Below are 288,358 nucleotides of genomic sequence, written 5' to 3'. Positions count from 1 at the left end.
AAAAGTTAAATGTTCATTTTTTCCTTCCATGTTGCTTCTGCTGCTGTGAAGCACCTGAAGGGTTAATAAACTTCTTGAATGTGGTTTTGAGTACCTTGAGGGGTGCAGTTTTTAGAATGGTGTAACTTTTGGGTATTTTCAGCCATATAGACCCCTCAAACTGACTTCAAATGTGAGGTGGTCCCTAAAAAAATGGTTTTGTAAATTTCGTTGTAAAAATGAGAAATCGCTGGTCAAATTTTAACCCTTATAACTTCCTAGCAAAAAAAAATTTTGTTTCCAAAATTGTGCTGATGTAAAGTATACATGTGGGAAATGTTATTTATTAACTATTTTGTGTCACATAACTCTCTGGTTTAACAGAATAAAAATTCAAAATGTGAAAATTGCAAAATTTTCAAAATTTTCGCCAAATTTCCGTTTTTATCACAAATAAACGCAGAATTTATTGACCTAAATTTACCACTAACATGAAGCCCAATATGTCACGAAAAAACAGTCTCAGAACCGCTAGGATCCGTTGAAGCGTTCCTGAGTTATTACCTCATAAAGGGACACTGGTCAGAATTGCAAAAAACTGCAAGGTCTTTAAGGTCAAAATAGGCTGGGTCATGAAGGGGTTAAATAGGTTCCAGGGGTACACGGGAAGCAGTGGTCTGGTCAGTGTAGGAGTAGTAGAAAGAATGGGCCGCAGACAGGCTTCGAAGGCCTAACATAAAAAAATATTGGGCTGTAGGCACTTTATAATTGGTTCCAGGGGTACACGGGCAGCAGTGGTCTGGTCAGTGTAGGAGTAGTAGAAAGAACGGGCCGCAGACAGGCTTCGGAGGCCTAACATAAAAAAATATTGGGCTGTAGGCACTTTTAAATAGGTTCCAGGGGTACACGGGCAGCAGTGGTCTGGTCAGTGTAGGAGTAGTAGAAAGAACGGGCCGCAGACAGGCTTCGAAGGCCTAACATAATAACATATGGCTGTAGGCACTTTTAAATAGGTTCCAGGGGTACACGGGCAGCAGTGGTCTGGTCAGTGTAGGAGTAGTAGAAAGAATGGGCCGTAGACAGGCTTCGAAGGCCTAACATAAAAAAAATTGGGCTGTAGGCACTTTTAAATAGGTTCCAGGGGTACACGGGCAGCAGTGGTCTGGTCAGCGGAGGCCGATTGTAATGAGTGTCTGCCAGTTAGTAGTCCAAAACAATAAATAAATGTGAATGTCTCGCATTAAAACAAAACAAAAACACTAAAGGGTGCAATAATTAGGTACAGGGGTGGGATCCTCTGCGTAGTTTCAGACCTACTAATTTGGCGCAAAGTATTTACTTTGGTAAATAGAGGACACTGCCCCTGACTATGTTAAGTACCATCATACATATCAACACAATGGTATTGTCAGTGGCAGGAATGGAAGGATGTCAGCGCATAGGCTAAACATTGGTGGAAGTGTGAGAGATAACTGTGGAAGTGTGTTGTGAATTCTGTGGCAGAGTTCCCTCCTGTGGTCACAAGTGGTACTTCGGCTGATTCTCTCTGTGAGCTTCTGTTGGTGGAGGGAAGTGGTACTGCGGCTTCTGAGTTTCCTCCCTCAGGTGATCTGGTGAGGTCGTTAGGTGCTTCTCTACTTAACTCCACCTAATGCTTTGATCCTGGCTTCCTGTCAATGTTCCAGTGTTGGACTTGCTTTTCCCTGGATCATTCCTGTGGCCTGCTGCTCTGCATAGCTAAGTTCTTCTTTGCTATTTGTTTGCTATTTTTTCTGTCCAGCTTTTCTAATTTTTTGCTGGAAGCTCTGGGACGCAAAGGGTGTACCTCCGTGCCGTTAGTTCGGTACGGAGGGTCTTTTTGCCCCCTTTGCGTGGTTTTCTTTAGGGTTTTGTGTAGACCGCAAAGTTACCTTTTCTATCCTCGATCTGTTAAGAAAGTCGGGCCTCACTTTGCTGAATCTATTTCATCTCTACGTATGTATTTTCATCTTAACTCAGTCATTATATGTGGGGGGCTGCCTTTTCCTTTGGGGTATTTCTCTGAGGCAAGGTAGGCTTATTTTCTATCTTCAGGCTAGTTAGTTTCTCAGGCTGTGCCGAGTTGCATAGGCAGAGTTAGGCACAATCCACGGCTGCCTCTAGTGTTGTTTGGAGAGGATTAGGGATTGCGGTCTGCAGAGTTCCCACGTCTCAGAGCTCGTTCTATTATTTTGGGTTATTGTCAGATCACTGTATGTGCTCTGACCGCTATGTCCATTGTAGTACTGAATTGCCTTTCATAACAGTACAGGAAGCCAAAAGTACTAATGATTCTCAATAGATGGAAAAAAGAAGTTCTGAGACCATTTTTTTTTCTTTGCACTGTGTTTTGCCTTTTTTTTCCCCTAGACATTTGGGTGGTTCAGTACACAGGTGTAGCGATGGACATTAGAAGTCTGTCTTCATTTGTGGATCAGCTCTCGGCAAGAGTACAAAAGATTCAAGACACTATTGATCAGAAAGCTATGTTGGAACCAAGAATTCCTATTCCTGATTTGTTTTTTGGAGATAGAACTAAGTTTCTGAGTTTCAAAAATAATTGTAAATTATTTCTGGCCTTGAAACCTCGCTCCTCTGGTGATCCATTTCAACAGGTTTTGATTGTTATTTCTTTTTTGCGCGGCGACCCTCAGGACTGGGCATTTTCTCTTGCGCCAGGAGATCCTGCATTGAGTAATATCGATGCGTTTTTCCTGGCGCTCGGATTGCTGTACGATTAACCTAATTCAGTGGATCAGGCAGAGAAAAATTTGCTGGCTCTTTGTCAGGGTCAGGATGAGATAGAGGTATATTGTCAGAAATTTAGAAAGTGGTCCGTGCTCACTCAATGGAATGAATCTGCGCTGGCAGCTATGTTCAGAAAGGGTCTCTCTGAAGCCCTTAAGGATGTCATGGTGGGATTTCCTATGCCTGCTGGTTTGAATGAGTCTATGTTTTTGGCCATTCAGATCGGTCGACGCTTGCGTGAGCGTAAATCTGTGCACCATTGGTACGGTACAGTCAAAATTTCTTCTGTCCGTTACCTTGATCTGCTCTTTGTCATCGTATTCTGTCATGGCATTTGTGGATTCAGGCGCTGCCCTGAATTTGATGGACTTGGAGTATGCTAAGCGTTGTGGGTTTCTCTTAGAGCCCTTGCAGTGTCCTATTCCATTGAGAGGAATTGATGCCACGCCTTTGGCCAAGAATAAGCCTCAATACTGGACCCAGCTGACCATGTGCATGGCTCCTGCACATCAGGAGGTTATTCGCTTTCTGGTGTTGCATAATCTGCATGATGTGGTCGTGTTGGGGTTGCCATGGCTACAAGCCCATAATCCAGTATTAGATTGGAAATCCATGTTGGTGTCCAGCTGTCAATTTCGTCATCCACCCCTTCTGAGGTTCCAGAGTTCTTGTCTGATTACCGGGATGTATTTGATGAGCCCAAGTCCGATGCCCTACCTCCGCATAGGGATTGTGATTGTGCTATCAATTTGATTCCTGGTAGTAAATTCCCAAAAGGTCGACTGTTTAATTTATCCGTGCCTGAGCACGCCGCTATGCGCAGTTATGTGAAGGAATCCCTGGAGAAGGGGCATTTTCGCCCGTCATCGTCACCATTAGGAGCAGGGTTCTTTTTTGTAGCCAAGAAGGATGGTTCGCTGAGACCTTGAATAGATTACCGCCTTCTAAATAAGATCACGGTTAAATTTCAGTACCCCTTGCCATTGTTATCTGATTTGTTTGCTCGGATTAAGGGGGCTAGTTGGTTCACCAAGATAGATCTTTGTGGTGCGTATAATCTGGTGCGAATCAGGCAAGGAGATGAATGGAAAACTGCATTTAATACGCCCGAGGGTCATTTTGAGTATCTAGTGATGCCATTCGGACTTGCCAATGCTCCATCAGTGTTTCAGTCCTTTATGCATGACATCTTCCGAGAGTACCTGGATAAATTCCTGATTGTGTACTTGGATGACATTTTGATCTTCTCGGATGATTGGGAGTCTCATGTGAAGCAGGTCAGAACAGTTTTTCAGGTCCTGCGTGCTAATTCTTTGTTTGTGAAGGGATCAAAGTGTCTCTTTGGTGTGCAGAAGGTTTCATTTTTGGGGTTCATCTTTTCCCCTTCTACAATCGAGATGGATCCTGTTAAGGTCCAAGCCATCCATGATTGGACTCAGCCGACATCTCTGAAAAGTCTGCAAAAGTTCCTGGGCTTTGCTAATTTTTATCGTCGCTTCATCTGCAATTTTTCTAGTATTGCCAAACCATTGACCGATTTGACCAAGAAGGGTGCTGATTTGGTTAATTGGTCTTCTGCTGCTGTGGAAGCTTTTCAAGACTTGAAGCGTCATTTTTCTTCTGCCCCTGTGTTGTGTCAACCAGATGTTTCTCTTCCGTTCCAGGTCGAGGTTGATGCTTCTGAGATTGGAGCAGGGGCTGTTTTGTCGCAGAGAGGTTCTGATTGCTCAGTGATGAAACCATGCGCTTTTTTTTCCAGGAAGTTTTCGCCTGCTGAGCGAAATTATGATGTGGGCAACCGAGAGTTGCTGGCCATGAAGTGGGCATTCGAGGAGTGGCGTCATTGGCTTGAAGGAGCTAAGCATCGCATGGTGGTATTGACTGATCATAAGAACTTGACTTATCTTGAGTCTGCTAAGCGGTTGAATCCTAGACAGGCTCGTTGGTCGCTGTTTTTTGCCCGTTTTGACTTTGTGATTTCGTACCTTCCGGGCTCTAAAAATGTGAAGGCGGATGCTCTGTCTAGGAGTTTTGTGCCCGACTCTGGTCTGAGCCAGCGGGTATCCTCAAGGAAGGAGTAATTGTGTCTGCCATCTCCCCTGATTTGCGGCGGGTGCTGCAAAAATTTCAAGCTAATAAACCTGATCGTTGTCCAGCGGAGAGACTGTTTGTCCCTAATAGGTGGACCAATAAAGTTATCTCTGAGGTTCATTGTTCGGTGTTGGCTGGTCATCCTGGAATCTTTGGTACCAGAGAGTTGGTGGCTAGATCCTTTTGGTGGCCGTCTCTGTCGCGGGATGTGCGTGTTTTTGTGCAGTCCTGTGGGATTTGTGCTCGGGCTAAGCCCTGCTGTTCTCGTGCCAGTGGGTTGCTTTTGCCCTTGCCGGTCCCGAAGAGGCCTTGGACACATATCTCTATGGATTTTATTTCTGATCTTCCCGTTTCTCAAAAGATGTCAGTCATTTGGGTGGTCTGTGATCGCTTTTCTAAGATGGTCCATCTGGTACCCTTGTCTAAATTGCCTTCCTCCTCTGATTTGGTGCCATTGTTCTTCCAGCATGTGGTTCGTTTACATGGCATTCCAGAGAATATCGTTTCTGACAGAGGTTCCCAGTTTGTTTCGAGGTTTTGGCGAGCCTTTTGTGGTAGGATGGGCATTGACTTGTCTTTTTCCTCGGCTTTCCATCCTCAGACTAATGGCCAGACCGAACGAACCAATCAGACCTTGGAAACATATCTGAGATGCTTCGTTTCTGCCGATCAGGATGACTGGGTGTCCTTTTTGCCTTTGGCTGAGTTCGCCCTTAATAATCGGGCCAGCTCGGCTACCTTGGTTTCGCCATTTTTCTGCAATTCTGGGTTCCATCCTCGTTTCTCTTCAGGACAGGTTGAGTCTTCGGACTGTCGTGGTGTGGATACTGTGGTGGACAGGTTGCAGCAGATTTGGACTCATGTAGTGGACAATTTGACCTTGTCCCAGGAGAAGGCTCAACGTTTCGTTAATCGCAGACGCCGTGTGGGTCCCCGACTTCGTGTTGGGGATCTGGTTTGGTTATCTTCTTGTCATATTCCTATGAAGGTTTCCTCTCCTAAGTTTAAACCTCGTTTCATTGGTCCGTATAGGATTTCTGAGGTTCTTAATCCTGTGTCTTTTCGTCTGACCCTTCCAGATTCTTTTTCCATACATAACGTATTCCATAGGTCATTGTTGCGGAGATACGTGGCACCTATGGTTCCATCTGTTGATCCTCCTGGCCCGGTTTTGGTGGAGGGGGAATTGGAGTATATTGTGGAGAAGATTTTGGATTCTCGTGTTTCTAGACGGAAACTCCTGTATCTGGTTAAATGGAAGGGTTATGCTCAGGAAGATAATTCCTGGGTTTTTGCCTCTGATGTCCATGCTCCCGATCTTGTTCGTGCCTTTCATGTGGCTCATCCTGGTCGGCCTGGGGGCTCTGGTGAGGGTTCGGTGACCCCTCCTCAAGGGGGGGCTACTGTTGTGAATTCTGTGGCAGAGCTCCCTCCTGTGGTCACAAGTGGTACTTCGGCTGATTCTCTCTGTGAGCTTCTGTTGGTGGAGGGAAGTGGTACTGCGGCTTCTGAGTTTCCTCCCTCAGGTGATCTGGTGAGGTCGTTAGGTGCTTCTCTACTTAACTCCACCTAATGCTTTGATCCTGGCTTCCTGTCAATGTTCCAGTGTTGGACTTGTTTTTCCCTGGATCATTCCTGTGGCCTGCTGCTCTGCATAGCTAAGTTCTTCTTTGCTATTTTCTTGCTATTTTTTCTGTCCAGCTTGTCTAATTTTTTGCTGGAAGCTCTGGGACGCAAAGGGTGTACCTCCGTGCCGTTAGTTCGGTACGGAGGGTCTTTTTGCCCCCTTTGCGTGGTTTTCTTTAGGGTTTTGTGTAGACCGCAAAGTTACCTTTTCTATCCTCGATCTGTTAAGAAAGTCGGGCCTCACTTTGCTGAATCTATTTCATCTCTACGTTTGTCTTTTCATCTTAACTCACAGTCATTATATGTGGGGGGCTGCCTTTTCCTTTGCGGTATTTCTCTGAGGCAAGGTAGGCTTATTTTCTATCTTCAGGCTAGTTTTTTTTCTCAGGCAGTGCCGAGTTGCATAGGCAGAGTTAGGCGCAATCCACGGCTGCCTCTAGTGTTGTTTGGAGAGGATTAGGGATTGCGGTCTGCAGAGTTCCCACGTCTCAGAGCTCGTTCTATGATTTTGGGTTATTGTCAGATCACTGTATGTGCTCTGACCGCTATGTCCATTGTAGTACTGAATTGCCTTTCATAACAGAAGTGGTAGAGCAATGTTTGACCTGGGGGTGGGTGAACTCTCTTGTGGCCGGCGGTACAGGCCCAGGGCCCCTCATGTTACAACAGTGTGTCTGACGTTGGGTGCGCACCACCACCGCCAGAGACACTTTATTGTACTATGAGGGACCCAGTGGCAGTGCTGTCGACCAAAAGCGGGCACACCCACCTCTTCAGACAAACAGCACTCTCACGGGTGCTTGCGCCAAGTCGCGATACCACGGCCCCGTGTGGGGAGTTTGGCCATTTAGGGAGGTGTAAACATGTCGTATGATGGACAATCAGCTGCAGCAAATTAAGACATTAGAAAAGTAATTCACAGTAGTCCACAGGCAAGAGCTTTTCATAGGAAAGCTAGGTGTCGGCAGGGCAAGGTGGGGCAAAAGAATTCGAAATTCAGTTGTGGTTCATTTTAATGAATGTTAGATCATCAACATTTTGGGTAGCCAGACGAGTCCTTTTTTCGGTTAATATTGAACCTGCAGCACTGAATACTCTTTCTGATAGGACACTAGCTGCCGGGCAAGCAAGCTCCTGCAATGCATATTCTGCCAATTCTGGCCAGGTGTCTAATTTGGATGCCCAGTAATCAAATGGGAATGACGGTTGAGGGAGAACATCGATAAGGGATAAAAAATAGTTTGTAACCATACTGGACAAATGTTGTCTCCTGTCACTTTCAATTGATGCAGCAGTAGCTGTCCTGTCTGCGGTCATAGCAAAATCACTCCACAACCTGGTCAGAAAACCCCTCTGTCCAACGCCACTTCTGATGTGTGCACCCCTAACACTCCTGGTCTGCTGCCCCCTGGAGCTCGTGTGAGAACGATCACGGGCGCTGTGTGCTGGGAATGCCTGAAGCAAACGGTCAACAAGAGTTGATTGTTTGGTTGCTAATATTAGTTCCAAGTTCTCATGTGGCATAATATTTTGCAATTTGCCTTTATAGCGAGGATCAAGGAGGCAGGCCAACCAGTAATCGTCATCGTTCATCATTTTAGTAATGCGTGTGTCCCTTTTGAGGATACGTAAGGCATAATCCGCCATGTGGGTCAAAGTTCCAGTTGTCAAATCTGCGGTTGTGATTGGTTGAGGGGCAGTTTCAGGCAAATCTACGTCACTTGTGTCCCTCAAAAAAACAGAACCCGGCCTTGCCATGCCACCAATTTCCAGTGCCCCCGGGAAAGCTTCCTCATTAAAAATATACTCATCCCCATCATCCTCCTCGTCCTCCACCTCCTCTTCGCCCACTACCTCGTCCTGTACACTGCCCTGACCAGACAATGGCTGACTGTCATCAAGGCTTTCCTCTTCCTCTGGTGCAGACGCCTGATCCTTTATGTGCGTCAAACTTTGCATCAGCAGACACATTAGGGGGATGCTCATGCTTATTATGGCATTGTCTGCACTAACCATCCGTGTGCATTCCTCAAAACACTGAAGGACTTGACACATGTCTTGTATCTTCGACCACTGCACACCTGACAACTCCATGTCTGCCATCCTACTGCCTGCCTGTGTATGCGTATCCTCCCACAAAAACATTACAGCCCGCCTCTGTTCGCACAGTCTCTGAAGCATGTGCAGTGTTGAGTTCCACCTTGTTGCAACGTCTATGATTAGGCGATGCTGGGGAAGGTTCAAAGATTGCTGATAGGTCTGCATACGGCTGGAGTGTACAGGCGAACGGCGGATATGTGAGCAAAGTCCACGCACTTTGAGGAGCAGGTCGGAGAACCCAGGATAAGTTTTCAATAAGCACTGCACCACCAGGTTTAAGGTGTGAGCCAGGCAAGGAATGTGTTTCAGTTGGGAAAGGGAGATGGCAGCCATGAAATTCCTTCCGTTATCACTCACTACCTTGCCTGCCTCAAGATCTACTGTGCCCAGCCACGACTGCGTTTCTTGCTGCAAGAACTCGGACAGAACTTCCGCGGTGTGTCTGTTGTCGCCCAAACACTTCATAGCCAATACAGCCTGCTGACGCTTGCCAGTAGCTGGCCCATAATGGGACAACTGGTGTGCAAGACTGGCACACAAGCAGAAAGGGCAATATTAATCTCCCACTGATTTTTTTTTTTCAGGGAGACTTTAGAAACAAAATAAAATAAAATGATTTTTTCAGGAAGAATTTAGAAACCAAATAAAATAAAATGATTTTTTTCAGGGAGAATTTAGAAACCAAATAAAAAAAAAAATAGCCTTTCTATGGCCCAGTGCCCACTATTTGAGAGAGAGAGATGGCACACCCAGGAGTCAAGACTGGCACACAAGCAGAAAGGGCAATATTAATCTCCCACTGTTTTTTTTTTTTCAGGGAGACTTTAGAAACAAAATAAAATAAAATGATTTTTTCAGGAAGAATTTAGAAACCAAATAAAATGATTTTTTCAGGGAGAATTTAGAAACCAAATAAAAAAAAATAGCCTTTCTATGGCCCAGTGCCCACTATTTGAGAGAGAGAAAGAGATGGCACACCCAGGAGTCAAGACTGGCACACAAGCAGAAAGGGCAATATTAATCTCCCACTGTTTTTTTTTCTTCAGGGAGACTAGAAACAAAATAAAACAAAATGATTTTTTCAGGAAGAATTTAGAAACCAAATAAAAAAAAATAGCCTTTCTATGGCCCACTGAGTGAGAGATGGCACACACAGGAGTCAGGAGTGGCACACAAGCCCAGAGGCCAATATTTATCTCCCACTGATTGATTTATTGATTTTTACAGGTAGAATTTAGAAACCAAATCAACAAAAAAAATAAATAGGCTTTCTATGGCCCACTATGTGAGAGATGGCACACACAGGAGTCAGGAGTGGCACACAAGCCCAGAGGCCAATATTTATCTCCCACTGATTGATTTTTTGATTTTTTCAGGTAGAATTTAGAAACCAAATCAACCAAAAAATTAAATAGGCTTTCTATGGCCCACTGAGTGAGAGATGGCACACACAGGAGTCAGGAGTGGCACACAAGCCCAGAGGCCAATATTTATCTCCCACTGATTGATTTATTGATTTTTTCAGGTAGGATTTAGAAACCAAATCAACCAAAAAAATAAATAGGCTTTCTATGGCCCACTGAGTGAGAGATGGCACACACAGGAGTCAGGAGTGGCACACAAGCCCAGAGGCCAATATTTATCTCCCTCTGATTGATTTATTGATTTTTAAAGGTAGAATTTAGAAACCAAATCAACAAAAAAAAAAAAATAGGCTTTCTATGGCCCACTATGTGAGAGATGGCACACACAGGAGTCAGGAGTGGCACACAAGCCCAGAGGCCAATATTTATCTCCCACTGATTGATTTTTTTATTTTTTCAGGTAGAATTTAGAAACCAAATCAACCAAAAAAATAAATAGGCTTTGTATGGCCCACTGAGTGAGAGATGGCACACACAGGAGTCAGGAGTGGCACACAAGCCCAGAGGCCAATATTTATCTCCCACTGATTGATTTTTTGATTTTTTCAGGTAGAATTTAGAAACCAAATCAACCAAAAAAATAAATAGGCTTTCTATGGCCCACTGAGTGAGAGATGGCACACACAGGAGTCAGGAGTGGCACACAAGCACAGAGGCCAATATTTATCTCCCACTGATTGATTTATTGATTTTTACAGGTAGATTTTAGAAACCAAATCAACAAAAAAAATAAATAGGCTTTCTATGGCCCACTATGTGAGAGATGGCACACACAGGAGTCAGGAGTGGCACACAAGCCCAGAGGCCAATATTTATCTCCCACTGATTGATTTTTTGATTTTTTCAGGTAGAATTTAGAAACCAAATCAACCAAAAAAATAAATAGGCTTTCTATGGCCCACTGAGTGAGAGATGGCATACACAGGAGTCAGGAGTGGCACACAAGCACAGAGGCCAATATTTATCTCCCACTGATTGATTTATTGATTTTTTCAGGTAGAATTTAGAAACCAAATCAACCAAAAAAATAAATAGGCTTTCTATGGCCCACTATGTGAGAGATGGCACACACAGGAGTCAGGAGTGGCACACAAGCCCAGAGGCCAATATTTATCTCCCACTGATTAATTTATTGATTTTTTCAGGTAGGATTTAGAAACCAAATCAACCAAAAAAATAAATAGGCTTTCTATGGCCCACTGAGTGAGAGATGGCACACACAGGAGTCAGGAGTGGCACACAAGCCCAGAGGCCAATATTTATCTCCCACTGATTGATTTATTGATTTTTAAAGGTAGAATTTAGAAACCAAATCAACAAAAAAAAAAAAATAGGCTTTCTATGGCCCACTATGTGAGAGATGGCACACACAGGAGTCAGGAGTGGCACACAAGCCCAGAGGCCAATATTTATCTCCCACTGATTGATTTTTTGATTTTTTCAGGTAGAATTTAGAAACCAAATCAACCAAAAAAATAAATAGGCTTTCTATGGCCCACTGAGTGAGAGATGGCACACACAGGAGTCAGGAGTGGCACACAAGCACAGAGGCCAATATTTATCTCCCACTGATTGATTTATTGATTTTTACAGGTAGATTTTAGAAACCAAATCAACAAAAAAAATAAATAGGCTTTCTATGGCCCACTATGTGAGAGATGGCACACACAGGAGTCAGGAGTGGCACACAAGCCCAGAGGCCAATATTTATCTCCCACTGATTGATTTTTTGATTTTTTCAGGTAGAATTTAGAAACCAAATCAACCAAAAAAATAAATAGGCTTTCTATGGCCCACTGAGTGAGAGATGGCATACACAGGAGTCAGGAGTGGCACACAAGCACAGAGGCCAATATTTATCTCCCACTGATTGATTTATTGATTTTTTCAGGTAGAATTTAGAAACCAAATCAACCAAAAAAATAAATAGGCTTTCTATGGCCCACTGAGTGAGAGATGGCACACACAGGAGTCAGGAGTGGCACACAAGCCCAGAGGCCAATATTTATCTCCCACTGATTAATTTATTGATTTTTTCAGGTAGGATTTAGAAACCAAATCAACCAAAAAAATAAATAGGCTTTCTATGGCCCACTGAGTGAGAGATGGCACACACAGGAGTCAGGAGTGGCACACAAGCCCAGAGGCCAATATTTATCTCCCACTGATTGATTTATTGATTTTTAAAGGTAGAATTTAGAAACCAAATCAACAAAAAAAAAATAGGCTTTCTATGGCCCACTATGTGAGAGATGGCACACACAGGAGTCAGGAGTGGCACACAAGCCCAGAGGCCAATATTTATCTCCCACTGATTGATTTTTTTATTTTTTCAGGTAGAATTTAGAAACCAAATCAACCAAAAAAATAAATAGGCTTTGTATGGCCCACTGAGTGAGAGATGGCACACACAGGAGTCAGGAGTGGCACACAAGCCCAGAGGCCAATATTTATCTCCCACTGATTGATTTTTTGATTTTTTTCAGGTAGAATTTAGAAACCAAATCAACCAAAAAAATAAATAGGCTTTCTATGGCCCACTGAGTGAGAGATGGCACACACAGGAGTCAGGAGTGGCACACAAGCACAGAGGCCAATATTTATCTCCCACTGATTGATTTATTGATTTTTTCAGGTAGGATTTAGAAACCAAATCAACCAAAAAAATAAATAGGCTTTCTATGGCCCACTGAGTGAGAGATGGCACACACAGGAGTCAGGAGTGGCACACAAGCCCAGAGGCCAATATTTATCTCCCACTGATTGATTTTTTTATTTTTTCAGGTAGAATTTAGAAACCAAATCAACCAAAAAAATAAATAGGCTTTCTATGGCCCACTGAGTGAGAGATGGCACACACAGGAGTCAGGAGTGGCACACAAGCCAAGAGGCCAATATTTATCTCCCACTGATTGATTGATTTATTGATTTTTAAAGGTAGAATTTAGAAACCAAATCAACAAAAAAAAAAATAAATAGGCTTTCTATGGCCCACTATGTGAGAGATAGCACACACAGGGATGACACTCTAGCAGAAATGCCAATCTTTATCTCCCACAAAAAAAAAAAACAGGGACTGTCCTACAATTACTATCTCCCTGCAGTAATCTCAGCCAGGTATGGCAGGCAGCAATAAGAAGTGGACTGATGCACAAATTAAATAAAAAGTGTGGACTGTTGTGAATTCTGTGGCTGAATTCACTTCTGTGGTCACAAGTGGTATTGCAGTCTCTGGGCTTCCTCCCTCAGGTGTTTTGGTGAGCTCGTTGGCTGCCTTGCTATTTAGCTCCACCTGAGTCTGTCTTCCTTGCTCCTTGTCAATGTTCCAGTGTTGGATCTGAGCTACTGCATCTTTCCTTGGGCCTGCTGCTCTGCTAGATAAGTGCTTCTAGTTTGTTTTCTGTTTTTTCTGTCCAGCTTGCTATTATCTTTTGCTGGAAGCTCTGAGAAGCAAAGGGGTGCACCGCCGTGCTGTTAGTTCGGCACGGTGGGTCTTTTTGCCCCTTTGCGTGGTTTTCGTTTTAGGGTTTTTTGTAGACTGCATAGTTCTCTTTGCTATCCTCGCTCTGTCTAGAATATCGGGCCTCACTTTGCTGAATCTATTTCATTCCTACGTTTGTCTTTTCATCTTGCTAACAGTCATTATATGTGGGGGGCTGCCTATTCCTTTGGGGTATTTCTCTGAGGTAAGTCAGGCTTGTATTTCTATCTTCAGGCTAGTCAGCTCCTCAGGCAGTGCCGAGTTGCATAGGTAGTGATAGGCGCAATCCACTGCTGCTTATAGTTGTGTGAGGATAGATCAGGTACTGCAGTCTACAGAGATTCCACGTCTCAGAGCTCGTCCTATTGTTTTTGGTTATTGCCAGATCTCTGTATGTGCGCTGATTACTGCACACTGTGTTGCCTGATTGCCAGCCATAACAGTACAAGGAGCCACACCAATGATTCCCAATAGAGGGAAAAAAGAAATCCTGACAGCATTTTTTTTTCTTAGCTCTGTCTTCAGTCTTTCTTTTCCCCTAGACATTAGAGTGCTTCAGGACACAGCTGTGGACATGGATATTCAGGCTCTGTGCTCCTCAATGGATAATCTCGTTGTAAATGTACAAAAGATTCAAGATACTATTGATCAGAAATCGATGCTAGAACCAAGAATTCCGATTCCTGATTTGTTTTTTGGTGACAGAACTAAGTTCCTGAGCTTCAGAAATAATTGTAAGCTATTTTTGGCCTTGAAACCTCATTCTTCTGGTAATCCTATTCAACAGGTTTTGATTATTATTTCTTTTTTGCGCGGCGACCCACAGGACTGGGTGTTTTCTCTTGCACCAGGAGATTCTGCATTGAGTAATGTTGATGCATTTTTCCAGGCGCTGGGATTGCTTTACGATGAGCCTAATTCAGTGGATCAGGCTGAGAAAAATCTGCTGGCTTTATGCCAGGGTCAGGATGATGTAGAAGTATATTGTCAGAAATTTAGGAAGTGGTCTGTACTCACTCTGTGGAATGAATCTGCACTAGCGGCTTTGTTCAGAAAGGGTCTCTCTGAAGCTCTTAAGGATGTAATGGTGGGATTTCCTATGCCTGCTGGTTTGAATGAGTCTATGTCCTTGGCCATTCAGATCGGTCGTCGCTTGCGCGAGCGTAAATCTGTGCACCATCTGGCGGTATTGTCTGAGAGTAAACCTGAGCCTATGCAGTGCGACAGGACTATGACTAAAGTAGAACGGCAAGAACACAGACGTCTGAACAGACTGTGTTTCTATTGTGGTGATTCTACTCATGCTATTTCTAATTGTCCTAAACGCACTAGGCGGTTCGATAGCTCTGCCGTTATTGGTACTGTACAGTCCAAATTCCTTTTGTCCATTACCTTAATGTGCTCTTTGTCATCGTATTCTGTCATGGCGTTTGTGGATTCAGGCGCTGCCCTGAATCTGATGGATTTGGATTATGCTAAACGTTGTGGATTTTTCTTGGAGCCTTTGCGGTGTCCTATTCCGTTGAGAGGAATTGATGCTACACCTTTGGCCAAGAATAAGCCTCAGTACTGGGCCCAGCTGACCATGTGCATTGCTCCTGCACATCAGGAAGTTATTCGCTTTCTGGTACTGCATAATTTGCATGATGTGGTCGTGTTGGGGTTGCCATGGCTACAAACCCATAATCCAGTATTGGATTGGAACTCTATGTCGGTAACCAGCTGGGGTTGTCAGGGAGTACATGGTGATGTTCCATTTTTGTCTATTTCGTCATCCATTCCTTCTGACATCCCAGAGTTCTTGTCGGACTTTCAGGATGTATTTGAAGAGTCCAAGTCTGATGCCCTACCTCCGCATAGGAATTGTGATTGTGCTATTGATTTGATTCCTGGTAGTAAATTCCCTAAGGGTCGTTTATTTAATTTGTCCGTACCTGAACACACCGCTATGCGCAGTTATGTGAAGGAGTCCCTGGAGAAGGGACATATTCGCCCATCGTCGTCACCATTGGGAGCAGGGTTCTTTTTTGTAGCCAAGAAGGATGGTTCGCTAAGACCGTGTATTGATTACCGCCTTCTTAATAAGATCACTGTTAAGTTTCAGTATCCTTTGCCATTGATTTCTGACTTGTTTGCTCGGATTAAGGGGGCTAGTTGGTTTACTAAGATTGATCTTCGTGGTGCGTATAATCTGGTGAGAATCAGGCAGGGAGATGAATGGAAAACGGCATTTAATACGCCCGAGGGTCATTTTGAGTATCTGGTGATGCCGTTCAGACTTGCCAATGCTCCATCTGTTTTTCAGTCTTTTATGCATGACATTTTCCGTGAGTATCTGGATAAATTCTTGATTGTTTACTTGGATGACATTTTGATCTTCTCAGATGATTGGGAGTCTCATGTGAAGCAAGTCAGAATGGTTTTCCAGGTAATGCGTGCTAATTCCTTGTTCGTGAAGGGATCAAAGTGTCTCTTCGGTGTGCAGAAAGTTTCATTTTTGGGGTTCATCTTTTCCCCTTCTACTATCGAGATGGATCCGGTTAAGGTTCAGGCCATCCAGGATTGGACTCAGCCGACATCTCTAAAAAGTCTGCAGAAATTCCTGGGCTTTGCTAATTTTTATCGTCGCTTCATCTGTAATTTTTCTAGCATTGCCAGACCATTGACCGATTTGACCAAGAAGGGTGCTGATTTGGTTAATTGGTCTTCTGCTGCCGTGGAAGCTTTTCAGGAGTTGAAGCGTCGTTTTTGCTGTGCCCCTGTGTTGTGTCAACCTGATGTTTCTCTTCCGTTCCAGGTCGAGGTTGATGCTTCTGAGATTGGTGCAGGGGCGGTTTTGTCACAGAGAGGTTCTGGTTGCTCAGTGTTCAAACCATGTGCTTTCTTTTCCAGGAAATTTTCTGCTGCTGAGCGTAATTATGATGTGGGCAACCGAGAGTTGCTGGCCATGAAGTGGGCATTCGAGGAGTGGCGTCATTGGCTTGAGGGTGCTAAGCATCGCGTGGTGGTTTTGACTGATCATAAGAACCTTACTTATCTTGAGTCTGCCAAGCGCTTGAATCCTAGACAGGCCCGTTGGTCGTTATTTTTTGCTCGTTTTGATTTTGTGATTTCATACCTTCCGGGCTCTAAAGATGTGAAGGCGGATGCTCTTTTGTGCCCGACTCTCCGGGGTTGTCTGGGCCGGCGAGTATCCTCAAGGAGGGAGTCATTGTGTCTGCCATCTCCCCTGATTTGCGGAGAGTGTTGCAGAAATTTCAGGCTAATAAACCTGATCGTTGTCCGGCCGAGAAACTGTTCGTCCCTGATAGGTGGACTAGTAAAGTTATCTCTGAACTTCATTGTTCGGTGCTGGCCGGTCATCCAGGAATCTTTGGTACCAGGGAGTTGGTTGCTAGATCCTTCTGGTGGCCATCTCTGTCGCGGGATGTGCGTGCTTTTGTGCAGTCCTGTGGAATTTGTGCTAGGGCTAAGCCCTGCTGTTCACGTGCCAGTGGGTTGCTTTTGCCCTTGCCGGTCCCGAAGAGGCCTTGGACACATATTTCGATGGATTTCATTTCTGACCTTCCCGTTTCTCAAAAAATGTCGGTCATTTGGGTGGTCTGTGATCGCTTTTCTAAAATGGTCCATCTGGTGCCCTTGGTTAAATTGCCTTCCTCCTCTGATTTGGTGCCTTTGTTCTTCCAGCATGTGGTTCATTTACATGGCATTCCTGAGAATATTGTTTCTGACAGAGGTTCCCAGTTTGTCTCGAGGTTCTGGCGAGCCTTTTGTGGTAGGATGGGCATTGACCTATCTTTCTCCTCGGCCTTCCATCCTCAGACTAATGGCCAGACCGAACGAACCAATCAGACCTTGGAAACATATCTGAGATGTTTTGTTTCCGCTGACCAGGATGATTGGGTGTCATTTTTGCCGTTGGCTGAGTTCGCCCTTAATAATCGGGCCAGCTCAGCTACCTTGGTCTCTCCATTTTTCTGCAATTCTGGGTTCCATCCTCGTTTCTCTTCAGGACAGGTTGAGTCTTCGGACTGTCCTGGTGTGGATTCTGTGGTGGACAGGTTGCAGCAGATCTGGACTCAGGTAGTGGACAATTTGACCTTGTCCCAGGAGAAGGCTCAGCTTTTCGCTAATCGCAGACGCCGTGTGGGACCCCGACTTCGTGTTGGGGATCTGGTTTGGTTATCTTCTCGTCATATTCCTATGAAGGTTTCCTCTCCTAAATTTAAACCTCGTTTTATTGGTCCGTATAGGATTTCTGAGATTCTCAATCCGGTGTCTTTTCGTCTGATCCTCCCAGACTCCTTTTCCATACATAATGTATTCCATAGGTCGTTGTTGAGGAGATACGTGGCACCTATGGTTCCATCTGTGGAGCCTCCTGCCCCTGTTTTGGTGGAGGGGGAATTGGAGTATATTGTGGAGAAGATTTTGGATTCTCGTGTCTCTAGACGGAAACTCCAGTATCTGGTCAAATGGAAGGGTTATGCTCAGGAAGATAATTCCTGGGTTTTTGCCTCTGATGTCCATGCCCCAGATCTTGTTCGTGCCTTTCATGTGGCTCATCCTGGTCGGCCTGGGGGTTCTGGTGAGGGTTCGGTGACCCCTCCTCGAGGGGGGGGTACTGTTGTGAATTCTGTGGCTGAATTCACTTCTGTGGTCACAAGTGGTATTGCAGTCTCTGGGCTTCCTCCCTCAGGTGTTTTGGTGAGCTCGTTGGCTGCCTTGCTATTTAGCTCCACCTGAGTCTGTCTTCCTTGCTCCTTGTCAATGTTCCAGTGTTGGATCTGAGCTACTGCATCTTTCCTTGGGCCTGCTGCTCTGCTAGATAAGTGCTTCTAGTTTGTTTTCTGTTTTTTCTGTCCAGCTTGCTATTATCTTTTGCTGGAAGCTCTGAGAAGCAAAGGGGTGCACCGCCGTGCTGTTAGTTCGGCACGGTGGGTCTTTTTGCCCCTTTGCGTGGTTTTCGTTTTAGGGTTTTTTGTAGACTGCATAGTTCTCTTTGCTATCCTCGCTCTGTCTAGAATATCGGGCCTCACTTTGCTGAATCTATTTCATTCCTACGTTTGTCTTTTCATCTTGCTAACAGTCATTATATGTGGGGGGCTGCCTATTCCTTTGGGGTATTTCTCTGAGGTAAGTCAGGCTTGTATTTCTATCTTCAGGCTAGTCAGCTCCTCAGGCAGTGCCGAGTTGCATAGGTAGTGATAGGCGCAATCCACTGCTGCTTATAGTTGTGTGAGGATAGATCAGGTACTGCAGTCTACAGAGATTCCACGTCTCAGAGCTCGTCCTATTGTTTTTGGTTATTGCCAGATCTCTGTATGTGCGCTGATTACTGCACGCTGTGTTGCCTGATTGCCAGCCATAACAGTGGACAAACAAAAAGATAGCTGTGCAGAAAGGAAGGAACAAGAGGATTTGTGCTTTGAAAAAAGCAGTTGGTTTGCACAGCGGCGTACACACAGCAATGCAGCTTTCAGGGAGCCTTCTAGGGCAGCCCAATGAGCTACAGCGCTGAGAAAAAAAAATGTAGCCTCCACTGTCCCTGCAAACCGAAGGTGGTGTTGGACAGTGGAAATCGCTACAGCACAAGCGGTTTGGTGGTTAATGGACCCTGCCTAACGCTATCCCTGCTTCTGACGAAGCGGCAGCAACCTCTCCCTTAGCTCAGATCAGCAGCAGTAAGATGGCGGTCGGCGGGAACGCCCCTTTATAGCCCCTGTGACGCCGCAGACAGCAAGCCAATCACTGCAATGCCCTTCTCTAAGATGGTGGGGACCAGGACCTATGTCATCACGCTGCCCACACTCTGCGTTCACCTTCATTGGCTGAGAAATGGCGCTTTTCGCGTCATTGAAACGCGACTTTGGCGCGAAAGTCGCGTACCGCATGGCCGACCCCACACAGGGGTCGGGTCGGGTTTCATGAAACCCGAGTTTGCCAAAAGTCGGCGACTTTGGGAGCAGGGTTCTTTTTTGTGGCAAAGAAGGATGGTTCTTTGAGACCTTGTATTGATTACCGCCTTCTTAATAAGATCACGGTCAAATTTCAGTATCCTTTGCCGCTGCTGTCTGATTTATTTGCTCGGATTAAGGGGGCTAGTTGGTTCACCAAGATAGATCTGCGTGGTGTGTATAGTCTTGTGTGAATTAACAGGGTGATGAATGGAAAACGGCATTTAATACGCCCGAGGGTCATTTTGAGTACCTGGTTATGCCATTCGGGCTTTCTAATGCTCCATCTGTGTTTCAGTCCTTTATGCATGACATCTTCCGAGAGTACCTGGATAGATTCATGATTGTATATTTGGATGACATTTTGGTCTTTTCGGATGATTGGGAGTCTCATGTGAAGCAGGTCAGAATGGTGTTCCAGGTCCTTCGTGCGAATTCCTTGTTTGTGAAGGGGTCAAAGTGTCTCTTTGGAGTTCAGAAGGTTTCATTTTTGGGTTTCATTTTTTCCCCTTCTACTATCGAGATGGACCCTGTTAAAGTTCAGGCCATTTACGATTGGACTCAGCCGACATCTGTGAAGAGCTTGCAGAAGTTCCTGGGCTTTGCTAATTTTTATCGTCGCTTCATCGCTAATTTTTCCAGTATTGCTAAACCGTTGACTGATTTGACCAAGAAAGGTGCTGATGTGGTCAATTGGTCCTCTGCGGCTGTAGAGGCTTTTCAGGAGTTGAAGCGTCGTTTTGCTTCTGCCCCTGTGTTGTGCCAGCCAGATGTTTTGCTCCCTTTTCAGGTTGAGGTTGATGCTTCTGAAATTGGAGCAGGGGCTGTTTTGTCGCAAAGAAGTTCTGATGGCTCGGTGATGAAACCCTGTGCCTTCTTTTCTAGAAAATTCTCGCCTGCTGAGCGCAATTATGATGTGGGCAATCGGTAGTTGTTGGCCATGAAGTGGGCATTCGAGGAGTGGCGACATTGGCTTGAAGGAGCTAAACATCGCGTGGTGGTCTTGACGGATCACAAGAATTTGACTTATCTCGAGTCTGCCAAACGGTTGAATCCTAGACAGGCTCGATGGTCGCTCTTTTTCTCCCGTTTTGATTTTGTGGTTTCATACCTTCCGGGATCTAAGAATGTGAAGGCTGATGCCCTGTCAATGAGTTTTGTGCCTGACTCTCTGGGTGTTCCGGAGCCGGCGGGTATTCTTAAAGAAGGGGTAATTTTGTCTGCCATTTCCCCTGATTTGCGGCGTGTGCTGCAAAAGTTTCAGGCTGATAGACCTGACCGTTGTCCTACGGAGAAACTGTTTGTCCCTGATAGATGGACTAGTAGAGTTATCTCTGAGATTCATTGATCAGTGTTGGCTGGTCATCCTGGAATCTTTGGTACCAGAGATTTGGTGGCTAGATTCTTTTGGTGGCCCTCTTTGTCACAGGATGTGCGTTCTTTTGTGCAGTCCTGTGGGACTTGTGCTCGGGCTAAGCCCTGCTGTTCTCGTGCCAGTGGGTTGCTTTTGCCCTTGCCGATCCCGAAGAGGTCCTGGACGCATATTTCCATGGATTTTATTTCTGATCTCCCTGTTTCTCAAAGGATGTCGGTCATTTGGGTGGTTTGTGATCACTTCTCTAAGATGGTCCATTTGGTACCCTTATCTAAATTGCCTTCCTCCTCTGATTTGGTGCCATTGTTTTTCCAGCATGTGGTTCGTTTGCATGGCATTCCAGAGAACATCGTCTCGGACAGAGGTTCCCAGTTTGTTTCGAGGTTTTGGCGGTCCTTTTGCGCTAAGATGGGCATTGATTTGTCATTTTCTTCGGCTTTCCATCCTCAGACTAATGGCCAAACCGAACGAACTAATCAGACTTTGGAGACATATCTGAGATGCTTTGTTTCTGCTGATCAGGATGATTGGGTGTCCTTCTTGCCTTTGGCTGAGTTCACCCTTAATAATCGGGCCAGCTCGGCTACTTTAGTTTCTCCTTTTTTCTGTAATTCTGGTTTCCATCCTCGTTTCTCTTCAGGGCAGGTTGAGCCTTCGGACTGTCCTGGTGTGGATGCGGTGGTGGACAGGTTGCAGCAGATTTGGACTCATGTGGTGGACAATTTGACATTGTCCCAGGAGAAGGCTCAACGTTTCGCTAACCGCCGGCGTAGTGTTGGTCCCCGACTTCGTGTTGGGGATTTGGTTTGGTTGTCATCTCGTCACGTTCCTATGAAGGTTTCCTCTCCTAAGTTTAAGCCTTGTATCATTGGGCCTTATAAGATTTCTTAAGTTCTTAATCCTGTGTCATTTCGTTTGGACCTTCCAGCTTCTTTTGCCATCCATAATGTCGTTGTTGCGGAGATACGTGGCGCCTATGGTTCCCTCCGTTGATCCCCCTGCCCTGGTGTTGGTTGAGGGGGAGTTGGAGTATGTGGTGGAGAAGATTTTGGATTCTCGTGTTTCGAGATGGAAACTTCAGTACCTGGTCAAGTGGAAGGGTTATGGTCAGGAAGATAATTCCTGGGTTTTTGCCTCTGATGTTCATGCTGCCGATCTTGTTCGTGCCTTTCATCTGGCTCATACTGATCGGCCTGGGGGCTCTGGTGAGGGTTCGGTGACCCCTCCTCAAGGGGGGGCTACTGTTGTGAATTCTGTTGTCGAGCTCCCTCCTGTGGTCGTGAATGGTACTTCGGCGAGTTCTGTCTATGGGCTCCCTCTGGTGGCTATGAGTGAAGCTGCTGCTTCTGAGGTTCCTTACACAGGTGACGTGGTTTATCCTTTGGTTGGCTGCTCTATTTAACTCCTCTCAGATCGTTACTCCATGCCAGCTGTCAATGTTTTTGCATTTGTTCAGTTCGCTCCTGGATCTCTCTGGTGACCTGCTTTCTCCTGCAGAAGCTAAGTTCCTGATAGTCATTATTTGTTCACTGTTTTCTTGTCCAGCTGGTTATCATGATTTTGTCTTGCTAGCTGGAAGCTCTGGGATGCAGAGTGGCCCTCCGCACCGTGAGTCGGTGTGGAGGTCTTTTTTGCACACTCTGCGTGGTCTTTCGTAGGTTTTTGTGCTGATCGCAAAGTTACCTTTCCTATCCTCTGTCTATTTAGTAAGTCTGGCCTCCCTTTGCTGAAACCTGTTTCATTTCTGCGTTTGTGACTTTCATCTTTACTCACAGTCAATATATGTGGGGGGCTTCCTTTACCTTTGGGGAATTTCTCTGAGGCAAGGTAGGCTTTGTTTTCTATCTCTAGGGCTAGATAGTTCTTAGGCTGTGACGAGGCGCCTAGGTCTGGTCAGGAGCGCTCCACGGCTATTTCTAGTGTGTGTGATAGGATTAGGGCTTGCGGTCAGCAGAGCTCCCACATCGGACAAGAAAAGGGGTAACCAAGGGCAGATAGTGTCTATAACCTAGCATCTGGGAAAATTGTAACAATAGTACATTACAAGAGTGATATCTGTATAAAAATATTCCCAGTAGACCTAACTCTGTCCTAATAATGGATCCAGACAGTTATCTTAAGCATATATAGAAAGGGGGGAAAGAGGAAATGAATCCAAAACGATAACTTTATGTCATGAATAAAATTGCTTTATTATCAAGTGTAAGGCAAGGGGACAGTGATGACAACAGAGTCATCCAACAGTATTAAAAACAAATAGTGCATACGAGACACCAGGACACTGCCTACTGATCCATAGTAACAAATTAGTGCACCACACTAGTGCAACAAATCAGGATAACCTGGTCAATATGGGGCAAAATAAGATGTCATATCAGATTAAGGTGCTCACCAGTCGCAATGTAATCGACCATAGTCTTAAACACACCATATAGTATCACAGTACCACCATAAGCTATATAAAGCGATAGTAAATATAAATACATCACCCCAAAGTGAGACCGATCCAGAACCAGCGCAGCGCCTCGGTGTCCGGGGCGGACACCGAGGCGCTGCGCTGGTTCTGGATCGGTCTCACTTTGGGGTGATGTATTTATATTTACTATCGCTTTATATAGCTTATGGTGGTACTGTGATACTATATGGTGTGTTTAAGACTATGGTCGATTACATTGCGACTGGTGAGCACCTTAATCTGATATGACATCTTATTTTGCCCCATATTGACCAGGTTATCCTGATTTGTTGCACTAGTGTGGTGCACTAATTTGTTACTATGGATCAGTAGGCAGTGTCCTGGTGTCTCGTATGCACTATTTGTTTTTAATACTGTTGGATGACTCTGTTGTCATCACTGTCCCCTTGCCTTACACTTGATAATAAAGCAATTTTATTCATGACATAAAGTTAGAGCTCCCACATCCCAGAGCTCGTCCTGTATGAGGTTTAACTATCAGGTCATTCCGGGTGCTCCTAACCACCAGGTCATAACACTAATGGCAGTCAGGCTACCTCTGGCGAGCACATGGAGGAGTGTGCACTGCAGCCCTCCAAAGAAATGCCACCCCACACCATTACTGACCCACTGCCAAACTGGTCATGCTGCAGGATGTTGCAGGCAGCAGATTGCTCTCCACGGCATCTCCAGACTCTGTTACGTCTGTCACATGTGCTCAGTGTGAACTTGCTTTCATCTGAGAAGAGCACATGGCGCCAGTGGCGAATTTGCCAATCCTGGTGTTTGTGCAGACACATGCATATTTGTGGCCTGCTGGAGGTCATTTTGCAGGGCTCTGGCAGTGCTCCTCCTGTCCCTCCTTGCACAAAGGCTGAGGTATTCTTCTGCTGGGTTGTTGCCCTCCTATGGCCCCCTCCACGTCTCCTGATGTACTGGCCTGTCTCCTGGTTGCACCTCCAGCCACTACGCTGACAGACACAGCAAACCTTCTTGCCACAGTTCGCATTGATGTGCCATCCTGGATGAGCTGCACTACCTGAGCCACTTGTGTGGGTTGTAGAGTCCGTCTCATGCTACCACGTGTGTGAAAGCACAACCAACATTCAAAAGTGACCAAAACATCGGCCAGAAAGCATTGGTACTGAGATGTGGTCTGTGGTCCCCACCTGCAGAACCACTCCTTTATTGAGTGTGTCTTGATAATTGCCAATAATTTCCATCTGTTGTCTATTCCATTTGCACAGCAGCATGTGAAATTGATTGTTACTTCCTAAGTGGACAGTTTGATTTCACAGACGTTTGATTTACTTGGAGCTCTGGGATGCAGAGTGGCCCCTCCGCACCGTGAGTCGGTGCGGAGGTCTTTTTTGCACACTCTGCGTGGTCTTTTGTAGGTTTTTGTGCTGATCGCAAAGTTACCTTTCCTATCCTCTGTCTATTTAGTAAGTCTGGCCTCCCTTTGCTGAAACCTGTTTCATTTCTGCGTTTGTGACTTTCATCTTTACTCACAGTCAATATATGTGGGGGGCTTCCTTTACCTTTGGGGAATTTCTCTGAGGCAAGGTAGGCTTTTTTTTCTATCTCTAGGGCTAGATAGTTCTTAGGCTGTCAGGAGCGCTCCACGGCTATTTCTAGTGTGTGTGATAGGATTAGGGCTTGCGGTCAGCAGAGCTCCCACATCCCAGAGCTCGTCCTGTATGAGGTTTAACTATCAGGTCATTCCGGGTGCTCTTAACCACCAGGTCATAACAGTACAGCTGGCCAAAAGTATTAATGCATCTCAATAGAGGGATAAGAGAACTTCTGAGACCACTTTTTTTTCTTTGCACTGTGTTTTGTCTTTCTTTTCCTCTAGACCTTTGGGTGGTTCAGGACACAGGTGTAGATATGGACATTCAGGGTCTGTCCTCTTGTGTGGATCATCTCACTGCAAGGGTACAAAACATTCAAGATTTTGTGGTTCAGAATCCTATGTTAGAGCCTAGAATTCCTATTCTTGACTTATTTTCTGGGGATAGATCTAGGTTCTTGAATTTCAACAATAATTGTAAACTGTTTCTAGCTTTGAAACCCCGCTCCTCTGGTGACCCCGCTCAACAAGTAAAGATCATTATTTCTTTGTTGCGTGGTGACCCTCAAGACTGGGCATTTTCCCTTGCGCCAGGAGATCCTGCATTGCGTGATGTTGATGCGTTTTTTCTGGCGCTTGGATTGCTTTATGATGAACCAAATTCAGTGGATCAGGCAGAGAAAATCTTGCTGGCTTTGTGTCAGGGTCAGGATGAAGCGGAGGTGTACTGTCAGAAGTTTAGAATGTGGTCTGTGCTTACTCAGTGGAATGAATGTGCCCTGGCGGCAATTTTCAGAAAGGGCCTTTCTGAAGCCCTTAAGGATGTCATGGTGGGATTTCCCACGCCTGCTGGTCTGAATGAGTCTATGTCTTTGGCCATTCAGATCGATCGGCGCATGCGTGAGCGCAAAGCTGTGCACCATCTGGCGGTATTCTCTGAGCATAGGCCTGAGCCTATGCAGTGTGATAGGACTTTGACCAGAGCTGAACGGCAAGAACACAGACGTCGGAATGGGCTGTGTTTTTACTGTGGTGAATCCACTCATGCTATCTCCGATTGTCCTAAGCGCACTAAGCGGTTCGCTAGGTCTGTCACCATTGCTACGGTACAGTCTAAATTTCTTTTGTCCGTTACTCTGATTTGCTCTCTGTCGTCCTATTCTGTTATGGCATTTGTGGATTCAGGCGCTGCACTGAATTTGATGGACTTGGAGTTTGCTAAGCGCTGTGGTTTTTTCTTGGAGCCCTTGCAGTATCCTATTCCATTGAGAGGAATTGATGCTACGCCTTTGGCCAAGAATAAGCCTCAGTACTGGACTCAATTGACCATGTGCATGGCTCCTGCACATCAGGAGGATATTCGCTTTTTGGTGTTGCATAATCTGCATGATGTGGTCGTTTTGGGGTTGCCATGGCTACAGGTCCATAATCCAGTGTTGGATTGGAAATCTATGTCTGTGTCCAGCTGGGGTTGTCAGGGGGTACATGGTGATGTTCCATTGCTGTCAATGTCGCCTTCCACTCCTTCTGAAGTCCATGAGTTTTTATCAGATTACCGGGATGTATTTGAGGAGCCAAAGTCCGGTGCCCTGCCTCCTCATAGGGATTGCGACTGTGCTATTAATTTGATTCCTGGTAGTAAGTTTCCTAAGGGCCGTCTGTTTAATTTATCTGTGCCAGAGCACGCCGCTATGCGGAGTTATATAAAGGAATCCTTGGAGAAGGGTCATATTCGTCCGTCGTCGTCACCATTGGGAGCAGGGTTCTTTTTTGTGGCCAAGAAGGATGGTTCTTTGAGACCTTGTATTGAATAACGCCTTCTTAATAAGATCACAGTCAAATTTCAGTATCCTTTGCCGCTGCTGTCTGATTTATTTGCTCGGATTAAGGGGGCTAGTTGGTTCACCAAGATAGATCTGCGTGGTGCGTATAATCTTGTGCGAATTAAACAGGATGATGAATGGAAAACGGCATTTAATACGCCCGAGGGCCATTTTGAGTACCTGGTTATGCCATTCGGGCTTTCTAATGCTCCATCTGTGTTTCAGTCCTTTATGCATGACATCTTCCGAGAGTACCTGGATCAATTCATGATTGTATATTTGGATGACATTTTGGTCTTTTCGGATGATTGGGAGTCTCATGTGAGGCAGGTCAGAATGGTGTTCCAGGTCCTTCGTGCAAATTCCTTGTTTGTGAAGGGGTCAAAGTGTCTCTTTGGAGTTCAGAAGGTTTCATTTTTGGGTTTCATTTTTTCCCCTTCTACTATCGAGATGGACCCTGTTAAAGTTCAGGCCATTTACGATTGGACTCAGCCGACATCTGTGAAGAGCTTGCAGAAGTTCCTGGGCTTTGCTAATTTTTATCGTCGCTTCATCGCTAATTTTTCCAGTATTGCTAAACCGTTGACTGATTTGACCAAGAAAGGTGCTGATGTGGTCAATTGGTCCTCTGCGGCTGTAGAGGCTTTTCAGGAGTTGAAGCGTCGTTTTGCTTCTGCCCCTGTGTTGTGCCAGCCAGATGTTTCGCTCCCTTTTCAGGTTGAGGTTGATGCTTCTGAAATTGGAGCAGGGGCTGTTTTGTAGCAAAGAAGTTCTGATGGCTCGGTGATGAAACCCTGTGCCTTCTTTTCTAGAAAATTCTCGCCTGCTGGGCGCAATTATGATGTGGGCAATTGGGAGTTGTTGGCCATGAAGTGGGCATTCGAGGAGTGGCGACATTGGCTTGAAGGAGCTAAACATCGCGTGGTGGTCTTGATGGATCACAAGAATTTGACTTATCTCGAGTCTGCCAAACGGTTGAATCCTAGACAGGCTCGATGGTCGCTCTTTTTCTCCCGTTTTGATTTTGTGGTTTCATATCTTCCAGGATCTAAGAATGTGAAGGCTGACGCCCTGTCAAGGAGTTTTGTGCCTGACTCTCCGGGTGTTCCGGAGCCGGCGGGTATTCTTAAAGAAGGGGTAATTTTGTCTGCCATTTCCCCTGATTTGCAGCGTGTGCTGCAAAAGTTTCAGGCTGATAGACCTGACCGTTGTCCTACGGGGAAACTGTTTGTCCCTGATAGATGGACTAGTAGAGTTATCTCTGAGATTCATTGTTCAGTGTTGGCTGGTCATCCTGGAATCTTTGGTACCAGAGATTTGGTGGCTAGATCCTTTTGGTGGCCGTCTTTGTCACGGGATGTGCGTTCTTTTGTGCAGTCCTGTGGGACTTGTGCTCGGGCTAAGCCCTGCTGTTCTCGTGCCAGTGGGTTGCTTTTGCCCTTGCCGATCCCGAAGAGGTCCTGGACGCATATTTCCATGGATTTTATTTCTGATCTCCCTGTTTCTCAAAGGATGTCGGTCATTTGGGTGGTTTGTGATCGCTTCTCTAAGATGGTCCATTTGGTACCCTTATCTAAATTGCCTTCCTCCTCTGATTTGGTGCCATTGTTTTTCCAGCATGTGGTTCGTTTGCATGGCATTCCGGAGAACATCGTCTCGGACAGAGCTTCCCAGTTTGTTTCGAGGTTTTGGCGGTCCTTTTGCGCTAAGATGGGCATTGATTTGTCTTTTTCTTCGGCTTTCCATCCTCAGACTAATGGCCAAACCGAACGAACTAATCAGACTTTGGAGACATATCTGAGATGCTTTGTTTCTGCTGATCAGGATGATTGGGTGTCCTTCTTGCCTTTGGCTGAGTTCGCCCTCAATAATCGGGCCAGCTCGGCTACTTTAGTTTCTCCTTTTTTCTGTAATTCTGGTTTCCATCCTCGTTTCTCTTCAGGGCAGGTTGAGCCTTCGGACTGTCCTGGTGTGGATGCGGTGGTGGACAGGTTGCAGCAGATTTGGACTCGTGGTGGACAATTTGACATTGTCCCAGGAGAAGGCTCAGCGTTTTGCTAACCGCCGGCGTTGTGTTGGTCCCCGACTTCGTGTTGGGTGTTTGGTTTGGTTGTCATCTCGTCACGTTCCTATGAAGGTTTCCTCTCCTAAGTTTAAGCCTTGTATCATTGGGCCTTATAATATTTCTGAAGTTCTTAATCCTGTGTCATTTCGTTTGGACCTTCCAGCTTCTTTTGCCATCCATAATGTGTTCCATAGGTCGTTGTTGCGGAGATACGTGGCGCCTATGGTTCCCTCCGTTGATCCCCCTGCCCCGGTGTTGGTTGAGGGGGAGTTGGAGTATGTGGTGGAGAAGATTTTGGATTCTCGTGTTTCGAGACGGAAACTTCAGTACCTGGTCAAGTGGAAGGGTTATGGTCAGGAAGATAATTCCTGGGTTTTTGCCTCTGATGTTCATGCTGCCGATCTTGTTCGTGCCTTTCATCTGGCTCATCCTGATCGGCCTGGGGGCTCTGGTGAGGGTTCGGTGACCCCTCCTCAAGGGGGGGGTACTGTTGTGAATTCTGTTGTCAAGCTCCCTCCTGTGGTTGTGAATGGTACTTCGGCGAGTTCTGTCTATGGGCTCCCTCTGGTGGCTATGAGTGAAGCTGCGGCTTCTGAGGTTCCTTACATAGGTGATGTGGTTTATCCTTTGGTTGGCTGCTCTATTTAACTCCTCTCAGATCGTTACTCCATGCCAGCTGTCAATGTTTTTGCATTTGTTCAGTTCGCTCCTGGATCTCTCTGGTGACCTGCCTTCTCCTGCAGAAGATAAGTTCCTGATAGTCATTATTTGTTCACTGTTTTCTTGTCCAGCTGGTTATCATGATTTTGTCTTGCTAGCTGGAAGTTCTGGGATGCAGATTGGCTCCTCCGCACCGTGAGTCGGTGCGGAGGTCTTTTTTGCACACTCTGCGTGGTCTTTTGTAGGTTTTTGTGCTGATCGCAAAGTTACCTTTCCTATCCTCTGTCTATTTAGTAAGTCTGGCCTCCCTTTGCTGAAACCTGTTTCATTTCTGCGTTTGTGACATTCATCTTTACTCACAGTCAATATATGTGGGGGGCTTCCTTTACCTTTGGGGAATTTCTCTGAGGCAAGGTAGGCTTTATTTTCCATCTCTAGGGCTAGATAGCTCTTAGGCTGTGACGAGGCACCTAGGTCTGGTCAGGAGCGCTCCACGGCTATTTCTAGTGTGTGTGATAGGATTAGGGCTTGCGGTCAGCAGAGTTCCCACATCCCAGAGCTCGTCCTGTATGAGGTTTAACTATCAGGTCATTCCGGGTGCTCCTAACCACCAGGTCATAACAATAACCGTTCTGCCTAATTGCTCAAAAGGTACGCTTGTCTTATTCAAAACACCAGGGGAAAATATATATATGACTGTCACTTATAGTGTCTGCATATGGTCCGTATTGCATCCAGACCTAAGTACCAGAAACAAACATATCCAAGCGTAATATTACTTACAAAGAGAGCGTAACCAAACCAAATGCATGTGCATACATCGGCGTATATATTTAGCAACTCGGAGGCCAAAGCCACATTGTCAGAATGAAACCTCCTGAATAGAATACACGCTTAACGGAACATACATATACTCCTCTTATCCTAGAGGTGGGTGTCCGCATGTGTAAGACAATGTGATGTTTCAATTACATATGACATGTGAACTCATAATCAATCACAGCCTTATAGGTATCCTGGTTACTCCCCTGATGAGTCCTAGGTAGGACGAAACGCGTTGGGAGACACTACCTCATATTAGGAGGCCGATCACTCACAGCACATGAATAAGAAATGGGTGAGATCCTACCATATCAAGCCTAACAGCTTGAATTGATTATGAGTTCACTGTTGTGAATTCCGCTCTTGGGCTCCCTCCGGTGGTTGTAAGTGGCACTTTTGTGAGTTCTGCTCTTGGGCTCCCTCTTGTGGTTTCTGGTGGTATGGCTGCTCCTTGGAGTTAGCTGTCTTCAGCTGCCTCCACTTATCTTCTCTTCTGCTCGGCTATTTAGGCCTGGCTCTTTCTTCAGCCAGTGCCACTTGTAAATGGTTCCTGGTTGGATTCACATCTCTTTGTAGTTCCCTGTTATCCTGACCAGTATCCTGACAAGTTTTTGCTTGCTCTTTTCTGTCCATAGATTGTGGACTTCTCCATTCTGTGCTTTCTATGTTTGTCCAGCTTATCAGTGTGAATTAATTCTGTCTTGCTGGAAGCTCTGGGAGGCAGATTTGCCCTCCACACCTTTAGTCAGGTGTGGAGATTTTTTGTAAACTCTGCGTGGATTTTTGTAGTGTTTTATACTGACCGCACAGTATTCCATCCTGTCCTATCTATTTAGCTAGACTGGCCTCCTGTGCTCATCCTGGTTTCATCCTGTGTATGTCTTTTCCCTCTCCACTCACAGTCATTATTTGTGGGGGGCTAATCTATCCTTTGGGGATTTTCTCTGAGGCAAGATAGCTTTCCTGCTTCTTTCTTTAGGGGTAGTTAGCTCTTAGGCTGTGACGAGATGCCTAGGGAGAGTTAGGAGTATTCCACGGCTACTTCTAGTGTTGTGTTGAGCTTAGGGACTGCGGTCAGTACAGTTACCACTTCCTTCAGAGCTCGTTCCATGTTGCTCCTAGACCACCGTATCATAACAGTACAAGTGGCCAAAAATGAATTAAATGCATCTCAAAAGAAGGAAAAGAAAGTTCTGAACCATTTTTTTTCTGTGCTCTGGTTTGTCTTTTTTTACCTCTTGATATCTGGGTGGTTCAGGATATATGCTTTGGCATGGATGTTCAGGGTTTGTTTTTTCGTGTGGATCAACTTGCTGCAAGAGTACAGAGTATCCAGGACTATGTTGTCCAGACTCCTGCTTTAGAGCCTAGAATTCCTACTCCTGATTTGTTTTTTGGGGACAGATCCAAGTTTTTGAACTTTAAAAATAACTGCAAATTGTTTTTTGCTTTGAAACCCCGTTCTTCTGGTGATCCCATTCAGCAAGTAAAAATCATCATATCCTTGCTGCGTGGTGACCCTCAAGACTGGGCTTTTTCTCTTGAAACAGGGGATCCGGCATTATTGAATGTAGATGCATTTTTTCAAGCGCTCGGATTATTGTATGACGAACCTAATTCTGTGGATCATGCAGAAAAAACCCTGTTGGCCTTGTGTCAAGGTCAGGAAGCGGCAGAGTTATACTGCCAGAAATTTAGAAAATGGTCTGTGCTCACTAAATGGAATGAAGAGGCTCTGGCTGTTATTTTCAGAAAAGGTCTTTCTGAAGCCCTTAAAGATGTTATGGTGGGCTTTCCTACGCCTGCAGGTTTGAGTGAATCTATGTCTCTAGCTATTCAGATTGATCGGCGTCTGCGCGAGCGCAAAGCTGTGCACCATATGGCAGTATCCTCTGAGCAAAGTCCTGAACCTATGCAATGTGATAGGATTTTGACTAGAATAGAACGGCAGGAATTCAGATGTCAGAATAGGCTGTGTTTTTACTGTGGTGATTCGGCTCATGTTATCTCTGATTGCCCTAAGCGTACTAAGAGAGTCGCTAGGTCTGTTACCATTAGTACTATACAGCCTAAATTTCTCTTATCTGTGACCCTGATTTGCTCATTGTCATCCTTTTCTGTCATGGCATTTGTGGATTCAGGCGCTGCCCTGAACTTAATGGACTTAGAATTCACCAGGCGCTGTGGTTTTTCCTTGCAGCCTTTGCAGAGCCCTATTCCTTTGAGGGGTATTGATGCTACACCCTTGGATAAACCTCAGTACTGGACACAGATGACTATGTACAGTGGGGCAAAAAAGTATTTAGTCAGTCAGCAATAGTGCAAGTTCCACCACTTAAAAAGATGAGAGGCGTCTGTAATTTACATCATAGGTAGACCTCAACTATGGGAGACAAACTGAGAAAAAAAAAAATCCAGAAAATCACATTGTCTGTTTTTTTAACATTTTATTTGCATATTATGGTGGAAAATAAGTATTTGGTCAGAAACAAACAATCAAGATTTCTGGCTCTCACAGACCTGTAACTTCTTTTTTAAGAGTCTCGTCTTTCCTCCACTCATTACCTATAGTAATGGCACCTGTTTAAACTTGTTATCAGTATAAAAAGACACCTGTGCACACCCTCAAACAGTCTGACTCCAAACTCCACTATGGTGAAGACCAAAGAGCTGTCAAAGGACACCAGAAACAAAATTGTAGCCCTGCACCAGGCTGGGAAGACTGAATCTGCAATAGCCAACCAGCTTGGAGTGAAGAAATCAACAGTGGGAGCAATAATTAGAAAATGGAAGACATACAAGACCACTGATAATCTCCCTCGATCTGGGGCTCCACGCAAAATCCCACCCCGTGGGGTCAGAATGATCACAAGAACGGTGAGCAAAAATCCCAGAACCACGCGGGGGGACCTAGTGAATGAACTGCAGAGTGCTGGGACCAATGTAACAAGGCCTACCATAAGTAACACACTACGCCACCATGGACTCAGATCCTGCAGTGCCAGACGTGTCCCACTGCTTAAGCCAGTACATGTCCGGGCCCGTCTGAAGTTTGCTAGAGAGCATTTGGATGATCCAGAGGAGTTTTGGGAGAATGTCCTATGGTCTGATGAAACCAAACTGGAACTGTTTGGTAGAAACACAACTTGTCGTGTTTGGAGGAAAAAGAATACTGAGTTGCATCCATCAAACACCATACCTACTGTAAAGCATGGTGGTGGAAACATCATGCTTTGGGGCTGTTTCTCTGCAAAGGGGCCAGGACGACTGATCCGGGTACATGAAAGAATGAATGGGGCCATGTATCGTGAGATTTTGAGTGCAAACCTCCTTCCATCAGCAAGGGCACTGAAGATGAAACGTGGCTGGGTCTTTCAACATGACAATGATCCAAAGCACACCGCCAGGGCAACGAAGGAGTGGCTTCGTAAGAAGCATTTCAAGGTCCTGGAGTGGCCTAGCCAGTCTTCAGATCTCAACTCTATAGAAAACCTTTGGAGGGAGTTGAAAGTCCGTGTTGCCAAGCAAAAAGCCAAAAACATCACTGCTCTAGAGGAGATCTGCATGGAGGAATGGGCCAACATACCAACAACGGTGTGTGGCAACCTTGTGAAGACTTACAGAAAACGTTTGACCTCTGTCATTGCCAACAAAGGATATATTACAAAGTATTGAGATGAAATTTTGTTTCTGACCAAATACTTATTTTCCACCATAATATGCAAATAAAATGTTAAAAAAACAGACAATGTGATTTTCTGGATTTTTTTTTCTCAGTTTGTCTCCCATAGTTGAGGTCTACCTATGATGTAAATTACAGACGCCTCTCATCTTTTTAAGTGGTGGAACTTGCACTATTGCTGACTGACTAAATACTTTTTTGCCCCACTGTACATGGCTCCTGCACATCAGGAAGATTGCCGTTTTCTGGTGTTGCATAACCTGCATGATGTTGTTGTACTGGGATTTCCATGGTTACATACCCTAGGAGCCATAGCGCAGAAGCCGGGTACTGGGAGCCCGAGGTCGTGTTGTTCTCCAGGATGCACGGCAGAACCGGAGGGCATAGGACTGTATGTCAATTGCCTGCATCAAGTCTGAGCTGAAGCAATAACTTTAGAGCCCGGGGCATGATAGAGTCTCTATAAACAGGCTCGAGCTGCCTATCGTACAGACGTTTGTCTTAGGACAGGAGAGAGGAGACTTGCACTGAGCATTAAGCGGCAGGGACCTAACCAACTAAACAGCGCTAGTAGGAAAGGCTTATGGACCTCACCTGGGAGAGGGATCTCCTATTGCTTCCAAGCCGGCCAGACCACAGCTACCCTGCACTTGGTACCCTGGACTGAGGACTACTACTACCATCAGTAAACCAGGTAAAGACTGCAAACCTGTGTCCTCATTCTTTGCCATATCATCCACTACACCTGGGAAGCCCTGGGGACCCCGCTTCACCTGTGGGAAGCTTCACCATCTTGCTGCATACCATCACCCCAGAGGACCCCTTTAAGCAGCGTCGGATCTCACTGACCGAACACCACAGATGGCGTCACGAGCAATAGACTTTATTCACAAATCCCCTTAAAGACCTTCCCCTTTAATTGGGTGCCCAGGGCCACAGACCGGGTCACAGCCACCATGACATCCCCTTTAAGTCCGGACCTGGTACCGAGTACCCCGCTGCCCTGGTTGGGCACTCCAATGGCTGTTCATATGAAATGTTGACATATTGACCATACTGTTAGCGATTGGCTGCTGTGATTGGCTTTGCAGCACTGGGGATAATTATTCATAAACTAACAGAAGACCTCGGTCCTGTTATTCAGGCTGCGAGCAGCAGGGGATTTAAAAGGTGAGTGTGTGACTATATATAATTTTTAACAAACTGCAGTTGATCGTTCAGTTTTTGAAAATGTTCAAACACCTTTAAGCTTAGTGACCTACCTAGGATTGAGGCAGAGTGTGAATTTCCACAAGAACCATGGTCAATGAGGGCCTTGCAGGGATTGCCTTTCCAACTTCACAAAACAGTTACAGCTGTTCTTCAAGCAGCCACTAGAGGGAGTCTATTGCATACTTTTTACAGCATCCATTAAGAGTCAGCAGAATATTCGACCCCTAACTAAAGGTATGGCTGTAAAGCCCTTTCAATCCTTTTACCTTTCTAGTACAATTTCATTGGGGCATTTTTGAGAAATCTATTTTTTGCAGTTTTATTCTCAAGTGCATCAGGTAGGCATTTCACTCACCAGCTTCTATTTGCACTTTGCTGCCAGTTTCCAGTCGTTAATTGACAGATCACTCTTTTCACAGGTGCCTTCATTGCCTGGTTTGCTTGATCGGAAGGTGCAGTGAGCTCCTGCTGACATCACAAGATCGATGTACCTGCTCCCGCAACATCATTGGGAGCTCACTGTGCAGGTGTAAGGGCTCATGCTCACATGCGAGAAACTCGGATGAGTCTCACACGTCAATACCGTCGGATCAGAGCGCGCAGCCGCGTAGCAATACATGCGCTGAACATTCCGCTCCTGAGTGCCGGTCGCAGTGCCGGGTATTGAAGTGCGAGACTCATCTGAGTTTCTCGCATGTGAGTATGAGCCCTGAGAGGGTGACCAGGAAGGTCATGTGCTTCTCCCTTGATTAGAAAAATGGTTATAAAACTGTTTTATAATGCATAGAACCTTATAGACACCAAGTTGCATGTTTATTGCATTGCTATGATTTGTGGATGACTCAGTGTGTTCTGATAAATGTATTAGATATAGGGAAAGGATAAGATTAGTACATAGAACATAGGTTAAGAGCTATAAGACAGGATTGGGTATAGTGCAGTGGTGGGCACAAGAAGTAGACAGGTTTAGGATAGAAACAGTTAAAGTGTTGAGGAACAGCTCCAGCGTGGGAGGGGCAGGGCCAGTTAACAAGAGGAACAATTCCTGGTTAGAGGAGGGAGAGTAAGGGTATGTGCACACGTCAGGTTTTTTTCCTGACAAAATCCTGAGAATTCTGCCAGAAATCCGCGTCTTTTTTCGCGCGGATTTCTAGCGGAATTTGCGCGGATTTTGCGCGGATTTTTTGCGGAATTTTTGCGTTTTTTTTTTCTTTTCCGGAATGTCCTTTTTGATATGGAATCCGCAAAAAATCCGCAAAAAGAATGAGCATGTCCGTTCTTTTTGCGGAATGCGTTTTTTTTGCGGAAAAAAACGCTAACATATGCACAAAAAATGCGGAATGCATTCTAAAAGATAGGATGCATAATGTTAGCATTTTTTTACCGGATTTATAGCGTTTTTATAGCGAAATTCCGCAAAAAACCGCTAAAAATCCGGACGTGTGCACATACCCTAAGGGTATGTTATCACAGTCAAGAACCTGCAGCGCTTCGGACGCAGCACATGTCCGCTCCGTCCAAAGCGCTGCCGGTTTCGAACGCAGATGATTCCCCATTTGTTCATTGAACCGTGCGGAAACACCGCGCCCAATACATTGGACTGTGATATTTATCTTGCGGAGATGGAGAGTCTCCGCAAGATAAATAGACATGCTGCAGTCTAGAAAGACGCGCCTCATGTGCGTCTTCGCAGGGAGGCCGTGGTTTTTCCTGCACGCATAGTGGAGGGACTATGCTATCCACTATGCTGTAACATCTGGACGCTGCGGGTTTGACACTGCGGATGTACGCAGCGTCAAAACCCGCAGCGTTTCCTGACCGTGGAAACATACCCTAAGAAATTAGATTTAGATAAAGCAGTAGTTGGAGGGTACAAGGATAATGGCTGTTCACCAGCAAGAGTACGTCAGCCGTAAACTCGGAGCTGAAATTCCTGGAAAGTCCAGGGCCTACAGTCCAACTGAGGTACTGACAAATGTGCCTCAGTATCTTCGTAGGAGAAGAAGTTGGACGGGGAATCGCATAAGGGGGTTGGGACGGGCGTTATGGAAGCTGCAGTGTCGGAAGGAGTATCCTAGGGGCCACAAATGACAGAAAACAAAGGGGGAGCTCACAGCGAGTGAATAGTGGACATCAGAACGTGCTGTGCTATGGACTTTGAAAATGAAAAAGTTTGTTCCCAATACTGCATTTTTCAATATGATGAAAATGCACAGTTAAGAAAAACTAGACTTCTACTATAAAACTAATTTGTTTTCCCCTAATGTGTGTGTGTGTGGCGGTTCCGGAATTTGAAGAACCAGAGTCAGCACAGGCTTGTGACCGAAATGTGAGTGTTACGAACAAGGCGCATGGCACAGGAGAATTGGGACATCATTTATTTGTGGGGTGCCAGGATGTGGGACAACAATAGTCCCTTGCCCATGTCTTACACAAGTGCAGTCATTGCAACAAACCTAGGCAGCCCCATTTTGAATGGAAGTGGCGGCGTACATGTTGACCTGTGCTCCATTCATTCTCTACACGGTCTATTACATCCTATGGAAAGGGGATAATCTACTTTTTTGTGGAATAACCCTTTAAAGCAGGTACGGACTGAGGCTGAAATTCAGCCCTGGCATTTGAAATCACACAGGCCCATGGTGTCCCCGGCCCAATGAACTAGATGGGATATATTACAAAGAAAGCAAGATTTACTACATGACCAATATTTCTAATGATACCCATAGCCTTCTGGGGTGAGGAGTCAGCGACTTTGTGCTCCATCACAATTCTTAACAGTATGGGTATCTTGAGAACACCGATTCTGTTAATAACGTAGCAGACAAGGCAGCCCATGACCAGACAAGCCCTTCTGGCATTTGCCAGAATTGCCAGATGGCAGGTCCGGCCCTGCTTTAAAGGAATTCTTCCATCAGAAAAATCGCTTTAGAACACATTAAAGGGGTTGTCCACTACTTTCAGTTAACCCCCCAATGTATTCCCCCGGGGCCCCTAATGAATTTTCTAAATACCTTCTGTTGCCGTTTTCGCCTGTGAGCGGCGCTATGGCGGCGGCTGAGTCCAGGTCATGTGACCCCCAGGCTGCAGCCGCCGCTAATTTCTGCCGACGTCACGTCAATTTCAGACTCTGGAAATTGACGTGACGTCAGCAGCAGGCGTGACCCAGCATCCACAGACAACGGTCACTCATGAAGAGTGACTGGGCTGTGGGCGGGGCTGAGGTCAGCCTGCGAGGCTGTTCCGGGATCTGTAGGCGGGCGGTGCTGGGATCTGCGGGCAGGGCTGGGGTCTGCTGGCCATTCCCATATGCTGGGGTCTGCTGGCCGGCCGCACTCATATGCTGAGATGTGCGGCCTGTGCGGCAGGGGTCTGCGTGGTGAATCTGCCATCGGGGGATCTGCTGGCGGTGGGGGTTCTGCGCGGCGGGTCTGCGGAAGGTGCTGGAGTGTGCGGGTGGGGGGTCTGCGGGGCTGTGCGGTGGGGTCATTGGTGTGTGTGTCTCCGTGTGCAGGCATCGTCCGATGGGACTGCAAGTCCCATCGGGCTCTGCTTGCTACAGTGAGTGACACATTAGCCAATGATGGGACAGTAATAGTCCCTTCATGCGGCAAATGTGTTGAATGTAAAAAAAAAAACACATACACACATATACAGTACATACAACATACAGTACACACATACAGAACATACACCATGCAACATGCACCATACATCATGCGACATGTGACATGCACCAATGCGACATGCACCATGTTGCATGTCATGCGACATGCACCATGCGACATGTGACATGCACCATGTGACATGCACCATGTGACATGTAAAATGCACCATGCGACATGTAACATGCACCATGCGACATGTAACATGCACCATGTGACATGCAACATGTGACATGCGACATGCGACATGCACCATGTGACATGTGACATGCACCATGCAGCATGCAACATATGACATGTGACAGGCACCACGAGACATGCACCATGTGGCATGCACCATGCCACATATAGTACATACATACAACATATAGACATACAGTACATTAAACTTAGAGTACATACTCACCATCACTTGTCACTTTGATCCCCAAAGCCAGTGTCACCTGTAAAAAACTATTAAAATAATAAACAAACACTATACTCCCTGATCTGCAGAAATCCAATTAACCCCTTAAGCCCTAAGGGTGGTTTGCACGTTAATGACCGGGCCAATTTTTACAATTCTGACCACTGTCCCTTTATGAGGTTATACCGTATATACTCGAGTATAAGCCAAGATTTTCAGCCCAAATTTTTGGGCTGAAAGTGCCCCTCTCGGCTTATACTCGAGTCACGGTCGGCGGTGGGGTCGGCGGGTGAGGGGGAGAGGGCGCTGAGGCATACTTACCTAGTCCCAGCGATCCTGGCGCTCCCCCTGCCATCCCACGGTCTTCGGTGCTGCAGTTCTTCCTCTATCAGCGGTCACGTGGGACCGCTCATTAGAGAAATGAATAGGCGGCTCCACCTCCCATAGGGGTGGAGCCGCCTATTCATTTCTCTAATCAGCGGTAACGGTGACCGCTGATAGAGGAAGAAGCTGCGGCACCGAAGACAGCTGTCCGGGAGAAGGAGCTGGACGCCAGGACCAGGTAAGTATGTAATATTCACCTGTCCGCGTTCCAGCCGCCGGGCGCCGCTCCATCTTCCCAGCGTCGCTCCATCTTCCCGGCGTCTCTGCGCTCTGACTGTTCAGGTCAGAGGGCGCGATGACGCATATAGTGTGCGCGGCGCCCTCTGCCTGATCAGTCAGAGCGGAGACGCCGGAACGAGACGCCGGGTGTTATGTTTGCTAATGACAGGTGTTATGAAGGCAATCCAGAAAACACAGTGTGCTTAGCGATCAGAGCGCACACAGTGATCTGACAAATACCCAAAAATACAAGAACGAGCTCTGAGACGTGGAAACTCTGTAGACTGCACACCTGATCCTATCCTAAACACAACTAAAAGCGGCTGTGGATTGCGCCTAACAACTACCCAGGCAACTCGGCACAGCCTAAGAAACTAGCTAGCCTGAAGATAGAAAAATAGGCCTGACTTGCCCCAGAGAAATTCCCCAAAGGAAAAGGCAGCCCCCACATATAATGACTGTGAGTAAGATGAAAAGACAAAACGTAGGGATGAAATAGATTCAGCAAAGTGGGGCCCGATATTCTAGGACAGAGCGAGGACAGTAAAGCGAACTTTGCAGTCTACAAAAAACCCTAAAGCAAAACCACGCAAAGGGGGCAAAAAAAACCCCACCGTGCCGAACTAACGGCACGGCGGTACACCCTTTGCGTCTCAGAGCTTCCAGCAAAACAAAAGACAAGCTGGACAGAAAAAAAGCAACAAAAAAGCAAAAAGCACTTAGCTATACAGAGAAGCAGGTCACAGGAACAATCAGGAGAAGCTCAGATCCAACACTGAAACATAGACAAGGAGCAAGGATAGCAGCATCAGGCGGAGATAAGTAATGAAGCAGTTAACGAGCTCACCAGAACACCTGAGGGAGGAAGCTCAGAAGCTGCAGTACCACTTGTGACCACAGGAGTGAATTCAGCCACAGAATTCACAACAGTACCCCCCCCTTGAGGAGGGGTCACCGAACCCTCACCAGAGCCCCCAGGCCGACCAGGATGAGCCGCATGAAAGGCACGAACAAGATCGGAAGCATGAACATCAGAGGCAAAAACCCAGGAATTATCTTCCTGAGCATAACCCTTCCATTTAACCAGATACTGGAGTTTCCGTCTAGAAACACGAGAATCCAAAATCTTCTCCACAATATACTCCAATTCCCCCTCCACCAAAACCGGGGCAGGAGGCTCAACAGATGGAACCATAGGTGCCACGTATCTCCGCAACAACGACCTATGGAATACATTATGTATGGAAAAGGAGTCTGGGAGGGTCAAACGAAAAGACACAGGATTGAGAACCTCAGAAATCCTATACGGACCAATAAAACGAGGTTTAAATTTAGGAGAGGAAACCTTCATAGGAATATGACGAGAAGATAACCAAACCAGACCCCCAACACGAAGTCGGGGACCCACACGGCGTCTGCGATTAGCGAAAAGTTGAGCTTTCTCCCGGGACAAGATCAAATTGTCCACTACCTGAGTCCAGATCTGCTGCAACCTATCCACCACAGAATGCACACCAGGACAGTCCGAATAACGACCAACGGGCCTGTCTAGGATTCAAGCGCTTGGCAGACTCGAGATAAGTCAAGTTCTTATGATCAGTCAATACCACCACGCGATGCTTAGCTCCTTCAAGCCAATGACGCCACTCCTCGAATGCCCACTTCATGGCCAGCAACTCTCGATTGCCCACATCATAATTACGCTCAGCGGGCGAAAACTTCCTGGAAAAGAAAGCACATGGTTTCATCACTGAGCAATCAGAACCTCTCTGTGACAAAACCGCCCCTGCTCCAATCTCAGAAGCATCAACCTCGACCTGGAACGGAAGAGAAACATCTGGCTGACACAACACAGGGGCAGAACAAAAACGACGCTTCAACTCCTGAAAAGCTTCCACAGCAGCAGAAGACCAATTAACCAAATCAGCACCCTTCTTGGTCAAATCGGTCAATGGTTTGGCAATGCTAGAAAAATTACAGATGAAGCGACGATAAAAATTAGCAAAGCCCAGGAACTTTTGCAGACTTTTCAGAGATGTCGGCTGAATCCAATCCTGGATGGCTTGGACCTTAACTGGATCCATCTCGATAGTAGAAGGGGTAAAGATGAACCCCAAAAATGAAACTTTCTGCACACCGAAGAGACACTTTGATCCCTTCACAAACAAAGAGTTAGCACGCAGGACCTGAAAAACCATTCTGACCTGCTTCACATGAGACTCCCAATCATCTGAGAAGATCAAAATGTCATCCAAGTAAACAATCAGGAATTTATCCAGATACTCACGGAAGATGTCATGCATAAAAGACTGAAACACAGATGGAGCATTGGCAAGTCCGAACGGCATCACTAGATACTCAAAATGACCCTCGGGCGTATTGAATGCAGTTTTCCATTCATCTCCTTGCCTGATTCTCACCAGATTATACGCACCACGAAGATCTATCTTAGTGAACCAACTAGCCCCCTTAATCCGAGCAAACAAGTCAGATAACAATGGCAAGGGATACTGAAATTTAACAGTGATCTTATTAAGAAGGCGGTAATCAATACACGGTCTCAGCGAACCATCCTTCTTGGCTACAAAGAAGAACCCTGCTCCCAGTGGTGATGACGATGGGCGAATATGTCCCTTCTCCAGGGATTCCTTCACATAACTACGCATAGCGGCGTGTTCGGGCACGGATAAATTAAATAATCGACCTTTAGGGAATTTACTACCAGGAATCAAATTGATAGCACAATCACAATCCCTATGCGGAGGTAGAGCATCGGACTTGGGCTCTTCAAATACATCCTGATAATCAGACAAGAACTCTGGGACCTCAGAAGGGGTGGATGACGAAATCGACAAAAATGGAACATCACCATGTACCCCCTGACAACCCCAGCTGGATACCGACATGGAATTCCAATCCAATACTGGATTATGGGTTTGTAGCCATGGCAACCCCAACACGACCACATCATGCAGATTATGCAACACCAGAAAGCGAATAACTTCCTGATGTGCAGGAGCCATGCACATGGTCAGCTGGGCCCAGTATTGAGGTTTATTCTTGGCCAAAGGTGTAGCATCAATTCCTCTCAATGGAATAGGACACCGCAAAGGCTCCAAGAAAAACCCACAACCTTTAGCATAATCCAAATCCATCAGATTCAGGGCAGCGCCCGAATCCACAAACGCCATGACAGAAAACGACGACAAAGAGCATATCAAGGTAATGGACAGAAGGAATTTGGACTGTACAGTACCAATGACGGCAGACCTAGCGGACCGCTTAGTGCGCTTAGGACAATCAGAAATAGCATGAGTGGAATCACCACAGTAGAAACACAGACCATTCAGACGTCTGTATTCCTGCCGTTCAACTCTAGTCATAGTCCTATCGCACTGCATAGGCTCAGGTTTAACCTCAGGCAGTACCGCCAAATGGTGCACAGATTTACGCTCGCGCAAGCGTCGACCGATCTGAATGGCCAAAGACAAAGACTCATTCAAACCAGCAGGCATAGGAAATCCCACCATGACATCCTTAAGAGCCTCAGAGAGACCCTTTCTGAACAAAGCTGCCAGCGCAGATTCATTCCACTGAGTGAGTACTGACCATTTCCTAAATTTCTGACAATATACTTCCATATCATCCTGACCCTGGCACAAAGCCAGCAAATTTTTCTCAGCCTGATCCACTGAATTAGGCTCATCGTACAGCAATCCGAGTGCCAGGAAAAACGCATCGACACTACTCAATGCAGGGTCTCCTGGCGCAAGAGAAAATGCCCAGTCTTGAGGGTCGCCGCGCAAAAAAGAAATAATAATCAAAACCTGTTGAATAGGATTACCAGAAGAATGAGGTTTCAAGGCCAGAAATAGCTTACAATTATTTTTGAAACTTAGAAACTTAGTTCTATCTCCAAAAAACAAATCAGGAATAGGAATTCTTGGTTCTAACATAGATTTCTGATCAATAGTATCTTGAATTTTTTGTACATTTATAACGAGATTATCCATTGAAGAGCACAGACCCTGAATATCCATGTCCACACCTGTGTCCAGAATCACCCAAATGTCTAGGGGAAAAAAAAAAGTGAACACAGAGCAGAGAAAAAAAAAAAAAAATGATGTCAGAACTTTTTCTTTCCCTCTATTGAGAATCATTAGTTTGGCTCATTGTACTGTTATGTTTGCTAATGACAGGTGTTATGAAGGCAATCCAGAAAACACAGTGTGCTTAGCGATCAGAGTGCACACAGTGATCTGACAAATACCCAAAAATACAAGAACGAGCTCTGAGACGTGGAAACTCTGTAGACTGCACACCTGATCCTATCCTAAACACAACTAAAAGCGGCTGTGGATTGCGCCTAACAACTACCTAGGCAACTCGGCACAGCCTAAGAAACTAGCTAGCCTGAAGATAGAAAAATAGGCCTGACTTGCCCCAGAGAAATTCCCCAAAGGAAAAAGCAGCCCCCCACATATAATGACTGTGAGTAAGATGAAAAGACAAAACGTAGGGATGAAATAGATTCAGCAAAGTGGGGCCCGATATTCTAGGACAGAGCGAGGACAGTAAAGCGAACTTTGCAGTCTACAAAAAACCCTAAAGCAAAACCACGCAAAGGGGGCAAAAAAAAACCCACCGTGCCGAACTAACGGCACGGCGGTACACCCTTTGCGTCTCAGAGCTTCCAGCAAAACAAAAGACAAGCTGGACAGAAAAAAAGCAACAAAAAAGCAAAAAGCACTTAGCTATACAGAGCAGCAGGTCACAGGAACAATCAGGAGAAGCTCAGATCCAACACTGAAACATAGACAAGGAGCAAGGATAGCAGCATCAGGCGGAGTTAAGTAATGAAGCAGTTAACGAGCTCACCAGAACACCTGAGGGAGGAAGCTCAGAAGCTGCAGTACCACTTGTGACCACAGGAGTGAATTCAGCCACAGAATTCACAACAGCCGGGAGCTGCAAGCAAGAGATATGAGTATGTGTTGTTTTTTTTTTTAACTGCAACAGCAGCAGCAGCGACAATGGCAGAGCTTTCTATGGGGCAATATGAATGGTGCAAGAGCACTATATGGGGCAGAGCTTTCTATGGGGCAATATGAATGGTGCAAGAGCAATATATGGGGCAGAGCTTTCTATGGGGCAATATGAACGGTGCAAGAGCACTATATGGGGCAGATCTTTCTATGGGGCAATATGAACGGTGCAGAGCACTATATGGGGCAGAGCTTTCTATGGGGCAATATGAACGGTGCAAGAGCACTATATGGGGCAGAGCTATAGGGCAATAATGAACGGTGCAGAGCACTATATGGGGCAGAGCTATAGGGCAATAATGAACGGTGCAAGAGCACTATATGGGGCAGAGCTATAGGGCAATAATGAACGGTGCAGAGCACTATATGGAGCACAGCTATAGGGCAATAATGGACAGTGCAGAGCACTATATGGGGCACAGCTATAGGGCAATAATGAACGGTGCAGAGCACTATATGGGGCACAGCTATAGGGCAATAATGGACGGTGCAGAGCACTATATGGGGCACAGCTATAGGGCAATAATGAACGGTGCAGAGCACTATATGGGGCACAGCTATAGGGCAATAATGAATGGTGCAGAGCACTATATGGGGCAGAGCTATAGGGCACTAATGAACGGCGCAGAGCACTATATGGCACAGCTATGGGGAAATAATGATCTATTTTTATTATTGAAATTCACCGGTAGCTGCTGCATTTCCACCCTAGGCTTATACTCGAGTCAATAAGTTTTCCCAGTTTTTTGTGGCAAAATTAGGGGGTCGGCTTATACTCGGGTCGGCTTATACTCGAGTATATACGGTAACTCTGGAACGCTTCAATGGATCTTTGCGATTCTGACATTATTTTCTCATGACATATTGTACTTCATGATAGTGATAAAATTTCTTCGATATAACTTGCGTTTATTTGTGAAAAAAGCGGAAATTTGGCGAAAATTTAGAAAATTTTGCACTTCTCCAACTTTGAATTTTTATGCCCTTAAATCATAAAGATATGTCATGTAAAATAATTAATAAATAACATTTCCCACATGTCTACTTTACTTGGAACCCACAATTTTTTTTGTTAGGGAGTTATAAGGGTTAAAAGTTGACCAGCAATTTCTCATTTTTACAACACCAATATTTTTTAGGGACCACATCACATTTTAAGTCATTTTGAGGGGTCTATATGATAGAAAATAACCAAGTGTGACACCATTCTAAAAACTGCACCCTTCAAGGTGCTCAAAACCACATTCAAGAAGTTTTTGGAATGTTTAAAAAAAAATTAACATTTAACTTTTTTTCACAAAAAATTTACTTCAGCTCCAATTTGTTTTATTTTTCTAAGGGTAAGAGAAGAAATTGGACCCCAAAAGTTGTTGTGCCACTTGTTCTGAGTATGCCGATACCCCACATGTGGCGGTAAACCACTGTTTGGGCGCACGGCAGAGCTCAGAAGGGAAGGAGCGCCGTTTGACTTTTCAATGCAAAATTGACTGGAATTGAAATGGGATGCCATGTTGCGTTTGGAGAGCCCCTGATGTGCCTAAACATTGAATCCCCCCACAAGTGACAACATTTTGGAAAGTAGACCCCCTATGGAACTTATCTAGCTGTGTGGTGAGCACTTTAACAAGTGCTTCACAGAAGTTTATAATGCAGAGCCGTAAAAATAAAAAATCATATTTTTTCACAAATATGATCTTTTCGTACCCAATTTTTTATTTTCCCAAGGGTAAGAGAAGAAATTGGACCCCAAAAATTGTTGTGCCATTTGTTCTGAGTACGCCGACACCTTACATGTGGTGGTAAACCACTGTTTGGGCACATGGCAGAGCTCGGAAGGGAAGGAGCGCCATTTGGAATGCAGACTTAGATGGATTGGTCTGCAGGCGTCACATTGCATTTGCAAAGCCCCTGATGCACCTAAACAGTAGAAACCCTCAGAAGTGACACCATTTTGGAAACTAGACCCCCCAAGGAACTTATCTAGATGTGTTTTGACAGCTTTGAACCCCCAAGTGTTTCACTACAGTTTATAATGCAGAGTTGTGAAAATAAAAATTAATTTTTTTCCCACAGAAATGTTTTTTAGCCCCCCAAATTTTTATTTTCCCAAGGGTAACAAGAGAAATTGGACCCCAATAGTTGTTGTCCAATTTTTCCTGAGTATGCTGATACCCCATATGTTGGGGTAAACCCCTGTTTGGGTGCACGGGAGAGCTTGGAAGGAAAGGACCACTTTTTCAATGCAGAATTAGCTGGAATTGAGATCGGACGTCATGTCGCGTTTGGAGAGCCCTGATGTGCCTAAACAGTGGAAACCCCCAATTCTAACTGAAACCCTATCCCAAACATACCCCTAACCCTAATCCCAACCATAGCCCTAACCACACCCCTAACTCTGACAAACCCCTAACCCTAATCCCAACCGTAAATGTAATCGAAACCCCAACCCTAACTTTAGCCCCAACCCTAACTTTAGCCCCAACCCTAACCCTAACATTAGCCCCGACCCTAACTGTAGCCCTAACCCTAGTCCCAACCCTAACCCTAGCCCCAACCCTAACTGTAACCCTAGCCCCAACCCCAACCTTTTTGTTACTCCATGACCCTTCTTGTGACCCTGGAAGGAAATAAACAGATCCCTACACTGTCGCCAGGCACTGGTCCTTTCAATGTACTTTAACACTACTCTTTTAACGTCTAGACTAGAGTGTGGTACCTCTGTTCTTCAGGAGTGGAGGGATTACTGAAGAAAGTGGGCAAGATTATTTCCTGAGACCTGTGGAATTTCTTTGCTACTTTGGGAAGGTAGGAAGGTTCTGGTTTAAGGATCAACTTATCCTGAAAAGTTAACAGGAAAGGTGGATCTACAGAGAGAGCTTGGATGTCACTGATTCTCCTAGCTGACTCTCTTACCCTACTCCAGCCGGGGAGGGAGCCATCTAGCGGAACTCCCCCGACGCTGCTTCTGAGCTGCAGCCCCTGCCGTTCTCCTGGATACCGCGCAGGCGGCATGCTAGCTCAGGTATGTCCGTGTAGTCCTGTCGTTCCCGCAGGAACAGGAAACCTAAACTGAGGAGGAGAGGCGGACCGCCCCCTTTTTTTTTTCTCTGTAGGTTTCCTGTTCCTGCGGGGCGGATCCCTCTCTCCAGTGGGGTGCTGTCGTGGTGAAGAGTAAAAGATGCTTTTTATTGCAAAAAATATTTTTTGCGTTACCACATTTTGAGACCTATAATTTTTCCATATTTTGGTCCACAGAGTCATGTGAGGTCTTGTTTTTTGCGGGACGAGTTGACGTTTTTATTGGTAACATTTTCGGGCACGTGACATTTTTTGATCGCTTTTTATTCCGATTTTTGTGAGGCAGAATGACCAAAAAACAGCTATTCATGAATTTCTTTTGGGGGGGCGTTTATACTGTTCCGCGTTTGGTAAAATGGATAAAGCAGTTTTATTCTTCGGGACAGTACGATTACAGCGATACCTCATTTACATCTTTTTTTATGTTTTGGTGCTTTTTATACGATAAAAACTATTTTATAGAAAAAATAATTATTTTTGCATCGCTTTATTCTGAGGACTGTAACTTTAATTTTTTCGCTGATGATGCTCGCTTTTTTTGGGACAAGATGACGTTTTCAGCGGCACCATGGTCTTTTTGGTCGCGTGTTATTCCACTTTTTGTTCAGCGGTATGATAATAAAGCTGTTTTTTGCCTCGTTTTTTTTACGGTGTTCACTGAAGGGGTTAAATAGTGGGACAGTTTTATAGGTGGGGTCGTTACGGATGCGGCGATACTAAATATGTGTACTTTTATTGTTTTTTTTTTTTTATTTAGATAAAGAAATGTATTTATGGGAACAATATATATTTTTTTTCTTTATTTAGGATTTTTTTTTTTAATTTTGTCCCGGGGGACATCACTGTATAGGGACAGATCGCTTATCTGACACTTTGCAGAGCACTCTGTCAGATCAGCGATCTGGCGTGCCCTGCTCCTTGGTTACCAGCGCCTGCTCTGGACCCAGAAATAGTCCCTGCAGGACCCGGAAGTAGCCCCGCGGCCATTTTGGATCCGGGGCCTGCAGGGAGGAGACATCGGTACAAGGTGAGCACATCGCCTTGTATCGATCGTCTCAGGGATGCTTCCCTATGCCCCCGAAACACTGCGATCATGTTTGATCGCGGTGTGCTGGGGGTTAATGTGCCGGATGTCAGCTGCGATAGTCAGCTGACACCTAGCCACGCTCCCCCCGTGAGCGCGGCCGATCGCATATGACATACTATCCCGTCACTGGGAATTAAGTCCCAGGTCACCTTGATGGGATAGTATGTCATATGGGATTAAGGGGTTTAAACGAGTGTCCCTCAACGATCTCCTGTGGAGAGCAGCAACATCAGCTGATGCAACCGCTCTCCAGGGGTTCCAGGAATACAATGATGGAAGGTATCCTTCCACAATGTATTCCCCACAATGTATTCCTACGCCCCTGTGATAAAATAGTCCCTAGTCTCACTTTTGGCATTGCTGTGTGAGAAAGTTCCGACGCAACAATTGCCATAAAGTGAGACCAGTGAACTCTAGTAACCTCTCAGTGATGCACTGCAGGAGCTATTGTCTCCTGTCAGTGTGTCACTGGTGGTCCTATAGAGCAGTAACATCACCGGATGTCACTGTTCTATAGGGGAGATCGTCGTGGGACACTTGTTATTAATTGGACTACAGCGGACAGTTAGTATACGGTTTATTATTTTTAATTTTTTGCAGGTGATAGAGTATGGTAAGTATGGTTAAATTAAGAATATTAAAATACTTTTTTCTGGCTGTGTCTTTATTTTTTTTTAACTCTTTCACTACTGTAGGATTAATAATGGAGAGGTGTCTTATTGACGCCTCTCCATTATTAACCCGGCTTAATGTCACCTTACGATAGCAAGGTGACATTAACCCCTTTTTACCCCATATCACACCGCTACAGGGAAGTGGGAAGAGAGAGGCTAAGTGCCGGAATTGTTGCATCTTGCAGATGCGCCATATCTGGGGTGGCTGCGGACTGGTATTTGTAGCCAGAGGGGGGGGGGGGCAATAACCATGGCTCCTCTCTGGACTATCAAAGAGGGACTGTGGATACCACAGAGAAAACGACACCAGGAACAAAAGTAACAAAATACATCTTTATTGGTACAAAACAACATACATAGTAAAAAATGGACTATAACATAGGACCAAGTGCCTAGACAGCACAAATCACTGGAAAGGACACGCTGTCTGTGCAAAAAAGACATGCAGAAACAGGCCTGGCATTAAATATATGATGCTCAATAAGTAATCAAGATCTGAGCAAAAGCTCGCTAGAGAGAAAGCTACTATGTAGGATTTGTATCACTGTTACACAGGGCACCTCCCCCACTCCGTTAGTATAAAAGACTCAAAGCAAGGCCCGTTCGGTATTTACCAATTTAAGCAAGTGCACATGGAAGGGCCGGGATATAACGTTAAAGCGGAGGTGGGGAAATACCCATGCATAGGAATACAACAAAGAACACAATGTGTACCAAACACTCTAATAGTTACCAGTAGCTCTCACACCACAACCCACCGATTACGCCCTTGAATCATAAGTAACAGAGCAGACCCAACTGCTACATAGTATAATACCTCTCGGTGCGGCTGCTGATGCTCACCAGGACCCGAAGCTGCACGTCCGCCCGACGCGCGTTTCGGAGGGGAACTCCTTCGTCAGGGAGTTCCCCTCCGAAACGCGCGTCGGGTACACATTGGTTCTTTGTTGTATTCCTATGCATGGGTATTTCCCCATCTCCGCTTTAACGTTATATCCCGGCCCTTCCATGTGCACTTGCTTAAATTGGTAAATACCGAACGGGCCTTGCTTTGAGTCTTTTATACTAACGGAGTGGGGGAGGTGCCCTGTGTAACAGTGATACAAATCCTACATAGTAGCTTTCTCTTTTTACTATGTATGTTGTTTTGTACCAATAAAGATGTATTTTGTTACTTTTGTTCCTGGTGTCGTTTTCTCTGTGGTATCCACAGTCCCTCTTTGGTGTTCTTGTTATTTTGACGACTAGGCTAGTAGAAGTCCATTCAATACGCAATTGCGTGATCACGCACACACTGTAGTTACGTTATGTGGTCATTTAATGCCTTTTTCTCCTCTCTGGACTATGAATATGAGCTTGCAGCTGTCTGCATAGCCTTTCTGGCTATAAAATATAGGGGGACCCCACGTCATTTTTTGGGGGGGGTCCCCCTATTTTAATAGCCAGTAAAGGCTACGCAGAGAGCTGTGGGCTGATATTCATAGCCTGGGAGGGGGCCATGGGTATTAACCCCTTCCCAGGCTACAACTATTGGCCCCGACCGTCGGCTTTCCCCCTCTGGCGCAAAAAAAAATTTTGTTGTTTTTTTTAACTGAAACATATTGTTCATTAACCCCTTTCTGCCAGCTTACGGAATAGTACGTCAGCTGGCAGTATCCCCCGCTTTGAGGTGGGCTTTGGCGGGGCTTCAAAGCCGCAACATGTCAGCTGATTTCAATAAAAAAATAATAATTACATGATCGCTAAACGGCATAGCTATAATAAAAAAATCAAAAGCCAAAATTATGTTTTTTTGGTCGCCGCGACATTGCATTAAAATGCAATAACGGGCGATCAAAAGAACAGGTCCGCACAAAAGTGGTATCATTAAAAACGTCAGCTCGGCACGCAAAAAATTAGCCCTCACCCGACCCGGTTTTGATTCAGGTTTTTTATGTAGTTTTTGGTGAAGTTTTGATGCAGTTTTTGGTGCAGTTTTGTTGCATTTTTGCGCAGTTTCAATGCATTTTTTTTACTTATTTTTGGTGCGCTTTTTGCTCGTTTTTGGTGCGGTTTTGATGCAGTTTTGATGCAGTTTTTAATGCAGTTTTGATGCAGTTTTTGGTGCAGTTTTGATGCAGCTTTTGGTGTGGTTTTGATGCAGTTTTTGGTGCGGTTTTGATGCAGTTTTTGGTGCAGTTTTGATGCGTTTTTGTGCATTTGCTATGCATTTTTTTATTTGTTTTTGGTGCGGTTTTTGCGCGTCTTTGATGCAGTTTTTGGTGCAGTTTTGCTGCAGTTTTGATTCTGTTTTTGGTGCGGTTTTGATGCAGTTTTTGGTGCAGTTTTGATGCAGTTTTTGGTGCATTTTTGCGCGGTTTTGATGCATTTTTTAATTCGTTTTTGTGCGGTTTTTGTGCCGTTTTTATGCGTTTTTGTGCATTTTTGTATGCGTTTTTGAAAGCTAAATAAAGATGTATTATTGAACAAAAGAAAAGATTTGTGATGTCATTATTGTCCAACCTCCTCTTTTACATTTGTCCAACCAACACTCAATTACACACACAGATAGACAGGTAGATGATAGATGAAATGGATAGACAGACCTACATATAGATAGATCTATAGATGCATACATCTATCTATTCATATATCTATCTATAGATATATCTGGATAGATATATGTATTAATAGATGTATGGATAGTGTAGGGTGTGTGTCCACTGTCCGCATTACATCCGAATTAGCTGCAGATTGGATGCTGCGTACTTGTAGTGCCATCGGATGATGCCTGCACACACACCCCAAAAGACGGGGAGCACAGCCCCGCACACACCCGAACAGTCCCGCACACACCCGAACAGTCCCGCACACACCCGAACAGCCCCGCACACACCCGAACAGCCCCGCACACACCCGAACAGCCCCGCACACACCCGAACAGCCCCGCACACACCCGAACAGTCCCGCACACACCCGAAGAGTCCCGCACACATCCGAACAGTCCTGCACACACCCGAACAGTCCTGCACACAACCAAACAGCCAGGCACACACCCGAACAGTCCTGCACACACCCAAACAGCCGCAGACCCCACCCGCACACACATACACGCACACAGTCACCACCCACACACTTCAATACTCCCAAACTGCGGCGTTTCTTGGACCCACATCCGCAGCTAAACTGCAGATCTTTTTTACATCTGCGGTTTTGCTGCAGATGTGCCCGACTCAATGAAAGTCTAAGGGTGAAGAAACGCTGCAGTTCGGCACAAAAGAAGTGACATGCTGTGGAAAAAAAAGCTGCGTTTCGGTGCGGCTTTTTCCACAGCATGTGCACAATAAGTCTGCAGCTCTCATAGACTTACATTGGTTGTGCACTACACTGCGGATTTGATGCAATTCTATGCCGCAAAAAACGCTGTGGATCTGCAATCAAATCCGCAACGTGTGCACACAGCCTTAGCATTTAGTGAACCTAGCAAAAAAGCAAAGCAAGAAACAAGTGTAGGATTGCACTTTTTTTGCAATTTCATCGCACTTTGAATTTTTTCACATTTTCTGTTACACGACATGGTAAAACCAATGATGTCATTCAAAAGTAGAACTTGTCCCGCAAAGGATAAGCCCTCACATGGCCATATTGACGGAAAAATTATGGCTCTGGAAAGAAGGGGAGCGATAAACGAAAGCGAAAAAAGCTCCAGGAGTGAAGGGGTTTAGAAACATGGATATGGACATATCTATGGAAATAGACATATAGATATATCTGTATGTATCTATCCATCCATCCCATGTCTATCTATGTATCTACCTATCTATCTATCTGTGTGTAATGGAGTGTGGGTTGGACAAATGTAAAAGAGGAGGTTGGACAGAAATGACATCACAAATCTTTTGGAAGAGAGAGGAGGGAGGGGTTTGGGTGTATTTTGGAGTGGGTGTGCTAGGTTCAGGCTTAGTGGCCTGTGCAAAGCATCATGGAACTTGTAGTATTAGTGCACAATAACTCAGGAGAAAGGAAGTTGTCGATTAACCCCATGAGAGCTGGATCCAGCACTGAAGATGTGCTGCTACAGCATGATAAAAGGTAATATTGCTAAAATAAACACAGTGGATGTTTTCAGTGGCACATAATAGCAAGACTTATAGAAAAAAAAAGTTATTATAGTGGACAACTTCTTTCACTTCTTCAACTTTTGCTCTAGCAATCTCAGGTCATGATGATGGTTCATTTCAATAGCTGCCTTGCAAGACTACATTTCCTGATATTTAACTGTAGGCATTTTACTCCTGCATAAGTAATATCTGTACCAGGGCCGGCGTCAGCACCCTGCACACCCGGGCAAGTGCAGGGGCCCTGGTGAGACGGGGGGGCATTAACAGTATGACACTGAGGCTCCTGGGCCCCCGCAGCCGGACTACATCCCCTGTCCCCTGTAATACACACTACAACTCCCAGGACTCGGAGAACATCCCCGGCAGCAGGCGGCACAGAGCTCTGGGAGTTTTGCAGCTGCTCACCATGTATACGCAAAGTGACTTCCGGTTCGTGTCATCACTTCCGGGTGAGAGTGAGGACGAGCTCATAATCCTAAGAGCTCAGAGCTGTCCGTCCTGCCCTGGGAATCATCATCGTCCAGCACCGGGCGGCACGCGGGGTCCGACCGTCCAGTGCCCGGAGAATGAGCCGTGTGTCGCCAAGCAGAAAGATGAGCAGCAATGCAGCATCTGTGTGTATCCGTGATGGGGAAAATGAAGCAGTCTTCCTTCTTGGAGCAAAGGCAGACCTAGAGTATGGCAACTGAGTGAGTGAGTGATGCTGGGACATGTAAACTACTGTCTCTATATACTACACTACATGGCTGTGTTATATACTATGTGGGCTGTGCTATATAGTACGATGGCTGTGCTATATACTACATGGGCTGTTATATACTATGTGGGCTGTTATATACTACGTTTGCTGTGCTATATACTACGTGGGCTGTGCTATATACTACGTGGGCTGTTAATCTGGCATTGCATTATACCTATATTTCTCTCCTGTGTCTGTGGATCATGAATTGTGGTTTGTGTTAAAGGTAGGAGGGCCCACTGAGACTCATTCGCCCGGGGCCCTCAAAAACCTGGAGCTGGCCCTGATCTGTACAGTAGGAAAGAGTGCACTACGTTGACTGGATTTAAAGAGAATCTGTCACCTCATTTTTCGCACATAAGCTGCGGCCACCGCCGTTAGGGGCTTATCTACAGCATTCTGTAATACTGTAGATAAGCCCCCTATGTAACCTGAAAGATAAGAAAAACACGTTAGATTATACTCACCCCGGGGTTGTCCGGTGCAGTCCGGGTCCGATGGGCATCACAAGTTCGGGTCTGGCACCTTCCATCTTCATACAATGTCGTCATCCTCCTTGCTTCGTGTCGCCGCTCCTTGCCAGGTGTACTGATTTGTCCTGTTGAGGGCAGAGTAAAGTACTGCAGTGCGCAGGCGCTGAGCCTCTCTGAGCTTTCCCGGCAGTACTTCAATTTGCCCTCAACAGGACAGAACATTACGCCTACACATGAGCCGCGACAGAGCAAGGAAGAGGAAGTCATCCCATGAAGTTGTTTTTCTTATCTTTGAGTTTACATCGGGGGCTTATTTACAGCATTACAGAATGCTGTAGATAAGCTCCTAATGGCGGTGGCTGCAGCTTAGGCCAGGTTCACACTGCGTTAGCAGCAGCCCGTTCAGCACATACGCTAACGGGCTGCTGTTGGCGCAAGTGCAGATAGAGCTAGCAGATGCTCTATCTGCGCTAGCAGTGACAGACCCGGAAACGCTGCAGCCCGCGTCTCCGGGTCTGTCACTCAATGACGGCATATCCCTAGCGCACGCCCATTGTGGGCGTGCGCTAGCGATGCGTCCGACATTGCAGTCAATGGCGGCCTTAACGGATTACGTTACACCATGTTTATGCTGCGGTGTAATGTAGTCCGTCTAACGGACTGCCAGGACGCAATGTGAACCCGGCCTTATATGCAAAAAATGAGGTGACAGATTCCGTTTAAAAGGTATGAGCAATAGCAAATGGTAATAGTCCACTGCTTAGCTGCGGCTACTTGTCTTGGTGGAGTTCTGTGTAATAAAGGAGTATGCAGTATTCAAAATATAGAACTAATAAGAAGATAGAGACATTGCACTCACCAAGTTCCAAATTTTTTATTTATTTATTAATCCATAGATAAAAAACCATGTAAGGCCGGTTTCTCACGTCCGTGCCTCCGTTACGTGTAGTGACAGCTTTCTCACATACCGGAGACACTGAAACACGTAGACCCATTCAAATGAATGAGTGTATGCAGATGTCAACGTGTTTTTACGGACCGTGTGTCCTTGTGCAAAACACACTGACATGTCTGTTTTTATCCGGACAAATGGCTCGCACACTTGCACACGGAGAACAGTGTACACTGTCCTCGGTGCACACAGATGGCCGCTGGGGAAGCAGCACTACTGTAAGCCACTGTCCTCTGCGTGTGGTGCTGAACCTGGCTTTCATCCATTCTCCACTGCTCGGCCGGCAGCAGTGTGAGCAGGGGACAATGAACGAATGAAAATCCGACGTGGGGTCCCCCCTATATTTTACAACCAAACCGGCACAACTCACATGTGCAGGGTGATATTCTCAGGCTGGTAAGCCCGCAGCTGTCCAGAAAAGGCACATCTATCAGATGCGCCAATTCTGAAGCTTTGCCCGGTTCTTCCCACTGCCCTGTAGCATTGGCATATAGGGTAATTGTAAGGTGACATTAAGCCGGCTTAATAACGGAGAGGTGTCAATAAAGACACCTATCCATTACTAATCCCACAGTTGTTAAAGGGTTAATAAAACACACAATAAGAAAAACACACTCCAGCCACATGAGGTCTGGCATTGTCCTGCATTAGGAGGAAACCAGGGCCATCCGCACTAGCATATCGTCTCACAAGGGGTCTGAGGATCTTATATCGGTACCTAATGGCAGTCAGACTACCTCTGGCAAGCACATGGAGGGCCGTGCGACCCTTCAAAGAAATGCCACCCCACACCATTACTGACCCACTGCCAAACCGGTCATGCTGAAGGATGTTGCAGGCAGCAGATTGCTCTCCAGACTCTGTCACATCTGTAACATGTGCTCAGTGTGAACCTGCTTTCATCTGTGAAGAGCACAGGGTGCCAGTGGCGAATTTCCCAATCCTCTTGTTCTGTGGCAAATGCCAAGCGTCCTGCATGGTATTGGACTGTGAACACAACCCCCGTCTGTGGACGTCGGGCATTCAGACCATCCTCATGGAGTCAGTTTCTAACCGTTTGTGCAGACACATGCACATTTGTTGCCTGCTGGAGGTCATTTTGCAGGGGTCTGGCAGTGCTCCTCCTGTTCGTCCTTGCACAGTGGCTGAGGTAGCAGTCCTGCTGCTGGGTTGTTGCCCTCCTACGGCCCCCTCCACGTCTCCTGGTGTACTGGCCTGTCTCCTGGTAGAGCCTCCAGCCTCTGGACACTACGCTGGCAGACACAGCAAACCTTCTTGTCACAGCTCACATTTATGTGCCATCCTGGATGAGCTGCACTACCTTATCCACTTGTTTAGGTTGTAAAGTCCGTCTCATGCTATCACGAGTGTGAAAGCACAACCAACATTTAAAAGTGACCAAAACATCAGCCAGAAAGCATTGGTACTGAGATGTGGTCAGTGGTCCCCACCTGCAGAACTACACCTTTATTGAGTGTGTCTTGATAATTGCCAATAATTTCCATCTGTTGTCTATTCCATTTGCACAGCAGCATGTGAAATTGATTGTCAAACAGTGTTGCTTCCTAAGAGGACAGTTTGATTTTACAGAAGTTTGATTTACTTGGAGTTATAGTCTCTTGTTTAAGTGTTCCCTTTATTTTTTAGAGTATTGAAAAAAAACAACAATATACCCATACCTGTCTGCCGTACAGTCAAGTCCTATGCAGTAATCCATATCTGGGGGCATTTACATTTTACAACCGGGAGCGCTGCTAATGCGAATGTCCTCGACTGTAAACGACTGGGAGAATGAATGAAATGCAGGGAGCGGAGCTTCGGTGATTAGCAGTGTAGCAGTGATGTCACCGAAGCTGCTCCCCCTGGCGGCATGAACTAAGATGACCTCTTCAGCCTAGGAAAATGCTAGCTGATTTTCCCACGCTGAAGAGTTCATTTGAGTTCATGCCGCCAGGTTGCAGCTTCGGTAACGTCACCGCTAGTCACTGAAGCTCCGCTACCTGCATTTCATTCATTCCCCAGTCGTTTACAACCGGGAGCAGTCGCATTAGCATTAGCAGCGCTACCGGTTGTAAAATGTAAATGCCCCAGATATGGATTACTGTGTGGGAATTGAATGTATGGCGGACAGGTATGGGTATATTGTTGGGTTTTTATCTTGACTTTTTTCCAGGAGATCGAGGGCTTCGCTTGGAATGGCAGAAAAATAAAGATGGAAAAACTGTGTGTATTGTTTTATTTCATTAAAATGCTTTTTCCTTATTGTGTGTGTTTTATTAACCCTTTAACAACTGTGGGATTAGTAATGGATAGGTGTCTCACCTCTCTATTACTAAGTCAGCTTAATGTCATCTTAATGTCACCTTACAATAGGAAGGTGACATTAACCCCATTTACCCCATATGCCAATGCTACAGGGCAGTGGGAAGAACCGGCAAAGCTCCAGAATTGGTGCATCTAATAGATGCGCCTTTTCTGGGCAGCTGCAGGCTGCTTTTCGGCTGGGGGGCCCATTTCCATGGCCCCTTACCAGCCTGAAAATAGCAGCCCGCACCTGTGAGTTTTGCCGGGTTGGTTGTAAAATATAGGGGGGGACCCCACATCAGGTTTTCTTTCATTCATTCATTCTCCCCAGCTCGCGCTGATCACCGGCCGAGCAGTGGAGAATGGATGACAGCTGGCTTCAGTACCACAAGCAGGGGACAGTGCTTACTGTAGCGCTGCTTCCCGACAGCTGTTCGTGTGGTCCTGATGCACCACACAGGCAGCACATGGCTGCCAAACATGTGCCACACATGTGCCACGTGAGCACACGGACACTGATAATTCCGGTACCGGAGAAAACGGTACCGGAGTTATCTGGACGTGTGAAACCGCCCTAAGGGGGCTTAGGAGCAATTTCACCTCATACCTTGATGCATCATCCAGTACCTTTGATTGTAGCTTAAGTATATAGACAACATTTAACGTTTATATAAGGCCTCATTCAGACGTCCATATATAAACATACAGTGCTTTGAGAAAGTATGTGGCTCCCTGGAACTTTTCAACCATTTCCCACATATCATGCTTCAAACATAAAGATACCAAATGTAAATTTTTGGTGAAGAATCAACAACAAGTGGAACACAATTGTGAAGTTGAATGAAATTTATTGGTTATTTTAAATTTTTGTGGAAATTCAAAAACTGAAAAGTGGGGCGTGCAATATTACTCAGCCCCTTTACTTTCAGTGCAGCAAACTCACTCCAGAAGTTTCGCAAGGCACTGTATATGTGTAAAAATGGCACCAGTGTCATCAGTGTTCTGCATCAGTGTGTCATTTGTGTGTCCGTATTTACCATCAGTGTGTCTGTATTTACCATCAGTGTGTCATCCATGTGTCCATTTTTACCATCAGTGTGTCATCAGTGTGTCCGTTTTTACCATCAGTGTGTCATCAGTGTGTCCATTTTTACCATCCGTGTCATCCATGTGTCTGTTTTTACCATCAGGGTGTCTGTATTTACCATCAGTGTGTCATCTGTGTGTCCGTTTTTACCATCAGTGTGTCATCCGTATGTCCATTTTTACCATCAGCGTGTCCGTATTTACCATCAGTGTGTCATCCGTGTGTCTGTTTTTACCATCAGTGTGTCATCCAGTCGTTATTTATAATTAAAGGTAGAGTTTTTTTTTCAGTCTGTTAGCAAAGATCTTTGAATAAATTTTGATATCACGGTATTAATAAGTGAGATTGGTCTCTAGTTGTTTAGTTGTTCAGGATCTCTTTTAGGTTTTAGAATAAGTATAATGTTAGCTTGAAGCATTTCATGGGGAAAACTGACTGTGACTAAAACTTTTTTCAATATTTTTAACAGATGAGGTGCTAGGAGTGATGAAAAGTTTTTATAAGTACTCATTAATAAAACCATCTGGTCTTGGTGACTTCCTTAGTTTGAGTTTGACATTAGTTTCGGATATTTCTGATTCTGTTATAGGGGCGTTTGACAGTACTATGTGTTCCTGCAGTATAGTTGGGAGGTTTAGTTTGGAAAGAAAACTGTCGATATCTTTTTTAGTTTGCTGGGTGTTTGACCCTTCTTTTCAGTTGTACAGTTTGTGATAAAATTCAGCAAAGGATTTCACTATTTCCTCTGGATGGATTTTTATTTTGCCATTTGATGCATTGATTTTGTTTATCTTATTTTTAATTGTGCTGTTTGAGTCTCTGGGCCTTGAGTCTAGTTGGTTTGTCAGATAGGTTATATAAATTAGTCTTCATAGATTTATATATGTATAGTAAACAACAAGTTTTTTTAATGTGTTCCCTAATTTGTAGTATTTCAGTATGTGTATTTGTAGAAGGAGAATTTTGTTAAGGATTTTTCCCTAATTTTTAATTCAATCTGTAGTTTATCAATTTCCTCTCTCTTCTTTTACTTGTATAAAGCAGATATTTTCATTAGAGTCCCTCTTAATAAAGGCTTTATGCACGTTTTATATCGTGAAAGGGCACATTAATTTGGTAGTATTTTCCATAAAGTAATTTTTTATTTCTGTTTCAATTTCATTTTTTAAACTTGAGATTGAATGAGAAGCTGCCTTTCCATGATAAACTAGATTGGGTCTATGGACCTAGGGAAAGTGTTCCCAGAACCAAGGAGTGGTCAGAGAATGACTTGGGATTAATTATAACTTTTTTAAAATTGGAAATAGAGAGGATATCCGTCAATATTAGGTCTATTCTAGATGAAATTTTGTGAGCAGAGGAATAATGGGTAAATTCTAAAGATGAGGTATTGACACATCTAAATGTATCAAATAATTCATGTTTTGATAACCAGTTCCTTAGAGTTGTTGAGGAAGCGTGTGATGGAGAAGTAGAATCTAGTAGTGCACCTGAGACAAGATTGAAATCTCCTAGTACTATTACCATATATACTCAAGTATAAGCCAACCCGAGTATAAGCCGACCCCCCTAATTTTGCCACAAAAACCTGGGAAAACTTATTGACTCGAGTATAAGCCTAGGGTAGGAAATGCAGCAGCTACCGGTAAATTTCAAAAATAAAAATAGATACCAATAAAAGTAATAAAGCTCCATATCTCTGGCTCCACTTCATCTCCTCTTCCTCTCACTGTTGGGGTACCTCAGGGCTCAGTCCTTGGCCCCCTTCTGTTCTCTCTCTACACAGCCCCAATTGGACAGACCATCAGCAGATTTGGCTTTCAGTACCATCTTTATGCCGACGACACACAACTATATACGTCATCCCCTGACCTTACCCCCGCTGTGCTACAGAACGCCACTGACTGTCTGTCCGCAGTCTCCAACATCATGTCCGCTCTCTATCTGAAACTCAACCTCTCCAAAACTGAACTTCTTCTGCTCCCACCATCTACTAACCTCCCTAAATCTGACATTTCCCTCTCCGTGGGTGGCACCATAATAACACCCCGGCAGCAGGCGCGCTGTCTGGGTGTTATGTTTGACTCCGATCTCTCCTTCACCTCCCATATACAATCTCTTGCCCGCTCGTGCCGCTTACACCTAAAGAACATCTCTAGAATCCGCCCTTTTCTCACCATGGAGACAGCTAAAACCCTCACTGTCGCCCTGATCCACTCCCGCCTGGACTACTGTAACACTCTATTAATTGGCCTCCCCCTCACTCGACTTTCCCCTCTCCAGTCCATCCTTAATGCAGCAGCCAGGGTCGTCCATCTGGCTAATCGTTACTCGGACGCGTCCGCTCTTCGCCAGTCGTTACACTGGCTACCCATTCATTACAGGATACAATTCAAAGTACTTGTTCTCACCCACAAAGCTTTCCACAGTGCGGCACCCCCTTACATCTCCTCCCTCATTTCTGTCTATCAGCCTAACAGACCACTGCGCTCTGCAAATGACTTTTGATTAATCTCTGCACTAATCCGTACCTCCCACTCCCGACTCCAAGACTTCTCCCGTGCTGCACCAATCCTCTGGAATGCTCTACCCCAAGATATAAGGACCATCCATAATTTGCATAGTTTTAGGTGCTCGCTCAAAACACATTTGTTCAGAGCGGCCTATCACGTTCACTAATCAAAGTTATGTTATGTTTGTGTGTGTGTAGCCCATTCACTATCCCCATCTATTCCCCAACCCCTGAAGATGGCTGGACCATGATTGTAAATACATCATTGTAAATACACACCTGTACTTTGCATCTCCCCCTCCTCATTGTAGATTGTAAGCTCTCACGAGCAGGGTCGTCTTATTTTGCTTTAATTATTGTATTGTTAACGTTGTTACTTATGACTTTTGTGTTTGAAACTGTTAAACTGTAAAGCGCTGCGGAATATGTTGGCGCTATATAAATAAAGATTATTATTATTATATGAAAACTGTGCCACATATAATGTTCCATACCATTCATTATTGCCCCATAGATGCTCCATATAAAGCTGTGCCACATATAATGTTCCATACCGTTCATTATAGCCCCATAGATGCTCCATATAAAGCTGTGCCACATATAATGCTCCATACCGTTCATTATTGCCCCATAGATGCTCCATATAAAGCTGTGCCACATATAATGCTCCATACCGTTCATTATTGCCCCATAGATGCTCCATATAAAGCTGTGCCGCATATAATGTTCCATACCGTTCATTATTGCCCCATAGATGCTCCATATAAAGCTGTGCCACATATAATGCTCCATACCATTCATTATTGCCCCATAGATGCTCCATATAAAGCTGTGCCACATATAATGCTGCTGCTGCAATAAAAAAAAAATGACATACTCACCTCTCGTCGCTGCTCCTCAGCATCCCGTCTCTCCGCACTGACTGTTCAGGCAAAGGGCGGCGCGCACACTAATACGTCATCGCGCCCTCTGACTTGAACAGTCACAGCAAGAGGACGGGAAGACGGAGCGGCGCTCGGTGGGTGGAACACAGACAGGTAAATATGAAATACTCACCCGCTCCCGACGCAGTCCCTGGCTCCTTCTCCCAGGCAGATGGTCTCCGGGCACTGCAGCCTCTTCCTCTGTCAGCGGTCACTGGTACTGCTCATTACAGGAAAGAATATGCGGCTCCACCCCTATGGGAGTGGAGTCCATATTCATTACTTTAATGAGCGGTACCACGTGACCGCTGAACAGAGGAAGAACTGCGGCACCCGAAGACCATGGGACAGGCAGGGACAGCGCCAGGAGCAGGTGAGTATGCGACAGTCCTCTCTCCCCCTCACCCGCCGACCCTGCTGCCGACCATGACTCGAGTATAAGCCAAGAGGGACACTTTCAGCCCAAAAATTTGGGCTGAAAATCTCGGCTAATACTCGAGTATATACGGTATATTTCCTTTCCTTACTTCCATTATTTATACCATGAGTTTATCAAGGATTTTAATCAGTTTTTTTTGTATTTGGGGCATAGATGTTCAAAATTGTGCATAAATGATTGTTAATGTAACTAATTAGGGACAAAGTAAATGTAATAAACCTGCCGGCATCACTAAATGGCCTTCCATCCCCCACCTGCCTTATTCATCAACTCACTCACCCTGTGCCATGCTGTGAGATCTGTCTTCTGCCGACTCCGTGCTGTGTGCCTCATGGCTGCTCGCTCTGTGTACACTTCCTGTCTGTGTGCATGGGGGGGGGGCGGTGCTGGCAAATCCAGATTCTTATTGACTCTGTGTGCACCTCCCTAAGGTGTCCCTGGCCAATTGATTCTTTAGGCTGATTCTTTAGGCGTCCTCACCCATTGGAGGATGCCTGAACAATCTATTTCCCAGTTAGCATTTGCTACTGAGCTGCCAGGTCATGTCATGTCTCTGAGGGCTGCAATACGCAGGCCTTTATCCATGTTCTGTTTGTGTATTCATGTCCATTCCTGTCTGAACTCTGGTCTAAGTCCGTTCCTGTCTGAACTCTGGTCTATGTGCGTTCCTGTTCCTTCTTTGTCTGTTGTCATTCCCACTCTGCTGTGTGTACCTCTGCCTTATCTCCCTACTCTGTTTGCCACTACCAGTGGCTCTGCACTTCTCTGCTCTGCACGCCACTACCTGTGGCTCTGTGCTTCCCTGCTTTGCTCGCCACAACCTGTGGCTCTCCGCCGTCTGGCTCTTGGCTTTGCCTCCCGTGGTTCTGGCTCTTGTCATTGCCTCCTGCGGTTCTGCTCTTGGCTCCGCCTCCAGCGGCTCCGCTCTTAGCTCCGCCTTCCTCTTAGCTCTGTCTTCTCCATCTCTGCTCCTCCTTTGTTTCTGTTCTTGGCTCCGCCTTCTGCTTTTGGCTCCACCTCCTGCATTTCTGTTCTTGGTTCCGCCTCTTTTTATTCACCAGTCCGAACAGGTCCCTACCTGTTCCCATATACCCTCCAGTCTGAACAGGTTCTTACCTGTTTCCATACACCCGCCTGTATACTAGTTCCTACCAGAGTATCAGTCCTGTCGTCTGACCTGCCAGAGTGCCAGCTGTGCCCGCCTGTATGCCAGTGTGCCTGCCATGCACCTATGTCTCCGTCAAGCTCGTCTGCCCATCAGGGCCTCTGCCGTACCCATCTGCCAGCCAGTGTCACAGTACCCTGGAGTGGTACCTGGTAGCTACATGCAGCACAAGTCTGACCTCACCATCAGAGGCTCCAGCGAACACAAAGGAAGCTGCTTAGTTACACCCCTTCCAGGGTAGTCTGGTCAGTTGACTAGTGGGTATACACCCCCGGACGCCTGCGCCAACCAGTCTGGGTGCGAGCATTACAGCAAAAAATGTAGAAATAGGTAAAAACATTTTTTTTAAATAATTGTACAAATACTTAAAGAAAAAAAAAATTATAATAAAAAAATATTTATTCTATCTCTAAATACCGTATACTGTATACTCGAGTATCAGCTGAGATTTTCAGCCCACTTTTTTAGGCTGAAAGTTCCCCTCTCAGCTTATACTCGAGTCATTGTCCCAGGGGTCGTGGGGGAGGGGGAGGGGGAGCGGCAGCAGTGGCGTCTGTCACATCATACTCACCCTCCCTGCGCGGTCTCTGCACGTCACTGTTTCTTAGATGGTCTCTGGTGCCTGCAGCTCTTCCTGTGTTTAGCGGTCACGTGGTAATGAATATGGACGTGACTCCACTCCCATAAGCGTGGTGCACATATTTATTTCTTTAATGAGCGGTACCATGTGACCGCTGAACACAGAAACAAGCTGCCAGCTTGCATCGGAAACCATCAGAGAAGCAGGGACTTGCAGAGACGCGCCAGGATGGAGTGAGTAGGACGCGGGAGGGAGAGCCATGCAATATTCACCTGTCCCTGTTCCACCGCTGTGCTGTGTCTTCCGCGTCCTCTGGCTGTGACATTCAGGTCAGAGGGTGCGATGACGTGTTTAGTGCGCACCCTCTGCCTGAACAGTCACTGCAGAGAGCCAGAAGACACAGCAGCGTGCGGCGGTGGAACGGGGACAGGTGAATATCACAAGTGCCGAGGGCCATGAGCTAGTGGCGACAACGGCACATGACCCCCATAGCACGCCGGTTCCCCCGCTTGCTCAGGACACAGGCACCAGACCCCCTGCGATGAGAAGTGAGTATGTCATTTTTTTTAAATCGCAGCAGCAGCATATGGGGTATATTATGCTATGAAGCATCTTATGGGGCCATCAACCTTTATGGAGCAGCAGATGGGGCATATTATGCTATGGAGCATCTTATGGGGCCATCAACCTTTATGGAACAGCCTATGGGGTATATTATTCTATGGGACATCTTATGGGGCCATCAAACTTTTTGGAGCATTATAAGGGGCATATTATTCTATGGAGCATCTTATGGGGCCATTATTACTCTTTGTGCAGCATTATACGGGGCATATTTTTGTATGGAGCATCTTATGGGGCCCATCATGAACTATATAGAGCATTATATGGGGCGTGTTTTGTATGGAGCATCTTTTGGGGCTCCTGATTCAATATGGATATTCAAAAACATTTAATCTACTCATGTCTCAATCAATTTTACTTTTATTGGTATCTATTTTTATTTTTGAAATATACCAGTAGCTGCTGCATTTCCCACCCTAGGCTTATACTTGAGTCAATAAGCTTTCCCATTTTTTTTGTGGCAAAATTAGGGGTCTCGGCTTATACTCGGGTCGGCTTATACTTTAATGAAAAAAAAATCTAAACAACAAAAGTATACATATTTGGTATCACCACATCCGCAACGACCCGACCTATAAAACTATACCACTAGTTAACCCCTTTAGTGAACACGATAAAAAAAAATACAAGGCAAAAAACAATGCTTTATCATCATACTGCAGAACAAAAAGTGGAATAACACAAGATCAAAAAGACGGATATAAATAAACATGGTACCGCTGAAAACATCATCTTGTCCCTCAATAAACAAGCTCCCATACAGCTAAATCAGCGGAAAAATAAAAAAGATATAGCTCTTAGAATAAAGAAAATGCAAAAATAATTATTTTTCATATAAAATAGTTTTTATTGTATAAAAGCGCCAAAATATAAAAAATGATATAAATGAAGTATTACTGTAATCGGACTAACCCAAAGAATAAAACTGACTTATCAATTTTACCACACATGGAACGGTATAAACACCACCCCCCCAAAATAAATTCATGAAGTGCTGGTTTTTGTTCATTCTGCGTCCCAAAAATCGGAATAGAAAGCGATCAAAAAATGTCATGTACCCGAAAATGGTACCAATAAAAATGTCAACTCGTCCCACAAAAACAAGACCTCACATGACTCTGTCGGCCGAAATATGAAAAAAACATAGCTCTCAAGATATGGTGATGCAAAAACAATTTTTTGCAATAAAAACCGTCTTTTAGTGTGTGACAGCAGTCAAACATAAAAACCCGCTATAAGGTCTCTTTCACATGTCCTGATATTTCCGGTACTGGAGATATAAGTGTCCGTGTGTGTAATACTTTCGGCATACGTGTGGCATGCATGTGCCGCATCAGTACCACAAACAGGGCCGCCATCAGGGCATGACAGCCGTGACTGGCGTATGGGGCCCGGTGAGCAGAGGGGGCCCGCATCGGGCCCCGTCTCATCTGGTCACCGGGCCCCCCCTGCAGGCGCTGCGGCAGTGGCACACTATTGACGTGCGGGCCCGCGCCCGCACGTCAATAGTTAACAGCCGCCAGCCAGTCTGAGGCTGGCAGCTGAATAGGGCCGCAGTGCGCACTCGCCGGCGTCGCCGGCGTCTGACGTCATTGTCAGCCGCCGGGCCCGGCGAGTGCGTCTGTGTGGAGCCTGGGGGGATCTTCGCCCGGCGCAGGAGCATGGCCAGGTAAGAAGTCGTGGGTTTTTTTTTCTTTGAGAGCTGCGATCCAGGGGGGCCCGGGGGGCAGGATGATGGACACACAGGGGCAGAAATGCTGGACACAGTGGGGCAGAAATGCTGGACACAGTGGGGCAGAATGGTGGACACACAGGGGCAGAAATGCTGGACACAGTGGGACAGAATGGTGGACACACAGGGGCAGAAATGCTGGACACAGTGGGGCAGAATGAAGGACACACAGTGGGGCAGAATGCTGGACACACAGGGGCAGAATGCTGGACACAGTGGGGCAGAAATGCTGGACACAGTGGGGCAGAATGGTGGACACAGTGGGGCAGAAATGCTGGACACAGTGGGACAGAATGGTGGACACACAGTGGGGCAGAATGCTGGACACACAGGGGCAGAATGGTGGACACAGTGGGGCAGAATTCTGGACACACGGGCAGAAATGCTGGACACAGTGGGGCAGAATGGTGGACACACAGTGGGGCAGAATGCTGGACACACAGGGGCAGAATGCTGGACACACAGGGGCAGAATGGTGGACACAGTGGGGCAGAATGCTGGACACAGTGGGGCAGAAATGCTGGACACAGTGGGGCAGAATGGTGGACACACAGGGGCAGAAATGCTGGACACAGTGGGACAGAATGGTAGACACACAGGGGCAGAAATGCTGGACACAGTGGGGCAGAATGGTGGACACACGGGCAGAAATGCTGGACACAGTGGGACAGAATGGTAGACACAGGGGCAGAAATGCTGGACACAGTGGGGCAGAATGCTGGACACAGTGGGGCAGAATGCTGGACACACAGGGGCAGAAATGCTGGAGACAGTGGGGCAGAATGCTGGACACACGGGCAGAAATGCTGGACACAGTGGGGCAGAAATGCTGGACACAGTGGAGCAGAATGGTGGACACACACAGGGGCAGAAATGCTGGACACAGTGGTGTTGTGAATTCTGTGGCAGAGTTCACTCCTGTGGTCACAAGTGGTACTTTGGCTGATTCTCTCTGGGATCTTCCGTTTGTGGAGGAAAGTGGTACTGCAGCTTCTGAGTTTCCTCCCTCAGGTGATCTGGTGAGCTCGTTAGCTTCTTCTCTACTTAACTCCACCTGATGCTTTGATCTATGCTTCCTGTCAATGTTTCAGTGTGGGACTTGTTTTTTCCCTGGATCATTCCTGTGGCCTGCTGCTCTGCAAAGCTAAGTTTTGCTTATGTTATTTTGTTGCTATTTTTCTGTCCAGCTTGCTTTATTGGTTTTTCTCGCCTGCTGGAAGCTCTGAGACGCAGAGGGACCACCTCCGTACCGTTAGTCGGTGCGGAGGGTCTTTTTGTCCCCTCTGCGTGGTTTTTTATAGGTTTTTGTGCTGACCGCAAAGTTATCTTCCCTATCCTCGTTCTGTTCAGCTAGTCGGGCCTCACTTTGCTAAATCTTTTTCATCTCTATGTTTGTGTTTTCATCTTACTCACAGTCATTATATGTGGGGGGCTGCCTTTTCCTTTGGGGAATTTCTCTGAGGCAAGGTAGGCTTATTTTTCTATCTTCAGGATTAGCTAGTTTCTCAGGCTGTGACGAGGCGCCTAGGTTCTGGTCAGGAGCGCTCCACGGCTACCTTTAGTGTGGTTTGATAGGCTTAGGGATTGCGGTCTGCAGAGTTCCCACGTCTCAGAGCTCGTTCTATTATTTTGGGTTATTGTCAGTTCACTGTATGTGCTCTGACCTCCATGTCCATTGTGATTCTGAATTGCCTTTCATAACAGTACAGGAAGCCAAAAGTGCTAATGATTCTCAATAGAGGGAAAAAAGAAGTTCTGAGACCATTTTTTTTTCTTTGCACTGTGTTTTGTCATTTTTTTCCCCTAGACATTTGGGTGGTTCAGGACACAGGTGTAGCAATGGACATTAAAGGTCTGTCTTCATGTGTGGATCAGCTCACGGCAAGAGTTCAAAATATTCAAGATTTTGTGGTCCAGAATTCTTTGCTTGAACCGAGAATTCCTATTCCAGATTTGTTTTTTGGAGATAGAACTAAATTTCTGAGTTTCAAAAATAATTGTAAACTATTTCTGGCTTTGAAACCTCGCTTTTCTGGTGACCCAATTCAACAGGTTAGGATCGTCATTTCTTTTTTGCGCGGCGACCCTCAGGACTGGGCGTTTTCTCTTGCATCAGGAGATCCTGCATTGAGTAATTTCAATGCGTTTTTCCTGGCGCTTGGGTTGCTGTACGATGAGCCTAATTCAGTGGATCAGGCAGAAAAAAATTTGCTGGCTCTTTGTCAGGCTCAGGATGAGATAGAGGTATATTGTCAGAAATTTAGAAAGTGGTCAGTGCTCACTCAATGGAATGAATCTGCGCTGGCAGCAATATTCAGAAAGGGTCTCTCTGAAGCCCTTAAGGATGTCATGGTGGGATTTCCTATGCCTGCTGGTTTGAATGAGTCTATGTCTTTGGCCATTCAGATCGGTCGACGCTTGCGTGAGCATAAACCTGTGCACCATTTGGCGGTATTACCTGAGCTTAAACCTGAGCCTATGCAGTGTGATAGGACCTTGACCAGAGTTGAACGGCAAGAACATAGACGTCTGAATGGTCTGTGTTTCTACTGTGGTGATTCCACTCATGCTATCTCTGATTGTCCTAAGCGCACTAAGCGGTTCGCTAGGTCTGCCACCATTGGTACTGTACAGTCAAAATTTCTTCTGTCCGTTACCTTGATCTGCTCTTTGTCATCATATTCTGTCATGGCATTTGTGGATTCAGGCGCTGCCCTGAATTTGATGGACTTGGAATATGCTAAGCGTTGTGGGTTTTTCTTGGAGCCCTTGCAGTGTCCTATTCCATTGAGAGGAATTGATGCTACGCCTTTGGCCAAGAATAAGCCTCAATACTGGACCCAGCTGACCATGTGCATGGCTCCTGCACATCAGGAGGTTATTCGCTTTCTGGTGTTGCATAATCTGCATGATGTGGTCATGTTGGGGTTGCCATGGCTACAAGCCCATAATCCAGTATTAGATTGGAAATCCATGTCGGTGTCCAGCTGGGGTTGTCAGGGGGTACATGGTGATGTTCCATTTCTGTCAATTTCGTCATCCACTCCTTCTGAGGTCCCAGAGTTCTTGTCTGATTACCGGGATGTATTTGATGAGCCCAAGTCAAATACCCTACCTCCGCATAGGGATTGTGATTGTGCTATCAATTTGATTCCTGGTAGTAAATTCCCAAAAGGTCGATTGTTTAATTTGTCCGTGCCTGAGCACACCGCTATGCGCAGTTATGTGAAGGAATCCCTGGAGAAGGGGCATATTCGCCCGTCATCATCGCCATTAGGAGCAGGGTTCTTTTTTGTAGCCAAGAAGGATGGTTCGCTGAGACCTTGTATAGACTGGAGCAAGGGCTGTTTTGTCGCAGAGAGGTTCTGCTCAGTGATGAAACCATGCGCTTTCTTTTCCAGGAAGTTTTCGCCTGCTGAGCGTAATTATGATGTGGGCAACCGAGAGTTGCTGGCCATGAAGTGGGCATTCGAGGAGTGGCGTCATTGGCTTGAAGGAGCTAAGCATCGCGTGGTGGTATTGACTGATCATAAGAACTTGACTTATCTCGAGTCTGCCAAGCGCTTGAATCCTAGACAAGCTCGTTGGTCGTTGTTTTTTGCCCATTTTGACTTTGTGATTTCGTACCTTCCGGGCTCTAAAAATGTGAAGGCGGATGCTCTGTCTAGGAGTTTTGTACCCGACTCTCCGGGTTTATCTGAGCCGGCGGGTATCCTCAAGGAAGGAGTAATTGTGTCTGCCATCTCCCCTGATTTGCGGCGGGTGCTGCAAAAATTTCAGGCTAATAAACCTGATCGTTGCCCAGCGGAGAAACTGTTTGTCCCTGATAGGTGGACGAATAGAGTTATCTCTGAACTTCATTGTTCGGTGTTGGCTGGTCATCCTGGAATCTTTGGTACCAGAGAGTTAGTGGCTAGATCCTTTTGGTGGCCCTCTGTCGCGGGATGTGCGTGCTTTTGTGCAGTCCTGTGGGATTTGTGCTCGGGCTAAGCCCTGCTGTTCTCGTGCCAGTGGGTTGCTTTTGCCCTTGCCGGTCCCGAAGAGGCCTTGGACACATATCTCTATGGATTTTATTTCTGACCTTCCCGTTTCTCAAAAGATGTCAGTCATTTGGGTGGTCTGTGATCGCTTTTCTAAGATGGTCCATCTGGTACCCTTGTCTAAATTGCCTTCCTCCTCTGATTTGGTGCCTTTGTTCTTCCAGCATGTGGTTCGTTTGCATGGCATTCCAGAAAATATTGTTTCTGACAGAGGTTCCCAGTTTGTTTCGAGGTTTTGGCGAGCCTTTTGTGGTAGGATGGGCATTGACTTGTCTTTTTCCTCGGCTTTCCATCCTCAGACTAATGGCCAGACCGAGCGAACCAATCAGACCTTGGAAACATATCTGAGGTGCTTTGTTTCTGCTGATCAGGATGACTTGGTGTCCTTTTTGCCTTTGGCTGAGTTCGCCCTTAATAATCGGGCCAGCTCGGCTACCTTGGTTTCACCGTTTTTCTGCAATTCTGGGTTCCATCCTCGTTTCTCTTCTGGACAGGTTGAGTCTTCGGACTGTCCTGGTGTGGATACTGTGGTGGACAGGTTGCAGCAGATTTGGACTCAGGTAGTGGACAATTTGACCTTGTCCCAGGAGAAGGCTCAACTTTTCGCTAATCGCAGACGCCGTGTGGGTCCCCGACTTCGTGTTGGGGATCTGGTTTGGATATCTTCTCGTCATATTCCTATGAAGGTTTCCTCTCCTAAGTTTAAACCTCGTTTTATTGGTCCGTATAGGATTTCTGAGGTTCTTAATCCTGTGTCTTTTCGTCTGACCCTTCCAGATTCTTTTTCCATACATAACGTATTCCATAGGTCATTGTTGCGGAGATACGTGGCACCTATGGTTCCATCTGTTGAGCCTCCTGCCCCGGTTTTGGTGGAGGGGGAATTGGAGTATCTTGTGGAGAAGATTTTGGATTCTCGTGTTTCAAGACGGAAACTCCAGTATCTGGTTAAATGGAAGGGTTATGCTCAGGAGGATAATTCCTGGGTTTTTGCCTCTGATGTCCATGCTCCCGATCTTGTTCGTGCCTTTCATGTGGCTCATCCTGGTCGGCCTGGGGGCTCTGGTGAGGGTTCGGTGACCCCTCCTCAAGGGGGGGATACTGTTGTGAATTCTGTGGCAGAGTTCACTCCTGTGGTCACAAGCGGTACTTCGGCTGATTCTCTCTGGGATCTTCCGTTTGTGGAGGAAAGTGGTACTGCAGCTTCTGAGTTTCCTCCCTCAGGTGATCTGGTGAGCTCGTTAGCTTCTTCTCTACTTAACTCTACCTGATGCTTTGATCTATGCTTCCTGTCAATGTTTCAGTGTGGGACTTGTTTTTTCCCTGGATCATTCCTGTGGCCTGCTGCTCTGCAAAGCTAAGTTTTGCTTATGTTATTTTGTTGCTATTTTTCTGTCCAGCTTGCTTTATTGGTTTTTCTCGCCTGCTGGAAGCTCTGAGACGCAGAGGGACCACCTCCGTACCGTTAGTCGGTGCGGAGGGTCTTTTTGTCCCCTCTGCGTGGTTTTTTATAGGTTTTTGTGCTGACCGCAAAGTTATCTTCCCTATCCTCGTTCTGTTCAGCTAGTCGGGCCTCACTTTGCTAAATCTTTTTCATCTCTATGTTTGTGTTTTCATCTTACTCACAGTCATTATATGTGGGGGGCTGCCTTTTCCTTTGGGGAATTTCTCTGAGGCAAGGTAGGCTTATTTTTCTATCTTCAGGATTAGCTAGTTTCTCAGGCTGTGACGAGGCGCCTAGGTTCTGGTCAGGAGTGCTCCACGGCTACCTTTAGTGTGGTTTGATAGGCTTAGGGATTGCGGTCTGCAGAGTTCCCACGTCTCAGAGCTCGTTCTATTATTTTGGGTTATTGTCAGTTCACTGTATGTGCTCTGACCTCCATGTCCATTGTGATTCTGAATTGCCTTTCATAACACAGTGGGACAGAATGGTAGTCACAGTGGGGCAGAATGCTGGACACAGTGGGGCAGAAATGCTGGACACAGTGGGGCAGAATGGTGGACACACAGGGGCAGAAATGCTGGACACAGTGGGGCAGAATGGTGGACACACAGGGGCAGAAATGCTGGACACAGTGGGACAGAATGGTGGACACACAGGGGCAGAAATGCTGGACACAGTGGGGCAGAATGCTGGACACACAGTGGGGCAGAATGCTGGACACACAGTGGGGCAGAATGCTGGAGACAGTGGGGCAGAATGCTGGACACAGTGGGGCAGAATGCTGGACACAGTGGGGCAGAAATGCTGGACACAGTGACAGGGGCAGAATGCTGGACACAGTGACAGGGGCAGAATGCTGGACACAGGGGCAGACTGTGAGACCCAGGGGCAGAATGCTGGACATTGGGGCAGAATGCGAGACACGGGGCAGAATGGAGATACGGGGCATGATTGGAGACACGGGGCAGGATGAAAGACATGGGGGCATGACTGGAGACAGATGGGGCAGGATTGGAGACAGATGGGGCAGAATGGAGACATAGGGGGCATGATTGGAGACAAGTGTCAGGATTGCAGACATGGGGGCATGGTTGGAGACATAGGGGGCAGAATGGAGACATGGGGCATGATTGGAGACACTGGGGGCAGAATTGGAGACAGATCGTGCAGGATCATGGGGCAGGATGGATATGATGGAGACAGATGGGGCAGGATGGAGAGATCACATGGGGCGATCATATGGGGCAGGATGGGGAGATCATATGGGGCAGAATGGATACTCATGAGGGCAGGATGGGAGAACATCTGGCTGACGCCAGGAATGAGACACACGGTGCCAGGCTGGGGGATATTATTAATACCATAGAAGCTAATTTAGGGATATTATTACTGCAGTGATGTATTTATTTTATTTTTTGAGTATACTGTTTTAAATGGGGGGCGGTCCTGTTACTGTATAGAGTGATACTATGTCGCCTTCTTCATGTGGTGTAATGTAGAAGTTGTGAAAAATTAAGTAATGTGTTCTGCAAGCGGAGCTCGAGATAACTGTGTTATTTCCTGCAGAGAGAAGTCCTGGCTGGATGAAATGATGGCGGTCTGTGCTGGATGAAAGATGAAGGACTTCACCTAGAGACGTCACTGGTGAGTCAGTGTGTTACCTATACACTGACACTATACACTGTATACAGAGCTCCTGTGTATAATTTCACTAGTGATCACTATATTATCTGTACACAGACACTGCATACTAAGTACAGATCTCCTGTGTATAATGGCGCTTATGGTGATAGTATGGTGCTTTTTTTTTAATTACTGATCAGAATTGTAGTATTCAGTCACTATGTGGTGGTAATATGTGGTCTGGACATGGTGTTGTGGTATTTGTTCCTTGTATTGATATTATTCGATCACTGTGGTGGTAATATGTGGTCTGGTCATGGTGTTGTGGTATTTGCTCCTTGTATGTGATATTATTCGATCACTGTGGTGGTAATATGTCATCTGGTCATGGTGTTGTGGTATTTGTTCCTTCTACGTGATATTATTGGTCATTTTAAAAATTGAAAAATAAATAAAAATATACCTAAATTGTATTGCATATTTTAACAAATATGTAATAGGTTACAGTAGAGTAGGGCCTGGCTAAAAGTGTCTACCGTGTTATGGTGGCGGCTTAAAAAATCTTTTGGCCAAAACAAAAGCTGCCTGCTATGTATGTGATCTGGTGATGGGAACTGTTAATGTGTGATTGTTGAGAAGTGGAGTTTTTCCAAGAGAGAGCGGTGGGACTGTGGACAGTTCGAGGGGTGGAGCCTGGAGGCGGGGCTGGGGTGGAGCCTGGGCGGAGTCTCAAGGGGGCCCTGAAAATTTTGCCAGTATGGGGCCCCGAAATTTCTAGTGGCAGCCCTGACCACAAAGATGGGTGCCATGGAAGAAGCGTTACAGTTTCCCAGTGCCAGGTGCTGAACACGACTCATCATTCTCCACTGCTCTGCCAGCGTATTCCCAGGGAGCTCGGTTCCCAGCTGGGCTGAGCTGCGATGAGATCCGGTGAGATCCCCGCTAGCACAGTGAGCACTCACGGCTCACGGTGCTAGCTGGGATCTCACAGAAGTCACCGCAGCTCAGCCTGGCTGGGAACAGAGCTCAGTGACTGGAGGTTACCTCTCTGACGTCACCCCCGGTTACTGACACTACATTCCCAGCAGCTCATTCACTAGTGGTTTTCAGCCGGGACGTTCGCATCTTGGCACTGTCCAGGTTGAAAACAAATTATCCCCCAGACATGGATTACTGCGTGGGACACAACGACGGACAGTTATGGTATATTGCTGTTTTATTATTTTACTTTTATTACAGGAGATCGAGGGCTTCGCTGGAATTAGGCGTAGTAATAAAAATGGAAAACTGTGTTTTGTTTTTATTTCAAATTAAAGACTTTATTCTTGCTGTGTCTTTATTTACCATACAACTATAGGATTAGTAATGGATAGGTGTCCTATAGACGCTTCTCCATTACTAAGCCGTGGGCTTCATGTCACCAGTGACATCAACCTCACAACTATTACCTCACTTGCCACTGCTACAGGGCAAATGGGAAGAGGTGGGCAAAGTGCCAGAATTGGCACATCTAATAGATGTGCCTTCTCTGGGCAGCTATGGGCTGCTATTTTTAGGCTGGGGGAGTCAATATCCATGGCCCCTTACCAGCCTAAGAATACCAGCCCCCAGCTGTGAGCTTTAGCAAGGCTGGTTGTCAAAAATGGGGGGACCCCATGCCGCTTTTTAAAAAATTATTTATTTAATTAATTAATTAAAAAATATGGCATTGGGACCCCTCTATTCTTGATATCCAACCTTGCTGAAGCTGACAGCTGAGGGTTGCAGCCCCCAGCTGTGAGTTTTGTCTGGCTGGTTATCAAAAAAAGTGAACCCACGGCTTTTTTTTTAATTACCGTATTTATTTACGGCCCAGGAGTGGCAGATGAATACTCCCATCCGCGGTTCCTGCTGTCACTGTTATTAGCAGCAGCAGGGGTAGGCTGATGGGAGTAATAGTCCCATCAGCCGCCGCCTGTTGTCTCTTTTATTACTTAAATGTAACTCTCAACATTCTCCCCTGCTCGCACCGACACGGTGACGGGGAACAGCGCTTACTGTAACGCTTCTTCCCTGGCACCGATGCGTGTCACATGGATGACATCCATGTGTGTTATGTGTATGCACGTGTGCGGGACGTTTTATGGCCCGTGCTGACATAAAAAAATGGACATGTCAGCGTGTTTTGCCCACGGACACATAGTCCATGGAAACACACTGACATGTGCATAGACCCATTCACTTGAATAGGCAAGTAGCACTCCGTTCCTCCTGAGTCTCTCCGTATGGCTAAGTAGCACTGTACAGCTACATATTGCTACGTTTAGTAGAAATTGTGGGACAAATTTTGTTGCCATTTTTACCCACTTCTTGTGTGGAAATGTAAAATCTTTGGCTAAAACAACATTTTGGTGGTATAAATGTAGTTATATTGTCCTCACTGCCCAATGATATAACATTCTGTGACACAGCCATGGTGTCAATATGATCACTGCACCCCTATATGAATTCATTGAGAGGTGTAGTTCGTAAAATGGGGTCACTTATGGGGGGTTCTGCTGTTTTGGCAACTCCTGGGTTGGGGTATCTTTGATCACATAGATCCCTCAAAGTGACTTCAAATGTGAGGTGGTCACTAAAAAAATGGTTTTGTAAATTCGGCTGGAAAAATTAAAAATTGCTAGTCAACTTTTAACCCTTATAACTTCCTAACAAAAAAACATTTGGGTTCCAAAATTGTGCTGATGTAAAGTAGACATGTGGGAAATGTTATTTATTAACTATTTTGTGTGAAATATCTCTGTAATTTACGGGCATTAAATTTCAAAGATGGAAAATTGCAAACATTTTAAAAATTTCCATTTTTTTCACAAATAAATACAAGTCATACCGAAGAAATGTTACCACGATCATGAAGTACAATATGTCCCGAAAAAAACAATCTCAGAATCAGCATTCCAGAGTTATTACCTCATAAAGTGACAGTGATCAGAATTGTAAAAATTGTCCTGGTCATTAACATGCAAACCACCCTCGGGGGTAAAAGGATTAAAGTCTGAAATCACACATAGAGGTTTTGGTGCCAATTTTGATTACCGTAAATATTTTTTCCACTTAACACAGTAGTGCAGTGATTGCTGATCCTGGGAAGTCAATATTCACAAAGTGATTAAAACTACACAGTGCTTTGTCTGGCTGCAGAAATTTCTAGTTAAGCAACATGATTGACTACGGTAATTTTTTACTTATTTTTATCGTTATTCCGAGTTTAGGAAACCAAACAATACATGAGCGGTATGTTTCATTTTTGCATAACCTGGTAAAGCACAGGCACCATTTAATGTATCTGGCGAGGCTCCAGAAAACAAAAAAAAGTTGTGGACTCCTGCACTAGTGGATAAAGGGAGTTATTCGCGTACATAAAACTACATTCAAAACTCCCCTAAAAATGTCATATGCGAATTCAGTCGAATGAGGACAATCATAGAAGAGATTCATGATAGTCAAAAGTGGTAAAAGCTTCTATGAATAGGGAATTGTTGACATTACATTGTGAGCACTGAAAAAAAGATTGTATCTTACTACACCCGGTTTTGTGTGTAGCAAATATAGTGTGCAAGAGAAAAGTGAGGTAGCTCATTATGTTCCCTGCGGAGCTTAGACAACTGTCAGACTGATTTTGAAAATAAAATTAAAATTCCATTGTTTATTGTGTGATCGCGGAATGTGCAATTTTAATTTAGAGTCAGTTGCTTCAGGAAAGTTCAAACGTGTTCAAAAGTAACATTGATGAATAATGTGGTGCTCTTAAATAATAGTCATGTTTTGTCTCAATAATGCATCATGCTAAAGCAAAATTTTTATTTTAAGTAGCATCCAAGATGCTTTATACATTCCATGATTTACATTCCATTGTACAATCTAGGTCACATAAAGGCACAAAATATTGAGAGGTGAAAAATAATTTAAGAAAAATGAAAACATATACAAACAATCAATCAGCAGACTGTCATTCATGCTGCTTCCCTTTTCAGCCTTCTATTGTAATGGATATTTACTTACAGGGGTACTCCAATGAACAAAAGTACATTTAAATCAATAGATTTTGGAAGAATTAGGCCACGTTCACACTTTCAGTATTTGGGCAGTATTTTACATCAGTATCTGTAAGCCAAGACTTCGGTATTTTTCACCCATTCCTTGTTTTGGCTCACAAATACTGATGTAAAATACTGACCAAATACTGAAGGTATGAATGTAGCCTAACAAGTCCCACAATTGGTAAAGGGAACCTGTCAGCACGATTGTGCATAGTAACCTACACACAGTGTCAGGTCGGCGCCGTTATACTGATTAAAGTGATACATTGGGTGATGAAATCCATCTTAGGCCAGTTTCACACGTCAGTGGCTCCGGTACGTGAGGTGACAGTTTCCTCACGTACCAGAGCCACTGACACACGTAGACACATTAAAATCAATGCATCTGTGCAGATGTCATTGATTTTTTGCAGACCGTGGTCTCTGTGTGCCAAACACGGAGACATGTCAGTGTTCGTGGGAGCGCACGTATTACACGGACCCATTAAAGTCAATGGGTCCGTGTAAAACACGTACCGCACACGGACGTTGTCCGTGTGCAGTCCGTGTGCCGTGCAGGAGACAGCGCTACAGTAAGCGCTGTCCCCCCCACTGGTGCTGAAACTGCGATTCATATCTTCTGTGCAGCAGCGTTTGCTGCAGAGAAGATATGAATAATCCTTTTTTTTTTAAGTTTTTCGTGTATAAAATAAAGGTCCATGTCCCCACCCCCTGTGCGCCCCCGCTGTTCTGAAAGTACTCACCCAGCTCCCTCGTTGGTTGTCGCTGCTTCCTGTACTGGTCGCACCTTCTAGCGGGGGAAGGGGAAGGGCGCACAGGGGGTGTGGACATGGACCTTTATTTTATACACGATAAACTTAAAAAAAAAAGGATTATTCATATCTTCTCTGCAGCAAACGCTGCTGCACAGAAGATATGAATCGCGGTTTCAGCACGATGCAGGGGACAGCGCTAAACTTTAGCGCTGTCTCCTGCACGCTCCATGTGGTACCCAGTGGGCACGGATAATTCCGGTACCGATTTTTTCCGGTACCGGAATTATCTGGACGTGTGGGACTGCCCCTATGGTGGTTCTTTTATCTTTATCTTCACTTTTAATGAAATTCTCGTGCCATAAGGCAGGGTTGGTGTATGTGGTGCTCTGATTATTCATAATGCAGACTGCTGACAGGTCACTGATCCCTCACTGACCTGCCCCCTAGTTTGCATAATTAAGATCTGTACATACGTAAGAAAAAAAAAACCTTTTACAGGCAGGTGCCAGCCGTGGCACCTGCTCTGCAACAAAATCGCATGTTTTATGTGCAAATAATGCATTTTATTAAAGTTATTCAGCTAGAGGAAAAAAAACAACAACTAAATTTGAAAATGGCACCCGTCGCGCAGCTGCCACTGCGCATGCGCCGGCGGTGCCAGCTTACTGGAGAACAAAAAAAAAATTTCTCCTGCAAGATGGCACCTGCGCAGAAACAGATCTCGGCTATCTCCGAGAGCTGCTACTGCGCAGGCTCAGGCGGCGCCATGTTGGAGGAGGAGTTTTCTTTCTTCTCCAGGTAGATGGCACCGCCAGCGCATACACAGTAGCAGCTCTTTCAGATAGCTGAGAGCTGCTACTGCGCAGGCAGTGCCACCTTGGAGGATGGATTTTTTTTTTGTTCTCCAGTAAGATGGCGCTGCATGGGCAGTAGCAGCTATCGGATCACAGCTAGACACCTATAGCAGCTACTGCGCAGGGGCGGTGTGCGCCATTTTCAAATTTAGCTTTTTTTTCTTTCCTCTAGCTGAATAACTTGAAAAAAAAGTATTATTGGCACACTAAACATGCGATTTTGCTGCAGAGCAAATTCCACGGCTGGCACCTGCATGCAGAAGGTTTTTTTTTTACTCATGTACAGATATTCGATATGCAATATGCAAACTAGGGGGCAGGTCAGTGAGGGATCAGTGACCTGTGAGCAGGCTGCATTATGTTCTTCAATACAAAAAGTGAAACTCATATATTATATAGCATCATTACAAACAGGGTGATCTATTTTAAGTGTTTATTTCTGTTAATGTTGATGATTATGGCTTACATCCAATGAAAACCCTAAAGTCATTATCTTAGTAAATTGGAATACTTTATAACACCAGCTTGAAAAACTATTTTAAATTACAAAATGTTGGCTTACTGAAATTATGTTCAGTAAATGCACTCAATATTTGGTCGGGGCTTCTTTTGCTGGAGAATTAAATTTCCATCTCCAAAAAGCTTGTCGGCAAAGGGAAGCATGAAGGTTCTAAAGTTTCCTGGTAGATGGCTACGCAGACTTTGGTCTTGATAAAGCACAGTGGACTTACACCAGCAGATGACATGGCTTCCCAAACCATCAATGATTGTGGAAACTTCACACTAGACCTCAAGCAGCTTGGATTGTGTGCCTCTCCACTCTTCCTCCAGACTCTGGGACCTTGATTTCCAAATGAAATGCAAATTTTACTTTCATCTGAAAACAACACCTTGGGCCACTGAGAAAAAGTCCAGTTCTTTTTCTCCTTGGCCAAGGTAAGAAGCTTCTGGTTATTGGTCATGAGTGACTTGACACAAGGAGGAATGTGACACTTGTAGCCCATGTCCTGGATATGTCTGTGTGTGATGGCTCTTGAAGCAATGACTCCAGCATCAATGAATCTCCCCCAAATTTTTGAATTCCTTGTGCACCTTTTCTACCACACTTTTTCCTTCCACTCAACTTTCCATTAATATGCTTGGATACAGCACTCTGAACAGCCAGCTTCTTTAGCGATGACCTTTTGTGGCTTACCCTCCTTGTGGAGTGTGTCAATGACTAGCTTCTGGACATCTGTCAAGTCAGCAGTCTTCCCCATGATTGTGGAGCCTAATACAACAGACTAAAGGTACTGTGAAGAGCAGAACAAAAATGATTACCTCAATGAACAAAAATAAAAAACTTTGAATTTGTGATAAATATTGACCTGTCCATTCAAGGACATTTTAGCTATAGTATGAAATCCTGTTTTTCTTGTCTGTGGAATTGCCTTTGTACTGTTTGCCGCCCACGAAACTGTTTTCTTTTCTTTTCTTTCTTTCCTGTTTTGTCTCTTTGTTTAAACATGCAAAACTTGTATAACCACTAAACCTACTGAAACAACTATATAAAGAAGGGATAGCACCTTGAAGGCAGGCGTGCTTCAGAGACTTCCCAGTGATACACTATACAAGACGTGTCTTGTGTATTATTTCTAGTGATTCCCCACTTCCAAAGGCTGCTCCGACTGAGTGTGAACTCGACATTTCCTGGCGCCCGAACAGGGACCCGAGGTCTGTGTATTCCTTCAAGAACACCGGCAGAATACGAACGAAAAGAGAATCTGGGATAATGGACGGCAGATGAACAAAAACCTGGCCAGGTAAGAGACACTGTTAGATCTCTTATATCTGCCCTGCACTGTCCGTAAGATTTTCTGTGTCGTGTTCTTTAGCGGGTAGTTCTAGTAGAGGAGGATACCTATAGCTCGGGTTCTTGAACTATTTAGGAATTGATCACCTCACGGAGTACGGCATTGAATGAGAGTGAATGTGAATAGAAGGTGTGTGGAAGTTGGGAATAGCCCTATAAGCCGCCCAGGGGGTTGAAACAGAAGAAGTGACTGTCCCACTGGGCAACGTGGTTGCGTCCTTTCGGGGAGACCTCCGCGCCTATGTTCAATCTCTGATCCTGTCTTTGACAAAAACCTGGTGACGGATAAGTGTATGTTAGTATGAGCCCAGGACAGATAAATTAGCCTGGGACAAGAATACGTTGTATGTGATAGTATAAGCCCAGGACAGATAAATTAGCCTGGGACAAGATACGTTGTATGTTCTTTTTCTTTTTCTGTCTGGTTGCATTTGTGTTGTTTGCTATAGGTGTAGGAATCAGGATTTTCTTACATCAACACAGTTTAAACATCCTAGCTCCTTAGGAAGAAGGTAACGAGGTATTCTCATACCCAAACGCCACCTAGGGCAAGAAAAAGACATCCTAGCTCCTTAGGAAGAAGGTAACGAGGTATTCTCATACCCAAACGCCACCTAGGGCAAGAAAGCTCAGGATAAGAAAATGGGGAATAAGCAAACAAAGTCGGAACCAGAAGAATTAGATATCTATACTATCATAAAGGAGAGAAGTGGTGAAGATGCCACTAAGGGGCTGAAAAAGATTTTTAGTAAGTTTGGAGTTACTAGGGCAGAAGCTTTTAGTAGAAAACTATGGGAAGGAATTCAGGAAAGGAAAAAAGGCATAATCAGAGACAAGAAATGGATAGATCAGATCCAAGCATTGATTGATGTCTCTAGGGTAGCAGAAAATGAGGGATGGACATATAATCAACAGAGTAAAAAGTGGTGTATTAGACCCACAGGCTGTGGAGAAAAACAAAATGTGGAATCTAAAAATACCCCACCCCCATACCTTAACCCACATGCCCCATCTTTTCTCCAAACACCACCTCAAAGTTTAGCCGGACCAGGAGGATGGGTATGTCCGCACTGTGGACAACAAAATCCAGACTGGAGAAATGATTGCCCAGCCTGTGGTACACCTAGACATGGCGCTGTACTTGCCCCTGTTAGGGTAGTACCAAGACCCTTTAGGGAACCTGGTGCTGACGGAGTAATGGGAACTAGATATCACCAAACTCGACAATATTTCCCTTGGTCCCCCGCTGAAGGCATGTCTCTCTTGCATAACGCACCAGATCCCACCCAGTGTCCAGTTAGATTTGCACAATATATACAGCAAATTATGCAGACTCACGCTGGAGTTTGGGCAGATGGAGAAGAATTATGTAGAATGAAAATGACTCCTGGACTCTTCCAGGAGCTATTAGCAAATCTACAGGTACATAGGCCCCAAGCAGGAGATGGTGCCTTACAAACGATAGAATCAGGTACACAATTTGTAGATCACTTAATGGTTTTCATGAGGGAGAGACAGAGGCAGAGAGGAACAACGGGAGTGGTGGCTCAGAAATCTGGACAATCAGTAGACGAATATTATCTAAGTGTAGAAAATAATTTCAGAGATGAAGGCATGGATCTAACCGCTCCAGGAATGATGCGGTTAGTTACAAAAACCTTTATAGATGGATTGTCTCCAAAAGTGAAGGAAAAGCTTAAGGCCGCAACCCCTGATTGGAGAACCTTGGAAGACCCACACCTGGCTAGACAGAAAGCTGTAGGGATAGAAATGGACTTAAGAGTAAATTCTAAGTCAGTAAGAATTGCACAGGCTAATACTGGCTCTGCTAATCAAAAGTTTACTTGTCATTACTGTAAGAAGCCAGGACATTTCCAAAGGGAATGTAGGAAGAGAAAAGCAGATATAGATTCAGGAACCTTTGTACCCAAAAATAGGATAAATAACCCAGTGCCTGATCAAACAGACAGCTCAGAATGACTGAAAGTTATGCAGGTCTCTCTTCCTTCTAGAAGACCAATAATACAAGTTGAAGTTGAGGGTAAAAATGTACCTTTTCTGATAGATACGGGAGCAACATCCTCCATTTTAAATCAGGACTTTTTACCATATCCTGACAATATATCCTCAAAGGTTACATATGCAGAAGGGTATGATGGTAAAATTCAGGTGTTGCCCTTTACAAAACCTTTAAATGTGAGCTTTGGCCCTAAAACTTTTGTATCCAAATTTTTATTTGCTAAAGGTGCACCTACCTGCTTGTTGGGTACTGATGTCTTAAGTAAAATGCATGCAAACATCCATTTTAGAGAAGATGGCACAGTTATGCTGACCATCCCTGAAGATGCAGAAACTCTGGAACCATATGTTAGAATACAGGCAATGGAGGATTTTCCCGAAATTTACACTCAACAAGCAAAAATTGACTTGTCTCGGGTTCCTGACAGCCTATGGGCAAAAGGAGACACTGATGTAGGATTTTTATCAGTAGCTCCTATACTGTTAGAAACTGCCCCGGGAACCATATTACCTCAGCTTAGGCAATACCCCATCAGCGCCCAGCAAGAACAGGCGATTTCTCAACAAATTCAGGATTATGTGTTACAAGGTGTTTTGGTAGAAATCAGGTCACCCGCCAATACACCCTTATATCCTGTTAAAAAGAAAGTGTCCTCCAAAGAAACTATGGTGAAATATCGCATGGTGCACGACTTACGGGAAATCAATAAGGTTTTGGCACCGGTCACCCCTGTGGTACCGAATCCTCATACCTTACTGTCTCAAATTCCCAGCACTGCTGCATATTTTACGGTAATTGACTTATCAAACGCATTTTTTTCTGTGCCACTACATAAGAACTGTTGGCATTTGTTTGCCTTTACATTCAAGGGTAAACAATTAGCATGGACAAGATTGCCACAAGGTATGGTACACTCACCAACTTTGTACTCTGAAGCAATGCAGACCGTGCTAAAAAATTTCATCCCAGAACCAGGAGTAGTCATTCTACAGTATGTAGATGACTTACTTATTTGTTGCCCTGATGAGCAGACGGCAGTTACCTCAACTGTTAATTTCTTAATTTTCCTAGCGCAAGAAGGCTGTAAAGTAAATAGACAGAAACTCCAGGCTTGTCAACAAACAGTCGTGTTTTTAGGTCACTGCATATCACAGGGCATCAGACACCTCACACCTCAACGTACGGAAGCCATACGTAACATGCTTGAACCCAGGAATCACAAACAGCTGCGTGCTTTCCTAGGTATTGTTTCACACTGTAGACAGTGGATCATACATGCAAGTCAACTCATGCAGCCTTTATATGACTGTATTGCCAACACACCATATTCACTCAGTGAAGAGGCTAAACAGTCATTTTCCTCTTTGAAAACAGCACTGGTATCAGCTCCGGCTTTGGGACTCCCAGACTACACTAAACCTTTTCAATTGATGGCAGCTGAGATATCCTCACATGCTACAGGGGTGCTCACACAAAAACATGGAAACAAACAGAGACCTGTGGCATACATATCAGCTCATCTGGACCCTGTAGCTAGAGCCGCACCTTCTTGTGTAAGAGTAGTAGCCGCAATTTCACTGTTATTAGATAAAGCTTCTGAGATTGTTCTTGATCACCCACTTCTAGTTCAGACCACTCATGATGTACATGGCATTCTTAACCAGGTCCAACCTAAACATATTTTCAATGGCCAGACACCTCCGTCTCCAATGTTCCCTACTACTGCCGCCCAACATTTCCTTTGCCAGGATTCAGACTCTTAATCTCGCGTCTTTGCTCCCTTTAGAGTCTGAGGGGGGTACCATACCTGAGGAAACTGCACTCTCCAACTCCTTTGAAACTGCACTCTCCAACTCCTTTGACCCATCAAAGTCAATGCATGATTGTGTACAATTAATGGAACAAGAGACTCAGGGCTTATGTAATGTACGTGACAAGCCACTCTGTAATGCTACATTTGAACTTTTCATAGATGGCAGTAGATATGCAGATATGAATGGACAATTTCATACAGGTTATGCGGTAGCAACTCAGCATGAAGTGCTGAAAGCAGAACCTCTCCCTGCTAATCAGTCTGCACAAGAAGCAGAACTTACGGCATTAGTTGAAGCTCTAAAAATAGCCAAAGATCAGACAGCAAACATATACACTGATTCTAGATATGCACATGGCATTATTTTCGATTTTGGCGTAATATGGAGAGCCAGAGGTTATATGACTGCTTCAGGCCAACCTGTTAAACATGCCTCCCTCATTAGACAGATTCTGGAGGCAGCACAAGAAACTAAAGAAATAGCGGTGATAAAGGTAGCTGCACATGTGAGACTCGACACCGAGGAAGCCAGGGGTAACGATAAAGCCGATAAGGCAGCAAAACAGGCAGCACGTAAACCCTTACATCATGCCCACACACTAGATAGCTCTGAAGATGATGAGGAAAGATTGAAGGAAGCTCAGAAACAGGTAGACGACGCAGAAAAAAGGGGCAGAAGATCAGCAAGGATTATGGAAAAAAGGAACTTTGTTGTGTTTACCCAGAGCCTGGTACCCCGCAGTGGCAAGTGACCTCCACCTACCCACGCATGTGTCGGCAAATGGTATGACGCTCAAGGTAAAAGAAAGGTGGTTGGCTCCAGGTTTTGGTAATTTTGCTCGGAACATGTGTGCTGCATGCGCTATATGCCTGGCACACAATCCAGGTCAGGCCATTAAAACCCCAACCAAGCATCATGTAAGACCACTGTATCCCTTTCAAAGACTCCAGATCGACTACATCCAACTTCCTAGGTACAATGGATACGAATATGTGCTTGTGTGTGTGGACATGTTCTCAGGGTGGCCAGAGGCTTATCCAGTTCGTAAAGCCTCAGCAAAAACTACTGCCATTAAAATAGCACATGAACTGATACCCCGTTACGGCATGCCTGAGGTGATCGAGTCAGATAGGGGTACCCATTTTACTGGGGAAATATTCCAGAATGTTATGAAAATGTTGGGAGTAGAAAACCAGTTTCACACTCCATATCATCCACAGAGTTCAGGTAAAGTGGAAAGATTAAATGGGACAATAAAATTAAAAATCCAGAAGGCCATGGCAGAAACAGGAAAGCCTTGGACCGAGTGTCTACCACTTGCCCTGTATTCCATCCGAAACACCCCAAGGGGGAAGGCTAAGCTGTCACCACATGAGATTCTTTTTGGTAGAGCAGCAAATTTGGGTTGTTATTTTCCACAACAACTGATGTTGAATACTGAGACTTTAACTGCTTATGTACAAGAATTACAAAAACGTTTAACTAAAGTGCATTCGCAAGTTTTTGCTTCCCTTCCAGATCCAGAAAATCTCGAAGGAGGCCACAAGTTGGAACCTGGTGATCAAGTCTACGTGAAAAGACACACCAGAAAGACTCTGGAACCGAGATTTGACGGACCTTTCCAAGTCCTGTTAACAACTCCAACAGCAGTCAAGCTTGAAGGAAAGGCATCATGGATACATGCAAGCCATTGCAAAAAAGCAGTATAAGACTCATGATATTGATGTTAATAATGTTAACCTCAACGGAGGCATGGGAAAGACTGAATTCTCTAGCCCCTTTGAACAATAGATTCGTACAACATCATAGAAAATTAGTGCATGACTTGTTAAATAATACGCAACCCCTGGCAGATTGTTGGATCTGTACCCATTCACCAGTATCAGCCACAAGTATACCTTTTCTAGCAGTTCCCGTGTCAGCTGAAGAAATATTCGCTTGGCGTAATTGTTCAGACAACCTGGCCAACAACCAACCTGGCAATACTAGACTATGGAATACTACAATCGCCATACCAATTGTGGGATGGGTAGAATTTCCTTGGTGGCAGGGCAATCTTACAGGAAAAATAGACAACTTACAATATTTAGCATTCAAGGGAGGAAAATGGGTACCTAGGAATAAGACTGGATTAACTGATTTAGGACAGGTCCCCACTGAAAATCTACAGCTCAGTTTCAGTACAACCACCCCTTCCTCTGATGCTTTCAAACCTACAGTATTGGAAAGATACATACATAATAGAAAATGGGAACATTCTGAGTTGTTCCCCCAAGGTGATGCAAACAGTTGTACAAGTAAGCCGGGGAACCTGGTTTGTAATGAATCCAATGAGTATGTCAACGGAATGCATGTATGTGGGAATCCCGCAGCCGGGTACTGTAGCCCCTTGGGACAAAAACCCTCTTGGTGTATGCTTCAGAATGTATCTAGTTTTGTGGATTAGGCTCACAGATTGGTATTGCAGCACTCAGCTTTGTGGGATCTGCCTGAGGGTACATTTTGGATATGCGGAGAAGGAGCATATAAATGGCTTCCCGTAGGTATAAAGGGTACTTGTACATTAGGACGCCTAACCCCGGCTACTTTCATAATTTCAAATAAACAAGTGAATATGCAAGCCGTGCCCAAGCACACACTGTATAAAAGAGCTGCAGATAACTCACCACGTCCCTCGGGGAGGCCGCATATAGTACAAATGGGAATTCCCAACAAAATTGCTAGTACCATTTTTATTTATCCTATGTTAACACAAATGTGGGATAAATTAGTTAGAGCCACGGATTATCTAGATGATCAGCTTTGGGATATATTGGACATATTAAATACTAGTATAGCTGTACAGAATCAGCTTATAATAGTCACTAACCAACATACCCTGGTATTGGATTACCTAACTGCCTCACAAGGGGGTATGTGTCAAATCATCGGACCCACCTGCTGTCATTATATAGACCCGAATAGTACTATGAGTATGAGATTTAAATTAAAAGACGTACAACGACTCAGGGATCAGTATGACAAAGACAATGACCAAAATAAGGATAGCTGGTGGTCAGATACCTTTTCTTTTCTTAACCCGGCCAATTGGTTCAGAGGGATCGGTGGGTGGGTTACCGGGATTATGCAAAGCCTAATACATACAGTTATGGTTATTGTAATTATATATGTATTATTCAAGGTTGTACTCAAGGGTATCTTGGTATGCACAAATAAATTTTGTGTAATGGATGCGAGAATATAAAGTTTTTTTTTGTAATATCACAAAAAGAATGACTAAAATGATCGACAAGGTTTTGAATGGAATATGTCAAAGGGGGGATTGTGAAGAGCAGAACAAAAATGATTACCTCAATGAACAAAAATAAAAAACTTTGAATTTGTGATAAATATTGACCTGTCCATTCAAGGACATTTTAGCTATAGTATGAAATCCTGTTTTTCTTGTCTGTGGAATTGCCTTTGTACTGTTTGCCACCCACGAAACTGTTTTCTTTTCTTTTCTTTCTTTCCTGTTTTGTCTCTTTGTTTAAACATGCAAAACTTGTATAACCACTAAACCTACTGAAACAACTATATAAAGAAGGGATAGCACCTTGAAGGCAGGCGTGCTTCAGAGACTTCCCAGTGATACACTATACAAGACGTGTCTTGTGTATTATTTCTGGTGATTCCCCACTTCCAAAGGCTGCTCCGACTGAGTGTGATCCCGACAGTACCGTCACACTAAACGATATCGCTAGCGATCCGTGACATTGCAGCGTCCTGGCTAGCGATATCGTTCAGTTTGACAGGCAGCAGCGATCAGGATCCTGCTGTGATGTCGTTGGTCGGAGCAGAAATTCCAGAACTTTATTTCGTCGCTGGACTTCCAGCTGACATCGCTGAATCGGCGTGTGTGACACCGATTCAGCGATGTCTTCGCTGGTAACCAGGGTAAACATCGGCTTACTAAGCGCAGGGCTGCGCTTAGTAACCCGATGTTTACCCTGGTTACCATCCTAAAAGTAAGAAAAACAAACGCTTCATACTTACCTTCGGCTGTCTGTCCCTGGCGCTCTGCTTTCCTGCACTCACTGTGAGCACAGCGGCCGGAAAGCAGAGCGGTGACGTCACCGCTCTGCTTTCCGGCCGCTGTGCTCACAGCCAGTACAGAGAAGCACAGCGCCGGGGACAGACAGCGGAAGGTAAGTATGAAGCGTTTGTTTTTTTTACTTTTAGGATGGTAACCAGGGTAAACATCGGGTTACTAAGCGCGGCCCTGCGCTTAGTAACCCGATGTTTACCCTGGTTACCGGCATCGTTGGTCGCTGGAGAGCGGTCTGTGTGACAGCTCTCCAGCGACCAAACAGCGACACTGCAGCGATCCGGATCGTTGTCGGTATCGCTGCAGCGTCGCTTAGTGTGACGGTACCTTAAGGGACCTCTTTAAACGCTTAGGAAGCCTTTGCAGGTGTTTTTTGTTAATTATTCTAATTTACTGAGATAGTGACTTTTGTGTTTTCATTGGCTGTAAGCCATAATCATCAACATTAAGAGAAATAAACACTTGAAATAGATCACTCTGTTTGTAATGACTCTATATAGTATATCATTTTCACTTTTTGTATTGAAGAACGGAAGTAATTTAACTTTTTGATGATATTCTAATTTAGTGAGTAGCACCTGTATCAATTAAATAAAATGTACTTTATTTATGGGGCAACCGTTTAAACCTTTTACTCATTGTTGTGATTCTTGCTTAATATGGTGAAGACTATTCCTCCCTGTATAACGGGTTAGCTTCATGAGCCAGAAATTACAGGCACTTGATGATAGCAGCTCCCCCTATGGCAAATGTTAGCTATCCATATGTTATAAGAACAGCCATTCAGTTGAATGTTATACTACATTTCTCCTGCTGGCTTTCCCTCTGACCTTATCTTCTCCTTGTCTAGGAGGCAAACTTGCAACCATTAATTAGCTGATGGTGGCTTCATCATTACTTTACAGATAACACCATCAGGATTCAATATATTTGTTTTCTGTAGGTGATGAAAACAATATACATGTGTTAGACACCAAAAATGTAATAAAAGCTACCACACTTTTAAAATTCAAATTATTATTATTGTCACAAAGTGCTACACTTATGGGTTAGATCATTGTCACAAAGTGCTACACTTATGGGTTAGACATACAATATCCATGTGCACATTTTACTGAATAAATATTTCAGGAAAACAGATCCAGAAAATAGAAAGCGTGGCGCACAAATAGAAGCACACCGCCAGATGGAAACACAAACATTAACACAGTGATAGACACTTAAAGGGGTTGTCCTGCACTCAACTATTGATGACCTATCTGTGGAACAGGTAGTCAAAATGAGATCAGTGGGGTCCTACACCCCCACAATCAGCTTATATATGTTTCGGAAGTGGACAGATTTAAAGGAATGCTATCATCAGAAAATGATCTATTGATTAAATTAGGTTTTTGTGTTAAACATATTTTGGGGGCACTGTCATGTAACATATTACAATCTATATTATAAAAAAAAATCAAAAGCTTGCAATTTTCATACTGGCCACTGGGGATGTCAGAAAAACGTCCTTTTATTACAAGGAACAACACATGTACATGATCTACAAAGCTCAGATCTTGACCCTATCTTGCATTGAAGCATCTAAAGAGCAGGTGCAAAGGTCATTGTGAAAGGGAGGGGGAGCAGGGGCGGCAGGGAAATCTTCTATTATGATTGATGGATCCTGTCTTATCAGATGTGTATAGAGGTTACCTGACATGGTAATTCTGTCTCTCCTTATAAGACAACTTCTGTAAACCTTCTTGAATGGACACGTTTTTTGCGTTTCTCTAAAAAAAAAACAGTAGCCACTGTGAAAATTGCAAGGTCGCTATTTTTTATTTATTTTTAATTAACCTACAGTGCCAATTTTTTTTTTTTCAAATTACATGTAAAATGAAAACCTGATGTAAACAACAGGTCATTTTCTGATAGCTTTTCTTTCAGCAAAATATGGAACAGAACATAGCGGCTCTATACATTGTTTAGTAGCCCCTGCCTAATAAAGCACTTTCCCATTCAATTGAATGGGAACGAGTTTGATAATGCATTCTAAGACCTCTGTTAGATGATATGACAGGCGGCAGTGTTAGTAACCATTTCTAAGATGCTCTTACAAGTAGAAGTAAAGGTGCCTTCACACGTTTTGATAATGCATACAATTTGACTAATGCAATCATTGCTTTACAAATGTCTCAGCATTTTAAAATGTGTGCACAGATACTTTAAATATGGGGTGCATAACTTGTTTGGGTCCGAGGGCCACGTTGTCAGAACCATCCCCCATTGGCCACAGCATTACCAAAGTATTACCTTCTGTGAAATTTACTACACATTGAAAGTACATGCCGTAAATATCTAATAGGTGCTGGATCCATTTATAGGGCCCCCACCTATCAGAAAGATAGAGCTTCCCTTCTCATGGACTTTCAGTCCAAAAAGCAGGAGATCATGCATTCACCTCACAATGTTGTAGTATTTGCAAGAAGCTGAACTGATCGAGCGTTTACCTTCTCCAAGGGAATATAGGCAGACTCATACATAGAGCCATTTTTCACCCCATCTGCTCTCGGTTCTTTAGGAGTCAGGTCTCCCCCATTCTGCAAAAATATGGTTCCCTCAGAAATGACGCCATTGCACACCATTCATAATAAGCTGTCACTACAGTGCTACATACCACTGGTCTACTCCAAAACATGGAAAATATATGCAACCAGACAGTATGCAGATGGTTGAGGGCTGTACAGGTTGTGCACCCCTGTTTTAAATAGCTATAATCCTTATCTTCACATTCAATGAAAAATTTTGATCATAAGGTCTACGAATTGCTGTAAATGTGATTGCTCAAGTCTGGCAATTCAACAATTCATCCATATTTTGGTTTCCCACCTCTGTACTATGTTACTTCAATTACAATGTAATCACTATATAGAGGAAATGCACTCAGTTCAACTCTTTTTAGAACCTGTAGCAAAGTCACACCTACAAAAAAATGGTCATAATGTGAGCATTATATAAACATGTAAAGCCACTCTAAGTAAGAGTCCCCATATTTCCACAAACTGTGGGTACAAGTTTTGGTGTGTCATATGCTTTCAAAGGCACCTTGACCAGTCTTACCCCTCCAAAAGAATTTAAAGGTTCCCATACACCTAAAGGGACAACAATCTGTCCTTACCCATTAGGGTAGGTGCATACAGTCAGTAATTGGCAGCGCTTTGGACGCAGCACATGTCCGCTGCGTCCAAGCGCTACCGGCTTTTAAACGCAGGTGATTCTGCATGTGTTCATTGAACCACGTGGAATCACCACGTCCAATACATTGTATGGGTGATATTTATATTGCGGAGACTGAGCGTCTCTGCAAGATAAATAGACATACTGCAGTCTGGAAAGACGCCCCGCATGTCCATCTCCGCTGGTGATCAGCGGGCGTCGGTGCATGCATAGTGGACATGGGATTTCTTGAAATCCCATCTACTATACTGTAACATCTGGATGCTGCGGAAGTACACAGCGTCCAACCCGCAGCGTTTATTGACCACGTGCACCTACCCTGAATGTTAATCTTGGGCAAGCTTATGTGTGTTTTTAAACGGTAGACCACAGTAAGCCGCCACAAGACACTTCTTGCGACTTATCTCAAAGGGGGATTCGGAATGGGTGAGGTATTTATATGGAGTAGAGGAGGGTGGGGTCGAGAAGACTTCCATACAAATTAGATGGTTTGCCGATCCCACCAAAATTGCCAGGTTTAGCCAGTTTTAAAGTGAACCTGTCAGCAGGATTGTGCACAGTAACCTACAGATAGTGTCAGGTTGGTGATGTTATACTGACTAAAATGATACATGGGTGATGAAATCTGTCTTGTGGTTGTTGTTTAATCTTTATTTTCAGTTTTAAGCTAATGACATGCTCGCGCTTCAGGGCGGCCTGTGGGTAATCTTCAAGTGGTGCTCTGCTTAGGTATTCATGTGCATGGCTTCTGACAGGTTACTGATCCCTCAGTGACCTGCCCCCTAGTTTACATAATGAATTATATATATATATATATATATATATATATATATATATATATAGCCCAGAGTGACATGTTTTGTCCATAGTTGTAGGTTGGTGGCTCAAAAGTGGCATGTATGGTAGAGTAGGACCCATCAGAAGGAGATCACCTTGCCGTGGTTAATGGGCACACATGAATTGGCCAATTTATACGCTAAGAATCTTCATTTCATCTATTACTGTAAATTTTATGAAAAAAAATTTTTTTGAAAAAATTTGTGATTTTTTTTTTTTGGAGAAGCATAATTCATATTGAAGATTTGTCTGTGTTTTCACATGGCCTAGATTCATGTACATGTGCTGCTGTGTTCTTTTTTATCTATATTGCAGTTTGCAGCTTGCACTTGTTCACATTAGGAGTGCTGGTTGGTTTTTCTCTCTCTCTCTCTATATATATAAAAAATCACCTGCAGCAGGCAGGCGCCTGCCCTGCAGCCTGATCACATGTGTAATGTGCAGTTCATTTTTTTAATGGTATACATTAATTCAGAAAACAAAATCAGTGCCATCTTGCTAGAAGAAAAAAACAGTTTCCTCCTCCAGGATGGCGCCTCAGGCGTCTGCGTAATAGCAGCTATCGGCGATCCACAGGAGCCATCAGTGCCATCTTGGATGAGGAAATAGCGCAGTAGCAGCTATCTGATTTTTAAATGAATTAACGTATACTATAAAAAAAATAATTAACTGCACACTACACATGTGATCAGGTGCCTGCCTGCTACAGGTGATTTTTTTTTTTCATATATACAGTGTATATATATATATATATATATATATATATATATATATTCATTATGTAAAATAGGGGGTAGGTCACTGAGGGATCAGTGACCTATCAACAGCCATACTGGTGAATACCTAATCAGTGCACCACATGAAGATCCACCCCCCCCCCCCCCCACAGGCTGCCTCGGAGCACCAGCATATCATTAACTGAAGATAAAGATTAAACAACAACCACAAGACGGATTTCATCACCCAAGGTATCATTGTAATCAGTATAACGGCGCCGACCTGACACTATCTGTAGGTTACTGTGCACAATCTTGCTGACAGGTTCCCTTTAAACTTGGGTATGAGCTCTTGAAATCCTGGAATTTTAAACTGCATAGATATACCTAAAAGAGGGGGCTTTGAAACCTTACCATGTGGTGCATAGTACACATGCAGTCACTATCTTCTATCTGTCATGACATATTATAGCTATGCTAACATCCTGGCCTTCCATTAATTACATTCTTCAATTCACAGCAATTAGTCCCGTTGGGGAAAATTTTCAGAATATATATCCAGCTTAATTGTACAGTATTATACATCGCTTTGAACATAATTTTGTAAGTTCTGTGTACCAGATAAAGAATGCATTCCAGTGTGGTGAGGCAAACAGGACAAGATATTACATCAGTCTCACTTAGTGTTTTTATGCTTGTGTTTTTGTGCCACACCATAAGGGACATGGGCTGCTATAGTTCCCATCTCTTGGGCTCCTTCTATGTGGAACATCTGATCATCAAAGAATATATGGGGGCGTATTTTCTCCAGCATAGGTCCTTTTGGAGCCCCAGCCAAAAACAGAGCTTCGTCAGTTTCAAGGCCCCAGCTACGTAAGGTTTTTAGGGCTCGCGCCCCAGAACTGGCTGCACTACGAGCAGTAACTAAGTATGTGCGTATTGGGCAGTTCATTCGCATTCCCTTTTGATAAAATTTCTTCTGTAATTTTCCTAGAGATTCCAAGAAACCCTTTAATGGACCCTGAGGATGAAAGATAATGAATTAAGTTAATCAATAACTTTATTAAAAAAAAGTATCAATAAGATAATTACAAATCATCGGACATGGGATTTAGTAACAAAAACAAAAGGCCCAATTCATCAGCTACACCTTTTTTGTCACTTTTCTTTTCTGACTTGTGCTATTCATTTTTTGTGCCAAATTCTTCAAATTACAGACGTAATTTTTCATTTTGTTAAAAATAAAAAAAAATGCTCTTTTCTTGTCTATTCCCCAAAACAAGCATTTTCGCTAAATGGTGCAAAAATACATAAAATCATTGCGGGTGGTGAGTGTGAGGGGGGACTACAGTGCATTTTGTGTCATATTTTACAACAAAGACATCTGCAAAAGATACTGACATACAAATCACAAAAAGGAAGTAAACAACAAAAGACAAATAAATTGGTCACAAATCAAAAATTACTAATTAAAAGGTATTCACAACAAAAAAATGACAAAATTGTAATGATGAATTGGGCCCAAAATGTGCAACTGTTGAAGAGCTGGAAAAAAAATTCTACTGCAAGTAGTGTGAATATTGTCCACGACTACCAAGCTAGTTTTTTTTCATATTTATACCTTGGGGCACATTTACAAAAGTGGTTGCAAAAAGTTTCTTTTGTGATCGATAGAGTTGAAAATGGCAAATGTGCATCATATTAATTAAAGCCTCTGGCTGACACTTCATGCGTGGTTTTCTTTGGACCAGCAGTTCCCAGTGAGGGAATGTGATCTATTTTGGCCTGACCAGTCATACATTGTAAAATGTTTTTTTTGAACCCACTCCCAAGGTCAGCACTCACACCACATTTACGGTACTAATAACCATGCAATGTTTTTGTGAATTCCATCCTCGCTTGCCATTTCTTACAAATTTGCAGGAAAAAAAACTATCAAAATCTCACTCTATATTGTATTTCTCTTGTATTTGCTTAATGATTAACATTCTTGTATTTTTGATTATCACTTCTACTTACACGGTGATAATATTCTAGTTATCATCCACTTATGCTTCAGTAACTTGAGCTGAATCAGTTGTGCGGCATTAATGAGAACAATCAGTTTAATCCTCATCTTAGAATTGTATTCTTTGATGGAGAGTGAATTGAGTACCAATTGACCCAAGGATTGTACTTCATATTTCTCTATACTCATATCGACTTTTATAGTTGTCCCAAAAATTTAGTTTCTAAAAGGATTATACAGCCATCCTGATGATGATTTGTAAAATAAGATCTGTTCAATAATATGCAAGAAGGAAAAAATAATCATCCTTATATAGCACTCTAGCACTTTACAATGTGTGCAGCTTGACTTGGAAAGTCTGGTCATAGATCTTCTTTAAAGTGAATGTTTACCCATGAATAATATTTTTTAAAATGAAAAAAGTTAAAGGTTCATGCTAATACATTTCTTAGGCCGAGTAAAACAATAAGCAGCATACAGTTTCTGATGAAGGTCTATACCCAGACCAAAAATCACTATATGCACAATAAATTGGAGCCCTTTTTTTCAACACGATACATTTTGAGTGCCGAGTTTTTTACTTATAATATACCTTGTCAATCATCCATCTTTACCCTTCCATTTACATGTGGACATTTTCTGGCTATGCAAACTGTACAGTTCTTTCATTCTTGGCAGCACACTTGTTCACACGAGGGAATGTGCTCCTGACCAACAAGAATTTAGGCCCTCGTTAAAGATGTGATCTTTCACCCAAGGTGCATTTTCTCATTTGTTGATTAGCTACTAGCAAAATTATGTAAGGCAATGATTATGAACAAATAGACGTATATAAATTTGTACTGCCGACTATCAGCCCATGGAAAAGGCTCCTGAAGAGTCTTGGACATATCATAGACTAGTGCCTGCAAAGCTGAATAAAACGTGGATTTTATTGTTCAGTTTCTCATCTCCATTGCAGAGATATTAGCTTGAAATGTTTAGATTCTAATTGTTTCTAAGACAAAGGTGGCATTCATAGACACTCTTCTCCAGTGGAGTTTACTTTTTCTCCTACATATCACTGACCAACTTTAAGCAGGTGGTGTTATTCAAGAGGAAAAAAGAACACTCCCAAAAAGAATGTCAGACCCGTCTTTCAATGTGCAATATGGTAAAACATGTAATGACACAGCACTGCTCTCCTCACTGATCTGACTGCTAGCATCTACTTTGATTAAGGAGAGTACAGTAAAGTTGTGTGTCATTACAAAAACTTCATGTAGCTCTCATTTTATAACAGTTAATGTAATGGTTGGGGAAGTAGAGCTGAGCTGACAGTGCTGTGATATTAGAGCTGCAGTTGCAAACATATTCGTTTTGCCAAACAGCTGTGCCCTACTCTTTCTCCCCCATACTGTTTGCCATAAAGTCAGAGGTGCAAGAAGTGTTTAAACTAATACACTGTTTTGCTCTACTCCCTTCCTGGCTTGTAATCACATTATGTGTGGTCAGTGAGATCTCTGAAGAGAGCAGGGCTGTGTGACATTACATGTCTCACACAGAAAAGGCTGGGTCTGACATTCTCTGGGGGCTTGTTTTTTTTCCCCCTTCGTGACAGCTCCTGCTTATGATTGGTCATCATCATGCAGGGAAAAAGTTAACGTCTGCTTGGTCTTATAGAAAATTAGAATCTAAACTTTATAAGCTAAAATCTCACAACGGAGATGAGAAACTGGAAAATAAAATGTATGTTTCATTCGTTTTGCAGTCACTATTATATGATGAGACCAGGGCTAAACTGATAAAAATTCCTCCTTAAGCCAACTGTGTTTATTTAAAGGCTAAATATCCATGGCGGATTTGTGTATTCTTACAGGTTAGAGAATATAATTATTAATAACTCTGATGGATAGTATGATGCACAATAAAATCACATGTATGTAAAACACCTACACTATACCTGTGCAAGTGGCTTGTTCTCATAAGCCTTTTCGTGCTCAAAAAATTTGTCCAAGCCATGCTCTTTCACAATTTGCTCTGACTCGTCAGAAAACAGGACAGCATCTCCATCAAATGCCACTCGCAGTTGGTCCTCATTTATAGACACATTGTGACTCGGGTTAAAAATTGTTGCAGCAGCAATACCTGGAAGCATAAAATGTATACATTTCATCATATTAAAGACCAGATTTCCTTTGACAGATTTTCAGTTCCACTATAAATTATTCCTACTGGCTATCTTTTTTTGAGGAAATTACTCATTTGAAGACAACTTTTCAATATAGTTTTGGCTTTTCATCTCATAGAGGTGTTGATAACAGCTCCTGGGACTGTTTGGAAAAATGTCTGTACTACTGCTTCTACAATTGATCTATTCTGTATTGTAAGGGAAATTGGACTTCACCTACCAAACCTAAAGGTACCTTCACACTGAACAACTTAACAACGACATCGCTAGCGATTCGTGACGTTGCAGCGTCCTGGATAGCGATATCATTGTGTTTGACACGCAGCAGCAATCTGGATCCTGCTGTGACATCGTTGGTCGGAGCAGAAAGGCCAGAACTTTATTTCGTCACTAGATCTCCCGCAGACATCGCTGAATCGGCATGTGTGATGCCGATTCAGCGATGTCTTCACTGGTAACCAGGGTAAACATCGGGTTACTAAGCACAGGGCTGTGCTTAGTAACCCGATATTTACCCTGGTTACCAGTGTAAATGTAAAAAAAAAAAAACACTACATACTTACATTCCGGTGTCTGTCGCGTCCCCTGGCGTTCTGCTTCCCTGCACTGTGTCAGCGCCGGCTGGCTGTAAAGCATAGCACAGCAGTGACATCACCGCTCTGCTTTGCGGCCGGCACTTACACAGTGCAGGGAAGCAGAACGCCAGGGGACGCGACAGACACCGGAATGTAAGTATGTAGTGTTTTTTTTTTTTTACATTTACACTGGTAACCAGGGTAAACATCGGGTTACTAAGCGTGGCCCTGCCCTTAGTAACCCGATGTTTACCCTGGTTACCCGGGGACTTCGGCATCGTTGGTCGCTGGAGAGCTGTCTGTGTGACAGCTCTCCAGCGACCACACAGCGACGCTGCAGCGATCGGCATCATTGTCTAGATCGCTGCAGCGTCGCTAAATGTGACGGTACCCTAAGATGTCAAAAGTGCCCACACAAACAATCAAAGGTGTTTGCATGACATTAGGCTACGAGCATGACGTCCAGCTACTGGTGTTTTATTGACTTCATGCCATTGCTCTCAAACGCTACTATAGTGCAGAGCAAGACGACAATGCAAGCAGAAATGGACATCAATCCTCTCTACCGAGGAGTCCTACTTCCGTTTTGGACACAATGATGTTCATACTCGATACTGAATAAATTGAGATAATTTGAAATTGTTTCCTTTTTTTTAGCATTTGCATATCATTAACATGTCTATCAATCCTGTGATTTCTATAATTCCATGACTTTTCCTTCTTGGTGTTGCAATGTCAATGTTGAACAGAGTATTTTAGGGGTTCATTCATACTGTCCAGAATAATTTCATTAGTGTTAAACCAATATCCTTTGTGGCCTTGGAAGTCAAATGGTTAATTGAATATTGAACAAGAAAATGGGTTGTCCTGGTAGAGAAGAAAAAATGTCTGCTTTTTAAAACTAGTGCTACATTTGTCCATGGTATGTGTCTAGTGTAACATCTTGGCTCTATTCAAGTTCAGACATAGCGAAAAAAAATTAACTGGAGTATACCAGTAAATTGGTATACATGCAACATGTAGGAGCAGTGTAGTTCACACTGGCTATTAAACGGTCAAAACCTAAGATAGAAACAAAATGAATAGTGATGAGCGAATATACTCGCTACTCGAGATTTTTCGAGCATGTTCGGGGGTCCTCTGAGTATTTTTTAGTGCTCGGAGATTTAGTTTTCTTCGCTGCAGCTGGATGATTTACATCTGTTAGCCAGCATAAGTACATGTGGGGGTTGCCTGGTTGCTAGGGAATCCCCACATGTACTTATGCTGGCTAACAGATGTAAATCATTCAGCTGCGGCAAGAAAAACTAAATCTCCAAGCACTAAAAAAATACTCGGAGGACACCCGAGCGTACTAGGGAAATTTCGAGTAATGAGTATACTCACTCCTCACTAAAAATCAACATATGTCCTGCTATATCTAAGTCATTTTGTTTCTATCTTAGTTTTATTCTGTGTAGTGGCCAGTGTCTTATACTTCAGTTCATTTTCTCCAGTTTTGCCTTAGGTTTTGCATGTAAGGGCATGGCTCCCTTTTTGTGACCTGGGCATTGCACTTATATAGCTTCCCATTTCTGGGTGTCCAGAGTTGGGCCCTACTGCTACTCAGCCCTTTCATACTCTGAGGTCATTTTTGATCATCCCAACTGGTTAGGTTACAGCTATCCAAAACCATGTTTACAAAGTACCCTATGTTATTCATATGCACTTTTGCTTTTTACTTACAGCAGGGTATATGTTCATTTTGTTTCTAAATTCGGCTTTGAATGCTAGACATATACAAGTTTGTAACTCTTTATTTCTCTATAAAATCAATTCAAATATTTTTTTTACAATTCTACAACACCTTTTACGTAACTTTCCTAGTTTTCAAGGGTATATACTTGTTATGTATGAGCTAGTCTAGTATAAGAGCTAAAATATTGTAAAATCTCTGGTGGTCTGGGGCCCCAGGTAACAAATAGTTTAAAGTCTTTTAGAAAAATATAAATTAAAAACTGAAATATAGTTGATATCTAACTTTGAATTGTTCAGCCTTTTGACATCTAGTATTATTTTAGTACTACAGTGAGCACCATATGAAATGATGAGGCTATTACTACACAGACCATGTCTGTTGATTCATATCTTCATTCTTGGAAAAGTTTCAGAGTTACTCACATGGGCTCATAACAGAAAACTACCAAAACTAAATCTATACTTGGCATTTACGCTCACACCCAGCTGTCCTTTTATAGAGTTTGCAATATTACTTTTGACTGAAAGATCTTGACCTGTATGTATTAGAGTTAATAGAAATGTAAAACATCACACCAAGAGAGATTTTTAAATCTTTAATAATGTCACGCAAATTACCGTATGTAAAAATCTATTGAGAAACAAACACATCATTTTTTTAATGACAAAATAAAAATAAGGTTGCTTAACCTCTTTACGACCTTTGACATACCTATATGTCCTAGGTTCCCAACTTTTGACATATGACTACGTCATGGCGATCATGCGACCACCGTGTCTGAAAGTATGGTGATCTCAAGAAGAAAAGAAACAGGGCACCTGGACTTCCTGCCCTGTTGCCTAGTGAGTATAGCCACTCCCCCCTCCCCTGCAACTATGGTCGCTGTGATTGGCTGTTCAATTCTGAGCAGCCAATCACAGCAATTTCGATGTTTCGGCTGCTGATTGAAGACTAGAAGAACAGAACATAGAAGACTTAAAATATAATCAGAATTAGTGTCACACAGGAAAGTGTAAAAAAAAATGAAATAAAATTATTTAGATTAGTTGATGGAGCTACCGTTCTGATTTCCTATTCTTTTGCATGTTTGTCACACTTAAATGTTTCAGATTGCTAAACAAATTTAAATATTTGACAAAAATAACACAAGTAAACACAAAATGCAGTTTTAAATGAAGGCTTTATTCTTCAGGGAAAAAGAAATCCAAACCCACAGAGCCCTGTGTGAAAAAGTGATTGCCCCTCCTTAAAATATAAATTTACTGTGATTTATCACATCTTTGGGAAGCTGAGTTCAAATTCCCTAGACACACGCTGGCCTGATTACTGCCACCCCTGTTTTCAATGAAGAAATCACTTAAATATGACCTGCCTGACAAAGTGAAGTAGAGCAAAAGATCCTCTAAAGCTAGATATCATGCCACGATCCAAAGAAATTCTTGAACAAGTGAGAAAAAAGGTAATTGAGATATATCAGCCTGGAAAAGATTATAAATTCATTTCTCAATCTTTGAGACTCTAGCAAACCACAAATGGTGAAAACATGGAACAGTGGTGAACCTTCCCAGGAAGGGCCGGCCGACCAACATTACCCCAAAAGCGCAGTAACAACTCATCCAAGAGATCATAAAAGACCCCACAACAACATCCATAAAACTGTAGGCCTCACTTGCCTCAGTTAAGGTCAGTGTTCATGACTCTACCATAAGAAAGAGACTGGGTAAAAATGGCCTGCATGCCTGAATTCCAAGACGAAAACAACTGGTGAGCAATAAGAAGATAAAAGCTTGTATCAGTTTTGCCAAAAAAAAATCTTGGTGATCCTTAAGACTTTTGGGAGAATACTCTGGACTGACGAGACAAAAGTTAAACTTTTTGGAAGGTGTATGGGTTAGGCGCCAGGATTTTCCCGCTGCACGGGATGGATCCCAAGCCTTGTCTGGCCCTGCAGTCTCCTGAGCATGTCCGTGATGTGGCATCTTCCTATTGGAGGTCGGATGTCAGCTGCTCTGGCTAAATGGTTGCTTGGGATTGGTCTATGGGCAAGGTCCTGTCCATCTGGACATGAGCCTAATATATAGGGCAATCAGAGGCGCACGCCTGTGCGCTAGTATCATTTGTGTTGGTGCGTGTGAGTGGATACTCTACCACTATGACTGCACGTGTGTTGTGATCTTGCTCACCTTAAAGCCTATTAGAGTTTTTGATTGCTGCTTGGCTTCCAGCATCTGTATCCTTTCATGTGTGTGGTTAGCACAGCTGAGTAACAGAGCAAGTCCAACCACAGAGCCTTTTTTGCTCCCCTGTGAGTTCTACAGGGTTTTGTTTTAGTTTACTAGCATCAGCGTAGCATTTTCCTTTTGACTCTGCATCTATTCTGTTACTGTGTGCGAGTGACACAGCTCTATTGCAGAGCATCTATTCCGATACTGTGTGTGAGTGACACAGCTCTGTAGCAGAGCATCTGTTTTGTTTTTGCTTGCATGTTCATTTCTGGTGCTGTTCACTAAGTGGCATTTAACTCAGTGTGTCCAAGCGATCGCTTGCTGTGTATTCCGCCATTGTTCACATTAGCTGCAGTTTAACATCTCTGCACATTGGACCTGGGTTGCGATTGCGCATTATTATTTTTTTTTTTAGTGCAATCCCTCCAATCCGAACAGTATGTACCATTACATTTGGTGTAGAAGTAACATAGTATTTCAAAAAACAAACATCACACCAACAGTAAAATATGGTGGTGGTGTGATGGTCTGGGGTTATTTTGCTGCTTCAGAACTTGTAATACTTGCTGTGGTAAATGGAACCATGTATTCTGCTGTCTACCAAAAAATCCTGAAGGAGAATATCTGGGCATCTGTTCATGACCTCAAGCTGAAGTGATCTTGGGTTATGCAGCAGGACAATGAACACACCAGTAAGTCCACCTCTAAATGGCTTATGAAAAACAAAATAAAGACTTTGGAGTGGCCTAGTTAAAGTATTGACCTTAATCCGATTGAGATGCTGTGGCATGACCTTAAAAAGGCAGTTAATGCTCGTAAACCCTCCAATATGGCTTAATTACAACAATTCTGCAAAGAGGTGTGGGCCAAAATTCTTTCAGCGTTGTAAAAAACTCATTTTTAGTTATCGCAAATGCTTGATTGCAGTTGTTGCTGCTAAGCGTGGCCCAACCAGTTATTAGGTTTAGAAGGCAATCACTTTTTGTAGGCATGGATTCTTTTTCCCTAATAATAAAGACCTTCATTTAAAAACTGAATTTTGTGATAACTTATGTAATCTTTGTCTAATATTTACATTTCTTTGTTTGATTATTTTAAACAATGTTAGATGGAAGCTATGACTGGGCAGTTAACTTACAGGGTTACAGTCTGTTTAGAAAGGATCGTAAAAATCGGAGAGGAGGAGGGGTTTGTCTCTATGTAAAGTCTTGTCTAAAGTCCACTTTAAGGGAGGATATTAGCGAAGGAAATGATGTCGAGTCCATATGGGTCGAAATTCATGGAGGGAAAAATGGTAACAAAATTCTCATTGGGGTCTGTTACAAACCCCGAAATATAACAGAAACCATGGAAAGTCTACTTCTAAAGCAGATAGATGAAGCTGCAAACCATAATGAGGTCCTGGTTATGGGGGACTTTAACTACCCGGATATTAACTGGGAAACAGAAACCTGTGAAACCCATAAAGGCAACAGGTTTCTGCTAATAACCAAGAAAAATTATCTTTCACAATTGGTGCAGAATCCAACCAGAGGAGCAGCAATTTTAGACCTAATATTATCTAATAGACCTGACAGAATAACAAATCTGCAGGTGGTTGGGCATCTAGGAAATAGCGACCACAATATTGTACAGTTTCACCTGTCTTTCACTAGGGGGACTTGTCAGGGAGTCACAAAAACACTGAACTTTAGGAAGGCAAAGTTTGACCAGCTTAGAGATGCCCTTAATCTGGTAGACTGGGACAATATCCTCAGAAATAAGAATACAGATAATAAATGGGAAATGTTTAAGAACATCCTAAATAGGCAGTGTAAGCGGTTTATACCTTGTGGGAATAAAAGGACTAGAAATAGGAAAAACCCAATGTGGCTAAACAAAGAAGTAAGACAGGCAATTAACAGTAAAAAGAAAGCATTTGCATTACTAAAGCAGGATGGCACCATTGAAGCTCTAAAAAACTATAGGGAGAAAAATACTTTATCTAAAAAACTAATTAAAGCTGCCAAAAAGGAAACAGAGAAGCACATTGCTAAGGAGAGTAAAACTAATCCCAAACTGTTCTTCAACTATATCAATAGTAAAAGAATAAAAACTGAAAATGTAGGCCCTTTAAAAAATAGTGAGGAAAGAATGGTTGTAGATGACGAGGAAAAAGCTAACATATTAAACACCTTCTTCTCCACGGTATTCACGGTGGAAAATGAAATGCTAGGTGAAATCCCAAGAAACAATGAAAACCCTATATTAAGGGTCACCAATCTAACCCAAGAAGAGGTGCGAAACCGGCTAAATAAGATTAAAATAGATAAATCTCCGGGTCCGGATGGCATACACCCACGAGTACTAAGAGAACTAAGTAATGTAATAGATAAACCATTATTTCTTATTTTTAGGGACTCTATAGCGACAGGGTCTGTTCCGCAGTACTGGCGCATAGCAAATGTGGTGCCAATATTCAAAAAGGGCTCTAAAAGTGAACCTGGAAATTATAGGCCAGTAAGTCTAACCTCTATTGTTGGTAAAATATTTGAAGGGTTTCTGAGGGATGTTATTCTGGATTATCTCAATGAGAATAACTGTTTAACTCCATATCAGCATGGGTTTATGAGAAATCGCTCCTGTCAAACCAATCTAATCAGTTTTTATGAAGAGGTAAGCTATAGGCTGGACCACGGTGAGTCATTGGACGTGGTATATCTCGATTTTTCCAAAGCGTTTGATACCGTGCCGCACAAGAGGTTGGTACACAAAATGAGAATGATTGGTCTGGGGGAAAATGTGTGTAAATGGGTTAGTAACTGGCTTAGTGATAGAAAGCAGAGGGTGGTTATAAATGGTATAGTATCTAACTGGGTCGCTGTGACCAGTGGGGTACCGCAGGGGTCAGTATTGGGACCTGTTCTCTTCAACATATTCATTAATGATCTGGTAGAAGGTTTACACAGTAAAATATCGATATTTGCAGATGATACCAAACTATGTAAAGCAGTTAATACAAGAGAAGATAGTATTCTGCTACAGATGGATCTGGATAAGTTGGAAACTTGGGCTGAAAGGTGGCAGATGAGGTTTAACAATGATAAATGTAAGGTTATACACATGGGAAGAAGGAATCAATATCACCATTACACACTGAATGGGAAACCACTGGGTAAATCTGACAGGGAGAAGGACTTGGGGATCCTAGTTAATGATAAACTTACCTGGAGCAGCCAGTGCCAGGCAGCAGCTGCCAAGGCAAACAGGATCATGGGGTGCATTAAAAGAGGTCTGGATACACATGATGAGAGCATTATACTGCCTCTGTACAAATCCCTAGTTAGACCGCACATGGAGTACTGTGTCCAGTTTTGGGCACCGGTGCTCAGGAAGGATATAATGGAACTAGAGAGAGTACAAAGGAGGGCAACAAAATTAATAAAGGGGATGGGAGAACTACAATACCCAGATAGATTAGCGAAATTAGGATTATTTAGTCTAGAAAAAAGACGACTGAGGGGCGATCTAATAACCATGTATAAGTATATAAGGGGACAATACAAATATCTCGCTGAGGATCTGTTTATACCAAGGAAGGTGACGGGCACAAGGGGGCATTCTTTGCGTCTGGAGGAGAGAAGGTTTTTCCACCAACATAGAAGAGGATTCTTTACTGTTAGGGCAGTGAGAATCTGGAATTGCTTGCCTGAGGAGGTGGTGATGGCGAACTCAGTCGAGGGGTTCAAGAGAGGCCTGGATGTCTTCCTGGAGCAGAACAATATTGTATCATACAATTATTAGGTTCTGTAGAAGGACGTAGATCTGGGGATTTATTATGATGGAATATAGGCTGAACTGGATGGACAAATGACTTTTTTCGGCCTTACTAACTATGTTACTATGTTACTATGTATTTGAGTGTGACAAATATGCAAAAGAATAGGAAATCAAAAAAGGGGCAAACACTTTTTCACACAACTGTATATTAGGCACCAAGAGAACTGTATAATTATGGGAACAGTTAAAGGCAAAACTCAATAGACAATATTGCAAACAACAACCCCTACTAGCTGATTAGAGCAAGAAAAAATGGGGCAAAACGAGTATCTTGCACCAGGTATTTAGATTTTATTCAAGAAATACAATAAATAATGAACAGAATAATACTGCAGAAGCAGGAACAGGGGGATCCTAAGTTAGCTTATTAACAACCAGTAGTGGGAAAAGGGATTGTAGTACAGCCACCTCATTTGTAAAATAAGTAATAATTCAATAAGGTTAAATTAATTAAAAATGTACCAACAACCACAAGAATCTGGCTATTTTATAGCCAGATAAACTATTCCAATGCATGAAATATGAAACAACTCTAGTGCACAATTTATTAAACCATGTTCTCATGCGAGGCAATGATATTAAGCAGTGTTCTCATGTGAGATAGTGATAGCAGCATGTGGCTATTTGTATATGCCAGTGTAGAGGTAAAGTGCCAATAGTGCAAGACCGCAAGTGGGCTCAAAATGAAAAGGGTAAACAATTAATGCAAAAGATAGGCAAATACTTACTGGCAAAGTATAATTTTAAAGCCCGCAACCTGTTGCCCCTACGCGCGTTTCGATGTATCTTCATCAGGAGCTGCCTGATGAAGTTGGAATTAAAAGTTGGAAAATTGCAAAATTTTCACAAGAGTACACATGTTTTCACAAATAAACACAAAAACTATTGTTCTAAATTTACCACAAACATACGGTACAATGTGTTACAAGAAAACAGTCTTAGAATCACTGGGATCTGTTGAAGCTTTCCAGAAGTATTACCCCATAAAGTGACATTGGTTGTAAAATTTGGCCTGTCAGCAAGGTGAAAACAGGCTGGGCAGTGAAAGAGTTAAAGGAAACCTGTCCCAGTGAAAATACAATCTAATCTGTGGCCATGATGCTATAGAGCAGGTGGAGCTTTGCAGATTGATATATAGTTTTGTGAGAAAATATTCAGTATAACCTGTGTTTTATTCATTTAACACTCTGCTCAGCTACCACTGCTCTATAATCTATAGATTGGATTGCATTTTCATGGTGACAGGTAGAGAACACTACTAAGTATAAACACTAGGGTGGAGCTTAGTTTCGAAAGTATGTTTTTTTCAGAAGGTACCCCTTGATTCTGTTTCTGTATGTAATCTAAACATGCAGAAAATAATTCAGTCAGATGCACACAGATTTAGGGGTCCCTACTTACCATCAAACTTTCTAGATTTTTACCATGGCCGAGTCCCATATACGCCTCATCTAAAAGACCTGGTTGTGGCAGGACAGAGCAAATTTTGCTCAATATAGCCTGACATTAATAACACCCTTCTTCTCCAGTTTGCTCAGCCAATCAGTCCTGTCCTCTGATTAGGATTAATGTACTATATCTTAGCGAGAAGCACTGTCTGTTTCTGTTTCCATCAGTCCCTGTACACCATACTCCCTTTACAGGGGTTCAAAAATAAAACTTCAAACATAGCGGCTAGAACTGCAGTCTGTCAAAGCCAACAGCCAGAAGCGAAACAGACTTGTGGCTTATTGGACAAATGTCTATTGATATAACATGACTACCTGAGGACAAGGAGTTTTTGCTAGCTCAGAAACAAACTGTACGCCATGGAAAAATGGGAGGTGTTGACAAAGAGTTTAAGAAAAACCAAGACATTTTGAAGAAAGAGGCAAATTACAAGAAAAGGATCGAGAATGAGAGACAAGAAAGAAGTGCTAGAGAGGAAAAGGTGGTGTTGCAGTAATCTTCTGATAAAGTAGATACAGATACGGAAGACAATGAAACATATGAAGCATCAGACGTACTGCCGTCAGCAAATGAGCCAAAACAGGAAGAGTCAGAGTAGTACATGACAAACTGTCAGCAAGCCTTGACGTGGCCAAAGTTAGTGATAAAAATGGAGCATTAAGTCTCACACAAACCCTTCTCCACCTTGGCCATGATTCTGCAGATTTCAATGTAGCTCATTCATCAATTCATAGAGAAAGAAAGAAACACTGTCAGATAATGGTTCAAAACCAGAAACAGGAGTTTCAGTCAACTGTAAATTTTAACAATTCACTGGGATAGAAAGGTCTTAGAAAACATCAGCGGCAGGAAAACTGTACATCGTCTTCCCATTCTGGTATTAGGCGTTGGCATTCATCAGTTGCTTGGAACTTCAAAGCTTGCCAAAGGAACAGGTGAAGCTTGTGCTAACTGTGCTAGAAGAGGATTCTTTACTGTTAGGGCAGTGAGAATCTGGAATTGCTTGCCTGAGGAGGTGGTGATGGCGAACTCAGTCGAGGGGTTCAAGAGAGACCTAGATGTCTTCCTGGAGCAGAACAATATTGTATCATACAATTATTAGGTTCTGTAGAAGGACGTAGATCTGGGGATTTATTATGATGGAATATAGGCTGAACTGGATGGACAAATGTCTTTTTTCGGCCTTACTAACTATGTTACTATGTTAATTCTGTTTATGCTGCAGCCGCGTCCTGGAATGTTACTGACAATGGGAACTACATGTGTTTTGATACCACATCTCTCAACCCAGGTTTCAGGAACGGTGCCTGGAAACTTGTACAACAGAAGCTTGGCAAGGACATGCTGTGGTTTGCATGCCACCATCATATTCCACAAATAGTGCTGGAAGAAGAGGTTGTTCATTGCCTTGGTCCATCAAAAGGTCCAGAAAAAAATGATCAGCAGGTTCAAGAACAACTGGCATATCAATGACTTGACTACCTTTCAGACAGCACTATCAGACCAGATCATGTCAACAGCAGTTGCCCACATTGCAGCTGAAATCATAGCCTTTGCGAAGATGCAACTGTTTCAATACCAACTGTGCGAGGACCACTGAGAATTATTGAAGTTAACAATCATTTTCCCTGGTGGTGTTTCATCTAGAAGAATTTCATTCAGAGCCCCAGCTGGACTTCACCGAGCCAGATGGATGGAAAAGGCCATCTATCAACCAAGAATCTGCAAAAACCCTAGTCCATGCCCTCATCATCTCTCGCCTTGACTACTACAACCTCCTGCTCTGTGGCCTCCCCTCTAACACTCTCGCACCCCTCCAATCTATTCTAAACTCTGCTGCCCGACTAATCCACCTGTCCCCCCGCTATTCCCCAGTCTCTCCCCTCTGTCAATCCCTTCACTGGCTCCCCATTGCCCAGAGACTCCAGTACAAAACCCTAACCATGACGTACAAAGCCATCCACAACCTGTCTCCTCCATACATCTGTGATCTCGTCTCCCGATACTTACCTACACGCAACCTCCGATCCTCACAAGATCTCCTTCTCTACTCCCCTCTTATCTCCTCTTCCCACAATCGTATACAAGATTTCTCTCGCGTATCACCCCTAATCTGGAACCCTCTACCACAACACATCAGACTCTCGCCTACCATTGAAACCTTCAAAAAGAACCTGAAGACCCACCTCTTCCGACAAGCCTACAACCTGCAGTAACCACCGATCGACCAAACCGCTGCATGACCAGCACTATCCTCACCTACTGTATTCTCACCCATCCCTTGTAGATTGTGAGCCTTTGCGTGCAGGGTCCTCACTCCTCCTGTACCAGTTATGACTTGTATAGTTTAAGATTATTGTACTTGTTTTTATTATGCATACCCCTCCTCACATGTAAAGTGCCATGGAATAAATGGCGCTATAACAATAAATAATAATATTAATAATAACCTATGCGCTAAAAATGTGGATGTTCAGGAGTCAATTCATGCTGACAAATAAGGAAGAAAAGTCTATCACAGATATCTGTCAGTTCACTGTTTTGATCTATATGATGGTGTGGTTCCTGGCGCCATCAGCTGCATGCAATGATCTCCAGCTGCTCAAGGACATCTATCTGTACCAGGAACAGGGCAACTCAGTGTCAGAAGACGCCATGAAGAAGGTGAAAAGATACTTATGGTACTTGTCCGAGGAACTGAAATTATATATACTGTGACCATATTACGGATTTTGGAGGGATATGTTAAATAATCAGACAAATCAGGGAGACCCCAAGTCGAACTCACAAACGAGCCCTAGAACTTAGCTTTTATTAATATTAAATTTAGAATAGTGGTGAAGATAGGAAATTATACATTTGTCCCTACACTGTCAAAATCATTATTATTGTGTATAAAGGCATAGCCAAGATTAACATGCGGTGACTCCTCAAGGTGTCAACTCTATTAGCTCGTTAGCACAGATTCGTTTGAAAGCACAGGACAAAATGTACAATTTCCTATCTATCCTTCTATTTTAAATGTAATATGTATCAAAGCTAAGATTTAGGGTTTGTTAGTGAGGGTTCCTGTTGGGATCTTCCCATCTTGCCTGATTGTCTGAGGAACTGATCACTTTATCCTTGTTTGATGATCGATGATACTGTGTCAAATTACATAAAACGTCTAATGGTGACAGCTCTACAAAAACCAGCTGCAGATCATCCTCCAAAGAGGATAACTGTCGATTCAGCATAAGTTTTTACGAAGAACATGGAAGACTTTGTCACTCAGAAAACCTACAGGTTCTTTAGCATCACCAGCATGTCAGCGGCGTTCCTGTCCAACGATGTAAATCTATGGTCTGCAGATGAAGGCTATCAGTCTGACAAGAAAATAGTCACTGGTTTGAGAGTGACTAATGACACTGCAGAACAAGGAGTAGCACTGATGGAAGAATATAACAAGGTGCACAAAACTATGGAGATAGAACAAAAAAGACATTCATGGACTGCAAATAATAAGTGACACTGTCAAACAAGTATTTAACTGTCAGGCAACAAAAGTAACTGTTTTTGTTGAGAAAGAAACATTATTTGATCAAATGACTACATATACAGGTGCTTCTCATAAAATTAGAATATCATACAAAAAGTGAAACTCGTATATTATATAGTCATTACAAACAGAGTGATCTATTTTAAGTGTTGATTTCTGTTAATGTTGATGATTATGGCTTACAGCCTTTGAAAACCCAAAAGTTATTATCTCAGTAAATTAGAGTAATTAGCAAAAAAACAACCTGCAAAAGCTTCCTAAGCATTTAAAAAAGTCCCTTAGACTGTTTTAGTAGGCTCCACAATCATGAGGAAGACTGCTGACTTGACAGATGTCCATAAGTCAGTCATTGCCACACTCCACAAGGAGGGTAAGCCACAAAAGGTCTTTGCTATAGAAGCTGGCTGTTCACAGAGTGCTGTATCCAAGCATATTAATGGAAAGTTGAGTGGAAGGAAAGAATGTGGTAGAAAACGGTGCTCAAGCAACCGGGATAACCGCAGCCTTGAATGGATTGTTAAGAATAAGCCATTCAAAAATTTGGGGGAGATTCACAAGGAGTGGACTGCTGCTGGAGTCATTGCTTCAAGAGCCACCACACACAGACGTATCCAGGACATGGGTTACAAGTATTACATTCCTTGTGTCAAGCCACTCATGACCAATAGACAACGCCAGAAGCGTCTTACCTGGGCCAAGGAGAAAAAGAACTGGACTTTTGCTCAGTTGACCAAGGTGTTGTTTTCAGATGAAAATAAACTTTGCATTTCATTTGGAAATCAAGGACCCAGAGTCTGGAGGAAGAGTGGAGAGACAGACAATCCAAGCTGCTTGAGGTCTAGTGTGACGTTTCCACAATCAGTGATGGTTTGAGGAGCCATGTCATCTGCTGGTGTAGGTCCACTGTGTTTTATCAAGACCAAAGTCAGCGCAGCCGTCTACCAGGAAATGTTAGAAAATTTCATGCTTCCCTCTGCTGACAATCTATTTGGGGATTGAAATGTCATTCTCCAGCAGGACTTGGCACCTGTCCACACTGCCAAAAGTACCAATACCTGGTTTAAAAACAGCAATATTACTGTGCGTGATTGGCCAGCAAACTCGTCTGACCTTCACCCCATAGAGAATCTAGAGGAAGATGAAAAACAACAGATCCAACAATGCAGATGAGCTAAAGGCTGCTATCAAAGCAACCTGGGCTTCCATAACACCTCAGCAGTGCCACAGGCTGATAGCCTCCATGCCACGCCAGATTGATGCAGTAATTGATGCAAAAGGATCGATCCCCAACCAAATATTGAGTGAATTTACTGAACATACATTTCAGTAGGCCAACATTTCGGATTTTAAAACCATTTTTCAATCTGGTGTTATAAAGTATTCTAATTTACTGAGATAATGACTTTTGGGTTTTCATTGGCTGTAAGCCATAATCATCAACATTAACAGAAATGAACACTTGAAATAGATCACTCTGTTTGTAATGACTTTATATAATATATGAGTTTCACTTTTTGTATTTAAGAACTAAAATTATCTTTTTGATGATATTCTAATTTTGTGAAAAGCACCTGTATCTTGATTGGTAGGGAGTCGGGACCTGTAAAATTGAAAAGATTTTTAAAATGTTTGTAGTTTTTAAATTTTTTTGCCCAAATGATCATTTCAGAGGGTGCCCCGTCAAAAAATTGAATATATATACCGTATATACTCGAGTATAAGCCGAGATTTTCAGCCCAAATTTTTGGGCTGAAAGTGCCCCCCTCGGCTTATACTCGAGTCACGGTAGCGGTGGGGTCGGCGGGTGAGGGGCTGAGGGCGCTGAGGTATACTTACCTAGTCCCAGCGATCCTCGCGCTGTCCCTGCCGTCCCACGGGCTTCGGCGCTGCAGCTTCTTCCTCTCTTCAGCGGTCACGTGGGACCGCTCATTACAGAAATGAATAAGCGGCTCCACCTCCCATAGGGGTGGAGCCGCTTATTCATTTCTCTAATCAGCGGTGCCGGTGACCGCTGATAGAGAAAGAAGCTGCGGCACCGAAGACAGGAGGGGACAGCGCGAGGATCGCCAGGACTAGGTGAGTATAGCATATTCACCTGTCCTCGTTCCAGCCGCCGGGCGCCGATCCATCTTCCCGGCCGGCGCCTCCATCTTCCCGGCGTCTCTGCTCTCTGACTGTTCAGGCAGAGGGCGCGATGACGCATACAGTGTGCGCGGCGCCCTCTGCCTGATCAGTCAGAGCAGAGACGCCGGGAAGATGGAGGCGCCGGAACGAGACGCCGGGAGCTGCAATCAAGGGAGGTGAGTATGTGTTTTTTTTTCTTTATTGCGGCAGCGGCGGCACAAATTTATGTGGAACATCTATGGGGCACAGTGAACGGTGCAGAGCACCGTATATGGCACAGCACAGCTATGGGGCACAGTGAACGGTGCAGAGCACCGTATATGGCACAGCACAGCTATGGGGCACAGTGAACGGTGCAGAGCACCGTATATGGCACAGCACAGCTATGGGGCACAGTGAACGGTGCAGAGCACCGTATATGGCACAGCACAGCTATGGGGCACAGTGAACGGTGCAGAGCACCGTATGGGGCACAGTGAACGGTGCAGAGCACCGTATATGGCACAGCTATGGGGCACAGTGAACGGTGCAGAGCACCGTATATGGCACAGCACAGCTATGGGGCACAGTGAACGGTGCAGAGCACCGTATATGGCACAGCTATGGGGCACAGTGAACGGTGCAGAGCACCGTATATGGCACAGCACAGCTATGGGGCACAGTGAACGGTGCAGAGCACCGTATATGGCACAGCTATGGGGCACAGTGAACGGTGCAGAGCACCGTATATGGCACATCTATGGGGCACAATGAACGGTGCAGAGCACCGTATATGGCACAGCTAGGGGGCACAATGAACGGTGCAGAGCACTATATGGTTCACACCTATGGGGAAATATGAACGGTGCAGAGCACTATATGGCACAGCTATGGGGAAATAATGATCTATTTTTATTTTTGAAATTCACCGGTAAATGCTGCATTTCCACCCTAGGCTTATACTCGAGTCAATAAGTTTTCCCAGTTTTTTGTGGCAAAATTAGGGGGGTCGGCTTATACTCGGGTCGGCTTATACTCGAGTATATACGGTATATTTTTTTCTTGCATTAAGAACCACCCTAGTGAACACCCTCTTATAATTTAAACTCATGTTAAATAGTAGTCAGCACTCAGCACACAGCTGCCATCAATTCAAATTATCATTAAATCAATGTAACGTTTGGCTGTTTTAGTATGATTTTCATTACATTCTCTTAGTTGCATTTTGCAGCAAACCCCATTATCCGTAAAACCAGATTCAAAGGGATGTCATAATAGAAAGTTATCAAGAGAAGGGTAGAAAAAAATTCTAAAAACTCTGAGGCATTAGATATATCATGGAGTACTGTGAAGATGGACACAATGAAGTGACCTAAATGTGTTACCACAGTCACATTACTTAAATCTGGTCATTATTCAAAAACTGCTGAAAAGACAGGAAGAAAATTGGTCAGGGAGGCTGCCAAGAAGCCTACAGAAAAAATAAAGACACTGAAGGAATTTGTGGCAAGTACAAGTTGTGGCCTGCACATGACAATAATATCCCATATTCTTCATATGGCTGACATATAGTGTAAGGTGGCATAACAGGAGTCTTTTTTTTACAAATAAAAGCAACTAAGCCCAGCTGTGTTTAGCCAAAACCTTCATTAAGTCTACCAAAAGCATATGGGAAAACATGTTGATGATGAGACCAAAATTTAATTTTCTTTGCCCTAATTGCAAAAGGAATGATTGTTAAAAAGCCAACACTGTGCGTCATCAAAAGAACACCATACCCAAAGTAAAATATGGAGGAGGCAGCAGTTTTTTGGTAGCTGAAATCGGGACTTTAGTAAAGGTGAAGTGAATTATGAACCGTTCCAAAGATCAGTAAATTTTGCAACAAAACCTTCATGCCTCTGCTAAAAAGATGAGGATGAAGAGGCATTTCACCTTTCAGCACAACAGTGACACTAAGCATACATCCAAATGAACCAAAAAGCGTGCCCGCTAGGACGTGATTGACATGATTTCCACCAGTGACATCACCATCGGATGATTGCAATTCTTGCTCACTACATTCTGCCTTCCAGGGATTGTGCAATGAAGCTGTGTGTATATTCTCCAGCTTTATCAGTGAACTATGCATGACGAATGTCAAACTACATACAGTAAAAAAAAAATATAAACGATGAACTAAACAAAAATGGCTTTTTTCTATATTTACATTGCAGAAAAAGAAATTCATTAAACATTAATTTATGTGAGCAAAAAACAATGGTTAAAAATAATAAAAGTTGTCAAACATAAAAAAAAATCTTCACATAGCTACATTAGTGATAAAAAAGAGGAGGCTGCTAAAAAGATCGATGATTCTAGTGATGTGTCACTGACTGGGCTGCTTGCTGTGATTTTAATAAAATCCCTGTTTTATCAGCAGAAGATTGTCACTAGAGGACTAGCAAACCTTCTTCCATGTAGTCCTCCAAATTTATGAATTCTATATAACGTCACCTCCACTGATTGGCAGCTTTCGGTCTTTGCACAGTGCACACAGAAATCTGCCCATTAGTTGTGTGGGCGAGATTATACAGAGCTCAACATTCATAGAAGTGGTAGATCTGCAGCAGATAAAACAGGGATTTTATCAAAACTGCAGGAAAGTAAATGATGCATTACTGGAATCAAGGGCTCTGCCCCTCTATCATGTTGCTACTCGATGGGGTAGCAAAAGCCTTTTGACAAGATTCCCTTTAATGGACTAAAAATAATTTGTATATAAGTCAGATTGGGTTAGACTTTATTCCAGCATTTGTGAATTATGTATGTGTTCTATTTGTGTTTTTAACAGATAGTGGTCTTCAATGGGTACGTGTACTATCAGTAAAGTGATCCTCAAAGTTTGTAAAGTAGATAAAGTAACAAAATCATCAGGTACTCACTCTTCCTGGGTCCACCCGCTGTGCCCAGTCACTGCAAGTTAGTGAACGCAGTGTTCCATGCACTGAGATCAGTGTCATGTGTCATCAACCTTTGCATAAGAACTGAACTTAATTATTTTAATATCTTTAACCCCTTCACCCCAAAGCCTGTTTTCACCTAAGTGACAGGGCCAATTTTTACAATTCTAACTACTGTCACTTTATTAGGTCATAACTCTGAAACGCTTCAACGGATCCTGGTGATTCTGACATTGTTTTCTCGTGACATATTGTACTTCATGATATTGGTAAAACTTCTTCGATATGACTTGCATTTATTTGTGAAAAAACAAAAAATTTTTGGAAATTATGAAAATTTAGCAATTTTTAAAATCTTAGTTTTTATGCCCTTAAATTAGAGAGTTATATCACATAATATAGTTAATAAACAACATTTCCCACATGTCTGCTTTACATCAGCACAATTTTGGAAACATAATTTTTTTTTGTTAGGGAGTTATAAGGGTTAAAAGTTGACCAGCGATTTCTCATTTTTGCAACAAAATTTGCAAAAACCATTTTTTTTACGGGCCACCTCACACTTGAAGTGACTTTGAGGGGTCTATATGACAGAAAATGCCCAAAAGTGACACCATTCTAAAAACTGCACCCCTCAAGGTACTCAAAACCACATTCAAAAAGTTTATTAACCCTTCAGGTGCTTCACAGGAATTTTTTGAATGTTTAAAAAAATTGAACATTTAACTTTTTTTTCACAAAATTTTTACTTCAGGTCCAATTTGTTTCATTTTACCAAGGGTAACAGGAGAACTTGGACCTCAAAAGTCGTTGTACAATTTGTCCTGAGTACGCCGATACCCCATATGTGGGGGTAAACCACTGTTTGGGCACATGGCAGAGCTCGGAAGGGAAGGAGCGCCATTTGACTTTTCAATGCAAGATTTGCCGGAATTGAGATCGGAGCCCATGTCACGATTGGAGAGCCCCTGACGTGCTTAAACAGTGGAAACCCCCACAAGTGACACCATTTTGGAAAGTAGACCCTCTAAGGAACTAATCTAGATGTGTGGTGAGCACTTTGAACCTCCAAGTGCTTCACAGAAGTTTATAATGTAGAGCCGTAAAAAAAATTTCATATTAATTTTCACAAAAAATGATCTTTTTGCCCCAAATTTTTTATTTTCCCAAGGGTAACAGGATAAATTGGACCGCAAGAGTTGTTGTGCAATTTGTCCTGAGTACACTGATACTTCATATATGGGGATAAACCACTGTTTGAGCGCATGGCAGAGCTCGGAAGGAAAGGAGTGCCATTTGACTTTTCAATGCAAAATTGGCTGGAATTGAGATCGGACGCCATGTCGCATTTGGAGAGCCCCTGACGTGTCTTAACAGGGGAAACCCCCCACAAGTGACCCCATTTTGGAAAGAAGACCCCCTAAGGAACTTATCTAGATGTGTGGTGAGCACTTTTAACCCCCAATTGTTTCACTAAAGTTTAGAATATAGCATTGTGAAAATTAAAAAATCATTTTTTCTTTCCACAAAATGATGTTTTAGCCCGCAATTTTTTTCCCCAAGGGTAACAGGAGAAATTGGACCACAAATGTTATTGTCCAATTTGTCCTGAGTACGCTGATACCCCATATGTGGGGGGGAACCACCGTTTGAGTGCATGGCAGAGCTCGGAAGGGAAGGAGCACCGTTTGAAATGCAGACTTAGATGGAATGGTCTGCAGGTGTCATGTTGCATTTGAAGAGCCCCTGATGTACCTAAACAGTAGAAACCCACCACAAGTGACCCCATATTGGAAACTAAACCCCCCAAGGAACTTATCTAGATGTGTTGTGAGAACTTTGAACCAACAAGTGTTTCACTACAGTTTATACGCAGAGCCGTGAAAATAAAAAATATTTTTTTTTCCACGAAAATGATATTTTATCCCCTATGTTTTTATTTTCCCAAGGGTAACAGGACAAATTGGACCCCAAAAGTTGTTGTCCAACTTGTCCTGAGAACGCTGATACCCCATATGTTGGGGGGAACCACTGTTTGGGCGCACAGGAGAACTCGGAAGGGAAGGAGCACTGTTTTACTTTTTCAAAGCAGAATTGGCTGGAATTGAGATCGGACGCCATGTCGCGTTTGGAGAGCCCCTGATGTGCCTAAACAGTGGAAACCCCCAATTCTAACTGAAACCCTAACCCCAACCCTAGCCCCAACCCCAACTCCAACCCGAACCCTAACCCTAGCCCTAACCCTAGCCCTAACCCTAGCCCTAACCCTAGCCCTAACCCTAGCCCTAACCCTACTGGGAAAATGGAAATACATTTTTTTACATTTTATTATTTTTCCCTAACTAAGGGGGTGATGAAGGGGGGTTTGATTTACTTTTATAGCGTTTTTTTGGCGGATTTTTAGGGTTGGCAGCTGTCACACACTAAAAGATGCTTTTTATTGCAAAAAATAGTTTTTGCATCACCACATTTTGAGAGGTATAATTTATCCATATTTTGGCCCACAGAGTCATGTGAGATCTTGTTTTTTGCGGGACGAGTTGACGTTTTTATTGGTAACATGTTCGGGCAGATGACATTTTTTGATCGCTTTTTATTCTGATTTTTGGGAGGCGGAATGAACAAAAACCAGCAATTCCTGAATTTCTTTTAGGGGGGGCGTTTATACCGTTCCACGTGTGGTAAAATGGATAAAGCAGTTTTATTCTTCAGGTCAGTACGATTACAGCGATACCTCATTTATGTAATTTTTTTTATGTTTTGGCGCTTTTACACAATAAAAACTATTTTATATAAAAAAATAATTGTTTTTGCATCACTTTATTCTGAGAGCTATAACTTTTTTATTTTTCAGCTGATGATGCTGTGTGGCGGCTTTTTTTTTGCGGGACAAGATGACGTTTTCAGCGGTATCCTGGTTATTTATATCCGTCGTTTTGATCGCGTGTTATTCCACTTTTTGTTCGCCTGTATGATAATAAAGCAATGTTTTTTGCCTTGTTTTTTATTTATTTTTTTGCGGTGTTCACTGAAGGGGTTAACTAGTGGGATAGTTTTATAGAGCGGGTCATTACGGACGCGGCGATACCAAATATGTGTACTTTTATTGTTTTTTTTAATTTACATAAATAAATGGATTTACTGGGAAATGTTTTTTTTTATTATTTGGGGATTTTTTTTTAATTTTTTTTTTATACATTCTATTTTTTTTTTTTTTACTTTCTACCATTGTCCCAGGGTGGGACATCACTGTATTAGATCAGATCGTTGATCTGACACTGTGCATAGCACTCTGTCAGATCAACGATCTGACAGGCAGTTTAGTTGGCTTTCCGGCGCCTGCTCTCAGCAACTCTCAGCAGGCGCCGGCTAGCCAGGTCATTTCATGACCCGGAAGGAGTCCGGCGGACATCTAGGATCCAGGGACTCTGTTATGAAAGGCAATTCAGTACTACAATGGACATAGCGGTCAGAGCACATACAGTGATCTGACAATAACCCAAAATCATAGAACGAGCTCTGAGACGTGGGAACTCTGCAGACCGCAATCCCTAATCCTCTCCTAACAACACTAGAGGCAGCCGTGGATTGCGCCTAACTCTGCCTATGCAACTCGGCACAGCCTGAGAAACTAACTAGCCTGAAGATAGAAAATAAGCCTACCTTGCCTCAGAGAAATACCCCAAAGGAAAAGGCAGCCCCCCACAAATAATGACTGTGAGTTAAGATGAAAAGACAAACGTAGAGATGAAATAGATTCAGCAAAGTGAGGCCCGACTTTCTTAACTGATAGAGGATAGAAAAGGTAACTTTGCGGTCTACACAAAACCCTAAAGAAAACCACGCAAAGGAGGCAAAAAGACCCTCCGTACCGAACTAACGGCACGGAGGTACACCCTTTGCGTCCCAGAGCTTCCAGCAACAAAATAGACAAGCTGGACAGAAAAAATAGCAAACAAATAGCAAAGAAGAACTTAGCTATGCAGAGCAGCAGGCCACAGGAATGATCCAGGGAAAAGCAAGTCCAACACTGGAACATTGAAACTCAGAAGCCGCAGTACCACTTCCCTCCACCAACAGAAGCTCACAGAGAGAATCAGCCGAAGTACCACTTGTGACCACAGGAGGGAGCTCTGCCACAGAATTCACAACAGTACCCCCCCTTGAGGAGGGGTCACCGAACCCTCACCAGAGCCCCCAGGCCGACCAGGATGAGCCACATGAAAGGCACGAACAAGATCGGGAGCATGGACATCAGAGGCAAAAACCCAGGAATTATCTTCCTGAGCATAACCATTTAACCAGATACTGGAGTTTCCATCTAGAAACACGAGAATCCAAAATCTTCTCCACAATATACTCCAATTCCCCCTCCACCAAAACCGGGGCAGGAGGATCAACAGATGGAACCATAGGTGCCACGTATCTCCGCAACAATGACCTATGGAATACGTTATGTATGGAAAAAGAATCTGGAAGGGTCAGACGAAAAGACACAGGATTAAGAACCTCAGAAATCCTATACGGACCAATGAAAAGAGGTTTAAACTTAGGAGAGGAAACCTTCATAGGAATATGACGAGAAGATAACCAAACCAGATCCCCAACACGAAGTCGGGGACCCACACAGCGTCTGCGATTAGCGAAACGTTGAGCCTTCTCCTGGGACAAGGTCAAATTGTCCACTACATGAGTCCAAATCTGCTGCAACCTGTCCACCACAGTATCCACACCAGGACAGTCCGAAGACTCAACCTGTCCTGAAGAGAAACGAGGATGGAACCCAGAATTGCAGAAAAATGGCGAAACCAAGGTAGCCGAGCTGGCCCGATTATTAAGGGCGAACTCAGCCAAAGGCAAAAAGGACACCCAGTCATCCTGATCGGCAGAAACAAAGCATCTCAGATATGTTTCCAAGGTCTGATTGGTTCGTTCGGTCTGGCCATTAGTCTGAGGATGGAAAGCCGAGGAAAAAGACAAGTCAATGCCCATCCTACCACAAAAGGCTCGCCAAAACCTTGAAACAAACTGGGAACCTCTGTCAGAAACGATATTCTCTGGAATGCCATGTAAACGAACCACATGCTGGAAGAACAATGGCACCAAATCAGAGGAGAAAGGCAATTTAGACAAGGGTACCAGATGGACCATCTTAGAAAAGCGATCACAGACCACCCAAATGACTGACATCTTTTGAGAAACGGGAAGATCAGAAATAAAATCCAAAGAGATATGTGTCCAAGGCCTCTTCGGGACCGGCAAGGGCAAAAGCAACCCACTGGCACGAGAACAGCAGGGCTTAGCCCGAGCACAAATCCCACAGGACTGCACAAAAACACGCACATCCCGCGACAGAGACGGCCACCAAAAGGATCTAGCCACCAACTCTCTGGTACCAAAGATTCCAGGATGACCAGCCAACACCGAACAATGAACCTCAGAGATAACTTTATTGGTCCACCTAACAGGGACAAACAGTTTCTCCGCTGGACAACGATCAGGTTTATTAGCCTGAAATTTTTGCAGCACCCGCCGCAAATCAGGGGAGATGGCAGACACAATTACTCCTTCCTTGAGGATACCCGCCGGCTCAGACAAACCCGGAGAGTCGGGCACAAAACTCCTAGACAGAGCATCCGCCTTCACATTTTTAGAGTCCGGAAGGTACGAAATCACAAAGTCAAAACGGGCAAAAAACAGCGACCAACGAGCCTGTCTAGGATTCAACCGCTTAGCAGACTCAAGATAAGTCAAGTTCTTATGATCAGTCAATACCACCACGCGATGCTTAGCTCCTTCAAGCCAATGACGCCACTCCTCGAATGCCCACTTCATGGCCAGCAACTCTCGGTTGCCCACATCATAATTTCGCTCAGCAGGCGAAAACTTCCTGGAAAAAAAAGCGCATGGTTTCATCACTGAGCAATCAGAACCTCTCTGCGACAAAACAGCCCCTGCTCCAATCTCAGAAGCATCAACCTCGACCTGGAACGGAAGAGAAACATCTGGTTGACACAACACAGGGGCAGAAGAAAAACGACGCTTCAAGTCTTGAAAAGCTTCCACAGCAGCAGAAGACCAATTGACCAAATCAGCACCCTTCTTGGTCATATCGGTCAATGGTTTGGCAATACTAGAAAAATTGCAGATGAAGCGACGATAAAAATTAGCAAAGCCCAGGAACTTTTGCAGACTTTTCAGAGATGTCGGCTGAGTCCAATCATGGATGGCTTGGACCTTAACAGGATCCATCTCGATAGTAGAAGGGGAAAAGATGAACCCCAAAAATGAAACCTTCTGCACACCAAAGAGACACTTTGATCCCTTCACAAACAAAGAATTAGCACGCAGGACCTGAAAAACTGTTCTGACCTGCTTCACATGAGACTCCCAATCATCCGAGAAGATCAAAATGTCATCCAAGTACACAATCAGGAATTTATCCAGGTACTCTCGGAAGATGTCATGCATAAAGGACTGAAACACTGATGGAGCATTGGCAAGTCCGAATGGCATCACTAGATACTCAAAATGACCCTCGGGCGTATTAAATGCAGTTTTCCATTCATCTCCTCGCCTGATTCGCACCAGATTACGCACCACGAAGATCTATCTTGGTGAACAAACTAGCCCCCTTAATCCGAGCAAACAAATGAGATAACAATGGCAAGGGGTACTGAAATTTAACCGTGATCTTATTTAGAAGGCGGTAATCTATACAAGGTCTCAGCGAACCATCCTTCTTGGCTACAAAAAAGAACCCTGCTCCTAATGGTGACGATGACGGGCGAATATGCCCCTTCTCCAGGGATTCCTTCACATAACTGTGCATAGCGGCGTGCTCAGGCACGGATAAATTAAACAGTCGACCTTTTGGGAATTTACTACCAGGAATCAAATTGATAGCACAATCACAATCCCTATGCGGAGGTAGGGCATCGGACTTGGGCTCATCAAATACATCCCGGTAATCAGACAAGAACTCTGGAACCTCAGAAGGGGTGGATGACGAAATTGACAGAAATGGAACATCACCATGTACCCCCTGACAACCCCAGCTGGACACCGACATGGATTTCCAATCTAATACTGGATTATGGGCTTGCAGCCATGGCAACCCCAACACGACCACATCATGCAGATTATGCAACACCAGAAAGCGAATAACCTCCTGATGTGCAGGAGCCATGCACATGGTCAGCTGGGTCCAGTATTGAGGCTTATTCTTGGCCAAAGGCTTAGCATCAATTCCTCTCAATGGAATAGGACACTGCAAGGGCTCTAAGAGAAACCCACAACCCTTAGCATACTCCAAGTCCATCAAAATCATGGCAGCGCCTGAATCCACAAATGCCATGACAGAATACGATGACAAAGAGCAGATCAAGGTAACGGACAGAAGAAATTTTGACTGTACCGTACCAATGGTGGCAGACCTAGCGAACCGCTTAGTGCGCTTAGGACAATCAGAGATAGCATGAGTGGAATCACCACAGTAGAAACACAGCCCATTTAGACGTCTGTGTTCTTGCCGTTTAACTCTGGTCAAAGTCCTATCGCACTGCATAGGCTCAGGTTTAAGCTCAGGTAATACCGCCAAATGGTGCACAGATTTACGCTCACGCAAGCGTCGACCGATCTGAATGGCCAAAGACATAGACTCATTCAAACCAGCAGGCATAGGAAATCCCACCATGACATCCTTAAGGGCTTCAGAGAGACCCTTTCTGAACATAGCTGCCAGCGCAGATTCATTCCATTGAGTGAGCACGGACCACTTTCTAAATTTCTGACAATATACCTCTATCTCATCCTGACCCTGACAAAGAGCCAGCAAATTTTTCTCTGCCTGATCCACTGAATTAGGTTCATCGTACAGCAATCCGAGCGCCAGGAAAAACGCATCGATATTACTCAATGCAGGATCTCCTGGCGCAAGAGAAAATGCCCAGTCCTGAGGGTCGCCGCGCAAAAAAGAGATAACAATCAAAACCTGTTGAACTGGATCACCAGAGGAGCGAGGTTTCAAGGCCAGAAATAGTTTACAATTATTTTTGAAACTCAGAAACTTAGTTCTATCTCCAAAAAACAAATCAGGAATAGGAATTCTTGGTTCCAACATAGCTTTCTGATCAATAGTGTCTTGAATCTTTTGTACTCTTGCCGAGAGCTGATCCACAAATGAAGACAGACTTCTAATGTCCATCGCTACACCTGTGTACTGAACCACCCAAATGTCTAGAGGAAAAAAAGGCAAAACACAGTGCAAAGAAAAAAAAATGGTCTCAGACGTTTTTTTTTCCCTCTATTGAGAATCATTAGTACTTTTGGCTTCCTATACTGTTATGAAAGGCAATTCAGTACTACAATGGACATAGCGGTCAGAGCACATACAGTGATCTGACAATAACCCAAAATCATAGAACGAGCTCTGAGACGTGGGAACTCTGCAGACCGCAATCCCTAATCCTCTCCTAACAACACTAGAGGCAGCCGTGGATTGCGCCTAACTCTGCCTATGCAACTCGGCACAGCCTGAGAAACTAACTAGCCTGAAGATAGAAAATAAGCCTACCTTGCCTCAGAGAAATACCCCAAAGGAAAAGGCAGCCCCCCACATATAATGACTGTGAGTAAGATGAAAAGACAAACGTAGAGATGAAATAGATTCAGCAAAGTGAGGCTCGACTTTCTTAACAGATAGAGGATAGAAAAGGTAACTTTGCGGTCTACACAAAACCCTAAAGAAAACCACGCAAAGGGGGCAAAAAGACCCTCCGTACCGAACTAACGGCACGGAGGTACACCCTTTGCGTCCCAGAGCTTCCAGCAACAAAATAGACAAGCTGGACAGAAAAAATAGCAAACAAATAGCAAAGAAGAACTTAGCTATGCAGAGCAGCAGGCCACAGGAATGATCCAGGGAAAAGCAAGTCCAACACTGGAACATTGAAACTCAGAAGCCGCAGTACCACTTCCCTCCACCAACAGAAGCTCACAGAGAGAATCAGCCGAAGTACCACTTGTGACCACAGGAGGGAGCTCTGCCACAGAATTCACAACAGGACTCCTTCCGGGTCACCGGAGCAACGCGATCTCATTGCGTTGCTCCGGTGGGAGAGCGCAGGGAGCCCCCGTCCCTGCGCGATCCCCCTCTATGCCGCTGTCACTACTGACAGCGGCATCAGAGGGGTTAAATGCCCGCAATCGGCGATAGCGCCGATCATGGGCATTGCTGCGGGGTGTCAGCTGTCATATACAGCTGACACCCGCACCCGATCACCGCGGCGCTCAGCGCGAGACCGCGGTGATCGGTGCGCCATACTAGTACTTCTGCTGGCACAAATGCAGTGCCGGCAGCGCAGTACTAGTACGGCGCATGTCACGAAGGGGTTAATGGGCAGTGGAGTGGGATGATTTGCATTTTGGGTTTATATATATATATATATATATATATATATATATATATATATTGTAGCGTGGCTAAAGGTCATGTGATTAATGGACGGTATGTATCGCAGAGGTGGGTGGCCCTGTGATGGAAGCCTGGGTATGTTTTGCTCAAGCAGATCTACTGCTGAGGGATTTGTTTACATTGGGAAGGCTTCCAGGTGATTGGGGAGATGGGTGGGTTCAGTCACCTACAAACCCACCCTAAGAGGCGTGTTTGAATACCTAAGATGGTTTTGTGTTGAAGGACCTGTGGTGATGTCACACTCACCTGACTGGCCGTGTGACAGGTATCTGGGTGTGGTTACACTTATGTAAAGAGGTGTGTGTAGCCCATGTGGTGAGTGTGTTTGGGAGTCTGCAAGAGTGGACAGACTTCCATGTGTCCTGGCTGGACACTGCAGAGTGGCTTGTGTGTTGGACGGTTCCAAGTGGGGACAGACATCCTGAACAGAACAGAGACCATATTTAGGCTGGAGAGCCTACGTGCTGGACATGGCACAGCCTGTATGCCTACAGGTCTGAGAGAGAGCGGAGCTCTAATATGGACATTGAGGATTCAACTGTCTGAAGTAAGACTGTTTTCCTGTTGCTATGTGGTTTATGGAGCAATAAACCTGTGAACTTTTAATGAAACGTGCCTTCAGAGTGTCATCCGCCGCACCTGAGCGAGTACAACCCCTACAATTGGTGTTTCGAATGCGGGCAAAGATCCAAGGAGCACATGTTGCAGCGCTGGCTGGTCTGAGCCAGAAGAGTGGACAGTCTTGAAAACCGTGAGTTAATACTGACCGGGGTCAGTGAGAACTGTTATTGGTGGGATACCTTTAAGGAGAAGAGGGTCCCAGGAACCTGTGCGACAATGACGGGTAACGGTCTTGAAAACCGTGTGTAAATACTGACCAGGGTCAGTGAGAACTGCTGTATATGGTATACCTCTGTGGAGAAGAGGGATCCAGGAACCTGTGTGGCTGCCACCAACAGGTAACGGATGGAGATCCGTGTTATGCTGATTGGGATCAGTGAGAAAATGTGTTTGGGCTGTAAAGCTGAGAACGGATGGAGACCCGTGTTGTGCTGACCGGGGTCAGTGTGAAACAAAGAAAGAGACATTGTGTCTGGGGCACCTCTGAGGCCAAGAGGTGTCCAGGAACCCGTGCAGGTTGCCAGCGGGAAACTGTCTGAAAACCGTGTATTGTGCTGATTGGGATCAGAGATTTTTTTGTAACAGACAGGAGTCTGTGCTATGCTGACCAGAGGTCACTGAGAGACTGTTTTTTTTTTTCTATAAGCACATGTGCAAGTGCTTGCTGTGGACCGGCGAGTCCATGTATTTCTTTTTTTTTTCTTCTGTGATCGACTTGCTGTGACTCGGCGGGGCCACGAAGACTGAAGGCGTCTGGCGGTAACTCGGCGGGGTTACGAAGTTTTGCTGTGGATCGGCGGGTCCACGAAGTCCGCGGTGCAGAGCCTTGTGAAGTGCAGTTGCAGCAAAAGAGAAAAAAAAAAAAAGACATTGCTGGTTTAGAGTGTGCAGACTCTTAAAGGGCCAGAGTCACATTGGTGTGCTGTGCAAACTGGGGCCTGAGAGTACTGTTGGAAGTCCACAGGGTGTACCCCAGAGTGGGGTGGTGTCCCTTAAAAGTGGGTGGAGTCCCAAAAAAACGGAGCGGTGCCCAAATAATTATGGTTGGCCAAAAAGGGGCTGGGCATCCCAAAAAAGGGGCGGCGTTCCAAAAGGCGGTAGCTGCCCAAAAGGGGGTGGAGTCCCTAAAGGGGGTGGTGGCCCTAAATGAGGAAATAGCCCACAAGGGGGTGGTGGCTCTAAAAGGGGTGGAGTCTAAAAAGGGGATGGTGACCCCAAAAGGGGTGGATCTTTCAAAAGGGGAACAGCAATGTTTGTGTTTTATGTATTCCGAGTGCGGCATAGACTTCCCGTTTGATGACAGGGCGCAGGTGTGTACTGTTATGTTACACCATGAAGGAGTATCTGGACTGCTGGACTCAAAGAGTCAGGTGACTCTGACAGGAACTCCTCTCGTCTTCTGTCTAACTGAGAAAAAGGTCAATGTTCGCTGCATTCATGGGGTCACTGTTGACTATACTGTGGACAGAGTGATCATTGATATGTCCAAAAATGTAAAGTGCCAAGATGGCGGTATAACACCAGACTTGTTTTACCCCTTTGAGAGGGGCCGAGACTTTGTGATCTTTGAAGACATATGGGAAGTTGATGCAGTGTGGGGTTGTTCAGAGGAGAGACAGAATGGTCATATTGAAGCCCCACCACAACAAGCGGCTGTAGAGATTCCGGATTGTGTGATGTGTGAAAAGGAGATAGCGACATCTAAGATCGATAGTCCAGTGTTCCAGGATGACAGAGTGAGAGGGGGTGACTCCTATTCAGACTGTGACTCGAGCACAAAGGGAAAGGAGTGCAGTAAGGAGGAGCCGAGTACAAATCACAGATCTTCATCACGTCGCGGGGGCCGCAGAAAGGCGGGACAAGTTATACCCTCTGAGAAGAAAGATGATGAGGAAGAGACAGGGTCAGGTGCAGATAACATTATTGTCCTTGATGAGGGGGTCACTTTATCTCTGACAAACCCTAGCACTGAGGTGGTTAGTGACGGGCTGGGGTTAGAACAGACCTGTAGTAGACCCACATCTGCAATGCCCGCAAAGAGTGAAGTGACTCAGTATGATGAAGTACCTGATGCTGAAGAAACAGGTGGAACTCTGAAGAGGCAGAGTGTGGGTGGGCAAGAGACCCCATCTGAAAATCTAATTAAAGAGGTGATGGTGCGACATGTGCTGGCCAAAAGAGAGCAGGACAATGAGATAGAGCTGCTTAAAGAAATAGTTGAGCGAGAAAGGGTCCTGAGAGAGGTGATTGAGCACAGAGTGGGTGAGCTGGAAAAGGAAGTCTCTGAGCTCAGAGGTCATCTGTCAGCATGTCAAACCATAAATAAGGCCGTATTAAAAGATATGGAGGTGCTCAGAGAGGCCCAAGAGAAGAATCAGCAGGAGCTTCTCCAGAGAGAGGATGAGCATCGCTGCTTGGTAGAAGAGCAAGATAAAGTTCTCCAAGAGCTCAAGACAAAGGAGACTAATCAACAGCTCCAGAAATCCACAGATGACCAGGAAATCGAACTGTTGCGCTCTCCCGATCTGATCGCGGTGAATGAGAGTAAGCTGGAGAGGCTGACCAAAGAACAGGCCTCCAAGGAGGAAGAAATCCAGCAAGGGAAGTGTCACGCAGATGGCCGAACAAAGGACATCGAGGTCTTGGAAAACTGCGCTGACGCTAAGGATGAGGAGGTCCAACGATATGACCAAGAAGGTGAGACTTCGATTTTCAAGTGCGTAATAGACGTACCCAAAGACATGCAAGAAGCGTGTGCCAGGGAGAAGGTGCATGAAGTGTTTAAAAAGGCGGTCGACGCGTGTAGGGTGCACTGGGCACCTGAGACCCATCAACTGGTCATACTGTCAACTAAGGAAAGTCACAGTGAAGTGGGTGGCTGTCCTGAGAGAGATGCATCTACAATGCCTCCGCACAAAACAAATGATCATGTTGAAGAATAAGGAAGCCGCTCGACGTCTGGCGCTAGCAAGAGAAGCTCAAAGTCGGTTGGGTATTGTAGAAGATGTCGTGCAAGTGCCCAGAGGTCTGGTGGGGAAAGTCATCGGAAGATTTGGCAAGGTGATGCAAGAGATGGTGAATAGGTCCGGTGTTATGAGAGTGAGCATTCCGGCTGATGATGAAGCCCAGGTTGTGGGTGAAGATGGGATGGTTCCATTCCTTGTCGTTGGATCCATGGAGAGCCTTGGGAATATCCAAATGCTCCTGGGGTATCGTGTGGCATACCTGAAACAGATTGAGCAGCTAAGACGTGAGAGGGAGCAGATCAATATTGAGCTGCAAGGATTGGCAAACAGGTTGCCACCACCTTCAACTCGTGGTCTAGAGAGGCGAAGAGGTGCTCTAAAGCCTGGAAGTCCTCAAGCAGAAGTTAACAGAGGATATAGAGGTAAAGTGAAGAGCTGCTCTCTGAAGAAAGACAATAGGAGAGATCAAGAACCGAGAGAGAACCGAAGGTGGTCAGATGGAAGAGTTAGAAGTAGTGACTCCTCAGTTAGTTCAGGGCTCAGTGACCTAAGCAGGAGATCCTATAGTAGACGAGATGACAAGGGGTCATCGTTGTCAAAGGATGTGATGGAAAGGGATGACGAATGCCGACGAAAGGGTTCAATAACAGGCCCTGACCTGGACAGACGGTTTGACTGTCAGGGACGACTGAGTGGGGTCTCTAGTCGGTTTAGGACAAGTGCCAAGCCCCACGGGTTTAGGCAGAGGGGGGAGGTATGTAGCGTGGCTAAAAGTCATGTGATTAATGGACGGTATGTATCGCAGAGGTGGGTGGCCCTGTGATGGAAGCCTGGGTATGTTTTGCTCAAGCAGATCTACTGCTGAGGGATTTGTTTACATTGGGAAGGCTTCCAGGTGATTGGAGAGATGGGTGGGTTCAGTCACCTACAAACCCACCCTAAGAGGCGTGTTTGAATACCTAAGATGATTTTGTGTTGAAGGACCTGTGGTGATGTCACACTCACCTGACTGGCGGTGTGACAGGTATCTGGGTGTGGTTACACTTATGTAAAGAGGTGTGTGTAGCCCATGTGGTGAGTGTGTTTGGGAGTCTGCAAGAGTGGACAGACTTCTATGTGTCCTGGCTGGACACTGCAGAGTGGCCTGTGTGTTGGACGGTTCCAAGTGGGGACAGACATCCTGAACAGCACACAGAGACCATATTTAGGCTGGAGAGCCTACGTGCCAGACATGGCACAGCCTGTATGCCTACAGGTCTGAGAGAGAGCGGAGCTCTAATATGGACATTGAGGATTCAACTGTCTGAAGTAAGACTGTTTTCCTGTTGCTATGTGGTTTATGGAGCAATAAACCTGTGAACTTTTAATGAAACGTGCCTTCAGAGTGTCATCTGCCGCACCTGAGCGAGTACAATCCCTACAATGTGTATATATATATATATATATATATATATATACACAGTTAGGTCCATATATATTTGGACAGAGACAACATTTTTCAAATTTTTGCTATAGACATTACCACAACGAATTGTAAACAAAACAATTCAGATGCAGTTGAAGTTCAGACTTTCAGCTTTCATTTGAGGGTATCCACATTAAAATTGGATGAAGGGTTTAGGAGTTTCAGCTCCTTAACATTTGCCGCTCTGTTTTTAAAGGGACCAAAAGTAATTGGACAATTGACTCCAAGGCTATTTCATGGACACGTGTGGGCAATCCTTTCGTTATGTCAGTCTAAATTAAGCAGATAAAAGGCCTGGAGTTGATTTGAGGTGTGGTGCTTGCATTTGGAAGGTTTTGCTGTGAAGTAAACATGCGGTCAAAGGAGCTCTCCGTGAAGGTGAAACAAGCCATCCTTAATCATCGAAAACAGAAAAAAACCGTTCCGAGAAATTGCTACAATATTAGGAGTGGCAAAATCTACAGTTTGGTACATCCTGAGAAAGAAAGAAAGCACTGGTGAACTCATCAATGCAAAAAGACCTGGGCGCCCACGGAAGACAACAGTGGTGGATGATCATAATAATCTCCATGGTGAAGAAAAACCCCTTCACAACAGCCAACCAAGTGAACAACACTCTCCAGGAGGTAGGCGTATCAATATCCAAATCTACCATAAAGAGAAGACTGCATGAAAGTAAATACAGAGGGTTCACTGCACGGTGCAAGCCACTCATAAGCATCAAGAATAAAAAGGCTAGACTGGACTTTGCTAAAAAACATCTAAAAAAGCCAGCACAGTTCTGGAAGAACATTCTTTGGACAGATGAAACCAAGATCAACCTCTACCAGAATGATGGAAAGAGAAAAGTATGGCGAAGGCATGGTACTGCTCATGATCCAAAGCATACCACATCATCTGTAAAACACGGCGGAGGCAGTGTGATGGCTTGGGCATGCATGGCTGCCAGTGGCACTGGGTCACTAGTGTTTATTGATGATGTGACACAGGACAGAAGCAGCCAAATTAATTCTGAGGTATTCAGAGACATACTGTGTGCTCAGATCCTGCCAAATGCAGCCAAACTGATTGGTCGTCGTTTCATACTACTGATGGTGATGGACAATGACCCAAAACATAAAGCCAAAGCAACCCAGGGGTTTATTAAAGCAAAGAAGTGGAATATTCTTGAATGGCCAAGTCAGTCACCTGATCTCAACCCAATTGAACTTGCATTTCACTTGTTAAAGACTAAGCTTCAGACAGAAAGGCCCACAAACAAACAGCAACTGAAAACCACCGCAGTGAAGGCCTGGCAGAGCATCAAAAAGGAGTAAACACAGCGTCTGGTGATGTCCATGAGTTCAAGACTTCAGGCAGTCATTGCCAACAAAGTGTTTTCAACCAAATACTAAAAATGAACATTTTATTTAAAATTATTGAATCTGTCCAATTACTTTTGGTCCCTTTAAAAACAGGGTGGTACATGTTAAGGAGCTGAAACTCCTAAACCCTTCATCTAATTTTAATGTGGATACCCTCAAATGAAAGGTGAAAGTCTGAACTTCAACTGCATCTGAATTGTTTTCTTTAAAATTCATTGTGGTAATGTCTATAACCAAAATTAGAAAAATGGTGTCTCTGTCCAAATATATATGGACCTAACTGTATAATTGTCTAAGGGGTACTTACGTCTGTCCTTCTGTCTGTCTGTCACGGATATTCATTGGTCGTGGCCTCTGTCTATTATGGAAATCCAAATCGCTGATTGGTCGCCGCAAAACAGCCATGACCAATCAGCGACGGGCACAGTCCGGAAGAAAATGGCCGCTCCTTACTCCCCACAGTCAGTGGCTGGCGCCTGCTCCATGCTCACCGCAGTGTCCCCGGCGCTCCGCTCCATACTCCCCACAGTCAGTGTCCCCGGCGCTCTGCTCCATACTCCCCTCCGGTCACCGCTAACAAAGGGTTAATGCCGACGTTAACGGACCGCGTTATGCCACGGGTAACGCACTCCGTTACCACCGCTATTAACCCTGTGTGTCCCCAACCTTTTACTATTGATGCTGCCTATGCGGCGTCAATAGTAAAAAAAGTAATGTTAAAAATAGTAAAAAAAACAAAAAACCTGCTATACTCACCCTCCATTGTCCGCTGAGGCGCTCGCGCCTGCCGCCATGTTCCTTTCCCAGCGATGCTTTGCGAAATTACCCAGAAGACCTAGCGGTCTTGCGAGACCAAGTCATCTGGGTAATTTCTCAAGGCATCCTGGGAACGCAAGATGGCGGCAGCCGCGCGCCCATCGGCACAGCACCATTGGATCCCAGGAGGCGGAGAGAGAGGACGCTGAGGAGCAGCGACCAGAATGGTGAGTATGTTAGAACTACAAAGGGCCCTCGGATCGTTAGGCGAGTATGTTTATTTTTTATTTTTTAACCTGTGACATATGTGGCTGGGTAATATACAGGTCCTTCTCAAAAAATTAGCATATAGTGTTAAATTTCATTATTTACCATAATGTAATGATTACAATTAAACTTTCATATATTATAGATTCATTATCCACCAACTGAAATTTGTCAGGTCTTTTATTGTTTTAATACTGATGATTTTGGCATACAACTCCTGATAACCAAAAAACCTGTCTCAATAAATTAGCATATTTCACCCATCCAATCAAATAAAAGTGTTTTTTAATAACAAACAAAAAAACCATCAAATAATAATGTTCAGTTATGCACTCAATACTTGGTCGGGAATCCATTGGCAGAAATGACTGCTTCAACGCGGCGTGGCATGGAGGCAATCAGCCTGTGACACTGCTGAGATGTTATGGAGGCCCAGGATGCTTCAATAGCGGCCTTAAGCTCATCCAGAGTGTTGGGTCTTGCGTCTCTCAACTTTCTCTTCACAATATCCCACAGATTCTCTATGGGGTTCAGGTCAGGAGAGTTGGCAGGCCAATTGAGCACAGTAATACCATGGTCAGTAAACCATTTACCAGTGGTTTTGGCACTGTGAGCAGGTGCCAGGTCGTGCTGAAAAATGAAATCTTCATCTCCATAAAGCATTTCAGCCGATGGAAGCATGAAGTGCTCCAAAATCTCCTGATAGCTAGCTGCATTGACCCTGCCCTTGATGAAACACAGTGGACCAACACCAGCAGCTGACATGGCACCCCACACCATCACTGACTGTGGGTACTTGACACTGGACTTCAGGCATTTTGGCATTTCCTTCTCCCCAGTCTTCCTCCAGACTCTGGCACCTTGATTTCCGAATGACATGCAAAATTTGCTTTCATCAGAAAAAAGTACTTGGGACCACTTAGCAACAGTCCAGTGCTGCTTCTCTGTAGCCCAGGTCAGGCGCCTCTGCCGCTGTTTATGGTTCAAAAGTGGCTTTACCTGGGGAATGCGGCACCTGTAGCCCATTTCCTGCACACGCCTGTGCACGGTGGCTCTTTCCTCAGGTTCCCCAAGGTCTGGAATCGGTCCTTCTCCACAATCTTCCTCAGGGTCCGGTCTCCTCTTCTCGTTGTACAGCGTTTTCTGCCACATTGTTTCCTTCCAACAGACTTACCATTGAGGTGCCTTGATACAGCACTCTGGGAACAGCCTATTTGTTGAGAAATTTCTTTCTGGGTCTTACCCTCTTGCTTGAGGGTGTCAATGATGGCCTTCTTGACATCTGTCAGGTCGCTAGTCTTACCCATGATGGGGGTTTTGAGTAATGAACCAGGCAGGGAGTTTATAAAAGCCTCAGGTATCTTTTGCATGTGTTTAGAGTTAATTAGTTGATTCAGAAGATTAGGGTAATAGGTCGTTTAGAGAACCTTTTCTTGATATGCTAATTTATTGAGACAGGTTTTTTGGGTTATCAGGAATTGTATGCCAAAATCATCAGTATTAAAACAATAAAAGACCTGACAAATTTCAGTTGGTGGATAATGAATCTATAATATATGAAAGTTTAATTGTAATCATTACATTATGGTAAATAATGAAATTTAACACTATATGCTAATTTTTTGAGAAGGACCTGTACTACGTAGCTGAGCAATATACTACGTGGCTCTGTGCTGTATACTACGTGGCTGGGCAATATACTATGTGGCTCTGTGCTGTATACTACATCACTGGGCAATATACTACGTGGCTCTGTGCTGTATACTACGTAACTGGGCAGTATACTACGTCACTGGGCAATATACTACGTGGCTGGGCAATATACTACGTCGCTGTGCAATATACTACGTGGCTCAGTGCTGTATACTACGTCGCTGTGCAATATACTATGTGGCTCTGTGCTGTATACTACGTAACTGGGCAATATACTACGTCACTGGGCAATATACTACGTGGCTGGGCAATATACTATGTCGCTGTGCAATATACTACGTGGCTCTGTGCTGTATACTACGCAACTGGGCAATATACTACGACACTGGGCAATATACTAGGTGGCTGGACAATATACTACGTTGCTGGGCAATATACTACGTGGCTGGGCTATTTACTACATGGCTGGGCAATATACTATGTCGCTGGGCAATATACTACGTGGCTCTGTGCTGCATACTACGTGGCTGGGCAATATACTACGTTGCTGGGCAATATACTACGTAGCTGGACAATATACTACGTGTCTGGGCAATATACTACGTGTCTGGGCAATATACTACGTGTATGGGCAATATTCTACGTGGCTGGGCAATATACTACGTGGGCTGTGCAATATACTACGTGGACATGCATATTCTAGATACCCGATGCGCTAGAATCGGGCCACCATCTAGTATATACAGTTAGGTCCATATATATTTGGACAGAGACACAATTTTTCTAATTTTGGTTATAGACATTACCACAATGAATTTTAAAGAAAACAATTCAGATGCAGTTGAAGTTCAGACTTTCAGCTTTCATTTGAGGGTATCCACATTAAAATTAGATGAAGGGTTTAGGAGTTTCAGCTCCTTAACATGTGCCACCCTGTTTTTAAAGGGACCAAAAGTAATTGGACAGATTCAATAATTTTAAATAAAATGTTCATTTTTAGTATTTGGTTGAAAACACTTTGTTGGCAATGACTGCCTGAAGTCTTGAACTCATGGACATCACCAGACGCTGTGTTTACTCCTTTTTGATGCTCTGCCAGGCCTTCACTGCGGTGGTTTTCAGTTGCTGTTTGTTTGTGGGCCTTTCTGTCTGAAGTTTAGTCTTTAACAAGTGAAATGCAAGTTCAATTGGGTTGAGATCAGGTGACTGACTTGGCCATTCAAGAATATTCCACTTCTTTGCTTTAATAAACTCCTGGGTTGCTTTGGCTTTATGTTTTGGGTCATTGTCCATCACCATCAGTAGTATGAAACGACGACCAATCAGTTTGGCTGCATTTGGCAGGATCTGAGCACACAGTATGTCTCTGAATACCTCAGAATTCATTTGGCTGCTTCTGTCCTGTGTCACATCATCAATAAACACTAGTGACCCAGTGCCACTGGCAGCCATGCATGCCCAAGCCATCACACTGCCTCCGCCGTGTTTTACAGATGATGTGGTATGCTTTGGATCATGAGCAGTACCATGCCTTCGCCATACTTTTCTCTTTCCATCATTCTGGTAGAGGTTGATCTTGGTTTCATCTGTCCAAAGAATGTTCTTCCAGAACTGTGCTGGCTTTTTTAGATGTTTTTTAGCAAAGTCCAGTCTAGCCTTTTTATTCTTGATGCTTATGAGTGGCTTGCACCGTGCAGTGGACCCTCTGTATTTACTTTCATGCAGTCTTCTCTTTATGGAAGATTTGGATATTGATACGCCTACCTCCTGGAGAGTGTTGTTCACTTGGTTGGCTGTTGTGAAGGGGTTTTTCTTCACCATGGAGATTATTATGATCATCCACCACTGTTGTCTTCCGTGGGCGCCCAGGTCTTTTTGCATTGATGAGTTCACCAGTGCTTTCTTTCTTTCTCAGGATGTACCAAACTGTAGATTTTGCCACTCCTAATATTGTAGCAATTTCTCGGAAGGTTTTTTTTCTGTTTTCGATGATTAAGGATGGCTTGTTTCACCTTCACGGAGAGCTCCTTTGACAGCATGTTTACTTCACAGCAAAACCTTCCAAATGCAAGCACCACACCTCAAATCAACTCCAGGCCTTTTATCTGCTTAATTTAGACTGACATAACGAAAGGATTGCCCACACGTGTCCATGAAATAGCCTTGGAGTCAATTGTCCAATTACTTTTGGTCCCTTTAAAAACAGAGCGGCAAATGTTAAGGAGCTGAAACTCCTAAACCCTTCATCCAATTTTAATGTGGATACCCTCAAATGAAAGCTGAAAGTCTGAACTTCAACTGCATCTGAATTGTTTTGTTTACAATTCGTTGTGGTAATGTCTATAGCAAAAATTTGAAAAATGTTGTCTCTGTCCAAATATATATGGACCTAACTGTATATATATATATATATATATATATGTTTTCTTACTGTTTCCTTTTTTAATTAGGGATCTGGAACCTGCGATTGTATGATCTCGTATAATATGTATTGCAATACCACGGTGTTGCAGTGTATAGTAAAAATCAGTCTCCAAATGCTGGCCTGCTAAGAATGGGGTGAGCTTTTCTCTTGAGCCCGCTCCTAATGAGCACCATGCATGTACAGTGCTCTTGTTAAGTGGTTAAAGTCTCTGGTGCAATTCACATGCCTGTGTTTAATTGCCGACAGCGCATCTGCAAAAAAAATCAGAGACCTGTACATTTTTGTTTCAAATTGTGTTCAAAATAACCATAACAAATCTAAGAGTGTGTGCAGATTTGATTTGCCTGCAGAATTTTCTGCACAGAATCTGCACCTCTTGGCAGAAAACGCAGGTAAAAATCTGTGCGTTTTTTATGTAGATTTGATGCGTTTTTTTCATGTGGATTTGTATGCATTTTTATAACCTAAATAAAGATCTATTATTTAAAAAAGAATTATGATGTCATTTCTTTGTCCAACCTCTTATTTTACATACTCCATTGAAGAATAGTGTTTACCCACAGACAGACAGACAGATAGATAGATAGATAGATAGAGAGATAGAAAAAATGGTACATAAATAGTTAAAGACACACACACAAAATCTGCACTTCTCTCCACTCCCATGGGCGAGGAGGGCAGCTGACGGAATACTCACTGCCCTCCACATAGGCGTGGAGGGCAGTGAATTTTCATTGCTCTTTAATAACGGGCACAGTAACTTCAGCCGCTGGCTTGCTGCAGCGGCAGGGTGATCAGATGTGCCTGCTACTAAAGGGAATGAATATTCACTGCCCTTCACGCCCATGGGAATGGAGAGCAGTGAATATTCATTCCCTTAAAGGGAACCTGTCACCCCGTTTTTTGAGATTGAGCTATAAATACTGTTAAATAGGGCCTGCGCTGTGTGTTCCTATAGTGTATGTAGTGTACCCCGATTCCCCATGTATGCTGAGAAATAACTTACCAAAGTCGCCGTTTTCGCCTGTCAATCAGGCTGGTCAGGTCGGGAGGGCGTGGTGACATCGGTGGTTCTTCCTCAGCTTTACGTTGGTGGCGTAGTGGCGTAGTGGTGAAGACACAGCACGCGATCTGCGCTGTAATCCCTTGCATCGGTGGGGGCGGCCATCTTCCTGGGGCCGCGCGTGCGCAGATCGAGTGCTCTGCTGCACGGGGCTTCAGGAAAATGGCCGCGGGATGCCGCGCGTGCGCATTAGAGATCGCGGCGGCCATTTTCCCAAAGCCGAGATGCAAACTCGGCTTTGGGAAAATGGCCGCCGCGATCTCTAATGCGCACGCGCGGCATCCCGCGGCCATTTTCCTGAAGCCCCGTGCAGCAGAGCACTCGATCTGCGCACGCGCGGCCCCAGGAAGATGGCCGCCCCCACCGATGCAAGGGATTACAGCGCAGATCGCGCGCTGTGTCTTCACCACTACGCCACTACGCCACCAACGTAAAGCTGAGGAAGAACCACCGATGTCACCACGCCCTCCCGACCTGACCAGCCTGATTGACAGGCGAAAACGGCGACTTTGGTAAGTTATTTCTCAGCATACATGGGGAATCGGGGTACACTACATACACTATAGGAACACACAGCGCAGGCCCTATTTAACAGTATTTATAGCTCAATCTCAAAAAACGGGGTGACAGGTTCCCTTTAAGTAGCGGGCACAGTCGTCACAGCCACCGGCTTCCTGCAGCTGAGGGGGCCATCACGTGTTAGCCCGTTATTAAAGAGCAATGAAAATTCACTGCCCTCCACGCCTATGTGGAGAGCAGTGAGTATTCCGTCAGCTGTCCTCTGCTTGTAGGCAGCGCATGACATCACTGCCATGCGCTGCTTACAAGCATAAATCAGCTGCTGGCATCGGAACAAGACGCTGCAAGGGAGCACAAGGAAAGTAAGTAGGATGGTTTTTTAAAAAAATGTTTTTCTGATGAGGGCCATGCATACCAGGCTAGGGATGAGGAGGTCAATCATACCAGGATAGGGATGAGCAGGCCTTGCCTACCAGGATAGGGATGAGGGTGCCATGCCTACCAGGATGGGGATTAGGAGGCCGTGCATACTAGGATAGGGATGAGGGAGCCATGCATACAAGGATTGGGATTAGGAGGCCATGCATACCAGGATAGTTATAAGGGGGCCATGCATACCTGCTTATACTCTAGTCAATGCGTTTTCCCAGTTTTTTGTAGTAAAATTGGGTGCCTCAACTTATATTCTGGTTGGCTTATTCTCGAGTATATACGGTACATGTATTTCTGCATCTAGCGCTTATATTTGAGAAATAATGAAAATGTTTTTGTATTTTTTTTTTTTATTTGCATACCATTAACATGTCTGTCGATCATGTGGTTTCCATTATTCCATGACTTTTCCTTCTTGGTGTTGCAATTTAATGTTCAGTGTATAGTATTTATAGATCAGATACATGTTATGTTATGTATGGGAATAGGTATTTTAATAAAAACACACAGCAGAGGTTTTGCTTACCTTCTTCTATAGCCTCCTGTACTTTTTGAGCATCAGATGAGAGGTAAAGGTTTGTATGATATGCTTTCAGATAGCCAATAGGGCTGTTACCACCAGTCATACAGAATCTCTCAATAAACAGATCTGAAAAAAGAGGACATCCAGTAAGAGACTGACATATAGTTTAAAAGATGTTCTTTTTAAAAAGTAACAGTGTACCTCAATCGTTATTTCTTTTGTTAATGATGATGTTTAGCCAACTTTTTACATGCTAAACTGGCCATATTATGATGTAGTGGCTGAAAATGTGAAAAAAAATATGTTTTTTTATTTCTCTTCTCCATAGCAGACATATTAGACGGTAAAGCTTATATGCTAATTTCCACTACTATCAACACAAAACAATAGGGTATAGGAAAAAAAAGCCCAAGAAATGAAGTATATCGTGCCCAAAATCAGTTTATTACACTTAAAAAAAAATCATACAACAAGGTAAATGTAACAAAAATAAAAGCAAAGTGCTGCAGTAATATGCGGGGACATACTATATTGAATAAATCAGTCAAAACTTGTGCAAATATAAGTGTAAGGACACTAAAAACTTCATTATATAAGGGATAAATAGTTCCCTGTAAATTGAGCAATCCAGAGGCTTAGCTGGGGTTTTGGTTTAGGGGGGTGAAGCTTCTGAGTGGGCCCCTAACCAGGTAACCTTGATTACAACTCGGTGAAACGCCCTAATACTGGAGGAGAATCTCAGCAGATGACAGTGATGTTACTGAAGATAATCTCTATATAAAGTTCAACATGGATATTACCGCCATATGGTCAGTGGTAGATACCAGTCCTACAGAACATATAAGAGATTACAGCACAGTTACAGATAATGACTTACCGCTGACGTTCTTTCTGATGGAATCGTTCATTTTTCCCGTCTTTTCCATCTGGCCCACACCAACACTACAACTTCTTCCAGCTACAACTCGTCTGCAGAGAAAACAACAAAGACACATTTCACATCTCATATTCCAGCCATTACCATCTATTACCAACCTGCACAAACTCCTCATCCTGCTGATATCCCAATACTGAGCCGTTGCTGCCGTATGTGTCCCTATTACTGCACCTGCTGTGTGGTTCTCTGTGCCCTCTAAATTCTAAAGTAGCTCTCTATAATATAGTAATGCCAGGCGCAAGTGCCCTAGAAAACAGTGCCCATATTGTACCCCCTAGAAAGTAATAGTGTGTGCCCTGTGTGTCCATTTGACAGTCACAGTAACCTGAGTTCCCCTATAACAATAAGTGCCCACTTTACTTTTAAATTTAATAATGTCCCGAGTCTGCCCCCCTGTACAGCTCCCTTATACACAGTATGATGCTCTCTTATACACAGTCTAATGCCCCCTCACTGTATAGTACCACCCACACAGTATACTGACCCCTTAGTAGCCCCCAAACTGTTTGATGGCTCCAACACTGTATGATGGCCCCATAGATAGCCTCCATATAGTATAATGTGCCAGATAGTCCTCAATATAGCACAAGGCAGCACCCCCATAGGCCGACCCTGTAGTATAAGGCAGAACCCCTATAGGCAGACCCTGTAGTATAAGACAGCACCCCTATAGACAGAACCTGCAGTATAAGGCAGCACCCCTATAGGCAGACCCTGTAGTATAAGACAGTACCCCTATAGGCAGACCCTGTAGTATAAGACAGCACCACTATAGGCAGACCATGTAATATAAGGCAGCACCCCTATAGGCAGACCCTGTAATATAAGGCAGCACCCCTATAGGCAGACCCTGTAATATAATGCAGCACCCCTATAGGCAGACCCTGTAATATAATGCAGCACCTCTATGGGCAGACCCTGTAGTATAAGGCAGCACCCCTATAGGCAGACCCTGTAGTATAAGGCAGCACCCCTATAGGCAGACCTTGTAGTATAAGGCAGCACCCCTATAGCCAGACCCTGTAGTATAAGACAGCACCCCCATAGGCAGACCCTGTAGTATAAGACAGTACCCCTATAGGCAGACCCTGTAGTATAAGACAGCACCCCTATAGGCAGACCCTGCAGTATAAGGCAGCACCCCCATAGGCAGACCCTGTAGTATAAGACAGTACCCCTATAGGCAGACCCTGTAGTATAAGACAGCACCCCTATAAGCAGACCCTGCAGTATAGTGCAGCAACCCCATAGGCAGACCCTGTAGTATAAGGCAGCACCCCCATAGGCAGACCCTGTAGTATAAGGCAGCACCCCTATAGGCAGACCTTGTAGCATAAGACAGCACCCCTATAGGCAGACCCTGTAGCATAAGACAGTACCCCCATAGGCAGACCCTGTAGTTTAAGGCAGCCCCATAAAAAAACACAATAAATACCTTTCTTCCTCCTGCTTCCTGAGCTGCGACGAGCTTCTGCTCATCTGACATTGGGCGCCGGGCAGTGACATCATCGCGCCCGCTGTCAGTGTCGGCGACGCCAGACCAGATGCTGACAGGGGATGATGGGAGAAGGAGCATAACGCTCCTTCTCCCATCAATGCGGTGAGCTTTGTTGGCTAGACACCGATACAGCTGACCTTCCGATGATGGGCGGGGGGCCCACTGCTGGCACTGGGCCTCCCACCGCCTGCTCAGGGGCCCCATAGCGGCAGAGCAGGAAGATCGATTCTCCCTATTCTGCCGCAGAATGTAACTGCATCAGTGCGCTGTGCGTGCCGATGCAGCTACAATAGCATAGCTCTGGGTGGGCCCCCTCTGAGCACCGGGCCTGGGGCGCCCGCACCCTCTGCCCACCAGTAGCTACGCTACTGGAGCAATCTGTTAAACAGGTAGGAGAATAGTTCAAAAGAGGCACCTACATGCTCTTTTGCTGGCAGTAGTATTTCTCTGTCACCCCAACGCACTTTTTCCCTTCTTTGTCAGGGGGTTGTGAGCTTATTTTAAATGAGAGGGGGCATTATCAGTGGCAAACATGTAATGACTGAGTGTCTGCTTTTTTGATCTACATGTCTCCCACTGGTAACGCCCCCTTTAATTTAAAATAAGCTCTGGAGGCAGATTCTCTGGCAGATCTATGACCAGCCTACAGATCTTAACAACTCATTTGCATATTAAGACACAAGTGGATTTTTCTGGAATAAGATATTAGATCGCAGATATCAAGGTATCAATTTATTCAGCTTCCTACAACCTACATGCCCATTTAGATGGCTTAAGAGGTTTGATCATATTGACAAATTCCTTTTAACATATAACATTAATATTACGTTTGTTCTGTCTCCGCCATCTAATATTGTTACCCTGATTATCTGTTTGCATAATTGCAGGTTTCTCAGTATGGATATTCATACCTTTATTTGTTTGTGATGCTTTGGCTCCCTCTAGCGGTCAGAGTTATGTTGGCAGTTCAATCTTCTGTTTTTGTATTATCCATGTCTGATTCTCCTCCTCCTTTGCAATGCATTATGGTAGCTCAGCCTCCATTTCCCTCCATTTTTTCTTTCACTTTCTTCAGTTTGCCTTCAAGGAAAGACGCTTCTCTTCATCCCCCTTGCGATTGCATTGCCGTTTCACCGCATCAACATACCACTACGTTTAATAAAGCACAGACTCAACCACAGTCTCCTTATTGGACCCCGGTATAGCGGTTTAGCTGACAGTATAGCTACGTATGAGCCTGCCTCAGCTAGTGAGGACAGAACAGTGAAACGGCAGCCATCCAACTAGTGGGATTCAAGTCACCGGCTACTCAGAGACTAAATACAGCTACAGCAATCTCTGCACAGCCAAGCACTTTCCCAAGACACCATGTCTCACAAATCGCATAGGACAAGATCTGCTACTTCCGTCTCCTCAAAGACAACATCCATCAGCAGCGCTGTCGCCATTGCCCGCGCAAATGCTGAAGCTGCCAAAATACGAGCGAGCTTTGCTGACCAAGAGATGCAACTTAAATTAGAAAAAGCACGCATAGATGTAGAGAGAGCCGATCAAAAGAGAAGGTCGCAGTTAGAGAAGGCACGTGTGGATGCCGCCTTAGAAAGCCTAGCAGCAAAAAGGGAAGCTGCCGCAGCCCTCGCCGAAGCAGAATCGCTAGAAGCCGCGCAAAATCCCAAGCTGCATAGCCAAAGCAGTACGTCGAGTCTGGAGTTTCCACTGCAAGACTCACCACAACGCACATCTCAGTATGTTAATGACCTTCCTGATCCAAACTATAACCCTGAACCAGTACCAAAACCAGAATACGACACCTCCAGCGAAGTGAGCGAGAGTCGTCACGAGGCTCAGGACAGAAACAAACTTGAAAATGTGAGGCAAAACAACTCTGCTAATGACTACCTTGCCCCTCATCAGGTAACCAACGTGGATCACCCTGCTGACGCACCGTACATCAGGCCGAAGCAATACGACACCGGCTGGCGCCACCATGAGGACACTAACAGGTACGAACGCACCTCACATCACTATCAGGGCGACCCATCACCAGAATACTCTGCTGACAACCGGTTCACGACATAATTTGCCAAGTTCTTCACACGACGTGAACTGGTTGCCAAGGGACTCATGAAATTCACTGACCGAGCTGAAGGTTACAGAGCTTGGAAAGCTTCCTTCCAAAATGTCATTAGAGACTTGGGGCTACAACACAGGGAAGAGATAGACCTGTTAGTCAAATACCTGGGAGAAGAGTCAGTCAAACACGCAGTAAGGATCAGAGACATTAATATAAACCGCCCTGAGACTGGCCTCAAAGAGATCTGGAAAAGGCTGGATGAGTGTTACGGCTCAGCAGAAGTAATAGAAAGAGCCTTGTTCAAAAGAATCGATGACTTTCCTAAAATATCTAACAAAGGTCTCCAGAAACTTAGAGAGCTAAGCAACTTGCTAAAGGAAGTCCAAGTTGCCAAATACGAGGACGACCTACAGGGACTTGCATTTCTCGACACAGCCAGAGGTGTTAACCCTATAGTCCAGAAGTTGCCCTACAATCTACAGGAGAGGTGGCTCACACATGGTTCCACGTACAAATACAAACACAGCGTTCCATTCCCTCCCTTCTCCGTTTTTGTTGACTTCATACACCAACAAGCAAGAATTAGAAACGATCCCAGCTTTGACTTTGCAATACCATATGCCACACCGTCACCACCTGCAAATCCACGCAGAACATCTGTGGAAGTACACAAGACTTATGTTTCTTCTCCAGTTTCTAATTACAGGTCTGCTGGCTGCTCCCAATCAGAGACAAAGGTGCAGGACCCTGACAAGCAGTGCCCACTTCATCAGAAGCCTCATCCTCTCCTGAGAGCTTTCAGAGGAAAATCTATGCCAGATCGCAGAAGCTTCCTGAAAGAAAACGGTATCTGCTACAAGTGCTGCTCGTCCACAGCTCATCTTGCCAAGGATTGCAAGGTCAGTGTAAAATGCACAGAATGTGGCACCACAGATCATAACACCGCTCTACACCCTGGCCCAGCTCCATGGAGTACACAAAACACGCCAGCTGACAGTGAGCATGGCGGGGAGGAAAGGAACACTGATACAGCTACGCCAGAGATCACTTCACAATGCACCGAGGTCTGCAAAGGGACAATAGACAGTAGGTCCTGTTCAAAAATATGCCTCGTCAAAGTATACCCGAAGGGCCATAGAGACCAAGCTGTAAGACTGTATGCTATCTTAGATGACCAAAGTAATCGATCCTTGGCTAGATCAACGTTCTTTGACCTATTCAACATCAAAGGGCCAAGCACTCCCTACTCCTTAAAGACGTGTGCAGGTACTGTGACAACAGCAGGCAGGAAAGCTACTGACTACCAGATCGAGTCTTTAGACGGACAATTCTGCCTACCACTACCTACGATCATCGAATGTAACCAGATCCCAGACAACAGATCTGAAATCCCTACGCCAGATGTAGCAATCCATCACGCTCACTTAAAACAAATAGCACACCTCATACCGGAACTCGACCATCAGGCCCAGATAATTCTGCTGTTGGGGAGAGATATCCTACAGGTTCATAAAGTGAGACGTCATATCAACGGACTCCACAATGCTCCCTATGCCCAAAGGCTAGACCTAGGATGGGTCATAATTGGCAACGTATGCTTGGGACGCATGCACGCCCCATCTTCTGTGACAAGCATGCTGACAAATACATTGGAGAAAGGACGTCCATCTCTGTTTCAACCTTGTAACAATGAGTTCCATGTCAGGGAACTGCCACACAGCATCCAACTACCTGATCATTTAATAGACTTTACTCACAACAGCAGTATAGTGTCGGGAAGCTATGAGGATCAGTTAGGGGGCACAGTCTTCCAGAGAACTAAGCAGGACAACCAAGTGGCAATGTCGGTAGAGGACAAGTTGTTCTTAGAGGTAATGGACAAGGGACTCGTTAAAGATGAGACCAACAGCTGGGTCGCACCTCTTCCCTTCAAAACCCACAGACCACGTCTTCCGAACAACAGAAATCAGGCATTACAACGTTTCTCCTCTCTCAAACGTAATCTGCAAAAGAAACCAGAGATGAAAGATCACTTTTTCTCCTTCATGTCAAAGATTTTTGAAAACTGTCACGCAGAACTAGCTCCCACTCTCAAAGACTCTGAAGAATGCTGGTTCCTACCCATGTTTGGAGTATACCACCCTAAGAAACCAGGCCAGATCAGAGTTGTGTTTGATTCCAGTGCTAAATTTAATGATGTCTCCCTGAATGACGTTCTACTGACAGGACCAGACCTCAATAACAAACTACTGGGTGTACTTATGCACTTCCGTAAGGATTCCATTGCCTTCATCGCTGACATCCAGCAAATGTTCCATTGTTTCCTTGTGAGAGAGAGAGACAGGAACTTCCTAAGATTCTTCTGGTACAGAGACAATGATCCTACTAAAGAAGTCACAGAGTATCGCATGAGAGTGCACATCTTTGGCAATAGTCCTTCACCTGCAGTCGCCATTTACGGACTCAAAAGGTCGGCTCAGGAAAGAGAAGCAGAATACGGAGCAGATGTCAGACAATTCATAGAAAAGGACTTTTATGTCGACGACTGTCTAAAAGCCATGCCTTCAAATGAGACTGCCATCAGTCTTCTCAGGAGAGCCCAGGACATGCTTGCCTGCTCAAACCTTAGGCTTCATAAAATAGCCTCAAACAGCCAAGAACTCATGGAAGCGTTCCCTTCTCAGGATCTATGTAATGGTCTCAGAGACCTGGACCTGGGGTCAGACCCCGCACCAATGCAACGCAGCCTCGGGCTTCTCTGGAATCTACAGTCAGACACTTTCACCTTTCAGGTCAACCAGGAAGAAAGGCCTTTCACACGTAGAGGCGTCCTGTCTACCATCAACAGTCTGTACGATCCCCTGGGTTTTGCAGCTCCTGTTACTATACAAGGCAAGGCCCTACTAAGAGACTTAACAAGGGAAACATCTGACTGGGATGCACCTCTGCCACCTGATAAGAGGATCCAGTGGGAAGAGTGGAAGAACTCGTTAGCGGCACTCTCCAACCTGCATGTGCCAAGACCGTACACCCCTGTGCCATCTACTGAGATACAGAGCCAAAGACTGTACGTATTTGCAGATGCTTCTGTCAAAGCAATTGCCGCTGTTGCCTACCTCAAAACTGTAGACTCTAAATGTCAGGGCCACATTGGTTTCATTATGGGAAAGGCCAAACTCGCACCACAACCAGAGCACACTATACCCAGGTTAGAGCTTTGTGCCGCAGTCTTAGCCATTGAGTTAGCAGAGTTCATCGCATCCGAAATGGATATCGACCTGACACAGGCCAAGTTCTACTCAGACAGCAAAGTAGTCCTGGGATATATCCACAACGAAACCAGGCGATTCTACGTTTATGTCAATAACAGAGTGCTACGAATCAGGAGATCAGTTCATCCAAAGCAGTGGCATTACATACCCACAGACCAGAATCCCGCAGATCATGCAACTAGAGCAGTTGACGCAAGTCGACTAGGAAGCACAACGTGGCTCTCGGGACCAAAACTATTGTACATTGAAGCATGTTTTCCAGACACCTTTGAACTAGTAGGAGAGGACTCAGATGCTGAAATCCGCCCTCAGGTGTCTACACTACATACAATGACCTCTGTTATCCAGCTTGGATCTTGCAGGTTCGACAGATTCACAAGTTGGAAGTCACTTACTCGAGCCATTACCTGCCTGACTCATATAGCTCGCTCATTCAGGACCACCAGAACTTGTGGCACAGAAAAATGTAAAGGTTGGCATCTTTGTAAAAATACCTACGTTATCTCCGACTTAGAGTTCTCTAGAAATCACATCATCCTCACTGTTCAAAGAGAAACCTACTTTGCAGAAATCCAATGTCTTATTAACAAAGCTCCAATACCAGCGAGCAGTGTATTGAGAAAACTCGACCCATTCATCGACAACAGCGGCCTACTGAGAGTAGGAGGCCGACTCAAAGAAGCTGAGATGGAGTTTGTGGAGAAATTCCCTCTTATACTTCCCGGAAAATGTCACGTTGCCTACCTAATCGTACAACATTACCACAATCTGGTCAAGCACCAAGGAAGACTATTTACAGAAGGAGCAGCGAGGCTTACCCACAAAAGCCTAATCACCTTCATGGCTGAGGCTGCAGCTATAATCAATGCAAGACCCCTGGTTCTAGTTCCTAACGACCCTGAAGAGCCCTTGTTATTGACTCCAGCTACTCTACTTACCCAGAAAACGGGACTGTCCAGTGCCCCTCCAGGAGGATTTGACGCGAAGGACCTCTACAAGCGCCAATGGAGACAGGTACAAAGTCTTGCAAATACTCTCTGGGACAGGTGGCGCAAACAATATTTGTCTACCCTGCAGCCACGTACAAAGTGGCAATCTACTAAACCTAACCTGAACATAGGTGACCTTGTTCTTGTGAAAGACTGTCAAATTCATCGGAACCAGTGGCCACTTGGTCTAGTTACCGCAACGTTCCCGAGCAAGGACGGCAACGTCCGCAAAGTTGAGCTAAGGATAACTAAAGGGAATGAACCTAAGACATTTTCCAGACCTGTATCTGAACTGGTCCTATTGTTGCCTTCGGAAGAAAGGAGTAGTGACATCCATTGATGCCAGACGGGGAGTGTTCTGTCTCTGCCATCTAATATTGTTACCCTGATTATCTGTTTGCATAATTGCAGGTTTCTCAGTATGGATATTCATACCTTTATTTGTTTGTGATGCTTTGGCTCCCTCTAGCGGTCAGAGTTATGTTGGCAGTTCAATCTTCTGTTTTTGTATTATCCATGTCTGATTCTCCTCCTCCTTTGCAATGCATTATGGTAGCTCAGCCTCCATTTCCCTCCATTTTTTCTTTCACTTTCTTCAGTTTGCCTTCAAGGAAAGACGCTTCTCTTCATCCCCCTTGCGATTGCATTGCCGTTTCACCGCATCAATATACCACTACGTTTAATAAAGCACAGACTCAACCACAGTCTCCTTATTGGACCCCGGTATAGCGGTTTAGCTGACTGTATAGCTACGTATGAGCCTGCCTCAGCTAGTGAGGACAGAACAACGTTACATAGTGTTTTCTTTTTTCCCCTGCATGACACCTGTTGTTTATGATTGGACAACGTCATACAGGTAGAAAAATAAAATATTCCAGTGAAAAATCTCTACTAATGCTCCCTTGATTATAGTGGTTATTGGCATATAAAGTTTAAAAGCTAATATCTCACGTTCAGCCACTTTTTTTTATCATGATGTAGCCGGTTTGCCAAGTAAAATGCGATGAAAGATTTAATGTTTAATAAAGGTACATCCAAAAACCATTACAAATATGAACCAACCAATACAATAAATCAAGTTATTACAAATATGCAAAAAGAATATCAATTTTTATTGGTCAATCAAAAAAAAAAACAATCATATCATGACAGACAAAAATAGAAAAAAAAACATTTAAAATACACAAAAGTGTAATGAACTTTTAGTGTCTGACCATGATATAATCAGACATACATCTCACAGGAAACCACACAATTTAGGTATAGGTTTCAAACCATACAGTAAATGGTCTAACAAAATGGGCTGAACTCTAAGGCCAAATGTAGCAAACTGTGCAATTCCACTTATGAATAAAATCTCAGGGTCAGATTCATTATTTGTGGGGTGAGAGGCGGTGTTTGCCTTGTCTTGTGGTATTCACTGATGATTTTGCTCCAAAATGGTGCACGTAATTCGTGAATTTTGCGCAACATCAAAAATGCTCCTTATTGTTGTCTGTACCCGGTTTTGTGGCTTTTAAACACAAAAAATCACAGGTTCCACTGAAATGCAAATTTGCAAATAAGATTGAAGACATTCATAAATCATGCTGGAAAGTGACTGGGATACATTTCAGCGAAAAAAGGTAATTTTTGAAGACGTTGCAATTGATGAAAACATCTTTAAATCTGATATCCTATCAATAATGATGAACAGAAAAAAAAAATAGGAAAACACGTCAAATAGACTTTAAAAAGGTACATAAAATAGGTGCAAATGAAAAACAGGCAAAGAACACAAAAAAAGACAAAAATAAAGGGCAATTATGCAATTATGAATAGTATCTTCTCAGTTCAAAAAAATCAAAGAGTACAAAATAAAGCAAATAAATTAAAGTACGCCCCCAAAATAAGAAAATGGAAAATATGGAGCAATTGAAGTAAGGTATGTGCTGCTAGCAGTTTACAAGGGGTGCCTGAAAGACCATGTGTAGGGAACACTCTACAGAGGCTTTGCGAGTCTAAGTGGCTTCCTCAGGGGATGTATTGTGAACCTGTGACATTGTGACTGTCACAAAATATCATAAACGCTTAGATTTTGGACCGATGGTTGCAAATCACTTGTGATTTGCCCCATAGGTTTCGATGTATGGTAATGCTTCCTATCTGCATTTTGTCTTTTTTTTATGTCAAAATACCAGTTCTTAAATAGTCGCAAAACTAGAAGTAACAAATGACTCTCATAACAGATTTGTTTGACCAAATACCATGTAACTGTAGTTATTTTGATCCCTTATTCCACTATTTAACATAATAAGTGTAATAACAGTGAGCAGTATTGCATGATATCAAAGGGATATTCCTATCTAGAACATTTATACCTCAAATATATTGTAAATGTGAATCCTGTGAATCCCACCAATGGCTGCTCTATCCATCTCATGAATGTCGCTTCATCACGTGCTGCTTTCAATGCAGTTAATTGACATTTCCATACAAATCTATGGGTATTCTGACCACCTCTCCACTGACAGCAATGCAGGGACCTCCATCCACTAAACAAGTTTTGACAAATGTTTGGATATGCCATAAATGTACAAAATGGGAATACCTCTTTAAATGTATAAGATATGATAATATTGATAATGTCTTGCAAGTTAAATTATGAAGTTGGCCAAAGAATTACATCTTAATTATAAGAACCAATTACATCAATTCAGAAAAAGTTATAAATATACACTGCTCAAAAAAATAAAGGGAACACTTAAACAACAGAATATAAGTCCAAGTAAATCAAACTTTTGTGAAATCAAACTGTCCACTTAGGAAGCAACACTGTTTGACAATCAATTTCACATGCTGTTGTGCAAATGGAATAGACAACAGATGGAAATTATTGGCAATTATCAAGACACACTCAATAAAGGAGTGGTTCTGCAGGTAGGGACCACAGACCACATCTCGGTACCAATGCTTTCTGGCTGATGTTTTAGTCACTTTTGAATGTTGATTGTGCTTTCACACTCGCGGTTGCATGAGACGGACTCCCTGCAAAAACGACCTCCAGCAGGCCACAAATGTGCATGTGTCTTCCCAAACGGTTAGAAACTGACTCCATGAGGATGGTCTGAGTGTCCACAGATGGGGGTTGTGCTCAAAGCCTAACACCGTGCAGGACGCTTGGCATTTGCCACAGAACACCAGGATTGGCAAATTCACCACTGGCGCCCTGTGCTCTTCACAGATGAAAGCAGGTTTACCCTGAGCACATGTGACAGACGTGACAGAGTCTGGAGATGCCGTGGAGAGCGATCTGCTGCCTGCAACATCCTTCAGCATGACCGGTTTGGCAGTGGGTCAGTAATGGTGTGGGGAGGCATTTCTTTGGAGGGCCACACAGCCCTCCATGTGCTCGCCAGAGGTAGCCTGACTGCCATTAGGTACTGAGATGAGATCCTCAGACCCTTTTTGAGACCATATGTTGGTGCGTTGGCCCTGGTTTTCTCCTAATGCAGGACAATGCCAGACCTGATGTGGCTGGAGTGTGTCAGCAGTTCCTGCAAGATGAAGGCATTGAAGCTATGGACTGGCCCGTCCGTTCCCCAGACCTGAATCCGATTGAACACATCTGGGACATCATGTCTCGTACCATCCACCAATGTCACATTGCACCACAGACTGTCCAGGAGTTGGCGGATGCTTTAGTCCAGGTCTGAGAGGAGATCCCTCTGGAGGCCATCTGCTGCCTCATCAGGAACATGCCCAGGCGTTGTAGGGAGATCATACAGGCACATGGAGGCCACACACACTACTGAGCATCATTTCCTTGTCTTGAGGCATTTCCACTGAAGTTGGATCAGCCTGCAACTTCATTTTCCACTTCGATTTTGAGCATCATTCCAACTCCAGACCTCCGTGGGATATTAGTTGTGATTTACATTGATCATTTTTAGGTTTTATTGTCTCAACACATTCCACTATGTAATGAATAAAGATTTATAACTGGAATATTTTATTCAGTGATATCTAGGATGTGGGATTTTAGTGTTCCTTTATTTTTTTGAGCAGTGTATTACTGCTACAGAATACTTATTATGGATAATAACATGGACTCTTCTGCTTATGTAGGCTCAAACCTAATAAATAAATCCAAGGAAAACAAAAAAGAGAGAATGTCCAAAAGGCCAAACTGAGTGCAAATTTCACACAGTGTATCTGAAATACCAATCAAATATCAACAAATAAAAAACGGCTACATCAGCATCAGAACAGCAGAGCTCCAAATTGTAACCATATGTGCATTCACAAATACAATACTTAGGACCCGTGATCCATACTGAGCAGTGGGCAAGTATAGATTCTAAACATTTAAACTTTACTGAAAATAAAGCTCTTGCCTATTATGTGTAGCCGATGTTGGCGCTTAGCTTATTTCTAATTGGATTAATCTTTATCATTTAGTAGGGATAGTGCTTCTTCCCGCGAGCCTATAAATTGGACGTCTGATATCCGATTTTAAATCGAATTGCACACAGGCAGCACACTGACCCTTGTTATTCAATGGGGCTGTTAAGATGACAGATTTTTCTCATAGAGCAAGTGTCTGTGTAAAAAAAAATGCAAATTGCCTCTTCAGAGAGGAAGAGGACTAGAATTCTAGGGCCACCTACTGGAAGTAGCAATGGCGTATAAGTCTCCTCACTCTGACATGCCAGATCTGGCTTTACTCTCCACAAGCAGATACCTTACCCCTTAGATCCCATTCTCAGCCTCTCACCCAGCCAAATCAGATCTCATACTTTGCACTGACGAAAGGGTAATACACTGTGCCTGAAAATTGAGATTCTGGTTTGGCTTTTTTCCTAAGTCATGTGACAAGGCTCATGAAAGGGTCAATATTGACTTTTAGGATCGCTACTTCCAATAGGTAGTGCAGCGCCCCAGAGTCCTGGTCGTTGCAGTAATGTCGCTCTGCCGCTAAGGGGAGTGATGTTATGTCTGATTGCACTAAAGGAGTTCATCTGACCAGGTATCACAGTCACACATTACACTTCACATTCCGGCCACTAGGGGGAGCAAAAGGCACTATGTATTAGGCCACTCCTCACACTGGTAAAACTAGGGGTCGGATAGGAAGTTAGAACAGAACGCATCCTGGGAGAGGTTCCTGGCAGGTATCTAGCGGAAAGAACAGAACGTTACGGAGCCGCGCCTGCACTACCTTGCGGCGGCATCCTAAGGAAGGACACGAAGTGAAGGATATTGTGGAGAAGTGAGAAACAAAATCGCAGCACAAGGAGATATCCAGTAGGAGTCATGCCCCGAGATCGGCAACATCCTACTGAGGCGCGTAGCCGGTGGCCGGAACGCCGAGGAAGTGACAGATTCCAAGCATTACTTCGAACAGCGGCAGGACAGTTGATTTTAGGTTGGCTGTCTACCTTACATCACCTAAGCAGACATAGGGGGCAAAGTTGGAGAGGGGCGTCTCTAGGGTCCCAGAATAGCTCCGAGCCTTCCCGTCAAACGGGTGCGTCCTATCCACACAATAACTTGGGGGACGGAGAGAAAGAGAAAGAACAGATACGAAAGTTGCAAGGGCTATCCCGAATGCTCAGCAGGGAAGAACTACAACACACAGGCGCTAGTTGGTAGGTACTGATTTCCACCTGCAAAGGGAACTGTTGGATGTGCCTTCGGACCGGCCGGACTCAGCCAGCCCTGTTAGCAGTGCTCTGGATTGCGGATCACGAAGTCTTGAGTAAAAGGTAAAGAGACTGCAACCCTGTGTCCTCGTTATTAACTGCGCCTCACATCATCACCACCTACACTAAAGGGAAGCCCTGGGGATATACTTCACCTGTGGGAAGGTATACCATCTAGCTGCCATTCCATCACCCCAGCGGAACCCCTAGCAGCGTCGGTCATCCTGACCGAATACCACAGGTGGCGTCACGAACCCTTGACAAACTACATCACCCTTTCATTGGACGCCCCTTAGCAGGGTCACGGACCGGGTCCAGCCACCGTGACAACCCCAGCACCGAAACAGAGAGGACCGGTACCGAGTACCCCGTGGCCCTGTGTCTGGGGGCGCTCCAGTAGCACTAGAGTTCTAGTCCTCTGACTCTCTGAAGAGCAATTTGCATATTTAATTTCCCAGAGGAGCATGCATGGGGTATAAGTCTGACATGCTATGGTTCGATTTACAGACCAGAATGAAATAGTGTCTGTCAATGGCTAGCAGCTCGTGCACTCACCCAATAACCAATAAGTACAAGGAGCTGAACTCTGAGCTAGTAACATGGGCAATTTGTGGACTTGACTAGCCTAAGTTTTCATACATCTGATTACGACCTTGGATGAAGCAGACGTAGTGTGGCAACAATGGCCTAAAACAATGGCAGCTTGCAGATATTGCATTTCTTTAAATAGTGATATTAGTATAGTTAAGAGCTTCATCAATGGTACATAAGGGCACATATTGTGGGGGAGTATGATCCATATGTAGCTCGATTAATGATTATATACTCAAGCTATTTTGTGAGCTTTCTGTCCCTGGTTTGATGTCAGACATAATCCATATGCAGTGAAGTATTTTTAAGCTTCTATTGTGGCACATATAGCCTTGTATTCCTTGCATCTTTTGTATGGGACTTTGCAAATATTAGCACTTAGCAGGTATAGTTCTACATGTGTTTCCTCATGGATTGCAGGGGCATACATAAAATCACGGGGCCACATAGAGGTCTTAATTGCCCCCCCTAAAAAAAATTAAAACATTCAGCAAGATCACAAAAGAGCATATCTCACAACTTTCCATCTCTTACAAAGTAGTTTTGCTCTTATTGAAGCCCCTTAGTGTTCCTCTGCTCTAAGATATTCCCTGTCTGCCTGTCCTTAACCATACCTGCTGGTTCTTACCTTGTTCCTGTCAGTCCTTGCCAGTACCTACCTTGCAAGTCTGTATATCAGCCTGACCTGCCTGTATCTCCCATGGCAGACTGTATGTCAGCCGGACCCGCCTGACACTGCTGTGCCAGTCTGTATATCAGCCGGACCTGCCTGCGCTTGCCATGCCAGTCTGTATATCAGCTGGACCCACCTGCACCTGCTGTGCCGGCCTGTATATCAGTCGGACACGCCTGCACCTGCCGTACCAGTCTCCATATCAGCCGAACCTGTCTGCACCTGTCGTCCCAATCTGTATATCAGCTGGATCCGCCTGCACCTGCCATCCCAATCTGTATATCAGCTGGATCCGTCTGCACGTACCAATGCCTATCTATATACCAGCCATACTCATCTGCATCTGTGATTCCTTTGTTCCTGCCGTGCCTGCTGTATCAGTTGTATTCTCCTACTGGGTCGATCCAGCTACCTGTCACTTGGGGATCATCTGTCCATCGGGAGCCATAGGCTAACCCCACCATCAGGGGCTCTAGTGAAGAGTCAGGTGCTCATCTCGTCTCGGCCCTCCAGGCTCTCCCCGGACCACGGCACAGTGGTTCCACCACTCCCATTACATAGTGACCCTCACCAGCTCTTCAAACAGAATAATGGCCCCCACATAGCCCTCCAAACAGTATAATGTTACCCACATAAACCTCCAAACGGTATAATGACTTCAATCACTACAATAAATACAATGTGCTCATTGATTTATAAAAAAAGAAAACTACTCACCTCTCCATGTTCCCCCACCACTCCTGTCTTTGCAGAGAGTATTCTAAAGCTTTTCACAGTGGGCTCAATGTAGTGAAATCATCGTGCTCCGTGCACTAAGATGTCAAAGCTCAAATGCACCTAAAGGTGGGAGCTGATGCTCTCTGTTCTATCTTTTTTCCATCAGTGCTTTAAACTGTATCTGCATCCAGGATGTGATGTCGAGCAGGCGGGACCCCGGGTCGGATGGGAGGCCGGCATTGTGCCCCACCAACTAATTTTTATTATCATTACAATACATGGTTCAACCATCAGTGCGGGTGTAACGTTTAACAGTTTTTAACCCCATTTTGTGGCACTGCAGCATTAAACTGTTATTTTTTATTGTATCATATGTACTGTCATTTTTTCTTCTGATTACATAGCCTTAGGAGATGCTTGCCTCTCTGCTATAAATATTTTGCCATTTAAGGCAATTTCTCTTCTTTATATCTTCCTCATTCACATTTCAGGAAAATGAATTGTATGGTTAAAAGACAATCTTTGTTTCAGGTCATTGAAATCAATATACAACATTTCTATGGGTTTTAAACATATCACTAGACTGATATAGTTCTTGATATGACGTATACTAGTACTTTATTCTGTGTTACAATTTGATTTTGGAGATGTTGGCTACATTGGCACCCCTAAACTGCAGCTGAGGCCCCAACATCAACACTCCAGAACACTTATCCCATATACAAATGTCTTACATTTCTAACACATTAAGTATTTGGTGCAGACATTTTGGCACCATTTCTGCATCCCTTGGTTGAAAAAACGCGGTTTAAAATAAATGTGTTTTTGCCATGTTTTGACATTTTTTATGTGTTTTTTACATGCGTTCTTGGTGCACATTTTCCCTACTCATTCATTAGTATGAGATGAATCTGCCGCAATAACGCTGAAAGAATTGACATGATGAAAATGTAAATCTGCACCAAATCTGCAAGTGAGAAATAAGCGACGTGTGCATGAGACTTCAGGATGCTCATTCACTTTGCTGGAATCAGGAAACCCTCATGCTTTGTGACAAATCTACACAGAAAAAAAACGTGACAAATCTGCAGTGTGTGCAAAGGCCTTAGGTGAGTTACATGCTAAACAATCCATTTATCAGTTAATAAATTATATCAAGTGTAATTAACTGTCTGCTGTACCTACATTATATACCGCATGCACCATTAGATTAGGCCAATCCAATGCAACAAATATACATATTTATTATACAATGGGCACCATAAGGCTACATTCCCACGATGAGTTTTTGGTGATTTTTTTTTCTTAGTAAAAATGCAAGTTACCTATTATACTTAACGGGTCCAGAAATGTTGCAGAAAATCTGCAACCTCAAAAACAAACCAAGAGCTCACTGTGGGAACGTAGGCTCAAAGGAGTTGTCTGGTCTACATACCTATATTGATAAGTCTGCAGTCACTCTCTGTGACTGCAGACTTATGAATTTTCCCAGTGCACGCACTCTGCACTGCGGGGATTCACTGATTTCTGAACCTAAATTTAACGTATGACTTTTTTTAAATTAGTTTGTGAAAATGGTTAACATGATAATAATATAGATTTTGCTATTATTATTCTCATAGGCAGCATGGAGGCTCAATCGATAGCACTGTTGTTTTGCGTCCAAAACCCACAAAGCACAAAGATTTTAGATTGTGAGCCTCAATCAGGACACTGCTAATTATTTCTGTAAAGCACTGGGAAATTAGTGGTGAGTAAAATAAGTATATCATTATACTGTATGCCAGATTGGACCCTTTAGGTTTGCCAAGGTTCTTCTATGAGGCCGCGTGCACACATTGAGTATTTGTTGAGTTTTTTACCTCAGTATGTGTAAGCCAAAGCCAGGAGTGGGTGATAATTACAGAAGTGGTGCATATGTTTCTATTATACTTTTCCTCTGATTGTTCTGCTCATGGTTTTGGCTTACAAATACTGAGGTAAAATACTGACCAAATACTGAAAGTGTGAACGTGGCCTAACTAAATACAATTTATTAGCCTTGCTGTAGATGATGTTATTGGCTGGTGGCTACAAAGAAAACACCATGTCTGTTTGGTAGCATTATAGCAATTCTGTACTTACTGTAATGGTTTATGGTGTTAATGAGTCTTACTCCCACTTGTGCATGGTTGTTGGTCATGAGGACTATATCAAACAGATCCTCACTGTCGGGATATAACTCACGTAGCTGAGTGTTAACAGCTTCCAGGGCCTTAGCATGGAATAAGAACAAAAAGAGATTAATGTCTAGAAGTGAAAAAGAAAATACATAAATCCACGACTTTCTGTCTCCTCCCCATTATCCCATAGATTGTAAGTCCCGCAAGGACAGTGTCCTCTCCCCTCTGTACCAGTCTGTCATCGTAAATTTGTTTGCTGTAAACGATATCTATAATCTTGTATGTAACCCCTTCTCATGTAAAGCACCATGGAATTAATGGTGCTATATAAATAAATAATAATAATAATAATAATAAAAAATAGAGGTTTATAGGTGACACTAGCGAAAATCATATGCCTGTGTATTGCTCCTAGTATCTTAGTGTACATTCAACCCACTTGCTCACACATATCAGGAAGTTCCAAGTTCCTGTCACATAGAAAGTGATAAACTGCAAACATTGTTTTGGAGTACATATCCATGATATCCTTTGAAAGAACATTCCTGTGGTTTGAGCTAACAAAGTTAAATACTTTCACTTTAAAAAAAATCTTTTTGGATTCAAAATGTAATTTTCCCAGATTATTATTATTATTATTTATTTATATACAGTACAGACCAAAAGTTTGGACACACCTTCTCATTCAAAGATTTTTCTGTATTTTCATGACTATGAAAATTGTACATTCACACTGAAGGCATCAAAACTATGAATTAACACATGTGGAGTTATATACTTAACAAAAAAGTGTAAAAAAACTAAAATTATGTCTTATATTCTAGGTTCTTCAAAGTAGCCACCTTTTGCTTTGACTACTGCTTTGCACACTCTTGGCATTCTCTTGATGAGCTTCAAGAGGTAGTCACCGGGAATGGTTTTCACTTCACAGGTGTGAAGTTTAATAAGTGGTATTTCTTGCCTTATAAATGGGGTTGGGACCATCAGTTTTGTTGTGCAGAAGTCTGGTGGATACACAGCTGATAGTCCTACTGAATAGACTGTTAGAATTTGTATTATGGCAAGAAAAAAGCAGCTAAGTAAAGAAAAACGAGTGGCCATCACTACTTTAAGAAATAAAGGTCAGTCAGTCCGAAAAATTAGGATGCTAAGGAGTATGGAAAGCTGAAGGCAGAGATTTTGTCAGAGACAAACCTCCCAGGTCTCAGATGTTTGATCTCCTGTACCTGGTGCAAAAATGTCCACAACATAAGACTTTTTCACCAGCACAGATGGCGGAAAGACTTGCAATGGACCGGTTCATCCACTCACTGCTGAGGTTGATTCAGTTCTGATTTGCCCAGGGGGATCTCCAGAACACTGACGATCTAGTGGGCCTGGTGGAGAGGTACCTGGTGGTTGAGAATTCCCTGTGTAGGGGTTTTAAGTTACTGTATTCAGTTTCCCAAAGGGGGGCAGACACTAAAAAGAAGGGGACTAAATCCTCACCTGTGGGGCGTTCAAAGTCTGAGGAGGCAGCTGAGCTGCTGCCAAGGGATCAGTACCATACTGTGGTCTTCTGGAAATGTCATGCCCCTAGTCATATTTCCGCCCGTTGTTCCATAACCTCAGAGCTGATGTACTGCAGCATAGGCCAGCACTGTCCCTATTTTGCCCACAATGTCTACAGTGCTATCACTTATACTGGTGAGGGGGCCTCAGGCCTGCTAAGTCACTGTAAATGAGGTACAAATAACTGGACTCCAGGAGTTTGGTGATCCTGGTAAGGGCCACACTTCTGCATCTGCTTGTCAATGGGTGGGTGGTGGGAGTTAAGGACTTGTTGCACCCTGTGGATACTGGACAGGACTTTATCTTGATTTGGGACTTGTGGGGGGAAATCGGTGTCACCTGGGATCTCGACCAACAACCAAGTCAGAAATAACTGACATCAGGAGGAAGTGAGAAGTGAGGCTACTCTCACTTCTTCCGGATGTCTGATTTGTCCGCAGGAGGGGATTGGCTGGTGATTGGCCGTAGTGATCGTGTGACATAACAGTGTCACATGAGTCCCAGGAGAGCAAGTGTCCACACCACTGGAATGGCACGAGCACTGGATGTGAAATAGGTGTTATTATTTCATTTGGTGGAAACATAATGAATAGGGGTTGTCTAAGTAGTGGACAACCCCTTTAAGTTTAACCAACTAAGGCTAGTTTCACATTTGCGTTAAAAACGCAGCGTTTTTAACGCAAACGCATGTGGTGCAAAAAACGCATGTAAACGCGTTAAAACGCTGCGTTTTTTAGACGCATGCGTTTTTGCATGTGGTAAAAAAATGCGCGTTTTGACGCGTTTACTTGCGTTTTTTCCTGCGTTTGCGTTTTTGAAACGCATGATGAGAAGTGTGTGACAGATGCCAATCATCAAAATCAACTAGAAAACCCACTATAAACAGAAATAGCTAGGGTTAGAGTTAGGATCCCTAGTAACCATAGGATCCCTACTAACCCTAACCCTAGGGATCCTAACCCTAACCCTAGGGATCCTAACCCTAACCCTAGGGATCCTAACCCTAACCCTAGGGATCCTAACCCTAACCCTTAGGGTTAGGATCCTAACCCTTAGGGTTAGGGTTAGGATCCCTAGGGTTAGGATCCCTAGGGTTAGGGTTAGGATCCTAACCCTTAGGGTTAGGATCCCTAGGGTTAGGGTTAGGATCCCTAGGGTTAGGGTTAGGGTTAGGATCCCTAAGGTTACTAGGGATCCTAACCCTAACCCGAGGGTTAGGGTTAGGATCCCTAGGGTTAGGATCCCTAGGGTTAGGATCCCTAGGGTTAGGGTTAGGATCCCTAGGGTTACTAGGGATTCCTAACCCTAACCCTAGGGTTAGGGTTAGGATCCCTAGGGTTAGGGTTGGGAGGTGGCTTATCAGTGTGTATTCTTGTGTTTTTCTATTGAAACGCATGCGTTTAAAAACGTATGCAAATGCATGTGCTTAAAAACGCATGCGTTTACATAGACAGCAATGTGTTTTTTTGCTGTAAAAAATCGCCGCTAGAAATTACTACAGGTTGCATTTCCGCAACAAAACGCAAGCATAGAAACGACGCATTCGTCGGAAAAACGCGGCAAAACGCATGCAAAAAAATGCATGCGTTTTTAATGTTAAGTATAGAAAAAAAAACGCATGCTTTTTTTGTGCTAAAACGCAGCGGCAAAAAACACAAATGTGAAACCAGCCTTAGTTGTGCTAGTGCACTGAGACTTTTTCTTTTCTGGAACACACCATCTGCTCACTTTTCTTTGGTGAGTAACGAATGATGCATCATCAGGGTAGTACTGCCACAGTGGCCCCCGATTGGTGGGGTAGTGTTTTTTATTTAAATGTTGAGAAGTCAAAAAACAATCTCCGTTGTGGATATGTTGTGTAGATTTCTCAGGGGCTTTCTTCAGATTTGTTGCAGAAATTGTTGGTAACAAATCTCATGGTCGTGGAGAACTTCTTTGTGGCTTACCTTAACAAAGGGAAATGCTGCTCCTGGTTTAAATGGCTCATTCTCATGCTCCAGTTGGTATTTAACATACTCTTCTAAACCCTGTTCCTCGAAAACTTTCTCTTCTTCTTCCATACGAAAAAGTGCACGTGAAGAAACAGCAATGGTGATTGCATTGTGTGGTTTTGGCTGAAAGTAGAAAAAGCAAATGAAATCCATTAATAGGTTAGATCAGTCATAACAGGAACTTGCTTTACACATGGGATTTTGGTATGTTGATTAACTGCCTTCTCTAAACAAGATAAGACTTAGAAACATCAATTGAGCATTCTACTAAAAGAGACACTTTTATGAAAATCTCTTTTGCTGCCAATTTTTAATATTATCAAATATATGTACTAGTTCATGCTGATTATGTCCTGTGGCTTAAATTATACACGTATATGTGAACTACTTTGAGTATTTGATCACTACACAGTGCTCAGCATAAATAAGCACACCACCGTTGCAAATTAATATTTTAATCAACATTTCACTGAATACAAGAAACATTTTCAAAATTTTGGCAAGACTGCGTTTCATAGAACATTTTTTAACTCATAGCATGATAATAAGGTTAATAAATAACTTGCATTATAAAATCTTCAGTTTCAGTCAAATGAGGCTACGTTCACATTAGCGTTATGCATGTTTGCGTCGGGTTTGCGTCGGGCGACGCAGCGGCGACGCATGCGTCATGCGCCCCTATATTTAACATGGGGGACGCATGCGTCTTTTTGTGATGCGTTGTGCGACGCATGCGTTTTATTGCCGCAAGCGTCGGGCCAAGAAAACGCAACAAGTTGCATTTTTCTTGCGTCCAAATTTCGGCAAAAAACTACGCATGCATCGCAAAACGCAGCGTTTTTGCGTGCGTTTTGTTGCGTTTTTGTTTGCGTTGTGCGTTGCGTCGCCGACGCAGCGGCGCACAACGCAATTGTGAACGTAGCCTTAGTTAATGCAAAAATAAATACATCCGGCCACTTACACACTTCTCAGCACGTGACATGGGGTGCACCTGCAAGAGTTAATTTATCTCCTCTCACTCAATCCAACACTCAACCTCTGTTCTAGGCTATAAAGTGAGCATAAATCACACCCTTACACAGTCCACACACCCCAGTTACGTAACATGCTGCTACCACTCATCAAACACACGGGGTGATGAGTCATAGTAACATAGTAACATAGTTAGTAAGGCCGAAAAAAGACATTTGCCCATCCAGTTCAGCCTATATTCCATCAGAATAAATCCCCAGATCTACGTCCTTCTACAGAACCTAATAATTGTATGATACAATATTGTTCTGCTCCAGGAAGACATCCAGGCCTCTCTTGAACCCCTCGACTGAGTTCGCCATCACCACCTCCTCAGGCAAGCAATTCCAGATTCTCACTGCCCTAACAGTAAAGAATCCTCTTATATGTTGGTGGAAAAACCTTCTATCCTCCAGACGCAAAGAATGCCCCCTTGTCACCTTCCTTGGTATAAACAGATCCTCAGCGAGATATTTGTATTGTCCCCTTATATACTTATACATGGTTATTAGATCGCCCCTCAGTCGTCTTTTTTCTAGACTAAATAATCCTAATTTCGCTAATCTATCTGGGTATTGTAGTTCTCCCATCCCCTTTATTAATTTTGTTGCCCTCCTTTGTACTCTCTCTAGTTCCATTATATCCTTCCTGAGCACCGGTGCCCAAAACTGGACACAGTACTCCATATGCGGTCTAACTAAGGATTTGTACAGAGGCAGTATAATGCTCTCATCATGTGTATCCAGACCTCTTTTAGTGCACCCCATGATCCTGTTTGCCTTGGCAGCTGCTGCCTGGCACTGGCTGCTCCAGGTAAGTTTATCATTAACTAGGATCCCCAAGTCCTTCTCCCTGTCAGATTTACCCAGTGGTTTCCCGTTCAGTGTGTAATGGTGATATTGATTCCTTCTTCCCATGTGTATAACCTTACATTTATCATTGTTAAACCTCATCTGCCACCTTTCAGCCCAAGTTTCCAACCTATCCAGATCCATCTGTAGCAGAATACTATCTTCTCTTGTATTAACTGCTTTACATAGTTTTGTATCATCTGCAAATATCGATATTTTACTGTGTAAACCTTCTACCAGATCATTAATGAATATGTTGAAGAGAACAGGTCCCAATACCGACCCCTGCGGTACCCCACTGGTCACAGCGACCCAGTTAGAGACTATACCATTTATAACCACCCTCTGCTTTCTATCACTAAGCCAGTTACTAACCCATTTACACACATTTTCCCCCAGACCAAGGATTCTCATTTTGTGTACCAACCTCTTGTGCGGCACGGTATCAAACGCTTTGGAAACATCTAGATATACCACGTCCAATGACTCACCGTGGTCCAGCCTATAGCTTACCTCTTCATAAAAACTGATTAGATTGGTTTGACAGGAGCGATTTCTCATAAACCCATGCTGATATGGAGTTAAACAGTTATTCTCATTGAGATAATCCAGAATAACATCCCTCAGAAACCCTTCAAATATTTTACCAACAATAGAGGTTAGACTTACTGGCCTATAATTTCCAGGTTCACTTTTAGAGCCCTTTTTGAATATTGGCACCACATTTGCTATGCGCCAGTCCTGCGGAACAGACCCCGTCGCTATAGAGTCCCTAAAAATAAGAAATAATGGTTTATCTATTACATTACTTAGTTCTCTTAGTACTCTTGGGTGTATGCCATCCAGACCCGGAGATTTATCTATTTTAATCTTATTTAGCCGGTTTCGCACCTCTTCTTGGGTTAGATTTGTGACCCTTAATATAGGGTTTTCATTGTTTCTTGGGATTTCACCTAGCATTTCATTTTCCACCGTGAATACCGTGGAGAAGAAGGTGTTTAACATGTTAGCTTTTTCCTCGTCATCTACAACCATTCTTTCCTCACTATTTTTTAAGGGGCCTACATTTTCAGTTTTTATTCTTTTACTATTGATATAGTTGAAGAACAGTTTGGGATTAGTTTTACTCTCCTTAGCAATGTGCTTCTTTGTTTCCTTTTTGGCAGCTTTAATTAGTTTTTTAGATAAAGTATTTTTCTCCCTATAGTTTTTTAGAGCTTCAATGGTGCCATCCTGCTTTAGTAGTGCAAATGCTTTCTTTTTACTGTTAATTGCCTGTCTTACTTCTTTGTTTAGCCACATTGGGTTTTTCCTATTTCTAGTCCTTTTATTCCCACAAGGTATAAACCGCTTACAGTGCCTATTTAGGATGTTCTTAAACATTTTCCATTTATTATCTGTATTCTTATTTCTGAGGATATTGTCCCAGTCTACCAGATTAAGGGCATCTCTAAGCTGGTCAAACTTTGCCTTCCTAAAGTTCAGTGTTTTTGTGACTCCCTGACAAGTCCCCCTAGTGAAAAACAGGTGAAACTGTACAATATTGTGGTCGCTATTTCCTAGATGCCCGACCACCTGCAGATTTGTTATTCTGTCAGGTCTATTAGATAGTATTAGGTCTAAAAGTGCTGCTCCTCTGGTTGGATTCTGCACCAATTGTGAAAGATAATTTTTCTTGGTTATTAGCAGAAACCTGTTGCCTTTATGGGTTTCACAGGTTTCTGTATCCCAGTTAATATCCGGGTAGTTAAAGTCCCCCATAACCAGGATCTCATTATGGGTTGCAGCTTCATCTATCTGCTTTAGAAGTAGACTTTCCATGGTTTCTGTTATATTTGGGGGTTTGTAACAGACCCCAATGAGAATTTTGTTACCATTTTTCCCTCCGTGAATTTCGACCCATATGGACTCGACATCCTCATTCCCTTCGCTAATATCCTCCCTTAAAGTGGACTTTAGACAAGACTTTACATAGAGACAAACCCCTCCTCCTCTCCGATTTTTACGATCCTTTCTAAACAGACTGTAACCCTGTAAGTTAACTGCCCAATCATAGCTTTCATCTAACCATGTCTCGGTTATTCACACTATGTCAAAGTTACCTGTAGATATTTCTGCTTCTAGTTCTTCCATCTTGTTTGTCAGGCTTCTGGCGTTGCCAGCATGCAGTTTAAAGGATTTTGTTTTGTTCCAATCTCCTCGCTGTGGATTGTTTTAGAAATGTTCTTACCTCCCTTCTGAGTATGTTTACCTGGGTCTTCTTTGTTCGAGTCTTATGTTTTTCTTCCCGTCTCCTCTTCTTCTAGTTTAACGCCCTCCTGATGAGTGTAGCGAGTCTTCTGGCGAATGTGTGTTTCCCAGGTTTGTTGATGTGTACTCCGTCTCTGGCGAGGAGTCCATCGTACAAGTAATTCACACCGTGGTCCAGGAATCCGAATCCTTGTTGTCTGCACCATCGTCTTAGCCAGTTGTTCGCATCAAGGATCCTGTTTTATCTCCTGGTGCCATGCCCGTCTACTGGAAGGATAGAAGAAAAAACTACCTGTGCATCCAGTTCCTTTACTTTCTTCCCCAACTCTTCAAAGTCCTTGCAGATTGTCGGTAGGTCCTTCCTTGCCGTGTCATTGGTGCCAACATGTATCAGAAGAAATGGGTGGACGTCCTTGGAGCTGAAGAGCTTTGGTATCCTATCGGTCACATCCTTGATCATCGCACCTGGAAGGCAGCATACTTCTCTTGCGGTTATGTCCGGTCTGCAGATGGCTGCTTCTGTGCCTCTCAGTAGTGAGTCTCCCACCACCACCACTCTTCGTTGCTTCTTGGCTGTACTTTTTGCTGTCACTTGTTGCTATGTGCCCTTTTCTTTTTTGCTTGCTGGTATTGCTTCATCCTTAGGTGTGCCATCTTCATCCTCTACAAAGATTTGATATCGGTTCTTCAGTTGTGTGGTTGGTGATTTCTCCATGGTCTTCTTGCTTCTTTTGGTCACATGCTTCCACTCATCTGCTTTTGGAGGTTCTCTGACACTTTTTTTCACCTTCTGTGACCAGTAGAGATGCTTCTGTTCTGTCTAGGAAGTCTTCATTCTCTTTGATGAGTTTCAAAGTTGTTATTCTTTCTTCCAGACCCCGCACCTTTTCTTCTAAAAGGGCCACTAGTCTACACTTCTGACAGGTGAAATTGGATTCTTCTTCTGGTCGATCTGTGAACATGTAGCACATGCTGCAGCTCACCATGTAGGTTGTCAGATCTGCCATGTTGCTCCTAGATCCTGCTGACTTGCTGTGTGTTTTCCTTCTTGTGTAATCTACTCAGCCAAGCTTTCTTGCAATAATGTCCTACAGGCAAAAATTTGCGCGCCGTAAGGTGCACGGTTTGGTCATGCTTTCCAAGCAGCTGGTCCCGGCTGTACCCAACGATCTTCTTGCTGAGGGAGACTCTTCGCTTTTCCCAGAAGGCACCTGGAATATGCAAATTATCCTCCTCAAGCTTGAATCTCTGGTTTGGTGATGCTTTCCAAGCAGCTGGTCCCAGCTGTACCCAACGATCTTCTTGCTGAGGGAGACTCTTCGCTTTTCCCAGAAGGCACCTGGAATATGCAAATTATCCTCCTCAAGCTTGAATCTCTGGTTTGGTGATGCTTTCCAAGCAGCTGGTCCCGGCTGTACCCAACGATCTTCTTGCTGAGGGAGACTCTTCGCTTTTCCCAGAAGGCACCTGGAATATGCAAATTATCCTCCTCAAGCTTGAATCTCTGGTTTGGTGATGCTTTCCAAGCAGCTGGTCCCGGCTGTACCCAACGATCTTCTTGCTGAGGGAGACTCTTCGCTTTTCCCAGAAGGCACCTGGAATATGCAAATTATCATCCTCAAGCTTGAATCTCTGGTTAAATATGTAACTGTCTGACAATCAAAAGGTCACACACTCTGTGAAAGGCTATGGATTCTTTAGAGCATACAAGGATCAAACTTATTAAAGATTTCAAGCTATAATTTAAAAATATACAGTGATTACAATAAAAGATAAAAAGAAAACACAAATATGCAAAACAGTTATAAAATTAAAAAGGAGAAATAACAGAAATACCTATCGTCTTTCTGTTTCCTTGGGAGAAGGAGAAAATTAATTATGGATCACAAGCAGCATGAGCAACCCCCCCATGTGAACAACTTTCTTTTGTAACACTCAGCTTTTTATAGTCCTGACCATAGGCTCATACTTCAAGGATGACCCAGATTGGCCCATTTAAAAGTTGCTGTTTGTCACTGGACAATAGGCTAATTTATGGCTTTGCATTTCAAATATCATGTGTCTCCCCCAATCCTGTCTGTCAATATGAAATATTCTGCCTAGTTGCTGATCATTTGTTTCCCTTTGATGCTAAGGGTCCAGGAGCTGGGGTGCCATGTTTGACACCTCCAGCGAAAGCTCCTTTATGCTTGCAATACTGGTGTATTGAGTTTCCCTCTTTTGTCAACTAAATGTAACTCTATTACTGTTACATTTTTCCCCTACTGATGATATTTTTCCTTCACACCCTGACTATTTCTGCTATTTTGGATGACCTCCATGGTTTTTAACAACAGCACTATTTTTTTCCATACTTGAAGAGATGAGCCTGGATGCTGGATGGACAGTGATGCCCAACTTGTCTCTTCAGAAATCACCATAGGTGTTTGATTGGGGTCAGATCAGGGGACATACTTTCACCCTGTTCTTCAACAGAAATGTAACACATGTGTGTTTTGGATCATTCTCATGATGGAAAAGTGCACTTCTACCAAGGCTATGGAGTGATGGTAGCATTTTCTCTTTCAGTATTGAGCAGTATCAGCAGCGTATCAAACACTTATTTTCCCCACTGTAAGGTCGAAGCACAACTGAGTTTAGCTGCATCACACTGCAAACCCTTTTATCAGTTCTCCTCCTCTCATAACACTGTCAGCTCTGCTATGTTGCTCTGCTGCACTGTCCCTCTCTCACACTGCCTGTCAAGAGGTAAGAGCTCAATTTGTATGCTAAAAGGAAATCTGTCACCAGGGTTTCCCCATATAAAGTACAGAAACCAACATTAAAGGGAACCTGTCAGCAGGATTGTGAATAGTAACCTACAGACAGCGTCAGGTCGGCGCCATTATACTGATTACAATGATACCTTGGTTAATGGAATCTATCTTGTGGTTTTTGCTTAATCTTTATTTTCAGTTTTGAGTTAATGATATGCTTGTGTGTGTGTGTGTGGGGGGACTGCCAATCAGAGCAACTTGTAATATTTCACCTATTAAAAGTGGTGAAATATTACAATCCAGCCATGGCCGATGCTGCAATATCATCGGCCATGGCTGGAAACACTGATGTGCCCCCACCCCACCGATCGCCCCCCCAAGCCACCAATCTGTCCTGTACACAGTGCTCCGCTCCCCTCCGTCCTCCTGTCCGCTCCCCCCGTGCTCCAATCCCCCCCTGTGCTCCGATCCAACCCCCCTGCACTCCGATCCACCCCCCATGCTCCGATCCACCCCCGTGCTCCGATCCACCCCCCCATGCTCCGATCCACCCCCGTGCTCCAATCCACCCCCCCACGCTCCGATCCACCCCCGATTGCTCCGATTCCCCCCTTTGTGCTCCCCCCCACCCCATCATACTTACCGAGCCTCCCGGGGTCCGTCCGTCTTCTCCATGGGCGCCGCCATTTTCCAAAATGGCGGGCGCATGCTCAGTGCGCCCGCCGAATCTGCCGGCCGGCAGATTCGTTCCAATGAGCATTTTGATCACTGTGATAAAACCTATCACAGTGATCAAAATAAAAAAATTGTAAATGACCCCCCCCCCTTTGTCACCCCCATAGGTAGGGACAATAATAAAATAAAGAAATTTTTTTTTTCCACTAAGGTTAGATTTAGGGTTAGGGTTTCGATATGTGCACACATATTCTGGCCCTCTGTGGATTTTTCCTCTGGGGATTTGATAAATCCGCAGTGCTAAACCGCTGCGGATTTATGGCGGATTTACCGCGGTTTTTCTGCGCATTTCACTGCGGTTTTACAACTGCGATTTTCTATTGGAGCAGTTGTAAAACCGCTGCGGAATCCGCACAAAGAAGTGACATGCTGCGGAATGTAAGCCACTGCGTTTCCGTGCAGTTTTTCTGCAGCATGTGTACAGCGATTTTTGTTTCCCATAGGTTTACATTGAAATGTAAACTCATGGGAAACTGCTGCGGATCCGCAGCGTTTTCCGCAGTGTGTGCACATACCTTTTCGAATTAGGCCATGTGCACACGGTGCGGATTTGGCTGCGGATCCGCAGCGGATTGGCCACTGCGGATTCGCAGCAGTGTTCCATCAGGTTTACAGTTCCATGTAAACCTATGGAAAACCAAATCCGCTGTGCCCATGGTGCGGAAAATACCGCATTGTAAACGTCTGTGAAGCACTTGGGGGTTCAAAGTGCTCACCACATATCTAGATAAGTTCCTTTCGGGGTCTAGTTTCCAAAATGGGGTCACTTGTGGGAGGTTTCTACTGTTTAGCCACATCAGGGTCTCTGCAAACGCAACGTGACGCCTGCAGAGCATTCCATCAAAGTCTGCATTTCAAAACGTCACTTCACTTCCGAGCCCCGGCATGTGCCCAAACAGTGGTTTACCCCCACATATGGGGTATCGGCGTACTCAAGAAAAACTGGAATACAACTTTTGGGGTCAAATTTCTCCTGTTACCCTTGGGAAAATAAAAAATTGCAGGCTAAAAAATCATTTTTGAGAAAAGAAATTTTTTTTTTTTTTTTCATGGCTCTGCGTTATAAACTTCTGTGAAGCACTTGGGGGTTCAAAGTCCTCACCACACATCTAGATTAGTTCCTTTGGGGGTCTAGTTTCCAAAATGGGGTCATTTGTGGGGGATCTCCAATGTTTAGGCACACAGGGGCTCTCCAAACGTGACATGGTGTCCGCTAATGATTGGAGCTAATTTTCTATTTAAAAAGCCAAATGGCGTGCCTTCCCTTCCGAGCCCTGCCGTGCGCCCAAACAGTGGTTTACCCCCACATATGGGGTATCAGCGTACTCAGGACAAACTGGACAACAACATTTGGGGTCCAATTTCTCCTATTACCCTTGGCAAAATAAGAAATTCCAGGCTAAAAAATCATTTTTGAGGAAAGAAAAATTATTTTTTATTTTCATGGCTCTGCATTATAAACTTCTGTGAAGCACCTGGGGGTTTAAAGTGCTCAATATGCATCTAGATAAGTTTCTTGGGGGGTCTAGTTTCCAAAATGGGGTTACTTGTGGGGGAGCTCCAATGTTTAGGCACACAGGGGCTCTCCAAACGCGACATGGTGTCCGCTAACAATTGGAGCTAATTTTCCATTCAAAGAGTCAAATGGCGCGCCTTCCCTTCCGAGCCCTGCCATGTGCCCAAACAGTGGTTTACCCCCACATATGAGGTATCGGCGTACTCAGGAGAAATTGCCCAACAAATTTTAGGATCCATTTTATCCTATTGCCCATGTGAAAATGAAAAAATTGAGGCGAAAAAATTTTTTTTGTGAAAAAAAAGTACTTTTTCATTTTTACAGATCAATTTGTGAAGCACCTGAGGGTTTAAAGTGCTCACTAGGCATCTAGATAAGTTCCTTGGGGGGTCTAGTTTCCAAAATGTGGTCACTTGTGGGGGAGCTCCAATGTTTAGGCACACAGGGGCTCTCCAAACGCGACATGGTGTCCGTTAACGATGGAGATAATTTTTCATTCAAAAAGTCAAATGGCGTTCCTTCCCTTCCGAGCCTTACCATGTGCCCAAACAGTGGTTTACACCCACATGTGAGGTATCGGTGTACTCAGGAGAAATTGCCCAACAAATTTTAGGATCCATTTTATCCTGCTGCCCATGTGAAAATGAAAACATTGAGGCTAAAAAAAAATTTTGTGAAAAAAAAAGTACTTTTTCATTTTTACGGATCAATTAGTGAAGCACCTGGGGGATAAAAGTGCTCACTATGGATCTAGATAAGTTCCTTGGGGCGTCTAGTTTCCAAAATGGGGTCACTTGTGGGGGAGCTCCAATTTTTAGGCGCACGGGGGCTCTCCAAACGTGACATGGTGTCAGCTAAAGAGTGGAGCCAATTTTTCATTCAAAAAGTCAAATGGCGCTCCTTCCCTTCCAAGCCCTGCCGTGTGCCCAAACAGTGGTTTACCCCACATATGAGGTATCAGCGTACTCAGGACAAATTGGACAACAACTTTCGTGGTTCAGTTTTTCCTTTTACCATTGGGAAAATAAAAAAAATTGTTGCTAAAAGATCATTTTTGTGACTAAAAAGTTAAATGTTCATTTTTTCCTTCCATGTTGCTTCTGCTGCTGTGAAGCACCTGAAGGGTTAATAAACTTCTTGAATGTAGTTTTGTGCACTTTGAGGGGTGCAGTTTTTAGAATGGTGTCACTTTTGGGTATTTTCAGCCATGTAGACCCCTCAAACTGACTTCAAATGTGAGGTGGTCCCTAAAAAAAAATGGTTTTGTAAATTTCGTTGTAAAAATGAGAAATCGCTGGTCAAATTTTAACCCTTATAACTTCCTACCCCCAAAAAATTTTGTTTACAAAATTGTGCTGATGTAAAGTATACTTGTGGGAAATGTTATTTATTAACTATTTTGTGTCACATAACTCTCTGGTTTAACAGAATAAAAATTCAAAATGTGAAAATTGCGAAATTTTCAAAATTTTCGCCAAATTTCCATTTTTATCACAAATAAACGCAGAATTTATTGACCTAAATTTACCACTAACATGAAGCCCAATATGTCATGAAAAAATAATCTCAGAACCGCTAGGATCCGTTAAAGCGTTCCTGAGTTATTACCTCATAAAGGGACACTGGTCAGAATTGCAAAAAACGGCCAGGTCATTAAGGTCAAAATAGGCTGGGTCATGAAGGGGTTAAAAAAATATGCCTCCTCCCAGATTGTGCTGCCGGCGCCTGCACAGTAGCATTTATCAGATCGCCGATAGATGCTAAAGAGCAGGTGTGGCCGGTGCCATATTAGTAAAGACATTTTTTTAACTCTAGCAAGATGGTGCCAGCAGCATCTGCGCAGCAGCATCTATGGGCGATAACCCGTAGCTGCTACTGCACAAATGCCGGCGGTGCCATCTTGGAGGAGGCTTTTTCTTTTAATAAATTTACTTATATCATCTACTATATAATTGTCTAAGGGTCACTTCCGTCTGTCTGTCCTTCTGTCACGGTTATTCATTCGCTGATTGGTCTCGCCAGCTGCCTGTCATGGCTCCCGCGACCAATCAGCGACGGGCACAGTCCGGAAGAAAATGGCCGCTCCTTACTCCCCGCAGTCAGTGCCTGTCGCCCGCATACTCCCCTCCGCTCACCGCTAACACAGGGTTAATGCTGGCGGTAACGGACCGCGTTATGCCGCGGGTAACGCACTCCGTTACCGCCGCTATTAACCCTGTGTGTCCCCAACCTTTTACTATTGATGCTACCTATGCGGCATCAATGGTAAAAAAGTAATGTTAAAAATAATAAAAAAACAAAAAACCTGCTATACTCACCCTCCGTTGTATGCTGAGCCGCTCCCGCAGGCCGCCATCTTCCGCTGCAGTTTCCGGTGGCAAAGATGGTATGGCAGAAGGACCTGCCGTGACCTTACGGTCATGTAACCGCGACGTCATCACAGGCCCTGCGCGCCTGCGCGACAAGGACCTGCCATGACGTCACGGTCATGTGACCGCGACGCCATCACAGGCCCTGCGCACCTGCGCTAGAAAGACCTGCCATGACGTCACGGTCATGTGACCATGACGTCATCACAGGTCCTGCGCTGTGATACCAACCCTGGGACCGCAAGCTGCCGTGGACTACAACGGGCCTTCGGAAAGGTGAGTATATGTTTTTTTGTTTTTTTTCACCTGTGACAAACCTGGCTGGGCAATATACTACGTAACTGGGCAATATACTGCGTGACTGGCCAATATACTATGTGGCTCTGTGCTGTATACTACTTCGCTGTGCAATATACTACGTGGCTCTGTGCTGTATACTACGTCACTGGGCAATGTACTACGTTACTGGGCAATATACTACGTTACTGGCCAATATACTACATGGCTCTGTGCTGTATACTACGTCGCTGTGCGATATACTACGTAACTGGGCAATATACTTCGTAACTGGGCAATATACTACGTGGCTGGGCAATATACTTCGTGGCTGGGCAATATACTACCTGGCTGCGCAATATACTAAGTGACTGGGCAATATACTACGTCACTGGGCAATATACTACGTAACTGGCCAATATACTAGGTGGCTCTGTGCTGTATACTACGACGCTGTGCGATATACTACGTAACTGGGCAATATACTTCGTAACTGGGCAATATACTACATAACTGGGCAATATACTACGTGACTGGGCAGTATACTACGTGGCTGGGCAATATACTACGTGGCTGGGCAATATACTACGTGGGCTGTGCAATATACTACGTGACTGGGCAATATACTACGTGGCTGGCCAATAAACTACATCACTGGGCAATATACTACGTGGCTGGGCAATATACTACGTGGCTGGGCAATATACTACGTGGCTGGGCAATATACTACGTGGCTGGGCAATATACTACGTGGCTGGGAAATATACTACGTGGCTGGGCAATATACTACGTGGGCTGTGCAATATACTACGTGGACATGCATATTCTAGAATACCTGATGAGTTAGAATCGGGCCACCATCTAGTCAAATAAAACCATTTAATACACATTATACATGCGATCATGCTGCAGTGTTTGTTGTTTTTTTTTACCCATTGTCCTCACTACAGTATATGTGTTGCCCTATTCCTATTGTAATGAACTGTTTCTTGCTTCAAGATGTCACATTTTGAATCATTCCAATTAAGGCCATGTGGCTGGATAATGTCATTACTGTTAAGAGCATTGTGGCTGTTAATTATATTAAGCACATTATTTGTTAGCGTTTGTTTGACTGTATAATTGTGGAAAAGATCTAAACACAATCTATTTTTTTTATTTGAATAGAAAACTACCGGTAATTATTCCTCGTATGTGTTGCACCGTACAGTAACTCTTTCTATACATTGCTGGTTGCTACTGGTCATATTTATTTTTAGTACATTATTACCTATATACTAAGCTACACAAAAATTCACTTGCAAGAAGAGGGATAATTTGCAAATAAAGATTTCTGACTGGCGGCAATTGCTATCAGTGGCGTAATTGGGCTCTGGTTTTAGAGGCAAGACCCAGGGAAGTGATTGATGTTTTTAATTACCGGTATATTTGCATCCTCAGGGGAGTATAGACACAAGTTACAGCGGACATATTGCATTTGCGACTGTTTTTTGTCAAAATCATCTTTCCATTTGCACCTTATGTTCAGTCTGTTCAATATGTTTTTGTCTGATTCATCATTTGCAACTTTTGAAAAAGTAAAAAAAATTGTCAAGAATATACTCCAGTTACCTCCAGGAGTAATTTTATTAATACCAGAATTTTTGGATCAATTTTTACCACATTTTGGAAAATATGCAAATGTTTTTTTTTTGCTCTAAAAAAAGTTAAATGTTTGACTTTCAGCACATTTCATGAATTGTGTTCTCCATATTGATGAACTTGGAGAAAAAATGTCAGTGAATACCATAAGATATATATAAAAGAAAATTGAAATTAATCTTAAATGATCACTTAGGCCGGCGTCACACTCAGCGTATGAAAATACAGTCCATTTTTTACGGAAAAGTCCCCAAAATAGTGATCCGTATGTCATCCGTAGGTAGGGTGTGTCAGAGTATTTTGCGCATGTCATCCTCCGTATGTAATCCGTATGGCATCCGTACTGCGAGATTTTCTCGCAGGCTTGCAAAACGGACATACAATGGATCCATGGGCTCAAATAATTGTAAAAACATATATACTGTCTATATATATGTATATATATATATATATATATATATATATATGTCAGTGAGACACATATACATATATATATATATATTAATATATCATACAGCGCTAGATAGCAAAAAAGCCGGTAATTCAATTGCTGGCTTTTCCTATCTCCTTCTCAAACCCGACAGGATATGAGACATGGATTACATACAGTAAGCCATCTCATATCCCTTTTTTTATTACATATTCCTCTTTAGTAATGTAAGAAGTGTCTTTGTGTCAAATTTGGTGGCTCTAGCTATTAAATTAAAGGGTTAAATCGTGGAAAAAATTGGCGTGGGCTCCCGCGCAATTTTCTCCGCCAGAGTGGTAAAGCCAGGGACTGAGAGCAGATATTAATAGCCTAGAGAGGGTCCATGGTTATTGGCCCCCCTGGCTAAAAACATCTGCCCCCAGCCACCCCAGAAAAGGCACATCCGGAAGATGAACCTATTCTGGCACTTAGCCTCTCTCTTCCCACTCCCGTGTAGTGGTGGGATATGGGGTAATGAAGGGTTAATGTCACCTTGCTATTTTCCCACGGACGTTTTTTCTGGACATTTCCCAATGCATTTTGTAGTGGGAAATCCGCAAAAAAAAACCGCAAAATTAATGAACATGCTGCGTTTTTTACCGCGATGCGTTTTTTTCACGGAAAAAAATGCATCATGTGCACAAAACATACGGAATTCATTCTAAATGATGGGATGCTTATTGTATGCTTTTTTTTGCGGTTTTATCGGTTTTATAGCGTTTTCATTGGGAAAACGTCTGGACCCCGAGAGTGTCATAGGCTATGTTGTGAGGTGAAATTTTAACCCCACGCGTTCCAATTCACCAAACAACTTTGCCCCTATCTACATAATGGGGAAAAAGTGAAAGGAAAAGTGTTGGAGGCGTCGCAGCTACAGCCACAAAATTTTGCACAGTCACACATCTGGACCCCGAGAGCATCATAGGCTATGTTGTGAGGTGAAATTTTAACCCCGCGCTTTCCAATTCACCAAACAATTTTGCCCCTATCTACATAATGGGGAAAAGTGAAAGGAAAAGTGTTGGAGGCAAATTGACAGCTGCCAGATGTGAACAAGGGGGACTTAAAGAGTGAGAGCGATGGCGCCAAAGAGTATACACCATACAGTTGCTAAGGTGGGGCCCCGACATGGGATACTCACCACACACGGGGATATGAACACACACACAAAATGCGCCACACACTACCACGTGCTTGAACACATATACCACCCACACCACACATACACCAACCTCGCCACATAAAAGTCGAAACACAAAAGTCGCCGCTCAAAACTCGCCATGCGCAAAACTCGCCACATGCAAAAACTAGGCTCACGCAAAACTCGCCACAAGTGCAAAACTCACCTCATGGAAAACTCACCACACGCAAAGCTTGCACACGCGGAAAAATTGCCACATGCACAAAAGTTGCAACACATGCAAAAGTTGCCTCACAACCCGTAGAAGCTCACTAGAGCGAAACGATCGTCGTCATAGGAACCTCAGGTTCTCCCTGCTGTATCCTGCTTTTTTAACATGAAGCCTCAATAAAGGACAGACTTTTTGCACAGATGGTGAGTGCTCGTTTTCTTGTTTATTGCACTATTGGAGATATCTTTTTCTGTTTTCTACGAGCACCCAAGTCTGTGGTGGCAAATATAACGCTCAGCTATCTGGAGGTGGAGCACAGGTGTGTCGGAGCTGATTGTGCGTCTGACTTTTTTTCTTTTCTTTTTTCTATATATAAGAGAGATGACAAGCATGTATATACTGAGGTGAAAATTAAAAGGTGTGAGTGCAAAATGAGAGGAGTGAGGGAAAATAGTGGAGTGATTGGAAAATGACAGATGTGTGGTCGATATGACAAGTGTTAAGGGGGAATGAGAGGAGTGAGGGGGAAAATAAGGAGTGAGGGGGAAAATGAGAGGTGTAAGGGAGAAAATGAGAGGTGTAAGGGAGAAAATGAGAGGCATGATGGGAAAATAAGAGACGTGAGGTGCTATAACTAACCACAGATATTTACTATGCCCAGGCAACGCCGGGCTCTTCAGCTAGTCTAATATATAAAGCTGAATGTGTGTGTGTATCATGTATGTGTGTGTGTGTGTATGAGTGTATGTCCGGGATTGGCATCTGAACCGTCGCAGCTACAGCCACAAAATTTTGCACAGTCACACGTCTGGACCCCGAGAGCGTCATAGGCTATGTTGCGAGGCGAAATTTTAACCCTGTGCGTTCCAATTCACCAAACAATGTTGCCCCTATCTACATAATGGGAAAAAAGTGAGAGGAAAAGTGTTGGAGGCAAATTGACAGCTGCCAGATGTGAACAAGGTGGACTTAAAAAGTGAGAGCGATGGCGCCAAAGAGTATATACCGTACAGTTGCTAAGGTGGTGCCCCGACATGGGATACTCACCACACACGGGGATATGAACTGTTATGACCTGGTGGTTAGGACAATAATGGACCTGGTGGTTAAGAGCACACGGAATGACCTGATAGTTACTAATAATACAGGACAAGCTCTGGGACGTGGGAACTCTGCTGACCGCAATCCCTAATCCTATCACACACACTAGAAATAGCCGTGGATTGCTCCTAACGCTCCCTATGCAACTCGTCACAGCCTAAGGAACTAGCTAGCCCTAAAGATAGAAAAATAAAGCCTACCTTGCCTCAGAGAAATTCCCCAAAGGAAAAGGCAGCCCCCCACATATAATGACTGTGAGTTAAGATGAAAATTACAAACACAGAGATTAAATAGATTTAGCAAAGAGAGGCCCGACTTACTGAACAGACAGAGGATAGGAAAGGTAACTTTGCGGTCAGCACAAAAACTACAAAAAGACCACGCAGAGGGCGCAAAAAGACCCTCCGCACCGACTCACGGTACGGAGGCGCCCCTCTGCATCCCAGAGCTTCCAGCAAGCAAGACAAAAATCAAAATAGCAAGCTGGACAGAAAAATAGCAAACAAGAGAAAAACAAGCAGGAACTTAGCTTCTGCTGGGTAGACAGGTCACAAGAACGATCCAGGAGCGAACTAGACCAATACTGGAACATTGACAGGTGGCATGGAGCAATGATCTAAGTGGAGTTAAATAGAGCAGCCAGCTAATGAATTAACCTCGTCACCTGTGGAAGGAAACTCAGAAGCCGCAGCCCCACTCACAACCACCAGAGGAAGCCCATGGACAGAACCAGCCGAAGTACCATTCATGACCACAGGAGGGAGCTTGACAACAGAATTCACAACAGTACCCCCCCCCCTTGAGGAGGGGTCACCGAACCCTCACCAGAGCCCCCAGGCCGACCAGGATGAGCCAAATGAAAGGCACGAACCAGATCGGCAGCATGAACATCAGAGGCAAAGACCCAGAAATTATCTTCCTGACCATAACCCTTCCACTTGACCAGGTACTGGAGTTTCCATCTCGAAATACGAGAATCCAAAATCTTCTCCACCACATACTCCAACTCCCCCTCAACCAACACCGGGGCAGGAGGATCAACGGATGGAACCACAGGCGCCACGTATCTCCGCAACAACGACCTATGGAACACATTATGGATGGCAAAAGAAGCTGGAAGGGTCAAACGAAATGACACAGGATTGAGAACCTCAGAAATCTTATACGGACCAATGAAACGAGGCTTAAACTTATGAGAGGAAACCTTCATAGGAACATAACGAGACGACAACCAAACCAAATCCCCAACACGAAGTCGGGGACCCACACAGCGCCGGCGGTTAGCGAAACGTTGAGCCTTCTCCTGGGACAATGTCAAATTGTCCACCAAATGAGTCCAAATCTGCTGCAACCTATCCACCACAGTATCTAAACCAGGACAGTCCGAAGACTCAACCTGCCCTGAAGAGAAACGAGGATGGAAACCAGAATTGCAGAAAAATGGCGAAACCAAAGTAGCTGAGCTGGCCCGATTATTAAGGGCGAACTCAGCCAAAGGCAAAAAGGACACCCAATCATCCTGATCAGCAGAAACAAAGCATCTCAGATATGTTTCCAAAGTCTGATTAGTTCGTTCGGTTTGGCCATTTGTCTGAGGATGGAAAGCCGAGGAAAAAGACAAATCAATGCCCATCCTAGCACAAAAGGATCGCCAAAACCTCGAAACAAACTGGGAACCTCTGTCTGAAACGATGTTCTCCGGAATGCCATGTAAACGAACCACATGCTGGAAAAACAATGGCACCAAATCAGAGGAGGAAGGCAATTTAGACAAGGGTACCAAATGGACCATCTTAGAGAAGCGATCACAAACCACCCAAATGACCGACATCTTTTGAGAGACAGGGAGATCCGAAATAAAATCCATAGAAATATGCGTCCAGGGCCTCTTCAGGACCGGCAAGGGCAAAAGCAACCCACTGGCACGAGAACAGCAGGGTTTAGCCCGAGCACAAGTCCCACAGGACTGCACAAAAGAAGGCACATCCCGTGATAAAGACGGCCACCAAAAGGATCTAGCCACCAAATCTCTGGTACCAAAGATTCCAGGATGACCAGCCAACACCGAACAATGAACCTCAGAGATAACTCTACTAGACCATTTATCAGGGACATACAGTTTCTCCGCTGGGCAACGGTCAGGTCTATCAGCCTGAAATTTTTGCAGCACCCGCCGCAAATCAGGGGAGATGGCAGACAAAATTACCCCCTCTTTGAGAATACCCGCCGACTCAGGAACACCAGGAGAGTCGGGCACAAAACTCCTTGACAGGGCATCAGCCTTCACATTCTTAGAGCCCGGAAGGTATGAAACCACAAAATCAAAACGGGAGAAAAATAGCGACCAACGAGCCTGTCTAGGATTCAACCGTTTGGCAGACTCGGGATAAGTCAAATTCTTGTGATCCGTCAAGACCACCACGCGATGCTTGGCTCCTTCAAGCCAATGACGCCACTCCTCGATTGCCCCCTTCATGGCCAACAACTCTCGATTGCCAACATCATAGATGCGCTCAGCAGGCGAAAACTTTCTAGAAAAGAAGGCACATGGTTTCATCACCGAGCCATCAGAACTTCTTTGCGACAAAACAGCCCCTGCTCCAATCTCAGAAGCATCAACCTCGAACTGAAACGGGAGCGAAACATCTGGCTGGCACAACACAGGGGCAGAAGAAAAACGACGCTTCAACTCCTGAAAAGCTTCCACAGCCGCAGAAGACCAGTTGACCACATCAGCACCCTTCTTGGTCAAATCAGTCAACGGTTTAGCAACACTAGAAAAATTACTGATGAAGCGACGATAAAAATTAGCAAAGCCCAGGAACTTTTGCAGACTCTTCACAGATGTCGGCTGAGTCCAATCATTAATGGCCTGGACTTTAACAGGGTCCATCTCGATAGTAGAAGGGGAAAAAATGAAACCCAAAAATGAAACCTTCTGAACTCCAAAGAGACACTTTGACCCCTTCACAAACAATGAATTCGCACGAAGGACATGGAACACCATTCTGACCTGCTTCACGTGAGACTCCCAATCATCCGAGAAGACCAAAATATCATCCAAATATACAATCAGGAATTTATCCAGGTACTCTCGGAAGATGTCATGCATAAAGGGCTGAAATACTGATGGAGCATTGGAAAGCCCGAATGGAATAACCAGGTACTCAAAATGGCCCTCGGGCGTATTAAATGCTGTTTTCCATTCATCGCCCCTGTTTAATACGCACAAGATTATACGCACCACGAAGATCTATCTTGGTGAACCAACTAGCCCCCTTAATCCGAGCAAATAAATCAGACAGCAGCGGCAAAGGGTACTGAAATTTGACTGTGATCTTATTAAGAAGGCGGTAATCAATACAAGGTCTTAAAGAACCATCCTTCTTGGCCACAAGAAAGAACCCTGCTCCCAATGGTGACGACGACGGGCGAATATGACCCTTCTCCAAGGATTCCTTTATTTAACTCCGCATAGCGGCGTGTTCTGGCACAGATAAATTGAACAGTCGGCCCTTAGGAAACTTACTACCAGGAATCAAATTAATAGCACAATCGCAATCCCTATGAGGAGGTAGGGCACTGGATTTGGGCTCATCAAATACATCCCGGTAATCCGACAAAAACTCCGGGACTTCAGAAGGGGTGGATGATGAAATAGACAAAAATGGAACATCACCATGTACCCCCTGGCAACCCCAGCTGGACACAGACATAGATTTCCAATCCAATACTGGATTATGGACCTGTAGCCATGGCAACCCCAAAACGACCACATCATGCAGATTATGCAACACCAAAAATCGAATATCCTCCTGATGTGCAGGAGCCATGCACATGGTCAATTGGGTCCAGTACTGAGGCTTATTCTTGGCCAAAGGCGTAGCATCAATTCCTCTCAATGGGATAGGATACTGAAAGGGCTCCAAGAAAAAACCACAGCGCCTAGCAAACTCCAAGTCCATCAAATTCAGGGCAGCACCTGAATCCACAAATGCCATAACAGAATAGGATGACAAAGAGCAAATCAGAGTAACGGACAAAAGAAATTTCGACTGTACCGTACCAATGGTGGCAGACCTAGCGAAACGCTTAGTGCGCTTAGGACAATCGGAGATAGCATGAGTGGAATCACCACAGTAAAAACACAGCCCATTCCGACGTCTGTGTTCTTGCCGTTCAGCTCTGGTCAAAGTCCTATCACATTGCATAGGCTCAGGTCTATGCTCAGATAATACCGCCAAATGGTGCACAGCTTTACGCTCACGCAAGCGTCGATCGATCTGAATAGCCAAAGACATAGACTCATTCAGACCAGCAGGCATGGGAAATCCCACCATGACATCCTTAAGGGCTTCAGAGAGACCCTTTCTGAAAATTGCTGCCAGGGCACATTCATTCCACTGAGTGAGTACAGACCACTTCCTAAACTTCTGACAATATATCTCTACCTCATCCTGACCCTGACACAGAGCCAGCAAGATTTTCTCTGCCTGATCCACTGAATTTGGTTCATCATAAAGCAATCCAAGCGCCAGAAAAAATGCATCAACATCATGCAATGCCGGATCTCCTGGCGCAAGGGAAAATGCCCAGTCTTGAGGTTCGCCACGTAACAAAGAAATAATGATTTTCACTTGTTGAACAGGGTCACCTGAGGAGCGAGGTTTCAAAGCAAGAAACAATTTACAATTATTTTTGAAATTCAGAAACTTAGATCTATCCCCAAAAAACAAATCAGGAATTGGAATCCTAGGCTCTGACATCGGATTCTGAACCACAAAATCTTGAATGTTTTGTACCCTTGCAGTGAGATTATCCATACAAGAGGACAGACCTTGAATCTCCATATCTACACATGTATCCTGAACCACCCAGAGGTAAAGGGGAAAAGAGACAAAACACACTGCAAAGAAAAAAAAATGGTCTCAGAACTTCTCTTATCCCTCTATTGAGATGCATTAATACTTTGGGCCACCTGCACTGTTATGACCTGGTGGTTAGGACAATAATGGACCTGGTGGTTAAGAGCACACGGAATGACCTGATAGTTACTAATAATACAGGACAAGCTCTGGGACGTGGGAACTCTGCTGACCGCAATCCCTAATCCTATCACACACACTAGAAATAGCCGTGGATTGCTCCTAACGCTCCCTATGCAACTCGTCACAGCCTAAGGAACTAGCTAGCCCTAAAGATAGAAAAATAAAGCCTACCTTGCCTCAGAGAAATTCCCCAAAGGAAAAGGCAGCCCCCCACATATAATGACTGTGAGTTAAGATGAAAATTACAAACACAGAGATGAAATAGATTTAGCAAAGAGAGGCCCGACTTACTGAACAGACAGAGGATAGGAAAGGTAACTTTGCGGTCAGCACAAAACCTACAAAAAGACCACGCAGAGGGCGCAAAAAGACCCTCCGCACCGACTCACGGTGCGGAGGCGCCCCTCTGCATCCCAGAGCTTCCAGCAAGCAAGACAAAAATCAAAATAGCAAGCTGGACAGAAAAATAGCAAACAAGAGAAAAACAAGCAGGAACTTAGCTTCTGCTGGGAAGACAGGTCACAAGAACGATCCAATAGCGAACTAGACCAATACTGGAACATTGACAGGTGGCATGGAGCAATGATCTAAGTGGAGTTAAATAGAGCAGCCAGCTAACGAATTAACCTCGTCACCTGTGGAAGGAAACTCAGAAGCCGCAGCCCCACTCACAACCACCAGAGGAAGCCCATGGACAGGACCAGCCGAAGTACCATTCATGACCACAGGAGGGAGCTTGACAACAGAATTCACAACAATGAACACACACACAAAATGCGCCACACACTACCACGTGCTTGAACACATATACCACCCTCGGCACACATTTCACCACACGTACACCAACCTCGCCACATAAAAGTCGAAACACAAAAGTTGCCGCTCAAAACTCGCCACGCGCAAAACACGCCACGTGCAAAACTAGGCTCACGCAAAACTCGCCACACGTGCAAAACTCACCTCAGGGAAAACTCGCCACACGCGGAAAAATTGCCACATGCACAAAAGTTGCAACACATGCAAAAGTTGCCTCACACAAAACTTGCACATACTCAAAACGCACCACACATAAAACTCGCCATGCGCAAAACTCGCCATGCGCAAAACTTGCTGCTTACAACTTGTCACACTAACGTGTCACATGCAACTCGACACACAAAAAGTTGCTACACGCATGTCGCCACAAAAAACTCATCTCACAAAAGTCGCTATATGCATGTCGCCACATGCAACTCAACACACACAACTTGACACATGAAACTTGCCCTAAAACACACACAAGTCTGGTATTATCCTTCAAAAATAAAAATCTGATTAATAAGCAGACAAACTACAAGAGCAACAAATGTACCATATAGGAAATACGGCAGCTTTCAGTCACATGACCTGTCTATTATGTGTATGTGTGAGCTAATATATACTGCCAGGGGGGAGGTCTTCCTGTTGGCTGGGGATTTATCAGGCTGCCAATTTAGCTTACAAATACTGAGGTAAAAATACTGACCAAATAATGTGTGAACACGGTCTAATACAGGAGGAGATGACATACAGATATATACTATATACAGGGGAGATGACACACAGATATATACTATATACAGGAGAGATGACACACAGGTATATACTATATACAGGAGGAGATGACACACAGGTATATACTATATACAGGAGGAGATGGCACACTGGTATATACTATATACAGGGGAGATGACATACAGGTATATACTATATACAGGGGAGATGACACGCAGGTATATACTATATACAGGGGAGATGACACGCAGGTATATACTATATACAGGGGAGATGACACACAGGTATATACTATATACAGGGGATATGACAGACAGGTATATACTATATACAGGAGGAGATGACACACAGGTATATACTATATACAGGAGGAGATGACATACAGGTATACACTATATACAGGAGGAGATGACGCACTGGTATATACTATATTCAGGGGAGATGACATACAGGTACATACTATATACAGGGGAGATTACACACAGGTATATACTATATACAGGGGAGATGACACACAGGTATATACTATATACAGGGGAGATGACACACAGTTATATACTATCCACAGGAGGAGATGACACACAGGTATATACAGGAGGAGATGACACACAGGTATATGCTATATACAAAGGAGATGACACACACATATATACTATATACAGGGGAGATGACATACAGGTATATACTATATACAGGAGAGATGACACACAGGTATATACTATATACAGGAGGAGATGACACACAGGTATATACTATATACAGGAGGAGATGACATACAGGTACATACTATATACAGGAGGAGATGACACAGGTATATACTATTTACAGGAGCAGATGACACACAGGTATATACTATATACAGGAGGAGAAGACTTACAGGTATATACTATACTAGATTGTGGCCCGATTCTAATGCATCGGGTATTCTAGAATATGCATGTCCCCGTAGTATATGGACAATGATGATTCCAGAATTCACAGCAGACTGTGCCCGTCGCTGATTGGTCGAGGCAACCTTTATGACATCATCGTCGCCATGGCAACCATTATGACATCTACGTCGATACTGTGCCCGTCGCTGAATCAGAAACGTGGGATTTCTACGTCCTTTATGACATCATCGTCGCTGTGCCCGTTGCTGATTGGTCGAGGCCTGGCGGCCTCGACCAATCAGAGACGCGGGATATCTACGTCCTTTATGACATCATCATCGCTGTGCTCGTCGCAGAGAGCCGGGATTTCCAGGACAGACAGACAGACAGACAGAAAGACAGACAGACAGAAAGACAGACAGACAGACGGAAAAACCCTTAGACAATTATATATATAGATACAGGAGGAGATGACACATATATATACTATATACAGGAGGAGATGACATACAAGTATATACTATATAAAAGAGGAGATGACACATAGGTATATAGAGGAGGAGATGACATACAGCAGGTATATACTATATACAGGGGAGATGACATACAGGTATATACTATATACAGGAGATGACATACAGGTATATACTATATATAGGAGGAGATGACATACAGGTATATGGTATATACAGAAGAGATGACATACAGGTATATACTATATACAGGAGGAGATGACACATAGGTATATACAATATACAGGAGGAGATGACATACAGCAGGTATATACTATTTACAGGGGAGATGACATACAGGTATATACTATATACAGGAGATGACATACAGGTGTATACTATTTATAAGGGAGATGACAAACATGTATATACTGAGGGGGAAATGAGGGGTGTGAGGTGAAAATGAAAAGGTGTGAGTGCAAAATGAGAGGAGTGAGGGAAAATAGTGGAGTGATCGGAAAATGACAGATGTGAGGTTGAAATGACAAGTGTTATGGGGGAATGAGAGGAGTGAGGGGGAAAATAAGAGGAGTGAGGGGGAAAATGAGAGGTGTAAGGGAGAAAATGAGAGATGTAATGGGGGAAAATGAGAGGCGTGATGGGAAAATAAGAGAAGTGAGGTGCTATAACTAACCACAGATATTTACTATGCCCAGGCAACGCCGGGCTCTTCAGCTAGTAGTTAATAAATAACAATGCCACATGTCTACTTTATCTCAGCACAATTTTGGAAACATCATTTCTTTTGTTAGGAAGTTATAAGGGTTAAAAGTTAACCAGCGATTTCTCATTTTTGCAACAAAATTTGCAAAACCATTTTTTTAGGGACCACCTCACACTTGAAGTGACTTTGAGAGGCCTATATGACAGAAATACCCAAAAATGACACCATTCTAAAAACTGCACCCCTCAAGGTGCTCAAAACCACATTCATGAAGTTTATTAACCCTTCAGGTGCTTCACAGGAATTTTTGGAATGTGGAAGAAAAAAATAAATGGTAACAGGAGTGCGCCATTTGACTTTTTAAATGTAAAATATGCTGGAATAATTAGCGGTTGCCATGTCGTGTTTGAGAGCCCCTGATGTGCCTAAACAGAGGAAACCCCCCACAAGTGACATCATTTTGGAAACTAGACCCCTTATGGAATTTATCTAGATGTGTATTGAGCACCTTGAACCCACAGGTACTTCAAAGAAGTTTATAGCATAGAGCCATGGAAATAAAAAAAAAAAATCACATTTTTCCCAAACAAATCTTTTTTAGCTCCAAATTTTGCATTTACATAAGGGTAAAAGGAGAAATTGTGCCATGCAATTTGTTGTGCAATTTCAACTGAGTACACCAATATCCAATATGTGGAGGAAAACAACTGTTTGGGCACACAGCAGGGCTTGGAAGGGAAGGAGTGCCATTTGACTTTTAGAATACAAAATTTGATGGAATAATTAGCAGGTGCTTCACAGAAGTTTATAGCGTAGAGCCGTAGAAATAAAAAAAAAAATCACATTTTTCTCACAAAAATCTTTTCAAGCTACAAATTTTTTATTTTCACAAGGGCAAAAGGAGAATATAGACCCCAAAGTTGGTCGTGAAATTTCTCCTGAGTTCACCGATACCCCATATGTGGTTGAAAACTACTTTTGAGACACAGTGCAAAGCTCAGAAGGAAAGTAGCTCCATATTGGAGTGCAGATTTTGCTGCACTTGTTTGACGAGGCCATATCACATTGACAGAGCCCCTGAGGTGCCAGAACAGCAGAACCCCCATAAGTGACCCCATTTTGCCAATTAAATCTCAATGAATTCATCTAGGGGTGCAGTGATTATATTGACACCACAGGTGTGTCACAGACTTATATATCATTGGGCAATGAATAAAAAATAATTTACATTTTTACCACCAAGATTGTTTGTTAGCCCCAAGTGTTACATTTTCACACTGGGAAATGGGTAAGAAATAGCACCAGAAATTGTCCCACAATTTCCGCTGAATGTAGCGATACCCCGTATGGGGCTTTACAGTACTACTTTGACATACGGAGAGACTCGGGAGGAACGGAGCTCTATTTATTTCCTGGAGTGCAGATATTCCTAGACTAGTTTGTGGATTCCATTTTGGCAATTATTACCTTTTGTGAATTTATCTACAGATCTAGTGATGATTTTGACTCCAGAAACAAGCAGCAGTGGATGTTGCTGAGTGAAAATTGCAAACTGCCGTTGTAGTGACCAGTTCATTGCAACGTGGAAGCCCCCTATATTTCTATTAACAAATGACAGATCTGGTAGGGGGGACTTGCTTTTTTTGTGGATTGAGTAGAAGCTTTTATTGGGAACATTTTACATAACGTTTGGGATCACATGTATCCGCCGCTCTACGCTGACCATTTACTTTAGGGTTTCCATCTAAATCTCTGAGTGACGTGATTCAGATGAAACCACCGATGGATCTATTCACTATAGTGAAACAGCAGAGTTACTCTGGACTTCGTCTGGCCTCTGTTCAGCTGTGTCCTTTTTTTTCGAAGTGCACAAAATTGTGGACGATGAGACATTTATGCAATCCTAAAAAGATGGACACTGCCGGATCACAGGTCAGACGGCATCCACAGTGCCACCATCAACCTCATTATAGAGAATTTTCTGCCGGGAATTCTGTCTGAATCACGTATATTTCTGAGATTTACATGGAAACCCTGGTGTAAGCGCTCAGCGCAGAGCGTAGGATAAATGTGCACCCAGCCTTACTGCGATCTTTGAGAGGCAGAATGAAAAAATCAACAGCATGTGAAGAATTTGTTTTAGTTATTTTTTACGCCGTTACTTGTGCGGTATAAGGGATTAGGCGACTTTATTCTTTGGATCGGTGCGATTACAGCGATACCAGATGTATATCGGGTTTTTATGTTTGGCTGCTGACACACTAAAAGACGCTTTTTATTGCGAAAACAAGGTTTTGCATCACCATATTTTTAGAGCTATAACATTTTCATATTTTGGCCGACAGCATCATGTGAGGGCTTGTTTTTTGTGGAACGAGCTGACGCTGCTATTGGTACCATTTTTGGGCACATGACATTTTTTGATCATTTTTTATTCTGATTTTTGGGAGATGGATTGAACAAAAACCAACAATTCAGGATTTTTTTTTATACCGTTCCATGTGTGGTAAAATAGGTAAGGCAGCTTTATTCTGCAGGTCAGTACAATTACAGTGATATCTAATTTATATTTTTTTATGTTTTGGCACTTTTACACAATAAAAACTATTTTAGCGGAAAAATAATTAATTTCGCTTCGCTTTATTCTAAGAGCTATAAATTTTTTATCTCTCTACTGATGGAGCTGTATGGCAGCTTGTTTTTTTGCGGGACAAGATGATGTTTTCAGCAGTGCCATTTTTATTTACATCCATCTTTTTGATCGCGTTTTATTGCATTTTTTGCTTGGCAGTATGATAAAGCATTGTTTTTTGCTTCTTTTTTTTATGGTGTTCACTGAAGGGGTTAACTAGTGGGACAGTTTAAGGCTATGTGCACACGTTGCGGAACCGTGTGCGGATTTTTCAGCACTGGTTTTGCAAAATCCGCACTGCGTCTTACCTGGGATTTACTGCGGATTTACCATGGAATTTCTGCAGATTCCTATTGAGGAACAGGTGTAAACCACTGCAGAACCCGCACAAAGAATTGATATGCTGCGGAAAATACAACGCAGCATTTTTGCGCAGTGTTTTCTGCAGCATGGGCACAGCGGATTTGGTTTTCCATAGGTTTACATGGTACTGTAAACCGCATGGAAAACAGTTGTGAATCCGCAGCAGCCAATCCACTGCGGATCCGCAGCAAAATCCGCAACGTGTGCACATAGCCTTATAGAGCGGGTCATTACGGACGAGGCGATACCAAAGATGTGTACTTTTATTGTTTTTTTTTTAAATTACATTAATAAATGTATTTATTGATAAAATATTTATTTTATTTTATTTATAAATATATATTTACACATTATAATTTTTTTAAAAAATTATTAAATTGTCCCAATGTGGGACATTACTATTTTACAGCAGATTGCTGATCTGACACTCTGCTGTGCAGAGTGTCAGATCAGGATCTAACAGGCAGGGAAGGAGGCATGCCAGCGCCTGCTCCCAGCAGGCACTCACAAGCCACCTTCCCTGCAGGACCGGGAAGGACACGCGGTCATCTTGGTGCCGGGGGTCTCCATGGAGACCTTCAGAACAATGTGATCGCATTGCGTTATTCTGATGGAAGCGCACAGGAAGCGACATCTATCAGGATCTAGCACCGATCGTGGGCATTGCTGTGGAGTGTCAGCTGTCACATACAGCTGACACCCGCACGCGATCTCCACGGCACTCAGCATGAGGCCGCGGCAATCACGGAGCCGTACTAGTACTGCTCTGGACACAAATATACTTCCCGCAGAGCAATACTAGTACGGCACATGTTGCAAAGGGGTTAAAGATGATATATCATCTGAAAGTTATATTATTTTATGTATGTTTTTATTAAAAGCATCTTTTAAAACTAATCAATTTTTACATAGGTTACTAGAGCAGGCACAAACATTATATTCCTGTTTTCTTACTTGTCACCTTTGCTGTATAGATTGGAACAGGGTAAGAAGTGTTATTTCACTCTGACTTCATTAGTTCTCTATTGTCCTCGGAGGGAGAATAGGGGATGCTGGACGCCATAATTTCCTAATAAATAAAATATATATATAGTGTATATACAGTATATGTTGTGTTTAGTATTTTACAACAGACTATAGGACACAACTTACTATACTGTAAGATGCACCTCAGGCTTAGATAGCAGAAAATAAGAAAAACATATGCAGCGCCCCGCCAGGGCTGTGGGATACTCAGATCCGGGCCCTTCTTCTTCTGTACTCAGTGGGGATGTCACGGTGGCTGACCCGGTCCGTGGCCCTAGGGGAGCGTCAGTTGTAAATTGTGGGGGAAAGGCCTTTAAATGGATAACGTTCGTGACGCCACCTGTGGTATTCGGTCAGGGTGACCGACGCTGCTTAGGGGTCCGCTGGGGTGATGTTATGGCAGCTAGATGGTATACCTTCCCAAATAATAATAATAATAATAATTTTTATTTATATAGCGCCAACATATTCCGCAGCGCTTTACAAATTATAGAGGGGACTTGTACAGACAATAGACATTACAGCATAACAGAAATACAGTTCAAAACAGATACCAGGAGGAGTGAGGGCCCTGCTCGCAAACTTACAAACTATGGGGAAAAGGGGAGACACGAGAGGTGGATGGTAACAATTGCTTTAGTTATTCGGACCAGCCATAGTGTAAGGCTCAGGTGTTCATGTAAAGCTGCATGAACCAGTTCACTGCCTAAGTATGTAGCAGTACAGACACAGAGGGCTAATACTGCATAAAGTGTATGAGAACATGATGCGAGGAACCTTTTTTTTTTTTTTTTTTTATTATAAATAGGCCACACAGGGATTGTTAGGTTAATGCATTGAGGCGGTAAGCCAGTCTGAACAAATGAGTTTTTAGGGCACGCTTAAAACTGTGGGGATTGGGGATTAATCGTATTAACCTAGGTAGTGCATTCCAAAGAATCGGCGCAGCACGTGTAAAGTCTTGGAGACGGGAGTGGTGGGAGGTTCTGATTATTGAGGATGCTAACCTGAGGTCATTAGCGGAGCGGAGGGCACGGGTAGGGTGGTAGACTGATACCAGGGAGGAGATGTAGGGTGGTGCTGAGCCATGGAGTGCTTTGTGGATGAGGGTAGTAGTTTTGTACTGGATTCTGGAGTGGATGGGTAGCCAGTGTAATGACTGGCACAGGGTAGAGGCATCGGTGTAACGGTTGGTGAGGAATATGATCCTGGCTGCAGCATTCAGGACAGATTGGAGCGGGGAGAGTTTTGCAAGAGGGAGGCCGATTAATAGAGAGTTACAATAGTCCAGACGAGAATGAATAAGTGAAACAGTCAGAGTTTTTGCAGAGTCGAAAGTAAGAAAAGGGCGAATTCTAGAAATGTTTTTGAGATGCAGGTAAGAAGAGCGAGCCAGTGATCGGATGTAGGGGGTGAATGAAAGGTCAGAATCAAGGATGACCCCAAGGCAGCGGGAATGTTGCTTTGGAGTAATGGTGGAACCGCACACGGAGATGGCAATGTCAGGCAAAGGTAGGTTAGTAGAGGGAGAGAACACGAGGAGTTCAGTTTTTGACAGGTTTAGTTTCAGGTAGAGGGAGGACATGATGTTAGAGACAGCGGTAAGACAATCACTGGTGTTTTCTAAAAAGGTCGGTGTGATATCAGGAGCAGAAGTGTATAATTGGGTGTCGTCAGCATAGAGATGGTACTGGAAACCAAATCTACTGATTGTTTGTCCAATAGGGGCAGTATACAAAGAGAAGAGGAGGGGGCCTAGGACTGATCCTTGAGGAACCCCAACCGTAAGGGGAAGGTGAGAAGAGGAGGAACCAGCAAAACATACAGTGAAGGATCGGTCAGAGAGATAGGAGGAGAACCAGGAGAGAACGGTGTCCTTGAGGCCGATGGAGCGGAGCATAGTGAGGAGGAGCTGATGATCCACAGTGTCGAATGCTGCAGAGAGATCCAAGAGAATTAGCATGGAGTAGTGACCATTAGATTTAGCTGTTAGTAGGTCATTGGAGACTTTAGTGAGGGCAGTTTCAGTAGAGTGTAAAGAGCGGAAGCCAGATTGAAGAGGGTCGAGAAGAGAGTTATCTGAGAGATAGCGGGTAAGACGGGAGTGGACCAGGCGTTCGAGGAGTTTAGAGATGAAGGGAAGATTAGAGACAGGTCTATAATTAGCGGCACAGTTTTGATCGAGGGATGGTTTTTTAAATAATGGATGTATGATGGCATGCTTAAATGAGGAGGGAAAAATACCGGAAGTGAGGGAAAGGTTGAATATTTTTGTTAGGTGAGAGGTGACAGCCGGGGAAAGGGACTGGAGGAGATGTGATGGAATGGGGTCACTGGTGCAAGTGGTCGGGCGAGAAGATGCAAGGAGCCTGCTTACTTCTTCTTCTGTAACTGCTTCAAAGTCAGAGAGTGAACTAGATGCAGTGGGGGAGGGAGGACAGTGCATGGTATGAAGGGATTGGGAGATGAAGGTGAAGTATGTCCCCAGGGCTTCCCAGAGTGTAGATGGTGGATGATGTAAGGCACAGTGAATAACGAGGACACAAGGTTGCAGTCTCTTTACCTTTACTGAAGGCTTCAGCATCCACAGTCCAGGGTAGGGACCACAGGGTAGGCAGAGTCCGGCCGGTCTAAAGGCAAATCCAGAGTCCCCTTATCCAGGTGGAATTCAATAGTCTTCCTCTAGTGCCTGGGCGTTGTAGTCCCTTCCTGCTGAGCAACTCGGTAAGGTCCTCACAACTATTGTAGATGTTAAGTCTCCTCTCTCTGTCCCCCTGATGGATAGGACAAACCCGTATGACTGGTGGCCTGAGGCTTTTTATAGGGACCCTAGAGATGCCCCGGCCCCCACAAGTTGCCACCCTGCCTCCTGGGTATGTGGTCGGGCAGTCAACGTGGAATCAACTGTCCTGCCAGTCTCTGAAGTAATGGCATAGAGATCCTTACTCCCTCGGTGTTCTGGCTACCGGTAATGCGCTTCAGAAGGAGGCAGCCTGCTTCTAGCTGGTCTCCCTCTGATATTCCTCCCCTTTTGCTATTACTTCGTTGCTCACTCACTGCAACACAATTCCTTTCGTGTCCTTTCTTAGGATGCTGCCGCATGGGATGCGGGCACAGCTTCGTGTACCTTTGTCTTCCACAGGCCGCAGTCTGGAGCTGGCTGGAACCCACTCCAACCAGCCTCTGCCAAACTCAGTCGGGACTCACTGACTATCTCCTACTCCCTCCAGTCAGCTTCTGTCTCACTTCCTAACCAACCCACCAGTTTTACCTCAGTGTGAGGCGTGCCCTAGTAGATAGAAGCATGGCTCCCCCTGGCGGACTGGAGTGTGAAGTGTGTTTTGTGGTTGTGATACCTGGACAGAAGATCTCCTTCATTGCCTTCAGACGTAACATCACTCCCCCTGGTGGGAGAATAACATTACTGCAACGATCCAGGACTCTGGGGCGCTGCACATACTTATTAAAACTTCCCTGGCAGTGTAAAGAAGAGTAGAGGTCAATATAACTAATACAACCCATGGCAAAAATTATGTAATCACCGGCCTTGGAGGATGTTCATTCAGTTGTTTAATTTTGTACAAAAAAGCAGATCACACATGGCACAAAACTAAAGTCATTTCAAATGGCAACTTTCTGGCTGTAAGAAACACTAAAAGAAATCAAGAACAAAAAATGTGGTAGTCAGTAATGGTTACTTTTTTTTAGCCACGCATAGGGGAAAATTTATGGAGTCACTCAATTCTGAGGGAAAAAATTATGGAATCATGAAAAACAAACAAACAAAAAACCACTCCAACACATCGCTAGTATTTTGTTGCACCACTTCTGGCTTTTATAACAGCTTGCAGTCTCTGAGGCATGGACTTAATGAGTGTCAGACAGTACTCTTCATAAATCTGGCTCCAACTTTCTCTGCTGTTTCCAGATCAGCTTTGCAGGTTGGAGCCTTGTCATGGACCATTTTCTTCAACTTCCACCAAAGATTTTCAATTGGATTGCCATCCGCACTATTTGCAGGCCATGACATTGACCTTGTGTCTTTTTTCAAGGAATTTATTCACAATTTTTGCTCTATGGCAGGATGCATTATCATCTTGAAAAATGATTTCATCATCCCCAAACATCCTTTCAATTGATGGGATAAGAAAAGTGTCTAAAATATCAACATAAACTTTTGCATTTATTGAAGATGTAATGACAGCCATCTCCCCAGTGCCTTTACCTGACATGCAGCCCCATATCATCAATGACTGTGGAAATTTGCATGTTCTCTTCAGGCAGTCATCTTTATAAATCTCATTGGAACGGCACCAAACAAAAGTTCCAGCATCATCACCTTGCCCAATGCAGATTTGTGATTCATCACGGAATGCGACTTTCATCCAGTCATCCACAGTCCATGAGTGTTTTTCCTTAGCCCATTGTAACCTTGCTTTTTTCTGTTTAGGTGTTAATGATGGCTTTCGTTTAGCTTTCCTGTATGTAAATCCCATTTCCTTTAGGCGGTTTCTTACAGTTCGGTCATAGACGTTGACTCCAGTTTCCACCCATTGGTTCATTTGTTTTGTTGTCCATTTCCTGTTTTGGAGACATATTGCTTTAAGTTTCCGGTCTTGACACTTTGATGTCTTCCTTGGTCTACCAATATATTTGCCCTTAACAACCTTCCCATGTTGTTTGTATTTGGTCCAGATTTTAGACACAGCTGACTGTGAACAACCAACATCTTTTGCATGATTCATGTCAGTCCACTTGGTGCAACATCTCTCCAAGGTGTAATCACTCCTTTTCAGATGCAGACTAACGATCAGATCTAATTTAATGCAGGTGTTAGTTTTGGGAATGAAAATTTACAGGGTGATTCCATAATTTTTTCCCTCATAATTGAGTGACTCCATCATTTTTACCCTATGCTTGGTTAAAAAAAAAGTAACCATTACTGACTACCACATTTTTTGTTCTTGATCTCTTTTAGTCTTTCTAAAAGCCAGAAAGTTGCCATTTGAATTTACTTTAGTTTTGTGCCGTCTGTGATCTGCTTTTTTTAATACAAAATTAAACAACTGAATGAACATCCTCCAAGGCCAGTGATTACATAATTTTTGCCAGGGGTTGTATTAGGGTTGTATTAAATCTACTGTTAGTGTTTCTGTGAATTATGTGTATTAAGCATATGTAGCTTACAGCATGCACGTTATACACACTCTCAGCAGAGCACATATTTACCATGCTTAATTATTTACACATTTCAAAAACCAATAGAAGATATAATGTGCTAGATACTTCAAATACAATAAATATCTTTTTGCTAACACCTGTGTTTTTTATATGTTGTCAACAGAGCCAAAGAGATTCTAGGTTAGGTAAAAGATCAAATTAAAATCATTATAAACAACAACAAAAAATAACAGGTAAAAAAACGGTGGGGAAAGAAGACCTCCTTGGGGGAGGTGCAGAGAGGCTGACTACTTGTGAAGCCCACAAAGTCCCAACGTGGAACCTAATGAAACAACCCCTACGCCGTTTTGCATTAAAGCTTCTTCCGGGGGGTGACTCAAAAGCAGTAAAAGGCAATGTTATAAAGTGTAATGAATCCAATGGGTGTCTCTAACTGTGCCAAAGAAAGAAGCCTGTGATGTGTCTCACAGTATCATTGGTGCGAAGGTCTCACATGGGGCAGAAGAGGGAGGGGAGAGGAGAAGAAGCGCCGCCACCAAGTAAGTATTTATCAGCGCATGACACGCTTGCAGTATACTTTGCAGCAAATGGAGACTTTCAGATTAGTGCTTGGTGACACGCAAGTGGGACGCAAGCGGGTCACCTGACTCGGCACATCCGGAAGTCCTAAAGGTATGGAAGGCCCACATGCACACTCTTTACTGTAGCTTCCGGAGGCTATGTGGATTATTATTTATTATTATAGCGCCATTTATTCCATGGCGCTTTTCATGCGCTTTTCATGTGAGATAACATATTAACATCCTAAGTGTGTTTAAAAAGTTGCGGTAAGAAAATAAAATAAAAAAAAGATTATAATAATGGTGAATCCAGGTAATAAAGAAAGAATGGCAATTAGTAATGGAGAAATATATTTATAGAGAATACGAAGTAATCAATAAACATAAAGAAGATGTGAGGATATATATATACTGTATATATCTACAATATAATTGTCTAAGGGTCACTTCCGCCTGTCTGTCTGTCCTTCTGTCTGTCACGGTTATTCATTCGCTGATTGGTCTCGGCAGCTGCCTGTCATGGCTGCCACGACCAATCAGCAACGGGCACAGACCGGAAGAAAATGGCCACTCCTTACTCCCCGCAGTCAGTGCCTGTCGCCTGCATACTCCCCTGCGGTCATCGCTAACACAGGGTTAATGCCGGCGGTAACGGACCGCGTTATGCCGCGGGTAACGTACTCCGTTACCGCCGCTATTAACCCTGTGTATCCCCAACTTTTTACTATTGATGCTGTGTCTGCAGCATCAATAGTAAAACGATCTAATGTTAAAAACAATAATAATAAAAAAAAACCTTATTCTCACCTTCCTACGTCGCGTCCTTTCCTCGGCACTGCAAGCGGCAGATTCCGCTTCCAACGATGCTATGGGAGAAGGACCTTCCATGACGTCATGGTCATGTGACCGCAATGTCACGGTCATGTGACCGCGACGTCATGGAAGGTCCTGCGCTCATACCAATCCTGGGACCGGACACCGCACACAAGTGCCGGAACTACAACGGGCTCTTCGGATGGCGAGTATGTTTCTTTTTTATTTTTTAACCTGTTACATATGTGACTGGGCAATATACTACCTGGCTGGGCAATATACTACGTGTCTGTGCTGTATACTACGTGCCTGGGCAATATACTACCTGGCTGTGCTGTATACCACGTGACTGGGCAATATACTACGTGGCTCTGTGCTGTATACTACGTCGCTGTGCAATATACTACGTCGCTGTGCAATATACTACGTGGCTCTGTGCTGTATACTACGTCGCTGTGCAATATACTACGTGGCTGGGCAATATACTACGTGGCTCTGTGCTGTATATTACGTGGCTGTGCAATATACTACGTGTCTGGGCAATATACTACGTGGCTGGGCAATATACTATGTGACTGGGCAATATACTACGTCGCTGTGCAATATACTACGTGGCTGGGCAATATACTACGTGGCTCTGTGCTGTATATTACGTGGCTGTGCAATATACTACATGACTGGGCAATATACTACGTGACTGGGCAATATATTACGTGGCTGGGCAATATACTACGTGGCTGGGCAATATTCTACGTGGCTGGGCAATATTCTACGTGGCTGGGCAATATTCTACGTGGCTGGGCAATATGCTACGTGACTGGGCAATATACTATGTGGCTGGCCAATATACTACGTGGCTAGGCAATATACTATGTGGCTGGCCAATATACTACGTGACTGGGCAATATACTACGTGGCTGGCCAATATACTATGTGACTGGGCAATATACTACGTGGCTGGGCAATATACTACATGACTGGGCAATATACTATGTGGCTGGGCAATATACTACGTGGCTGGGCAATATACTACGTGGCTGGGCAATATAGTACGTGGCTGGGCAATATTCTACGTGGCTGGGCAATATACTACGTGACTGGGCAATATAGTACGTGGCTGGGCAAAATAAAGTACGTGGCTGGGCAATATACTATGTGACTGGGCAATATACTACGAGGACATGCATATTCTAGAATACCCGATGCGTTAGAATCGGGCCACCATCTAGTAATAAGATAATCAGTGAAAGGGATGATTAACATTATTAAATAAAAATCAATTGTAGAATGGCACAAGCAGAGAGGTATAATTAATTATAATTAAACAAGAATGAATAAAAGCAACTGTAAGAGTTTTTGCAGAGTCAAAGGTAAGAAAAGGTCAAATTCTAGAGATGTTTTTGAGGTGCAGGTGGCACCAAGTGATTGGATATAGGGAGTGAAGGAAAGATCTGAGTCAAATATAACCCCAATACAGTGGGCAATCTACTTGGGAGTTAAGGTAGAACATCACATGGAAATTGCGATATTGAGCTTAAGAAGATTATTAGAGGTAGGAAACACAAGGAGTTCAGTTTTTGACAGATTCAATTTTAGATAAAGGGAAGACATAATATTAGAGACAGCAACAATCACTGGTGTTTTGTAGTAATGCAGGAGTGATCAAGAGACGATGTGTATAATTGTGTGTCATCAGCATAGATATGATACTGGAAACCAAATCTGCTGATGGTTAGTCCAATAGGGGCGGTGTATAAGGAGAAGGCGAGAGGGCCTAGGACTGAGCCCTGCGGAACCCCTTTAGTATGGGAAAGAGGAGAGGAGGAGGAGCCCACAAAAGATACAGTAAAGGAGCTGTCAGAGAGGAGAACCAAGACAAAGCACTAGGCTTGAGACCGATAGAGCGGAGTATTGTGAGGAAGAGCTGGTGATCCACAGTGTTAAATGCAGCAGAGAGATCCAGGAGAATCTGTAGAGATAGTTCTTGTAGAGTGTAAGGGTGCTTTCAGAGTTTAGGCAACCGTTCAGTGGCCCTGTCGGCAAACAGGATTTGGACATATGTGCTCACAGGGCCATAGATTATAATGGTGCCGAAAGAGTGAACATATGTAGTAAAGTTGCGTCTGGGTGACTGCCTCCAGTAGTTATGTACGCCCGAAAATAATGCATGGTAGAGGGCACGTTCTCTCTGTTGGCACCATTATAGCCTATGGTCCCTTCAGCGGCGAAGTCTGAATCCCATTTTGCAGGAGGTTCGGATGTAAGCCCCAATGGGGCCTCTGAATGGGTGCAATGTTAAAGCACCCTAAGGAGTGTAAACCAGTTTGTAAAGGGTCAAGAAAGCCGTTATTTGGAAGATAGCGGACTAGAAGGGAGTGGACCAAGCGATTCAGATGTTTTAGAGATGACGGGGAGATTAGAGACAGGTCTGTAGTTAGCAGCACAGTTCTGGTTGAGGGATGGTTTTTTAAGTAATGGGTATATGATGGATACTATATGTGCACACACACAGCTCAGCTACATCAGCATACACAGCTCAACTATATCGAAACAAACATACATAGCTCAGCTACATCAACACACACCTCAACTACATCAAAACACACACAGCTCAGCTACATTAACCCAAATAGCTCTGCTACATCAACACCCACATTTTGAAGGTCCTTCCAGTTGTATGATTGATCATGTAATTTAAAAGGTTCCCTAACCATGACCTGCAGCATCCATGTAACTTTAGTAATGTGCAAGTCCTGGTAGACTCCTCTCCTGCCATGCACCGCTCAGACTGATCAGTGTCAGGCAGGAGGAGCAGGAGCCGTGCCACTGAATAGTTTGCTCAGTGATTCAGGAGGGCGCTGTGTCAGCGTTCTTCTTCATCATAGGAAGCTGCCTTTGGACAATCAGGTGCACACTTTTTAGCAAGATTTTAATATTGCTACAAACTGCATCTTATAGTAAAAAAAAGATTTTTTTTTCTTCACAATTATGGAAATAACAATAAAATAAAGCACACAAACCTGTCATGTGTATGTAAGTGCATAACTTTTTAAAGGGGCCGTCTGGAGAGAACAAACCTGCTAGATATGTGATAACTTAATAGGACCCTCACTAATCAGCAGAACTAGGCACTTTTATCCCTATAATGGACCAGCATTGCATACGAACGACTTCCATCCCTTTCATTCTCTATGGGGCTATTGAGCAATGCACGCATCATTTACCGGAAGACCCATAGAAATTAAAAGGGTGTCTTTCGAGCATGCATAGTGCTACTCCATTCTTATGCAAATAAAAATAGCCTGTCAGGGATAAAAATTTCCATTCTGCTGAACAGTGTGGGTCCCAGCAGTTTTACCCACTGGTCAATAAGTTATCACCTCTTTAACTCAAGAGTACATTCTACCACTTCAAAGGGCCACAAAAAACATTTTCATTACTCTTGGTAAGCACCTGGAGCACTGTTGTGCCTAGTGCAAAGACTAAATGGAGCTGCACTAGTCATAATTCACTGACAGCTGAATGGATTTCTACTTGCTGTGGGATCAACACCTATTAGATATTTATGGAATATCCGGTAAATGGGCCAACAATGTCTATGCTGGGATTATACCTTTAAAATAAAAAATAAAGCTCCATATTAGCGCCAGACACATAGTGCATCATCAAAGAAGATTAATGGGCACAGCCACCAGAGGGTGCTTGCATCTATCCTTCAAGACCTCCCATGATATCTATTAGTTCAGGGACGACAATTTGTTCTGTATATTAGAAGGATGTGGTTTTCCTTTGACCAACATGTTTTTCTGAACAATAAGAATGTCTGCATCCTGGTGGTTGGAGCTGCACAAAATAGAATAGCGGGAGCAGACTATTCATCTCTATATACACACAAAGCAGGAAGGAAACATAAGCCTCTAATATGGCAGCTAAGTTGAAGGTATTAAAAACAAATACCGTATATACTCGAGTATAAGCCGAGATTTTCAGCCCATTTTTTTAGGCTGAAAGTGCCCCTCTCAGCTTACACTCGAGTCATGGTCGGCGGGGGAGGGGGAGGGGGAGTGGCGGCTGTCACATACTCACCTGCTCCTGGCGCGGTCCCTGTATCTCCGATGGTCTCTGGTCGCCCACAGCTGTTCATCTGTTCAGCGGTCATGAATATGGACTCCACTTCCATAGGGATGGAGCCGCATATTCATTACTTTAATGAGCGGTACCAGTGACCGCTGAACAGAGGAAGAAGCTACTGGAGACCATCTGTCAGTGTGAAGCAGGGACCACGCTGGGAGCAGGTGAGTATAACGGGGAGCATAAGCATTTCATGTTCACCTGTCCCCGTTCCACCGCCGGGCGCCGCTCTGTCTTCCGCGTCTTCTGGCTGTGACTGTTCAGGTCAGAGGGAGCGATGACGTATTAGTGCGCGCGCCGCCCTCTGCCTGAACAGTCACTGCGGAGAGACGGGACGCTGAGGAGCAGCGGGCAGTGACGAGAGGTGAGTATGTCATTTTTTTTTTTAATTGCAGCAGCAGATATACAGTATGGATAATCATATCAGCATAAACTGCATCTTATGGGGCCATAATCAAACTTTATGCAGCATTACATGTGGCATATTTTCTATGGAGCATCTTATGGGGCAATTATTAACCATTGTGCAGCATTATATGGGGCATATTTTTGTATAAAGCATCTTATGGGGCCCATCATAAACTGTATGGAGCATTATATGGGGCGTAATTTGTATGGAGCATCTTATGGGGCACATCATGAACTGTATGGAGCATTATATGGGGCTCCTGATTCAATATGGATATTCAAAAACACTTAACCTACTGATGTCTCAATTAATTTTAATTTTATTGGTATCTATTTTTATTTTTGAAATTTACCAGTAGCTGCTGCATTTCCCACCCTAGGCTTATACTTGAGTCATTAAGTTTTCCAAGTTTTTTGCGGCAAAATTAGGGGTCTCGGCTTATACTTGGGTCGGCTTATACTCAAGTATATACAGTACTTATAGCTTAAAATATAAGAACCAAATTGTTTCACTTCTACATGCTTTAATCAAATAAAATACACTAAAATGTAATACATGATACAATGCAAAAAATACAGCTGCGCACAACTGTTTTGATAGACTATGAGTGCATAATTGAAGTGGTGTGGATAAAGCTTTAAATTCTGCTGACAATTTGGACCTTGTTGTTAAAATTGTCCTTAAGACACTGCAGCATTTGGTGATATTAGTGAAATCACCTAAATCCAGATTATACATGTGTGTTTCTGAGTTTAAGATTAAGGCTTTTTAGCTGCTCCAATGGAAATACATTATGTTTACTATGTGTGCCAATATAATGCTGCTAAATGTTAAATTGGGGATGGGTTGGATTATCACTGCTCTTAAACTACTGTGGATAAACGATTAGATTTTGAAGCTTGTTATCTTTTAAGCATATTTATCATCTTCTCAATTGAATCTAGCATTGCTTTTATTTTTCCTACTAGATGGTGGCCCGATTCTAACGCATCGGGTATTCTAGAATATGTATGTACAGTACAGACCAAAAGTTTGGACATACCTTCTCATTTAAACATTTTTCTGTATTTTCATAACTATGAAAATTGTAAATTCACACAAAGGCATCAAAACTATGAATTAACACATGTGGAATTACATACTTAACAAAAAAGTATGAATCAACTGAAATTATGTCTTATATTCTAGGTTCTTCAAAGTAGCCACCTTTTGCTTTGATGACTGCTTTGCACACTCTTGGCATTCTCTTGATGAGCTTCAAGAGGTAGTCATCGGAAATGGTCTTCCAACAATCTTGAAGGAGTTCCCAGAGATGCTTAGCCCTTTTGCCTTCACTCTGCGGTCCAGCTCACCCCAAACCATCAGGTCATCTGGCATAGCACCCCATCACTCTCTTTCTTGGACAAATAGCCCTTACACAGCCTGGAGGTGTGTTTGGGGTCATTGTCCTGTTGAAAAATAAATGATGGTCCAACTAAACGCAAACCGGATGGAATAGCATGCCGCTGCAAGATGCTGTGGTAGCCATGCTGGTTCAGTATGCCTTCAATTTTGAATAAATTCCCAACAGTGTCACCAGCAAAGCACCCCCACACCATCACACCTCCTCCTCCATGCTTCACGGTGGGAACCAGGCATGTGGAGTCCATCCGTTCACCTTTTCTGCGTCGCACAAAGAAACGGTGGTTGGAACCAAAGATCTCAAATTTGGACTCCTCAGACCAAAGCACAGATTTCCACTGGTCTAATGTCCATTCCTTGTGCTCTTTAGCCCAAACAAGTCTCTTTTGCTTGTTGCCTTTTCTATGAAGGCCTGCTGCACAAAGTCTCCTCTTAACAGTTGTTGTAGAGATGTGTCTGCTGCTAGAACTCTGTGTGGCATTTACCTGGTCTCTAATCTGAGCTGCTGTTAATCTGCGATTTCTGAGGCTGGTGACTCGGATAAACTTATCCTCAGAAGCAGAGGTGACTCTTGGTCTTCCTTTCCTGGGGAGGTCTTTGTAGCGCTTGATGGTTTTTGCAACTGCACTTAGGGACACTTTCAAAGTTTTCCCAATTTTTTGGACTGACTGACCTTCATTTCTTAAAGTAATGATGGCCACTCGTTTTTCTTTACTTAGCTGCTTTTTTCTTGCCATAATACAAATTCTAACAGTCTATTCAGTAGGACTATCAGCTGTGTATCCACCAGACTTCTGCACAACACAACTGATGGTCCCAACCCCATTTATAAGGCAAGAAATCCCACTTATTAAACCTGACAGGGCACACCTGTGAAGTGAAATCCATTTCCGGTGACTACCTCTTGAAGCTCATCAAGAGAATGCCAAGAGTGTGCAAAGCAGTCATCAAAGCAAAAGGTGGATACTTTGAAGAACCTAGAAAATAAGACATATTTTCAGTTGTTTCACACTTTTTTGTTAAGTATATAATTCCACATGTGTTAATTAATAGTTTTGATGCCTTCAGTGTAAATTTACAATTTTAATAGTCATGAAAATACAGAAAAATCTTTAAATGAGAAGGTGTGTCCAAACTTTTGGTCTGTACTGTATATAGCAGCCACATAGTATATAGCACAGGCCACGACATATTCTTGAATACCCGATGCGTTAATACAGGCCACGCAGTATATAACAGTGGCCACGCAGTATATAACACGGCCCAAACAGTATATAACACAGCCCACGCAGTATATAACAATGCCCACATAGTATATAACACTGGCCACGTAGTATATAGCAGCCATGTAGTATATAACGCAGCCCACACAGTATATAACACTGCCCACATAGTATATAACACTGCCAACGTAGTATATAGCAGCCATGTAGTATATAATGCAGCCCACACAGTATATAACGCTGCCCACATAGTATATAGCAGTCATGCAGTATACAACGCAGCCCGCGCAGCCCCTTGAGAAAGGCTCATCACGCCGAAATGCGCGTTGGGGTGGGTACACGCTGTGGACTATCGCCTTCCAGTGCCTGCTCAGGTAACTATGTAGAATTAAAGATTAGCCATTTTGTGGCATTCACTAGATACATTACTTACAGTATATGGGTTATATCTTTCCTGGCATGGCTGATTGCAACACCTTATGTCCCCCCTTTTTGGTACAACGAATTTGACTCTATTTGAGTCCCCTATTGGGACTTTGATATTTTGTTACTACTGTGATAGTCCTCATGCCTGTACCCCTGCCGTTTCCCTGTGCACATTGTGGCTTGAGTACTTTTTTCCTCTCCTCCTGGCTTTGCCAAATGTCCTGTTTTATACATTTATCTAATAAAGATTTTGTCAATTTTTTCTAAATTTTGTTGTTGGGTGTCTTTGATCGTAGTTTTTCTATGGTATTGTATCTTATGGTAGCGATTATCCCATAGATGTATCCATTATGGCCCATATGTAGGATTTGACTATATGTGACTTTTTCTTACTTGTTTTATTGGTATGCTTCCCATGAAGCCGTGGCTCTTATGTAGCAGCCATGCAGTATATAACACAGCCCACACAGTATATAACACTGCCCACATAGTATATAACACTGCCAACGTAGTATATAGCAGCCATGTAGTATATAATGCAGCCCACACAGTATATAACGCTGCCCACATAGTATATAGCAGTCATGCAGTATACAACGCAGCCCACGCAGTATATAACATTGCCCACATAGTATATAACACTGGCCACATAGTATATAGCAGCCATGTAGTATATAACGCAGCCCACGCAGTATGTAACACAGCCCACGTAGTGTATAACACTGCCCACGTAGTACATAGCAGCCATGTAGTATATAACGCAGCCCACGCAGTATGTAACACAGCCCACGTAGTATATAACACTGCCTACGTAGTACATAGCAGCCATGTAGTATATAACGCAGCCCACGCAGTATGTAACACAGCCCATGTAGTATATAGCAATGTGGGCACTATATGCGTGGTTAAAAAAGACTTAAAATAAAAAATAAACATTACTCACCTTCCATAGGCCCCTTGAAGTTCTGGCACCTGTGTGCGGTGCGCACGCGGCAGCTTCCGGTCCCAGGGTTGGTATGAGCGCAGGACCTGTGACGTCATGGAAGGTCCTTCTCGCATAGCATCCTTAGCACCGGAACCTGCCGCTTGCACTGCCGAGGACAGCGCCACGTCGGAGGGTGAAAAAAACCTTTTTTTTAAATTATTATTATTTTTAACATTAGATCGTTTTACTATTGATGCTGCATACGCAGCATCAATAGTAAAAAGTTGGTCACACAGGGTTAATAGCTGCGTTAATGGAGTGCGTTACACCGTGGCATAACGCGGTCCATTAACGCTGCTATTAACCCTGTGTGAGGGCTGACTGGAGGGGAGTATGGAGCGGGCACTGACTGCGGAGAGGAAGGAGCGACCATATTGCCGCCGGACTGTGCCTGCCGCTGATTGGTCGTGGCAATGGTTGTGGGCGTTTTGCCTCGACCAATCAGCGACTTGGATTTCCATGACAGACAGAGGCCACGACCAATGAATATCCGTGACAGACAGACAGAAGGACAGACAGAAAGACGGAAGTGACCCTTAGACAATTATATAGTAGATTGTCCTTTTTTGCCTCCGGCTCAGTTTCCTTGTTCATCAATTGATCACAAAACAGTATCAGTTGTTTTAAAGCTTTTTCACCTGTTAGTATTGTAAAACTGGTGGTCCCTGAAGGATTCAACACATTATCTGATGTGCTAGATTAATGTGAACAATCCCACAGAAAACTATGGGAATGGACTTCTTGCATCAGTTCCCTCCACAGAAAATAATGCAGAATAGCCAGTTGGAAACTTCTATGGATGGCCTTAGTTTCAGTTTTAAATTATCCCACCAAATCTGCTGACCAACCACCTGGTTCACACTTTCAGAATTTTATTAAAGCATTTACTTGTTGGAACAATCTTTTGACAATAAGCTGAAAGGCCTACATATACATAAGATAAAAATCCTCCAAATCCATCGATTTGGACCATGTAAAGTGCATGGAGGCCTCCCAGATGAAATTGGAGGATATAAGGATCAGGCAGCTCTCTTTAAGAGGTCACAGGGTTGCTCGACCTAGCCAACATTTCATGTTTATGGGGGAGACAGGAGAGATAGCTGTTGATCAAACAATAGTTTGTCAACTAATATGTATGGCCAGCCTAAAGGCAATCAAGGGAATCTCTCAGTAGGGTTAACCCTCTTAAGCCGTCTATATGGGCATACAGGTCATAGAAAGTTCAATAACATTATACCATGTAATCTGTGATCCGATATTTATTCCATAGAAACTCATGGGTTTTCTTAAACTGTTACGATCTATGAGCCTGACATGAATCTCCCAGAGAATCTACCTCCAGAGCTTATTTTTAATGAATGGGGACGTTATCAGTGAGAGACATGTAGATCAGGAGAGCAGACTGTCAAGGTATCATTCTATTCCTCTTTCTCTGACCTCCATGACCATAGGTACGGTAGTTTGATCTTATGGAAAGATTCCCATTGAGAGTGCCACTGCTGAGACTTCAAGAAGTCAGCTGCAGTCTATATGGAGATCTGTCGATGACGTTTTTATTTCACTGCAGTACAAGCGCAGGGAAAATAAGGCATCACACAGTGTCGATTCACGTAAACAGGTTGCCGGTGTAATGCAGAGTAAAATAGGTCTCTCAGGGTTAGAGAGCAAAGGTGTATAAAAATGGCTTTATAAACATGACAAGCCCTTTAAGGTTTATCAACTGCCTGTATCACTCCAGTGATTTTATAACAATTTTTCAATGAATAGTTTTCTTTGTACATATATCAGGGGAGTGATGTTTACAAGTGTCATGGCTCCCGATTCTCTTGCTCTGCTGCTTTTAGTCTACATACTTAGCAAAGATCAGCAGTTCCAGGTTGTGGATCAGGTACGCTTATAGAAAAGATTGATCAACAGCATGGTGGCGCAGTGGTTAGCACTACAGCCTTGCAGCGCTGGGGTCCTGGGTTCTAATCCCACCCAGGACAACATCTGCAAAGAGTTTGTATGTTCTCTCCGTGTTTGCGTGGGTTTCCTCCGGGCACTCCGGTTTCCTCCCACATTCCAAAGACATACTGATAGGAATTCTAGATTGTGAGCCCAATCGGGGACAGTGATGATAATGTGTTCAAACTGTAAAGCGCTGCGGAATATGTTAGCACTATATAAAAATAAAGATTATTATTATTATTTTATTAAAAGATAGTTCAATGGAATTGGTTGGTTTATTATAGTCGCGTTCTTCTAAAACAAAGTAGTCGGCGCTACATGCCAGTAGATGTGTGTATACATGCACCAGTGTAGATGTGTGTATACATGCATCAGTGTAGATGTGTGTATACATGCACCAGTGTAGATGTGTGTATACATGCATCAGTGTAGATGTGTGTATACATGCATCAGTGTAGATGTGTGTATACATGCACCAGTGTAGATGTGTGTATACATGCACTAGTGTAGATGTGTGTATACATGCCAGTAGATGTGTGTATACATGCATCAGTGTAGATGTGTGTATACATGCACCAGTGTAGATGTGTGTATACAAGCACCAGTGTGGATGTGTGTATACATGCACCAGTGTAGATGTGTGAATACATGCACCAGTGTAGATGTGTGAATACATGCACCAGTGTAGATGTGTGTATACATGCACCAGTGTAGATGTGTGTATACATGCACCAGCGTGGATGTGTGTATACATGCACCAGTGTAGATGTGTGTATACATGCACCAGTGTAGATGTGTGTATACATGCACCAGTGTAGATGTGTGTATACATGCACTAGTGTAGATGTGTGTATACATGCCAGTAGATGTGTGTATACATGCACCAGTGTAGATGTGTGTATACATGCACCAGTGTAGATGTGTGTATACATGCATCAGTGTAGATGTGTGTATACATGCACCAGTGTAGATGTGTGTATACATGCACCAGTGTGGATGTGTGTATACATGCACCAGTGTAGATGTGTGAATACATGCACCAGTGTAGATGTGTGTATACATGCATCAGTGTAGATGTGTGTATACATGCACCAGTGTAGATGTGTGTATACATGCACCAGTGTAGATGTGTGTATACATGCACTATTGTAGATGTGTGTATACATGCCAGTAGATGTGTGTATACATGCACCAGTGTAGATGTGTGTATACATGCACCAGTGTAGATGTGTGTATACATGCATCAGTGTAGATGTGTGTATACATGCACCAGTGTAGATGTGTGTATACATGCACCAATGTAGATGTGTGTATACATGCACCAGTGTAGATGTGTGTATACATGCACAAGTGTAGATGTGTGCATACATGCACCAGTGTGGATGTGTGTATACACGCACCAGTGTAGATGTGTGTATACATGCACCAATGTAGATGTGAGTATACATGCACCAGTGTAGATGTGTGTATACATGCACCAGTGTAGATGTGTGTATACATGCACCAGTGTGGATGTGTGTATACATGCACCAGTGTGGATGTGTGTATACATGCACCAGTGTAGATGTGAGTATACATGCACCAGTGTAGATGTGTGTATACATGCACCAGTGTAGATGTGTGTATACATGCACCAGTGTAGATGTGTGTATACATGCACCAGTGTAGATGTGTGTATACATGCACCAGTGTAGATGTGTGTATACATGCACCAGTGTAGATGTGTGTATACATGCACCAGTGTGGATGTGTGTATACATTCACCAGTGTGGATGTGTGTATACATGCACCAGTATAGATGTGTGTATACATTCACCAGTGTAGATGTGTGTATACATGCACCAGTGTAGATGTGTGTATACATGCACCAGTGTAGATGTGTGTATACATGCACCAGTGTAGATGTGTGTATACATGCACCAGTGTAGATGTGTGTATACATGCACCAGTGTAGATGTGTGTATACATGCATCAGTGTACATGAGTGTATACATACATTTACTGATGAACACAAGCTGCATATCTATGTACATATATAATTCCATGACCTTTTTTTTTTTTTCGCAATAGGGTCATAGGTTAGTGACCTTGGCTGGGTTCCCTGACCACATCCACTGCTAATCCCACAGTTGAAGGTCAGTCTTTGCTCAATCACCTTCATGACAACCAGGAACTCAGCCTCTGTCACTGTCCCCTGTCGCACTGCATGGACAACACATAAACCAGCACATCTCGCCTAGTAGAATTAACCCCATCCCTACTGACTAATGCCTACAAAAATAGACTGGGAAGAGAGTGACAGATAAGATGACGAGGGTACGACTGTGTCTGTGACATGTTGTCTACTTAGGTGGCTGAAAGCAAACATGTTTCCCAATTTCTACCTTATATTGCATTCTATTCTCTTCAGCTGTAAAATGAAGATTATTATTATTACGTCCTTACATAGCGTAGCACATACCGATTTTGGCTTCTTGGTTGGGGTTAAGTTTTCATAGAATGCTTTGGCTTCTGCCCATTTTTGCTTCTCTCCTGGGCTTTGAGCGGAGGCCTGGTTGCTCTTGGGTCCTTCCTCAGCTGCATCCCCGGGGCCAGGCAGCATATTTTCAGTGCAGAATGCTGAGTCGAAAGACTTAGGTGCTGCTAATGCCTGTGTGTGATGGAGAGTAGACAAGCAGCTTCGCACTAGCCTATGTGCCCTCCTTTCTAATTCTTACCCTCCGATTGCTCTAGTCTCTCTTTCATCTCTCTCAGTAGGCGTAATGATGGACAGATTTCCTGTGAGATGACTGCTTATTTTTTTTCTGTTATCTTGTCATTCTCTTTGCTTGTCTTCAAATGTGCCCAATCTCTCTTCCTCTCCCTCACCAGTGACAGGTCTTTATAAGGCATCCCATAAGCCCCCTGTGTTCCCTGCTCATGATTCCATGAAATGGAGAAGGGAGGGATAAATATATACTAAGTGTAACTCCCCACACCAGCTGAATGTTTCCTCCTCTCAGGCTTGAGCATTACAGCTTTTCTCATAGGCTGGTCATTCTGCTTGGGAAACAGAAATGAAAGGAAAGCTGGAGTCTCCAGGGGGCAGAAGGATCCACCCTGAGCCTAGCAATAAACTGCTTGCATTGATCACCAACGATTGTGCCATAACTCACATACAATTTACTTACCTTTTTGATAATTTGTGGTAGCTCACTGTACTTGCATTCACGTATCTTGTGCTAAAACTACTAATGTTATATTTCTGATTCATAATTGCTGCTGTGTTAGGCCGGTTTCACAATTGCGGTTGTGTCTGCAGCGTTTGTGCCGCAATTATCCGCATGCGTCGTGTATTCCTATCTTTAACATTAGGGACGCATGTGTCTGCGATCGGTTGCGTTTTGCCGCGTTAGACGACGCATGCGTCATTTCGACGTCTGCGGTTTGGCGCGGTAAACGCTACATGTAGTAATTTTAGAGGCGTCAATTTGCCGCCTAGAAACGTATGCGGTTATTAGCGGAAGGAATGCGGCAAAAAAATGCATTACGGTCTATGTGAACGCATGCGTTCGCAAGCACATGCGTTTCCTTGTGCATTGCACCACAGGAAAACATGTCTAGACACTGATTAGCCACCCCCCACATACAAGGTGATAAAAGGAGGGAGTGGGCATTTGCAGATCACTACCCAGCAGACAGAGAAGCAGAGCAGACGCAGGCAAGAACCTTGGAGCAAACAGGACACTGAACAATGTGAGTACCGTATTTTTCGGGACTATAAGACGCACCGGACCATAAGACGCACCCACAAACCTGGTGAAGAAAAAGAGAAAAAAATATTTTTTTATGTTAAATGGGGTTTTTTCTTATAATACCAGTGTCCGTCTTACAAATCATATGTCCCTCATCCTGGTATCTATATACAGTCATGGCCAAAAGTATTGACACCTCTGAAATTCTGTCAGATAATACTCATTTTCTTCCTGAAAATGATTGCAAACACAAATTCTTTGGTATTATTATCTTCATTTAATTTGTCTTAAATGAAAAAACACAGAAGAGAATGAAGCAAAAAGCAAAACATTGATCATTTCACACAAAACTCCAAAAATGGGCTAGACAAAAGTATTGGCACCCTCAGCCTAATACTTGGTTGCACAACCTTTAGCCAAAATAACTGCGACCAACCGCTTCCGGTAACCATCAATGAGTTTCTTACAATGCTCTGCTGGAATTTTAGACCATTCTTCTTTTGCAAACTGCTCCAGGTCCCTGATATTTGAAGGGTGCCGCCTCCAAACTGCCATTTTTAGATCTCTCCACAGGTGATCTATGGGATTCAGGTCTGGACTCATTGCTGGCCACCTTAGAAGTCTCCAGTGCTTTCTCTCAAACCATTTTCTAGTGCTTTTTGAAGTGTGTTTTGGGTCATTGTCCTGCTGGAAGACCCATGACCTCTGAGGGAGACCAAGCTTTCTCACACTGGGCCCTACATTATGCTGCAAAATTTGTTGGTAGTCTTCATACTTCATAATGCCATGCACACGGTCAAGCAGTCCAGTGCCAGAAGCAGCAAAGCAACCCCAAAACATCAGGGAACCTCCGCCATGTTTGACTGTAGGGACCGTGTTCTTTTCTTTGAATGCCTCTTTTTTTCTCCTGTAAACTCTATGTTGATGCCTTTGCCCAAAAAGCTCTACTTTTGTCTCATCTGACCAGAGAACATTCTTCCAAAACGTTTTAGGCTTTTTCAGGTAAGTTTTGGCAAACTCCAGCCTGGCTTTTTTATGTCTCAGGGTAAGAACTGGGGTCTTCCTGGGTCTCCTACCATACAGTCCCTTTTCATTCAGATGCCGACGGATAGTACGGGTTGACACTGTTGTACCCTCGGACTGCAGGGCAGCTTGAACTTGTTTGGATGTTAGTCGAGGTTCTTTTTATCCAACATCCGCACAATCTTGCGTTGAAATCTCTTGTCAATTTTTCTTTTCCGTCCACATCTAGGGAGGTTAGCCACAGTGCCATGGGCTTTAAACTTCTTCATGACACAGCGCACGGTAGACACAGGAACATTCAGGTCTTTGGAGATGGACTTGTAGCCTTGAGATTGCTCATGCTTCCTCACAATTTGGTTTCTCAAGTCCTCAGACAATTCTTTGGTCTTCTTTCTTTTCTCCATGCTCAATGTGGTACACACAAGGACACAGGACAGAGGTTGAGTCAACTTTAATCCATGTCAACTGACTGCAAGTGTGATTTAGTTATTGCCAACACCTGTTAGGTGCCACAGGTAAGTTACAGGTGCTGTTAATTACACAAATTAGAGAAGCATCACATGATTTTTCGAACAGTGCTTATACTTTTGTCCACCCCCTTTTTTATGTTTGGTGTGGAATTATATCCAATTTGGCTTTAGGACAATTCTTTTTGTGTTTTTTAATTTAAGACAAATTAAATGAAGATAATAATACCAAATAATTTGTGTTTGCAATCATTTTCAGGAAGCAAGAAAATGAGTATTATCTGACAGAATTGCAGGGGTGTCAATACTTTTGGCCATGACTGTAACCCCCATCTTTGTGCTGGCACATGCCCCCCTGTGCTGCTGGCAGACACATGCCCCCACCGTCACTATATGCCCCCTTGTGCTGCTGGTAGGCACATGCCCCCCCCCCCGGTCACTATATGCTCTCCTGTGCTGGCAGGCACATGCCCCCCTGGTCACAATATGTCCCCTTGTGCTGCTGGCAGGGACATGCCCCCCGGGCACAATATGCCCCCCTGTGCTGCTGGAAGACACATGCCCCCCTGTGCTGCTGGAAGACACATGCCCCCCCCCCCTGTGCTGCTGGAAGACACATGCCCCCTGTGCTGCTGGCAGACACATGCCCCCCCCCCCCCCCCGTGCTGTTGGCAGATACATGCCCCCCCTGTGCTGGTGGAAGACACATGCCCCTCTGTGCTGCTGGAAGACACATGCCCCCCCTGTGCTGCTGGAAGACACATGCCCCCCCTGTGCTGCTGGAAGACACTTGCCCCGCCTGTGCTGCTGGAAGACACATGCCCCCTGCGCTGCTGGAAGACACATGCCGCCTGTGCTGCTGAAAGACACATGCCCCCCTGTGCTGCTGGAAGACACATGCCCCCCTGTGCTGCCGGAAGACACATGTGGAGCGCCCCCAGACGCAGGGCCGCGGGTAACTCGGTATCGGTCCTCTCTGTCTCGGTGCTGGGGTTGTCACGGTGGCTGGACCCGGTCCGTGACCCTGCTAAGGGGCGTCCAATGAAAGGTGATGCAAGTTTGTCAAGGTTTCGTGACGCCACCTGTGGTATTCGGTCAGGGTGACCGACGCTGCTGAGGGGTCCACTGGAGTGATGTTATGGCAGCTAGATGGAATACCTTCCCACAGGAGAAGTATGTCCCCAGGACTTCACAGTAGTGTAGGTGGCGATGATGTGAGGCGCAGTTAATAACGAGGACACAGGGTTGCAGTCTCTTTACCTTTTTACTGATGACTTCGGGATCCGCAATCCAGAGCACTGCAAACAGGGCTGGCTGAGTCCGTCTGGTCCGAAGACACATCCAGAGTTTCCTTTGCACGTGGAAATCAGTGCCTACCAACTAGCGCCTGTGTGTTGTAGTTCTTCCCTGCTGAGCATTCGGGATAGTCCTCAAAACTTTCATATTCGTTCTTTCTCTCTCCGTCCCCCAAGTATATCTGGCTAGGATGCACCCGTTTGACGGGAAGGCTCGGAGCTATTCTGGGACCCTAGAGACGCCCCTCTCCACATTTGCCCCCTATGTCTGCTTAGGTGATGTATGGTAGATAGCCAACCTATAATCAACTGTCCTGCCGCTGTTTGAAGTAATGCTTGGAGTCAGTTACTCCCTCGGCGTTACGGCCACCGGCTAGGTGCCTCAGTAGGATGTTACCGATCTCAGGGGAACGACTCGTACTGGCTCTCCTTTGTGCTGTGATCTCGTTTCTCACTTCTCCACAATATCCTTCGCTTCATGTCCTTCCTTAGGATGCCGCCACAAGGTAGTGCAGGTGCGGCTCCTTAGCGTTCTGTCCTTCTGCTAGGAACCTGCCAGGAACCCACCCCTGACAGGTCCTCCCTGGAGCTCTCCCAGGCTGCGTTCTCTCTAACTTCCTATCCGACCCCCAGTTTTACCAGTGTGAGGAGTGGCCTAATACATAGTGCCTTTTGCTCCCCCTGGTGGCCGGAGTGTGAAGTGTAATATGTGACTGTGATACCTGGTCAGGTGAACTCCTTTAGTGCAATCAAACATAACATCAATCCCCTTAGTGGCAGAGCGACATTACTGCAACGACCAGGACTCTGGGGCGCTGCACATGCACCCCCTGTGCTGCTGGAAGACACATGCCCCCCCTGTGCTGCTGGAAGACACATGCCCCCTGTGCTGCTGGAAGACACATGCCCCCCGTGCTGCTGGCAGACACATGATAAAATAACACATTTAACTCACCTTCAGATGATGGCTCCGTGCTCACAGCTCCTCGGTTGTGCTTCCTGTTTCCCAGGCATCGGATCATGTGACCTGAGCATACAGTGATGTCATCACTGTGCTGTGTCGATCAGATGTCAGCACAGACAAAGGAAGCACAACAAAGAAGCTGTGAGCACGGAGCCATCAGCAAAAGGTGAGTTAAGTGTTTGTTATTTTATCATGTGCCTGCCAGCAGCACATGGGGGGCATAGAAGAGTGACGCGGCCATATCCATGATGGAAGGAGGGCAGATGCAGGCACATGTAATATTCGCTACTCCCCTGTGAATCAACTGGGGCAGCTTCAGCACCGAGGTGATGGACAGCGGGTGCAGTGAATAGTACATGAGACTAATGAGCGGGATCATGTGATCTCCTGCTGTCTCTGCAGCCCCCAGCCAGCCCACTCCAGCCCCCTGACATCACACCAGAGCTGCTCCCCCTCCTCTACAGCAAAGCACACAGATTCGGATTATAAGACGCATCCCCCACTTTCCCCCAAAATTTGGGGGAACAAAAATGCGTCTTATAGTCAGAAAAATACGGTATATCCTAGCCAATGTCTAGCCTTCCGCTCCACCACCACGATGCAGCAGGACCTTGGCATGGCCTTCCGCTCTACCATGCAGCAGCAGGACCCTGGCATGGCCTTCCACTCCACCATGCAGCAGCAGGACCCTGGCATTGCCTTCCGCTCCACCACCACCGCGATGCAGCAGGACTCTGGCATGGCTGTCCACTCTACGAGCACAATACAGCTGCAGCAGCCGGACCCTGACAGGTCGCCCACCAAGACCAGGCCTGAACAAATGAGCCCACCGAGGCTCCCCAGACTATCTAGATCCCAAAAAGGGAAAAAAAAATAAAAAGCAGCGGACTATCACTATTCCTCCCCCCTCACCTCCCAATGTGTCTGTAATGTCAGGTTTATCTCACCCTTCCAGTGTGTATCAGCCCTCTCATGCGTCAAGCCTCATCCCCAAACTCCCAGATCCCACTACGTTGATTGCCCCTTCTCCTGCCACCCCTGCGTCATCCACACTTAGCCAGACCTCACAGCTACACACCCCACAGTTCCGTCACTCTACCCCAAGCAGGCGCAGTTAATTTTTTTTTGGTTTAAAAATGAATAATAATGTTTTTCGCCCCAATAATGTTTGCTTATTTGTGTATTTCGCCGCCGGCAACACACACAGTGCGTCTAATAAAACAGTGCGCCGCACAGTATATATTTTTTTTGCCAAATCATAGCTCCAGTAGTTATTAAGTACAAGACTGCAGCTTTGTGTGTTTGGTATACAGCTATGAGGTGGCAAAAAATAAATATAACTTGTATTTTCTCCATAATCTCTTCAGTCTGCTTAATTCTGTATCGCAGACTGAAGAGAAAATGGCGGTAATACAAAGCAGAACTATACTCAACAGGTCATGTGTCATAAATAGTGAGTTCATGATGCACAAAACTCTGTGTCATGAACTCATTATATATGACACCTAACCTGGTGAGTAGAGAACTGCTTTGTATAGCCTCCATTTTTTCTTCAGTGTATGTAATCTATTTCACACAAGCCGAAGAGATGATGGAGGTCATACAAGGCATATCTATACTGACCTGGACAGGTGTCAGAAATAGTGAATTCATGAGGCTGAAATTTGTGCATCATGAATTATTTTTTATGACACCTGACTTGATGAGTGTAGATCTGCTTTTTATTATACCTCCATCGTATCTTCAGTCTGCGTCCAATAGATCTTGCACAACAGAATCAGGACGTAATGACGTCAATCACCTTTCTACTAACAACATAAGTGGTTTTTAGAGGAAATACATAGGAGACTCAGTCAAGATATCAAAACACGAATTTTATTAGCAAAAAATATTATTAACATTTAAAACACAACTGGTACAAGGCCAAACCCAATCGGAAATTTTGCACAATATTGTCTTGCCATGCCACGCGTCCAATATCAGAATCAAAATAGGCAGCAAATTGGTCCCGCATGTGGCCAACTTCAACAGTTGACCGTAGCGGGTGATGCTGGTAATCTGGCAATGGGTTTGCAACTGGTTCATCCAGTTCAATGTTGGGTCGCTCCTTAGCAATTATGTAATTGCGGAGAACCACACAGGCTTTGACCACCTCATCGACTGTCTCCATTTTTAGATTAATGGCTGTCGCAAGGATGCGCCATTTTGAGACTAGAATCCCAAAGGTACACTCTACTGTTCTTCGGGCCCTGGTCAGTCTGTAGTTATAAATCCTTTTAGTGTGGTTCAAGTCCCGACTGGAATATGGCTTCAGTAGGTTTTCACACATCTGGAAGGCCTCATCTCCAACCATAACAAATGGCATCGCTGGGCCTTGAGTGTTGGGGAGAGGTCGTGGCTGTGGAAATTTAAAATTTCTTCCATACACACGTTGGCCCATATCCGAATTCTTGAAAGTCTGTGAGTCATTGCCACAGCCAAAAGCTCCAATGTCCACGGCGATGAAGCGACAGTCCACATCTGCTATTGCCATGAGCACAACTGAAAAATACTTTTTGTAGTTGAAGTACTCCAATCCACTTCTGGCGGGTTTGATAATGCATATGTGCTTTCCATCCACCACACCCAAACAGTTGGGGAAATCACACACACTCCAAAATTTTTCTGCAATTTCAATCCATATGTCCTCCGTGGGTAGGGGTATAAACTCATCACGGAGAACGTTCCACAAAGCCCGGCAGGTGTCCGCAACTATTCCTGACAAGGTGGAAATTCCAAACCGATACTGAAAGTGGAGGGATGATAAGTTCTCTCCGGTTGCCAGAAATCTGAAATAAATATAAAAAAATAAAATTACAATCAATTCCATTTATGGAGTTGTTTAGCTAAAGACATAAAGGAAAATACAAATAATACATGGCAGAATAATAATAATTATGACTGGCATTTGTTTAGAATTATTACGTACCTTATTGTAACAAGGAGAAGTTCCTCTGCTGGAATCGCTCTATGGAGCTGGGTGTCCTGTCTCCGGATGGCTCCTTGAACACGACTAAGCAAATCCCGGAACGAGTCTTGCGACATCTGTTGTGAATTCTGCTCTTGGGCTCCCTCCGGTGGTTGTTGATGGTAATGCAGTTATTCCTGAGCAGCAGTCTTGGACAGGTGTTTTTGCTAATTGCAATTCGGACTGGGGTATTTAGCTGTGCAGGACTCATTAGTCCTTGCCAGTAGTCAATGTTCCTTTGGAAGTGTTGGTCCTCTGCCTGTTAAGTGTTTTCTTCATTTTTTTAGACACACTGCTGTGTGTTTATTTTCTGTGCTTATCTTGTTTCTATTTTGTTCCTGCTATACTGTGCCTGATGTTTTTCTCAGTTTAGCTGGACTCGCTGGAGTCGCAGATATACAGTACTCTCCACACCTTTAGTTAGGTGGTGGAGTTTTTGTATTTTTCTGCTGTGGATATTTTGTAGTGTTTTCTGCTAACCGCATAGTATCCTGTACTATCCTTTCCTATCTAGGTAGAAGTGCCTCCTTTGCTTATCCCTGTTTTCTGTCTGCGTGTGTCTTTTCCTCTCCTACTCACAGTCATTATTTGTGGGGGGCTACCTATCCTTTGGGGGTCTACTCTGAGGCAAGAGTTTTTCCTATTTCCATCTTTAGGGATATTTAGTCCTTAGGCTGGGCCTTGGTGTCTAGGTCTGGTTAGGCACACCCCTCGGCTACTTCTAGTTGTGGTGATAGGATCAGGGTTTGCGGTCAGTAAAGTTACCACTGCTCCAGCGAAGGTCATTTCATGCTGCTCCAAGGCCACCTGATCATAACAGTACTACTGGCCAACAATGAGTTAATTGCATCTCAGAAGAAGGGAGGAAAGATCTTGAGCCATCTTTTTTTTCTTCAGTCTGTTTTGTCTTATCCTCCCTCTTTATCTCTGGGTGGCTGAAGAGCCTTGTGCTGGCATGAGTGTTCAGGAATTAGCTTCTCGTGTAGACCAGCTTGCTGCTAGAGTACAGAGTATTTCTGATTACATTGTTCAGACTCCTGCTTTAGAACCGAAGATACCTACTCCTGATTTGTTTTTTGGTGACAGGTCCAAATTTTTGAGTTTTAAAAACAACTGTAAACTGTTTTTTGCATTGAAACCTCGATCATCCGGTGATTCCATTCAACAAGTTAAAATCATCATTTCCCTGCTGCGTGGTGATCCACAGGATTGGGCATTTTCCCTGGAATCTTGGGATCCTGCTTTGCTTAATGTAGACTCCTTCTTTCAGGCGTTAGGATTACTGTATGATGAACCTAATTCGGTGGATCAAGCTGAGAAAACCTTGTTGGCCCTGTCTCAGGGTCAAGAGGCGGCAGAATTGTATTGTCAGAAATTCAGAAAATGGTCTGTATTGACTAAATGGCATAATGATGCTTTGGCGGCAATTTTCAGAAAGGGTCTTTCTGAATCCGTTAAAGATGTTATGGTGGGGTTTCCCACACCCTCCAATCTGAGTGATTCTATGTCTCTGGCCATTCAGATTGATCGGCGCTTGTGGGAGCGCAGAACTGTGCGTGCTATGGCGTTATCCTCAGAGCAAATTCCTGAGCCAATGCAATGTGATAGGATTCTGTCTAGAACGGAACGACAAGGTTTCAGACGTCAGAATAGGTTGTGTTATTATTGTGGCGACGCTTCCCATGTCATTTCTGTCTGCCCTAAGCGGACCAAGAGGATCGCCAGTTCATTTACTATCAGTACTGTACAACCTAAATTTCTGTTATCTGTGTCCTTGATCTGTTCATTGTCATCATTTTCTGTCATGGCGTTTGTAGATTCAGGCGCCGCCTTGAACTTAATGGACTTTGAGTTTGCCAGGCGTTGTGGTTTTCCCTTGCAGCCTTTGCAGAACCCTATTCCTTTAAGGGGCATTGATGCTACACCCTTGGCTAAAAATAAGCCCCTGTTTTGGACACAGGTGACCATGCGCATGACGCCAGCCCATCAGGAAGATTGTCAATTTATGGTGTTGCATAATTTGCATGATGCTATCGTGCTGGGTTTTCCATGGTTGCAAGTACATAATCCTGTTTTGGATTGGAAGTCCATGTCTGTGACTAGTTGGGGTTGTCAGGGGGTTCATAATGATGTTCCTCTGATGTCTATCGCCCCTTCTCCCTCTTCTGAAATTCCGGAGTTTTTGTCTGATTTTCAGGATGTATTCGATGAGCCCAAGTCCAGTTTCCTTCCACCACACAGGGACTGCGATTGTGCTATTGACTTGATTCCAGGCTGTAAGTTTCCTAAGGGCCGACTTTTCAACCTGTCTATACCTGAACATACCGCCATGCGCAGCGTCGGACTGGAGCACCTTGGGCCCCCCAGAGAAAATCATTCTTGGGGCCCACTATGTAGCTAATATCAGGGTATAATATAAGGTAGTAAACGTCTTAATTATGTAGCAAGGGTTGGGTAGCCCCCTCACAGAATATAACGCAGTCCCCTCTAATAGAATATAATGCAGCACCCCACAAAATATAATGCAACCCCTCAGGTATAACGCAGTCCCCACCATAGAATATAATGTAGCACCCTCAAGGTTCAAGAGAGGCCTGGATGTCTTCCTGGAGCAGAACAATATTATATCATACAATTATTAGGTTCTGTAGAAGGACGTAGATCTGGGGATTTATTATGATGGAATATAGGCTGAACTGGATGGACAAATGTCTTTTTTCGGCCTTACTAACTATGTTACTATGTTACTATGTTACCCTCATAGGGTATAATGCAGCCCCCTCATATAGTATAATGCAGCCACCACAGAATATAATGTAGTCAACTGAAAGAATGCAGCCCCACCACAGAATATAATGTAGCCCCCCCATAGAGTATACTGTAGCCCCCTCACATAGTATGTTGTAGCCCCCCATAATATAATGTAGTCCCCTGAGAATAATGCAGTCCCCCCACAGAATATAATGTAGCCCCCTCATAAAGTATAATGCAGCCCCTCTCCAACCCCATCATTGTCCTCATCACCACCTCCATCATTGCCTTCTCCCCCACCACCCCTATCATTCTCCCCCACCACCTCCATCACTGCCCATTCCACCACCTGCATCAATGCCTCCTCCCCCACCTTCATTGTCCATTTCATCACCTGCATCATTGCCTCCCCCCACCACCATCCTTGCCCATCACCTCCATCATTGCCTCCCCCTACCACCATCATTGCCCATTTCATCACCTCCATCACTGCCTCCCACCACCACCATTTCCCATCACCTCCATCATTGCCTCTCCACCACCACCATCATTGCCCATCACCTCCATCATTGCCTCCCCACACCCTCATTGACCATCACCTCCATCATTTCCTCCCTCGCCATGATTGCCCATCACCTCCATCATTGTCTCCCCCACCATCACTGCCCATCACTTCCATAATTGCATCCCCTCACCTCCATCATTGCCTCCCTACCACCATCATTGCCCATCACCTCCATCATTGTATTCCCCCCACCATCATTGACCATCACCTCCATCATTGTCTCCCCCAACCACCATCATTGCCCATCACCTCCATCATTGCCTCCCTCTACCACCATCATTGCCCATTTCATCACCTCCATCACTGCCTCCCACCACCACCATTTCCCATCACCTCCATCATTGCCTCTCCACCACCACCATCATTGCCCATCACCTCCATCATTGCCTCCCCTCACCCTCATTGACCATCACCTCCATCATTTCCTCCCTCGCCATGATTGCCCATCATCTCCATCATTGTCTCCCCCACCATCACTGCCCATCACTTCCATAATTGCATCCCCTCACCTCCATCATTGCCTCCCTACCACCATCATTGCCCATCACCTCCATCATTGTATTCCCCCCACCATCATTGACTATCACCTCCATCATTGTCTCCCCCAACCACCATCATTGCCCATCACCTCCATCATTGTCTCCCCCACCAATATCATTGTCCTTCACCACACACACACAGCTCACCGCAGATCATCACACACACACACACACCACACACACACACACACATTTTATTCAATAAAACAAAACATATAATATATATATGTATATATTTTAGATAAACACAATATAAAACTGTGTAAACCCTGCTAAACACCTTTGCCAACTTTATCTGCAGAAGCCACCTGTGACTTTGTGCGGCCATGGTACGTTGTGCCCGGTTACAACCCCAGCTCTGCTACCTCTAGGGCTTGCGGACTATAGTAGTCGTCCGTGACTGGAGTAGTGAAGTATGGCAGAGTGCACACACTGATGGCAAATGCCTTTTTAGCAGAGTGAACACATGTACGGAGAATTACTAACCTTATTACAGAGGTAATATGAACAGAGAACACTGCTGAGAGACACACAAGCAATTAGGTGGGATTCATCGTGCGGCATTAAAAGGGATATGCATATTTTATGGCGTATACGAGGTGGCATGATTTCCAACAAGGCAGAGACTGAGTCACCACTGCACTGTTAACAGCAGTACATAAATTCAGCCCTATAATACCCAGGAAAGGAACTTCTAACAACTTTTTCTACAATGGACACACACGAGTTTGTGCAGTCCAGGGACGTCTGTGATAACACCGCATACCCCAGTAACCAGATGTTCTATTCTGGAGGACACAGATTTCATTTGATCCTTTAGCTATTCTATAGGGGACCTGTAGGAGCCGCAGGCGTAGGAAGAGGTTAATGGGAAGAAGTCTGTGGCTGCACATACATGAGTGAGACACAGCTCCTCAGCTAAGGGAACAATGCCAGATGGAAGATAAGAGCGTGCCAGTGACAGCCATGCCAATCGCCTACACTCTTACAGGCTGAGATGTCATCGGGAGCAACCCCAGTATCCGGCCACCGTCCAGAAGTCAGCACTGAATAGAGCTGTATCTCCAGCAATGCCAATCACCTGAGGGCATCCTGTCACATGTCATACCTTCATCTCTGGAGGGGTTAGGAATGCAAGCTATTGTTCTCTGTGAGCAGCCAATCTACGGTCTTATTGGAGTGATCTTCAATGAATAGTCCAGAAACAATAGCTGCTCCCCCACCTCACTAGTTTACCTCCAGGTGTGGTCTCTGGTGCATACACAGTAGCGCCTGATGGCAGCTGGAGGGCTCCTTTCTATAAATCACTACTATAGGAACAAGTGCCGGTCCCAACAGCTGGCTCCTGTGTGCACACCGTGTATCTGCAGGGCCTGCACACAGCTAGCACAGGCGGTGTGAGCAGCCCGCAGGACAGGTGCCCACACCGGGCGCCCACTGCTGCCAGAACTGAGCCCCACACGTGCCCCGTTCCTCATACTCACCTGTCCCACTGCACGGCCGTGCCGACATCCCTCGCGCTCTGTCCCGACTCCAGGCGGAGGCGCCGGCGCAGCACCTTCTTCCTGCTTGAGCGGTCATGTGACACCGTTCATTAAGATCATGAATATGTGCATATTCATGATCTTAATGAGCGGTGTCACGTGACCGCTCGTTCAGGACGAGCTGCAGTGCAGACGCCGAGACCATCGCTGGAGCAGGGTGAGTATTCAAGGCGGGCGGCGGGGGGGACCCTGGAGGCTGGAGCAGTGGGGGCCCTGCCAGCAGTGCCAGGGCCCACCGGAGGATCCTCCGGTTCTCCGGTGGGCCAGTCCGAGCCTGGCCATGCGGATCTATATTAAGGAGTCTTTGGAGAAAGGGCATATTCAGCCATCTTCTTCACCGTTGGGAGCGGGGTTCTTTTTTGTTGCTAAAAAAGATGGTTCCTTAAGACCCTGTATTGATTATCGCCTCTTGAATAAGATCACGGTCAAGTTTCAATATCCTTTACCTTTGCTTTCCGATTTGTTTGCTAGGATTAAGGGAGCTAGTTGGTTTACTAAGATTGACCTTCGGGGGGCTTATAATCTTGTTCGTATTAAGCAGGGTGATGAATGGAAAACTGCGTTTAACACGCCCGAGGGCCATTTTGAATACCTTGTGATGCCATTCGGACTCTCTAATGCTCCATCTGTTTTTCAGTCCTTCTTGCATGATATCTTCCGGGATTATCTTGATAAATTCCTGATTGTATATTTGGACGATATTTAGATTTTTTCCGATGATTGGGAGTCTCATGTGCAGCATGACTTAGGGTCTAAGTGCCTTTTTGGGGTGCAGAAGGTTTCCTTTTTGGGCTTTATTTTTTCTCCCTCGTTTATAGAGATGGATCCAGTTAACTTTCAGTCCATTCATGATTGGATTCAGCCCACATCCGTGAAGAGCCTTCAGAAATTTTTGGGTTTTGCTCATTTTTATCGCCGTTTCATTGCTAATTTTTCCAGCGTGGTTAAACCCTTGACTGATTTGACAAAGAAGGGCGCTGATGTGGCGAATTGGTCCCCTGCGGCTGTCTCTGCCTTTCAGGAACTTAAGCATCGTTTTACTTCTGCTCCTGTGTTGTGTCAACCGGATGTTTCTCTTCCATTTCAGGTTGAGGTTGACGCTTCTGAGATTGGGGCAGGGGCTGTTTTGTCTCAGAGGGATCCTGTTGGTTCCTTAATGAAACAGTGTGCCTTCTTTTCCCGTAAGTTTTCGCCTGCTGAACGCAATTATGATGTCGGCAATCGGGAGTTGTTGGCTATGAAGTGGGCGTTTGAGGAGTGGCGACATTGGCTTGAGGGAGCTAAGCACCGTATTGTGGTCTTGACCGATCATAAGAATCTGATTTACCTCGAGTCTGCCAAACGGTTGAATCCTAGACAGGCTCGATGGTCCTTGTTTTTTTCTCGTTTTGATTTCGTGGTCTCGTACCTTCCGGGTTCTAAGAATATTAAGGCTGATGCCCTCTCTAGGAGTTTTTTGCCTGATTCTCCTGAGGTCTTGAAACCAGTCGGTATTTTGAAGGAAGGGGTGGTCCTTTCTGCCGTTTCTCCTGATTTACGACGGGTTCTTCAGAAATTTCAGGCTGACAAACATGATCGTTGTCCTGTGGGGAAGCTGTTTGTTCCTGACAGATGGACTAGTAGAGTGATTTCTGAGGTTCACTGTTCTGTGTTGGCTGGTCATCCTGGCATTTTTGGTACCAGAGACTTGGTTGGTAGGTCATTTTGGTGGTCTTCTTTATCGCGTGATGTGCGGTCTTTTGTGCAGTCCTGTGGGACTTGTGCGCGGGCCAAACCTTGTTGCTCCCGTGCTAGTGGGTTGCGTTTACCATTGCCGGTCCCTGAGAGGCCCTAGACGCATATTTCCATGGATTTTATTTCTGATCTTCCTGTTTCCCAGAGGATGTCGGTTATCTGGGTTGTTAGTGACCGATTCTCTAAGATGGTTCATTTGGTGCCTTTGCCTAAATTGCCTTCTTCTTCTGATTTGGTTCCGTTGTTTTTTCAGCATGTGGTCCGTTTGCATGGTATTCCTGAGAATATTGTGTCCGACAGAGGTTCCTAGTTTGTTTCTAGGTTTTGGCGGGCCTTTTGTGCTAGGCTGGGCATTGATTTGTCTGTTTCTTCTGCATTTCATCCTCAGACAAATGGCCAGACCGAGTGTACTAATCAGACTTTGGAGACTTATTTGAGATGCTTTGTGTCTGCTGATCAGGATGATTGGGTGGCTTTTTTGCCATTGGCCGAGATTGCCCTTAATAAGCAGGCTAGTTCGGCTACTTTGGTTTCGCCTTTTTTTTTTAATTTTGGTTTTCATCCTCGTTTTTCTTCTGGGCAGGTTGAGTCTTCTGACTTTCCTGGTGTGGATTCTGTGGTTGACAGGTTGCAGCAGATTTGGGCTCAGGTGGTGGACAATTTGGTGTTGTCTCAGGAGGAGGCTCAACGTTTTGCTAACCGATGTCGCTGTGTTGGTTCCCGGCTTCGGGTTGGGGATCTGGTTTGGTTATCTTCCCGTCATGTTCCTATGAAGGTTTCTTCTCCTAAGTTTAAGCCTCGTTTTATTGGTCCTTATAGGATTTCTGAGATTATTAATCCGGTGTCTTTTCGTCTGGCGTTTCCGGCCTCTTTTGCTATCCATAATGTCTTCCATAGATCTTTGTTGCGGAAATATGTGGAGCCCGTTGTTCCATCTGTTGATCCTCCGGCCCCTGTGTTGGTCGATGGGGAGTTGGAATATGTGGTTGAGAAGATTTTGGATTCTCGTTTTTCGAGGCGGAAGCTTCAGTACCTTGTCAAATGGAAGGGTTATGGCCAGGAGGATAATTCTTGGGTTTCAGCCTCTGATGTCCATGCCGCTGATTTGGTTCGTGCCTTTCATCTTGCCCGTCCTGACCGGCCTGGGGGCTCTGGTGAGGGTTCGGTGACCCCTCCTCAAGGGGGGGGTACTGTTGTGAATTCTGCTCTTGGGCTCCCTCCGGTGGTTGTTGATGGCATTGCAGTTATTCCTGAGCAGCAGTCTTGGACAGGTGTTTCTGCTAATTGCAATTCGGACTGGGGTATTTAGCTGTGCAGGACTCATTAGTCCTTGCCAGTAGTCAATGTTCCTTTGGAAGTGTTGGTCCTCTGCCTGGCCCCTCCTGCTTGCTGCCAATTCAGCTAAGATAAGTGTTTTCTTCATTTTTTTAGACACACTGCTGTGTGTTTATTTTCTGTGCTAATCTTGTTTCTATTTTGTTCCTGCTAGACTGTGCCTGATGTTTTTCTCAGTCTAGTTGGACTCGCTGGAGTCGCAGATATACTCTCCACACCTTTAGTTAGGTGGTGGAGTTTTTGTATTTTTCTGCTGTGGATATTTTGTAGTGTTTTCTGCTGACCGCATAGTATCCTGTACTATCGTTTCCTATCTAGGTAGAAGTGTCTCCTTTGCTTATCCCTGTTTTCTGTCTGCGTGTGTCTTTTCCTCTCCTACTCACAGTCATTATTTGTGGGGGGCTACCTATCCTTTGGGGGTCTACTCTGAGGCAAGAGAGTTTTTCCTATTTCCATCTTTAGGTATATTTAATCCTTAGGCTGTGTTGAGGTGTCTAGGTCTGGTTAGGCACACCCCTCGGCTACTTCTAGTTGCGGTGATAGGATCAGGGTTTGCGGTCAGTAAAGTTACCACTGCTCCAGCGAAGGTCATTTCATGCTGCTCCAAGGCCACCTGATCATAACAGACATCCTTGTATATTCCGGGAATTTGTCCGGGTTGGCATTAAGCTCTCCATATAGCGTGTGATAGGCTCCACGGCTCTCCTGGAGTTCAATAATGGGGTGTCTCCAAAAACGCCGACGCTGTGTCTTTCTCTGTTGTTCTCTTTTACTTTGTTGCTCCCAAGCAAACACACAGGCAAGAAACAGCTTGATGCTTAAATCCAGTTTGAAATAAAAGCTATCCATGCGAAGATCCATCCTGACACAGGATACAGTAGCAAATTGTGAAGATTTCAGCAGTACAAGGGTCTGTATATAGATATCCCATATTACACTCTCACTGTAGTTCCATTGGCAGTGTTTGTTTATCTAGATTTATTTCCTGCTAAATTTTTCACCATGCGTACAGAAAACGCAAACGCATGCAAAACGCATGGAAAAGCGTGAAAACACTGCATTTTTTAAATGCATGCGTTAACGTATGCATCTAATAAACGCTGCGTTTGTACGCGTTTCAATGCGGTTTTTCCTGCATTTGTGGTTGCGGATTACCCGCTGCGGATTCTAACGCAAATGTGAAACTAGCCTTACTGATACTTGCCTGCATTTTATCTGTGCCTTACACTGATTTTTAATAACATTCTTATTTTGTATCATTGGGTAAAAGTGTATATTTACTCCACAAGATCTCTGAAGGTGTTCTGCAGTGTCTGGCACCTACATGTTGCCAGCAGATCCTGTAAAGAGGACCTTTAACCAGTGTGAGTGTGGCGCCCCTGGGGTCCAGTCGCCACAGAGGTACTGCACCTCATCCAGAGGTGTTGTATCCCACTCTCAGGTAAGGATGGGAGCACTATCCAGGACTCTAACACTCGCACCCAACACACACCAGTTTAGTCGGGGGCACCTGGGTGTACCCTTAGGGTGGAAGCCCTCATCCCAGGCTGGATGGGACTGGGTGGTGGGAGTGGGTGGGGTAGGTAGAAAAAGGGGAGGAGCTTAGAAGGAGGGAAGAACAGTGCAGAAGAGAGTCTGTGAGGAGAAGTGGAGCTGAGCAGATATTAGGTTCTGCAGCTCCTGACAGCCTGAAGAGAGAAGCGTGAGGGAGAGACAAAAAGAAACTCCCGGGAGGACAGAAGGGGTCCTAGGGGCATGGGAAGTGCAGAAGGCACCAGTGGGGCCCGCATCCACGCCGACCGTAGTCGGGTGGAGGGATCAGGTTGCAGTAAGGGACCAGCCCCAATTTAGTGGATATCTCCAAGATTCAACTAAGAAATCGGAGGTTGTGGCATTTGTAAGTGTCACAGCTACATCTACCCATAATTCGCAAAAAAGCAGCTGTATAGAATCCAGGGGACTCAGAGGATGTCGCCTGACCAGGTTAGTGGCTGCTGGCTTGGGACACTGTGGGCGAGATGCTAGGCAGGAGAAGTGGAAGCCAACATAGTGAGACAACCAGAGAAAGGAGTCCTGGAAGGGTGCATGCCAAATTACCTGGGAGTTTGCTGGTCCACTGACCCGGAGAACACAGCATTGTGCTGCTCTTTGTGGACTGGAAACTGTAAGTAAAAGTGGAAGTTGCACCATGTTGTGTCCTTCGAGTTATTCCTGTGTCACCTGCCCAGCATAACCACAACCACCATCTTAACACTTAACACTACATCTGTCCTGGGGCTAGCTCTACCCGTGGAGAGTTGCACCATCTTTGCTGCGCCACCATCACCCCAGAAGATCTGACTGCAGCATCAGCTATTATAGCCAAATACCATGGGTGTTCTGAAAGGCAATTCAGTATCACAATGGACATGGAGGTCAGAGCACATACAGTGATCTGACAATAACCCAAAATAATAGAACGAGCTCTGAGACGTGGGAACTCTGCAGACTGCAATCCCTAATCCTCTCCAAACACAACTAGAGGCAGCCGTGGATTGCGTCTAACGCTCCCTATGCAACTCGGCACAGCCTGAGAAACTAACTAGCCTGAAGATAGAAAAAATAAGCCTACCTTGCCTCAGAGAAATACCCCAAAGGAAAAGGCAGCCCCCCACATATAATGACTGTGAGTAAGATGAAAAGACAAACGTAGGGATGAAATAGATTCAGCAAAGTGAGGCCCGATATTCTAGACAGAACGAGGATAGGAAAGATAACTTTGCGGTCTACACAAAACCCTAAAGAAAACCACGCAAAGGGGCAAAAAGACCCTCCGTGCCGAACTAACGGCACGGAGGTACACCCTTTGCGTCCCAGAGCTTCCAGCAAAACAAATAGACAAGCTGGACAGAAAAAATAGCAACAAATAGCAAAGAAGCACTTAGCTATGCAGAGCAGCAGGCCACAGGAATGATCCAGAGAAACACAAGTCCAACACTGGAACATTGACAGGAAGCATGAATCAAAGCATTAGGTGGGGTTAAGTAGAGAAGCACCTAACGACCTCACCAGATCACCTGAGGGAGGAAACTCAGAAGCAGCAGTACCAGTTTCCTCCACAAACGGAAGCTCCCAGAGAGAATCAGCCGAAGTACCACTTGTGACCACAGGAGGGAGCTCTGCCACAGAATTCACAACAGTACCCCCCCCCCCTTGAGGAGGGGTCACCGAACCCTCACCAGAGCCCCCAGGCCGACCAGGATGAGCCACATGAAAGGCACAAACAAGATCGGGAGCATGGACATCAGAGGCAAAAACCCAGGAATTATCCTCCTGAGCATAACCCTTCCATTTAACCAGATACTGGAGTTTCCGTCTTGAAACACGAGAATCCAAAATCTTCTCCACAATATACTCCAATTCCCCCTCCACCAAAACCGGGGCAGGAGGGTCAACAGATGGAACCATAGGTGCCACGTATCTCCGCAACAATGACCTATGGAAGACGTTATGTATGAAAAAAGAATCTGGGAGGGTCAGACGAAAAGACACAGGATTAATAACCTCAGAAATCCTATAAGGACCAATGAAACGAGGTTTAAACTTCGGAGAGGAAACCTTCATAGGAATATGACGAGAAGATAACCAAACCAGATCCCCAACACGAAGTCGGGGACCCACACGGCGTCTGCGATTAGCGAAACGTTGAGCCTTCTCCTGGGACAAGGTCAAATTGTCCACTACATGAGTCCAAATCTGCTGCAACCTGTCCACCACAGTATCCACACCAGGACAGTCCGAATCTTAACCTGTCCTGAAGAGAAACGAGGATGGAACCCAGAATTGCAGAAAAATGGCGAAACCAAGGTAGCCGAGCTGGCCCGATTATTAAGGGCGAACTCAGCCAAAGGCAAAAAGGACACCCAGTCATCCTGATCGGCAGAAACAAAGCATCTCAGATAGGTTTCCAAGGTCTGATTGGTTCGTTCGGTTTGGCCATTAGTCTGAGGATGAAAAGCCGAGGAAAAAGACAAGTCAATGCCCATCCTACCACAAAAGGCTCGCCAAAACCTCGAAACAAACTGGGAACCTCTGTCAGAAACGATATTCTCTGGAATGCCATGCAAACGAACCACATGCTGGAAGAACAATGGCACCAAATCAGAGGAGGAAAGCAACTTGGACAAGGGTACCAGATGGACCATCCTAGAAAAGCGATCACAGACCACCCAAATGACTGACATCTTTTGAGAGACGGGAAGATCTGAAATAAAATCCATAGAGATATGTGTCCAAGGTCTCTTCGGGACCGGCAAGGGCAAAAGCAACCCACTGGCACGAGAACAGCAGGGCTTAGCCCGAGCACAAATCACACAGGACTGCACAAAAGAACGCACATCCCGCGACAGAGACGGCCACCAAAAGGATCTAGCCACTAACTCTCTGGTACCAAAGATTCCAGGATGACCAGCCAACACCGAACAATGAACCTCAGAGATCACTTTATTTGTCCACCTATCCGGGACAAACAGTTTCTGCGCTGGACAACGATCAGGTTTATTAGCCTGAAATTTTTGCAGCACCCGCCGCAAATCAGGGGAGATGGCAGACACAATTACTCCTTCCTTGAGGATACCCGCCGGCTCAGATAAACCCGGAGAGTCGGGCACAAAACTCCTAGACAGAGCATCCGCCTTCACATTTTTAGAGCCCGGAAGGTACGAAATCACAAAGTCAAAACGGGCGAAAAACAGCGACCAACGAGCCTGTCTAGGATTCAAACGCTTAGCAGACTCGAGATAAGTCAGGTTCTTATGATCAGTCAATACCACCACGTGATGCTTAGCTCCTTCAAGCCAATGACGCCACTCCTCGAATGCCCACTTCATGGCCAGCAACTCTCGGTTGCCCACATCATAATTCCGCTCAGCAGGCAAAAACTTCCTGGAAAAAAAGCGCATGGTTTCATCACTGAACAATCAGAACCTCTCTGCGACAAAACAGCCCCTGCTCCAATCTCAGAAGCATCAACCTCGACCTGGAACGGAAGAGAAACATCTGGTTGACACAACACAGGGGCAGAAGAAAAACGACGCTTCAACTCTTGAAAAGCTTCCACAGCAGCAGAAGACCATTTGACCAAATCAGCACCCTTCTTGGTCAAATCGGTCAATGGTTTGGCAATACTAGAAAAATTGCAGATGAAGCGACGATAAAAATTAGCAAAGCCCAGGAACTTTTGCAGACTTTTCAGAGATGTCGGCTGAGTCCAATCATGGATGGCTTGGACCTTAACAGGATCCATCTCGATAGTAGAAGGGGAAAAGATGAACCCCAAAAATGAAACCTTCTGCACACCAAAGAGACACTTTGATCCCTTCACAAACAAAGAGTTAGCACGCAGGACCTGAAAAACCGTTCTGACCTGTTTCACATGAGACTCCCAATCATCCGAGAAGATCAAAATGTCATCCAAGTACACAATCAGGAATTTATCCAGGTACTCTCGGAAGATGTCATGCATAAAGGACTGAAACACTGATGGAGCATTGGCAAGTCCGAATGGCATCACTAGATACTCAAAATGACCCTCGGGCGTATTAAATGCAGTTTTCCATTCATCGCCTCGCCTGATTCGCACCAGATTATACGCACCACGAAGATCAATCTTGGTGAACCAACTAGCCCCCTTAATCCGAGCAAACAAATCAGATAACAAAGGCAAGGGGTACTGAAATTTAACAGTGATCTTATTAAGAAAGCGATAATCTATACAAGGTCTCAGCGAACCATCCTTTTTGGCTACAAAAAAGAACCCTGCTCCTAATGGCGACGATGACGGGCGAATATGCCCCTTCTCCAGGGATTCCTTCACATAACTGCGCATAGCGGTGTGCTCAGGCACGGATAAATTAAACAGTCGACCTTTTGGGAATTTACCACCAGGAATCAAATTGATAGCACAATCACAATCCCTATGCGGAGGTAGGGCATCGGACTTGGGCTCATCAAATACATCCCGGTAATCAGACAAGAACTCTGGAACCTCAGAAGGGGTGGATGACGAAATTGACAAAAATGGAACATCACCATGTACCCCCTGACAACCCCAGCTGGACACCGACATGGATTTCCAATCCAATACTGGATTATGGGCTTGTAGCCATGGCAACCCCAACACGACCACATCATGCAGATTATGCAACACCAGAAAGCGAATATCCTCCTGATGTGCAGGAGCCATGCACATGGTCAGCTGGGTCCAGTATTGAGGCTTATTCTTGGCCAAAGGCGTAGCATCAATACCTCTCAATGGAATAGGACACTGCAAGGGCTCCAAGAAAAACCCACAACGCTTAGCATATTCCAAGTCCATCAAATTCAGAGCAGCGCCTGAATCCACAAATGCCATGACAGAATATGATGACAAAGAGCAGATCAAGGTAACGGACAGAAGAAATTTTGACTGTACCGTACCAATGGTGGCAGACCTAGCGAACCGCTTAGTGCGCTTAGGACAATCAGAGATAGCATGAGTGGAATCACCACAGTAGAAACACAGCCCATTCAGACGTCTGTGTTCTTGCCGTTCAACTCTGGTCAAAGTCCTATCGCACTGCATAGGCTCAGGTTTAAGCTCAGGTAATACCGCCAAATGGTGCACAGATTTACACTCACGCAAGCGTCGACCGATCTGAATAGCCAAAGACATAGACTCATTCAAACCAGCAGGCATAGGAAATCCCACCATGACATCCTTAAGGGCTTCAGAGAGACCCTTTCTGAACATAGCTGCCAGCGCAGATTCATTCCATTGAGTGAGCACTGACCATTTTCTAAATTTCTGGCAATATACCTCTATCTCATCCTGACCCTGACAAAGAGCCAGCAAATTCTTTTCTGCCTGATCCACTGAATTAGGCTCATCGTACAGCAATCCGAGCGCCAGGAAAAACGCATCGATATTACTCAATGCAGGATCTCCCGGCGCAAGAGAAAATGCCCAGTCCTGAGGGTCGCCGCGCAAAAAAGAAATAATAATCAAAACCTGTTGAACTGGATCACCAGAGGAACGAGGTTTCAAGGCCAGAAATAACTTACAATTATTTTTGAAACTCAGAAACTTAGTTCTATCTCCAAAAAACAAATCAGGAATAGGAATTCTTGGTTCTAACATAGATTTCTGATCAATAGTGTCTTGAATCTTTTGTACTCTTGCCGAGAGCTGATCCACAAATGAAGACAGACTTCTAATGTCCATCGCTACACCTGTGTACTGAACCACCCAAATGTCTAGGGGAAAAAAAAAGACAAAACACAAAGCCAAGAGAAAAAAAATGGTCTCAGAACTTCTTTTTTCCCTCTATTGAGAATCATTAGTACTTTGGGCTTCCTGTACTGTTCTGAAAGGCAATTCAGTATCACAATGGACATGGAGGTCAGAGCACATACAGTGATCTGACAATAACCCAAAATAATAGAACGAGCTCTGAGACGTGGGAACTCTGCAGACCGCAATCCCTAATCCTCTCCAAACACAACTAGAGGCAGCCGTGGATTGCGCCTAACGCTCCCTATGCAACTCGGCACAGCCTGAGAAACTAACTAGCCTGAAGATAGAAAAAATAAGCCTACCTTGCCTCAGAGAAATACCCCAAAGGAAAAGGCAGCCCCCCACATATAATGACTGTGAGTAAGATGAAAAGACAAACGTAGGGATGAAATAGATTCAGCAAAGTGAGGCCCGATATTCTAGACAGAACGAGGATAGGAAAGATAACTTTGCGGTCTACACAAAACCCTAAAGAAAACCACGCAAAGGGGCAAAAAGACCCTCCGTGCCGAACTAACGGCACGGAGGTACACCCTTTGCGTCCCAGAGCTTCCAGCAAAACAAATAGACAAGCTGGACAGAAAAAATAGCAACAAATAGCAAAGAAGCACTTAGCTATGCAGAGCAGCAGGCCACAGGAATGATCCAGAGAAACACAAGTCCAACACTGGAACATTGACAGGAAGCATGAATCAAAGCATTAGGTGGGGTTAAGTAGAGAAGCACCTAACGACCTCACCAGATCACCTGAGGGAGGAAACTCAGAAGCAGCAGTACCAGTTTCCTCCACAAACGGAAGCTCCCAGAGAGAATCAGCCGAAGTACCACTTGTGACCACAGGAGGGAGCTCTGCCACAGAATTCACAACACATGGGTGGCGTCACAAACATTTTCCCCCAAGAGCTTTAATCCCCTTTAATAACAATTTATTTAATGGACGCCCAGGGCCACGGACCGGGTCACTGCTGCCGTGACCTTCCCCTTTGAGAACTGCCGTGTCGGAACCAGTTCCAATTATCCCACGGCCCTATGGGGTGCTCTTTTTTGACGTCACGAAAACAGGGGGATCCGCCTCCTGGCCCAGAATGGCAGGAAGAGGAGAAGGAACCGCCCACCAAGAAAGAGAAACCGCCCATGAAGACGGGCATGGTGGGAAGAAAACGCAGGAATCTGAGCGGACACAGCAGACCCGGGCAATGCCAGGGGAGAAGACCTGCACCAGCCGCTTGCAGTGTATCCAGACCTCCTGGGCGCGGAGGTAGAGGAGCTAACCCGCCAGCTCCTGCAAACTCAGCTGGTGGTGATAGCGGAGACCTTCTTGGAGAAGCTGACCAGGGGAAAGACGGCCTCGCCACCAACAACATCTACCACAGCGGAGGAGGATACTGTCACCGGTGAGACACCAGCAGCAGGTACTGTGAACGACCCTGCCCCAGTGACCGAACCTGCTCCGGTAACCGATGGCACTTTAGTAGGCCCACTTCCCACCCTGACAGCCCCTAAACCTGGCTGGGCATCCAGAAATGCATCCAGGGACCGGACGCCAGACATCTTAGATGAGATGCCAGCCCCACTGACACCAACGAGTGGGCCTCAGAAGGTGCACATTGAGCCGGTGGTATTTAAAGGGGGACTCCAGGGGGCTGATATGATCGAGCTCCATGGGGAAACCCTGGCCATCATGAGGAAAGAATATCGCAGGCAGCAAAATATGATGCAGAAATGAGGGCATGGCAGGAGGAGAGGGAAAGGAGGAATCGGCAGGCAAAACCCAAGCCCATAGCAGCAAAAGGATTAACTAAACCCCACTGCGGCAAAGGATGGTGATAGCCTTTCATCAGAAAAAGGGGTGGTATGCCCTGGATGTCAAAAAGTGTGTTCATGCACCAAGAAGATCAGCAGCTGCAGATCCGGCTGCAACAACAGACCCTGCAGGTGCAGCTCAGTCACTCAGTGCACACAAGCCACCCAGACACCTGTGGTGGAAACAACCATCCTGGCATTATATGATGTACTCAGAGGCGTAGCTAGAGCTTTTGCCGCCCGGGGCTGTTCCCGAGTTTGGCGCCCCCTCCCCCCCCGGCTCCATACACACAAAGGTTACCAAAAACGGTTTTCCTGTTTTGTAGAACTTAAACTGGGCCTAATGGTGTCACCCCCACATGCCACACCTGTGACTTAATACCACCACACCATGACCAGGCCACATAGTGACCGAATAATACTACATACAAGGGACAAATACCACAACACCATTTCCAGACCACATATTACCACCACATAGTGACTGAATACTACAATACTGATCAGTAATAAAAAAAAACCCACAATACTATCACCATAAGTGCCAGTATTCACAGGAGATCTGTACTTAGTATGCAGTGTCTGTGTAGAGGTAATACAGAGATCACTGGTGACATTATACACAGGACCTCTATATAGTATACAGTGTATAGTGTCAGTGTATAGGTAACACTGACTCACCAGTGACGTCTCTAGGTGAAGTCCTTCATCTTTCAGCCAGCACAGACCGCCATCATTCCTTCCAGCCAGGACTCGTTTCTGCAGGAAATAACACAGTTATCTCGAGCTCCGCTTGCAGAACACATTACTTAATTTTTCACAACTTCTACATTACATCACATGAAGAAAAAAAGGTGATATAGTGTCACTCTGCACAGTAACAGGACCGCCCCCCCATTTAAAACAGTATACTCAAAAAATAAAATAAATACATCACTGCAGTAATAATATCCCTTAATTAGCCCCTATGGTAATAATATTCCCCACCCTGGCCCCGTTTCTCATTCCTGGCTCCAGCCATATGTTCTCGCATCCTGCCCTCATGAGTATCCATTCTACCCCATATGATCTCCACATCCTGCCCCACCAGCCTCCATCGTATCCGTCCTGCCCCATGATCCAATCCTGCCCCGTGTCTCCAATCATGCCCCGTATCTACATTCTGCCCATGCCTCAAGTCCTGCCCCCAGTGTGTCCAGCATATTACCCCCATGTTGTCCAGCAATCTGCCCCAGTGTGTCCAGCATATTACCCCCATGTTGTCCAGCAATCTGCCCCAGTGTGTCCAGCATATTACCCCCAGTGTGTCCAGCAATCTGCCCCAGTATGTCCAGCACTGCCCCCAGTGTGTCCAGCAATCTGCCCCAGTGTCCAGCCTTTCCCCAGTGTGCCCAGCAGTCTGCCCCAGTGTGTCCAGCATATTACCCCCAGTGTCCAGCATTGCCCCAGTGTGTCCAGCATATTACCCCCAGTGTGTCCAGCAATCTGCCCCAGTGTCCAGCATTGCCCCAGTGTGTCCAGAAGTCTGCCCCAGGGTCTCCAGCATTGCCTCAATGTGTCCAGAAATCTGCCCCAGGGTCTCCAGTATTGCCCCAGTGTGTCCAGCAATCTGCCCCATGGTCTCCTGTATTGCCCCAGTGTGTCCAGCATTCTGCCCCATGGTCTCCAGTATTGCCCCGGTGTATCCAGCAATCTGCCCCATGGTCTCCTGTATTGCCCCAGTGTGTCCAGCATTCTGCCCCATGGTCTCCAGTATTGCCCCGGTGTGTCCAGCAATCTGCCCCATGGTCTCCAGTATTGCCCCAGTATGTCCAGAAGTCTGTCCAGGGTCTCCAGCATTGCCTCAATGTGTCCTGAAATCTGCCCCATGGTCTCCAGTATTCAGTGTGTCCAGCAATCTGCCCCATAGTCTCCTGTATTGCCCCAGTGTGTCCAGCATTCTGCCCCATGGTCTCCAGTATTTCCCCAGTGTGTCCAGCATTCTGCCCCATGGTCTCCAGTATTGCCCCAGTGTGTCCAGCAATCTGCCCCATGGTCTCCTGTATTGCCCCAGTGTGTCCAGCATTCTGCCACATTGTCTCCTGTATTGCCCCAGTGTGTCCAGCAATCTGCCCCATGGTCTCCTGTATTGCCCCAGTGTGTCCAGCATTCTGCCACATGGTCTCCTGTATTGCCCCAGTGTGTCCAGCAATCTGCCCCATGGTCTCCAGTATTGCCCCAGTGTGTCCAGCAATCTGCCCCATAGTCTCCTGTATTGCCCCAGTGTGTCCAGCAATCTGCCCCATGGTCTCATGTATTGCCCCAGTGTGTCCAGCAATCTGCCCCATGGTCTCATGTATTGCCCCAGTGTGTCCAGCAATCTGCCCCATGGTCTCCTGTATTGCCCCAGTGTGTCCAGCAATCTGCCCCATGGTCTCCAGTATTGCCCCAGTGTGTCCAGCATTCTGCCACATGGTCTCCTGTATTGCCCCAGTGTGTCCAGCATTCTGCCCCATGGTCTCCAGTACTGCCCCAGTGTGTCCAGCAATCTGCCCCATGGTCTCCTGTATTGCCCCAGTGTGTCCAGCATTCTGCCACATGGTCTCCTGTATTGCCCCAGTGTGTCCAGCATTCTGCCCCATGGTCTCCAGTATTGCCCCAGTGTGTCCAGCAATCTGCCCCATGGTCTCCTGTATTGCCCCAGTGTGTCCAGCATTCTGCCACATGGTCTCCTGTATTGCCCCAGTGTGTCCAGCATTCTGCCCCATGGTCTCCAGTATTGCCCCAGTGTGTCCAGCAATCTGCCCCATGGTCTCCAGTATTGCCCCAGTGTGTCCAGCATTCTGCCACATGGTCTCCTGTATTGCCCCAGTGTGTCCAGCATTCTGCCCCATGGTCTCCAGTACTGCCCCAGTGTGTCCAGCAATCTGCCCCATGGTCTCCTGTATTGCCCCAGTGTGTCCAGCATTCTGCCACATGGTCTCCTGTATTGCCCCAGTGTGTCCAGCATTCTGCCCCATGGTCTCCAGTATTGCCCCAGTGTGTCCAGCAATCTGCCCCATGGTCTCCTGTATTGCCCCAGTGTGTCCAGCATTCTGCCACATGGTCTCCTGTATTGCCCCAGTGTGTCCAGCAATCTGCCCCATGGTCTCCAGTATTGCCCCAGTGTGTCCAGCAATCTGCCCCATGGTCTCCTGTATTGCCCCAGTGTGTCCAGCAATCTGCCCCATGGTCTCCTGTATTGCCCCAGTGTGTCCAGCAATCTGCCCCATAGTCTCCTGTATTGCCCCAGTGTGTCCAGCAATCTGCCCCATAGTCTCCTGTATTGCCCCAGTGTGTCCAGCATTGCCCCAGCCCCAGACAGTCAGACATAAAGAAAAAAAAAAAAAGTAAAATCCTCACCTCTCCCGTTCCCAGCGCAGGTCCGGTGCAGTCAGCGTCTCTCCGGCTCTGCGACGCTCAGGACAGAGAGGCAGAGCGGCGCGCACAGTAGTGACGTCATCGCGCCCTCTGCTCTGAGACGTCGCAGAGTCAGAGGACGCTGTAGCTGCCGGCGCCGCAGGAACCAGGAGAGGTGAGTATAGAGCGGGGGGCGGGGTCCGGTGGTGGGGGGAGCTGGCCCTGGTCGTGGCGGCGGACGGCGCCGCCCGAAGATTTAAAGGGGCGTCTTTTTTTTTTTTTTCTTCTGCAGCGCCGGCCGCCCCCTGCATTGTGCCGCCCGGGGCGGACCGCCCCCCCCGCACCCCCCTTCCTACGCCACTGGATGTACTTGTGGAAAGGTATGATCCTGAACTTCCCCATCCAGGGAGCAGCTGTCACCAGGTGCAGCCTTGGAAAAAGAAGTAAATTGTTCCAGAGATTAGTGGGCCAAATGTAAAAAGTTTAAAGGTTGCTGATAATGTTACCCAATTTGAACGACAATAGGATCATGAACGGTGATTGATCAAAACTACCTGTATATAGATAGCACTTCTTAAAGTGCCTCTTATTGGTTTTACCTTACATATTCAATGTGAGTAGAACCTTCTTTGTTTAACTTTGCACCACAGAACTGAAACCGTCTGGCGTGACCGAAGACATGGTCCCATGTGGAGACCAGCCATGCTCTGCAGTCATGCCCAGAGCCTACGTGGAGGATTTGGGAAGGTTCCCCCATAGCACACTGACTGGAGGGATGTCCCTCGGCTGGGGATCTCACTAAAGCTTGTTGAACTCCATTAAGACTGGTAGATTGCACTTAATACAAAAATGTTTTATTACATAAGGAATGTTTTATTGAAATTTTATTGTCTTTGGCTAGGAATGACCTGGTAAACTTAAAGAAGAGTTTATTGAAGTTATTGAAAGAATGTTTACTGCAAATATGTTGCTGTTTTATTGAAAGTATGCTAATGTTTTCAGGAATGACACTGTTTTATGCTTTCATTATAAGTATTGTTATTTAAGGACAGTGGAGCAGCAAGCTGGGTGACAGTTAGAAGGCCGGGTAGAGGGAAGAGTGCCAAGGAGGCTAGTCCTGATCTGGCACACCCCAATAAGTTTGCTAAGTTGGCAGATGAGGGGGGTGCCAGTACAGGGGTAGCACTGCTGCAGCCAAGCATGTCCTCTGAAAGCCGGAGGAGTGACTGCTCCAGTAAGGAGGGAAATAGGAGAGCAGGGCAGGCCAGACAGGTGCTGGTAGTGGGGGACTCAATTATTAGGGGAACAGATAGGGAAATCTGTCACAAAGACAGGGATCGTCGAACGGTATGCTGCCTACATGGCGCTCCAGTCCGACACATTGTTGATCAGGTGGACAGATTACTGGGAGGGGCTGGTGAGGACCCAGCGTTCATGGTGCACATTGGCACAAATGACAAAGTTAGAGGTAGGTGGAAGGTCCTTAAAGATGATTTCAGGGAATTAGGCTGCAAGCTGAAAGCAAGGACCTCCAACGTGGTATTTTCCTAAATACTGCCTGTACCACGTGCCACGCCAGAGAGGCAACGGGAGATTAGGGAGGTTAATAAGTGGCTCAAGATTTGGTGTAGGAAGGAGGGGTTTGGGTTCCTGCAGAACTGGGCCGACTTCTCAGTTGGCTACAGGTTCTACGCTAGGGACGGGCTGCATCTCAATGGGGAAGGTGCAGCTGTGCTGGGGGAGAAAATGGCTAGAAGGTTGGAGGAGTGTTTAAACTAGGGTTTGGGGGGAGGGTATTCATTTTATAGGAGGGGAAGATAGTGCAGATAGAGACCTGGGCACAAATAAGGAAGATGGGGGGTGGCGGTGGCATGGGGGGTGGGGTTAGAACAGTTAATAGTTTAAGAAAGAATAGAAGTACAGAGAGATACATAAAGTGCATGTATACTAATGCCAGAAGCCTCGCCATCAAATTGGACGAATTAGAATTAATGTTGTTGGAGCATAGTTATGACATGGTGGGGATATCTGAGACATGGCTGGATGAGAGCCATGACTGGGCTGTTAACTTGCAGGGCTATAGTCTGTTCAGAAATGACCGAACGGATAAGCGAGGGGGAGGGGTGTGTCTATATGTAAAATCGTCATTAAAACCCATCCTGCGTGATAATATAGGTGAATTTAATGAAAATGTAGAATCCCTGTGGGTGGAGATAAGGGGAGGGGGAAAAAATAATAAATTACTGATAGGGGTTTGTTATAAATCTCCAAAAATAATGGAAGCAATGGAGAATATCCTCGTAAAGCAAATAGATGAAGCTGCGAATCAAGGAGAAGTCATTATTATGGGGGACTTCAACTACCCTGAAATAGATTGGGGAACAGAAACCTGCAGTTACAGCAAAGGTAATCGGTTTTTGCCAACTATGAGAGACAATTACCTCTCACAACTTGTTCAGGACCCAACAAGAAGGGGGCACTGCTAGACCTAATATTAACCAACAGGCCAGACCGCATATCAAATATAAGGGTTGAGGGTCACTTGGGGAATAGTGATCACAAAATAATAAGTTTTCATGTCTCCTTTAATAAGATGTGTAGTAGAGGGGTTACAAGGGCACTAAACTTCAGAAAGGCAAATTTCCAACGGATGAGAGATGATCTTGGTGCAATTAACTGGGACGATATCCTGAGACAAAAAAATAAACAAAGAAAATGGGAGACATTTATTAGCATCCTGGATAGGACCTGTGCACAGTATTTACCGTATGGGAATAAACATACTAGAAATAGAAGGAAACCAATATGGCTAAATAGAGCTGTAAGGGGCGCAGTAAGTGACAAAAAGAAAGCATTTAGAGAATTAAAGGAAGTAGGTAGTGATGCGGCATTAAATACAGAAAATTAAATTAATTCTGTAAAAAGCAAATTAAAGCAGCAAAAATTGAGACAGAGAGACTCATTGCCAGAGAGAGTAAAAATAATCCCAAAATATTCTTTAACTACGTAAATAGTAAGAAACTAAAAAATGATAGTGTTGGCCCCCTTAAAAATAGTCTGGGTGAAATGGTGGATGAGGATGAGGAAAAAGCCAATATGCTAAATGACTTGTTTTCATTAGTATTTACAAAAGAAAATCCCATGGCAGACAATATGATCAGTGATAACAAAAATTCCCCATTAAATGTCACCTGCTTAACCCAGCAGGAAGTACGACGGCGTCTAAAAACACGAAACGCAAAAACGGAAAATCCCAAGATCGTGAAGAGGTTATATATAAAATGCAATAGCATTGTTCCTCATGTTCTGTAAGCTGCTTCCCAAAGCTATACGCTACCTGTAACAGCTGTCCAATCTGCCGGTATAAACGATTGGTGGTGGTAGCTATTAGTTTTTCTTGGGTTATTGTGGAGCAGGCAGTGACCGTTCTGAGGTATATATATATATTCCAAGCGTTGAAATCGGATAATACATTACGTTCACTGTGAGTTCACCAATAATCGGACTAGTAGTGGAAACAGCCGCAGGCCTCCTCTGTTAATTGTTGATCAATTGTGCAATTGTCACAATGATAGGGGGTCGTAGAAGATTGTTTGTGGCAAAAAGGTAACAGCGAGGTGTTTCAGTGGTTACTATGTCCCTCTTAAGTTGCATCAATCTGGTGCCATTTTATTGAAGACCCAAAGGCCAGGCGTGGAATCTCACACTGTGTACCCCAATGGTGGCAGTAAGCAAAATTTCAAAATGGAGGCAGGACACTGAATAATTAGTGACCTGTAGAAACATAAGAGGCAGATGGAGGGGCTAGATTGCATACATAAATTATAACTTCTGTCAGGGCTCCTTCCCTAGATTTAGCCTGGCTATCCTACAATCTTCTGAGGACTTGGGTAGTTTGGCTGCTTCTAATATGCTCCACTATTTCTTAGCGTCATAGCTAATATACGTGCAATGGGGCTCAATATAGACTTTAGCAATGTGGCGACTGCCCTATGCAGCTCATATGAAGGCTTGTTCAATGCCTTTTTAGGGTAAGTCTCCAAAAGATGCCCCCATAGCTTCCATGAGAGTTGTGACCATGGCTTGGAAGATGGCCTGTCTCAAATTGGGTGGTGTATCAATTCCAACAACCCCTAAAACTCCCCTGCAGCTTAACCCACACTTGTTAATCTAGAGTTCCCACTTTCCAAGTGATACAAGAGTTGTACCAGTTAACTAACAAGAATTTGGTTAATTGGAAGTCCCTTTTGTGTGTTCATCTGTTGTATCCCTGCTTTACTTCCTGTGAAAAGCGCCTGGATTTAGCCAAACACTACGGCAAGAAAGTGACCTTTTTTTCCCTCAGCAGCATTTGGGTTTCAGTCACCGGGAAGGCGCCAGCACTGGTTTAGTCACCGCTCAGAGTATACAGAGCAGCAGATGTAACTGAGCCCCTGGCCCTGCCCGGCCGGGGGTGCGGTTACAGTCGCCGCTCTGCATACACTGAACCAGCACCAGCGCCACCACCATTACTGAAACTCGAGCACTGCCAGGAGGAACAAAGTTAATTCTCTCACTGCAGGTTAATAGCGTTTCTTGTGGTGACAGGTTCCCTTTCAAAAAATTGACATATCCAGTAATGATTAGTGTTTCCGGTGTGTCAGTCGGAACAAGGTACCATTTGGTATGTGGGCCTCCCTATTTTAACCTAATCTCTGGTTTCTGAAAACACATTTTGATTTCCTAAGAGTGTTATCCCTCAAACCTATTTGCTTGGCATACTAGACACCCTTGTTTCAAGTTCACTTAAGAGTGTATTCTCAAGTTATTAAATTGCTTTATTTAGGCTGCATGAAATATGCAAATTTTAAATTGGCTAACATTTTCACTCTCCTTCAATTAGAGCTTTTATCTTACACAGTATAGCTGGTTTCCATGGAGACCGTGGCCAAGTGCGCCAGTAGTTACATTCTAAGAGAGGAGTTAACTCTTAGCATACCAGTCAGCTCTCTGCAGCCCATTGATTTCTATAGAGCAATTAGCTGCTTACCTCCCCCACTTGTTCAAATGCCCCGTTAGCTCTATATGTAAATACAGTGATAGTAGTGTACACCCCAGAACAAATCATTGATAGCTGAATAAGTTACAGTAGCACTTGAGCTGAACTTTATAGTTCTACTAGTGTTACAGCTTTTCTATTCACCAGATGTTTCATTCATGGATGAGTGTCCACCCTCAGAAACCAGTTAATAAGGCTAGTTTCACATTTGCGTTTAAAAACGCAGCGTTAAAAACGCAAACGCAGGTGGTGAAAAAAACGCATGTAAATGCGTGCAAACGCTGCGTTTTTTAGACGCATGCGTTTTCGTATGAGGTAAAAAAAATGCGGCGTTTTGACGCGTTTACATGCGTTTTTTCCTGCGTTTGCGAAACGCATGATGAGAAGTGTGTGACAGCTGCCAATCATCAAAATCAACTAGAAAACCCACTAGAAATAGCTAGAGTTAGGGTTAGGGTTTGGATCCCTAGGGTTAGGGTTAGAGTTAGGGTTTGGATCCCTAGGGTTAGGGTTAGGGTTTGGATCCCTTTATCACCTTGATGGTGGGGGGTGGCTTATCAGTGTGTAGACTTGTTTTTTCTATGTTTAAAAACGCAACCAAACGCATGTGTTTAAAAACGCATGCGTTTACATAGACAGCAATACGTTTTTTGCCGCAAAAAAACGCCTCTAGAAATTACTACATGTTGCATTTCTGCAACAAAACGCAAGCAGAGAAACGACGCATGCATCGTCAAATGCGGCAAAACGCATACCAAAAAAAGCATGCGTTTTTAATGTTAAATATAGGGAAAAATGCATGCTTTTTTAGTGCTAAAACGCAGCGCCAAAAAACGCAAATGTGAAACCAGCCTAAGGAAACTGCAGAGTTGTGAGCTGCTCAAGAGACAATTTGAGAATAACCCCTTAAGTGGATTAATTTTAGACTCCTTCTCTTTTGCACTATGAAAATTGTGATTATGGTTTGGAAGTCACTCAACAGCCAAACTTTGTTTTAGCTGCTTAATCTGATTAACTGATAGATAATCTACAATATTTTTTATTTTATTTAATCACTTATATAATGCCATTAAGGCGGGGTCACACTAGCGTTTGTGTACGCAGCATAGAGCTGCGTACTTCTTACCTTTAGATCCGCATACATCCGCATCCGTCCTGCGTACCTATCTTTAACATTGTGTATGCAGGGACATGCGTGGTCATGCGTTGCATGCGGATGCATCCCCATGGGGCGTTTTGATGTGCCCATCGAACGCAACATGTCGCTAGTGTGAACCCGACCTAATTCCACAGTACTTTACAGACTTCATCATCACCATCCATATTTGGATACGCCTTGGTATGGTTGGATGGCTTTTGCGCTTTTTGATCAAAAAACGCTAAGTACCTTCCATATTTAATGATTACAACAATTGTGGATTTCATGTATCCATTAATAGCAGTGTGTATGTATCTCAACATACATACATCTTATATATAAACTATAAGATCCCACAAAAATTCTATAGGATCTAAGCAGAATGGATCTTCAATCCCACCACGACATCTGAGTCATCAGCTTGATACTTTACTGTTTACTGCTGCCATGGCAGCTGGTGAATTGGAGTTTTTATGTTTCTATTTTTATGGTGTCCATGGCCGGTGAGTGTGTGCATGCATGTATACATGTGAATCTTTGTGAATGGGTTATCAGTTACAATGAAGTATATCACATTTATGTTGAAATGCATATCTGTTATGAAAGGCAATTCAGTATAACAATGGACATGGAGGTCAGAGCACACACAGTGATCTGACAATAACCCAAAATAACAGAACGAGCTCTGAGACGTGGAAACTCTGCAGACCGCAATCCCTGATCCTCTCCAAACACAACTAGAGGCAGCCGTGGATTGCGCCTAACGCTCCCTATGCAACTCGGCACAGCCTGAGAAACTAACTAGCCTGAAGATAGAAAAATAAGCCTACCTTGCCTCAGAGAAATACCCCAAAGGAAAAGGCAGCCCCCCACATATAATGACTGTGAGTAAGATGAAAAGACAAACGTAGGGATGAAATAGATTCAGCAAAGTGAGGCCCGATATTCTAGACAGAACGAGGATAGGAAAGATAACTTTGCGGTCTACACAAAACCCTAAAGAAAACCACGCAAAGGGGCAAAAAGACCCTCCGTACCGAACTAACGGCACGGAGGTACACCCTTTGCGTCCCAGAGCTTCCAGCAAAACAAATAGACAAGCTGGACAGAAAAAATAGCAACAAATAGCAAAGAAGCACTTAGCTATGCAGAGCAGCAGGCCACAGGAATGATCCAGAGAAACACAAGTCCAACACTGGAACATTGACAGGAAGCATGAATCAAAGGATTTGGTGGGGTTAAGTAGAGAAGCACCTAACGACCTCACCAGATCACCTGAGGGAGGAAACTCAGAAGCAGCAGTACCAGTTTCCTCCACAAACGGAAGCTCCCAGAGAGAATCAGCCGAAGTACCACTTGTGACCACAGGAGGGAGCTCTGCCACAGAATTCACAACAGTACCCCCCCTTGAGGAGGGGTCACCGAACCCTCACCAGAGCCCCCAGGCCGACCAGGATGAGCCACATGAAAGGCACGAACAAGATCGGGAGCATGGACATCAGAGGCAAAAACCCAGGAATTATCCTCCTGAGCATAACCCTTCCATTTAACCAGATACTGGAGTTTCCGTCTTGAAACACGAGAATCCAAAATCTTCTCCACAATATACTCCAATTCCCCCTCCACCAAAACCGGGGCAGGAGGGTCAACAGATGGAACCATAGGTGCCACGTATCTCCGCAACAATGACCTATGGAAGACGTTATGTATGAAAAAAGAATCTGGGAGGGTCAGACGAAAAGACACAGGATTAATAACCTCAGAAATCCTATAAGGACCAATTAAACGAGGTTTAAACTTCGGAGAGGAAAGCTTCATAGGAATATGACGAGAAGATAACCAAACCAGATCCCCAACACGAAGTCGGGGACCCACACGGCGTCTGCGATTAGCGAAACGTTGAGCCTTCTCCTGGGACAAGGTCAAATTGTCCACTACATGAGTCCAAATCTGCTGCAACCTGTCCACCACAGTATCCACACCAGGACAGTCCGAAGACTCAACTTGTCCTGAAGAGAAACGAGGATGGAACCCAGAATTGCAGAAAAATGGCGAAACCAAGGTAGCCAAGCTGGCCCGATTATTAAGGGCGAACTCAGCCAAAGGCAAAAAGGACACCCAGTCATCCTGATCGGCAGAAACAAAGCATCTCAGATAGGTTTCCAAGGTCTGATTGGTTCGTTCGGTCTGGCCATTAGTCTGAGGATGAAAAGCGGAGGAAAAAAACAAGTCCAAGGTCTCTTCGGGACCGGCAAGGGCAAAAGCAACTCACTGGCACGAGAACAGCAGGGCTTAGCCCGAGCACAAATCCCACAGGACTGCACAAAAGAACGCACATCCCGCGACAGAGATGGCCACCAAAAGGATCTAGCCACTAACTCTCTGGTACCAAAGATTCCAGGATGACCAGCCAACACCGAACAATGAACCTCAGAGATCACTTTATTTGTCCACCTATCCGGGACAAACAGTTTCTCCGCTGGACAACGATCAGGTTTATTAGCCTGAAATTTTTGCAGCACCCGCCGCAAATCAGGGGAGATGGCAGACACAATTACTCCTTCCTTGAGGATACCCGCCGGCTCAGATAAACCAGGAGAGTCGGGCACAAAACTCCTAGACAGAGCATCCGCCTTCACATTTTTAGAGCCCGGAAGGTACGAAATCACAAAGTCAAAACGGGCGAAAAACAGCGACCAACGAGCCTGTCTAGGATTCAAACGCTTAGCAGACTCGAGATAAGTCAGGTTCTTATGATCAGTCAATACCACCACGCGATGCTTAGCTCCTTCAAGCCAATGACGCCACTACTCGAATGCCCACTTCATGGCCAGCAACTCTCGGTTGCCCACATCCTAATTCCGCTCAGCAGGCGAAAACTTCCTGGAAAAAAAAGCGCATGGTTTCATCACTGAACAATCAGAACCTCTCTGCGACAAAACAGCCCCTGCTCCAATCTCAGAAGCATCAACCTCGACCTGGAACGGAAGAGAAACATCTGGTTGACACAACACAGGGGCAGAAGAAAAACGACGCTTCAACTCTTGAAAAGCTTCCACAGCAGCAGAAGACCAATTGACCAAATCAGCACCCTTCTTGGTCAAATCGGTCAATGGTTTGGCAATACTAGAAAAATTGCAGATGAAGCGACGATAAAAATTAGCAAAGTCCAGGAACTTTTGCAAACTTTTCAGAGATGTCGGCTGAGTCCAATCATGGATGGCTTGGACCTTAACAGGATCCATCTCGATAGTAGAAGGGGAAAAGATGAACCCCAAAAATGAAACCTTCTGCACACCAAAGAGACACTTTGATCCCTTCACAAACAAAGAATTAGCACGCAGGACCTGAAAAACCGTTCTGACCTGTTTCACATGAGACTCCCAATCATCCGAGAAGATCAAAATGTCATCCAAGTACACAATCAGGAATTTATCCAGGTACTCTCGGAAGATGTCATGCATAAAGGACTGAAACACTGATGGAGCATTGGCAAGTCCGAATGGCATCACTAGATACTCAAAATGACCCTCGGGCGTATTAAATGCAGTTTTCCATTCATCGCCTCGCCTGATTCGCACCAGATTATACGCACCACGAAGATCAATCTTGGTGAACCAACTAGCCCCCTTAATCCGAGCAAACAAATCAGACAACAAAGGCAAGGGGTACTGAAATTTAACAGTGATCTTATTAAGAAGGCGATAATCTATACAAGGTCTCAGCGAACCATCATTTTTGGCTACAAAAAAGAACCCTGCTCCTAATGGCGACGATGACGGGCGAATATGCCCCTTCTCCAGGGATTCCTTCACATAACTGCGCATAGCGGTGTGCTCAGGCACGGATAAATTAAACAGTCGACCTTTTGGGAATTTACCACCAGGAATCAAATTGATAGCACAATCACAATCCCTATGCGGAGGTAGGGCATCGGACTTGGGCTCATCAAATACATCCCGGTAATCAGACAAGAACTCTGGAACTTCAGAAGGGGTGGATGACGAAATTGACAAAAATGGAACATCACCATGTACCCCCTGACAACCCCAGCTGGACACCGACATGGATCTCCAATCCAATACTGGATTATGGGCTTGTAGCCATGGCAACCCCAACACGACCACATCATGCAGATTATGCAACACCAGAAAGCGAATAACCTCCTGATGTGCAGGAGCCATGCACATGGTCAGCTGGGTCCAGTATTGAGGCTTATTCTTGGCCAAAGGCGTAGCATCAATTCCTCTCAATGGAATAGGACACTGCAAGGGCTCCAAGAAAAACCCACAACGCTTAGCATATTCCAAGTCCATCAAATTCAGAGCAGCGCCTGAATCCACAAACGCCATGACAGAATATGATGACAAAGAGCAGATCAAGGTAACGGACAGAAGAAATTTTGACTGTACCGTACCAATGGTGGCAGACCTAGCGAACCGCTTAGTGCGCTTAGGACAATCAGAGATAGCATGAGTGGAATCACCACAGTAGAAACACAGCCCATTCAGACGTCTGTGTTCTTGCCGTTCAACTCTGGTCAAAGTCCTATCGCACTGCATAGGCTCAGGTTTAAGCTCAGGTAATACCGCCAAATGGTGCACAGATTTACGCTCACGCAAGCGTCGACCGATCTGAATAGCCAAAGACATAGACTCATTCAGACCAGCAGGCATAGGAAATCCCACCATGACATCCTTAAGGGCTTCAAAGAGACCCTTTCTGAACATAGCTGCCAGCGCAGATTCATTCCATTGAGTGAGCACTGACCATTTTCTAAATTTCTGGCAATATACCTCTATCTCATCCTGACCCTGACAAAGAGCCAGCAAATTCTTTTCTGCCTGATCCACTGAATTAGGCTCATCGTACAGCAATCTGAGCGCCAGGAAAAACGCATTGATATTACTTAATGCAGGATCTCCTGGCGCAAGAGAAAATGCCCAGTCCTGAGGGTCGCCGCGCAAAAAGAAATAATAATCAAAACCTGTTGAACTGGATCACCAGAGGAACGAGGTTTCAAAGCCAGAAATAACTTACAATTATTTTTGAAACTCAGAAACTTAGTTCTATCTCCAAAAAACAAATCAGGAATAGGAATTCTTGGTTCTAACATAGATTTCTGATCAATAGTGTCTTGAATCTTTTGTACTCTTGCCGAGAGCTGATCCACAAATGAAGACAGACTTCTAATGTCCATCGCTACACCTGTGTACTGAACCACCCAAATGTCTAGGGGAAAAAAAAGACAAAACACAATGCCAAGAAAAAAAAATGGTCTCAGAACTTCTTTTTTCCCTCTATTGAGAATCATTAGTACTTTGGGCTTCCTGTACTGTTATGAAAGGCAATTCAGTATAACAATGGACATGGAGGTCAGAGCACACAAAGTGTTCTGACAATAACCCAAAATAACAGAACGAGCTCTGAGACGTGGAAACTCTGCAGACCGCAATCCCTGATCCTCTCCAAACACAACTAGAGGCAGCCGTGGATTGCGCCTAACGCTCCCTATGCAACTCGGCACAGCCTGAGAAACTAACTAGCCTGAAGATAGAAAAATAAGCCTACCTTGCCTCAGAGAAATACCCCAAAGGAAAAGGCAGCCCCCCACATATAATGACTGTGAGTAAGATGAAAAGACAAACGTAGGGATGAAATAGATTCAGCAAAGTGAGGCCCGATATTCTAGACAGAACGAGGATAGGAAAGATAACTTTGCGGTCTACACAAAACCCTAAAGAAAACCACGCAAAGGGGCAAAAAGACCCTCCGTACCGAACTAACGGCACGGAGGTACACCCTTTGCGTCCCAGAGCTTCCAGCAAAACAAATAGACAAGCTGGACAGAAAAAATAGCAACAAATAGCAAAGAAGCACTTAGCTATGCAGAGCAACAGGCCACAGGAATGATCCAGAGAAACACAAGTCCAACACTGGAACATTGACAGGAAGCATGAATCAAAGCATTAGGTGGGGTTAAGTAGAGAAGCACCTAACGACCTCACCAGATCACCTGAGGGAGGAAACTCAGAAGCAGCAGTACCAGTTTCCTCCACAAACGGAAGCTCCCAGAGAGAATCAGCCGAAGTACCACTTGTGACCACAGGAGGGAGCTCTGCCACAGAATTCACAACACATATCCCCATGCTCCATGTAATGTTGTCAACATCTCCGTTACCTGATTTCATGTTATGTCATATTCTTGTACAATATTCCTTATCCTTGCATAACTTCTGCAAAGTTCTGGTATGGAGTTAGTATATGTTTCATATTCTCTAATGATAAATGTCAATTTGGTTCAAAATACTAAACCTATGAGGATTAGAACAATTGTTATTAATAGCCTGGACCATATCTGCTGGGACTTTTGTTTTCTTAAAATGGATATAAGCCAGAATTTTTGTTCCTGTGTTTTCACAGCTGTTTGTACATCCTTAAAGTGGATATAGTTGTTTTTACATTATTTTGACTCGCTGTGTTTTCCCTGCTTTGAAGTCAGTACAAATTGCCACAGAAATGCTGGAGAGCATAACCTAGAAACCATACAGTTATGTGCTGATTGGTGTATTTGATTTTTTCTTGTGTTTTTTTTTATAACTGAATTTTTATTAATTTTTCAGAATAGAGTTACAGAATAAAACAAAGTTTTACAATTTGAGAGTCTTCAGTGGTTGATACCTTTTAATGGCTAACTGAAAAGATGGTAACAAATTGCAAGCTTTCAAGACTACTCAGGTCTCTTCATCAGGCACAGAATAATCCCTGAAGAGTTCCATATTTATATACAACAGGACATAGAATAGTGCCGGAAATAAGACGAGTGAAGCAGAACTATCAATATGGGACACGGAGAAACAGTTGTGGCAGTAAATATTGGAGCAGTTCATAGATAAAGAGTGTGAATGTTTTATTGTCCTCTGATTGGGGTCTGGTTCTGTATTCTGATGCCCCCAAATGTTCTGAGGAGCAAATTCCTTAATTGATGTAAAAAGACGTAAATTCATACGACACGTTCATTCCTGCTCTGAGTGTGTCAAAGGTTGTCATAAGTTTGTACTCCCGGACACTTCTGTCTCTCTGAGATTTTAAGTTACCTTTCAAAACCAGCAATGAAATGTCCTCAGAATAAACTCAATGACGGACTCTCAGCTACCTAATTCTACAGCCAGCAACAGGCAGTGCAACACAGAAGCTATAGAATGCAAGCAGTGCAAAATTTGTAATAAAACAAAAATAATTTTTAGTTACAAATACACATGTTTAAGTAAGAAAAAAGGTCAGTAAAGGTGGACAACCCATTTGTTATTGTGTGGCTTTGACAAAGTGTCCCCGACTGGTGTACAACTAAACCTGGAATAGAAATGCAAAAGGCATTATTTAACATATGCTCTGCAGTTTCCTGGTGGTATTTGCAATAATGGTGCCTAAGAATAGCATCCCCATGAGTAACAAAACATTGCATCCTGGTTACACAGTATCGCCTATATCACCGACACTTGGCAAGGAAAGGCGACCGGCAGCAGTGGAATCCTTACCTTCACGTATATGGCAACAAAGAAAACTTATTTGCTTGTAATAAAAAAAAATATATAATTTAGTTAAAGAGTTAAGACCACAAAATAAATTGATGAACTACCCATCTATTCATCAACTATCACCCCCGCAATTATACATTTATCACTTAGTTGGTGATGAAACCCCTTTATTAACTGATATTATTTCAACAAGTGATGTGGAAGGTGTACGGGACCTTCAATCTAAAGGAAATGAGAAAAGGAAGAAATTCCCTGATATGTTCCAAAAAGCACAAAAGAATGGCAGATCGGGAGATCGCTATCAGGTGGTTAATCTGTCTAATCATGTTTTAACTGGGGAACAGATGGAGGTTTTACAACATGGTTTGACTTTTTCTCCCTTTAATAATCTAGACCCGTTCACATCGGTAAAGGATACTCACCTGTTTGCTAGGAAATTAGTTTTGAAAAAGTTACATGCATCTAGGATGGATAAAGATCTTGTGTCTACAACAGTTGAAGAGGAGACTTTGGAGGCCTTGATCTCCTTGGAGGAGGAAAATATGGGAACATCAGGTGTAAGTATGATCCCTAAGCATTTATTCACCAAATGTAAAACTTTTCCAGCACTGAATCTCTGCCCTGCAGTAGAGATCTTCATTAAATTAGTGGCACAGGATATAGAAGATTTGGCACGGAAACAGTGGAGTAAATCCAATCTCTCTAAATCTGAATGGCTGGCTTTGAGGGAAATGCAAACATGGGACGACATTGTGTTCAAACCGGCCGATAAGGGGGGTAATTTGGTGATTTGGCCAACCAGCCAATATGAAAAACAGGCCAATAAACTCTTGAATGACTCTAAAAGCTACAGTCAATTATTTTTTAGTCCCATGTCCTCCTTTCAGGATCAGCTGGTTGAGATTATGGAAAAGGCTCTGACACAAGGTTTGGTTACTAAAAAATTGGTGGAACAGATTCGGGGGAGTCATCCCAGGTTTCTCACTTTTTACTTGATACCGAAAATTCACAAAAATCAGCTGGACCCCCCCGGCCGTCCCATCGTGTCAGGTAATGGGGGACTTTGTGAGTTGATTGGGAATATTATTGATCATTTCTTGAAACCTCTGGTGACCAACCTGCCATCTTACATCAAAGACACCACGTCGGCATTGCAGCGTCTGGATCAATTGTATCTGGATGAAAATATGATTTTTTTAACTGCCGACGTGGAGTCACTTTACACATCTATACAACATCAAGATGGTTTGGATGCAGTACGATTTTTTCTAAATTCAGGTTCATTAGAGATTGAAATGGTGGAATTAATTTTGGTTCTATTGGAATTTTTATTGACTCATAATATCTTTACTTTCAATAACCGGATTTATTTACAATTGCAGGGCACTGCGATGGGGGCCTCTTGTGCCGCCTTGTATGCCAATTTATTTTTGGGGGCCTGGGAGAGGGAGGTTTTCCAAGATGATCTCATCCAGGGGATGTGTCATATCCATAACTGGATGAGATACATTGATGATGTTCTGTTTATATGGGAAGGCCCTTTGGAGGGCTTGGAAAGTATGATGCAACATCTTAATAATAACACCAAGAACATCAAATTATCATTTAAATATGGAAGAGAAATTGATTTTTTGGATATCAATATTGTAGTTGGTCCTGATGGTGTGGTCAATACGGACATTTTCAGAAAGTCCACATCAACTAATTCTTTTCTGTATGCAGACTCCTCCCATCCCATCTCTACAGTTTGAGGAATTCCGGTTGGACAGTTTCTCCGGGCCCGGAGAATCTGTTCGGATGAGAGCAATTTTGAAAAACAAGCCATGGACTTGACAAGAAGATTTACCGAAAGGGGTTATAGCAAAAGGATGATCAAAAGAGGATACCTCAGGGCCTCCAAGACATCACGTAATCAACTGTTGTATAAAGATTCCCTCACTACTAGAAAACAAGACCGTTCGGAACAAGTACGTTTTATTTCGACTTATAACAATAAATGGAATGAATTGAAAGAAATTATACTAAAACATTGGAAAGTTCTACAAGTGGACTCCACTTTGCGACAGATTTTACCTGATCGGCCATCTTTTGTTGCTAAAAGATCTGCAAATTTAAAAGATACTCTGGTTCATAGCCATTATGAACAGAAGAAAAGTGAGAGGAACATGGGGAGACTGGGATTTTTCCCATGCGGTTTATGTAAAGGTTGCTACAATCACACAAAGGCAACTAGTTTTTGTAATTTTGATGGATCCAGAGAGTATGAAATTCGAAAACAACTAAGTTGTAGCTCTCAAGGAGTTGTATATCACGCACAATGTCCATGTGGAAAAGTGTACATTGGCCTCACAACAAGAGAACTGAAGGTAAGAACAAGAGAGCATGTCAGGGACATTGAAAAGGCGAAAGATATGGATAATGATGTGTCCCTGAAACCCAATGCTAGACACTTTAAATTTTATCATGGGTGTAATGCTAGGGGTTTGGTTGTGAAGGCTATAGATCAGGTTATGTTAGGTATTCGAGGGGGGGATTTGGCAAGAACACTCGCACAGGCAGAGAGTAAATGGATTTATTGCCTGGGAACTTTAAGTCCTAATGGTCTCAATGAGAGTCTTGGTTTTTCAGCGTTTTTGTAGATAGTTTGATATATATATATATTGCTTTGAGAGGTATTTTTTAAGGGCAAGGGTGATTTTAATGGGTATTTGTATGTTTTGTAATTGTATGGTAATTATGTGTATTTTTATCTACTTATAGTATATATTTATGGTCCTCTTCCTGCCGCCGTATTATGAAGAATGTGAGGTTGTTTCTACGCCGGTCTTTGTGAATGGATTACCACCAAGAATAAAGAACAGATGCTGTTATTTATTTGTTAATTTTGTCATTAATATCATATAATTAGAATGTATTTTTGTATTTGTATTTATATATATATATATATATATATATATATATATATATGGATTAAACTAGGTATAAGTATGATATATGGATATTTTGAGAGATTTTATATATGGGGTGTTTTTTATATATATGCATATATCTGTACAATAGGGACATATTATTGTATATTCATATCTATATGGGATTTCATGGAAGTAGACAAGCCTGTCATTTAATTGTGCACTTTTCAGTTTAAGGAAATTTTATATGGGTTGTACTGTATTTAAATATATAATACTGTATTAAATTTAATGAATGAATATTTCGCATTTATATATTATTTATCCCTTTTCACCACATTATTTTATCATTATTATGCACAGTATGCACTGTATTATTTTGGGTATTGATCCCATCACTGCACACTTTAGTGATCCATTAAAATTATTTCTATGCCTATGTGGATTTTTATTTCACATGTGGATCTTTTTAATTTTAATATTGATTATATATGGATCATGCATTGAATGCACTTTATTGATATAATTAGGGTATTGATCCCTTCACTGCGCACTTTATTAATTTATTCATTTATCAAGTCCATTCCTTTATTTATATGGACTCTTATCGCATTCATCCATTTTTCACTAAGCACTTTCACCGTCTGCAATATCGGCACTACGGCAACTTTTGAATGAATAAGTCGTTCCTTGGTATTCCCATTTAAGTCTGTCTTCTGGATGATAGTGCGCATGCATGGATCTCCCTCTCCGTACTCTTTGCACAGCGTCACTGGTGGTATCGGCTTGCGTTCCTGTTTGCGGTCCACCCGGCGGATGTCATGATGTTATTACATCCAGAGTAGAGTGGATCTGCGCATGCGCCGTAAGGTCATTCACGGAGTTGGCGCTAATAGTTTAAACAACAGCGGCATGGGATTGGACCAGGGGTACTATGTATACACGTCACTTTGCCTGGGTATAGACACGCCCCCGGAAGAAACAAGGGCGAAACGCGCGTCGGGGCGCTGGGAAGAGCCGTGGGAGGATGCACACGATCTAAGATCTTATTTGGGTAATTTACCTTATACTGTGATACGTGATATGATTAGTTCATGGTGGTATGATAGGGTAGTATGGTCTAAAGGGCTGCTTCAAAATATGAAACACTGATATTAAAAAAGGATGCAGATAGCACCTTTTATAATCTATGTGTTTGTTAAGAAGCATAGGCGGATTGTGATACACGCACTTTATTTATCTGGATATAGTATATAGTGTGCTTCTCACGGCTTTCCCATGGGGTATTACCCGGAAAGAAGGAAGTAGCTTTTTAATATATATATGTATTGTCTTAATTTTTTCTGTAATAAAATTTATTTAAGTTTTTATCTATGGTTGGCTTCTTTAAGATGACAGCGATTTGACTGTCATCTAGTGGTTGTTCGTTGATATTATTTGCAGCGTTATTTGTTTTTGTGCTAGAATAGGTATGTTGTGTAGCTGCATCTTCCAACTCCATGCAAAGCCAGCACTGCATGACAGTTAGAAGGTAGGTATAAAAAGTAAAGGGCACTTGGCTATTAATTGGATCATTTGTATTAATGACCTGCCATCAATAACGTCATGACAGATTGTATTACTTTTCAGGATTGAAAAATATACATGTACATAAGAACAAATGGACACATAGCTGATTTCTGTGTATGTGGGCAGCTTTCTGTTCTAATGGAAATTCTCGCAACTGCCAATTACCTTGTTTTTTAAAGCAGCAATGTATTAACACCAGTGAATCCACGTCTGACACCTGGTGGTTCCACATGGTGTTGCAATGGATGGTTTTAATCCTAGAGTAATGAAGAGATTTAGAAAATTTGACAATGTACGAGAGTCACTGAGAAGACATCAATATGTATGAGGGGCACTGCTGGGTCATCATGTTTGGATGCTTAACACTTTGTTGTGGGCAATCATAACGTGTGAGAAGTACTGTGGGGGCATTATAATGTCTAAGGGGCATGTGCGTACAGTCCACAGCAGCAGACCACGCTGACGATGTGGGGCTCGTGAGCCGGCACCCGCCACTGCCCCTTCCCTTGCATGTTGTCACAATATTAGCAGAATCTGCTTGTCCAGAAATATAAAAGTTGTGCAGGTGTATGGCTATATGAGTAGTATACTGTATATTTTTAAATGTTAGTACTTGTGGGGGCCATCATACTGAGTGGTGGATTGAGGTGCCATTGTACGGAGTGGGAGGTGAGCTGTGGGGGCTATAATACCGTGTGGAGGCCAGAATACTGTACGTGTGTGTGAGTGTGTGTGTGTGTGTGAGTGTGTGTGTGAGTGTGCGTGTTTTGAACTATGAAGACATCATACTGTGTAAGAGGGGCATTTGAGGGGCATCATGCTGTATGGGATTTATACTATGTTGGGGTGTCATACTTTTTGGAGGCACTATGAAGTCATAATACTGTTTGAGTAGGGGGATCTATGGGGTGAAATATTGTGTGGGAGGTAATTCACTGTGGGGATATTATACTGTGTGTGTGTGTGTGTGTGTGGGGGGGGGGGTATTTTGGGGAGCATCATACTTTATAATGGCCAAGAAATTGGATTGTGGGTGAGAACACTAAAGGGCTTCAATAGGGGCTTAATTACTGTGTATATTGCACAACACATGTCCGTCTCCCTGTTTCTAATAGTTGGAAGACTATACCTTAATTTCGATGTACGGCCCTGGAGAAGGGCATCATACTGGGTACTGAGTCAGAACGCTAAGGTGCTTTAGTAGCTGCACAATTTCCATGTGGATAAAAAGAATGGGTGGTATTTAGGAGTATGACTTAGCAAAATAAAAACCTAATATACTGATATAATGTATTGATATAAGCCAACCATGTAGTTGTGGGACTGTTGTTGCTCCTCTTCGCTATGATACCCCAGTATTGCAGGACCTTGCACATCCTATTGCTATCACTTGGTAGAGGTAAAACAGGATGACCTTCTGACTATTTCTGCTAATAGACATAGTATAAGATTTATAGATTTAAGGTTATATGTCTAGCCTGAGTTGGAGCCCCTTTTCTCAGGGACACTGTAATAGATGATAACCTGCTTCAGCTTTAAATTTATGGCTTAGCATTTAAAATCTTTTCATGTATTGCCTACAAAAGTACCCAAAATCATTCATTTTACTATTTATGAGAAGGTTGGGAAAAAAAATAAATGGAGTGCTGACTTATATATATATAAGTAAATAAATGTTATTAATGACAATTAGTGATAAGCGAGTGTGCTCGTTACTTGAGTTTTCCGAGCATGCTCGGGTGTTCTCTGAATATTTTGAGCGTGCTCGTAGATCATGTTTGTGTCCCCGCAGCTGCATTTTTGCAGCTGCTAGACAAGCTGAATACATGTGGGGATTCCCTAACAAGCAGGCAATCCCTGCATGTGTTCAGGCTGTCTAGCAGCCGCAAATCATACAGCTGAAGGGACACAAACATGATCTACGAGCACGCCCAAAATATTCAGAGAACACCCGAGCATGCTCGGAAAAGTCAAGTAATGAGCACATTCGATCAACACTAATAACAATCAATAATCAAAACAAACAATAAGCGGTGTACATAAAGAAGGAAATAAAGATTATGCCACCCATAATAATCACTAAATTAATGTCAGTTTCCCTGAAGAGAACTTATCCATGTTAAAATGCCAGGGCAGTTCAATGCTCTCTGGCACTTTAACATGGATAAGTTGTCTTCAGGGAAACTGACATTAATTTAGTGATTATATGAGTGGCACTTATGGGCTATACTTGCAGTAGGCACCTCTCTACTCATGCAAAGTTAAGAAGACCAACATGCTATGGATGCACTTTATATATGGGTCTGATTCCCTTGGAGGTATGGTATTAGAGCAATTGCTAATAGGTGATCCCATGAGATAGACTCAGGACATCTGGGCATACATTTGTTACAACTCATTTCCCTGTATTGTGATAATCCCTTCTTTCTGATCAGCCCCTGGGTGAGTGTATGTTGTTTCCTTCTTTATATACACCTCATATTGTTTGTTATAATTATTGATTGCCATTAATAAAATGTAATTACTTTTATGCATATGAAGTCAGCACTCAATTTCTTTGTTTTTCTTATATGGTTTGGGAGTTTCTTCTTTCTTCTGTCCAAATTGGTATATCCAGATGGTATAACCTGAGCGGTCACATTATGCTACTCTTCTATCTATGCACAATTTCTGGAATTTTCCTAATATTATCATGACCCTGGTATTGTCGAAGCTTCTTGGGAAAGAGGGAGATACCCCCTACTGACACTCTTACCATCCCTTACCTTTTTTCCCCCAGCGCGACCACCCGAACCCCTTCTCCCAATTAAGACAGAGACAAGAGTTTCTTTGGAATTATGTAGGCCACAGCAGCCTGTTTATTAAACAAAAACAACGGTTAACAATTAATGTAAAAGCATACATTTCAAAACTAGGGGAAGTCCTTGGAGCCCAAAAGAATCTGGTGATTTTAACCATACCGCGAACATAACTCAAACCATATTTTACTCCCAGCCGTTGTAAGCCTGGCTCGGGAGCACCAAAAACCCCGCAAGAGGGTTCACTGTTCGCGGTAAAAACATGAGATCCGACCACCCCTGCCGGAACTCCCCACCACCAATCACCAGATCCAAAACATAATAAACTTCAGAACAGAGGAGCCATATACCTATGGACCCCCCAAACCAATTTCCATCAACTCCAAGGACTCCCCCCAACCGCCCAGGCCGCAATGACCCAAAAAGAACCATGTGCATACTAAAACCACCCGCTCACCGCGAGTAATTTACACCCACAGAACCACAAACCAAAAAGGGCGGGAGGGAGGGATGCTTTCAGTGCTGGTGAGCGGGAACTGACCGGCCCCCGCCCCCTGACACTTCCCTAACCCTCTCTCCAACTATCTCCCCCGCCCCCTATACGGTTAACCCTTTCAGCCCCACCCCCTCCTCTCCAACCCATTGTCATGCTGGCCTTCGCTTAGCCATGGGGGGGAGGGGGCGGCTCGCTCCGGCCTGTCCTTGACCCTGGTATTGTCGAAGCTTCTTGGGAAAGAGGGAGATACCCCCTACTGACACTCTTACCATCCCTTACCTTTTTTCCCCCAGCGCGACCACCCGAACCCCTTCTCCCAATTAAGACAGAGACAAGAGTTTCTTTGGAATTATGTAGGCCACAGCAGCCTGTTTATTAAACAAAAACAACGGTTAACAATTAATGTAAAAGCATACATTTCAAAACTAGGGGAAGTCCTTGGAGCCCAAAAGAATCTGGTGATTTTAACCATACCGCGAACATAACTCAAACCATATTTTACTCCCAGCCGTTGTAAGCCTGGCTCGGGAGCACCTGTTCGCGGTAAAAACATGAGATCCGACCACCCCTGCCGGAACTCCCCACCACCAATCACCAGATCCAAAACATAATAAACTTCAGAACAGAGGAGCCATATACCTATGGACCCCCCAAACCAATTTCCACCAACTCCAAGGACTCCCCCCAACCGCCACAACGAGAGGCCTTTGAAAACCTTAAAGGCCCGAGACCCCACCCGACCGAAAAGCTATGGCCTTCTCAATGCCCTCCTGTAACCCGAGAGCCCAAAAATCCATTCCTACAGCATTCAAATGCACGCCGTCCGCCAACCAATACTCCCCATTTCCAGATTCCAATTCAAAATGTCTGACCGCCGCACCCCCATTCCTAACCACAAAGGCAGACACCGCCTTGTTCACCTTTATGCGGGCCTTATCAATTTTTTGCAAAGACCGCATGTGCTTCCACCGTTTCCGCGGCACGATTTCGGACCAGACGACAGTCAATCCCGGGTACAAAACCCACAAACGTAAACAGTCCTGTTTGATGTCTCTAACCAACTCCCGAAAAGGTCTGACCCCAAGATCGTTACCCCCCACGTGCAAAACCAAAACGTCGGGAGCTCTGTCCAGTCTCACACTGTTCTGGATTTCCCGCAACACGCGATTCCAGGCCATACCCCGAAAACCGAGCCACCGGATGACTGCGACGCTTCGATCAAATCCGAGTTGCCTGCCCTCCGTCCGAACGTCGGCTCGCAGAGCTCCCTAGTGCACGTACGAGTGTCCAAGAATCCACACCAATAAACCTTGGTGACCTGGAAAACAAACACAAACTTAACAACTGTCCTCTACTGCAGCAAAACGCTCCATAAAGCCTATAAAACCCCATCGACCACCCCCTGTGGCCGCACATAACTTCTAAAGCGGTTGGAGCGCCACCTACCGATCCTACGAATGGCGGAATCCTCCAATCCCCCAATTGCCGCTTCAGTTGCGGCACCTATCCGGAAGGAGTGAGGGGCGAAACAAGCCCCATCCAACCCCACCAAGGAAATCGCCTTTTTGAAAACTGCCGTGAACTGGTATCGAGACAAGCAGGAACCATCCTGGTGACATAACAATGCCCCATCCCGCTTAGGCTGCAGGCCCCAAAAGTTGCTAAGGCAAGAGACTGGACACATAACGGACCCCGCAACTGAGCCCACCACAATTCTGCTGCCCCGCCCCTCCTGATCCGACTTTGACCTTCGCAACCATAACTCCACCTGGCCCCCAGCCAACAATACGTCCCTGGCCAATAAACGCCTGGCCCTTTTTTGTTTGGTGCCACCAACTCTCCTACTCTAAAGGCCCCAAAAAAGGCCAATGAAAAGGCCAGCCGAAATAAACAAAGCTCAAAAAACGAAGAACACAGTGATGACAATGCTTCGCCCAATTTTTCCAAAACGTTAAAAGACACCGGCCTCCTAGAATCTGTTCCTCTGGGCCGCCGCCTAAAACCTCTTACGGCCCTCTGCACCAAAAAGGACTTGGTGATATCGTCCTGACCCCGCAATTTGCAACCAAAGGCCAGGGCCGCCATGACTCTTGACACTTTTGCGGGAGACCAACCCGCTGATGCCCCCCGGCTCAACCATGACAACAGGATCCCGATCTGATCCTGGTAGCTCCACCCACCAGATTCCGCTGCTAGCAAAAACTCCCACTCCCGCCAAGTTGCCTGATAAGCCTCCCAGGTTCTGGGAGCCAACGACGCCTTAATCAATGCCTGAGCGTCCCGGACACCGCTAGCCAAAGTTCTGGAGGGCACTCCAAACCGACCATCTCCGCCTCCGGGGCCAATGACCGAAAACGATCGAACTGCAAACGAGAAAGAGAGTCAGCGATGGAGTTATGAACTCCCGGCACATGCGACGCTGTGACATGCGCGTTCAAATTCAAACACAATAGCACCAAACGCCGTAACGCGCAAACCACCGGCGGCGAAGATGCAGACAAACTATTAATCGCGCAAACCACCCCCATGTTATCGCAACGAAAACGAACACGCCTGTTCCGAAAATTATCTTGCCACAAGTGCACCGCTACCAAAATAGGGAAAATCTCCAGGAGAGCAATGTTACGAACTAAACCAGTAGAAATCCAACTCGCAGGCCACTTTGCCGCGCACCATTGCCCTTGGAAATATGCTCCAAAACCCGAACCTCCGGCTGCGTCAGTGAATAATTCCAACGACTCGTTGTCAATCACGCCCGCCATAAACAACGACCTACCATTATATGACTTCAGGAACTCACTCCACACTGCCAAATCCTCCTTGTGCTCAGCTAATAACCGCACAAAATGGTGAGGAGCCTTAACTCCCGCCGTAGCGCTAGCCAACCTCCTAGAAAAAACTCGCCCCATTGGCATGACTCGACAAGCGAAATTAAGCTTACCGAGCAGAGATTGCAGGTCTCGCAAAGGCACCTTACGCAGGCGACCAGTTTGCACAACGTCTTCCCGTAGGCCCGTCAATTTGTCCTCAGGCAAACGAAACTCCCACCGCACGGTATCGATGACTATGCCTAAGAAACACAAGCACGTACTCGGGCCTTCCGTCTTACCCGGTGCCAGCGGGACCCCGAACCGCGAAGCCACCCATTCAATCGCATTCAAAATCCTTGCACAGCAATCGGACCCCGCCGGGCCGATGCACAAAAAAATCGTCTAGGTAGTGTAGGACCGCATCGCAACCAGACACGTCCCGTACCACCCATTCCAAAAAGGAACTAAACGCCTCGAACAGAGCACAAGACAGCGAACAACCCATAGGCAAACATCTGTCAACAAAAAATTTTTTTCTCCCAAAAACATCCAAGAAGTCTAACACTAGACGGATGAACCGGCAACAATCGAAAAGCGGCTTCTATGTCCGTCTTTGCCAACAGGGCACCTTTTCCGCATCTCTGCACCCAAGCTACCGCTTCATCAAACGATGCGTAAACCACCGAGCACAAATCAGGATCAATGCCGTCGTTCACCGACCTACCCTTAGGATACGACAGGTGCTGGATAAGGCGAAATTTTCCCGCTTCCTTCTTAGGGACCACCCCCAGAGGGGAAACAACTAAGTCCTCAAACGGAGCATGGTCAAAAGGGCCAGCCATGCGGCCCAAAGCCACCTCCTTACGTAACTTCTCTGAAACCACCTCAGAGTGTAACAAGGCTGAATGCAGATTTTTCCTAACAACGGGAACCACAAAAGGAGGTGCTGGAATAACAAAACCTTCCGTAAAACCGGACAGTAACAGTGCCGCCTTTTCCTTATCTGGGTACCTACTTAGATAAGGGACCATCCTTTCCACCATCACCGGAGTCTCCCCCATGGGAATTACCTGGACCTGCTTTTGCCTTGCCCCTCTTAAAGCATTTTGCGGCTCCGTGGGAGGAACCACTGCAGTGGGAGCACAAATGTTTAAATCTACAATTGCTTCCAAATTTGCACTGTCCCTCATTAAATTGCCAGCAGACACCCAACTTCTGTCCTCCTGCCTGACCGGCGTTGCCTGAGGAGCTCCCTGCACCGGACTGAGATCCATGGCCGGACCCACCGGCCCCCCCTTGAAAGGGATGGCCTAACTTGTACTGCGCCATCACGCACAACCAGAGACCAATATCCTTCTGGTCCCACCTAATAGCCGGCTGCACAGCTTTTCTCTGCCTAAACTGCTCATCGTATCTCAGCCACGCCTGACCGCCATACACCCTATGAGCCTCACTGATGGAATCCATGTAGCAAAACAGCCCCGAGCAATTCTCCGGAGCCTTCTCGCCAATAACACTGGCCAAAATGGCAAAAGCTTGAAGCCAATTAGCAAAAGTCTGGGGAATCAAACGCCAACGCCGCTTTTCTTCCTCCTCCTTTTTTAAATCCTCCTTCTTCCCCTTGTCAATGTTAAATTTCTCCAAGGGGAGCAGTGAAAAAATTTCCACGTACTCATCCTTACTAATCTTTTCCCTGACCTCTTTCTTAAGATGCGCCCCCAACGGGCCCTCAAAACACACATATACCTCGCCGTGCGCCCTATCATCTAAGTGGACCCTACACTCCTTCTCCTTCTCAGTCTGCACAGAAACCGAAACTGGCTCCGCAACCTCGGCCTGCGCTGCTGCCGCACTAACCGGACTCCGTGTTACACCAGACCAAGCACCCAAAAACCCTGCGGAGCCACATCACGATCCAATCTAGCTAGCAGGTTCTGCACATTAACCAAAAGATCCCGCACCCCTGCCGCTTCACCGCCGCCTGCTACCCCTGCCGCAGCTACGCCGCTAAGCGCTCCCTGACCACCACTAAACGCAGGCGCACTAGCATCATAAGAACAAGCACGAGACACAGACGCATACTCACCAGGCTGCAAGGGATCTGTGGTCCCTCCAGCCGGAGTGCTGGTATCCGGACGTCCACGAACGGCCCAATCCGCCACCGACCCGTCCAACGATGTGCCTTGGAGGTGTCCGTCAGACCCGCTGCTCCCGGACGCAGCTGGCCCGTGGGACACTGGATTCGGACTCCCCGCGATGGGGGGAGACGCCGCCTGCACCGGCGAGGGCACATCTTGCTGACCGGCGCCAGCCGCAGTCCAGGCCGCCGTAAGAGGCTGTCCGCTCCAAGGCCCTGGAGCAGGGGGACCCCCCGCCACTGTAGTAGGGGCCGACCCAGCGCCGTCCTGCCTCGGGCCGCCCGCCCCGCTTCCATCCACCGCTCCTCTGGGCCCCGCTCTCACCGCCGAGGCAGACCGCGTGGCGGAACCGGCACCGCCGCGGCCTCCCGCTGCTCTAGGCCCCAAGCGCTGCCCAGCACGTCTTGGCTCCGCCCCCACCGCACCACGAGGTGAGGGCCTAGCAACCGCCGCTGCGCCCCCCCTGGCAGTCGGATTCCTCCCAGGCCGGGGCCTACTCGCCGCTGCTCTTACCGGCGCCCGGCCTGGAGGGTCCCGGGAGGGGCTCCTACGCCTGCGGGGGGCGCTAGGCCCAGGATCCGGCGATAGGCGCTCGGGGGGCCGTGTCCGCCGAGCCCGCCGATCAAGATGGGGGACCGCCGGCGGAGATCCGCTGCCGCCGGCGCCGCCGTCCAGCAGGTGGGCCACCTGCGCCTCCAGCCATCCGGGAGGCCGAGAGGCTGCAGCCGCCCTCAGGCTCTGCAGCACAGCGTCCACACCTGACATGCTGCTGCTTTCAGTGCTGGTGAGCGGGAACTGACCGGCCCCCGCCCCCTGACACTTCCCTAACCCTCTCTCCAACTATCTCCCCCGCCCCCTATACGGTTAACCCTTTCAGCCCCACCCCCTCCTCTCCAACCCATTGTCATGCTGGCCTTCGCTTAGCCGTGGGGGGGAGGGGGCGGCTCGCTCCGGCCTGTCCTGAAGGATGACAACTTCTTTAGTATTACAGCTCCCACAAGAATGAATTGCTTATCAGTTATTAATGCAGCATCATAAAACACTGTGTATACCAATGCCTTTGTGGCACAGGTTTCCTTCTCAATACTGTTATACATATACAGTATATGCTATGGAGTTTGTGCACTTTTCAATAAGCTGTACATCTGAGTACACTAAAACTGTTGTGTTTTCTGCAAACCTGATTTCCTTTTTTCTCATAGCTCTCGTGCTGTGATCTATGAGAAAGCAAAGACTGTAAAGATCGTGTAACTTACATGATCTGTCCTTAGTGGAGCAGGGTTCACAGGAACTTTATGTATTACTCACATATGGAGCATAGCACCATGCAACCAAGCTGTCTAGACTCACAAACTAGTTCTACCTTTTTCCAAAGGATTTGTCACGTAGCTTCCCAAGGCTAAAAAATGGCAACTATAGATGTCAGTACAAAAGTCAGTTTAAAAAAAAAAAAAAAAAAAAGTACAAATTCATGTTTATGATCTTGCAGCTTTTACTTAAAGAACTGTTTCTTCTAGGATTTAGTGTTTTATCATCGTCCTAATACACACTTTAATCCTTTAACCCCCAAGCATGTTTTCACCTTCTTGACTATGCCAAATCTTACAATTCTGACCACTGTCATTTTATAAAGTAATAACTCTGGCACGCTTCTATATATCTCAGTGATTCTGAGATTGTTTTTTCATGACAGATTGTACTTTATGTTAGTGGTATGTTTTTACGTTTATTTGTAAAAATATCCTAATTTTGGAGAAAATTTTGAAAATTTTTGAACTTTTAATTTTCATGCCCTTACACTAGATAGTTATACCACACAAAATAGTTAATAAATAAAATTTCCCACATGTCTACTTTACATTAGCATCAATTTTTAAACATTTTTTTTTGTTAGGAAGTTTGCAGGGTTAAGAGTTTATCAACAATTTCTAATTTTTGCAACAAAATTTACAAAAGCTATTTTTGCAGGGACCACATCAGATTTGCAGTGACTTTGATGGATCTATAAGACATAAAATACCCAGACATGACTTCATTTTAAAAACTCCACCCCTCAAAGTCATCAAAACCACATTCAAGAAGTTTATTAACCCTTCAGATTCTTCACAGGAATTAAAGCAGTGTGGAAGAAAAAGATAAAAATTTATTTTTTTCCCACAAAAATGTTCATTTAGCCCCAAATTTTTCATTTTCATAAGGGCAAAAAGGAGAAAGCGGACCATACAATTTGTTGTACAATTTCTCGTGAGTACGCCGATACCCCATATGTCGTGGAAAAATACTGTTTGGGAGCATGGCAGGTTCATAGAAGGGAAGTAAAACCATCTGACTTTTGAAGTGCAAAATTTACTGGAATAGATAGCAGACACCATGTCGGGTTTGCAGAGCTTCTGATGTGCCTAAACAATGGAAACCCCCTACATGTGACCCGATTTTGGAAAGCAAACCTTTTAAGAAGGAGGCTATGTGGGGCTTATACTGTAAATAGGAGGCTATGTGGGGGCTCGTACTGTATAGGGGGCTGTGTGGGGGTTCATGATGCATATTGGAGGCTTTGAATGGGCTCATACTACACGTTATAATTATGTAAAGCATTGTGGGGACTCATACTCTATATAGGATGCTATTTGGTTGGATCATATTGTATATAACGGAGTATGTGGGGGCACATACTGTGGTGGCTCATGATGTAAATTGGAGGCTATGTGGGGGCTCATTCAGTATATGGAAGGCTATATGAGGGCTCATACTGTATATAGGATGCTATGTGGGGGCTCATACTGGAAATAGAATGCTATATGAGGGCCCATACTGTATATAGGGGCTCTTGCTGCATATAGAGACTGTGGGGGGCTAATGCTGTATATTGGAGGCTATGTGGGGATCATATTGAAGATAGGGGGCTATGTGCTGGGCACATCCTATATATAGAGGAGTATGTCAGGGCTCACACTGTATGATTGAGGCTGCGTGGGGGCTCATGCTGTATATAGAAAGGCTGTGTCTGGGCTCATACTTTATGATTGAGGCTGTGTTGGAGTCCATACTGTATATAGGGGGCTATGTGGGGCTACTGCTGTATATACTGTAGTAGGCTGTGTGGGGGCTCATGCTGAATATAGGAGGCTGTGTGGGGGCTCAAGCTATATATAGGGAGGCTGTGTGGGGGCTCATACTGTATAAATGGATGTCAGCATACTTAATAGTGATCAATATTAAGTGATAATATAAATATAAAATAATTAATTGTAATTAATATATTAATATTGAGCATAGTTAATTGCCTATTGGTTTGGCCCTCCACAACAGTCATGGTCATTTGTGGCCCCTCAGGTAAATGAATTGCCCACCACTGTCTTAGGACATGCTGCTGGCATGGTCTAAGCAGGCCACCATCGCTGGACATGACGATCATGACTACCATTGGGCCCTCACAATGACGTCGCGGGGGCACTGTTTGGAAGGGAACGGGAGTCCCCTCGCTTGGGAACTGCTATCCGACCATGATGTATAGGTACATCAACTGTTGTGCAGGAGTTAATGATGCTTGTATTAAGGTACCTTCACACATAACGATATTGTTAACGATATCGTTGCTATTTGTGACGTAGCAACGATATCGTTAATGAAATCGTTATGTGTGACAGCGACTAACGATCAGGCCCCTGCTGGGAGATCGTTGGTCGCTGAAGAAAGTCCAGAACTTTATTTCGTCGCTGGACTCCCTGGAGACATCGCTGGATCGGCGTGTGTGACACCGATCCAGCGATGTCTTCACTGGTAACCAGGGTAAACATCGGGTAACTAAGCGCAGGGCCGCGCTTAGTAACCCGATGTTTACCCTGGTTACCATGCTAAAAGTAAAAAAAAACAAACACTAGATACTTACCTACAGCCGTCCGTCCTCCAGCGCTGTGCTCTGCTCTCCTCCTGTACTGTCTGTGAGCCGGAAAGCAGAGCGGTGACGTCACCGCTCTGCTTTCCGGCTCCCAGACAGTACAGGAGGAGAGCAGAGAAGCAGAGCGCAGCGCTGGAGGACAGACGGCTGTAGGTAAGTATCTAGTGTTTGTTTTTTTTTACTTTTAGCATGGTAACCAGGGTAAACATCGGGTTACTAAGCGCGGCCCTGCGCTTAGTTACCCGATGTTTACCCTGGTTACCGGCATCGTTGGTCGCTGGAGAGCGGTCTGTGTGACAGCTCTCCAGCGACCAAACAGCGACGCTGCAGCGATCCGGATCGTTGTCGGTATCGCTGCAGCGTCGCTAAATGTGAAGGTACCTTTAGTCCTAAATGCTAAATGTTTGTGATTATAAACTAAGAATAATTGTCTCTACTCTCTCTGCCTGTGGTCACTGGACTAGTCTGGGACCCCTTTCAATCAATCCAACTGTGCATGTGATTGACATCTGGAGATGTACGGGAAAAGCAAGGAGGAGAAAAAGAGGGACAACTTAATCTCCAACTCCTTGCTCTACCCAAACATACTGGGATGTCATTTAGGCTACATTCACGATCCAACAAAAAGGCCTGACGAGTTATTAACTAAGCCACAGAATGTTTAGTTCAAACATAGAAATTTATTAATGATAAATAAGATAAAATATTTTTTCACTTTTCAGAATACATTTACATAATGTCAAGAATGCCTCCAATCCAATAACTGATTCTATGAGCGGTGCAGATATTGGGCAACAGCAGGCTTAAAATACATGAGAAAACTCATTACATAACCTATTACCAAAGCCCAATCGTATATATTTATGTCTAAAAAATTACCTGAGGAAAAAACCTGCTATATACTAAAGTGCCAATGTGCATATATAACCGGCTGTCAGAATAACCTGTAAGGTTTATATAATGATGTACAATTGTTTTAGTGAATCATAAATATAGCCACAACACCATATGTTGTATAGCACCTGAGTTATACCATATACCGTGTTTGCAAAAGTTGCCAGGCCTAACCCCAGCTATAGCATAATTGAAAGATCATAATTACCTCTGCATACTCTCACAGAATCAGTGATAAACCCTGGTAGATGGCTGTGCTGACTTTGGTCTTGATAAAGTGAACCTACACCAGCAGATGTCATGACTCCCCAAACCATCACTGATTGTGGATGGATCGCCCCCAGAGTAGGGCAATGGGGTTCTCGGATCCGGGCCCTTCGGTTCTCAGCAGGGATGTCACGGTGGCTAGACCCGGTCCGTGGCCCTTTGAGGGGCGTCCAATAAAAGGACAACAGTTTATAGAATAAGGTTTGTGACGCCATCTGTGGTATTCGGTCAGGGTGAACGACGCTGCTTAGGGGTCCGCTGGGGTGATGTTATGGCAGCTAGATGGTATACCTTCCCACAGGTGAAGTGTATCCCCAGGGCTTCCCAGAGTGTAGATGGTGGATGGTGTGAGGCGCAGTCAATAACAAGGACACCAGGTTGCAATTTCTTTACCTTTACTGAAGTCTTCAACATCCACAGTCCAGGGCCCCGTACCACAGGGCAGGCAGAGTCCGGCCGGTCTGAAGGCACATCCAGAGTCCCCTTATCCAGGTGGAATTCAGTAACCTTCCTACTAGTGCCTGGGTGTTGTAGTACCTCGCTGCTGAGCAACTCGGTAAGGTCCTCACAACTGTTGTAGATGTTCTAGATGTTATTTCTTCCTCTCTGTCCCCCAGATGATGTGGATAGGACAACCCGTATGACTGATGGCCTGAGGCTCGTTTATAGGGACCCTAGAGATGCCCCGACCCCCACAATTTGCCACCATGTCTTCCTAGGTATTTAGGTCGGGCAGCCAACTTGGAATTGACTGTCCTGCCGGTCTCTGAAGTAAAGCGTAGAGTCTATTACTCCCTCGGTGGCAGCCCATATACACCGGTCCGTGAGCAATATAGGAGCCGCCATTGTCTAACAGCTAAAAAAGCCTAAGCAACAAGTGTTACCCAAATGATGAAGAAAGCCAGGAGTCCACCACACCCAAGCTCACGGACCGGTGTATATGGCCTACTTTAGCCTTATCTTAAATCTATGCACTTTCCGGTGCTGTGCGCTATATGTATGTTATTCTTTATGCTAAATTATGTGCGTTTTTTCTTTTTTTACATTGTGTATTAACCATAGCACTGACTATTAACCATTATCGATAAACGCCTTGAGCCTTGTTGTTACATTCAATGTGCCTATGTCCCAAGTGATTTTTGTACTGTCACACTTAGTGCCTGTGTATGTTTCATAGTTACTTCCAGGTTTTTGTCCACCATTGTTCTGTGTCTGTTGTGTCTCACCTTTGCCTGTTTAGGCATTTTTAGGACCATGTTGTGGTTTTTTTGTCATTAATAAAGCATTTTTTATATACTAGTTTGTGAGTGGTACCTGTTCTTTGTAGGTGTGTATTTCTGTAGTGATGACTGAGAGCCTACCTAATTTATAGGTGCAACTCTCCAGAAGCATGAGCATTCTAAAAGGGTAAACACACATTCGGACTGACATAATAGGGAGCCGAATAAAGAGAACCAGAATAAGAGGATAAAAAATAGTTAATTTTTATTAATCAATAATAAAAACATGGAAGAAATAGAAGCAATAGTGTAAAAAAAGCATAACTCCCAAACAAGGGGGGACACTGTGCTGTGCTACTATACCATAAATTATATTTGAGAGAAAACTGCACTAAAATAGTAGGATAACATAATAGCTTATATCCAGGTCAGTGAACTCCTATGGAGATGGTGCACAGTATACAGTATATAGACCACTCAGCAAGACAATGGCTAAAATAGTATAAGAAATAGTAAATAAAACATATTACTAGAGTAGTGAGATAGAGCACAGCCGTGGGAAGACCTCAGTGTCCCTCCTCACCCCAATGTACATTTTGCATCCAGCAGCTCCTGGAAGAAGCTTGCAGTAGCCCATGTAACTAGCCTAGAAGCCAAAAGTGTGTTTTCAGATTACAAAAAAGTGGCGCTGGCATAAATCTGTTTGACGCAACCATAAGGAAATCAGAAAGGGTTTAAAATGTAAATGGTAGATTTGCATTGAAAAACACTGTGTTAGAAGAGGGGGGGATTATTTGATTTTAAGTAGTAGTAGTAGACAGTACTAATGTATCAACCCATAAATAGCAACAAACGAATTAGAGCTAAATAGGTGAACAAAAGGTGATACGGGTTATACAAGGCCAAACATATATTATTGCAACTAGCCCAAGGAGAAGCTGAGAGGGAAAAAATGGTTAATTAAGCGACAAAAATATTTAAATCATGCACCAGTATAAAGTTGCTGGATCAATGCGATGGTGCTGAAAGAGGAAGTGGTTATACCTATGAGCAACTGTAGGTGCTGTAAGGTAAAAGCAACAGGAAATAAAATTAAACAATGTGATCAATTCTCAAGTCCCAGCATCCCTGAATGCAGCAACTTTATACTGGTGCAGGATTTAATTATTGTTGTTGCTTAATTAACCATTTTTTCCTCTCAGATTCTCCTTGGGTTAGTTGTAAGGAGGTGAAACACCAGAAGAGTCTGGGGGCTGTTACCTTCTCGGCTCTGTGCCTGGAACCATTGAGCTGTGCTGCAGTTTCCCCAGGGGGCAGACTTAGAGACTGGGACAGGAAGGAAGCGGGCAGAGAGCTGGAAAGGCATGGGCGCAAGGGAGTTAGCAGCGTGAGCAGCGGTCAGAGCAGGGTGCAGCTGCGCTACGGGAGAGAGAGAGCTCCCGGTCTGAGGACAAATACAGGGAGACTGCCCAGAAAGACTGCATCTTGTGAGTACCTGAAAGCGGACTCTGCTGTGACTGGAGAGGGGCGCCTTGAGACCCATGTAGAGACATTGGCCCATGCAGAGACTTCTACCCCCTGGTCCCCACAGTATCAGTACAGAGACTGTGATTCCTGGTACAGAGACTTAACAGTGCAGAGCCCCTGATTCCTGGTACAGAGACTTAACAGTGCAGAGCCCCTGATTCCTGGTACAGAGACTTAACAGTGCAGAGCCCCTGATTCCTGGCTGTGCTGTAAAAGCTAAAGACTCAGAGCCTGTGCATACCACATTAACTCTCGAAACCCCAGGCAGCAGGCTACTAGAGACTACTCAGCCCACGGACAACAGAGGGACGACAAGAGCCACTGTTTCTCGGCGCCTACGTTGGAGAAGACGACCCTTCAAGCAAGTACTCATCAGACTGATTATTGTTCTTTTCTCAAGAAATCTTGCTTACTCCTGTTACATTGTTTGACTCCCATATTTTTGCACTGTTTTATTGCTAGTTATATTCCATTGCTTCCTCCCTGCGAGGAGAACCTGATTCCTGTTATTAAACCCCTCAACTGTTGGTCTGTCTGTTCTGTGGTGACATACTCAGTACCTACATACTATTACACAGTTGCAATAATATGTATACGTTTGGCCTTGTATATCCCGTATCACCTTTTGTTCACCTATTTAGCTCTACTCCCTTTGTTGCTATTTATTGGTTGATACATTAGTACTGTCTACTGCTACTTAATATCAAATACCCCCTCCACACACACACTTTTCTGACACACTGTTTTTCAGTGCGAATCTACCATTTACATTTCAAAAGTGTGTTTTCCCTGATCCTGGAATAGTTCCACCAACTGGCCTCAATGAGACTGTTACCAACTGTGCTCAAGTTCAAGCTGATGATGCTGCAGGTGACCTGCGCAATCAGGTTGCAGAACTAACCATGAGACTGACAGTAATGCGTGAGGTGCTAAAGTATTTAAAGTAGCAGTATTGGCATCCTGAAGACTTCTGGTCCCACTGAGACAGATGGCATTATGGCTCCAGAGAAAGTAGTTATGGCACCCCTGGAAGACAGCCAACAGATCAGTTTGACACTCAAGGAAGGCTGTGAAGAAACTGGATTATATCTTAATTACCCAGACAACTATTTTTAGCAAACCAAGAAGAATATGATATTATCTATACTTTTGCTTGTGTAAGCCTGTAATATAGACTTGTAAGCTGATATTTCATATAAAGGTACCGTTACACTAAACGATTTACCAACGATCACGACCAGCGATACGACCTGGCCGTGATCATTGGTAAGTCGTTGTGTGGTCGCTGGAGAGCTGTCACACAGACAGCTCTCCAGCAACCAACGATGCCGAAGTCCCCGGGTAACCAGGGTAAACATCGGGTTACTAAGCGCAGGGCCGCGCTTAGTAACCCGATGTTTTCCCTGGTTACCTTTGTAAATGTAAAAAAAAAAAGTACATACTCACATTCCGGTGTCTGTCACGTCCCTCGCCGTCAGCTTCCCGCACTGACTGTGTCAGCGCCGGCCGGCCGTAAAGCAGAGCACAGCGGTGACGTCACCGCTGTGCTTTACGGCCGGCGCTCACAGTCAGTGCGGGAAGCTGACGGCGAGGGACGTGACAGACACCGGAATGTGAGTGTGTACTGTTTTTTTTTTACTTTTACAATGGTAACCAGGGTAAATATCGGGTTACTAAGCGCGGCCCTGCGTTTAGTAACCCGATATTTACCCTGGTTACCAGTGAACACATCGCTGGATCGGCGTCACACACGCCGATTCAGCGATGACAGCGGGTGATCAGCGACCAAAAAAAAGGTCCTGATCATTCCCAGCGACCAACGATCTCACAGCAGGGGCCTGATCGTTGGTCGCTGTCACACATAACGATTTTGTTATTGATATCGTTGCTACGTCACAAAAAGCAACAATATAGTTAAAGAAATCGTTATGTGTGATGGTACCTTAACATAGTGTGCACTTATCTTTGATCAACTAGTGATGTTTGCTGATATGCTAATTATGCATTGTATTATGGAGCCAGTTTCTTGACTTCGAAAGCAGAGAGGGAACAACTATGCAAATAGATTATTTAATCAAGTAATGCTACTTGATCTCATCACCATTGTTCCCTTTATTTTGATGCTGGACTGAAGGACACTTGTTAAATCTAAAGGGGGAGTCACACATAACGATATCGTTAACGATATCGTTGCAACGTCACGCTTTTGGTGACGTAGCAACGATCCCGCTAAGGATCTCGTTATGTGTGACAGCGACCAACGATCACGTATACAAAAGACCAACAGAACTCACTACTGAGGGCGCACGTTCCAAGTCCAGGGAACCCTCCTGGGAAAGTACAAGTTCAGCAAAATAGGAAGAACAGCGCTCCAAACGGGTGTTATCCAGAAGAAAAGAACTTTATTCCAGCCATGGTAAAATAGCAACGTTTCGGCCGCACATCCGGCATGCTTGAAAATGGCCGGATGTGCGGCCGAAACGTTGCTATTTTACCATGGCTGTAATAAAGTTCTTTTCTTCTGGATAACACCCGTTTGGAGCGCTGTTCTTCCTATTTTGCTGAGCGACCAATGATCAGGCCCCTGCTGGGAGATCGTTGGTCATTGGGGAATGATCAGGACCATTTTTTGGTCGCTGATCACCCGCTGTCATCGCTGGATCGGCGTGTGTGACCCCGATCCAGCGATGTATTCACTTGTAACCAGGGTAGATATCGGGTTACTAAGCGCAGGGCCGCGCTTAGTAACCCGATATTTACCCTGGTTACCATTGTAAAAGTAAAAAAAAAAACAATACATACTCACATTCTGATGTCTGTCACGTCCCCCGGCGTCCACAGAATTAAAACTGCTTTCGGCAGTGTCAGCGCCGGCAGTAACAGCGGTGACGTCACCGCTGTGCTCTGCTTTACGGCCGGCGCTGACACAGTGCAGGGAAGCTCTCGGCAGCAGCACGTGCATTAGCAGCGCTCTTGCCGAAAGCAGTTTTAACCCTGTGGACGCCGGCGGGGGACATGACAGACATCAGAATGTGAGTATGTAGTGTTTTTTTAACTTTTACAATGGTAACCAGGGTAAATATCGGGTTGCTAAGCGCGGCCCTGCACTTAGTAACCCGATGCTTACCCTGGTTACCCGGGTGCTGCAGGAGGACTTCAGCATCGTTGAAGACAGTTGAAGACAGTTTCAACGGTCCCCAGCGACCACACAATGACTTACCAACGATCACGGCCAGGTCGTATCGCTGGTCGTGATCATTGGTAAGTCGTTTAGTGTGACTAAAGCTTTAAGGTACCTTCACACTCAGCAACTTTACAACGAGAACGACAATGATCCGTGACGTTGCAGCGTCCTGGATAGCGATCTTGTTGTGTTTGACAAGCAGCAGCGATCTGGATCCTGCTGTGATATCGCTGGTCGGAGTTTGAAGTCCAGAACTTTATTTGGTCGTCAGGTCGGCGTGTATTGTTGTGTTTGACATCAAAAGCAACGATGCCAGCAATGTTTTACATGGAGGTAACAACCAGCGAGAACGATAAGTGAGTCGCCGTTACGTCACTGGTTCGCTCCTGCATCGTTCTGGAGCTGCTGTGTTTCACGTCTCTACAGCGACCTAAACAGCGACGCTGCAGCGATCGGCTCGTTGTCTATATCGCTGCAGCGTCGCTGAGTGTGACGGTACCTTTAAAATAGGTTACATGACTGTATGAAGAGACTCAGAGACAGAGAGACTGCCTGTTTTGGGGTTCAATAAAGCATTACCACACTGTTTTACCCTTACCCTGTGTTGTCTGAGTAGCGTTATGCCCACGTTAACGGGAGAGGGGGCGTTAGGCGGGTTGATCCCTGGTCCGGCTAGCAGACCTGGGTGCCCGCCGACTCTCCGTGTCTCCACAGAGGCCTATCTGCAGGAAGTGCCGGATAAGTGGCCACATTGAGCAGGTGTGCCAACATTTAAACTGGAATGCCCCAATGGAGCAGACCAATCCTCAGGAGAAGAATGCCTAGTTCCAGACCATCCAAATGAGCCCCTAAATACATTGTCAGGTGTCCAGTAATCACCATTGAAATTAATGGAAATCCTTTTTCAGCTTTACTTGACACAGGCTCACAAGTCACCACCATGCAAATCTCCTTCTTGGAATGCTTCTGGAAAACTGACCAGCTACTGCAAATTCTAGAAGCCTCAATAAATGTTATTGCCAGCAACGGACAAGCTGTTCCCCAGCAAATGGGAACCTACAATAAAAATCAGCCAAGCAGAATTCCCAAGACAGAACTTGGATTTCCTTCTGTTCTGAGTATGAACGTTTTGCAAAACTGCATTCAAGAGATGCTGGATGCCCTGAAGCATGAATTGACACTGGCTCCATCCAAAGAAAGAGAAGTGATCCAGAAGCCCATCTGCTTACTCTATGCACACCAAAAGGTTTTTTGGCCCAGATGGAACAATCAGTGTGGGCAGGGCCGCCATCAGGGCATTACTGCCAATACTGCTGTATGGGGCCCGGTCAGCAGCAGTACACAAAGGGGCCCGCCGCAGATCCGAGGCCCCACTGTTGTGCTTCTACTGATTGGACCCCATCGTGCACAAAAATACTGTGCACTGCGGCGCACATGTCGGCGCTGGGGCCCGGGAGCTGTGCAGGGCCGTCTACCTAGTCGGCTGTGCAGCTCCTGCTTGGCTGTAGCTAGAATGTATGAGCTCCCTGCAGGTCCTGACTACAGCCCATACATTCTAGCAGTCTCAGTAGTGAATGTGCTAGAATGTATGGGCTCTTTTCAGGTCCTCTCAGCAGCCCATACATTCTAGTTGCTGCTTGACTGCTGAAAACACTAGCCAGCCCGGGAACGACTGAGGTAAGTATAAAAATGGGTGAGCTAGGGGGAGTGAGACTGCAGATGATGAAGTGTGTTTGAGGGGGTACTGCACATGTTGAAATGATAGGGGGCTGCAAATGATGAAGTGTGTTTGAGGGGGTACTGCACATGATGAAATGATAGGGGGATGCAAATGATGAAGTGTGTTTGAGGGGGTACTGCACATGTTGAAATGATAGGGGGCTGCAAATGATGAAGTGTGTTTGAGGGGGTACTGCACATGATGAAATGATAGGGGGATGCAAATGATGAAGTGTGTTTGAGGGGGTACTGCACATGATGAAATGATAGGGGGATGCAAATGATGAAGTGTGTTTGAGGGGGTACTGCACATGATGAAATGATAGGGGACTGCAAATGATGATGCAGGGGTGATGGGGACTGCAAATGATGAAGTGGGGGTGATGGGAACTGCAAATGATGATGTGGGGGTGATGGGAACTGCAAATGATGATGTGGGGGTGATGGGGACTGCAAATCATGTGGAGGTGATGGGGACTGCAAATGATGAAGTGGGGGTGATGTGGACTGCAAATGATGATGTAGGGGTGATGGGAACTGCAAATGATGATGTGAGGGTGAAGGGGATTGCAAATGATCATGGGGACTGCAAATGATGATGGGGTGATGTGGACTGCAAATGATGCAGGGGTGATGGGGACTGGAAATGATGAGGTGGGGTGATGGGGATTGCAAATTATGTGGACTGCAAATGATGAAGTTGGGTGATGGGGACTGCAAATGATGATGTGGAAGTGATGGAGAATGCAGATGATGAATTGTGTTTGAGGGGGTACTGCACATGATGATATGATAGGGGGCTGCAAATGATGATGTAAGGGGCACTGCAGATGAAGTGAAGGGGGGATAGGGGACTAAATGATGAAGTGAGGTGGACTGCAAATGATGAAGTGGGGGTGATGGGGACTGCACATCAAGTGAGTATGAGGGAGGGTGGACAGTAGTTGAATTGAAGGTGGGGAGAGCAAATAATGAATTTTGAGGATGGGGAAGAGCAGTTGATAATGAATAGAGGGTGGGAGAGAGAAGACAAGACAATGAATTGAGGCAGAAGGGGCATGTAACTATAATGAATAGGGGTAAGGGTTAAAGCAGGAGGTACATAGTGGGGTCGTTGAGGATAAAGTGACTGGAAATAAATTAGGGGAAAGTACAGGTGCTAATTAATTTATATGTTACATGGGGAAAGTGGCTATGTACAGATAGTGGGGGCACAGTGGCAGATTATAATTTATATTTGGAATGGTGGATTGCATAATAACCAATTATATATTAATGGTGGGTGAACTTCTGTATTCAGATGTGTAGGAGAAAGGGAAAAAGTGGGGAATGTGCTCTGTAAGCGGTGCTCTAGATAACTATGTTATTTTATGCAGAGACGAGTCCTGGCTGAAAGAAGTGATGACGGTCTGCGCTGGATTAAAAAGAAACGCAAAGATGAAGGACTTCAGCTAGAGACGTCACTGGTGAGTCAGTATGTTACCTGTACACTGACACCATACACTGTATACTGTATACAGAGCTTCTGTGTGTAATGTCACTGGTGATCACTATATTATCTGTACACTATACACTATACAGAGCTCCTGTATATAATGTCACTAGTGATCATTGTATTACATGTACACTGTACCCTATATACAGAGCTCCTGTGTATAATGTCACTGGTGATCCCTGTATTACCTGTACACTGACACTATATATAGAGCTTCTGTGTATAATGGCATCGGTGACCACTGTATTACCTGTGCACAGATGCTTCATACAAAGTACAGATCTCCTGTGTATAATGGCACTTATGGTGATAGTATTTTTTTTATTAATGATCAGTATTGTACTATTCAATCACAATGTGGTGGTAATATGTTGTCCGGCCATGGTGTGGCAGTATTTGTTCCTTGTATGTGCTATTATTTGGTCACTATGTGGTGGTAATATGTGGTCTGGTCATGGTGTAGTGGTATTTGTTCCTTGTATGTGCTATTATTTGGTCACTGTGTGGTGGTAATATGTGGTCTGGTCATGTTGTGTTGGTATTTGTTCCTTGTACGTAGTTGGTCACCATGTGGTGGTAATATGTGGTCTGGACATGCTGCGGTGGTATTTGTCCCTTGTATGTGATATTGTTCGGTCACTGTGGTGATAATATATGGTCTGCACATGGTGTAGTGGTATTTGTTCCTTGTAGATAGTATAGGTCACTATGTGGTGATAATATGGTGTCTGGTCATGGTGTTGTGGTATTTGTCAATTGTATGTAGTATTATTGGTCATTTTAAAAATTGAAAAATAAATAAAAATATACCTAAATTGTATTGCATATTTTAACAAATGTTTAATAAGTTAGAGTAGAGTAGGGCCTGGCCAAAAGAGTCTACCTTGTCATCGTGGCAGATTAAAAAAACCTTTTGGCCAAGACAAAATCTGCTGGCTATGTGTGTGATCTGGTGATGGGAACTGTTAATGTGTGATTAGTTAGAAGTGAAGTTTTTCCAAGAGACAGTTCGAGGGGTGGAGGCAGGGCTGGGGTGGAGCCTGGGCAGAGTCTTAAGGGGGCCCCAAAAATGTTGCCAGTATGGGGCCCCGAAATTCCTAGCGGCAGCCCTGAGTGTGGGCAGGGTGATTAGTAGATGTCCTATCTTTTTACCCACAAGTAATGAGACTGTGATCTAGTGAAAAGCACGAATAGGACTGCGAAGTCAAAACTATGATGTCCTGAAGGAATCAATCCCACTGAATGGTGAAGTGTCCATTCTGGTTGCACAGAGTCTAGCTATGTTAACTGGAGGGAGACTCCCTATTTGTTTGCTAAATCTCAGTGATCAACAGGTGAAGTTGAGAAAGTAACATACTGTTGCCAAGCTGTTAAGAGTGTCCCTCCAGGATATCCTCAGTCAAGAGTAGCTGAACTGCCAACAAGGTGATCAGGGGTTTGTTCTATGAAAACTCCTGAAAACCCATAGTTTGAAGAGATTCAAGTGGGAGAGTAGAACAGCCCAGACGAGTGGAGGATTTGAGTTTTGTAGGTTGTGAAAGAATACCATCAAGCCTTCAGTTAGAATTCCATGGACTTTGGGAAAGTGGAAGTCCTCCAGCACAACATCTACACAAGTTCACACCCACCTATCTGGCAAAGACACCGACCAATCCCTCCATCGATGTGCCAGCCAGTGAAAAACTTAATCCAGGACATGAAAAACACAGATAATATCAGAGACAGTCACTGTCCCTGGGCTTCACCACTCCACCAACCTGGGAAATCGGGGGGTAGAAGATCAAAGTGTATTGTGAATCATATATCTTCTAATTAGAATGTGTATTTGGATCCCATATTAACCCCTTAGCGACCGCCGATACGCCTTTTAACGGCGGCCGCTAAGGGTACTTAAACCACAGCGCCGTTAATTAACGGCGCTGTGGAAAAAGTGTATAGCGCCCCCCACAGGCCGATTTTCTCCGGGGTCTCGGCTGCCGAGGGTAGCTGAGACCCCAGAGAACATGATTCGGGGGGTTTTTAACCCTCCCCGCATTTGCGATCGCCGGTAATTAACCGTTTACCGGCGATCGCAAAAAAAAAAAAAAAAAAAAAAAAAAAAGCGATCTCTTTTTAATTTCTCTGTCCTCCGATGTGATCGCACATCGGAGGACAGAGAAAAGGGGTCCCAGGTGGCCCCCCAATACTCACCTAGCTCCCCCGATGCTCCTCGTGTCTCCCGGTGGGCGCCGCCATCTTCAAAATGGCGGGCGCATGCGCAGTGCGCCCGCCGGCCGGCACCGGGAGAATCTTTGGGGTCTCGGCTGCCTGGGGTAGCCGAGACCCCAAAGAGCATGATCGGGGGTCGGTTTTAGCGACCCCTGTTTTGCGATCGCCGGTAATTAACTGTTTACCGGCGACCGCAAAAAAAAAAAAAAAAAAGTAAAGTGTAATTCTCTGTCCTCTGATGTGATCGCACATCAGAGGACAGAGAAATAGGGGGATTCGGGGACCCTAGCATACTCACCTAGGTCCCTGGATCCTCTTGCTGCTCCTCCTGGCCGCCGGCAGAAGAACATGGCGGACGCATGCCCAGTGCGCCCGCCATCTGTTTCCATCTGCCGGCCGGCAGGAGAACAGCAGTTAGGGCTAAAATTAGGGTTAGGGTTAGGGGTAGGGTTAGGGGTAGGGTTAGGGTTAGGGTTAGGGGTAGGGTTAGGGTTAGGTTAGGGGTAGGGTTAGGGGTAGGGTTAGGGGTAGGGTTAGGGGTAGGGTTAGGGTTAGGGGTAGGGTTAGGGTTAGGGTTAGGTTAGGGGTAGGGTTAGGGTTAGGTTAGGGGTAGGGTTAGGGTTAGGGGTAGGGTTAGGGTTAGGGTTAGGTTAGGGGTAGGGTTAGGGGTAGGGTTAGGGTAGGGTTAGGGCTAGGGTTAGGTTAGGGGTAGGGTTACGGCTAGGGTTAGGTTAGGGGTAGGGTTAGGTTAGGGGTAGGGTTACGGCTAGGGTTAGGTTAGGGGTAGGGGTAGGGTTAGGGGTAGGGTTGGGGCTAAATTTAGGGTTAGGGTTGGGGCTAAATTTAGGGTTAGGGTTGGGGCTAAATTTAGGGTTATGCTTCTTTCACACTTACGTCGGTACGGGGCCGTCGCAATGCGTCGGCCCGACATACCGACGCACGTTGTGAAAATTGTGCACAACGTGGGCAGCAGCTGTAGTTTTTCAACGCATCCGCTGCCCAATCTATGTCCTGGGGAGGAGGGGGCGGAGTTACGGCCACGCATGTGCGGTCAGAAATGGCGGATGCGACGTACAAAAAAACGTTTCATTGAACTTTTTTTGTGCCGACGCTCCGCCAAAACACAACTGATCCAGTGCACGACGGACGCGACGTGTGGCCATCCGTCACGATCCGTCGGCAATACTATGGGCAAAAAACGCATCCTGCGGGCACATTTGCAGGATCCGTTTCTTGTCCAAAACGACGGATTGCGACGGAATGCCAAACAACGCAAGTGTGAAAGTAGCCTTAGGGCTAGGGTTAGGGTTGGGGCTAAAGTTAGGGCTAGGGTTGGGGCTAAAGTTAGGGTTAGAGCTGGGATTAGGTTTAGGGTTTGGATTAGGGTTGGTATTAGGGTTAGGGTTGGCATTAGGGTTACGCTTGGGATTAGGGTTAGGTTTGGGATTAGGGTTAAGGTTAGGGTTGTGATTAGGGGTGTATTGGGATTAGGGTTAGGGTTGAGATTAGGATTAGGGGTGTGTTGGATTTAGGGTTTTGATTAGGGTTATGGTTAGGGTTGACATTAGGGTTGTTTTGGGGTAAGGGTTGTGATTATGGTTAGGGTTAGTGATTAGGATTATGGATCAGGTTGGGATTAGGGTTAGGGGTTGGAGCTAGAATTGGGGGGTTTCCACTGTTTAGGTACATCAGGGGGTCTCCAAACACGACAGCCAATTTTGCGCTCAAAAAGTCAAATGGTGCTCCCTCCCTTCTGAGCTCTGCCGTGCGCCCAAACAGTGGGTTACCCCCACATATGGGGCATCAGCGTACTCGGGATAAATTGGACAACAACTTCTGGGGTCCAATTTCTCTTGTTACCCTTGTGAAAATAAAAACTTGGGGGCTACAAAATCTTTTTTGTGAAAAAAAAAAATATTTTTTATTTTCACGACTCTGCATTCTAAACTTCTGTGAAGCACTTGGGCATTCAAAGTTCTCACCACACATCTAGATAAGTTCCTTGGGGGGTCTAGTTTCCAAAATGGGGTCACTTGGGGGGGGTTACTACAGTTTAGGTATATCAGGGGCTCTGCAATCGCAACATAATGCCCACAGACCATTCTATCAAAGTCTGCATTCCAAAAAGGCGCTCCTTCCCTTCCGAGCTCTGCCGTGCGCCCAAACAGTGGTTTACCCCCACATATGGCACATCAGCGTACTCGGGATAAATTGGACAACAACTATTGCAGTCCAATTTCTCCTGTTACCCTTGTGAAAATAAAAACTTGGGGGCTACAAAATCTTTTTTGTGAAAAAAAAAAATATTTTTTATTTTCACGACTCTGCATTCTAAACTTCTGTGAAGCACTTGGGCATTCAAAGTTCTCACCACACATCTAGATAAGTTCCTTGGGGGGTCTAGTTTCCAAAATGGGGTCACTTGTGGAGGGTTTCTACTGGTTAGGTACATCAGGGGCTCTGCAAATGCAACATAATACCCGCAGACCATTCTATCAAAGTCTGCATTCCAAAACGGCGCTCCTTCCTTCCGAGCTCTGCCGTGCGCCCAAACAGTGGTTTACCCCCACATATGGGGTACCAGCATACTCAAGACAAATTGGACAACAACTTTTGGGGTCCAATTTCTCTTGTTACCCTTGTAAAAATAAAAACTTGGGGGCTACAATATCTTTTTTGTGGAAAAAAAAAATATTTTTTATTTTCACGGCTCTGCATTATAAACTTCTGTGAAGCACTTGGGCATTCAAGGTTCTCATCACACATCTAGATAAGTTCCATGGGGGGTCTAGTTTCCAAAATGGGGTCACTTGTGGGGGATTTCTACTGTTTAGGCACATCAGGGGCTCTCCAAACGCGACATGGCGTCCGATCTCAATTCCAGCCAATTCTACATTGAAAAAGTAAAACGGCACTCCTTCTCTTCCAAGCTCTGCGGTGCGCCCTAGCAGTGGTTTACCCCCACATATTGGGTATCAGCGTACTCAGGAGAAATTGCACAACAACTTTTGTGGTCTAATTTCTCCTGTTACCCTTGTGAAAATAAAAATTTGTGGGCAAAAAGATCATTTTTGTAGAAAAAATGCTATTTTTTTTTTTTCACGGCTCTACGTTATAAACTTCTGTGAAGCACATGGGGGTTCAAAGTGCTCGCCACACATCTAGATAAGTTCCTTAAGGGGTCTAGTTTCCAAAATGGTGTCACTTGTGGGGGGTTTCCACTGTTTAGGCACATCAGGGGCTCTCCAAACGCGACATGGCGTCCAATCTCAATTCCAGCCAATTCTACATTGAAAAAGTAAAACGGCGCTCCTTCACTTCCAAGCTCTGCGGTGCGCCCAAACAGTGGTTTACCCCCACATATGGGGTATCGACGTATTCAGGAGAAATCGCACAACAACTTTTGTGGTCTAATTTCTCCTGTTACCCTTGTGAAAATAAGAATTTGTGGGCAAAAAGATCATTTTTGTGTAAACAAAAGCGATTTTTTTATTTTCACGGCTCTACGTTATAAACTTCTGTGAAGCACTTGGGGGTTCAAAGTGCTCGCCACACATCTAGATAAGTTCCTTAAGGGGTCTAGTTTCCAAAATGGTGTCACTTGTGGGGGGTTTCCACTGTTTAGGCACATCAGGGGCTCTCTAAACGTGACATGGCGTCCGATCTCAATTCCAGCCAATTCTGCATTGAAAAAGTCAAACGGCGCTCCTTCACTTCTAAGTTCTGCGGTGCGCCCTAACAGTGGTTTACCCCCACATATGGGGTATTGGCGTATTCAGGAGAAATTGCATAACAAAATTTATGGTTACATTTCTGTTTTTACACTTGTGAAAATAAAAAAAATGGTTCTGAATTAAGATGTTTGCAAAAAAAAGTTAAATGTTCATTTTTTCCTTCCACATTGTTTCAGTTCCTGTGAAGCACGTAAAGGGTTAATAAACTTCTTGAATGTGGTTTTGAGAACCTTGAGGGGTGTAGTTTTTAGAATGGTGTCACACTTCATTATTTTCTATCATATAGACCCCTCAAAATGACTTCAAATGTGATGTGGTCCCTAAAAAAAAATGGTGTTGTAAAAATGAGAAATTGCTGGTCAACTTTTAACCCTTATAACTCCCTAACAAAAAAAAATTTTGTTTCCAAAATTGTGCTGATGTAAAGTAGACATGTGGGAAATGTTATTTATTAACTATTTTTCGTGACATATCTCTCTGATTTAAGGGCATAAAAATACAAAGTTTGAAAATTGCAAAATTTTAAAAATTTTCGCCATATTTCCGTTTTTTTCATAAATAATCGCAAGTAATATCGAAGAAATGTTACCACTAACATGAAGTACAATATGTCACGAAAAAACAATCTCAGAATCAGCGGGATCCGTTGAAGCGTTCCAGAGTTATAACCTCATAAAGTGACAGTGGTCAGAATTGCAAAAATTGGCTCGGTCATTAAGTACCAAATTGGCTCTGTCACTAAGGGGTTAAAAGTATTTGGTTTCCTTTGGTGCTGAAGAGGTTAATAACAATTTCTATGCTGGTCAGAAATATGCAGCTACATTTCAGCTGCTTCTGATCTAGTCGTTAACTTTTCCTTTAAAATCTGGCCAGACCTTCTCGGTCCTGCGAATGAAAGCTCTGTTTCCTTGCTCTAAGGAGATACTGTGCTGAATAGTAATTCGTTTTTGCTTTTGGAGATTCGTCTTCCTGTGCGGTGTACTAAAGTTAAGTACACTGTGTGCAGAATTATTAGGCAAGTTGTATTTTGATCACATGATACTTTTTATACATGTTGTCCTACTCCAAGCTGTTCAGGCTTGAGAGCCAACTAACAATTAAGTAAATCAGGTGATGTGCATCTCTGTAATGAGGAGGGGTGTTGTCTAATGACATCAAAACCCTATATAAGGTGTGCTTAATTATTAGGCAACTTCTTTTCCTTTGGCAAATTGGGTCAGAAGAGAGATTTGACGGGTTCTGAAAAGTCCAAAATTGTAAGATGTCTTTGCAGAGGGGTGTAGCAGTCTTGAAACTGCCAAACTTTTGAAGCGTCATCATTGAACAATCAAGCGTTTCATGGCAACTAGCCAACAGGGTTGCAAGGAGCGTGTTGGACAAAAAAGGTGCAAAATAACTGCCCATGAATTGAGGAAAATCT

At 44.6% G+C, this 288,358-nt stretch overlaps 1 protein-coding gene across 1 annotated transcript; it reads right to left on the bottom strand.

Annotated features, from left to right (window-relative positions):
- Nucleotides 1-94,120: 94,120 nt before the first annotated feature.
- On the bottom strand, nucleotides 94,121-211,779 carry NT5C1A (5'-nucleotidase, cytosolic IA). The gene is made up of 6 exons (XM_069757173.1): nucleotides 211,369-211,779; nucleotides 162,807-162,974; nucleotides 159,272-159,401; nucleotides 140,716-140,838; nucleotides 98,567-98,751; nucleotides 94,121-95,637 (listed from the first exon to the last, which is right to left on the bottom strand). Exons 1-6 carry the CDS (start codon nucleotides 211,507-211,509, stop codon nucleotides 95,293-95,295), a joined length of 1,092 nt encoding a protein of 363 aa, XP_069613274.1. The 5' UTR covers nucleotides 211,510-211,779; the 3' UTR covers nucleotides 94,121-95,292.
- Nucleotides 211,780-288,358: the final 76,579 nt, after the last annotated feature.

The sequence above is a fragment of the Ranitomeya imitator genome, chromosome 3, assembly GCF_032444005.1.
Source record: "Ranitomeya imitator isolate aRanImi1 chromosome 3, aRanImi1.pri, whole genome shotgun sequence".
NCBI classification, from domain to species: domain Eukaryota; kingdom Metazoa; phylum Chordata; class Amphibia; order Anura; family Dendrobatidae; genus Ranitomeya; species Ranitomeya imitator.
This window is presented reverse-complemented; position numbering and strand designations above follow the sequence as displayed.

Excerpts from the sequence above, each read along its gene's own strand:
- NT5C1A (XM_069757173.1), bottom strand. The coding sequence starts at position 211,509 with ATGCTGCCTGGCCCCGGGGATGCAGCTGAGGAAGGACCCAAGAGCAAC. Across the intron at positions 159,402-162,806 it reads CAGCATTTCCCTTTGTTAAG|GCCCTGGAAGCTGTTAACAC; the intron begins GTAAGCCACAAA and ends TTCCATGCTAAG. Across the intron at positions 140,839-159,271 it reads TAACACCATAAACCATTACA|ATCTGTTTATTGAGAGATTC; the intron begins GTAAGTACAGAA and ends CTCTTTTTTCAG.